At 36.7% G+C, this 288358-nt stretch overlaps 1 protein-coding gene across 1 annotated transcript; it reads right to left on the reverse strand.

Annotated features, from left to right (window-relative positions):
* Nucleotides 1-59257: 59257 nt before the first annotated feature.
* Nucleotides 59258-175888, reverse strand: PIK3C3 (phosphatidylinositol 3-kinase catalytic subunit type 3). Its single transcript, XM_012790299.2, has 25 exons — nt 175732-175888; nt 172011-172199; nt 166944-167087; nt 158998-159127; nt 141764-141850; nt 139208-139303; nt 136543-136614; nt 133458-133562; nt 132719-132811; nt 125105-125290; nt 117438-117592; nt 115689-115779; nt 108829-108896; nt 102943-103048; nt 101229-101345; nt 98067-98198; nt 96667-96795; nt 95978-96047; nt 93899-93963; nt 92691-92775; nt 87163-87237; nt 80065-80233; nt 75360-75450; nt 68764-68889; nt 59258-59846 (listed from the first exon to the last, which is right to left on the reverse strand). Exons 1-25 carry the CDS (start codon nt 175797-175799, stop codon nt 59832-59834), a joined length of 2664 nt encoding a protein of 887 aa, XP_012645753.1. The 5' UTR covers nt 175800-175888; the 3' UTR covers nt 59258-59831.
* Nucleotides 175889-288358: the final 112470 nt, after the last annotated feature.

Below are 288358 nucleotides of genomic sequence, written 5' to 3' on the forward strand. Positions count from 1 at the left end.
TAGGGCTTCTTGGCCACATCACAGAATTTAGAAAGTGACCTAGAGTAACCTAAGTCTAATTATTGTGTCATTAGCTTAAACCTACACTGTGGTTCACCAGCCCCCTCAGCTGGGCTTTCAAGGCTACATACACAGATGCAAATTTAAGAACACCTGTTAATCATTTGGTAACATCCCACACCTGCAGAAAGCCCTTCTCCACATCAGGGCAAGATCAGAAAAGGAAACACCGGATAATTCCCAGAGACGGAGTCAGTCAGTCAGTGTCAGTGAGTCAGTCTGTCTCTCTCTAATTGCGGAGATAGACCTGTTTTGTTTTATAATAAAAAGCTGCTCCTGTGAACCTGCTTCCTGCTTGTAGTCATTCCATTGCACTCGTCCTGCTTGTATTTTTTTTTTCCAAGCAAGGAGCCAAAGAACTAAGATAATAGCCCACCAAGAGGCTTGACCTCACACTTTGGTGTATCTGGTCATTCTTTGGCCAAGAGTGCACCAAGAACCAAGAGCAGACTGCTACCCTAACATTTTCATATAGTGTAAACTAATGCTACACAGATTACTTTCAGGACTGAAGAGAAAAGTGTTATTCTACAATGGAGGGACTGAATTGTCATTAATTGAATCCAAGGGTTAATGTTAGTATCGCTAATGATGGGTCAATGAAATATTATGTGTCTCCAGCGTACTGCACTACTATAAATCTGAAATCAGCTAAGATCAAGCCAGAAATGTTGAACCTGAAAGCATTAAGCCTTTCAACATAATAGCCAATATATGGGGCGTAGGTGAAATATAAGAAAGACGGGCTGAATGACACCAGAAGCCAGACAAATGCAGAAGACAGTATATTCTACAGGACAACTGACCTGTCCTCATTAACAAATCAGTGTCATTAAGAAAATACAGACAAGGGGTGCCGCACAAGATTAAAAGAGATGAGGAGTAAATGCTTGCTAGTAATGTTGCACAACAAATGTGGAGTGATAGGGAGGCCCTGATTTGCAATATTTGCTGATTTCCATGTTGTAGATACTCCCACCACAGCCATTTCAAACTATCAATGTGACATCAACCCACTTGTAAAATTCCTGAAAGCTTAAAAATTGAGTCTTCTGCATGGCACAAGCCAGCTGCAACATGGCATTGTTTGGTGATACAATAAACTGGCTCCGTGTGGTTGTGGAATGGTACAGGAGAAACCAACTGCAAAAGTCATCTGAACATCACTTTTGGAGAATATTTGATGAGTTTACAATGTAATAAAATGAAAAAGGTAGACATCACTACTAGAAAAAGAAGCAGGTTACAAAATAGCATACACAGGATGATTTCATTTTGGCGTGAAATGGTGTAGATACACTGGGGTGGATATGTAACAAGGTGCTAACCATGGTGACTTCTGGCTCATGGGAATATGCTGATCTGGGGTTTTTATTTTTATTTTTTCTCAGATTTTATAATGCATCTCCTGTGGTACTATAACATTTGGTTATAACATTATAGGGATATATTTAAAAGAGAGAGGCTAATGAGGAAAAACAGACATTTTGGAGCAGGGAGGTACAATGATAGATGGTATTTGAGGAATCAGTGTATCTGCTCATCCTTGGAGGAGACTTTTTTGACCACAGGGACCTATTTAGAGCCTCTGAATAAGAAAATGGCTGTACTTGTAGCAGTTTTGCAGATAAAATACGAGCTTGCAGCTTATACATTTTCTTTTCCTTTCTTTCGAGTTCCCTTAAGTCTGTCACGTGCTTTTTCATTTGTTTATTCACTCAGTCACTCACTCCTTTACTCCACCAACTGTTCTCCATGACTTGCTACTTGTGAGGCTCAACACAGACACTGGGCACGAAAAGATGGATGCACGTTCTCAGCCCTCAGAAACTCCCTCGGGATTCAGCCTAGTCTCCTTATTCTCCCCAACTCTGAGAGTGCTGTGGAGGCAAGGGCTGTCACTCATGCTTCATAGTTTCTGGTACAAAGTTTAGCACAGAACTATTTACCCACTAGAAATTCATAAAATAATTATGGACTGCAAGATGGACTGACTCTGTTTTTGTAACTTCCTAAGGCAACAATTAAACAAAACAACCAGTATAAACCACTGGCTGATTATATCCAAATGGTTTTGATTATGTACTCCTCTAAATAGAAAAATAAAATAAGCATCATCACTCAACATATATACATTTATTTCTCTATGAATTATATACATGTACCACCATGCTAACATAATACATCTAAATTTTTCTTATTTTAGTATTTATTTCCACACTCTCTGGAACATACTGGGCTAAACTGGCCTTCTGTTTGGCCCTTTTTCTCCTTCTACCATCCTTCCCAAATCCACGTGGACAAGTACAAAATTCTCATCAAAAGGAAAGAAAGAGATAAGAATCACCACACCCTGAGTTTAAGGCAGTTTTCCCAGCCCCTCTGCCCCATCCCCCATATCTGGAGGAAATGTTACTTGATGGGTGTCTTGCCCATGTATCTTCCACTCAAACAGACACAAACTTCCCATACCTCTTTAATCTGGACTGCAAGCCAAGTAAACATAGCTTCGTTACCCACCGCATAAATAATGCCAGCCACGATGCAGCTTCCAAATGACTCAAGATACACTCTCTTGAGTCATTGCACAGAAATGTGAAGAGAAAATAACTTTGAGCTAGTGTCATTTCGGCAGAGAGCTAACTCAGTGATTTTCATCTGGATGAAATAAGGAAGAAGTATCAGGACTTGTCTATTACCCAGGCAGGTGAGATAGGAATAGAAACATCCACTCTGTCAAATTGAACGGCCTCCTGCTTTAGCACTCCTAGACTATGGTTTAACATCAAGATGTCTCAGGCTTTAAATGAAATGTCAAATATAATTTGGCTCTGGATTCCCAAGATATATGATTGCCCTTGGAGAAAACTTGATAACTCAGCGTTCTTGTGTCAAATGTGTATCTATCCGATAGTGCACTCAGTAAAGCTGGTCCCCGCTGCTCTCCCTCCACCACATAAAAACCCTCAGCTGGCCTGGTGAGCCAGGCTCTATTCCTTGCTCTAATGGGCATAAGACTCCACGAAGAAAACTTTTATGTCCATGAGGCAAAGACCACTATTCAGAGTTCTCCTTGGAAATCTAATCTGCAGAGAATATGACAACTCAGTATTGAAATGCAAAGAATTTTAAGGTCTTTGGACAAAGTTGGCCATGCCCACGACAACACATCACACACATCCCCTTCCCTTCAAAGTCCTTTTTCTGAGATATTCCTCATTATCACTGCCTCTAGCTTGGCATTAATTTTTCTCATTTGTGAGAGAGTCAGGCTCAGTCCCAAAATCCAAATGAAAAAAGAAAAAAAAGGAAAGACAAAGAAAAAAAAATATATATAGCAGCCTGCTTCTTTCAAGTCAAAGAAACTCACAGCCTAAACTTGGGAGGACTGAGGGGCTGATATTTGTTAAGCAGCTGCTGGATGATGGAGATAGACCAGTGAATGTGATCAAAAGACTCGGAGTCTGGTCCAAAGTGATTTTTGAAAACTAACACAGTAAATAAAGAAATCTGACAGCCTTAGCCTTGAGTGTACATAAACATTTTAGTGGAATTTGATCTGCAGCAAAGGGCCTTTTTCTCCTTGACACATTCCAATGCCAGAAATTCTAAACTGCAGTTGGTATGCTGAGTGTAAATATGGCCATGAAATGTGTCTCTGGGAGGGGCAATGAACCATCTTGTTGTGAACATGCTGACAACTCCTTATTGAGCACTTAAAATGAGCCTGGAAGTTTAGACCCATTATCTCTAATGCTCAGAACACCAAAGAAAGGTGTTATGAGTTGAATCGTGCCTCCCCCTACAAAGGTATTTTGAATTTCTAACCTCCAGTACACTAGAATGCAGCCTTCTTAGCAAATGGGACCCTTATAGAGGTAATTAAGTGAAAATAAAGTCATTAGAGTGGGGTCTAACTCAATATGCCTGGTGTCCTTATTAAAAGGGAAATTTGGACACAGACAAACATACACAGAGGGAAGACGATATAAAGACACAGGGAGAATGCCACCTAAAGGCAGAGAATCCGAGTGATGAGTCTATAAGCCAAGGAATGTCTACAGCTCCCAGAAGCTAGGAGAGAGGCTGGAGCAGACCCTTTCCTAGCACCTTTAGAGAGAGCATGGCCCTACCAATAGCTTAATTTTAGACTTTTAACTTACAGAACTCTCGGATAATTTTTATTGATATTCTAAGCCATTCAGGTTGTAAAAATTTGCTTATTAAAGCACAAGGAAACTAATACAGAAGGCAATATTACCATTTTTATGCTACAGATGTGGAAATTGAGGTAGAGTTCAAATTCAGCTGACTCTAGAACTCACACCCAGGTAACTGTAGCAATGTTTCTAAACTGGCTTCCGTAGGATATATGCCTAAGGTTTTCAGTTAAAAACATTCTTAATCCAGGCATTCAGTTAAAAACATTCTTAATTTCCTATTTGCATTTCAGTGATATTTGAAATGATGAGGTACCAACTGGTACTACTTTAATTTTACCAAAGTAATCAAAAAAAGAATACAGTATGTTTATTATGTAAATAATAACTTTGGCACGATGTGAAGTCCAAACAGCATCATAGCTGGTTATATGAAAAGAGGTCAAAGTAGCTGAAACAGAAAAACTGTGGGCAAATTGAGTCATCATCACACAACTCATTAATAGTACACCCATGCTGACCTCAAAAGGGCCATCTCATAGCAATTAGAGGCATAATGATGTTAGGAACAATGATTTTCCTTCAAATACCATCATCACTTGTGAGGACTATTGTTAATATAAATTTTATTGGATTGTATATTTGCATTTATACTATTATGACTATTATGTTTATTATTATGTTAAGATCTAGAGGTTTTAAAAAGTTATATCTATTTTTATGTCTATATATAGGTAGGAGAATTGATTGAGATGTTGTGTTTTGGGATCTGTATCTCTCATCACTTTCATATTAGCAGATAGTCAATTACTTGTGTTCTCTCATATTGGGAGCATTTGCAGAGCCACAACTGAAGCTACTTGAGGAAAATCACATGGGACTTTTTGTGAACACTTCACTTATTGAGGAGATACACTGGGTACATCAGAGGGGGAGGAAAGAAGGCAAAGATTCTTGCTAGGGACATAATAAGTAGAGAATGGCAGATTTACCCAAGTATGGGAGGAGTAAAGATCTGAGGGTCTCAGTAGTAGCAATCCAGGTCCTGCTTCCTCTAAGGACAAGGCTTGGGAGGTGGGTAAATGGCTACTTAGTGTACCTTGGGAAATTGGATTCTAGGGATTGAGGGTCTCAGATATGGTCTAGAGGGAATAGAGCAGTAAACTTCAAATTGCCTTGAGACTTGGACAAGGCTGTCTCATTGATAATTAGTGGGGCCGATGGCCTATATGCTTTGTCACTGCCTAAGACCACCCCCCCCAAGACCTTTGCACAACCTTTAATGGATGTAAAGTTTAGCTAAAATGCAGGGAACCCTAAATAAGACCAAGAGTAAATCCCTGCCAGCCTGACAACAGAATGAGGGCTCAGGGTCTTATTCAATCTGAATGGAAGTATATAAAGTAATGCAACATATCTGGTATACCCAAAAGGTCTACATACCTATACAATTGGTATTATAGTTAATAATTACCTAGGCCAATACTTTGGGTCTCAAAAAAATTTTTATTAAAAAAAAAAGCCTGAACATTACTAGGTTTAAAACACATGGCATTATTTGGACTTGCCTCCTCTGGTAGCAACTAACAGGTTAGCATGGGTTAATCTACCTGCTAGCTTGCTGTCACCTTGGAAACCGACAAGCAGAGCCCCAAGGGATAAGGCAAATGGATTTACAGACTTAAATAACAATTTCAGAAAACAAGAGAAGAAATGTCACAGGTGGTTCATAATTAATTGCCAAATGAATTGCACAAACAATAAGTGCTTAACAATAAGAGCTCTCTACATTTTCTAAGGTTAGATTTTTATAGAACATTTTCACACACTTTACTTCATTCAGTTTTACTGAAGTGGCCAAAAATAGACTGCAGCCTTATGAACCTATTCCACCACTACCAAATAAATCCTTTGCCCTTTAGTGGCCAGGGGTTTTTGCCCCTCTAAAAGGGAATGTTGAAGGTAAAGAAACGTGGGAACACGAGATAACTGAGAATCTAAGGAAGATGTAAGAGGGTAAAATTTTGAAGGTAAATGGGATGGGGGACCTGCGGTCTCTTCTTAGCTGTTCTTTCTGTGTCCCTCTCTAGGCCCCTTCTGACTAGCAAATGGTAACACTCAACCCCTTCCTGAAGCTCTTCAGGGACCCACCTTCCTGCTCTGCCTCCCTGCAGCCTCTGCAGTCCTGACTCCTTTCTCCCTACTGATTCCACTGCCTCTGTGCTGTGCTTTGGGTTCACTAAGCCCTTTTTGTCATCACACTTGTTCTCACACTTCTGACTGGCATTCCCTCTGGCTGTCCTTCTAGATGAAACCCCATTTGTCCTTCTGGAGCTCTCTCCTCCTCTCATCTGGCTGCCTGGACACTCCTGCCTCTTTCTCCCATTGAACCTGCTCAGTGCTTGGAGTCACTTAACAATTGTCAACGTGGTCCAGAATCACTTGTATTTAATAAACATGTCTCTCATTGTCCTAGAATCTGGGCTAAAATTGGGGACAGTAAAGTCCTCACAGACTCTGAAGAGAAGCTGAAGACCACTACACCCTCCAGGCTGGGAGAAAAAACTAAACATGTGAAAGGAGGTTCAGGGAGGGAATAGAAAGTACTGGGATTTTCTCAACCAAGGGGCTTGGGGACGATCCTGAAGAGCACCCTTTATAAATCCTGGAGGTGGCTGCAAGAAGGGATGGCTAGAAGCCCACTCCCCAGAGGGATGCTTACTGTGTCACTGAACCACAGGCCTCACAGCAGCAGGGGCCTGAAGCAAAACACAGAGTGAGCAATCTTGGGAGAGCTTGAGTTTAGGGATATATGTGGAAAGAATGGAACCTGTTTTCCACCTGGAAGACTCCAGCAGCATAGGGCTGGCCAGAGCAGCCCAGGAAGGCAGGGAGAGAGCAGCAGGTAGCAGGAGAGAAGTGCTGGGCTTGACCAGTGCATGTGAACTTCCTTAGGACCTAGTGCATAGCTCAGAGAGTGGAGGATGGCTGAGCTTGAGGTAACTTGGTGGGATCCTATCCAAGAAGACTGAATGCCTGGGATTGACCCCAAAGGGGGCAGAGCTAGAAGGAGGTTGCAAAGAATCATCCAGAAACGTGGCACCTGCATCAGGAAACTGCACTGTAGAAATAAATCCCCATGTTGGGGCGGGGGGTGGTGATGTGCAGGAAGACGCTGTGAACAGCCCACCAAGGTGGCTCCCACAGCAACTGAACACTTGCTACAGCCCAGAACATGATACCTGCAGTGCAAACCATTAGCCACGTGACTTCCTTGCCTCCCTTATTCTTCCAACGTCTAATCTCGGACTTCACCCCTCCCTCACTTCCCACACCGCAGGCCTTGGAGGAACATGGAACAGGAGTGGGAGAAAGTGAAGGAAGAATGAAGGGGAGATTACACTGGTCCCCACTCTGGTCTCTAGGGTTGAATCTGATCTGAAGGAAAGCAAGAAACTTTAAATTAAACATGAGCTTGAAGTTTTTATAAGGACAGAACTGAGCTTTTTAAAACCTGGAAGAAAAATAAAGCCATTTCCTGTTTGTACTCTACAAAGTTCAGCCCAAGTAATAAATTCATTTCATACATATGTATTTTTATGTGTGTCTATGGGGTGCATGTATAGACACACACACACATATACACATACATATCCTTGTAGTCTGTAGTTTTTTGAGGAAAGAGGCATATTTGTTCACTTTTATGTCCCCAGCCCCTGGCACTCACTTGCGGCGAGATGAAGATGGAAGGTCGCCTGGGTGGATGGAAATGCCGCTGCCTGGAGTGTGCACAAGTGTCAGCTGTCAGACACAGCAATGCTGGGACCACACTTTGCCCTCTTTTTCTACAACCATCACTTCCAGTCAACACTGTGAATGCAGGTGGAATCCTAAGAGGGCCCAGAGTGGTTACAGAGACCCCTTTCAGCCTCCAAACTCTACTAGTCTTCTAGGCGCCCACAGAGAGGGGGTGATAAATCCTATGCCAGGGACATACATTCATATTTCACTCACCCCCTTTGTGTGAGGGTTTCTACCTGCCAGCTCTGTCCAAATGACAAATGCATTCAATATGAAAATGGAACCACCCAAGTCATCTTTTACAAAAATGACTTCTCTGCACACCCAGGCTTGCGTGAGTGAGGTCCCAGTAGTAAATGAAATTCCTAGGGGAGAACTTGAAGGTAAAAGGGATGGAAAGGAGGGAGCTTTGGGTTATTTTCCTAGGTAAACTGCTTAAAGGGATTATTCCCTAGTTATCTATTACAGTGTAACATACTACCCGAAAATGTGGTGGCTTAAAATGACTATTTGATTTGACTCACACTTTTGTGGGTCAGGAATTTAGGAAATGCTGGCATTAGCTTTTCCTAAAAAGTTGTTTGAGGCAGAAACTGAGGCAGGAAGATCCACATCCAATGTGGTATCTTCAATTTTTTTTTCTGGAGCCTGGGCTGGGATGCCGGGCAGTTGATTCTAGATGATGGCTGGGAGCCCAGCTGAAGAGCTGACTCTCAGTCTCTCCATGTGGCTTGGGCTTCTCACAGCAGGTGCCCAGGTTCCAGAGGAAGCATCACAACAGCGAGTCTACAAAAAGGCCCAGGCAGATGCTGTAAGGCTTCTTTTGACTAATCTCAGAAATCCCAGAAAACCATTTCTGCGGCATTCTATTGGTCAAGCAGATCACTAGGGGAGTAGAATTAGCCCCCATCTCTCAATGGCAAGAATAGCAAAGAATCTGTTGCCATTTTAATATACCTCTAAGGTGAAGGAGTGGTGACTTCAGCTGCACCATTGGTTACAATGGATCAATGGATATGATAGTGAGATACAAACCAGGATTTCCTATGCCAGAGCCAACCAACTGTTATCACTTTGAATAAGTCATTTAACCTCTTTCTGCATTAGTTAGAAAAGGTGTGGTATTTGTATGTTTCAGTATGGTTAAAGGTAGCAAATGTGGAGAATGCAAGCCAAACCTAGCCTGTGTGTTTGGTTGTTTAGTGTGAACATTGCTTTTATATACTTATATGTGTGTGTGTGTGTGTGTTTTTGTGTGTGTGTTAAAGCACATATGTACTTAATTGACACTTTTAAAAATTGGGTGATGTCATATAAAATTCAGAAAATCTAGGAACACTAGACATGCATCCCAGCAAGGTATGAAATGCCTGGAATTGAGAGTCTGGTGCTTTCTTTGGATGGTGCAGGCACTCTCTGGTTTGCCCACATCACTCACATATGTCTCAGGCCAGAGCCAGGTGGGTATCAGAGTTTGCTTCTCTACCACATGTGTAATGGTCAAGAGTGCACAGACACTGGCTTTGATGGCATATGCTCAAATTCTGGCTCTACCATTTACTAGCTATGTAATCTTAAGGAATTTATTTAACTTTTTATGGCCTTAGGTTCATTGTCTATATAATATATACAATAATAGTAACCTGTCTCACAAGGTTTTGTGAGGATTAAATTAATTCATATGCATTATAAACATATTAATAAATCAATATATATAAAAGAGTGGCTAGCAAGTATTATAATAATTTTCACAGTATTATAATCAAAACAAGAATCAAATGAAAGGATGAATGTAAAATTCCTTTGAAAATGTGTAGGTACTATAAGCAAAACTAGATTATTATACAAAGGGTCTTCAAAGAGTTCATGGAAAATGCATATTATAAATAACTATGCATGGACTTCAAAAATTTTTTGCACCAAAATAAACTCATACTAACTTGTTATAACACATCTGAGTGGGATCTAGTTTGAGGCACTAAGAAGGATAAGACATCGGATTGAAAAGAGTCCCAGAGTAATATGAATTCTGCTAAAATTGAAGTAAGAACAAACATCGAATTTATGGTGAAGTTTAGGCAGAAAAATTATGAAATCATTGATGCTTTACAAAAAGTTTATGGGGATCATACTTCAAATAAATCAGCAGTTCACAAATGGATAACTTGTTCTAAGAAGGACAAGATCATGTTGAAGATGAAGCCCATAGCAGCAGACCATCCACATCAATTTTCAAGGAAAAAATTAGTCTTGTACATTCTATAATTGAAGAGGACTGATGATTAACAGTAGAAACAATAGCCAATACCATAGGCATCTCCACTGGTTCAACTTACAGAATTCTGGCTGAAAAATTAAAGTTGAGCAAACTTTCCACTCAATGGGTGCCAAAGCCATTGTGCACAGCTCAAGTGTAGACAAGAAAAGAGCATTCAATGGAATTTTTTTTTCCAATGGAAATTTGAAACAAGTAGAATCAAGATCCTGAAGCATTTCTTCAACAGGAGATAGGACATGGCTCTCAGTACAATCCTGAAGACAAAACACTATCAGAGCAATGGCTACCAAGAGGTGGAAGTGGTCCAGTCAAAGCAAAAGTGGACCAGTCAAGAGCAAAGGTAATGGAAATGGTTTTTTGGGATGCTCAAGGCATTTTGCTTGCTGACTCTCTGGAGGGCCAAGGAACAACATCTGCTTATTATGAAAGTCTTTTGAGAAAGCTAGCCAAAGCTTTAAGAGAAACATGCCAGGAAAGCTTCACCAGAGAGTCCTTCTCCACTACGACAATATTTCTGCTCACTCCTCTTAGCAAACAAGGCCAATTTTGTGACAGTTTTTATGGGAAATCATTATGCATCCACCTTATAGTCCTGATTTTGTTCTTTCTGACTTATTTTGTTTCCAAATATTAAGCAATCTTTGAAGAGCACCCATTTTTCTTCAGTTAATAGTGTGAAAAAGACTGCATTGACGTGGTTAAATTCCCAGGACCCTCAGTTCTGTAAGGATGGACTAAAGGGTTGGTATCATCACTTACAAAAGTGCCTTGAACTTGACAGAGCTTATGTTGAAAAATAAAGTTTGTATTTTTTACATTTTTATCTTTTGATTCCATTTTTTCATGAGCTTTTTGAAGTCCTTTCATATTTTTATTACATGCAATACAGAAGATTTCTGATAGGTAGTTTCTCCAGTCCTTTCTTGAAAACTTTAGGGTAGAATAATTACTTCTATTTGTGATCATTGTAGTAATTCATTCCACAGTTATTAGTTCTAGTTTCAGAAAGTTCTTCCTTAAATTAAAACTACATAAAGTTGCTGTATCATCTCTCCATATAACTGAATTTCCTTATTTCAGTGAACTTCCATAAAACTTATTTTTCATACATTTCCTTTAACATCTATATATTTCCTCATTCTATCACTTAACTAATTTATTCTTTCTTCAAATACCATGTATTAGACCCTGTTCAGAAGGCCAAGGATAAAATGAATAACACCAAGTTTCCACATGTGAGCTTATAGATCATATACATGTATAATAAGGTGCTATATGCAATAACCGTCTTTTATATTTTTCTATATAAAACACATAATGCCACCTTTTATTTCTCTTATGTGTTATCATTTATCAGGTGCTTCTAAAGACCCTATATTGTTTGATCCTCAGAAGAGCTCTGTGAAATAAACTTTATAATCTAGATGAGATTTTAGAGTTTTAGAGATGAGGAAACTGAGGTTTGTGCACTGCTTTCTCCACACCACCTCTCTGACCCATCTTCAGGGCCAGGCATGGGGTTGGGCCTCAGGGTATATGCAAATAAAAAGGTCAGTCAATAAATAAACTATATCTGAGCCAAGAAGGGTCTGGAGTAGTTCTGGTCAACACTGTTCCCAATGCCGAGCAGCTGGTCCAGTGCAAAACAAAGCAGCCTGAAATGTGATGAGGTCACAATCAAGGTGATGTTCAAATACTTACCAACAGTATGGCATGGGCATGGGACAATTAAAGTGCACACAAATGGATAAAAAGCAAAACAGTCAGCAACTATCTACATGCTTACTTACCCTATTCAAATCCAAGTTTGGTCCTTTTGCATCTACTTGACTGTTTCATGCTGTGAGTGCGCAGTACAACTCTGGAGGAATGAAGTCTATAACAGAAGTCAGAAGACCTGGTCTCAAATCATGGCTGGGATGTGGCAAAGTCATAACATGTAACCAAAGTGTTTGTACCCCCATAATTTCCTGAAATAAAAAAAAATTAAAAAAAGACCTGTCACACAATGTATCAGAAAAATCACTTAACCTATGAGTCCAAGCTTTAGTTCCTCTCTGCTTAGTTGAATGAGTAGCCCTCACTTGATCTGTAAAATCCTTACCAACAGTGCCAGGGATATAATAAGAACTCAAGAATATTTTTTAATATCAGAAAGAATGTTAAGAGAGATCATAAATATAAAATCATATTGTAATTTATATTAAACCCTATACACATAAGGAATGATGATAACATTATATTTTTCCATGACTAAGGCAAAGTATCTGGTTATGACTTGGAGCCTTCCACTGGGCTCCTGAATCCGCCCCATTTCCAAAGCAATCACTTATTCTATTCTCTCTGAAGACTCTTCCTGGCACAATATATATGCTGCAATGAACTAGGAATTATGTTTCTAAAGAAGAAATCAAAGTTATCTAATGAATAATCAAAAATGTTGACTAAGTCACACTGAGCACAAAGAGAAAAGGACTAATCTTGACCCCTTCACCATATGTGGTCACTTCTGAATGGATGGTCTGTTTGGCACCTCTACTTTTAGAAACTTTTTGCAAGTACAATTGATATTAGATGTCCAAACTCCCTAGAAAACAATTTAGGATGTTCCTTGGGCTATCTTGTACACTCAAAATCTCAAATCCTTAGAAACGAGAAATATGCCCACTGAGATTTTTCCCAGCCTATCCCATGTTGTTCAAACCTGATGAAACCCCCATAGTTTCCACATTACTTCACAGAGCTGGGATCAACAGTCTAGGATTTTAGTCAATAAACTTGCTAAGTCAGTCATCAATTAATTCACCCCTTAATGAAACTGAACATAAAAAGAGTGTAAACAACAGGAAGGTGGGCACTAAATCCTTATTTCCCTTAAGTCAGAAAGATAATACGGCCTACAACAGTTAGCTTCAGTGGGATATAGCACCAAAGAGCACAGCTAGGATGAGAAAGTTTTCAAAAAGAAGTCTTCAGAATTGGGAAGGGTGGACACCAGAGACAGACCTTTTGAAAAGTGCAGACAATCCCAGGGGTTTCTTCACTTTCCTTATCTGCAGGCTTCTCTTAGAATTATAAATTGGAAAAGGCACTACACTGGTAAGTCCACAGCCTTGGATTTTAGTGGTTCTTGTACTTACTAGCTGTGGGAGACCAATTCAAGCCTTTCATCCCTGCAAACCTCAGGAGTTGCATCAGTAAAATGAGGAGGGTGGTTAAGATGGTCACTCAGAACCTTTTGAGCTCTAAGGTTCTCTGAATTAAGAAGTACCTTACCCATGGTGTCCAAGGGTTTCATTATTAGCCAGAGTTGGTGACAACTTCTTAGAAATTGTTGAGTGGAAAGAATAACAGTGGTGGGACAGGGTTTGGAGGTGGGCTGTCATTGATAATTTTAGGATTCATGAATAGGGTTTGGTGACATACACATATTTTTGGGGTCAAAGCTGTGCCTGGCAGACTGACACTCAGTTAAAGCAAAAGTGGAAAAGACAATCTATCATCAGTCAATGAAGAACTGGAAAGAAGAAAGAATTGAAGTTAAAAGATTGCAAGAACTCATGAAAATGTAGAGTATTCAAAAGAACCACATCATTCATTCCTTTCTTCATTTCTTCATTCTTCCAACAGATATTTATTTTGTCCTTCTATGTGCAAATAATTAAAAATAATGCTGAAAAAAACACCTTTCTACTTGAATTGTGCTTTATAATTTTAAAGACAGTTTATAGTTTCATTTAATTGTCTTAACAATGCTATGGGGTACACATAGCAAGACAGTATTATTTCTGGTTAAGAGAAGTGGAGCATAAAGCACAGAGAGGTTAAACGAGGTTAATAAATAGCACAGAGCTAATTAACTGATAAGTCAAGATTAAAATCGTTTTTTTTTTATTTTTATTTTGTATGTTCCTGTTCCTTATGTTCCTCCTGTCAAATCATAGACAAGATCATCTGCTCCTACAAGTTACTATTTTTCCCATATCAAGTCAGTGGCCTTGGATTCCACCATATTAACACACCTTTTCCCTCATTTGGCTACTTGAGGATAAAGAACTGAAGATAAAAGTCTTACAGGAATTAGGCTTTGCCCAAAAGGAGGTGGGAATGTGAGTTTTCTTCCCAAAGGTAATGTACCCTTTAATATGTCACCCAAGGACCCCAGATCCATCCCTGGGCCATAGATGAAGAGGCTGAAGTTGGGCTCCTGGCTCTGACACCAGCTTTACAGCCACTTCTCCAGGCCTCAGGCCTAACACCTGCCAAACAGGTGATAACACTTGCCCAACCCAATGCAGAGCTTTGTTTCTAGTATCAAAACAGGTGGAGTGTGTAGAAGCCCCTTGAAAATAAGAAATGAAGCTATAAATGTGTGGTGTGGTTATTATGATTGTTAAATGTATGGTTGAGAGAATAGATAATAGCCAATACCGGTTTGACTTCAGGCTTGGGGATCAAGCAAGTCTAGAAGAGAGGGATTTGGATTCATTTCCTAAACAAAGAAGCAAAGTCCAGAAGCAGCTCAATGCTTGGAAAACAAGGAACAGTTGGTCTCACAGCTTGGCCAGGCAGGAGGGTTGGCGCGGATCCTCAGATCATCACGCTCTGCCCAGTGAATCGAGTGGGCTCACCAGGGGCTGGATGTTAGCCTCCTTCTGGCTGGAGAGAGGCGGCGGGGGAGTGGTGACCACCTGTTCTCTCAGGATGTCACTGTACCTCTTGCATATTTTCCTGCAAAGCCAGATAGAGTCCAAGGCAGACCCTTGATAAAATCACAAAGCAAAAAAATCTCTGCCTTCATCCTCCCTCATTTTGTCTTCAATCTCCCCATTTCCTCACCTCACAGTGTCCCTCCAGAGATGCCCAGTGGTCTCTGATAGCTCACACCTCTGACTCTAGTGGCTTTCCCAACAAACCTGTGGAGACATCACCCTGTGCCCTAGATGTCTCTGTTCCTCACCTCCAAATTCACTGATTGACACCGCCCCCTTCTTGTCCTGCTCTCAGCAATTTGGCAGCTGGAAGTCTGAGCTGGTAAGTAGCTCACACTGAAGAGCTTATAAAAGATGCTCAAGTTAAAGAGTAATTCCTCTCAGGAATACTAGCATGTTAACAATAGACTCAAGCAATATTACCAAAAGAAGGAAAGAATGAATGCCAAATGGATTATCTCCAGGAAAATCTATTGGATTACAGGGTTGCTATTTTGAGGCTAAAACTTAAGGAGTAGTAAAACTCTATTTACTCTCCACTAAAAACCTCATATTTTTGATCCTGATAAAATTCCCCTTAAAACATTGAATCTTTAAGTAATGATAAAAAAAAAAAAAGCCTGAAGCATATATGTTTAAAAAAATGGCTTTTATCAATTTCAAATGGTGAGTAGATAGAGACTATATTTCTTTGTTTGTTTTTTTTTTAATTAAAAAAAATAAGTAAAATGTGCTCTGAAAACATCAAATGGGTAGTTCAATATTAATAAGACAAGTGGCTCTATGGCTGATATGAGTAGAGAGCTCAGAGTGACACATGTAACAACTCTGGTTGTCCATCTAGATTAATTATTTTTAATAAATTCTTCAACAAACCAAGACCTGATATCTTTGTCTTGACCCTTAGGGGCTTAACTGACCCTTGGGAATATGAGTCATCTCCAAGAAGACATCAGAAGGCTGGAAACCTACTTAGTTGCTCTTTGATATTTGCTCTGTATCCTTCTATAGGGTGACCCATACTGAACACAGACTGAACGATGCAGTCTGTAGTGGGCATGTATTTTCTTTTTAGCATCTGACATCCCTTCCTTAGGTAAATCATCTCATCCCCATTCCATGTGGTTTTAATCTGCTCTAGCTCAGGTCCTCTAAGATGTAGACACCAAGCCAGAAATAGATAGCAGGAGACTTATTGGAGAAAACTCCTGTGAAGGATGAAGAGAGAGAGAGCAGAAGTGGGCAGGAAGAACCTTCATTCAGACTATGATGCAGGGTTGACACCTACAAAAGGAGAAAGGGAAGGGAGAATTGGGTAGGAAGGACCTTTAGGCTACAGTGCAGTTATGAGTATCTCAGCCAGGCCAATGGGGAGCCCCTCAACTCATTAGCACTCATTAGAGGGGTCCCTCATCAGGAAGGAATGCTAGGTTTGAGTACCCACACTGTGCTCAGTCATTGGCTGGGAGCAACCCAGCAAATACATGGCATTGTGTGAATGACACAGTGGATCCACAGGTGTGGCCACTGAAGCCTGTCAATCAGCTCTGCTCCCTAAGGCAGGTTTTCTGGAAGAGAAAGATATGAGGGACACTTCCATGACCACCATGTAGTGGGACTGTCAATCATATAACCCAATTCACAAAAAGAGGGAAATATAATCTAAACAAGGCCAACCAAATCCTATCTCTGGAATTGATACACAGACATTAGCAGGGAGAAGTTCCTTTGTCCACGGGGGCATCTGAAGTGGGTGAATCTAGGGTGGCACATACAGGAATCCCAACTACATGAAGGAGAAAAAGTTCAAACTACAGAAGGATACACAGTTCAGATTGGGGAGAAAGGGATCCCTGAATTTAGAAGCCATTAGATACCATTTCCCCCCTTATTTCTAATTTGAGTTGTATTTCTGCCACAATTAAAATAGTGTTCTGCCTAATACCTAAGAGTGATTTCACTGTAATTATCATAATAAAACAGAGGTCGGTAGAAAAGCCCTTTGAGGTCCTCTAGCCCTTCCTGCACATTACAATAACCTGAGGTACTTTGTTTTCATACCTAATTCCGGATCCCATCCTAGTCCACTTAAATCAGGATCTCTAAAAGAGGAGCCCATACATCACTTTATTTTTTTTTTAACTCTCTAGGTGATTCTTATGTTTATTCAGGGTTCAGAACCTCTGGTCTTATCAAACCTTCATTCTGCAAAAGTAAAAACTGAAGTTTAAACATAGAAAGTGACTGGTCCCAATTCCACAGGTTCTCAAAAACAGAGCCAGGAGTTAAATGCAAATCTCCTTGTGTCTAATTTAATGCCTTTTTAAAACTTATGTCATCTTATCTGAGTAACAAACATAGGTTTCATCCCTGAATAAAAATCCTTTTTCTTTAAGAAGCCTAAGTTATTCTGTCTTTCCCGGTCCTTGGAGTTATTTAAGTAATTTCAAAATGGGGGAAGTTACCACTTCCTAAAACAAGATCCAAGTACAAAACAGAGAGTGCATTATTCCACCAGCACATGCCACTACTCCACCTTGCCAACTGATGGGCATCTATTCCTCCCCTGACAGATGTCAGCTGCTCAGCCCTGGGGAGGGAGTGGAAAGGGATCCCAGACTGAGCCACACTGTCATGTTGAGCAGCACCAATCAGGAGAAAAGATGCTTGGTTTCCACTGCAAGCTACTCTGACACACAATGGCCATTTCTATAGCCTGATAGGAAATGCATCTCCTTTACTCTTAAAAAACAATGATTCCTACAATTCAATTCCATCCATCCAATTTGTATATAAAATACTCAAGTTTTGGTCTTCTGAAAAGCCATCCTATTTCTGAGTCCTTTTTCTACAATATTTCCTCATCAGCAAACATGTTATCATTCAAAACATTAGTAGAAAAAAGCAGAATGAAAAATTACCAATGTGAAGTCAACAACTAAGTAAAATGAATAGAGAAAAGTCTAAGTTAATGCTATGTCTGGGTTATTGAGCTTAAGAGCTAAGACAACATGAAAGAGGCCAAAATGAAGGAGACTACAACCATAAGTCCAGGCCAGCTAAGGGACAAGAATGATGACCAATGGTTTGAGGACAGATATCAAATCCAGAGCCCATTACTACTAGGTGAAGGAAAACAGGGATAGTGAGGAGACCCAGGAAGGACTAGGGAGATCAGGAAAGAATCTAACCCATGGAAAAGAGAGCCATGTTATAAGGGAGAAATCTATGTAGAATCAAGGGGAAATGGTTTAAGTTGCCAGTACAATGATAATTCTACCAAGAATTTTTTGAAAGATGGAAAAGAAGGCATTTTAAAATATGACTCAAGACCAAGAACTCCTGATTCTGTCACTAACCAGTTTAATAACTTCAGAGAAGACATTCTACCTCTCTAGGTGTAATCCGGGTGGATAAGATCAGTCATTCAACAAGTATCTATCAAATGCTTTGTTTGGACTGGTCATTGTCCAACACATAGCAAACAAAGTGGTGAAGAAAGCAGACACTTCTCTGTCTTTATGAAGCTTTACGTCTATGCTAGTGTTTTTTAAACATTTTGACATCATCCATTGTAAGAAATACATTTTAAATCAAATAACCTGAAAAGACAGAGAGAGAGAGAGAGAGAGAAAAAAAATTTTCAGGAAACATCCAGTCTTGTTGCATGCAATAAACTTTGCTGTTTTGGTTCTGTTCTAATCTATTTTTTAATGCTATAATTGAATCAGTTTCATGAGCCACTAAAGGGTTATGACCAGTGGTTTGGAATACATAGATCTAGGGGATACCATCTAAGAATTTTTGCAGCCTTTTAATTCAACAATTTCATTACTCTAAGATTTCTCTCATCTCTCAATCTTCTCTAAATAAATGGACATCTATTTAATCTTTGTCTGAAGTTGGGCTCTTTGTAATCATATGAACAGTCAAATTGACCTTCCTGATCCAGAGAAGGTCAGTTCTTCATATGTGGACATATGAAGAAATTTTGATCACAGCACACATTACTTCCAACACATCCTGTCTACTGACTTCCATTGATTCCTTAATATTGAACAGCTTTGAAATGCCCTTGCCTTTTTATTTCAAATTTTATGTTCTCTTCTTTATTGTTAGTGAAAACCCACTTTTCTCCATACCTCAACTTCACAAAACAAACCATTACATTGCAGAAGGTACACTGAAGAACAACATATTGACTATACATTTCCAGGAGAATGCCTTTCCTCACTTGTCATTTCTTCCCTAGTTGAGCTTGGTTTTATCAAAGCAAACAGTGTTTGCACCAAAAGCACTCTTCTTGCAAAGGAAAGTTACTTTTGAAATAGAACTGTGCACAGGAATAAGAAATAATTGCATTTTCTGATAGATAAGTCATGCTTTTCTGCCTTTTTATTGTTTCTTTTTTCTGGATTAGTACAGAATTTTCTGGTTTTAAGAAGAGCAAATTGGGCCAAAGATGTTCCTTCGTTTCTGTGTTTGGTTGGTTGCTTATTAGTTTCCTAGGAGAAGGATAGAATTTCTAAAGGATGGAGAATAAAAGAAATATTTCAAATGTGTGTTATCAAGAACATGATAACTCATGATCAAGAGGCCCTAAAACTTCCTTGCATTAAGTGGTGTGGTTGATGGAAATATCATGGATGGAATCAGAGTCAGAAAATAAGAGTTTGAGTTCAGTTTCTCTTACTTATAGATTGATACAAATGATGAGGAAAGGCCTGCATTCTCCACCGAAGAGTTTACAAAACATGCAACTTAAATTAATAAAAGAAAATAAATAAGTAGAGCAAATGGTTTTTGTAAGAATTACATAACAAATATGAAACCCCTAGCAACTAGGAACTCAACAAATGTCAGCTCTCTTTCTTAACATATGTCAAACAGTTGTCCAGTCAACTAACAGAGAAGCAGGAGACTAGTACAGGCTTGGGTAGAGGGAAAATATAATATTACATAATATTACATGACATTACATAAACATAATATTACTAGCTTGAGGTGACCCCAGGTGGGTATTCTAGAATTCATGAGGAGAGGACTCTGGTAATTATCTCATTATTTAAACAGTGACAAAATTGTTCAGTTTAAGTGAAAAATAATAGTTTAAATCCCACATCCTTTGCTTTCAAATTCTGATCTTAACCATGTTCCATTTTGTATAAATCTCTCAATCCCTTTATGTCTTAAATCTAGGTTAATATTACCTGCCTTACCCTTATAACATTCTTGTTTTATCACAAGGGATAGATTACACAAAACTATTTTATAAAATTTAGAGTGCCTTAGAAATGAAAATTAATAACATTTATTTCACATGCATGCATTGAGAGCTTGAGCTAAGATTTAGGGACACAATTGTGAATAGCCTGGCTTCCCTCCAACTGCTTGCAATTAAGTTAAATGAGAGAAGAGAGCTAGATGAGATTTCACAGAAGAGGTGATATAAAAGCAGATTCTTGAAAGATGAAAAGTAGCTCACCAGTCACAGAGTACAGAAGGTTTCGAGGAGGCATGGCTGGAGGAGAGACATTAGAAAAAAGAAAATTACAAATGGAGAAATAACACGAGTAGAGATCTATAGAATGTTCAGTTCAATCAAATATAATGCCCCTCTAGATAGATAAGGCTAATGTAATGTGGTATATCCCATGAGAGAAATGTGCCCAAGGTACTCGTAGTGAGTCAGTCAATGAGCAAAAAGTTTACCAGGTGACATGGAAGATGTAGATCACATCTTAGACTTCAGTTCATCTGAAGGCTTATAAAACCATGCAGCATGGAAGGAGGAAAAATGGCCAGTTGCAGGAATGCAATGAGCCCAGTCAATGTGTTTATGTCAGTGGTGTTAGACAATAAAGATGTTTGTACATGACTTTCAGTGGAGAGATAATGAGTTTATTCTTTATCCTGTGGGTAGTGGGGCACAGAATAAAATCTTCCAAGTAGACAATGACAACATTAGGAAGAATAGTTTTGGCAGCAGTGAACTGGCTTGCCCAAGGTAGAGAAAACTGTTTAGTCAGCTATAAAAATAAACTGGACTGAAATGGTGATGGTCCAGCCTAAAATAATGGCAGGAGAAATGGAAAGAATAGGCATTTTTTTCTCATCTTTCATATGGAAGTGGAGTTCTTTTGTATTATCAATGGATGATGGACTTATTTCATTTTAAAATTCTGATACTAAGCAACTTTCTGGTGTTTATGCTTTGGCATACATTAAAATGATCATCACTAGAGCCATTGGAAGGCCGACCATTAAGCCAAACCCTGAATTGGACCAATGAGGAGACTGAGGCCCAGAGAAGAGAGGGGATTGTCCTAAGTCAACAGTATTAGTGGTTGGTATGACTGGAATGTAAGTGTCCCTCCAAAAATTCATAATCTCCAATGCAATAGTATTAAAAGGTGGGGCCCTTAGGAGGTGATTAGGTCATTAGGGCTCCACCCTCATGGATGGATTAGTATCCTTAGAAAATGGTTCAAATGAACAAACTAACTCCTTCCATTCTTTTGCCCTTCTACTTCTACCATGTGAGGATGTGGGAACAATGCATCCTCTTGGAAGCAGATAACAGCCCTCACCAGACACCAAATCTGCTAGCACCTTGATCTTGGTCTTCCCAGCCTCCATAACTGTGAGAAATAAATTTCTGTTATTTATAAATTACCCAGTCTCAGGTATTTTGTTATAGCAGCACAAAGGGACAAAGATGGTGGTAAATAAAGGAGAACAGTCCCATCCTTGTGCCTCTAATACTCCTCTCATCACACTAGAATTTCACCCTAGAAATTATCAGTCATTGTCCAGAAAGACCAAGATACAGAGCAAGGATATGCTCTTGAAAGAGGTGGTAGAAGCTCTCAGTTCTTGGCTCTTCCAGTCTCTATAGGGAGAGGCACAAATCCTCCAAACCTCCAGCTCAGCCCTCTGGGATTACACATTCACTGACAAATGTTCACTGAACCTGCTGTGAAAGAGCCCTGGTGCTAGATGCTGGAAATGCAGACAAATAAATTCAGGCCCGTGTCAGGTCTGAAACAGGTCCTTATTGAGGGGGACAGCACTTTGCTGAAGTGGATAGGAAATCCGGGAGAATGGACCTATCTGCTAGTGGAGTCTGGAGGTACCTTTGATGTTAAGTCTGGAACGCGATTCATGGCACTGTCCCATTCCATGTGCTCACTGGGGTTGAAATGTTGGTTTGAAATTTAGTCTCCCTCGGGTGAGGTCCCTTAAAGCCTGCCTTGTCAACTACTCTCCCTGGGAGCAGAGCCATTCCCCCCAATCTTTAGCCACTTATTGGTACTGCTCAAAACCAGACAGATAGCCTGACGTGAGTCTGACTTCCAGCATCCCTACTGCTTAAACAAATTCAATGCCACATTTTACCCTGTCAGAATATCTTGGATTCTGCTTGAATTAAATCTCAATTTGTCATATATTGGTGTCCAAGCATTCACACCACAGGCCACGTCCTTAGGGGTCAACTTGGCCAATTCTCCCAGTCCTAATACTACCTGGTCCAAGGTATTCCTCTTCACATGCTCTCTGCTGCAATGCTAGAAATGCCTTAGAGCCAGATCACCTGAGACAGGACAAAAGCAAGACAGCATCACTCAGGAAATGCAAAATGAAATGGGGATCCACTGGACATTGACAGCAAAGTGCCAGAAAGTAGGAGAACAGAAGGCGCAGGTGCTATGCAAAGTGCCGAACTCCTGAAACAAGCAGAACCCAGATATATAGTTGTTTGGACAGTGCTTCATTGTACCCAAAGCTTACTTGGTCTGGGCTCAGCTGTCCCAATTAAATTGTTTGTTTCACTTATATGCAAGTGTGGACTGGTTGTGGGTATTCTCCACTTAGAGCCACCAGGTTCACTTGTGTTCCAATCTACCACTATGGTTCTCATAACAAGAAGAAAAGTAAAACAGAAATAAACCACCCAGAACCATCAAGGTGGGGCTTCTCCCTTCTCTAATGAGCCACCAGCAGTCAAACAAATGATGCTTTCTGATAATGCACACATATTGCCGTAGCCATGGAAACACACTTAGCAACAAAGAAACCTTGACCTTTTCCCATCTGTTTAGAATCTTCACAATGACACATTAATTTCAGCATATGAAAACAAAAAGAGAAGGGCATAAATGTTACATTATATATATAATTCCGAGGCAGCGCCTAGCCCAGTGTGGATAAAACTCATGGATGGGGAAGAAATGATGCATTTAGCTTTAACCCAATATTCCAAGGTGGGACCTGAGTGGCATTTTACTGGCATTAAGGAAGATGACTCAAATATGCTCTGCTGCTTACTGAGAGATTTCTGAAAAGGCTCTAAAATTGGGCTGGAGATGGACAAGCTATAAGAGCAAACACTAGCCAGTGTAAATACTCCCAAGAGACAATAATGGAGATCTACAATAACTAATATTCTGTGAGAGTGAAAGCTCTCTTTCCATAGAGCTATTGTTAGCAGCCCGAGGCTGAAGACAATGGAGACAGATTCAGTTCAATTCTATTCAATCCAATAAGCATTTAAGAAGGCTGTCTCTGTTTTTATAGATAGATAAAAATTGGGTATAGAGGATGTATACAACACAGGTTCTGTCTCTAAAATAGTACACTTTTGTAAATATAGAGATATTAACTCACTTAAATCTATTACAAAAACCCTGTGAAAGGCAAGATGAATGTTGTAGAAGTAATAAGGGAAGGCCCCATGCGTTAGATGTCACTAGAACTAAACTTAAAGATATCAGGACATTTTTCAAAAAGTTAACTCTCAAGTGGGTAGAAAGATCAGTCAAAGATGCATTTAGCTCTTTAATAAAGGAATCAGCAGTATGGCAAAACTGATTTAAAGGAGAAGTTGAGAAACTGATATATGTTAGTGGAAAAAAAAAAGACTAAGATTAAAAACTTAGATTGAAAACTGGTTAATGACCTACAGGGCAATAAAACCATAGCCTTTGGAGGTATCTTTTCTACCCAGTAAAAGTCATTTGCAACACATCCATCTTCTACAGTTTAGCCTCAAACTTCGCAGAGTCTGAACTCTAATCAAATAATAAATAATAAGCCAGACAAAGTTATCTTCCTCCAGAGTGTGAGATGACTGTTGGGTGGATTTGTTATAACACTCTAATATGACATTTAAAAAGCATTCAGGATCATTCTGCCTTATTTCCAAGTTTTGGATAATTTTCCTTAATAATGGCAGAATATAGGTAGAGAGAAACAGTGGAAACAGACATCATTAAAACTCAATGAAGAGTTGGGATGACAAGGTCATTCAGTTCTTCACTCAAATGCATTATTAGAGAAAAACAACACTCTCAACTATGGACCAAATAGACAAAATAGGATTTAGTTTCAATACAAGAAATATAAGATTGAACATCTAAACTTTTAAAGGATTAGGAATACGTTAAGAATTTTTTTTTTTTTCCATTTACTAAAAGTCCTTGTAAATAGGTTACAAACAGACTAACAATGGGGTAGGCAATCAAAAGGAAATCACTTCTGAGATTTACTGACCCTACAGGAAAAAATAAATCAAGAGCTACCTACAAAAGGAATTTAACTTATTTTGTATTGTTTCCCTGAGAGAAATCTAAAATGGCCAACACTTGCTATTTTTATTAAGAACTAATATATTCAATATATCCAATAAACACTGAAAATATGTATTACTCTTCAATTTCATGTTTCTGAAAATTGGGACAGAAGAAGGGAGAAATGTAGGAAAAGGCAAAGAAATGAAAGAAAGAATGGAAAGGAGAAATATGAGTAAATTATCAGAAAGGAATTAAAGAGAAAATGAAATTCACAAAAATGAATAGTAGGAAGAACAAGGGAGAAAGGCAGTTGAGGCAGGAGAAATCAGAAGAAGTCATGAACTACCAAGAAAAAGGGACATGGAAGAGCAGCATATAGAAGAAGAGATTTTAAAAGAGATGAGGCAGAAATGAGATGCTAATACGTAGCTATTAGAATGGCCAAAATCCAGAATGTTGACAACACCAAATGCTGGTGAGGATGTGCAGTAACAGGAACTCTCGTTCATTGTTGGTAGGAATCCAAAATGGTACAGCCACTGTGGAAGACAGTTTGGAAGTTTCTTACAAAACTAATCTTACCATATGTCTTGGGGCTGCTGTAACAGAATATCATAGACTGGGTGGCTTAAACAAGAAACATTTATTTCTTGCAGTTCTGGAGGCTGGAAGTTCAAGATCAGGGGGCCAGTATGGTTGGGTTCTTGGTGACAGTTCTCTCCAAGGTCCTGGTTCATGTATCTCTGCCTTCTTGCTGTATCTTCACATGGGAGAGAGAGAGACCATTTCTCACGTGTATCTTCTTATAAGAACACTAATCCCATTCATGACAGTGCCACTTCATGACCTAATTACCTCCCAAAGCCTCACCTTTAAATGCCATCATGTCGGGAGTTAGTGCTTCAACATATGAACTTTCAGCACCACATGATTCAGTAATTGCACTCTTTTGCATTTACTCAAAGGAGCTGAAAATGTATATCCACACAAAAAACATATACTGAGATATTTACTGTGGCTTTATTCACAATTGTCAAAACTTGGAAGTCACCGAGATGTCCCTTCAGTAGGCAATTGGATAATTAAACTGTAGTCCACCCAGGTAGTAGACTATTATTCAACACTAAAAGGAAATGAGTTTTCAAGCCATGGAAAGACATGGAGGAACCTTAAATGCATATTACTAAGTAAAAGAAGACCATCTGAAAAGGCTACACACTGTAAGATTCCAACTAGATGACATTCTTTAATAGACAAAACTATGGAGACAGTAAAAAGATCAGACATTTCCAGAGGTTGAGGGGAGGAAGGGATGAATAGGTAGAATACAGACGATTTTCAGGGCAGTGAAACTATTTAGTGTAACCCTATAGTGGTAGATATATGTTATCATATATTTGTCTTGAAAGGTGGCAGAATATGCCACCCTAAAATATGCCACATTGGCATAAGGATTATTTTGAACTAAGATACAAAAAGCTCACTCTGTCCTCCCTGTAACAAGAGAAAATAAATGTATTTTTTTCTTTTCATCCCACCAAGGATGGAAGAATCCTCTCATGTGGAGGATGCCCTTCCTGTTCCAGATAAAAAGGAAGCATTCTTATTACCAGATATGGAGATTCAAGGCTGAAAAAAATCTGTACAAACATACCTTGTTAAAATAACTCCCTTCTTCCTTTAGCCTCCTAATATAATTTTAGTCACTTTTCCACAATTGCCACTGTGTCCAACCTACTAAGACGTAAGCATTTAGGTTTTGCCACTTCTCTGGGCTTTCATTTTCTTATGGAGGCTCCCATGTATGTGTAAAAATCTATGCTTTTCTCTTGTTAATCTCTCTTATGTCAATTTAATTCTCAGGCCCAGCCAGAGACTCTAAGAGGGAGGTAAAGCTCTGCCTCCTTAAAGTTCAAAGCCAGGAATACACTACACCAAGAGAGAACCCTAATGTCAACTATAAACCTGAGGTGATAATGATGTGTCAGTGTAGGTTCATCCATCATAACAAATGTACTATTCGGCTGTGGGATGTTGATTGCTGCAGGGGCTATGCTATTGTGGGCACAGGGGGTATATGGGAAATCTATGTACCTTCTACTCAATTTTGCTATGAACCTAAAACTTCTCTAAAAGTGGAAGTCTACTAAAAAAAGGGAGAGAAAGAGAGAGAGGAGGTTAAAAAAGTAGAAAGTGGGAAGATATAGGCAAAGATAGAGCAGATCAGGAGAACTGGAAATAAAGGCAAGTTGAAATTTCCATTCCCTTGCTCTGAATTTGTGTCAAATTGTTAAAAGTCGTGATCAATTGATTGGCCAATATTCAAAGTGTCTTGATTACTCTATTCCTTAAACCCAGAGGGGAGAACCTGCACTGTGGTCAGTAAGAGAATGTCACGCTGCTTGAGCAAACTCAAGCTGGAGTCTGAGACTGGTATTCTGAAGCCAGAGTTTTCTGATCCCAGTGAAACACAGCAGCTGGGATCAGTGTGGCCCATGTTCCGGGCTCAAATTGGCTTTCACCTGTCGGGGATCTAAACAAGTCCCACAGCTGCTGGCCGTCTTCTCATATGCTGGTAGTCGAGTGCCCCATATACTGGGAGGATGTAATAAAGCATTTGAGCGAGCAAGATGACAGATGTAAACACATTGCCAGGTGTTTGGTGACCTCCCATCGCCAGGCATGAGAGACACTGTCAAGATTGAGAAGGTTAGAGCCTATGACCTCACAATGGCAGGAAACACAGGACCATTCTAAAGCCAGCCTCTTCTACGGCACCTTCTTCTCCGATAACCTTCTCCCTCGGCCTGCACTTTCTCCTCGGCTCCGAACATAACCGACTCCGCCTTTAAGAGGTTAATACAAGTGAGATAGAAGGTACTTGGAAGTTTTCTGCTTTTAATTTCTGCTTAATGACTTATTGGCCAGGGCACTATCACATTGTCTTACTTAACAGCCTTTCCTGCACAATAAACTCTGCTTGGCGCCCACCTCGGCCCACAAACCCTACAATTAAGCGGTCGTTTGTCCTCAGGAGCTTGACAGAAACAGGAGTCTGAGGCGGGCTGGGAGGAGCCCGGATTTATTAAAGTAATAAATAACCTAGAAGCCCCCACCAAGCCGCTGCCTCCCCCTTCTTATTTACTTCCTTTTTGTGGCTTCTGAGATGGGGAACTTAATTGCTTGGAAAGAAAGTTGCCTCAGAACTGCACAGCACTTGCATCCCAGAAACAATAAAATAAAACTGGGAGGCTCTAGGGCTACAGCTTAATAACGGCTCTGCTGCTGGCTGGGCTGGGCTTCCTGGCAAGCGCTCACTCATTCCATGTTTCTAGAAGAGCAGCACTCACTCTGCGCAAATAAACGCACTCAGCGAGGCAGCGAGCCATCAGGTTGGCCGAAGGGAGGCTCTCTTAGATGAAGTTCTTATTTACCTTGTCATTCGTTCTTCTCCTTTTATTTTGCTTGTAAGTTTTTGTAAGAAAAAATGTTTGCAAATATTAATTTAGATGTAGAAATTCCTAAATATTACCTTGTACTTAACATCTTTAAATGTCATTTTTTTCTCTCAGATATTCTCATTTGATCACAAGTTTTTAAATTATTATCAGAAAATATCTTTGTGTGGCTCAGGAACAGCTGATCTAGCCAGAACTCTATTCATCTCTCTAGAATATTCTTGTACCCAAAACAGTATATAAAAGCATTAAGAAAAGCAGTTTTCTAGAAAGTCAAAATAGATGTCACACACACATGCGCGCACACACACACGCACACACACACACACACACATTCCAGTGCCCACTTTTTCACTTTTTGTCTGTTTAACACACAGTTCTCACAAATATATCTATCTACTTTCCCAGCCAGTCTAGAAAGTAGAAATACTTCCTATAAGCTCGCTGTTAGAGGCCAATTACTTCTTTACTTCTCTTGTCCAAGTTAAGCTTGTGAAATTCACATAACGTAAAATGAACCATTTTTAAGTGAACAATTCTGTGGCATTCAGAACATTCACAATATTGTGCAACCACCACCTCTATCTAGTTCCAAAACATTTTTATTACTTCAAAATAAACTCCTATACCCATTAAGCAGTTACTCCTCATTCATTCTTCCTGCCCTCTACCCCTTAGCAACCAGAAATCTGTTTTCTGTCACTATGAATTTACCTATTCTGTATATTTTATTTAAATGGAGTCATACAGCATGGGCTCTGGCTTTGCATCTGGCTCTTAGATTAATGCTTTCAAGGTTCATCCACATGAAGCATGTGTAGCATGCTGTGTATAGCATGATGTAGCATGTGTCAGGGCTTCATTCTCTTTTATAGTTGAATGATATTCCATTGTATGGATATACCACATATTATTTATCCATTCATCCATTGATAAATATGGGTGGTTTTCAACCTTTGAGTATTGTGAATAGTGCTGCTATAAGCAATTTTTGTATAAAATTTATTTGAACACCTGTTTGAAATTCTCTGCAATAGGCCTAGGAGTAGAATTCCAGGTCACATGGTAATTCTATGTTTTACTTTTTCAGAAATTGCCAAGTTGCTTTCCACAGCAGCTGAGCCATTTTTGCATTCCTACCAGCAAGGTATGAGGGTTCCAATTTCCTCAATTTTATTTTGAACGTGATCCTCACAAATATGTGTCTACTTTCCCCACCCCTAGTCTAGAAAGTAGTAATCCTTCTGTAGGCTCTATTATGGCCCAGTCACTCTTCTTTTTATCTCCCTCATCCAAATGAAACTTCCCCTAAATACATGTACCTACTTACAGCAGTTTATGCCTTTGTCCAGAAGCTGAAAATTTTCTTCAAACTTAGGCAAAGTTGCTGTGGAGAAACTTTAATTTTTTAAGTGTCAAATTCCAAAAATGATATTTCCAGATATGGAAGGTCCCCCAAATTTTCACATACCTACTCCCACCTGGACTGCAGAGAAAGCTTATTCAGGGTTGTCATCATCCTGTCCTCTGCTACAGAACATCTTTTTAACACGAAGGATGTGTTCTACCAAAAGAAAGGATTAAACTTAATAAGAAGAAAACATGAAATCTGAGAAACAGGAAATCTAAACTGGATAAAAGTCCAAAGAAGTTTTACAAAATGATAGTAAAAGGTATTCTCAGGATAACAGTTGGAAATAATGCCTAGAAAACAATAAGCCAAGGTAGAAGGAAAACAGAAATTTCCAGGTGGAATAACTCCAAGAAAAAAAAATGGAATTGGTAGATTATCTTTTATAATTGACTTTATAGAAAGTACTAAAGATTATTTGAATGAGAAGAAAATAATTTAGTACAAAGAAAACTAAGCAGATTAAAAATTAAGGCAATTACTAACTTAATCACTTGTGAAGATTAAGAAGAAATAAGAAAGGGAACACAGTATATTACAAGCAATGCAAACACAATGATAAATTTAACCAAGATTTATAATATCATATTATATCAGAAAGATAGGGAGGGTAGGCTGGGTGTGGTGGCTCCTGCCTATAATCCTAGCTCTTTGGGAGGCTGAGGGAGGAAGATCATTTGAGGCCAGGCATTTGGGATCAGTTTGAGCAACATAGTGAGACCCCATCTCTACAAAAAATAGGAAAAAAAAATTTAGCCAGGCATGATAGCCCATGCCTGTGGTCCCAGCTACTTGGGAGGCTGAGGCAAGAGGATCGCTTGAGCCCAGGAGTTTTAGGTGGCAGTGAGCTATGATGACACCACTGCACTCTAGCCCAGGCAACAGAAAGAGATCTTGTCTCAAAAAAAAAAAAAAAAAATAGGGAGAGCAAGCAAAGAAAGGAATTGGTGGTATAAAAAGAGATTTATGGTCAAGTACTATTAATATAAAAAACAGATAATAGATTATGTCTAAAATTAATGGATTGAAAGAAATGGACATGAATGTTTTCACTTATCTATTGATTTAAAATAAATCACCCCAAAACTCAGTGGTTTAAAATAATGAGCATGATGTTATTATTATCTCTCACATGTATGGAGCTGATTCTGCCAGTTGGCTGGGACCTCAACTGGGGCTGCTGGCTGGAACACCTACACATGGCCTCTCTATGCTCCATGAACTACTTTACAGATTAGTGGCCTCAAACTTTTTAATGTGGTAGCTCAAGATTCCATAGGCATTTGTCCCTCATGTGGAGGCTGAATTATTTTTTTATGACCTAGTCACCGAAGTCACAAAGTGTCATTTCACCATAGTCACAGGCCCACCTTCTTCAAGGAGAAGAAACATAAACACCACCTCTCAGTGGGAGAAGTGTCAAAGTTACAGTGCCAGAAGAGCACATGAGATGGAGATCTCATTGTGGCCACATTGAAAAATATAATTTGCCACACATATTATTTAGAAAGAAAATGTTAAAGCCAGAAGAAAAAACTAAGAGTCGTGTTTGCTTCTGGTGAGAGAAATTGGGGGTGGATTTTAAAACCACTTTACTTATTGAAATAGTTGCATACATTACTTTGGTGAAATATTTTTAAAAAATATTTTTAAAAAGTAAGAAGCCCATATTCCTGTCTAAATGGGCACATAAAGCCTCAGGCACTCCAGGGACATTCTATTGGTTTATGTCAGAGTCATCAGAGCTCTACATCTCATTTTGCACTCTACACAGGCATCACACACCACCAACCTACAAAGGTAACATCAATTGTTTAGGAGCAATTGTCGCATGTGACAATAAGAGCCCTCCATTCAGCGACAGCTATATCAACCACAAACATGGCCAAACCCCCAGTATGCAAATAACACCAAAGCAGGCACACAGGAGTCGATGATTAAACCCCCTGCCAAGAAAAGTCTAGTTATAAGAACTCTAAGAAGCTGTCTTAAAAGAATTTTGTTCTTTGGGGTATTACCAAAGGTAACATTGAAACTTTGAATACCTGAACCAATAGAATCACTGATTGATACTTACAGATCATTTCATTATTAAAAAATTTTCCTTGCTGTTTTCTGTTTTTCCAAATTATTTTCAGTAATGGCATTACCATGAACAGGGTAGACTGTTAAATGAGGTGGCTGCAGTAGAAATTAGAAGAGGTCTAGTGTCCCTGCTCAAACATGAGGGACCTGGAATCAAAGCCAATTTAATTAGTAGTTTTTCTCGTGTTCTGCCAATTTTTTTAGCTTATTAAATAGAGACATGTACTAATAACCTGCAATTCTCTTCTTTTGGGATGTTCTGCTTTCATCTCTGCCTCCCACCAACACAGTTGATATATTATAAATAATTCACTTCAATATCTGCCAAGACTATAGATTTTGGAGATGAGAGGGAGGCCCCAAGTGCTGTAATTGTGCGAAAAAGTCTAGAAAATCCCCACTCCCCACTCGCCCACTGTTTATGAAGAACATCCCATTGCAACTATCTCTGAGTTAAGTTCAGCTAGTACAGGTGGTTGCAGTATATTGAGGGATTAAAACTGGCAGGAAGTTGTGAAATATTGCAACAGGAGAAGAGGTCTTCTTCTTTCTTATATTAACCCTGTTCATAATTTCTGTTTCAGAGCTGGGATGAAGATGTCCACATTCTGGCTTCTACATCATAATATCATGACATCAACATTTCAGAATCCTATGCCTTAGGCAGCTCTTTTTACTTTATATGCCTTTTTCCACAACTCCTGGGAAAAGAATCCTCATTCTAGGACTGCATTGATCAATTCTCTCCTACCTCAGTTTCCTTTCACCATATGTAAAATGAAAGATTCTTGATCTCCAAAAAAATCTTCCAATTATAACACTGTCTGCATCTATAAGAAGTAAAATTAATCATCCTGTGTATTGGATGCATGGAATTTTTGTATGAAGAAGGAACGAAGTTTGGCTTCAGAAAGATTCCAGAAGCAATTGACTTGGTCCTTGGAAAAGAAAGGGGAGATTTGGTGGAAACGAGTGAAGAGAGTTGGTTTCTCTCTGCTGTTACCTGAAGAAAGCTAAAAGCAGACATTGGACAGTTGTCCTAGCTGCATCTTTTAGGGTCCTGTCACTACTGGCATTAATAATTCTGGGGTGGAGCCAAGAATGGAGGAAATATACATTGTGGTTGTTTGTGGTAAGTATTTCTTGAAGAGTATAATGAATTCCTCTACTTCACCTGAACATAGGCTTTTCTCATTTCTTCATAACTCTACCAAAAGCTACATTTTCTTATTTGTGTGTGCATAGGTGTGTGTGTGTGTGTGTGTGTGTGTATGTTTTTCTTTTAAGAATGCCCATGAGATTTCTGCTCTGGCTAGGACAGAGTAACAGGAACCAGATTTACTTTCTCTCTGAAACAATTTTTAAAAGGGCAATGAATATAAATAGTAGTTGTCAAGAGATTGGGCATCACACAATGAAGGAGAGTGATATCTGAGAGACAGGAAAGATAGAATTGTCTCAGCTTTCTGCTAGAGAGTGTCTGGGTAGCAGCACAAGAAGGTGGAGCCTCAGTGGAACCCAGTGGACTCCCTGCGTTGAAGAGAGGGAGCTGGGGGTCTGGAGGAAACCAAGGCAGCTAGAGTTCCCAAGACAGAGTACCAAAGAATTCACACAGAAATAAAATTATGAATACTTGCAGAAAGATTCCCTTGAGTAGTCATCATGTGAGAATGCACGTAAGGAAACTGGCTGAGGCTGGAGAAAGAACCACCTGAGAGGATTGGAGGGAACAGTGCCTGGTAGTCACACAGAGCTGAGAACAGTACCTGCTCCCACCAGCAGACTGGAAAACTCATAATTCTTAAGACAATGTGTAGAATATTCATGAGGGTCTTTTTCCATTCATGGGGAATAATCAGCTGTAGATAAAATTCTGTTCTGGTCCCACCTAACTAATTTTAAAAGCCATTGCAAAAAGGATCAAATTGTTTCCAAATAATTTAACTGCTTACTAAAACAGAGTTCAAAAATATTTATAAAAATATAAAAATATCATCACTTAAAAAATTAAATTCACAATTTAATTGTGACTGGCATCCAGTCAGAATACAGAAAATGCAACCTACTAATGAGGAGAAAAATTAACCAATTGAAACTAACTTATAACAACACAAATATTACAATTATCAAAGAAGGACAGTAAAGTGGTTATCATAATAGCTAGAAAACCCTGACATAATACAAAATGCAAAGACAGGAAGATTCTAAAATGTGGAAAGAATGCAGGGATTTGAAGAACAATGTAGTCATGAGTTCCCTGGGTTTTGTTTTTGTCTTCCATACATCTCAGAGAGGCTACCAGAGAACCCTAGAACCCAGAACTGAAAACAAGCACAAAGTTTCAAGAAAAGTGGAGATTATAAAAGGACCTAAATGGAAATAATGATTTTACATATCACTAAAAGTATTAAAATGTACACAAAATATAGGTAGACTGATATATTAGGTATGTATATTTTAATACCTAGGGCAACCACTAAAAACCATATAATGATATATTAAAAACACTAGAAATAGGCCGGGCGCGGTGGCTCACGCCTGTAATCCTAGCTCTCTGGGAGGCCGAGGCGGGCGGATTGCTCAAGGTCGGGAGTTCGAAACCAGCCTGAGCAAGAGCGAGACCCCGTCTCTACTATAAATAGAAAGAAACTAATTGGCCAACTAATATATATAGAAAAAATTAGCCGGGCATGGTGGCTCATGCCTGTAGTCCCAGCTACTTGGGAGGCTGAGACAGAAGGATCACTTGAGCCCAGGAGTTTGAGGTTGCTGTGAGCTAGGCTGACGCCACGGCACTCACTCTAGCCTAGGCAACAAAGCGAGACTCTGTCTCAAAAAAAAAAAAAAAAAAAAAAAAAACACTAGAAATATATGAAATTCTAGAACAAAATTCCAGTAACATAAAAAGCAAGAAAAGGTAGTCAGAAAGATAAGAAACAGAATAAGCATATAGAAAACAAATAATAAAATAGCAGACTTAAACACTAACATTTAAAAAATCTGTTTTCAAGGTGTCCACAAAAAATTAAGTAGAAATAGGAATTATATGAAAAAAAAAAACCTCTAAAGCTGAAAATTCCAATGTATGAGAAGCAAAAAAATACATAGGATGTCTTTAGTGGTAGATTAGACATTGTAGATGAAAAGATTAGTGAACTGAAAGACACAGAAATAGAAACTATCCAAAAGGAAATATACCGAGAAAATAATAGTTTAAAAACAATAAAAAGAACATGAGTGAGCTGTGGGACAATTTCAAGCAATCTAATAAATAACTGGAGTCTTTGGGGGAAGGAGCGCAAAATAGCTCAAGAAATAATAACTGCAATTTCTCTAAGCTTCATGAAAAGTTTTAAAACCACAGATCCAAGAAGCTGAACAAATCTCAAGAACAAGAACATGAAGGAAATTAAACCAAGGCACATTATAAACAAATTTCTCAAAAAAAAGTAATATAAAATATTTCCTTTGACCTCAATGGAAATAAATTAGAAATAAATAAGAAAAAGATATCTAGATATCTCAATATTCATAAATTAAATAATACACTTTTCAATAATCTATGGATTAAAGATGAAATCAGGGAAATTAGTATTTTGAATTGAATGAAAATGAGAAAGCAATATATTACCCTTTGTGGGATATAGTAAGAGCAGTACTTAGAAAAAATTTATCGCATCAACCACCAATGTTAGAAAAACCAAAGCCCTCAAATTAAGGATTGTAGCCTTCCACCTTAACTCACTGGAATAAGAATAAATGAGACACAATGTAAGCAGAAAAAGAGAAATATAAAGGTTGGAGCAAAAATCAATATAAGATATGAATTCTGAGATTTAGAAGCACAGTGAGTCCTAAGTAAGACAAACAAAAATTACACTATACGAGACATTTCCTACTAAAGCTACAGAATATAAGAGAGAAAAAAAAAGAAATTTGAACTTCTACCAGAAATAAATGACTATTTCCCTAAAAAGGCATGACAATTAAATTGATAATATATATACTTATAAGCAATAATAGATGTCAGAAGACAAAAGACTAACATCTTCAGAGTACTGTAGAAATAATTTTCAGAACAGATTTAGGCAAACAACTAAATGATCATTCAAGACCAAAGTGCAAAATAAAAACATTTTCAGAAATATATAAACAGGAAGTGTTAACAACTTGCAAATCTTTAATGAAATAACTGTGTAAGAGATATATTTTCACATGAAGAAAGTTAAACCCAGGAGGAAGAGGGAGAATGTAGGAAGCAATGAGCAGAGAAGATATTTAATACTAAACACATTAAAAAGTGTATTGAGGATTAAAAAAAAAAAAGAATGATGACTAAACTTTAGAGGGTGTTTCAGAGAAAAAACATTGATTAATTTAACTTTGATTAGATTAGGCGCACATGTTAAAAATGTAAGGGCAACCACCAGAAGAATAAAAATAATATGGATAACTTCCAAATCAGTAAAAGAAAAAGGGAATTTTAAAGTTTCAATCATTCTAACAGAAGTGAAAAGAAGGTGGGGCGGAGAAAGCGGAAAAAAAAATGGTAATAGAATCTAGTTTGAAGGGTCAGGGGAAACTTACTTCACTCAAGGAAGAGATATTTGGTTGAGATTTTAGTAATGAAAATTACCAAGTCTGTAAAAACCTGGAGAGGAACACACTTTGTAGACATATCTCTCTGCGTGTCTGTAAGAGCTGCAATAAAAAGTCCTAAGAGTGAGTTTGAGTGTGGGACAAGAGTACAAGGGAGTACAGGAGAGGAATGTTAGGCGGGCACGGTGGTGCATGCCTGTAGTTCTAGCTACTCGGGAGACTGAGGCAGGAGGATCGCTTGAGCCCAGGAGTTTGAGGTTGCTGTGAGCTAGGCTGATACCAGAGCACTCTAGCTCAGGCAACGGAGTGAGACTCTGTCTAAAAAAAAAATTAAAATAAACTACTAGCTGTGAAGAGACATGGGAGAATCTTAAGCATATTGCTAAGTGAATAAGCCAGTCTGAAAGGCTAAATATCCTATGATTCCAATTATATGACATTCTGGAAAAGGCCAAACTATAAAGACAATAAAAACATCAGTGATTACCAGGGATTGAGGGGCTGGAGGAGGGAGGAATGAACAGATGGAGCATAGAGAACTTGCAGGGCAGTGAAACAATTCTGCATGATACTATAATGGTGAATTCATGACACTATACTTTTGTGAAAACTCATAGACCTGTACAACACAAAAAAATGAACCCTAATTATAGTATGAACTTTAGTTAATAATGCACATCAATATTGTTTCATAAATTTTAGCAAATGTACTATAGTAATGTATGATATTAATAATAGGGAAACTGAGGGGAGAAGGATAGGGGAACTCTATTTTCTGTGAAATTTTTCTGTAAACCTAAAACTTTTCTAAAAAAATAAATCTATTTATATATGAAGCATAAATTATTTTTTGAAAGCATGTCTCAACAGTAACCAAGACAGAAATATTTATTATGCATATTATCAACAAAGAGGTAGCAATGCAATGCAGTAACACAGACTAAACCTAGTCCATGGCCAATATTTGCTTATATTTATAAACTTAACAGGTTTTTAAAAAAGAATATTTGGAATATAAAGAACAAATTAACACAGAGAAGCTGGAATTTCACATATTGTTATGTTGTTCCTTATATGTCTGCAAATCAGAGAGAAAAAAGTTTCAAGATAGTATTTCTCCTTGTAATTTATTCTTAGTTATTATTCTTGTTATCAAGACCATATCCAAATGGTATTATTTTCTTTAAACAGTATTATTTTTAGTGTTTATCCTTGTTTCTGTAAGTTCGCATTTTGTATGGGATGTAAGATTTCTTTTCTTGATGTTCATATCCATTTAATCATGTAAAGTGATTTTAAAATTCACTTTTTAAAAAGTGATCATAAAGTTTAAAAAAAAAATTCCAGTCTTCAGAAATTTTCTTTATAAATGCTGCCTTCAAAATACCTGTCATCTATAAAATATTTCTTATTCCAGAAATACCATGCTCAGATCTGCACTATGATACTTAACCACACTACATTACAGTTGAACAGAGAGAAGTTCTGCAAAATCCTAGAATATATAATGTGGCTTTCTTCTTTCAGTTATTTAAGGGAAAAATATAAAAAACCTGTTTCAGGCATCTGTACAGAGAAACAAGCTCCGTGCAGTTGGCTGCGCAGCCGCAAGCCTCTAGCTTAGTGGGCAGCGCCATCTACTGGAAGGACTTTGTTTCTCATTTCAGTTTTATCAACAATTCGCGCGGAATGGCCTCTGGAAAGTCATTTAACTGTGCATCAGCTGCCTCTTGCATAAAGTTGGAGATAATAGCGCCAATTTTAGCGGCTGTGGTAAAAAATATGAAGTAATGAAAAGCCTCGGAGTGTTTATTATTAGTTCATTGCTGCACTTAAAAGAGGAAAGTTAATTTTTGCTGTAACACAAAGCAGAATTCTCAAGGCCCCATGAATGTAGATAAATTTGGCTGAAAGCTATTGGCTTTTTCTCCTTCCAGGATTGTGGCACATATAAGCCTAATTAGTGCATCTGAAAGTTTATGAAGTGACTGGTTAGAGTCCAATAACCTTTATTGCATGTGGCCCACACAAGCCAATTATGAATGAAAGTTATGGACACAGTTCTGATGCAATCATGGGTAAATCACAAAGGAGACCAGGAAAAGGACTCCATTCTCAGTACGGAACAGGAGTAAGTAAGCAGGCCTTGGACTTCTATTTGGCCTGGTAACAAGGTCATGCCTGAGATTCTACAGAACGATTGATGTTCCCCTTCTGAGGTCCTCTAATTGCTTTTCTCTTGCCTCTGGGCCTGCTTTGTCTCCTCCTCTCTCATTCATATTCAAGACCATGACTGCAAGCCTTGCACAGCTATGCAAAGTGTTTCTTAAATGTAGACAATTGAAATATAAATGTTCCTGCCCAGCGCTATTAATTATCTTACAGCTTTCCCCAAGCACCCTTTGTATATATAGCAACTTAAATGGTGACTATAAAATGTGAAGGGAATTTTTTTTCTCAATTTTTCTATTCCTGCTTCTCAGTTCCCCATTCCATTTTTATTCATTCCTCCTCTGTTCACCTGTTATATTTCAAAAAGGAAAAACTGCATCAAAGACACACTTTTCTTTTCTTTCTCTTTTAGTTCAGATTGAAAAGAATCCAAAGACCTTACAGGGCAATCACTGACACTCGTACCTATGTGGTCCTGGTTAAGCTGCCTTAATAGTTGGGCCAAAGTTTCTCCATCTGTAAAATGGTGACAAACAGAAGTTAATGCATAAAAAGCATCACCTGTGCCTGGCATATACTAAGGGCTCAGTGACAAATATTTTCATTAGGTGGGGAAGGGGAGACCTTTGAAATATAAAGTCTGGCCAGTTTACCAGTAAACAAAAATGAGCTCAATCCAGAAAACTTTATCCATATTCTCAAAGGAGAGGAATTCTGGAGGATATTATGGAAGAACTCTCAATTTTAGGCAACTTACTAACTTTTGTCACTGAGCCATTGCAAAACAGTGATTAATGTAGGCTTTTAGTGAATATTATTACACTCACAAAGTTTTAATATGTGCATGTCATTTGCAGTGAGACAGTTCTCTATGGGTCTTTATTGTTTCTGCATATCTTGAAAACAGATGCACTGATTCCCTTTGTTCTTGATGAGCTTCTTAAGTATATTTGTACAGCCAAAAGCCTTAGACGATTTCTCCCTCCAGAGCCAGTGGCAGTTTGTTCACTGCTCAGTATAATAAAATAATGAATCCCTCTGCAACAAAGGTAGGGCAAGTTTGCTTGCAATCTCAATATTGGGATTTCCTAAGTTTGGTGTTTCTCAGCTGTGACACAAACCACCATGTGTGCAGCATCTACATAGACTACTCCATATTGACTCTGAACTTGAGGGCTAAGAGGAACTGACATGAATGTTACTGTCCAGGCAGGTTCCTGGTCCACTGCCCAGGAGGAAGCCAATATACTGAAACAGCAGACGTTGCAGTAGAGAAAGAGTTTAATATCACAAGGTACCAGGAGAGCAAATGGTAGCAATTTTCTCAAATCCATCTCCCCAAGAATTTGGGGCCTAAGATTTTTAAAGGTAGTTTGGCAGACAAAGGGATAGGGAAATGGGTCTGCTGATTGGCTGGAGATGAACTCATAGGGTTGGGAAGCAGAAATTGTCTTCTTGGCTGAGAAGAGTGGTAGAGGGTCGCAGGACCTGTTGAGTCAGTCTCCATGCTTGGCCATGGTCTGGCTAGCATCAGTTGGTCCCCCTGAATGCAGAGTCTGTAAGGTATCTCAAAGGCCATTCTTAGATTTTACAATAGCAATGTTGTCTATAGAAGCAACTGGGAAAGTCTCAAATCTTACACTAGTCAGAGATATGTGAGACTTAATCAGTAAGCAGTTACAGAACGGTAAACTCTGAAACTGTAACAGATAGGATAGCTTGAAAAAGGAAAAAAAAAAGTTTTTTTTGTCTCTTTAAAACCCCCTCACCTTTTAAAGTGTTTTCTGCTTCCTACCTTTTTCAGAACTAAAACCAGTATCCCTGCCCCAGGCCAGCAGTTGGTGAGGCAGGGGAGTGTTTTCTTTCTCCCTTTTCAGAACAAAACTCAGCTTCCCTGACTCAGGCCTGGAGTTAGGTGGGGCAAGGGAGTGTTCTTTTTTGTTGTTGTTGTTATTGTTCTTTTCACTCAAGTAGATAGCTCAGTGAAACCATCCTGGTGGAGGACTGGGCAACAGAGGTCCCAGAAGGTCCCCGTGGCTGAGGCCTGGCTCCTGACTGGTGGGAGGTCCCAACAGATTCTGGAGGTGAAAGGATCAGAACCATAAACTTATAGTTGAACAACAATACCCTGAACCTGAGAACCCTCCCCTTAAAACTCTATATTTTCCCTTATGGGGGAGGAATTTGGATTTTGAGGTGATAATCTTATAATTTTCCTCCTTTGCTGGCAAAGTAATAAACTTCCCTTTCCTTCTCCTTAACCACTTGTCCATTGTTCTTCTGATTCGGCCTCACGGACAAGAGCCAAGCTTTCGGTAACAAAACAATGAGTGGCTGGTTAACTTTAGGTACGTCTATCCTTCTGTAGAAAACAGACTTTTACTGTAGTTTTTGCCTTATGGCCTTACATTAATATAGGTGATTTCATGAACATGAAGCTCATGCTGCTTACTGTGCTGTGGGCAATAAAGTCCTTTGTCTCTGACTTGGGAGACTCGTTGTATAGAAGGAGAAAATGGGGATCAGAAATATTAAATACCTTGCAAAGATCACATAGCAAGCAAGCTGCACCGCTGGATTCAGAACTGAATTCTGCCTAACTCCAAGTAGGTTCTGCTCTACCATGTCCAAGATGATACAGAGCAAAGGGCCATCCTCAAGAGCACAGGTAAGCATCTCTAGCCAACAATCTATCTTCCTCTTTTATTCTATAGCCTGAAACTCCATCATTAGGGAATCCAGGCGCTGCAATATCACAAAGGGAGAAATGCGCTTCAAGTGAGATGAAATGAACCCTCGTATCTTGGGGCTGGAGCTCATAGTGTCTTTAAATCTTCTACTTCCCTGAATATGCTTTTATCATCTGCAAAATGTACATAATAAAATCTGTTCTTCCCATTTGAATGGGATTTATGTAATTTAGAAAGAAAATCAAAATGACATATAATATATGCAAAAGCACTTTGTCAGGATTCATAGACAGGGTAGCACTTGTGCACTGCTGGTGGTATCAACCCAAGTAAATGACTGACGTAATCTCAATCAAGGGAGGTTTATTAAGCCAAAGTCGAGGAGGCACCCAGGAAAAACACAAACTGTAGACAAGCTGTGGCCTTTTCTCTGAAGGAGAAGTTGGAACCTTCAGCATTTAAAGGTATGTAGAGGGAAAGAAAAAGGCACAAGGAAGGGGAAGCTGATGAGGCAAAATTGTTACATTTCTGTCAGGCCCAGGAAATCTACATTTTACATAATATAAGCGGAAGTTAGAAGAGAAAAAGGGAGTGATGGAAGGATCAATTTTGTAAATGTTCCTGGGAAGGTTAAAGAATGTCTGATTCTATGTGTTTCCAGTTCTGTTCCCTGTAAAGATAAACTTGTAATTCATTATTAGTGTGGAATGGAACAGGCTTTAGTTTCAGGTGCTAGAGATATGTACAATTTGCATGTGCTTATTTATGGGAGGTGAGCAATGAATTTCCTTAGTGAATGATTTGTGGGTCCAGTTCTTCACAGATGCCTGAGGCCCTTACTTTCTCTCTTGCATAAGGAGTTGGGGGAGGTAGCCCTGAGATTTTGATTTTCTTTTTACATTGTGAATGTAAATTAGTACAGCCACTATGGGAAATGGTATGGAGGTTCCTCAAAAAAACTATTAAATAAAAATAGAACTTCCATTAATTCCACCACTGGGTGTATATATACAAAAGAAAAGAAATCCGTATATCAAGGCGATCGATATCTGAACTCCCATGTTCACTGCAGCACTATTTACAATAGCTAAGATATGGAATCAACCTAAGTGTCCACCAACAGATGAATGGATAAAGAAAATGTGGTACATATGCATCATGGAATACTACTCAGCCTTCAAAAAGAATGAAACACTGTCATTTGCAGCAACTTGGATGGAACTGAAGGTCATTATGTTAACTAAAATAAGCCAGGCACAGAAAGACAAACACCTCATGTTCTCACTTGTATGTGGGAGCTAAAAAAGTGGATCTCATGGAAGTAGAGAGTTGACTGGTGGTTAACAGAGGCCAAGAAGGGTAGAGGGGGTTGAGGAAAGGTTGGTTAATGGATATAAATGTACAGTTAGATAAATAATAAGATCTAGTGCTCAATAGTACAGTAGGGTGACTGTAGTTAACAATAATGCATTGTATAGATAAAAATAGCTAGAAGAATTGGAGTGTTCCCAATATAAAGAAAAATGTTTGAGGCAACAGATACCCCAATTATCCTGATCTAATCATTACACATTGCATGTATCAAAATATAACATGTATCTCAAAATATGTATAGCTATTATGGATAAATTTTAAAAAGCACCTCGTCACCAGGGTCAGGGTTTGCTTTTGTTGTAGAAATTCTTAAAGAATTCTACTGTTTTGAATCTTTTAGTCTTCAAGAATGTTGATTAAAACACCATAGAAGGAAGGTTGTATCTTAAATGATAATTAGTGGACAGCAGAGACCAGAACAAACCTTTGAAGGTTAGGCTACAGTATAGGCCTGTAGGTAGATGGTAAAAAAAAGGGAAAGAAGTATGAAGGCTTCTATTTCACTAATTTGATTACATCCATCATTAATCCCAAAAGGTCACACATTCCAAGTGCAAAAGGCACCCTAGAACTGGCAAATCCAGTTACTCAAATCCCCTGTGCTTTTCATCTTCATCTAAAATATTAATTTATTTTCCAAACAGAAGCTAGTATACTAAATCAACCAAGAGCATCCATCTGATAAAAGATATGCAAATATCTTTATAAATATACAGTATCATCTATAATGTTGACAGGTCAGATAAAGCCACCAACTTTCACTTAAAACTCTAAATTTCAAATACAAGATGCAAATACAGAGATTACCTCTTTCCCCCAGCACATACACACACACAGTCTACTTTTTCTAGCTTTGCAGATGGATACAAATTGCATATATTATTCATAGATTCCCTAACCCCAATCCACCTTCACATACAAACCAGACTCAAATATTGTAGGAACCTGCAATACGAAGACTTGAATTTTAAAAACCAATTGACTATCAGGATTGTTAACAGTGTTCTGGAAAAGCAATTAGGGCACATATCATCTTTAGATGTGTCAAATAACAAAAGTAAAAAACATCCAAACAAAATAAGAAACAACAACAAAAACAAACCTGGTCTAACATTTGCCGAGCAAGAGCCTACCCCTGTAGCAGCAGCCCATGGCTAGTTCCTGCTTGCCAACATCAACCCCGGGCTTCATCAACAATTCCTTTTTGTCTCCTTAATAAATAATTGGGGTATGTAGCCCCTGAAGGCAGTGGACAGTCCCACGTTGGGAGGGCAGGATGACTATACAGAGATGGCCCCAGGAAGGGCAGATGAGTGACTGGCTAGCCAGCTCTCACTTGGTGCAGGCCAGCCCTGAGCTGGGAGTCCCTGGGAGATGACAGATGGCTCAGCATTGACTTTTTGAAGGGAAGAAGGGAAGGTGGCCTTAGAGAGAGATCTCAATTTGCAGTTCTTTTGTTCTTGTTGTCTGTGAGCTCTGACCTCCTCCTTGTTCCCTTCCTTCCCCCTTCCCCAGGCTCTCCTTTTCTACATCATTCTATAATGTCAAGAGAAACAGAATAAAAAGAAAGAATAATCAGGGTCAAAAGACCAGAGGGCCCAACTCTGATCTGTGCTGTGTGGCTGATGAGGCCCCGGGCTCCAGAGTATCTGACAAGACATCAATGGAATCGATGTGGCTAAATTAAAATGTGAAGAACATACCATGTTTTACACGCAGCTCTTGGGAGAGAGGAGACACAGCCAGCAGGATCTCAAAAAGCATGAAAAGACTGAGCTGGTCAGCAAAGCTCTGAAACTGGCAGACACGGGGGCCAGCAGAAATTGATGAGAATCCAGACATACAAATAAGTAGAAAGAACAAGCAAAGCAGGTGAGCATTGGTTACAGAGCTCTCTGGTTCAGGTGTTGAGGGGAATTTTATTTATTTTTTATTATAAAGAATGTGTTCATTTTATAAAATTTGGAGAATATAGGACCCTTGAAATATGGTAGGATTTTTGTGGGTTGGGTGAATGCACCCAAATAGGTGACATTACAGGCCAAGGAATGTTCGATATTCAATGTGCATTTATTGAGCACTCACTACCAGGCACTATTTGTGTTGGACATGCATACTTTGCACCTTTTGTTAGCCTAAGAACACAGAACAGCAACTCAATGCCTAAAATGGAAAATAACCTGACTGCTAACAGGTAGATATTGACTGTCCATGGACTAATGATTTGGCATCTTAATTCCTATTGAGCTTAAGAGTTCTTTTGAAATCTCAGCCAAATCATTTAGACACTGTTTGAGGCATAAACAGGGATTTTTAATGTTTACCTAGTTCACTGAGTAAAGGATTAATTACTGCATATATTTAACAGAGTAGTGTGTCCCATGAGCTGCTTCTTCCAATCCAGTTAAATGCATAATCTTAATATTTCACTGTCTGTCTATTTAACATTTCCTTTTCATGAAGCATAGCTCAAAGAAATTTCAATAATACTGTTTTCAATTAGCTACTTACTATCAAGTTAATAAACCTAAAATACTTAAATCCCCCAATCCTAGTCCTGACTCTCCTGTTCAAGACTAATTCTCTTTGCTTCTCCCACTTCCATGGCCACCCCTCTGCCTAGAGCCCATAGAACTATAAGGATGAACTAGAGGGTTCATATGCATGGCATTGTAATTATGATAATAGCTGATACTTACACGGCAATTACTATGTGCCAAGCTCTGTTGTAAGTGCTTTACACACATTAACTCATTTAACCTTCACACAACCCTATGAGGTGGGAACTATTATTATCTTCATTTTATATGTCTAGAGGGTCTCTAGAGTGGCCTACTTAGGGAACTATAGTCTAAGGAAAAAGCAAAAGAAGAAGCACTTAGTTCAAAAGTATATTTTCAGGACTGAAAGGAAGAAAAGATTCTGAGCCCAGCTACTGTTTCTCTCTCAGCTTCTCCCATGGTTAGTTATGTAACTAAGTGTTAAACAGAAGAGGCTACATCATGCTTTATGCCTTAAATATACATGTTAAAATTTATTTTCTAAAAAAAGAGAAGAAGCTTCAGGTAAAAGATCTACGGGTCACCAGTAGTAAGGAGAATGCATACTGATGGACTGACGTCTCAATCAAGTCCAGGAGACCCAGAGGACAAGAGAGAAGGCTAGTGTGTGGCTTCGGAGAGATAGTGAAGAACTGTCACTCACTGCTCTGTTGGGGTAAAGAATATAGACAAGTTCCTCATGGACCACAGGTGGGCTACACAGGAGAGAGCTGTCTTGAAGCCATGTGAAATCTCATGCAAGAACACTGCAAGAAAGGGTGATGGGCTCCAGCACAGAGAGCATCTGTGAAGTAAATTGCCAAGTAGAAGGCCTGAGGGCAAGGCAGCCAGCTGGGGTAGTCCCCAATAGAGGCCTCTACAAAGCCCACTCAAGCACCCACGAGAGAAAGAGACAGCCTTAAACTCCTGTTGAACCCAAACATCACAAAACTATCTTAGTACCATTCAAGTAAAAACTTTATAGGCCTCTTCCCTCTCCTCCTTTCCCAACTCCCTGCCTTTGAAAAGTAAAAAAAAAAAAAAAAAAAAAAACACCTTCGCAAGACGGGGTAGAAGAGGTGTAGGGAGGATATGGACAATGCTCCCTCCTACCAGCCCCTTCACTGCATCAGGCTCAGCTGGGGGAAGGGAAACAGCTATAACTCTGAGTAAAGTGAAAAGCTTCGGCTGATATCTGAGACTAAGTGTTAAACTGAAACCATGTTCTGTGATTTAAAGGGATTGTAGGAAATTTTATTACCTAAACACGAAAACCCAAAAGATTTGTCAAATTTTCATCCAATGACAACAGAAGAATTCCCACACAGAGCAAGTACAAAGGGATTAAGGGAGGCAAATGAAGTTGCTTTTATGATTATACCTCATGAGTGCTCCTTGTTCGATACCTCTCAGGGAATGAGCTGACAGGATCCAAACCACAAAGAAAAAGAAGAAACAGAGCTGAGACTAAATCTCTTCTCTAGTTGCATGTTTTTCCCTTTTGTGGTTTACAGAGAAAGCAAAACAGGTAACCAGACACCTAACCATCTGGAAGTACCTATGAAATATTCAGACCAACTTCATTTTTAGAACTAAGAAAAGCATGAAAAATGGATTCCATTTTTCTGCAAAAACACTGGATGAAGAGAAGGTTACAGAGTATAATCATTGCTTAGAGAAAGGATTAAATCAATTTAGCATTCACTGAAAAGCTGTTATTCCTAGAATTCATGCTAATACCATTTCATATCTATTTCTTAATTAGTAATTTGTGTTTATTCTCTATTTTCAGAGTTGAATTTCTAATTTTCTACACTAGCGCTACAAGATAATTGAATGTGAGAGAAAGCACAACCATGCAGACAATGAGCAAGTAAAACTAACAGAACACATATAAGTACTAAATTGACAAGTCTTATGAGATGAGAAAGACAAGGGAGTGCTGAGATAGAGAATAATAAAAAAGACCTATTATTACAGGTTTGTTAGAAAACTTGTCTCCGAGAGAGTGACATTGAATCTGAGACTTGAAGGATGAGATACAGCTATGCAGAATGCCAGGGAAAGGCATTCCAGGCAGAAGGAACAGCATGTAGAAATGGCACTGAGGTTGGGCATGGTGGTGTCCACCTGTAATCCCAGGTACTCAGGAAACTGAGGCAGGAGGATCACTTGAGCCCACCTGGGGAATGTAGGGAGACTCTGTTTCAATAAAAAGGAAAGAAGGAAGGAAGAAAGGAAGGAAGGAAGGAAGGAAGGAAGGAAGGAAGGAAGGAAGGAAGGAAGGAAGGAAGGGAGGGAGGGAGGGAGGGAGGGAGGGAAAGAAACAGCCCTGAGATGGGTCAGGACACAGAGACCTGATGGGGCATGGCAAGTAGCCCTGTACTCTACATGTATGGGACAGCAGGGGATAATTTTAAGCACAGTGATGTGATGCCATTTATATTTTTTAAAAACCACTAAAATTGCTCTCTGGAGACTAGATTGGAGACAGTCAAGAAGAAAAGAAGGGAGCCTAGTTAGAAGGCAGTTGCAAATTGTTCTGACAAGAAGTGAGATGGTTTTTCTAGAGTGGCAGCAACTCTCATGCGGTGACAGCAGAGGGATGTGAGGTGCTGTTTGGTGGCAGAAAGGGCAGGACTGTGGTTTGGTTTGGATGAAATGAGTGGGTGAGACGGAGAAATCAAATCTAGGATGATGATTTCTGGTATGAGGTAATGAACATAAGCAGTTTGTTATGAGTCTGTAGTTCAAAGGGGAGTTTTGAGATAGGGATTTAATTGGGGAAGTCACCAGCATATGACAGTATTCCGTAGCAGAAGAAGGAATGACATTATGTAAAGATGGAGTATAGTGAAGAAAGTAAAGGCCACGTAGAGGAAGAGGAACTGATAAGGCTGAGAAGAGAGTCAGAAGGAGCTGCTGGAGATATAGGAGGAAATCCAGACAAGAGCAATGCCAAGAAACCAAGACAGAAGAGTGGGTGGGGAAAAAGGGCCATTGGTCAAGTCTTGAATGTCACTGAGAAGCTGATTAAGATAAAGCCAGAGTTTGATTTGTTCTTCCTTTCTAGTTCCTTGAGATGTGACATCAGATTGTTAATTTGTGATCTTTCTGTATTTTTGATGTAGGCATTTAAGGCTATAAATTTTCCCCTTAGGAATGCTTTTGCTGAGTTCCATAGATTTTGATAGCTTATATCCCCTTTGTCATTCAGTTCAAAGAATCTTTTGATTTCCATCTTGACCCAATAACCATTCACCAGCAGGTTGTTTAATTTCCATGGCTTTGTGTAGGTTTGAGTGTTTCTATTGAGATTGATTACCAGTTTTATTCTGCTGCTGTCTGAGAAGATACATGGTATGATTTCAATTTTTTTGAATTTGTTGAGACCTGTTTTGTGGTCTAAGATATGATCAATCTTGGAGAATGTTCCATGAACTGCTGAGAAGAATGTATATTTAGTAGTTTTAGGGTAGAATGTTCCATAAATGTCTGTTACAACCATTTGATTTAGAGTCTGGTTTAAAGTCCATTGTTTATTTATTTTCCACTTTGATGATTTGTCAAGCTCTGACGGAGGCGTGTTGAGGTCCCTAACAATCACAATTATGGTATTTATTTCTTTGCTTTGCTCTTGTAAAATTTGCTTTGTGTATCTGGGAGCTCCTGTGTTAGGTGCATATATATTTAGGATTGTTATGTCTTCTTGTTAAATTGCTTCCTTTACCATTGTATAATGACTCTCTTTGTCTTTCTTTACCTTTGTTGGTTTAAAGTCAATTTTCTTTCTTTTTTTTCTTCTTTTTTAAAATATATTTTTAAATAATTCTTTATTTCTTATTCTTACTTCCCACTTCTTCCCATTTTTTAAGTGTAAAAAGTCAATTTTCTGATATGAGAATGGCTACACCTGCTCTCTGTTGATTTTCATTTGCATGGAATGCTTTATTTTCTATCCTATAATGTTGAGTCTCTGTGTGTCCTTGTGGTTTAGATACATTTCCTTGAGACAGTAGACACTTGTGTTGTGTTTTTTCATCCATTCAGCCAGCCTATGTCTTTTGAGAGGAATATTTAGACTGTTAACATTGAGTGATAGAATTGATATGTGGGGTGTTGATCTGTACATCATGTTGACTAGTACCTTATTGCTTTGTTTTCCCTCTTGTGCTATTGTTTTATAAAAGTTGTGAGCTTTAGAGGTTTTTTGAGGGGTGATTTTACACTGGTGGGTATCTGTTGTGCTGATTCGTGTATAATGCAGTTCTGAGTATTTCCTGCAGGGCAGGTCTGGTCATGGCAAATCCTCTCAGATTTTGCTTGTCTGGAAAAGACTGAATTTCTTCATCAGTTGTGAAACTTAGTAGTTTTTGCAAGATACAAAATTCTAGGCTGGCAGTTGTTCTGTTTAAGAACATTGAAGATGAGGCCCCAATCCCTTCTGGCTTGTAAGTTTTCTCCTGAGAAGTCTGCAGTTAGCCTGATGGGTTTTCCTTTGTAGGTTATTTGATGCTTTTGTCTTGCTGCTAGCAGAATTTTTTCCTTCATTTTGACTTTGGTCAGGTTGATTACTATGTGTTTTAAAGATGTCCTATTTGCTATAACTCTTTCCAGTATTTGATGACCATCTTGCATCTGGACGGCTGACTCTCTGGTGGTACCAGGGAAGTTTTCCTCAATAATTCCCTCAAATAGGTTTTCTATGCTTTTAGCTCTTTCTTCTTCTCCCTCAGGGATACCTATAATTCAAATGTTCGTTCACTTCACATAGTCCCATATCTCTCTCAGTGATTGCTCAGGCTTTTTTATTCTCTTCTTTGCCTCTTTGACTGACTACATTATCTCTAGAGCCTTGTCTTCAAGCTTGAAAATTCTTTCTTCTTCTTGATTTAGTCTGTTTTTGAAGCTTTCTGCTGTGTTTTGAAATTCCCTAAATGAGTCTTCCATTTCTTTATGTTCTAGTATATCCTTTCTTAAGTTGTCTAGCTCTTTAGTGACTTTTTCATTGATTTCCTGAAATACTTTTTGGCTTCTTTTTGTTGGTTTTCAACTTTCTCTTCAATTTCATTCATCATATTTGCCATCCATATTCTGAATTCCATATATGTCATTTTGACAATTTCCTTATGGATAGAGTCCACTGCTGTAGCTCCACTATGATCCCTTGTGGGTGTTAAACTATCTTGTTGTTTCAAAAGAAATGGTTCTTTTGCTGATTTCTTATCTGGCTCCTCTTCTCTCAGCTTTGGGTTAATAGGACTGCAGGGCACCTATTCTCCTTTGGTTGGAACCCTCTTGTTTAGTTAGGGGAAGGGGAGGACCCTAGATGGAACTTTTGTGATCTACTGGGGAATGCTGACCCATTAGGGAGGGGCTGGTTCACTGAGAGCCTTTGGAACAGCTGTTTTGTTTTAACTCATTCCCCTGTGATTGCCACAGTTCAAGTCAGTGCTGGATGATCTTCATGTGGGGTAGAGAGGGTCACTGACCTGCTCATTAAAAGGAGCTATTCTCCGTATGAGGGAAATTTTGCTCTCAGAAATAAAAGTCACATGGGAGCTGTTATTATGATGAGTACTGTGAGGTCAGCCTTATAGGTGCCTGTCTTGGCTCTGGTCCTTGGTTATTCCATCAGATACTCTCTAGGCATTGCTATGAGAGTTTTCGTAGATGTGATTAGCATTCATAATCAGTGGACTTTAAGTAAGAGTTTATCCTAGATAATTATATGGACCTGATTCAATCAGTTGAAAAGTTTTAAGAGCAGAACTGAGGTTCCCAGAAGAAAAACATTCTGCCTGTGGATTACAGCATCAATTTGTGTCCAAGAGTTCCAGCCTACCCTTCTTGATGGTCTGCCCTACAGATTTTGGACTTGCCTCATCAGACCCTACCACGGTGTAAGCCAATTCCTTGCAATAAATATATAAAGGATATATATATATATATATATATATATATATATATATATATATATATATCTCCTTCTAGTTCTGTTTCTCTGGTTATATCCTTACTGATAGAAGAACAGTTTCTCTTGCTCTCTTTTCTCCCCCCTGGTACTAAAACAGGTGCTGAACCTTTACTCATTTAAAGAAATGAAAAGTGAGAGAGTCTGTTTTTGCTGATTCAATGACTTTTAGAACAAGAAGGAAAACTATAGGCCATTCACTCTATTCCCTTATTTCAAAGACAAAGAAACTGCAGCCCAAAAAAGAAGGCCCAGAGTTACATGCAGGGGGGTGGCAGAGCCACTACAGAGGCTATTCTTGATCTTCTAGGCTGGCACTGAGTCACCTTCCTTTCACTGGCCCCTGCAAGACAGTGTCCAAATGTGGGGAGACTAGGGAAACTGGAAACATGTCACCAACCATGGAATACTACGAAAGCTCTTACTAGATCTTATTTATTGCATGTAATGTGGATGCCATCCACCTTTTTAAATAATGTAACAGTGTATACTTGAGCAAGGGCTTTCTTGTTAACAGTGTGGAGCTCTTTGATGTGGAGTAAAATTCAGGAGCCAGGCTCTCTAGGAAGCCAGCAAAGAACTCCCATGCCAGACTGTTACAAATGAAGCCTGTCCACAGGCATTTCTTGATGAAAACAACTGAAGAGGGTACATGAGTGAGGCATACACTGGCTCCCAACATTGTGCACAAATGCAAGGGCCTGGATTTACAACTGAGTCTCAGGAAATGACAGGGTGTAGCAGCAGCTGGAGAAAGGGAGGTCTGGGGCCCCACCAGAGAGTCTCATAGGTTCCAGTTTTGTTAGTTTATTAACTTAGCGAGGCTTCATCCTGACTATGTTATGTACTGCTAAGAAAGATTACAATATTTTCCAAATTAGTATCAAGATATCATAGACCCTTAAAATTTTTGAATCTCAAATTGTCTTCTCTACAACTAGAACTCCTGTGTTCTTCTTAACCCATGTTTAGCAACTCAAAAGTAAACTCTGTATGAGACTTTGCCTTTGACTGATAATTCATAGAATTTCGCAAGGTTTAACATAATTACCAGTTCCGAAGGATATTAATTTAAAGGCAGATCCAATATTTAAGCTTTTAGTTTTCGTTTTTTTTTTTAAAAAAAACTTTCACAGAGAATTGCAATTCTTCTGATGACTGTTACCTTGTTCAGATTCAGTACACAGAAAGTTGTCACTACTAATTTGTCTTTTTTCTCTATTTGAATCTCCTAAGAAGCAAGCTCAAAACATCTATCTAGATTTTTTTTTTCTATTCAGCAACATTAAGCAGCTTATTTAGATTCACAAACCTCTGCTAACTCTTGCTTTTTGATCCCTTCCATCAGTCATATTCAAAGAGAAATGCTTCCTCGCCAGCAACCCAACTAATTTTTCAAGTTCCTGGAGACGTGGCAATTGATATCTGTTGTCCTAATGAATCCTTGGCAGTTCCTCCTCCCTATTCATTGTTATTTCTGTTTTCACACTCTCTCCCTCCAGATAATTTGTTTTAAATTGTCACTGTGTTTTATATTTTCCTCAAAGTCAAGAGCAAGGTGACATACCTTTTGCAACAATCTGGATGGAACTGGAAACCATCCCCCTAAAAGTATCCCAAGAATAGAAAAACAAACACCACACATACTCACTATTAAACTGGAACTAACTGATTAGCACTCATGTGGACAGGTGAAAGTAAAACTCAATGGAAACCATGCAAGTGGGAAGGGGGAGAAAGGAATGGGTGAAATCACACCTAATACATCTGGGTATACATCTGGGTGATGGGCACACTTAAAACTTTGACTCAAGCACAAAAGCAATCCATGTAACCAAAACATTTGTACCCCCGTAATATTCTGAAATTAAAAAAAAAAAAAAAGTTCCAGGTAACAAAGACAGAAGTCTCCATCCAGGAGGTAACATCCACTTCAGCTCATTTCCTTTTCCTGTGGACGAGAAAAAGTCATCATACCTTCCCCCACCACACCAGGCTAACCCCAAGCTAACATATTCAAAGTCCTAGTCCAACACAGATGTTGAAATAGGCTTTAAAATCAGCTATATATATATTAATATATTTCAAAATCTGGCTTTTCAATAATTTCACTTTCTTAGACCAAGGTAGTGACTTTTTAGTGATATTTCATTTAAAATTTCCTTTCAAAATAAAATTCATCTTGCAATTTAAAATATTGATCACTCAAAGTAGGTACAAACAGAAAAATTCCACTTGTCACTTCTTCTTTCTCCTAAACCCCTAGTGCAAGACTCATTCCTCCATCCCAGGTCTCTGCTTGTAACATTGCTACTTCTTAACAATATGTCCCTTTTGCTCTTCCCATTGCTGTATTGGTTGTGTTCAGTTTTATTATACCATTGTATTTTTAATGCTAAATTTTCTCGTTTTTTTTTATTACAAAAGTTATACATGCTTATTATAAAAATGTCAGAAAAAGCACCCCTTCAAAATAATATAAAGAATATCCATGGTGTCCACCCACCCAGAGGCATCTGCTGATAACACACTGGTGTATATCTCCTTTTAGATCTTTTTCAATACACATGCATTACTTTCTATGAAAATTGGATTATGCCATCCATTATGTTTTATAACCTACTTTAATAAAGTCATCAGGGCCGGCGCAGTGGCTCATGCCTGTAATCCTAGCACTCTGGGAGGCTGAGGCCGGCGGATTGCTCCAGGTCGGGAGTTCGAAACCAGCCTGAGCAAGAGCAAGACCCCGTCTCTACTATAAATAGAAAGTAATTAATTGGCCAACTAATATATATAGAAAAAATTAGCCAGGTATGGTGGCGCATGCCTATAGTCCCATCTACTCGGGAGGCTGAGGCAGAAGGATTGCTTGAGCCCAGGAGTTTGAGGTTGCTGTGAGCTAGGCTGATGCCACGGCACTCACTCTAGCCTGGGCAACAAAGCGAGACTCTGTCTCAAAAAAAAAAAAAAAGTCATCAGTTGTTGAACAATTAGATTATACCAACTTTTCTCTATTAAAATAGTACTAAGAAAACTTACTTAAAAACAAAAAAGACTAAAACCACACAAATTAGGAGCAGAAAGAAAATACTTAAAAAGTTTTAAAACCAGGCTCAAGCCTGTAATCCTAGGACTGTGGGAGGCTGAGGCAGGAGGATCTCTTGAGGCCAGGAGTTACAGATCAGCCTGAGGAATATAGTGAGATCCCATCTCTACAAAAAAAAAAAAAAATAGCCAGGTGTGGTGGCACACACCTCCAGTCCCACCTACTCCAGAGGCTGAGAGAGGAGGATCACTTGAGCCCAGGAGTTTGAGGTTGCCATGAGCTATGATGGACGATGCCACTGCACTCTAGCCATGGTGACAGAGTGAGACTCTATCTCAAAAAAAGAAAAAAAGTTATGAAACTACCAATTGCTTTCAGCCCAAATCACTTGGATTCTCAATATCTCAGTGGATTTTCACTGGGATCTTCACTGGGTCTTCCCCAGATTTTCCAGTTGATAATTTTCTTCTCTCGTGTACTGTGTCTGGAGGTTGATATGGTGGCCTCATCATGTTTTAACTTGCTCTGTTGTTTCATTTTTTTTTTCATGTAAGAACATTTTAACTCCCCTAAGTTAATTCAATGGTCTGAATGTTCGTGTTCCCCCCCAATTCATATGTGATGCCTAATAACAAATGTGACAGAATTAGGAAGTGGGGCCTTTGGAAAGCGATTAGGTCTGCCCTCATGAATAGAATCAGTGCCCTCATACAAGAGACCCTGGAGAGGTAGTTCATTCCTTTCCCATGTGAGGACACAGTAAAATGACACCATCTAGGAGCCGGAGAGTGAGCCCTCAGCAGACACCCAATCTGCCAGTACCTTGATCTTGGACTTGCCAGTCTCCAGAAGTGTGAGAAATCTGCCCTTTACAAGCCACTGAGCCTATGGTATTTTGTTGTAGCAGCCTGAATGGACTGAGATATGGTGCTTTGCATATTGAAAGTGCTCAGTAAATGAATGAGTAAATGAAAATAACTAAGAATCATGTCCAATAATTAGGAGAATATTATCCACTATCCTTGGGATTTATTTTGAGGCTTTTTTCCTGACCTGGTTACAATTCTCCTGTTGGGTACAGGTAATTGCATTAGTCAGGAGTTTTTCAGATAAAGGTGATAGAAAACCAATTCAAATTAGCTTAAGCAAAAAAGGAGTAATTTATTGCCTCATGTAATTCGAAGATCAGGAGATCACTTCAGGCAGAGATAAAGCAAAGGAAGCATAAAGGAAGGAAGCTGTGGTCAGGACTGAAGTAGCCGAGGAACCGCCTTCTCAGAGGCCGAGTTCTTGGTGGGGGCGGAGTCTTCCTGCGGGCCAGCACCTCTGCTACCTGCCCATGGAAGGCCCAGTGGATCTTTTTTCTTAAAACGAGCTTTACTGAGGTGTAATTTTAAAGCCCATAAAACACACCCATTGTAAGTGCAGTTTCATGACTTTTAGTAAATGTAGAGTTATGCAGCCATCACCAAAACACAGTTTTAATACATTTCCACCCCCCCCCCTAAAGTACCCTCAACACACCTTTAGAATCAATTTTCATTCCCAGTCTCCTTGGCAACCTCTAATCTGCTTTCTGCCTTGATGTACTTACACACCTGCCTAGCAGGCATCGGAATTCCCTGGGAAGATTCACAAGACCCACCCACAGATTGATGTAGCTGCTTTTAAGAGGGGATTGGAATGTGTATGTTTAACAAAGTCCCCAGACGGTTCTGACATATTGAGCCTCTCCCTGGTTCTTGGGGTGGAATTGGGTTCCTTTTAGTGCAGCCCTTCCCTCTAATCAGATGCAGGAGCCCTAACTCAGCTTCTCCAAGAGGTCATGCAGGTGGGATGCTCACTATCTCTTGTGGCTATTCTACTAGTTGTTTTAACTACTCATTGTAATAACTATTTTATCCAGATTTAACTACTCATCTACTCATTGTAATAACTACTTTATTCAGATTTCCTTCATTTTTACCTAATGTTTTCTGTTCTTTGATCCCATTCAGATGGTATGCATTCTTTATAGTGAAGTATTAAAATATCAAATTATTCATTTTGGAAAATTAGTATATTTTCTGTATATAACTATAGGAAGTCCACATTGTTTTTGAAATTTGTTAAAAAAGTTTTTCCATTTGACACTAAGGTTTATTCTCAGGATGTTCATTGTATATGAGTTTGTATTTGAAGTTGTGGGATCTAAAACAAACACTAGTAATTACCTATAAAATGCTCCTAAGAGTCTGACTCTGATTTATTTTTTTAAAAATTGCAATGTTGGATCTATGTGCAAGGATATACAAAAGGTACATCATGATTGTAGGTTAAAAATTGCATGGTCAAGATTTATTTTACCTGTATTTTTTACTGAATGATCTTTTCCCATCCCAAGGCAAGTATGACTATGTGGCATGATGACACAATACAGTTCTTAAACATGTTTACTAACTACTGACTGTGCCTTTGGTAATCCTGTTAAAAGAAAGGAAAAAATAAAACATGACAAAAAATGAGAAAAGGAATAAGCCTTGTCTTTTGTGTATTAAAGTCAAATGGACCACATAGCCACACATGTACACAACAGACATCAGTACTGTCACCACCATTATCTAGGTGAAATGGGGGAGAATTTAATGATCAAGACAATGATCACTGGAGTCTAACTCAACTTCAAATCCAAACTCTGTTCTCATTAGCAGCTCATCCTTGGCCAGATGATTCAATTACCTTAAACTTAGTTACTTTAACTGTAAAATAAAGAGGCAATTCTACCTGATAGAATGAGATAAGGCATATGAGGCAATTAACATAATCCAGACATGTAATACTGAGTCCTTAAATAATGTTGACTGTTATAACAATATATGCCCAGGTGAAAACTCTATAAAGCAAATGAGCTGGGGAATACCTAACCCTAATGCATGGCGAAGACTTTTGCTAACCCTAGCAAAATCCAGGCTGTATTACCCCTTTGTTTGGGAATGTTAACCACTCTTACTTTTCTTTCCCATAGCTCCTCTCTCAATGGCTACCACCCACATTCTCTCTCTGCCACTCGGAAATCTCACTCTAAATACTTAGTGACCATAGTACTCACACTTTTGAATTAAAACGTGTCCTCACAAATACATTTTTCAAACTCAAAGCAAAGACTGCACTTGAAACATTATAGAACTTGCCAAAGAATTTGCATGGCAATGCAATAAAGAAACATACAGACTACACTGTGAGGATAGTGCTCTGAACAGTAAAACAATGGAATTTAGGGAAAATAGGACTATAGAGTTGCTTTGAACAGCAAAACCTGAAACTGATAAGTCGAGCTGCTTTCTGCTGTAGGCTCACCGACCAGCCATGGCCAAAATACTCTCAGCAAAACTTCAGCCACTGTCTGTCCTTCTGAGAGATATTCCTTCCTCACTCAACATTTATTATCTTCTTTCCTAAAAGCTTTATCCCTCTTATAATTCTTATTAAGGTTGCACTGAATACAAGATTACTCATGATCAACCCTCCTATTTGTCAGCATTTGCCCTTATAGAATTTCCTATTAGTGCAAAATTTATTTATTGAGCTCTGTATAAACACTACTATCTATTCTAAGTGTTGTGAAGTTTATAAAGATGAGTAAGATGATATAGTTTTGCTTTACAATTAATTAAAACAGAGTTATAAAATTATGTCCAGAGGGTCAAATCTGACCATGCCCACTTATTTATGTATTGTCTATGGCTCCACTTCCATATAACTAAGCAGACCTAAGTTGATGCTACCAAGACCATATGCCGCCCAAAGGTGAAGATATTTACTTTCTTGGCCCTTTACAGAAAAAGTATGCCAACCCCTGAAATAGGAGATGCAAGTATAATAAAAATACTGAACTTTGCTAAATGCCAATTAAAAAGCTACAAATATAATAATTCCAGGAATTCAACAGGAGGAAAGGTCACTTTCAACAGCGTCATTAAGACAAAAAATTTGTAGGAGGTGCCAATCAAAATATAACTAGAAGAATGAGCATGAAGAAGGGTTAAAAACTTCTGGGCAATATAAACAATGACATAAATGTGTGAAGGAAAGGAAAAGCTAGATGATGGAGCTTGTCAATTAGTTTAGGTATAAACTCTCTTAAGATGATTTACAAAGGTCTTTTCATCTTTACTCTTTTTCTAGTCTCCAGTGATGTTTTATACAAATCACATTTCATATACCTCTAAGATGTCTCTTAATTATATGCTTGTTTTCCAGCTAGTAACCTCGCTCTACAGAGGCAAGCTCAGAGATGGGAATTTAGTGACAAATAAACATTATAATTAATGGAATTCTCTGAAACTGTGCCACAATTTAGCCTTTCTTTTCTGGCATTTGATATTTAATATTTATTTGGCACCAAAAGAATAAGATATTCATTTTCTTCCAAGTCAAAATTATATGACTATATATTAATCTGTGAATATTATTATTGTGTTGCTCACATCCTTTGTATAATGTTCCTTCCTTAAATTTCCACAGGCAAAAAAAAGCTAGATAGTAGAGCTTCTAGTCTTAAAAGACAAAAATTATTTTGCTTAGATCAGAAAGAATAAAATATATTAATAATAATAGGTCTAGGTGAGCTATTTCAAGAAGGTTTTGAAAATTTGCATCAAAAAACAATTTATTGCAGGAAGAATTTACATTGTCTTACATGAATATGTATAAAATATCTTATGCTCAATACTAACATCTGTGGTCATATTACCTTTTGGCCAGTTATCCAAAGTGAACCTGAAAGAGCCAGTCTCTCAAGATCAATCCTAACTGGCTAACTGGTCTTAAATTTAAAATAGATCCAAATGGCCATTTCCTAACTGGAGGTCACACATGTTATTCTGAGTTCCTAGAAAACCCATCCCTCTGCTTAACTCTGGGACTTTTTGTCTCTTGAACTAACCAATAGGTTGTGGCCTGCATCAACCAATTAAAACTCAGCTGTGTTGACCAGTCAGAACTAAGTAAGTTTGACACCTTCATTTGCACATAGGAACTGACTGGGAATTTTCTCTGTAAAAGCCGAACCTCCCTTTGTTCTCTGGAAGGCACCTTCATTTCACACCAAAGGTTGCGCCTACCTGGTTTGCAAACTGTTCACTGGAATAAAGTCTCTGTTCTCCAAATTCCTTTTCAGAGGACTTTTGTTCACACCAGATAGCTACATTTTCATATTCTACTTTACATACTTATAATCTAGGAGAACTGTGAACTGTAATTTTCATTAAAAAAAGTAAGAGAAAAATGACTAGTTTTTTGAAATATGAACAATTCTTAAATTGTAAAAGAATGAGCCAGACCATGTAAAACTTTAAGCAAATGTTTAAGTAAAACTTTAAGTAAAACCTTAAATGCATAAATTAGGCAAAAACAAAAGTGGGGGCAGTGGCTTGGAAGAGAACCAGCGAAGGAAGAAGGAAGGGGAAGGAGGAAGGGAGGGAGAAATAACAACAACAAAATCCAAAAGACAATTAATCCAAATTCATTAACTGCTGTCCTGAAATGAAGATATGAGAGGAAAAAAATAACATTTTAAACCTGAAGTCTAAAATGTTTTAGTATTTCTATACAATTCCTCTAGAACGTTCATGATATATACATAATCCTGGAATAAACTTCTTACTTCTTAGCATATTAACAGTGAATACATTTAAAAATAATATATACAATATTACAAAACAACCTTTTTAAGATCATATTTAAGCAGTAACATCTAAAGAAATGGAACTGAGGCACCATGTAACATTTAAAAAATATGGCATCTTGAAAATTAAATTTTCCCTTCCTTGCTGGTTAGTCTGAAGTCTTCATTATACACAGGTTGCTTCTAAAGTGGTTTTGTTATTGAGCCAAGGATCTTGATGGACTAATCCCAATTTCATTTTCTCCAGTACTACAAAAAGTAAAAACAAATAAACAAATAGAAAATAATTTACTTCACTGTTCACAAAGAAAGATAAACAATAGAGTCTATAGTTTCAAAAAGACTTCTATTAAAAAGTGAATGAATTACTTTGCTAAATGACATCAAGAGGAATGCAATTGACCACAATGTACAGAGTACCTGAGGCTTCGTTGAAAAATCAGTTTATATGAGAAAATATTTTGGGGAGGGGGTGTTTGCTGACTTTAAGCTCAGAATAACCCAATTATTATGTGGCACTTTCTGCTGACTGCTGCTATTACAATAATTAACTAATCTTAAGACCTTAAAACATTTTTCATGCAGCTTTTTAAAATATCATGGGTTTTCATGGGTAGTTGTGCAGCAATTCTGACTGCAGTGCAACAAGAGAACACAGGGAGGGTCAATGAAATTCAAGACTAGTTTTGGCCAATGTGCAAAATAAATATTATCCCATATTTATCCTGTTTATCTTGTATTAACTGTTTGCAGTGACTCCTTTATATTGGCTGTTTACACAGCTGATTTCATTTTTCCTTTAATGTTAGATAAAAGATCAAGGAAATAAAGTTAAAAGATCATTTCCTAAATTTACAAGTAAACTTTTAAAAACTCACTATACAAAACAAAGGCTATTCATGTCTAATAAAGTAAAGCTTAGAATTACACAGAAAATTATTTACTAAGTAGTGCCTGTTTCTACAACCCAGGGTTTGGGTTTGAATCTGGCCTTTGCCACATATTACTCTTAGTTTTCTCATCTGAGAAATATACTTCCTTCACAGGTGTGAGAATTAAATGAGGTGATGCAGAGAACGCACTTTACTTAATTCCTGGTACATTTAAATGCTCAAGAGTCTGTTATCATTGTTGTTTCATTGTTGTTATTCCTTCCAGAATAATCCAAAGAAATAATTTTGTATAATGTACTTACAAATTATGGTGTTATAATATTTAAGCTACTCATAGAAAAAATGATCTAGATCTTTAGAAAATTATTTACTAAATTAAAAAAAAATGGTTTTAGAGAAGAAGAATTTCTATTTGGCCACAGAATTCAATAATTTTTGTTTTGTTTAATGAAATATTGTACACTGCTATTCATTCTTAAGAGTAAAATGAGATCCATATAATAGAAGTCCAGAAATGATGTGCTATTCTCTTTTTTTTAGTCTTCATTTTGAGTCTATAAAGTAGGATGAAATCTAATGTTCCAAATAAATTTTGGTTATCATACAGAGTCACACTGTTTAAAGTGGCAAAATAAGGGGAACTAAATATAAAGGGAGATTCTGCGTGACTTAGCCATACTGAGCAACATTAACTTTTTGGCTTTGTACATAGGTATTAGAGTGTTCAAGGCTATGTGGCTTTCAACCATATGGGAAATCTCTATGCGAAGTATGAGTAAGGTACTTTAGTAAAACAAGATTTAAAACTACAGAGCATTCCATGTTCTCCAATATGACTTCAGAGAGGGATCACGAAAGGGAAAAGAGGTTCAATTTGCAAAGAGGAATTCAGTTTTACAGTCAATTTATATAAATACGGAAGTTTCATAAAACAAAGGAGGCAAAAAGGGGTCATTAAAAGAAAAAAAAAGTAGAAAGTATGAATATTATAGTGATAAAAAGAAAACATACACAGATCAGTACTTAGATTTAACATAAGAGTACTAGTAATGCTTTATATCTGCAATAATTTAGTTCTGTTTTGCATCTACATACGTACGTATCTATGCTGCAGCTAAAAACTAAATGTCAACTTAATATTTGCAGCAGGAAATAAAAAATTTATGAATTGGGGTTTAATCAACATTTTCACTATTAAGACCAATTATGTGTTTGTTAGAAGAGAGTATATTCACATTAGAAAATTAAGGTATATTTTGTTTTTTATTTTTCTGTTCACTTATATTAATAATTAGGACCCCAAATAACACTACAGGTCTAGGTATAAGGACTTTAATGGGACACAATGGGTATTAGCTGATGCAAGGCTCTTAAACAGAGCTAGCTTTGCTAAGGCACCATGCAAGACCAAACATCAAATGAAGTTCACTGAAGAAAAATTTAAGACTATATTGACTAGGGTCTTATAAGTACATTTAAACATCTACTATTGTTACATTTACTATTATTGTAGAGGCTCAAAAACAAATCCAAAAAACAAAACAATGAAATTCCACTGATGCATGAAATAGCAATTTTCAAATAACTGAAAGGAAATGGAAGAGTTAATACCATCACAAGTACTGATTTCTTGATTGTCAAAGGTGCTGGGAATATGCACATAACCCTAAAACAACTATGTTTCTACATACTCTGGACACAGACAATGTCTGTATTTTACCTAGAAAAATAAAAGGAGAAACGTACTTTAAATGATCTTAGTTTCCCAATTCTGAACACCAAGGTAGTCACTCACTGACGTAGAAAGTTGTCTTCTCAAAGAAGATGAAAGAGTACAGTAGTTATAGTGGAATGAACTATACTGGCTTACATGCTAAAGTCAGCACATAAAGGCAAAACAAGAATACAAACAAATAAGATTATCCAAGAAAGCCCTTTAGAAAGCAATCAATACATTAAAGATAAGCATCTCTCAAAAAGTCCAAAACAGGAAGCTTTCCTCTCAGCACTGATACAAAAAAATAAAAACAAACAAACAAAAAAACTCCACCCAGTTTCTTTAGATAAGCAGCACATGGGGCAGATGGTTTGCATTTAGAGGCCATTACACACACACATACACATACACACGTATGCACACCCACATAAACACAAAAAATTAGAACTTTTGATTCTGGGATCACTCTCTGCATAGTAAGATGCCATGTTAACTAAGAGAGGCACCTAATATCTGAAACACTTTTGAAGGAGCCACTCTCACATTTGGTAGAGGACATTTGCTCTTTAGGGGGAATTCAGGCAGAATAACCATATCATTGTCCTTCTTTCATTATTTTTGTTTTGTTTTGTTTTGAAATCCCTACTAACTATATATAGTTAATTCCCTTAGGTTAAAGTCACGTGGTCTTTAATTTAAAAATATGTGGCTACAGAGTCATATGCCCTTCTGCCTAGATCCTCATGATTTCTCTCCTTGAACACTACAGGTACTAAGTAAAGATTCTTGCTAAATGAATGGCAGTGATTTGTTCCTAGGACCTTGCAATGGAACTTAGGTAAATGTTCTGAATCCAATCTAGTCTAACTTTTTAATAGTCTGCAAAAATATATCTCTAGCTCCAGTTAATGTGCCAAAGTTCAATTAATGAGATTTAATATGTATTAAGACTAATGGAAGTCACACCCCTTTCTCTAGACTTTTACTATCAATAAATAAAGAGGGAGGCAGACAGAGAGGAAATGGACTGCAGTGTGAGACTACCACTGAAAGGCCTAGTTGTACAGATGTACATGACCCAAACTATGTGACCTCTACCTTGCCCTGTAGAAAAGACGAGAAAGCCCTTTAAAGATCATTTCAGCAGAGAGAAGAGCTACAATGATGCAATTTCAAAGACAATGATCCAAATAAATGTGCTTTTCAGTGGAAAATTTGCACCACTAATGGGCGGATGTTGCTAGGCAACAAATATTGCAGTGTTTAATCTCTACCCTTCCTAAGAAATTGCATGGTGAAAGAAAACAAGCCTTTTTAGCATCTTAACATAATAGTTGTATCTATCAATTTTTAATCTTCTTTTTGAATTTAAGTTCTTTCATACTGAAATAACTATAATTTTTGTTAGTGTATATCAGTCTACTCTCATTTTTTAAAACTTGGTCCTACAATCCATAATGATTAATGAGAATGCACTGAAATTACCATAAATCAATTAGTAATATTGTGTCATTATAATAAATGTTATGAGTGACAAAAATATAGATGTTGGTCATTAGCATCTGAGTTCCCATGTGATTTATTAATATCAATACTTAAATCATATACATAGAAATGTGAGGTTCCAAGAAAAAAATAAACTTCTCCAGAGATAAGAAATATCTCTGAAATTAGCTATGCTCTGAAATATAGCTATGCTCCTATAATTTTGTAATTTGAAAAGACTTATATGAAGCTAAGACCTTATTCAGTATCCTAGGTACATTTCAATGCCTACACAGGTTCCAACAAAATTAAACATCCTTAGGTTACTTTTATTTTGATATTGTTTCAGTTGCACCATGAGTACAGATGACATATTTAAGGAAACCTAAAAAATAGCATGAAAATTTTCAAGTTCATCTCTTAGGATAAAGAATTTGGGATCTTGGCAAAGATGACTTGAATTTGATAAGCTAGGAAACAACTTTTTGTGTGGTTTGGACTTCTTATCTATAAAATGGGGATAACACTAAAACACACTTACATGGTTATAGTGAGGATTATATATTAAAAGATATGGAAACACTACATGAAATACAAAGTTCAAATAAACAGTGAAGCTATTGTTATTTCAGACACTGCATTTATCATTATAAAACGGAGAGGTGAGATATGACTTTAAAGTTCATCTACATAGATATTCATGCTATATTAAACTCCTACTTTTTACCTGTCTAAGATAATAATAATCCTTACATTACTGGAATCATCTAGATATTTGCCTTTAACTCTTATTTTTATGTTGCTATAACCTTCACTTTCTACACAATCTTGTTATCAAGAAACTATCCTAGTTCAAAAGCGTTTGTAACAACAAAGGCCAAAATAATGTTAATTAGCTATCCAGGACTTCTATATCTTAACTACTATTTTACCAAAGAAATGGAAAATAAGAACCTAGGAAACAGAGTTAATGCTTCTAAGAATTATAATTAGTTAATGTTAGTTAATGCTTATAAAATAATCTCTCCAAAGTCTAATTTAAGAGTATGCCCATCTCCATTACCAATTCATTACATCATCCATATTGATATTTTCTCTTTGAATAGAAGAAAAGGTACAGGCCAATAACTCAAAAGAGCTCTCAACAATTTTCACAATTTAACTCTCTAGAGTGGGGAGGCAGATTTCATCTACTAAACCTTGTGGTAGTCAATATTAATTTTATATATGAAAAGCAATCTTTCTGCATCCCTGACATTAGATTTATGTAAAAAATGGATGTTACCTTTTACCTCAATATCAATCACTTTATAGATGTGAAAAGTGAGGCCCAGAGACTCTGGTAAACCAACGCGGGGTGGGAAACCTATAACCTTAAGGCCACAAGTGGCCTCCTAGGTCTTTAAGCGTGGCCTTTTGACTAAATCCAAGTTTTACAGAATAAATCCTTGTATTAAAAGAGGTGCAGCAGGGAAAGATGAATTTTTTCTTGCCTCCTTTGGTGCTTAATAAAGAACAATCTTGAATCAGAAGGCTGCAGGTTCCTCACCTTTTAGTTCTTTCTTGCTTCCATCTTTAATACAGAGAATTAAGAAAAATAATCCTCTTTTCTTAGATCCAGCTAGCAAAATGGGCATCTCATGCAAATTAACAGTAGAATTTCAAAACTAGACTACTAAAATGAAGTGTGCCACTAGTTCACTTTACAGAACTTGAAAGCTCAAAATTTAAGATGGAGCATATTAGGTGTCAGTTAAGTCTTAAAACATGCCACACTTAATTCCTCTCCTCTTTGCATACGCAAGCCTCTCTTGCCAACAAGAGGTATAATCTATTTCTTCTCCCTGGGAATTTGGGCTGTCTTTGGGACTTATTTTAAGATGGATGCCACTCCTGCTTTCACATACTCTTGGAGAAATCAGTCACTATGCTGCAGAGTAGCAGCTCAGGCTATAGTCCTAAATGGTAAGAGAAGAAGTGGAGAGAGACAATCTATGCAAAGGGGCAGTAAACTGCCAGACCTGTGAGTGAAGCTTTGTTGGACCTTCTAGAAAACCCAACCACCAGCTGAATATAGCCAAATGAGTGAACCCAGCTAACATTATAGGAAACAAAAGAACCTTGTAGCTGGGCTCTGGCTAAATTCCTGATTTAAGTATCTTAAGAAATAATAAATCATTTTTTTTTAAAGCTAGTAATTTTGGGGTTGCTTATGTAGCTACAGATAACTGAAATGAGGTGTTAGGTGGCAGCACTAACACTAATTGCAAGTCTGGAGTTTTAGTTCCATTATATTAACATATTGTAACTGCCCAGGAAAGTAAAGGAGAAAAACAAGAATCTGCAAACATAAGGAAAACACATGAAGGAGAGAAGTCTGTACACTTATAGATACGGATATAGCAAGATAAAATTAAACGACCAACTATGATGGGTAAATCCCCTGCTATAGAAATGCAAAGACGCAGAGGTTAAAAGTTTCTGATCTCAAGCATGTTGTACTAGTTGAGCTTAAAAAAGGAAAAAATAAGGTGTACATATAGAGAAACAGAAAATAACAGGATTGTGTGGGCTGTGGCCAGGAAAAGTTTCACTGACACATAACATAGTACAATGATAAGGAAGACACTGGTTTCAAAACTACTGGGTATGGAAGTCAAAAGATTTGGGTTCTGATGGGAATAAGACCACTGGGACTTAGGGACCCCATTTGTGAGGCCATGGAAGGAGAGAAGGTGAGGAATGCTGCCTGAGCAGGAGCCAGAGATAAGGGCAGAAGATAACTGCCTAGCTGGGGGACATTCTAGAGATCTGGGAGTACAGCAAACTCCCATCTTAAAGCCTGAGGGGCCTCATGCCTAAAAAGCTGCAGAGCGGCTTGACATGAAAGCCACCCATGTCTGTAGAGGAAGACTGCAAAATGTCAGCCTCGGAGAAGGGACATCAGTCTCCAATTCTAAAAACACCAGGTTAAGTAAGTTCCTTCCCTCCCCTTTTCAGTAGAACACCTCATCTAATGGGAAGCTAACCTCCCAGTAAGAAGTACTAATCTCTTTGTTCCTCAATCGAATGGGCCATAGCTGCTGAGTTCAGAGATACTATCTATACATACCTTGGGGTGTAGTTGTGCTTATAGAGCTCTGTGTTCCTGCTTCTATAGATAAAAGAGTAATTAGCTAAGGCATCTTGTGACTTTTAGGGGAGACTTGAAACTTCTACACATTGTAACCCAGGGGCTTTTCACATGAAATCACTGTAATTTGTAGCATGAAAAAGATAATAAAAGCAGGTGCTAGACTTCAGTCAGTACCACCTGGCTCATGGGAATGCTAGTGGTCCCCTGACTTCCCCACACCCTTTCACCTTACTTTTTGTGTCTGTGTCTTTGTCTCTCTCATCTCTTGCAATGCACACTGCCGAGGGATCCAGTTATATCAGGGGCATTGCGAACCCCCCATAGGGTTCAAGTGTTAGTTTTGCCCCTTGTTAGTAATATGATGTTAAGTAAGCAATTATACCCATCTGGGCCTTTTCCCCCTATAACTCTAAAATACTCTGCTATGCTATATGTACAGCCAGATCTATCATTAGCTAGTTGGTTGACTTGAAAAAGAGTATATACTAACATTTAAAGGTAGAAATTCCTTTATATTCATTAGATTTTTTTTTTAAGTATATAAGGCATTGTATAGTTACTAGGTGACTGATAGACAAAGCCCTGCCTTCAGGAAGTTTGCATTTCAGGAGTTACAAGGCAATCCAAATATCTATAATAGAATGCAAATTGTAATTGCAATTCATATTAAAGGTATAAAGTACTATTGAAATTCAGAGAAAGATGAATCAAAGTGTATTAAGAATAGCTCTTGGACAAAAAGCAATTCATGTAACAAAAACGTTTGTACCGCCATACTATTCTGAAATAAAAAGAAAAAAATAAGAATAGCTCTTGAAGGAATGACTGAATTTCGGCATGTATAAATTTACATAAGATGCATTATTAAGAAGATGGATACTATGGGCTAAAGAAAGAATAACAGCAAAGCAGTCATTAAGATGAGAGGGAACAAAATATTCAGAGAAAGAGAGTACTAGGGAATAGCTTGGAAAGTAGCATAGAACACAAATTCTGAAAGTCCTTGAGTTGTCAAAGATTGGACTTCACTGGCAGGCAACGGGGAAACACTATACACAGCTAAATTTTTAAAAAAGCAAGCAAGGTAAAACATTATTTTACAAACATATATCTGATTGGAATATTTAGAGTAATAAAGATAAGAATGCTCACAAAAAGATTTAAACAGAGAGAAGAGTTTTAATTATCCAAGGTATCAAAGTAAAAAGAAAACTGGAGTAAAATACTGACAAGGCTTGGTGACATACTGGATACTGGCTGAGAGAGAAGTCAAAGCAGACACTTAGAAAAATCATTTGAATTGAATGTGTAAAGTCAGGAAGGAATTCACAAAGAGAGAACATTAGGATGTGGGAGAAGAAAGTAGCTTACATTTTTGTTTGCTAACCATTTTCATAATCGTCCTCATTATAAGTCATAATTAAAACAGGTTTTAAATCTAAGGCTTACCATCATAGGCTGGCATGAAAAGATATTCCCTTATATATTTGTAGCTACTACTAATACTAAGTGTATAGATAGACCTATAGATAGACCCTTAGTGTGTAGAACAGAATGCTTTTCTTAGCTTCTAAACCCTCTTCCTAGCACTTCTCCATTTACCAAAACCCAACAAGTTCCAAGTCTCACTTGTGGACGGACTCTGCTAGACCCAAAATCATTCTCACGAATTTATAAAATCACTACTATCTACTAACTATAAAAATACCTATGTTAATGCTCTACAATTTAGTCTTTACCAGGAAAAGCAGATGTTTTAGAGTTAACGCAAGGAACATGATTTACTTCAACTGGTTAACGAAAGAAATGTCAAAAAGGCTTGACAAAAAAAACCAAGAAAGATGTTAACTGGCAGGACAGAAGTGTGGCTCTCTGAGGATTCTGTGGTACTACATGGAGAAGGTGAGAAAAATGTACTGTCCTCAGAGAACTTACCTGGGCAAACTTGTGAATCTGTTCTACCACTGCAGCAAACAGAGCATGGACACTTTCATCAATCAGACTCTGCATGTAATGCACTGCCTCTTCATCTGACAGGTCTAGACGGAATTTATCCTGAACCTACAAGATAACAGTCTGTTTACAGTCTTTGTAATGAAGAAAAACAGGGGCATATTTTGAAGAGACAGAATCAAACTGACAAAGACATTACAATACAGTATGAACTATTTCTATGCCAAATAAGTGATTTGTAACTTACAAGAGCAGTTCTGAATGCCTCTCTTTTGAGTGTGTAAGTTTGCTTTTCTGTTATATGCTCTTTATATCAACCTGTTGTTGGTTGTGAACAGTTTTTAAGAAAAAAAAATGAACAAAGTAGAAAATTTGATTCTATTAGGACCCCAAAATTTAAAAATAGAGAAAAACTATTCTTTTAACTCAAAGGTATGCCTTTTTAAAAAATTTCAAATCTAGTCCAAAATGATTTAAATGGTGCCCTTAAAAACAAAAGCCAATGTTACTGAATGACAACTTTGTGCAAAACACTGTGCAAAGCATTATACATGAAACATTTCATTTGATTCCTAGTTGACCCCGAGGCAGATAATATCTCCATCTATAAGAGGCAGAAACTGAGGCACAGAGAATTTATGAAGAGAACTCAGGGACCCTTAACTTATCAGAGGCATATGGTTCCAGACAATCCCATGCCACCACACATAACCATCACACATTATTCCTTTCTCTTATATACTTCTAAAAGGCAGGCTAAGAGAAAATGAGATTTCCAAGTGGATAAAATATGGTCTACATTTAATATTCCCTTTTAAGAACAGGATTTAACTACTAGAAAGGCAGGAATAATAAAGAACAGACAGTACAACAATCCATAGCCCCAGCTCAGTGCTCTTGTCTCTTCACTACATTGGAGGTACACCAGGTGATCTGATAGTTCTGTAGCCTCAAGATAAAGAAGACAAAAGAGAAGTGGATGTAAAAAGTAAAGAACAATTTGGTGGAGAGACATCGAAGGGTGTATCTTTAATGAACTAGCTCTCTTATTTCTTGATCCCAGATAATGACAAACATGTTTGTTGAATTTAGTCCTTTGCTTTTCTTAACTTCGACTTTGACAATTTTGGAACTCTTTTTAAGAACATAAAAAACGATAGAGCAGCAGAATCAAAATAAAACTGGCCCAATTTATCAAAGCTTGCATACTTCTATAAGTGCCTGAATTACAAATACAAGATATGTACTTGGAGTAAAACAAAAATGTTATTTACCAAATATGAAAATATTCTCTTTGACAACAAAGAGGGTTAACTGCATATAGTTATTTGGTATCATATCTACTGACTTATACTAAGCTACCTGTTATTGTCCCCCTCGGTTCTTAGATTCTTAAAACACACATTTTTTTCTAGAATTTGACCTATTAAAAATCAATTATAACTTTAAATATGAACTAAAAAATAAATTCTCAGCTGGGCATGGTAGCTCATGCCTGTAATGCTAGCCCTTTGGGAGGCTGAGATGGGGGCAACGTTTGAGGCCAAGAGTTCAAGATCGGCCTGAGCAACATAGTAAGATCATGTCTCTGTAAGAAGTACAAAAATTAGCCTATAGCTACTCATGAGGCAGAAGCATCATTTTAGCCCTGGCCTTGGGGTTGCAGTGAGCTATTATATAATGATGCCACTGTATTCTAGCCCGGATACTAGGCAACAGAGCTCATGAGGCCCTGTTTCAAAAAAAAAAAAATCTCTTCTCTTTGAAATTATAGATCTATTAAAGTAGGACTTTGCAGGGCTACAGGGAAATTCTATCAGAGAGGAAATATTTTAGAAGATCTAGTTTATTTTGCCAGTGATTGACAATGTTTCTGTTCTTATACAGACTGTGAAGGTAGAAGAGAATATTAATATAATCTCATCTTCCTACATTTTCTTCAAGCACATTCTGTTCAAATTATATAATTTCTATTGATCTACCTTTAAACTCACTGATTCCTTCTAATGCTATATCCCTGTTAAGCTTATCCAATGAATATTACATTTTAGCTACTACACTTTCAGCTCTAGGATTTTCATTTTGTTCTCTTTTCTTTCTAGTTTTTATTTCTCTGTTGATATCCCCATCTGTTCGGTCATTATGCATTTATTTTCCCTTAAGCCCATGAACATTTGTAATAGCTGCTTTAAAGTTCTTTTCTGTTGGTTGTGATTTCTAGGCCACCTCTGGGTGTGTTTTCACTGAATGCTCTTTTATTTCATTGACTTTGTATCATATTTTTCTGTTTCTCCACGTATCTAGTGATTTTTAAAATTAGATAATAGGCATTCTAAATGATATGTTATAGATGTTCTGAATTCTGTTGTGTTCCTGTGAAGATTCATTTGAGCAGGCAGTTAACTTGGCTAAAATCAAATCCAAAATATGTACTCCCTGTGATGGACAACAGCTGAAAACTCTCTGTTCAGTTATTCAAGCTTCATGCTGCCACTTCCCCCTCCACTGGGACCAGGAATTCTGCATAGTTTTACCTTCAGTTAAGATTTGGGAAAATTTTATATGTATGCTGGGACAGGTGAGAGCTTACTTTCTCTGTGACTTTCTCCTTTCCAGAATTTCTTCCCCTATTTCCTGGCTATTCCACCAGCTCAAAACTTGAACCTCTCACACGTCATCAGTATGTCTACACCCAAAACAATCTGGAAAGTACCTTCAAGTAAAAGGTTACAAACTTGAAATCACATCCCTTGCTGTTCATTTTCAAAGGTAGACATCCCTTTGTGTTTGGGTTATTTCCTGGTGCCTCCAAATAGTGTTTTTTTTTTTATTTTTACCATATTTTAAAATTGTTCTATGATCTAAAAGAACAGGTAAGAACTAAAACTGTATTTTATTCTGCCTCATTTAGTTTTAACTGCCCAAGGCTAGGGTCTATATTCTGTTCTTACCAAAGTAGCAAGTTAGTGATTTACTAGGGAATACATATATTTTTTATCTCAAATGTTTGTAAGTTTCCTCCATTCACTAGTGCATTCTATAGAAGTTGACCAAGAAGTCTTGTTTCCATACCACAGGCTTATAAAATATCTCCTTTTAAAAAAAGCTGACTCACACCTTCTCAGTAAGGCATTTCCTGGTCAACAGATCTAAAATTTCTACCACTACCATCAACACATTTCATTTCCCTTTTATTTTTTTCCTCCATAATACTGAGCACACATCTCATAAGCAGTATACTTTACTTACTTTATCTTCTTTCTTGTCTAATTCCCTTTCTAGAAGGTAAGTTCCACGAGGGCAGGGAACTTGATTCTGTTTATTTCTATAACACAACACTGGGACAGTGCTTGACAGAGAGCAAACAGCTCAAAAAATATTGTTGAGGGAATAAAGTATAAAAATATTCACAAGAAAGATACACAAAACTGTAGGAGAACGATTACCCTTCAAATAGAGGAGTGCATGTGAGTAAAATTTAGCAATATTTATAGCATTTTATTCATTAATAAAAGAGGATCTAAAGCAAATAGGACAAAATGTTAACATTTATTATATATGGGCAGTGGGTAATGGATGTTTGTTACATGAGCATTTGTATTTTTATATGATTTATATATTTCATATAAATATTTACATTTATATAATATTATCCACTTGCTCATTATGCTTTAGTTATACTAGCACAATTTGCTTTTCTCAATATGTATTATTTGTATTAAATTTCCTGAAGAACTTTGTTATTAATGATTATCTTTGATGGATTAAAACAATTTTTGAGTCATCTTTTCATAGCACCAAATAATGAGTAGCACCCTAACCTACCTATTACTACCAGGCAAAGCAATTAATGTTTGTGATTGATGATTACATGTTTAAAATTTTGAACTTGTAAGGGAGAAAAGATTTCTCATCCATCACAAGGTTCATGGCTATGACTCCTATAACAAAAAACAGATTAACAAAAGAAAAGCATGCAGATTTATTTAATGTAAGTCTTATATAATATGGGGGTCTTCAAAATATGAAGACTCAAAGAATAGGGAAAAGTGTTTATTTTATGCTAAGTCTGATGAAGAAGTGGGTTGTAGAGAAACATCATTAGACAAAAAGGGGTATGATATAATGGGAACAAACTGTGGGGGTGGCGGGGGGGGGGGGGGAATTAGCAAGGCCTGTTTGTTCAGTTTCTTCTTGGCATCTCTGTGTGAGATTCCCCTCCTCTGAGCATAGGTCAGGACTTCTCTTGAATGAAAGTCTTAAAATCTACTTTAGAGGAAGCTCAGAGAATTGTTTTATGGCATCCTTAGGGGAGAATAGTGGGCAATGATCAGAGAGAAGACCTTCCTGCTTCTGCTATTTTCTCAAATGCCAAGGTGCCATATTGTGGGGTAGTATGTCCTGAACCCTGTCAATCCTATCTCACGTTTTTTAGCAATTGTGTTTTCTAACAAATAAACAAATCTGATTAACAAAAATGTCATATATTCCATACATAAGTTATCAGTTTCCAAAAAATTAAAAGTGTTACGTAGTAGCATGAGGTATGGAGACAGAAAACCATCATTGTGGTTTGTTATGACCACTCAATAATTTGATTAATCTGTATTTCTTTAAAGACTTCAGTCTCGAATGCATTACTGTTTTTCTAGCTGGCTTTGATTCATGAGGCCAAGGCAAAAATTTTCCAATTAGTAATGCTGTGAAGTAATGTTAACAATCATTATTTTATCCAAGTATAAAAATCTACTTCTAATTCTTGAAAAAAATCAACCAATATGAAACATAAATTGTAGCCTATTCCAGAATAACTTTCCAATATTATTATCACTTTAATGTCAAGTTTATGTTGCAATTGGTTACTTCACATTATTGAAATATAACACCAGAAAGCAAAGAAACCTTTTATGCAATACCCTTTGGGGAAAAAATATGGTGAATGCTTTTTAAAGGTTCACTTAATTGAAACTAGAGCAAACAGGTAGGGAGTACTAGTCTATAAGAAAGCTAACTAATAAACATGCTTTTTTCCCCCATAAAATGAATTGTTTCATTTTTTTAAAAGATAGTGCTATAAAGATAGCTGGTAACAAAAGGCAATTATTGTGATTTCCTAAAATAGAAAGATACGGAACAAAAGATCTAATAAGAACAACATAGCTTAGCTGACAGAAGAAATTATCTGACTCAGTTTGACAAACACTGTTATAGAACTTTCATAAATGACAATGATTTCTAAATGTGTGTAAAGTTAGGGAAAAGCGAATATATAACAGATATAAGATAAATGAGGTTAAAATAAAGAGCAAAACAGACCCTGACCCCAGTAGATACAAAGAGAGAGAGAGAGAGAGAGAGAGAGAGAGAGAGAGAGAGAGAGAGAGATAGAGAGAGAAAGAGAAAGAGAAAGAGAAAGAGAAAGAGAAAGAGAGAGAAAGCAACAATATTAAAAATCTGGTACAGCCATTGTTTATAGCTAAGAAAATTTTCATCAGTTATATTTCGTGATGGATAAACTTCAGTTCATAAAAAATAAAGTGACAGAAAAAAAAAAGACATTCTAAAAATTAGTGTGATAAGTAAATCTATTTCTTATTGGGAGAAAAAGAAATTTTTATTGAAACAGTGCTGGCTCCATAAAGAATAAATGGAATCCTGATAAGAGCATAATTTTCTTAAATGATTAAGTAATACAATATTTACATTAAAATCGCCTTCATTGCTTGCTAAAGATGTATAAAATTAGAAAAAAGAGATTAGTATCATTCATGTTCAATTCACAGGGTATCTAATAACATTCAGAGTCAGTTATAGTAGAACTTAGAGCTTTTTGATGCTAATTACTATTTTCAACCACCACAGGAACCATATCCCTGAGACTGCTTCTGCCTTGCAGTGCTCTTATACTTTCACAAGTTTAAAAAAACCTACACTTTCTATCTTTGAAGTTCAACATTAATAATCATAGTGACATTTAAGATCACCTTATATTCAGAAACAGCGGGCTGCAAAAAAGAAAAAACAAAAAAAAAAAAAAAAAAAAAAGATCACCTTATGTAACCTTTGGGTAAATACTTTACATATACCCACCCAATGAATAAAACAATAAAAAATTAATTCAGATAACAACCTTCAAATTCACTGCCCTTCCTCCTCTCTCTTGCTAGAACTCAAGGTAAGAAAGCTCTGAATAACTGTTCATCTACATGATGGCTTTCCTTTGTTCTTCTCTTTGTAGAATGAGTTAAAAAGCAGGTGTCTTATGATACTATAAGAAACTCCTGCAACAAAGTGCATGGATGGAAAGCACAGAGAGTAGTTGTTGTCTCCTATATGGCATTACATCTTTAGCATGCTTTGCCTGGGAGTGTCAGGAATCAAAACCTTTCAGGACATATAGCAAGGGTTGCAGGGGTAAGCTGTCTCTCCAGATTTGGACTGTGAAAAAATTATATTAAAAAATCTCTCTTAATTTTGGTTACTAGGGGCTGGGACAAGGGAAAAATGGATTGTTAAAATCCTAATATCTTTTATATATGCAAGGTAGACTGTGATATTTGAGGATATATAAAAATTACCTTTTTCACAGTTTTATCTGGTTCAAGAGCAATATCTGGAATGTTTGCATCAACCATCAAGGAAAATAAATTCAAAATCAGATTAGAATACCTAAAGAGCAGGAAAGAAAAAAAGAGCAATGAGTTAAAATTTTGCATTTCTTTCTTGTATTAAGAAAGTTTCTAGAAGTAGTGGTACTTGGATTTTTATGGTGATTGTTGTTACTTGAATGGAAAACAGAATGTGAAATTATTCATCAGCCATCTCTATGAAAAACAATTCTTGAAAAACTATCTTATTTTAGGGTCTTCATATAACACCATATTTAGATCTCATACTATGGAACAAACTGTTGGAGTAACCATCTAATCCCAGCATTCTTTTTGTCCTTTAGGAAGTATATTCTTTCTGGAAGGGGTCTGAAAGGAATCCACTTTAAATCTAATTAGCATTTTATAACAATGAAGATTTGCTTTTGCTAGATGATGACAACAATCTGGCTACCTTAAGACTACGTCAGTGTGTCATGGCTAAATGAATGAAAGTGAAATAATGTTATCCCATGAATCACTCCTAAGTATCTTCCAGATATCCCAACCATGATTTCAAGAACTACAGTGAATGGCCGGGATAAAAGTCATTCTAAATGAAGAAGAAAATAGCTAGTACTCTACTGCATTAAAAATGGGCAAAATAACTAAATAATATCATCTTTGGAGTATGCTAGTCTCTAAGGAATACTTAACAGTTTATCTTCACCAATCCTAAACTCTACTTTCCCCAAACAAGGAGAAGGAAGGAATGTTACTATTCTAAATGATCTCATTTACAAAGGTGGAGCCTTATGGTTAAAGATTTAAATAATCTACACTGGGTTTATTCCACCTCCTGCTCCAGAACACTTTTCACCTTACGTAGTTATGCTCTGGGTAGCCCCTTCCTATCATGCTAAAAATAGATTCAGGTTTGACCTTGAGAATGGATGTGAATAAAGGAATTCTAGCCATCTACCTGTCTATAAAAAACAAAAACACAAACTTATTTATAAGCTATTTAATACTTGAACTGTAATGTGATCAAACTTCTATAGAAAAATGATTATCCACATGAGTTTCAAATTACCTATTTTATCATCATTTCTGAATTTTATGTTGCCCATAAAAAGCAGGAAGAACTATAATGAAAATTTCTACCTTCATCAAATCAGGCCCTAACCCATTCACACTCTTAGGAAAAAAGTTATAATAGCTAAACAACTTTAACCTAGCTTTAAGTTACTGATTTCCTTGTAAAAATTGATACAAGCACACAGCTGTTATTTCATTTCTACTCAAATAATAATTGTATTTATTCAGCCAACAAATACATACTGAGTACTCACTACGAACACTGTTTTGGGCACTAAAAATATAGCAGTGAACTGCACAAATAAGATCTCTACATTCATGAAGTTTACATTCTGGGGGAGAGTGGAAACACACAATAAACTGATAAACATGATAATTTTATGTCTGGTTGATTGAGTAAAAGATTTTAAAAAGGAAAAAACAAGGAAATGGGTCAGAGGTTGATAGGGTAGGGAGAGAAAGAGCCATCTTAAGGAGGTATAATTTTATTTTATATGCAGGGAGAAGCAACTGAGTTTAAAGAGTAGAGTGACACATTTTGCACTTTTAAAAGCTCACACTGGCCATATTGTGGGGAATAAGAACAGAGGTAGGGAAACTACATCATAGACTTCCACATGGAAAATAAACAACATAGAGGCCATTAGGCTATATTTTGGAGATGAAATATATGGTACTTGCTGATAGCTTCAATGGAAGTGATGGAAGAGGGTAGAGGAACTGAATGTCACAAAGGATTTAGTCTAAGTAACAATGGGCACAAGTGTTACTCACCAAAATAGGAAAGGCTGAATGGAGGAGTAACAAGATTTTAGGCAGGGAATCAAGAATTCCAATTTAGACATGTAGAGTTTGAGATGCCTACTAGACTGCTAGTAGAGATGTCAGTTAGATATATCTCAGAGGAGGTATCAGGGCTGGTGGTATTAGTATGCAGCCATCAGCACTTGGATCTCACATAAAGTAAGATTACAGTAGGAATGAAAGTAGGAAAGCTTTCATTCCTACCTTCATCCTACTTCATTGTTAATTATACAGGTACACTGTTTCTTCCCATCTTGCCATGGGAGAATCTTTAGGAATCTACTATAGGGTAACACAGGGAGAATATAAGACTCAATTCTGAAAAGCATATATTAGAAGTTCTCAGACCTCACTGCCCACTAGATTCACCTGGGGAGTTTCTTAAATATACCAATGCCCAATCCCAGGCCAATTAAATATGTTGGGGCCCAGAACTATCCCCTAATGCTGCGGTTCCCAACCCCTCGGGCCACAGACTGTTACCAGTCAGTGGGCTGTTAGGGACTAGGCCACAGAGTTCCTAACATGGGTTAGGAAAAAATTATGTTTTCCTTGAACACTTAAGACATAAAATGTTTCAGTACTGTTGCCATGAGAGTTCAAAAATAAATGTGCCAGTTAATTACTGGTGTGATATCTACTGATTAATAAGAGACGATAACATACTTTGTAACATGAAAATCACCACATCATTAATTGTCTTCACATCTGCACAACTGTAACCATTCATAACTTAATTCAAAAGGGACTGCCCTGTTTATGTGCTATGATGTATTCAGGGGTTTCATGTTGAGGAAATTAATCAACAAAAATCATAAAAGAAGGTAGTTGGTCATACCTACGAAGCCTAATAATAAAAGTTAATAACCTTAGCTCCAAACAAGCTTTCAACTATTAGCTTAATTCTTATGTCCTAAAGGCAATTTTTTTAACCAACTGAACTATACTCTAAAATACAACATTAAAAGATATATTGATCAAAATATCAGGGTCCAGCTAAGCCTAACTGAAATACAGGGAAATTTTTTAAAATAAAAAGAAAACATTCTTCATTAAAACTTAGCATAAGATTATTTAGATTAATGTCTTTGTGATTTTTCTTTGTGGTGAGAAAGTTAACTTTGGCTCTCCATTAATAACCTGCCTGTTTTCTCATTCTACTGAATTGCTACTAATCCATTACCAATGACAGTTTATAAGGCACATTGTTTTCCTTCTGCTTTCACTAAGATAGAGCACCTTTGACGTTTCTTTAGCTATTGTTCCTTACCATCTTGTCTGCCACCTCACTAAGATCTCCATGGTTCAATCTAGTTTTTTATAGGCTTTAACTATTTTAACCCTTTGCACTCGGACTCGACACAGTTAGTGTCGGTAGCAGTAAGAGAAAAAAACAAGTGAGTGCAAAGGGTTAAATTAGAATTCTAAGATATTAAAATGGAACTCTCATCTCTCTAAAAGTGCTTTTGTATCACCAAGCAAATCGGAAGAGTGCTGACCTTCTCATTATTCTTTTTGTATTTCCGGAGGGTAAAACTGAGCCACCATTCTGCTACCCAAAGGATAAATAATGTGGCCATTTGTAAAATACATGCTATAGAGTTTGTGATACACGGACAAGACTGAGTTTACAATGAAGGCCTAATCTTTGTAAAAATGAAACCTGATTAATACAGGAAAGCCATTCTCCTGGGACCAGCAACATTAACATCACATGGGAACATGGCCCCACCCCAGATCTAAAGCAGAAATTCTGAGGGTTCTCATACAAATACTGAGAGTTCTCATATAATACACATAAAGAGTGCTCCAAGCACCATTTGAGTGATTGAGGTTGCTAAGATGGAGAAGACAGGGTCCACATGCACAGGCAACTCCCTATTGGTTATATTTTCACCTGTATGAGCAAGTAAATATGTCTCCTGGGCTGGGATTTTCTGCTGGACTAAGAAAATTCATTTTGCATACTAAGGTTGAAAATAGCATCAGAGTCAAATCATCCTGTCAATTTTGACTAATCATCAGAGCCATGTTCTGAATTTAACAAACATGACTTTTATTTTTTTTCCTGATGATGTATGATATTCAGTTCTATGTAAATCAGGATAAAGGAAGCAGAGATTTAGTAGCCTTGAAGAAAAACAAAGAAGAAATAGAGAAAAAACATTGTTTGTTGCAAGAATGACTGATGAGGTGTTTAAAAGAAGAAAAATATCATTTGTAACATTTACTTTAATCATTGAACAAACTTATAAATATTCCCAAAAAGTACCCAAAGTGGAAGCTGATAAAGGTGCTAAAGGATAGAAATAATTGATCTAGTATCACTCTAAGTTAAATCTTTGATTCTTTGATAAAGAAATGGGAGTCAGCTAGGTAGAAGGATGAGAACCCAGTATGGTGACTGGATCCTCCAGGACTGTCTTCAGGGAGATCTGAATGGCACTAAGTTCCTTAACCTTTTCTCTATCCCAGTACTGTCAAAGCACACCTTATTAAAATGATGTCAACTCAATGAGTTGGAAGCCTCCATATTTCCTAATCTTGTGTAATGCCAGCTTCCTAGTTGGTGGGATTTAGCAACAAGATAATTAGTGGGAAAGCAAGAAATGTTATGTTTTCTTTCTTTGATTCAAACTGCCTATCAAAATAGATATCAAATATATATTAGGAAATACTGCCTATGTCATTTGGAAAAAGACTGTTGCTAAAGAATGCATACATTGAACAATTCCTTCTCTTGCTGTATAAGATGAATTTACCAAAATTCTCTATATTAAGCAAATCAACTTACCTTCGAAGGTGGAGGAAAGCCGTGTAACACTGCTTACGGAACTCTTGGTACTGCTCGCTCTGTGTGCCCCCCATTCCTTCTACCATTTCTTTATTCAGCTTCATGGGAGGAGGAAGAGGCTTCGGATCCCGACCCAGAATATATCCAAAGTCTATGTGGAAGAGTTTGCCTGGATGTTGACAAGAAACTCATTTGTTTCCAGAATTATCTTAAAGAACTGGATAAGAGATATGTCACACACCTAGGGTCTTTTCATAAAGAATATTAGTTCATGATGAGCCTATTAAATTGTTTGATCATCTAACTCCAGGTTTGAGAAGGGCCTTCAAAGCATATTTTAGTTCATTTTAACTCACATTGAGATGAAACTATGCCTAAAAGCATCCCATAGTAATATTAATTTAAAAATTTAAATCCTATTTTTAGGTCTCCAGAATCAAAGACTGTCAAAGACTGTCAAAGCCTGGATAGCTTTTTTTTTTTTGAATTTGGTAACTTCAGTACTCACTGGAAAAGGATTATCTCCTAATCTCTTACAGTTCAAGGGGTATATGCTATCATTTTAATTTCTTATTATTTGGTGAAAAGCTCATCATCAACTTCTGTTGAGAATTTTATTGCCTTCAACTGGATATTTATCCTTTGTTCAACTAAGCACTTATTTTAGCGTTTTATTCTTATTCTGGAGTTCTCATTTATTTTCTATTAATACCTTGTTGGGTACACTAACCTAAAAGAGGTAAAGAGATGAGAAGGTCACAAAATTACAAGTATAATCTTTCCTCAGTTTTATTTAATTATTTAAATAATGTTTTACTATCAATATAATTCCTAATGATATTCTACATTTAAGCAGAAGACCAATTGATCAATCTTTGATATAAAATTGCTATCTCACGTGGTTTATTTAATAGGCTGCATGCTTTTAATAGAAAACCTAGTCCCAATTTTCGTTTCATTATAGGCATTACTGGAATTCCAATGTTGCCTTTGCATTATTGCTTGAAAATGAAGGGTATATTTCTATCCTTCTTGTAAGAAAACTCTCAAAGAATAGGATTACTACTTAATTATCAGGCATAAAAGATTTAGTATCTAACAAGGAAACCATTATTATGCCTTGCAAGTTCAAAAAGCCATGTATTTTGAAAAGAGGCTATTAATGTTTTAAGAAAATTCATCTTCATACATACTAAAGGGAATAGTTTTTTAAAAGTTAATATCTGTAAATGAAACTTGTACAGATTTTTAAAATGCACTTCATGAAATAAAAAATGTTTAATTAAGAAGTTCAGGGAATGTGGTCTTATTCAAATCTATCACCTTAAACAGTCAAGAGACAAAGTGTACACAAAATAAACCGGTTGTTGACTATAATTACCTTCTTTTGTCCCTGACTTGCCATATATAGGGAATAAGAGGTGCTAATTAAATTTTCCTATTATTTGCATAAGTGACATGAACTTATTTCTAAAACTGTAGCTCAAGGCATTTGTAGTTCTTGGATTAAAGAGTATAGTTACTGATGAAATTAATAGCATTTAATGGTACTGTTTCTAATTTCTACTTTGTGTATAGGTTAATAATGTGACCAATCTCAAAACTGTATTCGTTCCATATTTCACACTTCTGCTAACCCCCCTTCCCTTTGACTTTCTTCTGCTGTTCCCTATAAACCAAACTCTATTTTTTTTAAGATTCCATATAATCCCCAACTATAAAGTTTCTTCCCTGACATCCTATTCCACCGTGAGTTTCCCACTGTCTTCAACTTTTTGCTACACAACCTGGCATTTACCATTTTTGCACAAAATATCTTTTTTTCTTACGTTAATGTTTTATCTTTCCTGTTGCCCTACCACTAAACCTAGAAACAAAAGAAGGTGACATTCAACTATTTATTGTTACATATACTTTTGGAATTAAAGAGTCTTTTTATATCTAACTCGCACTGTTTCCAGTACTTACTATTTAAACCTTTATGAGATATTCAGTTAGAAGTATTTTCACTCATAGGCAAAGGCACAATAATAATGTAATATTTTTCAGTAACAGTTTTGAGTATCAAAGAACAATAAGACATAAAGGTGAAGGGGAGCTGGTGTGTGAAGAGATCACATGGCAAAAGAATGGAAGCAAGAGAATAGGTGCCAGGCTCTTTGTAACAACCAGCTCTCCTGGGAACAAATACAGTGAGAACTCACTCATTACCAAGAGGATAGCATTAAGCCATTCATGAAGGATCTGCTCCCATGATCCATTTGGTGCTCCCCCATCTCCCATTAGGCCCCACCTCCAACACTGGGAATCAAATTTTAACATGAGATTTGGAGAAGTCAAATATCCAAAGTACAGCAGGCAGGAAAAAAAATTTTTGAAATATTATAAATATTTTCTTATCTCTAACATTATGAGTCCAAGTAAAAACTAAATAAGCAAAAAAAAGGAAGGCATTCTCATCTCCTAGTGGTAAAGCAAACAAACAAAACCTAATAGCTAACCTTTAAGGAATGTTTACTAGGTGCTCAATACCAAGCAAATGCCTATCGTATCTCATTAAATTCTTACACCACCACCAGGAAAGAGGTTCTATTATTATTTTTATATGCAGAAGAAGAGACTGAGTCAAGTATATCAGGTAACTTACCCAATGTCACCCAGAGGGGAAAAGGGCAAATTAACCCCCAAATTTGACTTTAGAGCCTTACATGTTATTAATAACTGCCATACAAGACTGTTTATTCCTCAGACTCTAAAAATGTGAATCAATTTTACATAAAATTAAAGAATAATAAAGAAGATCAGGATACGAGGTGTATTAAAAATCTAATTAGGATAACAATATGAACAACTGTTTTTCTTTACTTTGAGCTTTCTGATAAAGGGTCCAAAGTGCATTACTATGAAGTGCCATATGAAGTGCCAAGATAGAAAAAAAGCCACTACTCCTCTTACAGATGGATAATTCAGAATTAGAACGGCCAGCCTTAGGACCTACAACTAATTTTTCATTTGGTACAGACATCAGCTCCCTGTTTTCATTTATGAATATTTTTCAGTTATATACATATTAATTTTACATATGAATTCTATTTTAAACTGTGTTTACCATAAGCAATGAACACATTTTTCAGTTATACTGGCCTTCCTTTTTTCTAAAATTCTCAAAAATAAAAACAAAACTTAAACTTTTCTCCAAAGAGTTGAGATAAACCTAAACCATATTTCATTTGACTCCTGCCACAATTGATTACCCTAAAAAAGCTTCTTAAAGCTTCCTATGAGGACAATTACTCTGGGGGAAAAAATGTATTTTTTAATCCTGTACCACAGCTCAAATTTTGTAACTTCTTGCCCAAAGAATCTATAGTAATACACTATTAAGTGAAATATCATTCATCCCAAATTTCAAGAAAGCACTGTTATAACTGATTCTATGACAATACACTAACAAAAGAAATTTCCTTACTTTTTACATTTATGGTGGATACACAGTGCCCTCTGCTGCTTAAGTAGAGGAAGCTTCAACCAAGCTAAAAGTATCAAAGCAAAATAAAGCATGGGCAAAAAAATATTTCTGGGAAATCTATAATTGAGACTCATATTTTGCATTTCAGCACATTACCTCTGTATAAATTTTGACATTCTCTATATGCAGTGAATAATTTTCTTTCACACACACCTGGATTCTTAACCGGATCATTTTCTATCTCATCTATATTTACAGGGTGAATAGTTTGTTAGGGGCAGGTCTCCAAAAGACACAAGTGAAATGAAATCTGGGTGTTTCCTTCTTCTGCTCTATCCCTCATACCAGGAAACTGGATGCTAATGATACAGTGTAAGTCTATTATAATTTAAAACTACTTTAATCTAAAGCAGAGACACAGACTTTAAATCTGCACAGGCTAGCAAACAAGAACAGAAGACAGAGGTGTTTTATTTTGCAGAATGGGAGAAATGTTACTTGATATATTAAAAAATGCTCCATCAGCCATTAAGAGATTGACAGTTATGTAAGAAAATATAAAATTCTCAAATTGCAGGCATAATGGGACCAAAATAAACAACAGAAGATGCTTCATGATAGTTGAGGCAGTTTTAACTAAAAGTACTGAAATATATTTCCTACAATGAACTACATTCTAAATATATTTTGCCTAAACTGTAAAAAGTCTATTTATAACATATATAGAATTAATATAACTTGAAACTTCTTTGAAATATGACTATCAGTAAAGACTATCAGAAAAAGATGGCTAAAGACACAAAAAATCTGAAATTATTATAAATTGCTAAAAGTTGAGGAATATATTATACTTCTATTTGTTTTGACATACTCAGTCTCTACTTACATAATCTGATTTCTCTCAAACTAAACCTAAAAATTTGAAAGCACTCATCCTATTAAGGAAGATTTAAAATGCTAAGTGTATAATGTAACTGGATGAAACAATTACAGAGCAATTAAAAAATGAACTGCCATTTTAATAGAAAAAAAAGTGCCCCTTATCTAGCACACTTTAAAGTAAATATCTGTGTTTTAAAATGCAAATTTGGAGCACCCTCTAGTGGAAAACTGGTAATGAGATGCTTAAAGCCTGTGTTTCAGAAATTTTATTCAATTTTCATAAAATAAGTAATTGAGACCTAGGTCAAAAACAGTAAATTAGGTAGACTCCTCTTTCTAAATCTTATTCTTAAATACCCCTATCAACACATACAGATGCACACATAAGAGAGAGCACTTCTCAAAGTTCAACAGAAAAAAAGGTCTGTTGGCCAGGCGCGGTGGCTCACGCCTGTAATCCTAGCACTCTAGGAGGCAAAGGTGGGCGGATTGCTCGAGGTCAGGAGTTCAAAACCAGCCTGAGCAAGACCTCGTCTCTATCAAAATATAGAAAGAAATTAATTGACAAACTAAAAATATATATACAAAAAAAATTAGCCGGGCATGGTGGCGCATGCCTGTAGTCCCAGCTACTAGGGAGGCTGAGGCAGTAGGATCGCTGAGCCCCGGAGACTGAGGTTGCTGTGAGCCAGGCTGACGCCACGGCACTCACTCTAGCCTGGGCAAGAAAGTGAGACTCTGTCTCAAAAAAAAAAAAAGGTCTGTTATATTATCTGATTGTTTATCAATTTCCGAAAGAAGAATCAAGTAGAATCTGTGAACATAGTATTACAGATGTAATACTGCTCCATATATCAGAGAATTCCATTTTGGGTATAAAATGATTATAGTCTGGAAACAAATGGAATCACTTTGGTAGCCTGATTCTTATGGTTAAAAGATTTAACCAAAAACAAGAGCTAATGAAAACACCACATGAAAGCTTACAAATTATAACTGTCCTCAAACACACCGTAACATTTTTAAATATCCTTTGCTAAATTAGCCAAGAATTTTCATGACAATCTGATTATATTCCTTCAGTCTCGGTTATTAAAGGGATTGCCTGACTTTGACACACACGATACCACACATGCAAATTCTACCGCAGATGATTTTTCACATGTAATAATTAAAAATTAAATATGTAAAATTCCATATTTGTAAACTCATAGGGTTATTATATTAATAATCAAACTACATTTTGTGTATTATGTTAAATTCTGGCTATAACAGTTTAGAGAAATACTAATGAAACAGAAAATGTCTTGATCTGAGAAACCAATGTAAAGAGTAATGTGTAAATCTATTTTTTGCAGAAAGCTAAAGAAACTAGGATTATTTAGCCCAGAGAAGAAAAGGTTACATGGAAGAGCACAAATATTTATTCATCATTAATTCAACATTGATTTCCTGAACACTTTAGCAGGTGTTATTCAAGGCTCTGGAGGCATGGTGGTAACCTGGATGGACAAGTCCCTGTTTCTATTGAACTCGCATCCTGAATAGGAGAAGATGATCGTAAGAAGTCAATGAGCTCTATGAGGGCAAGGATTTCTGTCTGTTCTGTTTACTTCGGTATCCCCAGCATCTAGTAGGTGCTCAACAAATACTGGTTGAATTCATCAAAAGAGGTAACTTCAGCTAGTGAAAAGTGCTACACAGAAAACAAAACAGGGTAATAAGCAGAAAATAATGAAGGAAGAGGCAAATATGTTGTTACAGATCAGAGAGCCAGAAAAAGCTTCTTTAAGGAAATATCATTATAACTTAGACTTAGTAACTAAAGTCAGCCTTACAAAGACCTGGATAAAGTACTTTCTACAAAGAGAAAATAACAAGGGCACTTGCCTGAGACAGGAGTAGTTTGACATTCAGACAGAATACCAGCATGGACAAGTGACAGGATCATAGTAAAGAGTTCAGATTTTAGGCCAAATATGTCAGTGGTTTCAAAGGGGGTGAAAGCAGTGGAAATGAAGACAATGGGCGACTTCATGATCTATTTTGGAGATGAGGCATAAATAAAATTTGTCAATAGGTTCAATATGTGACACAAGGCCAACTAATGTATTAAGACTGACTTCCAGGTCTAGGGCTTGAACAACTGTGGATGACAATGCTATGTACTGAATCCTGAAAATGAGGTGAGGCGCAGGTTTTAATCAGGGAGTAGAGGAAGAAGACCATGTTTACACAACTAATATAATAAGGATATTTCAACTTGAATTTAATGAAATGGACTGAGGTGGAGAGCTGTAAGTTTGGAAGCTGTTTGCATAGAGATGGCATTTAAAGACAAAGGTCTAAAGAGTTGTCAGGAAGAAAGGGGATGAGAACAATAATTCCATGAAACTCCAAGGGGAAAAGCAAATAATTAAGTGAGTTAAGCACAGTCTGCAAGAGAAAGGACACTCTAACAATCTAACTAGAACTATATAGTACAAGACTGAGCTACCTGCACACATTATAGGCTTTCCACGACAGAGACATTTCAAGTACAGAACCAAGGGTAAGTTGACCATCTGTAGGATTGCTACTAAAGTGATTCTTGTAAGGGTGTTTCCCTAAATGTCCTTTCATGATACCATTTCAAGGGACTCTTAAGACTTTCCGATTTATCTTATATAATTTAATTTGTTAATTAGTAGATTCCAGAGTAAAAAATCTGGCATACAGAATGTATGTCTGCTAGTTGCCATTGTTACCTGTTTTCGTTAGCAAAAGGTTATCCAGGTGCCTGTCTCCAACTCCAAGTATGTACGTAATCACGCAATATCCAGCTGCAGTAACAGAAAAAAAAATTGTGAAAAACACATGCAAACCAAGTTATATATTCCACTGCATATAAAAGTAGTTTGTGCTATTTTAATTTCAATTTGCTTTCTACTATCTTTGATTTCTCATCTAAATTCTCAAATTTACAATCTTCTTTGACTCTACGAAGAATTTATCATTTGAAACTCAAAAGAAATTACTATTTGCAACAGAAAAAATATCTTGTAGAATTTTGTCGAATTATAAAAGTCACTTGTATCAGAAATCAAATTAAGTTTCAGGAACCTTAATTATAACATGTGGCTACCATTTCCAATTTTGAATTGGACACATGTTAAAGATAACATTAAAAAAGAACTATCTACAGAAGTACACATAATAAAGTCAACCATCAACATTTCCATAACTCATAACCATGTTATCTACTAGATAAACAGAAATAAATGAAGGATTTTAAAAAAAAAGTCTGCAGAGAAACAATCTTGACGTACCAGCACACAGAAAATCAAATACATTCATTTGAGTGGTAAAGGGAATTATGAAGTTCACATAATAATCTAGTTCAACCTCTGTGGAAAGCAATATGGAGATACCTTAAAGCGATACAAGTGAATCTACCATTTGATCCAGCAATCCCATTGCTGGGCATCTACCCAAATGATCCAGTGACACTCTACAAAAAAGACACCTGCACTCGAATGTTTATAGCAGCACAATTCATAATTGCAAGGCTGTGGAAACAGCCCAAGTGCCCATCAATCCAAGAATGGATTAATAAAATGTGGTATATGTATACCATGGAGTACTATTCAGCTCTAAGAAACAATGGTGATATAGCACATCTTATATTTTCCTGGTTAGAGCTGGAACCCATACTACTAAGTGAAGTATCCCAAGAATGGAAAAACAAGCACCAGATATATTCTCCAGCAAACTGGTATTAACTGAGTAGCACCTAAGTGGACACATAGGTACTACAGTAATAGGGTATTGGGCAGGTGGGAGGGGGCGGGTATACACATACATGAGTGAGATGTGCACCATCTGGGGGATGGTCATGATGGAGACTCAGACTTTTGGGGGGAGGGGGGGAAATGGGCATTTATTGAAACCTTGAAATCTGTACCACCATAATATGCCAAAATAAAAAAAAATTTAAAAAATTAAAAAAAATAATCTAAAATATTAAGACAAATTATATGATCAAGGCTAGAGGCAGAGTTCATTGGCTCCACTTTTATTCTATCTGTCTCTTCTAAAAAAGTCTAGAAACCTAGCATTTATTGAAACTACTCAAACAGAATGTACCAAATAACACCTTTTTGTAGCTTATTTTTTTCCCACTATGTTTATTTCTCCAATTAGTAGCCTGACAACAAATATAATTTGTAAACATATAAAACTATAATAGTATTAACAAAAATATGTTTATTTCAGCCCATATATAGAAACAAGATTGGACTACCTGTTAATAGCCAAATTAGCCCTGTTCAAATTCAATAATCATTAAGTTTCACTTTACTCAGATTCTGTAGGCCATTCCAGAAGTCCAAAAGCAACTTGAGCAATACTATCATCATTAGACAAATCATTAATTCATTAATAATAATCAGTTACAATGTACTGAAGGCTAGGCTTTTAGCTGGCATATCACATTCATCATCTCTAGCCCTTTTAATGATGCCAGTTAAATATTATAACCATTCTTCAAATGAGAAACCTCAGGCTCCAGGAATTAATGGGATTGTCCAAGGTCGTTGGGCTGAGGTGTGAAACCAATATGAAATGCAAGAAAATGCAGTTGCATGGAGAGCATTTTTAAAGAGGAGGCTGATTCAGCTGAGAGATTAACCCATTAGGTCTTTCTCCTTCCTGGCTACATTGCAAACATGATGAGCATGGTTGCAACAGTCATTTGGGATCATAAGGAAAATGCCAAGAGAACCACAGAGACTTTGGCCTGCCCCAACCACCTTAAGCAGCTGAAGCAACAGTAATCCCTTATACCTGGTCTTGTTACAAAAAGAAAATAAACTCTAATATGTTTTAACCATCATAGTTAGATTATGTTAAACACAGCTGAGTGCAATTGCTAACACATTTAGTGGTCTACTGGGGAGGACTTGAGAGGCACCTAGATGAAAGTAGAGCAGACTGCAGTTTGAGGGCCAAATCTGGTCCCCTTCAGTTTTTGTAAAGTTTATTGGAACACAGAGACATGGTTCATTTACATATTGTCTTGAGCACTGCAATGGCAGGGTTGAATAATTACAAGAGGCCATCTGACATGAAAAGCCTACTTGCAAAACTATAGGAAAAAATTTTGCAGATCCTTGGTCTACATTGCTACACAAAATGTGATCCACAGGTTGGGGTATCACTATCACCTAAAAGCTTGTTATGTAAACTCACAAGCTTTACCTCAGTCCTACTGAATCAGCATGTCTAGGGGCAGTAGCCACAAGTCCATTTTAACAAGCTTTCAAAGAAAGTTATCGCAAACCAAAGTTTGAGAAGTCTGCTTCAGTGTTTTAATGTACATAAGAATCACCTGGGAATCTTGTTAAAATGCAGATTCTGATCAAAACATCAGGGCAAGGCCTGGATCCTGTAATATAAACAAGCTCCCAGGTGAAGCCAACGCTGCTGGTCTATAGATCACACTTGGAGTAGCACTGCTCTAAAACTGCTGTAAAATATGCACTTCCACAAATGACAAAAGGCTCCCCTTTGAAAACCTATTAAATGACTTACTAAGGGATATTAAATTTGAATTCATAAAGAGAAATTCCGTACAATACACTGAGAACACAGTAGAACTTAGTACACTTAGCTAGATTTCACTTAGAAATCTAGCTGCCACTCAACAGCACAGAACTACTGATAATGTAAATAGAAAGTGGAAACTCCTGCAATTTTCAAAAAGAACATCACTGTGTAATATTGGTGCAGTTGAGTTGTTCAATATAGAACTACTTAGTATTCTTGTTTTTTTTTTAAATTATAAATTACAATTAGTTTAGCTGTATCACTATTTACTTTGTTTCAAGTTGTTTAGCTATCCCTACAAAATACAGCAAGTGTTTTTGGCCTAAAATTTTAATGTAAGAATTCACATATCATTGGCTATCGTTACAGAATAAAGCAAACTATTTGTATAAACTACTTCTCCTCATCAAATTTGCTTTTACAGTGATATTTTGTTGTTACATGGAAAGGGGAAATGTATGAGATGAGAATCTTTTTACCCTTTCATGGGTTTCATAGTCAAGTGAGGTAGCATATGATTTTCTCTCTTCATATATGTATGTGTATGTGTGTGTGTGTGCGTGCGCATGTGTGCGTGTATACACATATGACCACATTTAATGGTGAAGATAAAAATTAAGAATTTAGAACTTTTCAGTAAAGTGTCAATACTTACAGCATACTTCAAACATAGGATACATGGGGTGGGGGGCAGGGAAAGGACACTTGAGGCAAGAGTGGGATGATTTCCAGAAATGTTAAGGAGATAAATAATACTCAGCATGACTTGAGATACTCCAGAATAAATTTATTAGAGAATTTTTAGGCAACTGAAGTTATTCTTTATACAATGGAAATGCTATACTCGTCCAAAAAAATCTTGTCAAAATGATGTTGTTAGTTTTCTGACTCCAAGTATGATAAGCAACATCTTGAAATTAGTTTCATAAAACTGTGACTTAAACTAAAATACAGAAAAACAGATGACTAAATGATCCTATTTCCTTTCACTTAATAAAGATATGTGTGTGAGAATAATCAGTATTCCCACATTTACTTGTATGATACAGACTTGACATCAAAATTATTATCACTTTCTTCTTCTAACACCTTGCCAAAAAACTAAAACTACTTTCTATAGTGAAAGTTACATAAACATTTGTATGACAATGTCCAACAATCAGATTGTGGTGCAAATCAGCAACTTTATTAAGTACTGAATCCTCTAATGAAAAATTCAAATAATGGCTTTCATCCTCCAACATTACCTAGGCTGCTACCAAACTCAATGAAACACAACAGATTATTTTGTAACACAGCAAGACATACAGAAAAAAAGAAGTCTACTCAAGATGAAGAGAAGGGCTGCCATCAAATCAGTTACTGAGGGATGAATGAATGTGTAATGTTGGGAAACGAGAGAGGAATAAGATCTAATTTGAATTTAACTGTCCAATAGGTATGATAATTTAAATTGCTATTTCTTTCCACATGAAAAAGCTAGTCATATTTTCAATAGCTCTTGGGGAAAAATGGACCATTATATAAAAGACATGATGCTATGACACTTAAGCATGTTCCTATAACATAGTGTTCTGATAATTTTACTAAGCAGGATTTTCAAATTTTAGTCAATATTTACAGAGTATGTATACGTAGGTATTTCAAGTGGAAAAAGTTAAAATTCCTTTATAAACAGATTTATGACCAAAAAAAGTTTACAGTAACCATTCTGAAAGTCAAATAAGGAGATGAAAGATAATTATTTCAGAGCATGCAAACACTACATGTAATAAATAATACTAGGTGTGGTGTGTTAAAGATGGCCACAGATTCTTTGACACACTTTTCATCCAGAAGTTGGGTCTATATCCTGTCCCTCAAATCCAGGCAGGCTCCATGACTGCTCTGATTAACAGAATATGACAGAAGTGATATCGTACTGCTTCCCAGCTCAGGCCTTCAGAAAGCAACATTTTCTATTTCCTTACTCTTGGAATCTATCTCTGAGAAGCCCACGCCACAGAGAGGGCATGTATGGGTGATTCAATTGACAAATCTACCTAAAAGACAGTGTAAATACCAGTCATGTGAGTGATCTACCTTGGGTATTGAGTCTTTAAATGATCTGTAATTTTTTTTGATCATAGAAAACACAGACTTGAAGGTATGAGAAAAACAGAAAAGAGGAGAAATAGGGGAAAGGAAGAAAGGAAAGCAGGAAGGGAGGGAGGGAAAAGAGAAATAAATACAGAGTAAGAAGGCAAGGGGAAACATTTTCTTTTAAGGCTTCAGTGTTTTTTAGTCTTTAAATCTAAATATATTGTACATGATCACATTTATGAGCAAACTTAGTTATCTGATTATCTCTGGCTGGGACTTTTCCCATGGTCTACTTAGCTGTAGTTACTCAAAAACAGAGACAATCTAGAGGAAAATTAACAGCTTCTAGGAAGAGATAACTTGTAAATATAAAATAGTTTAGGATTACAAAGATAATTCATTAAAGACTAAATGGAATTTATACCTTGCTACTACTATTACGTCAAAGCATTAATGACTTCTTTTATCAACAATTTATCTTTCACTCTTCTTATGGAGCATTTAAATCTTAACATGTTTTAAGTGCGTCTGCATATGGTAATATCAGGATGGCCTGCTTTTCTTTATTGAAAGATATCAATGGAAAGTAATAGCTTGAAAAACTTACCACAGCTTTTAACATAAGTGTCCATGACCTCAGCACTAATCCCATTTGGCCCATTCTCACTTGGTGCATATTTTCTAAAAAAGTTCTGAAATGACATTATTTACATGTTTAAGAAATCAGTACAATTAAACAAATTAGTCATTTTAAAATTACATATAATGACCAACAAGTGTCTGGTTTAAAACTTAATAATAAAAATACAATAAGAGAGCCCATTGCAGTGGCTGATGCCTATAATTTCAGCACTTTGGGAGTCCACTGCAGGATACTTACTTGAGGCTGGGAGTATGAGACCAGCCTGGGCAACAAAGCAAGACTCCGTCTCTATAAAAAATTATCTGAGTGTGATGCATGCCTATATTACTAGCTACTCAGGAGCCTGAGATGGGAGGTTACAGTGAGCTATGATCGGAGCCACAGCCCTGATCATAGTCTGGGCAGCAAAGTGAGACCCTGTCTCTGAATGAATGCATGAATGAATGAAGGAATATATATTATATACATTTAATATATTAATTATTAATGTATAATATATACAATTATTAATGTATATTAATGTATAATATATACAATTATATATTATATACATTTTTCTTACACAGAGAAAAAGGAGAATTATAGATAAAAAATAACAAAATAAACCATTCAGATGCGACAAGAACTAATCCATATATTTAAAGTGTTAGAAAATTTCAAAGATATACATTGCTTTATTCCAAGAGCAACACATCTTTTCTTGTATTGAAGGGGAGCAAGAGATTGGAGATAGAAAACAGGGGCCATAAAAAAAACTGTACAAAAGATGTACAAGAATATCACTATAGCATTGTTCTGAATAACAACAGGAATTGAAATAATCAAAATGTCCACCAATTAATGGTCAAATAAATTATAATATTTTCATACTTTGAAAAATAATGCAGCCATAAACCAACACATTTTTCATTTGTTCACCAATTAACTCCTAATCTTCTATTATGTGCCATGTATGTAATATGCTCATTCAAGGAATTGAGCATCTATATGTACTAACATAGAAGAATTTCCTACTATAAACAATGTTTTCTTCTGAAGAAGGGGGAAGAAAACTTGAATAAAGAAGGATAATTAAAACGACTTTCATTCTTAACTCCATATACTTTTTTTATAAAGATTGACTTTATCATACGAATATATTTATGAATTTTATCTTTAAAATGACACCATACCTGAATGCTTCCCTCTGTATCAAGAACTTCAGCAACAGGAACTGACTGGATAAACTGCATGAAACCTACACAGAAATGAATTCACTGAATTAAGCATAGCTAATGGTTAAGAAATAAAAACAAAGATTCTTCTAAGAGTCATCTTAATCTATAAATGTAAATCCATATATGAACAACTTAAAAAGGTCTATAAACACTATATTAAATTTATACTGGCATTTATGTCCTAGTAACTAAAGGAAAACTTTTTAAAAATTAAGCTGATTTAATCTGTATGTTTCTCTAGGCTAATTTCTATTACAGAACTCAAGGGACACAAAGTAATAGACTAAGTTTCTTAAATCTAGCATCAAAAATTTCTTCTTTTTGTAGTTTTATAACATATACCATTTAAAAGTATTCCAAATTTAAAATCACTCTAAGAAATCTGGGATTGCAGAACATAATCCCTGAACCCTATGTTATGTATGTAAGTCCATCAACTCCTTTTGTCTAATACTCCATTTTCTGTCACTTCCTGGAAATGATATGAGAGATAAGCATAAATCCCTTAAACTAACAAAAAGAAGAAAAAGGGGAGACTATGTGAGAGAATGAGGAAAGGTCAATCTGGCAAATCTGAGAACCAGAACAGGAGGGTAAAACAACAAATATATAGATATAGATATATAAAGTTGAATGAAGGAAATATTATTTCAGGGTCATAAATAATCATGATCTGGTTCTGGTGAGCCTTACATTATAATTTGCATGTAAATTAGGAGATTATATACCCCTTTGGAGTAAGAAATGTCTCATTTATATCACAAATACAGAATAGTCTGGATTAATTCATTTAACAAGTATTTATTGTTTTTCTACTATGTAGCAAGAACTTTGCCAAGTAAGCAAAAATAGATCCTTGACCTTGTCTACACACATCGTAAAGCTTACAATATTTATTGGGATAAATACTATGATTGAAAGGGTACTATGAAAGGGAATAGTGTAGGAAGACTTGAGTTATAGTAGGGATCAAAGGACATCTGACATTTGAGCCATGGTTTCAAGCATAATAAAGTTAATAGGTAAAGCTATGGATGACAGCATAAGTAAAGGCCTTGAGGCTGAAAACAGCATGGGACCTTAGAGAAAACAGAGGTAGCCAGTGTAGCTAAAGCCTAGGAAGCAGGGGAAAGTGGCAAAAGAGGCATGAGAGATAGGTACCAGGGTGTATCACGCTGTGTAAGAATTTAGAAGCTAGGTAAAGACCTTTGGTCTTTGTCCAAAAAGAAAATGTAAGCTAGTAAATAAATTTATGCAAGACAGTAAAGAAGCATATTTGCACTTTAAAAAAGATCATTCTGAGGAGAAAATAAAAAAGAATAGTTAAACCATCAAAAAGATTTGGGAGTAGCCAGGGAAAAGACAGAAAATCTAAAATAGGTATTTTGTTTCTCCAAGACAACTACTGTAACTACCGGTATAAATCTCTAAGAGTAACAAGACTGGGATTAAAATATGCATTACACCAGAATTCCTAGAGAATCTTCCACCAAACTTCAAGAGGTTATTCAGTCTCAGAAAGACTGAGATGCCTGAGGTGTGCATACATACACACACCCCCGCCCCCACAAACTCAGTTGAAATATATAAAACAGAACTTAGTTGATATCATTTGCTGAGTGACTTTTAAAAGCAGAGCACAGTACAAAGCCTTTCTGGGTCATGGTAACTCTTAAAATGACAATTTAGGACACAAATTACCATGTAAGAAACTACTGTGATTTTAAACCAGTTTGAATGCAAAAACATACATTTATAAAAATTATTATTTTTTCTGAATATGCCATTTTATGATGAAGGAAGGATGGGAGCAAGGGAGGAAGGAAGGAAGGAGAGCAATAAGGGGAGGGAAGAAAGGAAAGGGAGAGAAGAAAAAAAAAGGGAGAGGAGGGAGGGAGGGAGGCAGGCCAGCCCAACTGGACTTCAGGCACAAGTAAGTTCAATCTCTAACATTCTTAACAATTTCCAAATAAAAAAAGAGACCTATAATTATTGGACACTGAAATAAGCAGTCATGATGTAAAATAAACTCACCGTGTTTTGTACTAGTGGCTAATACCTTATAAGGTGTCAATTTCAAATCCAGATTTTCTTTCCGTAACAGCTTTTGAACAAAAGATAAAATATATTAACTAAATGTAAAGATGGTTTAGAAAAGTTTGTGGGCAAATATTATAGCAGTTTAACATAATATAGATTTAGGAGGTAAACATAAATTAAATTTAATTTAATTAATTTAACTTTGATCATCAAAATTAAATTTATTAGCCACTTACATGATGGTAAACAAAATTTTTGATCTACTCTAAATCTGTCAGTTTTCAATGAACAGTAGAGTCCCTCCTACCACTTTATGCAGTTCTTTTAATACATAAAATACTTTGAAACTTAGAAAAAAGGAAATGAGGGCAATATACTTTTAAAACCAGGGTCAGGAATGGCAATTTAAATATAAGTAAGTAAGTAAATAAATACATACATACATACATAAAATAGCCTAACAAAAAAATTACTAAATCTGACATTGAGAGAACTCAATTTAGAAAACAAAACCATTCTGAAGTGTACAAAAACAATTAAACTTATTCAAGTGGAGATTGTTGAACTTCCTAGGATTATACTTGAATGTTACAAATACTTCTGTGTCTGTCAATGGCATATGTACCAAACCATAGTTTTCTAAAATTAAATAATATTCCCCATCACTATGAAGTTATGTTCACCTTGTCCATGAGTGAAATGATTTGAAGAATAAGTTGATCTTGGCGTAAATCATCTCCATGCTTAAATATAACTGGATATTTGCCTCCATCTTCTGTCTTAAAGAACAGCTGTGCAGGCATAAGGGCACTCTGGAAAATAAAAATATTGTTTTCCAATTTGGATATAAATTAATGCAAAAGATTTGCCATACATAGAAGAAAATGTTGATATAGAAGATAAACACACAGGTAAACAGGACCTAAAAAATACAAGTTGGGCTGTCAGTGAGATACATTAGGGGGCCCTGGAGAGAACAACGAACTTGCAACTTGCTAGTAATCAGAAAATTACATGGTGGAGACAACACATGCTCTGAAATCAGGCATGAATATGAATTCAGGCTCTGCTAGGAGTAGCTGGATGATCTTATGCATATTCTTTAACTTGTTTCCTCACCTGCAAAATAAAGTTAATACCTCTTCTGCAGAGATGTTAAGGCAATCAGAAACTGCAGGCAATTTCTGATCCTGTGTATCAGTCCATAACATGCAGTAAGGTTATGTATTGCTTCATGAAACTTATGTTTCAGCTGTATAAACTGGGCTGCAACCAACTGCCTTGAAACATAACTCTTCAAAAATATGAACTATTTTCTACTACAATTATACTCCTTTTTATATAAATTATTGTTCTATGAGCAACGACTACATGCAAAGTAATGTTCAATGCAACTTATGCCCCTTCACCACTAGAATCACAAAACCCCAAAATCCATGTTTCACAGAATCTTTCAGCATGATGCCCACAAAGTACTAATGCTCAGTCCTTTGGCCCTTTAACCTGGTTAGAGAAGGCAGCTGCATCAGCTGTTTGTACCCTAACTGATGACCAGCCAAAAACAAGCACATGAAGCTTGGTGTGCTATTAAGGACTAAAGGGAATTGCTACTTAAAAATATAAGAAAAAACGTAAGGTTCATAGAACAGATACCAGACTAAGAAATGTTAAAAAGTTCAACTGGGACTCATTTCTAGCCATCTGAACTCATGCACTGAATACATAAAGTTTTTCAATTTACATTTAAAAAAAAAAAAACAGCTTATATGGAGAAAAGTAGTTGTGGCTCTGTTTAACAATTAGTTCAAAGAATTACATATTAAAAAAAAAAAACCAGAGATATAAAAGTATTTTACATAGTTCATTTAAAAATGCCTAGGTAATACAAGAAGATCTTGGTAATACAAGATCTTAAATCTAAACACGATGATAAATAAAAAGGTAACCTTTCATCTAATACTTACTAAATCAAATAGAATTATAGGTATTCTCTGCAATGTAATAATTTGCCAAGGTAGTGTCTCTGATTTAGTTTTAGAGAAATGAGTTCCAACCATATATACTTAAGATCCATGACAATTACCTTAAATAGTGTAGCTGTTTCTGGAATTATTCCTCTAATTTTCACTTGAGGTTCTAAAGGCAAAGGAATAAGTTCGACATCTGACAAATTCATCTTTTCATTATCTCCAAGCAATGCCTGTAGTCTCTCATTCTAGAAGAACAAATCGGAAAGGATTAATTAGGTTAAAATAGAAGAGTAGTTTCTAAAACATATAGAAAAGACAGAAAAATGATTCTATTAATATTAACTTTAAAATTTACAAAGCACCCAACTAATGTAAAGGAGACAGTGTATATGTGAGAGATAGGGCACTCATAAATAAGCCACCTAACAATAGCAGCAGCATGCTTTAAAAGGAGCAATCCTTTGACTATGAAAGGCTGGACTTTCACAGGAAAGATAGAGAATGCATTTCACTTGCTACAGCTAAGATAGAAAGAATCAGGAATATATTCAAGTTGGACCTAAAAATTCAATTTCTGCTTCCTAAGGATTTGTGAAGCCACAGAGAGAAACTGTAATTTCATGTGAAGCTTAATTCTGCATGACCAAATATTAAGCGAGGATTTCATTATGCTGCCCCAGTTCAATATGTGAATTTAAAAAGGAAATTTAATTCAGTTGGAGGAACTAGGACCCTGCCTTCTACCTTTCACTGAGTCTGTCTGATCAAACTTTTCCTGAGATGTTATTATCATTCATTTTCTTCAGCATATATATATACATATATATATATATATATATTGCATTAAACCAACATTTCAGAAACTGAGAAACCTAAGTCATGGTGAAACAGCTTCATCATTTAGCAACATCTACGCTGCCTAGATGAAGTTCTTCTATTCAATTTCAAAAGAACAATTTCCTTTAAAAGCTGGGAGAGTCTTGCATTCTTAAAATAAGTGAGCTTGTTTTCTTTAAGAGTGAAACTTTAGTCGTCAATCCCGGCAGCACAAAGCACTTCAAATGTAATGCTACTATGAGCTTGAAGTGCTTGATGTTGTTGGGTCTGCATCAAAGAAAAGAACTCTGAAATCAAAGAGAGATAGAAGAAAAACTATATTTCAAGGACCACCAAGACATTAAATTATTTCCCATCAGTGATACTCCAACTCTCCTTTTGAATAATGAAATGTTCAAGTTAAAATCAACCGAAAACTGGTATGAATTTCCATATATGTGCCTTACAAAAATCAATAAATCTACTTCCTAACAAAATGAATGGTCAGATATACTAATGTGAAATAATGTCTTGAAGTTATCCTATCTTATCTTTTAGTTAACTATCTTTTAGGATAGTTATCCTATCCTATCTTTTTAGTTGATATGCTGATAAACAATAAATCAACCAAAAAGCAGATAATAAGAAAAGGGTGAGAAATCCAACTATTCATTTCTTACCACCGCCACCACTTTAAGCCCTAGGGACCTAGCCACCATCATTTCTCATCTTGATTACTGCAGCAGCCCCTGACTGCTCTTCCTCTTCAACATTTGCCCTCTGACAGTCTCTTAACAAAAGCAACCAGAGTGCTGCTGCTGAAAGCCAGATCATATTACTCATATTCAAAATCTTCAACAGTTTCTACTCTTACTCAATGTTTATGGAAAAGTCCTTATAATGGTATATAAGGGTACATTCCATCCACTTCCCCATTATCTCTGTCCTTATCTACTCCTGTCCCCCATGTCCTTTGCTCCAAATACACTGGGTTTCTTCCAATTTCTCAAACCTGTCACACATGTTCCCACCTCAGAGCCTTTGCACTGCTGTTCCTCTGGCTGGAACAGTCTCTTCTAGAAGACTGGCTTGCTCCTTCACCTGCTTCAGGTCTTTGTTCTAATGTCAATTTCTCAGTGAAACCTTCCCTGAGCATTTTATTGAAGTGAAAGATGACTTACAATTTGACCCCAGTACTTCCTATTCCCTCTTCCTGCTTTATTTTTCACCATAGCACATACCACTATCTAGCATACTATATACATTTTACTTATTTATTGTATTCATTCTCCTCTCCAACAAAAACCTAAGCTCCATAAGGGAAGAGATTTTTATATTCATTGCTGTATCCCTAGAACTTAGAAAAGTACATGGCACACAATGGGCACGAAATACCTATTTTATATTTGTAGAATAAATAATATTCCCTAAGGAATGACAAAGTGAAGAGACAACTTACAACATTAAAAAGGAAAATGTTAATTTTTTAAAAATGTCAAGGGAAAAGATAGTTTTATTAGAACTCAAATATCTAGTCTCAGAGACCACTTCTAACAATTTTTCCTAAACCAAAGGTCAACAAAGTAAAGACAACAGCAACAATATTATCACTTGTTTCATCCATTTGACATTTAACTCAGATTACTTTGCGATACAGTTTGGATGTTTGGCCCCTCCAAATCTCATGTTCAATTTTGATCTCCAATATTGGAGGCAGGTCTAGGCAGGAGATCCCTCATGAATGGCTTGGTAATAATGAGTGAGTTCTCCCTTTATTAGTTCACTCGAGATCTGGTTAAGAGAGCTGGGCATCATCTTCTTCCTCTCTTGCTCCCTTTTTTGCCATGTGACATGCCTGCTCCCCCTTCACTTTCAACTTTGATTAGAAGCTCGTTGAAGCCCTCACCAGAAAGAGATGCTGGTGTGATGTTTCTTGTACAGACTGCAGGACTGTGAGCCAAACAAATCTCTTTTCTTTATAAATTACCCAGCCTCAGGTATTTCCTTTTTAGCAATGCAAAACAGAAAAATTGTAGTCTAAATGATCTCTAGAGATCCCTTCCATTTCAAATATATTACATTCTAATATACTGAGATTCTAAAATGAGAGGTAATACAGCATTGTAGATAAAAATATGGACTCAGAATGCTTGAGCACAAATCCCAACTCTAATACTTACTAGCTGTGTGACATTGGATAAATTGTTAAACCTCTTTTTACCTAGTTTTTCTCATAATGGGAATGATGGTTCCTAACTTACAAGGTTGTTGTGAAGATTAAATACTGCATCAATATAGGTAAACTCAATAATCAGTGCTTATAAGTGTTCCTGTTTCTATAATTGCAAGATAAGAAGCTCACATAATATATCAGCCCAAAGAGACAATAGCCAAAACTCAGTATTTTATGATGCCAAGCCACTATTAGTCATAAACAAAAGCAAACACCACAGGCTTACCTTTTTCTTACGATTTCCACTTTCACGCTGCACTGCTTTCATTAGATGCACCAACCGATCTACAAACGTCTGCTGTGCAGCCAGCAAAGAACGCATTACTCTGACAGACTTATCACCCTGAAGGGAATCAAAGTAAAGGAAAATTAGTTCTATGTAGCATAATGATCAGGGTTTCTTTAATAGTGTGGGTGATCTTTATTTATACTTCTAAAGGCTGTAAACTGCAATACAAAACAAAACTGAAAAAGATTAATTATCTTGATTTAGAGATAATGAGAAACCTGCTATCTTAGCTAAACACCACCAACCCATTCACAATTGAAAATTATCTGAGTCTTCAGCGAATAGTGGTTTATCCACAACAGCACTTTTTTTCCTCCACACACAACCATTCGATGAGATAGGACTCATTCAACCTGAAATGCATTCACCCATTATTTGATTCAATAAATATCTGGAAGCCTACGATGTCTTCAGAAATGTGCTAGGCACATATATGCCAAAAACAAAGATACTATCGTCAAGGAACTAAAAAAAGAAAAGAAAAGAAAAGAAAAGAAAAGAAAAGAAAAGAAAAGAAAAGAAAAGAAAAGAAAAGAAAAGAAAAGAAAAGAAAAGAAAAGAAAAGAAAAGAAAAGAAAAGAAAAGAAAAGAAAAATATTCATACAGCACCACAATATGAGATTATTTAGTGAAATATAACCCATAAAAACTAAATGCTCTATAATGATTCTCAGTTCATATAATATTGTAAAATACATTTTCTCATTTAATCTTCCCAATTACCCTGGTAAGGGCAGCTGCGCAAATGTTATCATCCCCATTTCAAAGATGTGGAAATTTAATCTTAGAGAAACTGAAATGTCTTCACAGGGTAACAGAAGCTGTAAATGACAGAAGTGAGATCGGAAGAGAAGACCAAGGGTTTATTTGCCAATCAGTTTGATATTGAGAAGCTCTGAGAACTAGATAGAAGCTTAGTCTCAATGTGTTTAATAAGATGTGATTTAAATTTTTAAGAACATGAAACAGCAGACAAAAGATGCTATGAAGTAAAATATTTCTATAGCAAAGTTACAGATTAATGTGTGACAGTTTTCGCTACCCAGGCACCCTCTACTGGCCAAAATGTGACATTGCTTTAAGCATCAAAGGAACACCAGGAGTAAAACGGCTTCACAAATCTCTTAAAAACTGTTGAAGAAGCAAAAATGTAAGTTATATAAGTTATATAAAGTATCTGCATTATAACTATTGCTAGATTTCTGGGAATGTATATAGTTTGGATAAGAAGAACATAAAATAGAAAAGGAAATAAAAAAGCAAAGGTTTATTTTTTAAAATTCCATGTATAGGTTTATTTCATTAAATCAGGGATTAACAAACTTTCTGTAAAGGACCAAAGAGTAAATATTTTAGGCCTTCGTGGCTACAGTTTACATTACAACTATTAAACTGCTATTGTAGTGCAAAAGTAGCAACAGACAATATGAAAACAAATGAGTATGACTATGTTCCAATCATTTTTTACGAACACTGAAATTTGAATTTCATATAATTTTCAGGCATCATGAAATATTCTTCTTCTTTTGATTTGTTCTGAGCCATTTAAAAATATAAGAACTATTCTTAGCTCATGGATGTACCAAAACAGGCAATAGGCCAAATTTGGCCCATGCACTGCAATTTGTCAACCCCCACTTTAAATGGTTACCTTTAACAATGCTTGGCTGAACCTTCTCATTACATTCAAGTACATCTCATGGGTCTTTGGATCTCTCTGCTGAGTATCTTGATCTTCACATTCCACTATCACATACCTTAAAAATATATTTAAGTCATTCATGTGATATGAAAAATTTAGGTTCATTTTGAAAATATTTATACTTTTTCATTAAAACAGATTCACATTTACAAAAATAACTAAACTGGAAGAATAAAACATTTTATTACAAGTGACAAATTAAGGAGTGGCATATACAACCATCAAAAACAGGTAAGCTAACAGTAGTAATGCCTTAATTTGTGCAGTATCTTAAATTTTCTAAAAATTTTGACACCAAAAAAAGCATTTTTCTTATTAGTTTATGAGGTAGAGTACTAACATCCTCAAAAATCATCTAAGCTCGTATATATACTAAATAACTCATTAAGAACTATTATTTTTATAATCTCTGTAATTCTTTAACACTTTAGTATTATTATATAGACTACTCTGAAAACTACTCTGAAGCAACTTCTCTCACTAACATACTTTGAAAAAATGAACTTAATTTTTAATTTTGTGTTTCCTTTCCCATGCAATTTCCCCATTTCTCAAAAATCTATATAAAATCTTTAATTTTTCTATTATAAAACTGTGGTTTTAGAGAGTTAAAGAAATTTTAAATAATGTTTTCTTAAACCTAATCTACTTAAACAATTATAAAAATCATACAAACAATGATCTGAATGAGACTTTACAGGTCATCTAATCCAGTGTTTCTAAATGTTCTGATGGTAACAAACCATAATGATAAGTAACATTTATATCACACTTTGGTAAACAGAGCCATATGTGTACAGACTGATGCAGATGCATAAAACTAAAAATTTCACAAACCAGTATCTGCTGCTCTGTTTTATTTCATTTTTTTAAAAATAACAAATACCATACTGTGACGCTTTAAATTACTTTCAATGGATCACCATGTGTAGTCTAAAAAACACACATCAGATCAACTTGCTTGCTTTATTAATAGTGAAACTTAGAGGGGTTGTGTCTTGCCCATGGCAGCACAATTAGTTGATTGTAGAGCTGAGACTAGAACCCAGGACTTTAGGCTCTCAGGTCAGGCCAGAATTCTTTCTATTCTACTAAACTGATTCTCATACTGTTTTATCTTTAAAAAACACATGAGGGGCTGAGCCCAGTGGCTCACGCCTATAATCCTAGCACTCTGGGAGGCCGAGACGGGCAGACCGCTCGGAGGTCAGGAGTTCGAAACCAGCCTGAGCAACAGTGAGACCCCGTCTCTACTCTAAATAGAAAGAAATTAATTGGCCAACTAATATATATATAGAAAAAATTAACCAGGCATGGTGGCACATGCCTGTAGTCCCAGCTACTTGGGAGGCTGAGGCAGGAGGATTGCTTGAGCCCAGGAGTTTGAGGTTGCTGTGAGCTAGGCTAGCACTATGGCACTCACTCTACCCTGGGCAACAAAGCGAGACTCTGTCTCAAAAAAAAAAAAAAAAAAAAAAAAAAAACATGAAACTTTTCAACCTCTTTAACCACATTTCCCAAATCTCAAGTCACAGATGCTCATTACTCTTAATCTATTTCTTGGAAAGAGTATATTGTATTCAGCCATCTAGAAGGTAAACTTCATGAGATCAGAGAGCTTACCCGTCTTGTTCTCCACTATACATACAGCACTTCTGTGCCTGCTCATATAGATGTTCAATATTTTACTGTTGAATGAATAACTCAACTTTCATGGATTTAGCTATTATCTCAATACTGACAATTCTCAAATATAAATATATATTCCTTTTCTAACATCCAAGGTCTAGTCTTCCATTTCATTATGTGGTCTGCTTTCACATTCATCCACTCTAATTTTCAAGTGCCAGACCCGTTTTTCAAGATATTGTCTGTCATTTTTAACTGAATATGTATAAAACAGAACTTACCACACTAAATAGGATTTTTTTCTACCTCTACTGAAGGTCCTATCAATATTTATTACAGGTATTTGGGCTAAAAATTCTCATGAGGCAGGGTTCACAAACTCAAGTTTCCTCAGAAGTCAGGCAGGAAACAAATGTTTGAAACACTTGAATGTAAGAAAACAGGGAGAGGTAGGGCTGCAACCAAACCAGAGAACATAAACCCTACCTAAAACTTTTGTTGACAGTGTGTGTTCAATTTGTGGCCCATGCATCTGGAGCCAAACTTAGCTCACACTCCCCTGCCGCCTCAGAAACCTATACTCAATTAGCCACCAGACCTTGTTGACTTTTCCTGTTCAATGCCTCTTACAATGATTCTGTATTATGCAGCCTTATCTGGAATCAAATAGCAGATACCACAAATCTAGTCTCTTTTAACTCTAAAAAGAAACTCAATTTAATCACGCTAAATTTTCATCTATAAAATACATTCATCATGTTCCATCTGTGTTAACAAAAACATCAATGGTTACCTCTTTTCTATGATTTTAAAATAGGTTCTATGGCCCCAAGTTTCTGTTTCAAACTTCCACTATCCCCAATTTATGCCCTCATACTCTACTCAGGTCAATACCCTAATACCCCTTCAATAGGTACTCAGTTTTTACTTTTGCTCATGTTATAGTACTATCCAGAAATACCTTCCTTATCTCTTCATCTTTCCATATTCTACCCATCCTTCAAGCTTAGCTGGCATTCTCTTTTCAAGGAGGTCTTCACAGACTCTAACAATTTCTTCTTTCTCTGACTTCCTAGAATAGGCAGGCATATCCTCTCACACAACTTGTGCTCATAATGTTCCCTGCTTGTCACTATTTCATATGTTTAACTATTACTTGGTGCCCTTCATAAGTTATAAAGAAACTGATACAAGGGCCCATATCTTAAAAGCTTTCAGTATCCCCCTGACATATCCGATATAGTCTCATACAAAGAAAAGTGTTTAAAGGTTGATAAAAGTAAGAGCTGTCCCTTTCCTACTTCCTAGTGCAATGCTTTACTATGACAATAACAGATGTTCTAGCAGTCCCAAGTCATATATAACCCAGAGTTTTCTATAAAGTGGTATGAGAAGTTGAACCATGACAAATACACACCACTATATCATATTCCCAAGAGTTCAAAACCAAAAATTCAAGAAAGCATTCCCAAATCTTGAATCAAGAATGTCTTTTAGAACTTCTAGAGCCATCACAAGACATATATGACTACTTAAATTAAAATTCAAAATTCAGTTTTTCAGTCACATCATCAACATTTCAAGTGCTCAGTAGCAACTAATACATACACAGAATGGAAGATCATTTCCATCACTGCAGAAGTTCACAGATAATTAAGCTAAGAACAACTAAATGTTTGGTTTATTTCAGGACAACACCTAAGAATGTCAAAAAGTCAGTGGTTCTAAACTGTATAACTATCAACATGGTCTTAAATCCAATCCATACCCTTCTAAATATTAGTTTTTTTTTTTATTATCTCTGTAACCTTTGATTATCTCTGTAACCTTAGTATATTCAGTGTCTTTTCCTGCTTACACAGCAAACCCATTTCTGAATGAACATACAGATGACCACAATATACAGGCCCTCTCCAGTGTCCAGGTCTTTCTGACTGCCAAGTAAGCACTATGGCTGCAGCTACCTCCTGTTTTTGAAGGTATACATTGATGCTCATGATAAGGGTCAAGTATCAAACACCTCTCAAAAGTCATTTAAACCAAAGTTCTGTTACAAAGAAAATGTCCATCCAAAATAAAAATGACAGTATCATCTTCAAATATGAAAGACAAGGTTAGATATCAAGACTAGAAGACCTAGATTTGAATCACTTTTGAGTTTTCTGTTCACACCAATAAATTAGATTCTACAAAGCATTCTAAGGCTTTCCTTTGAAAACTGTCATCTTAAAGTAGAAATGCAGACAAAATTGTCCGGTTACCCATTGTTAGATGACATCAATGGGCTACCTGTTTCCTGGCAATTTAATTTTGTGGAGTAAATAACCTTTATTACCTTGAAAGGTCTTAAAAGTTATAGAAAACATGTCAAAGGATCCAAAGTTCACTTTCAATTTCAACACGCTGGAATGGCTATAAAAATCTGGAACAATTTATAGATATTGATGCCCAACATTTTACAGATTGGAGACTATAACTCCCATCTGTGGCTTAAAAGGTTGACACTATCTATTTTAAAAGGATTGTCAGCACAACTATAAGCCCCTCAGGGTTTAGCTACAGCAAGAATCTTGTTTAAATCACTAGAAAGAAAACAAATGGAAAAAACAAAATTCAAATGTTCAAAAGGAAATAGCACAATCAATTAAAATTTATATTTTAATATATTTGTTATAACAGAGTAAGCTTAGAATGAGAGGCATTTAAATTCTTACATTTGATTATTTTTATATTATTCTCTCCATGTTCAAAGGAAGAGAATGATCATTTTAAACCAACTATTTGAAGGTTTTTCCCATATTGTGACCCTACGTTCACAAAAGCAGTGTCTATAAAAGTCAAGAGTCCACATCAACAGCTTTTCTCCCTAGGAGTATTTCTGAATATGTAATCTGCAGACTGTAAATATGGGAAAAACAATTACTCCTTAGAGAATGAATAGACACAGCACATGCTATTGCCTCAATGAATCAGAGATATAGTGGGAAAACACAAATCAAATCTAAGTTTGATGGAATGCTTATAAGATTGGGAACTTGAGCTGTACTTTGTTTATTATCCATGAAGAAAAAAAAGTGCTGTTTTGAACAGAAACAACTGCCATGTTGGAAACTGTTCATCTAATAGGTTTCCTACTATTTAACTGCTATCAGAATGATTTGAAAATCCTTCCTACTTTCAATAAGGGAACAAAGATTCTACCAAAACTAATTTCAAATTTTACAGTGAAATCTGGTCTATAGTCAAATCCCCAAAATACATAATTTCAAAGTTTCTCATAATCAATATATACACATACAACTCTTACAATACTGACTACTCTATACTGTAAGTTCTGAGCCAGAGAAAAGTTTCCATGAATACTGCAAGAAAATAAAATATCTATAAAATTTAATGTGGAGCATTTTTGATTTTGAATTTTTGGATTTGGGTGCTCAACCTATAATGAGCTTTTGGAATGGACATCTATCATTTAAGTTAAGGCTATAAACAGAGCAGTAAGATTAGATCAGAGATCATATTTACATTAAAATATTTCAAGTATGTCAAGATGTTTAAAAAGTAATATTTAGTTTTCTAATACTTAGAAACTAAGGCCATTCTGTGCCTTAGTTTCTCTTTCCTTCAACTCACTCAGGACATTGTTTTTATATAAAATAAAGATGCTTATACTTTCCTCATTTAACCTTACAGGGACAAATGAAAAAAGGTCCCTGAAACACTCTGCAAATGGTAAAGTGGTAGAAAAATGATGTAATCCGAAGTCAGGTTCTACCAAGTTTAGTTACAGAAAACCCCAGCTTCAGTTTCCTTATGTTTAAAATGAGATAAGATAACCCTGAAATCCAACTTCCTATTTCTAAATGATTCCAATGTTTTGGTAAATAATGTGAAAAGAGACACTCTTGATAGACTGTGAAGTATCATACTCACACTACTTACAAAAACAGATATCAAACTGAAAATACTCATTACCTTACCTACTTATATCCCAGCTCCTGGAAAGTTAGCATAGAGAGGAGAAACAGTGGTGCTAACAAACATTTCTATAAGCCCAGCTGGAAATGAATATAGCTATATAAAAATACTGTATCTAGACTTTTCATGATTGTTCACATCTTATTTTAAACTGTTTATATTTGCAGCATAAGAAAAAATAGTCCTTAAAAGTAATAAGAAAATAAACACAAAATTACTTTCACATACCAGTATAAATAATTAGCCAATGTTGAGTTTTTGCAGGCTCTTGATATCAGGAATGTACACAGATCTTGCTGAAAGAATTAAAAGAAATGTATATATATTACTATCTGCTATTAACAGGAGTGAGGTAAGCAAGCCTATATTTTATTATCAGTTTTCACCTGTATACCTTATTTCACAGATTGGATTTTCATCCATCCATCCATCCATCTATCCATCCATCCATCCATCCATCCATCCATCCATCCATCCATCCATCCATCCATCCATCCAATATTTATTCTAAACCAGACAATATGTAAGAGGTTAGGATGCCACAATTCACAACAGCTCCTTGTCCTCCTGGAGCTTAATATTTGGTAGGGGAGAGAGACATTAAAGAAATTGTCATAGAAATAATTTAGGTTGGGAGGTTAGAAAAGGCAGCAATGAGGACATGCCATTTAGGCAAGACCAAAATGACACTATGTACAAAGGCTCTGAGTTTGGCTTGTTCAAAGAATTTTAACAATGTAGCTAAAATTACAGTGAATACTAAAGTAAAAGAGGCTGAAAAGATAGGTAAGGGTCAAATTAGGTGACCTTTAAAATCACAGTATTACTGGGTATAGATTTTATTTTAAAAGCAATGGATATCCAACAAAAGATCCTAACAGGAGGGTGAGATGATCAGACTTACATTTTATAACAATGACTCTGGTTGCTCTAAGAAGTATGGACGAGATCATTGAGGATGCTATTACAGTAGTCTAGAAGAGTGAGCAGTGGCAGTGGGGATGGAGAGAAAGAGACAAATTATACTTGGACTTGTATACTTGGACAAATTAACAGGACTTGCAGATAGAGAGGAAATAGGAAAGAAAGGAATGGACAGTAACAACCAAATTTCTGGATTTAGCAAATGTATTGATTTATTATGTCACAGATGGAAATTTTAAACGAGGAGTTGGCTATGGAGCAAGGGGAAAGAGTTGTATTATATTTTGAAATATTAGATTTGAAATACCTGGCAGCTATACAATGGAGATCAAGTAGGTATTTGGATACATGAATCTGAAACTCAGATGAGAGATCTGAGCTAGAAATATAAATTTGAGTTTATTAGTACAGCCTAGGGCAAGAGTATAAATTGAGACTAGGAGAGGACCCCGAGGAACTTTAAGATGTCAAGCAGAGGAGAAACTGCTGACAAAGGAAACTGAGAAGGAACAGCAAGAGATGAAGAGGAAAACAAGGGATATATGGTATCACCTAAACCATGAGAAGAGTTCATTTTTCAAGAAGAAAGTTATTTACTTTGCTCAATACTCTAAAAGGAACGGTAAAGTATGTATAATCAAAAACATTAAAGTCATTTAATAACTTAGCAAAGCAAGTTTTAAGCAAAAGCCAGAATGACATGGACTAAAGACTGGAAAGGAAGGAAGGGAAAAGTATGTATAAACAATTCCTTTGAGAAGGAAGTAAGAAAATAAAATGCTGTTCAAGGGTTGTGGTGTCGAGGGAGAACTTTGTTTGTTTTTCTGAATTTTTAAGATGGAAAGTACTAACATATACTTGAATATTTCTATCAGGAAAAGAAAATTGCACATAGTTGAAGAAAGTTATGTTTCTTCTGTGTAAAAAAAAAAAAAAACAGAAGGAAAAGATGGGAAGGGATTCAGGGCTATAAATTTGGTGATGGGAAACTAAGACCATTCTCACCTAGTGGCTTCTATTGTTTAGAAACATTAAGTATTAAGCAGAATTGTCATCTGCAGATTGGGAGGCAGGGTATGAAGAACAGAGTGGAAAAGGTATGAAAAAAATCTCTGTAAAGCAGGGGGATCAACCTACCTAGAGAAAAGTAAGATGGCAGAGCACTGAGTGCTCATCTGAGGTTTGTGATCATGAATTTAGAGTGACACCAACATGCCAGGCTATGTATTCTTCTTCAGCAATATTCAGGCATAGAGAAACTAGGAAATTAATTAGGAAGAATTGAGACTTTACCAGGGGAACTGCAGGCACTAATAAAAGAATGACTTTTTAAAATGATGACCCATGGGATAAAAGCTATATTCAAAGGAAAGCAAATATTGAAGAAGGCTGATGAACAAAGAAAAGGGTAGAGATCAATGGATTAGAAGTTTCAATGTAGTGGGGCTTTAAGAAAGTAGGCAGAGTAATAAGAGGTTGTTATTACAAAGTAGATGTACCAATGCTTTCAGAGGTGGTAAGAAGTACCTCCAATTCTAGAGCTAAAACTTTAAGTCTATATTTTAAATGTACAACAAAGGAAACTCCTCAGTCAGAAAGCCATCATGTAAAACTGAATCCATAAGTTTATGAGGCAAAATCTAGGCCTAAAGTTTATCTTTTGCCTGTATAACAAGAACATTATATTTTTGCGTGTCATATATACTGCCATACAAAAATTTTTCATAAAAGTTATTTATACAACTTAAGTAGAAAAAAATTTAAAAAATGGGACATGGGAAATACATATTGTAAATTTTTAAATGTAATACGAGCAATACTTTAAATTTTTAAAACAATTTAAAGAAAGGAATGTGCTTTATGAAAAAAGAAATTGATCTCATGTTGTAGGTCAGAGATAGAAGAAGAAACGGTGAGTAAGGATACAGGTACACTTAGAAATAAATTATCTCCAAATATTTACTGAGTGTATGTAATAATAACAATTATAATATCTTATTTGGGGTTAAATAACAAGATGGGATGGGGTAGAGGATGGGGAGAGGGATTTAGCCAAAGACAGGCAAGAAAAAATATATACTGTGTTTCCGTGAAAATAAGATCTACCCATAAAATAAGCCCTAGCAGGATTTCTAAGCATTTGCACAATATAAGCCCTACCCTGAAAATAAGACCTAGTGATGGGCGTGGCTACGCAGCTTATCTGCACAACCCATGCATTTTGTCGCAGAGTGGTAAAGAAGATGAGCAGCCCTTCTCAGCTGCCCTATGAGAGCTCTATTGCTCGACATGAGAGATTGGGGCCAATGGTTCTAAAGGAAATAGAGTCACAAGAAATTCAGGATGGAATTCAGGGTTTGGAGAGTTATGATGATGTTCCAGAAGAAGATGACTTAACTATATTTGAACAATGTAGATTGTTGTTCCATACTTAAAATAACACATCCCCTGAAAATAAGCCCTAGGGTGTCTTAAGGAAAAATAAATATAAGACCTTATTTTCGGGGAAACACAGTATATGTAAAAGAAAGTATACAAAGTACTATATAAGATGGTAAAATAAATCCAAATATAGCTTTAATCACAATTAAAACAAGTGGGGTAAAGGTTCCAGTTAATAAACAATGTTAAACTGGATTAAAAAACAAAATTTAGCTATAAGATATTCACAAGAGTTAAACCTAAAATATAAAGCCACAAAAATATTGAAAGGAAAGGATCAACAAAGTATATCAATGAATACTAATCAAGACAAATATCTATTAATATCAGACCAAACAGACTTTAAGGCAAAAAGCATTATTAGATATAAAGAGGGTTAGTAAACTGTGATCAAAGATTCAATTTACTTGAATGTACTGATACTTAATAAAAAGTTTCCAAATATTTCAAGCAAACACCAACACAAATACATGGAGAAACTGATAATTCTACTACCATACAGGGGAATTTTACTTTAGTTCTTTCACAGATTAAGCAGAAGAAAACATAAGGACAGAGTACAAAAGCTTTTGACAACACAATAAGCTTGCTCTAGTGATTTATATACAATTTTGTACTCAACAGTTGGGAAACATACCCTTTTATCAAGAACTCATGGAATTTATAAATGTGTTCATATTTGGGCAATAGAACTGACTTTCTATTTTTTTATTTTTTTACCATTTAAAGACATAAGACACTGCTCAAGTGTGAGGAAAAAGACAAGAATAACGGTATCTCAAGTTGTGATAAGAAGAAAGTAAATTCAGCTTGGTTGGATATCAACTTAAAGGTGACGACTGCTTGTACAATATTTTTTTTTTTTTGAGACAGAGTCTTGCTTTGTTGCCCAGGCTAGAGTGAGTGCTGTGGTATCAGCCTAGCTCACAGCAACCTCAAACTCCTGGACTCAAGCGATCCTCCTGCCTCAGACTCTTGAGTAGCTGGGACTACAGGCATGCGCCACCATGCCTGGCTAATTTTTTCTATGTATATTAGTTGGCCAATTAATTTTTTTCTATTTATAGTAGAGACGGGGTCTCGCTCTTGCTCAGGCTGGTTTCGAACTCCTAAGCTCGAGCAATCCGCCTGCCTCGGCCTCCCAGAGTGCTAGGATTACAGGCGTGAGCCACCGCGCCCGGCCTGCTTGTACAATATTATTTCTCTACTGGGGGTGGGGGAGAGGGAGGGAACCATTTCTCAAAATGATGACCACTCCTTTCTGGGATACCTCTAAGAAACTATTCAGCTGAGAAAAAGTAAAATGGGTAATCAGCAAGTAACAAAGATAGTTCATCAGTCATAAGAAAAATATCAGAACTGTACAAAAACTATTATTATTTTTAGTCTAAAAGTTTTCAGTGATAGACGGTGTGTAAAACAATATTCTGAACATACCTTGACAGCATCCAGAGTGTAAACTAACCTGGTTCAAGCCACCAGCATGTCTTACCTGGATTATTTCAATAGCTTTCAAGTAAAACTCATTCAGTCCAAGCCCTACGCGAATAATATCCAATTCTCTCTTGGACCCAAACTTCTGCCATGTTCACTTTTGCTCACTACGTAAGCAAACACGCTAGCCTCTGTTGTTCCACAAACATAAACACTTAAGTTCTAGTCTTAGGGCCTTTATACTTGCTATTTCTTCTGTTTGAAATGTTCTCCCCCTAGATAGCCACATGGGAATTGTTCTATCATGTGCCTCATCTTTACATAGATGTTACTTTTTCAGCAATCTGACCAATCTTTGCAAAATTGCAACTGCCTAACCCCTCCCGAACACACCCTCTCATCTCTCATTTGTTCTTCCCAAGAGAAAATAGATATCATTATCTCTCTTACTATATACAAATATTATTAACCATCACCCACCCCAACAGTAGAATGTAAGCTCCAAGAATACAAAGACTGTGATTGTTTTGTTTTCTGCTGCATCACCCCCAACACCTAGAACAGTTTCTGGTACATAATAAGAGCTCAGAAAATGTACATGAATCAATCAATCAATGAATTAATATCTTAGCTTTGAAAGGGCAAAATAATTAGATATAGGGGGATGGTTTAAAGAGATCATCTAAGGATTCCACGATCCTATGATTTAAAAATTCTTTTTTCAGTTAAATATTTTGTTATTATCAAGAGGTATGCAAACATGCAAACGTTAATGTTTAATAGTTAAAACAAGATTCATTCAGTCATTAACTCCTAAAATCTGACTAAAAGCAATTAAAAATCAAATGAACTTTTTTGTCTGTTATCTTTTTTTATTTTTATAGATTTAAGAGGCGTAAGTGCAGTTTGTTACATGGATATATCTGTGTAGTGGTGAAGTCTGGGGTTTTAGTGTAACTATCAACTGAATAGGGTACACGATACCCATTAAATACTTTTTCATCCCTCACCCCACTCCCAACATCCCACCCTTCTGAGTCTCCAATATCTATTATTCCACTCTATGTGTACAGATTATTCAGTTTCCATTTATAAGTGAGAACATAGGGTATTTGACTTTCTAATTAATTTCACTGAAGCTGGTGGTCTCCAGTTCTCCACGAATGTTGCTGCAAAAGACATGATTTCATTTTCTTTGGCTGAGTAGTATTCCATAGTATATATACATATACCACATTTCCTTTATCTAATCATCTGTTAATGGACAATTAGGTTGATTCCATATCTTTGCTATTGTGAATAGTACTGCAACAAACGTGAGTGCAGGTATCTTTTAGATATAATGATTTCTATTCCTTTGATAGTCAGTAGTGGGATTGCGGATCGAATGGTACTTCTATTAATTCTTTTGAGAAATTTCTATACTGTTTTCAGTAGAGGCTGTACTAATTTACATTCTCATCAACAATGTAAAAACCTTCCCTTTCCTCTGCATCCTCGCCAACCTCTATTGTCTTTTGACTTTTTAATAATAGCTTTTCTGACTAGTATAAGGTGTCTCTCATTGTGGTTTTAATTTGCATTTCCCTGATGATCAGTGATTTTGAGCACTTTTTCAAATGTTTGTTGTCATCTGTTTTTTTTTTTTGAAAAATGCCTGTTCATGACCTTCACACCAATTTTTTAATGGGATGTTTTCTTAAAAAAAATTATAATATCAAAACATGTATTATTTGTTTTTAATATCAGGGTGTGAAAGATTCTTCTTAAATTAGAAGTCTTGGGGACAAATTCACAAATACATACTAAATCAGCTTCTACAGTTCACTTGCAAATGTACTTTTCAAAGCAGCACTACTAATAGGTCTGTTTTACCTCAAAAATTAGTCTACTTGTCTGTATGGTTAAAAGCAGCTGCCTAGTTTATTATTCCTACTATCAAAGTCATACATTTCTACAATGTAATCACAAACACTGACAATTACAGTTATGTTCATAAATACGATGACAATAAATATTCTGAGTTTCCCTAATAAAATATTCAAGCCCATTTTCATATTGCATATGAATCCATTTATATGCCCCAAGCACCAATAAAATGACTTGAATTGAGGATTATCTGGCACTTTATGCTGAGGGAAAGAGTCATAAACATGCATCATAAAACGAGTTATTTAATAAAGTTGTAATATTTGGTTATTTAATCAAAATCAAGGTTTTAAAGAAAGACATAACATGTTTATCTGGTAGGATCTCTCCTATAAGATGCCAGAAAGCTTTGCACTCACCTCCAGATTTTCACCATCTGAAACTTCTTTTGTTTTAGATGCAGGAGGAGGGGAAGACACTGCAGGAAGAGGGCTTGTTATAATCTGGGAGCTGAAAAAGTAATAGGAGAGATCACTGAAATGTAAAATACTCCATCTGTAAGAGAAGACACAAATTTTTTAGCACAGTTCATTTCAATTGTGTCTGGTTAATGCATCACTTCCTAAAGTGTGTTCTGTGGAACTCTAGAGTCACATTATGCTCTGGAAAAAGTCATATTATGCTCGATGGTAAAAAATTATGGGTTACGGCCTCCTGGGAAATTTATGTGCAAGTTTGCATATTAAAAGTTTTGATAAGTACTGTGTGTGTTCTTTTTTTGAAGCCTCTTTAAGTTTAAACCAGCATTTCCCAAACATACTCAGCCACGAGACCCCCGGGTCTTTTGTATCTTTTTCAAAAAAAAAAAGAAAAAAAAAACAACCTCACAAAATTATTGGCTAGCAGACCATAAACTGGAAATACTGGGTTACAGTTTTCATCCCATCATAAAGTGTTGAATAAACTTTTCCCAATAAAACATTCTATATGGCATAAGTAAGGAAAAAGGTAAATAAGCATGACTTGAGGTTGAAGACCTCTTAATATACAGTGAGGAAAAACATAAAGCGTCTCTTTTCTTAAAAATAGAAAAATATAAAGTAGCCTAGGAAAGAAAAAATGTTTATTTTATTCCTCTTTTTCTGTTCTTCCCCAACTAAAACATGGAAGATAAAGCCTAGCATTAGCATAATCATAAAGAAAAATTCAGAAATTCAATCTTGAGCTCATTTAATAATTGAAATGACTGGATTGATTTAGGAAATCTGAAATCTAGACCTGCTTCTATAATTAACAAACCTCATGACTTTCTGAAAACCATTTTGTATCACTGAGCCTCAGAGTTTTTACCCACAAGTTCCTATTTATTTCAAAATTTAAGACTTTTTGAAAAGCAAAATGGGAAAGTAGAAAGAAAACAAGCTTTGGAGTCAACTCTACCCTTTGCAAGATATAAGACATTGGGCAATTTATTTGACTTCTCTTTAAATCCTTCATCTCTAAATTAGGGATATGAATACCAACCTCATAGGACAGTTGTAACATGATAATGTAAGCGAACCATATCGCACAGTATCAGATACAAAGGTGGGATTTCCTGATTGTAATTATTGTTAACAATTAACTTTTGATTCAAATAATACACTGTTTTTCAAGTATAACTTACTAAAGAGGTAAAAACAATTAATAAAAAATACAATTTTTCATTAAACTAGTTGAGCTCACTAACATGCCCTTTCCTTTATTTTAACATGAATATGTAACAGTAGCTAACACATACTGAGCACTATATATTAGACAATTTCTTATGAATATTAACTCATTTAATGATCAAACAACTTTTAAAGATCAGCTACTACTGCTATCCTCATTTTTAAGATGAGAAACTAGGGACAGAGAGAAAATACATAATGTACACAAGTTTGCAAAGCTAGTAAGTGGTAGAGTCAAGAATTTAACTCAGGTATTCTGATGCAATAGCCGGCAAAACACTGGCTACTAATCCAGTTACTTGTCCACTGTAAGTGCACATGCCATAGTCACTGGTAAAAGTTCAAAATAAGTAATACTAGGGTTTGGTATATCTGGGAGGAAGGGAAAGAAGATAACAATGTGAAAAGGGAGAAAACTATTGAATTTGAAAATATGCCCTCCCTGGATATCCATACCTATCTATTTCTGCAGAATTTATTCCAGAAGTTGATATACTCTCTGACACTGAACCCTGACTATCCTTCTTAGTAGGTTCCAATCCATTCTTTATATCATCAAAGTTTTCATATTTGAGAGCCTGGACCAGTTGTAATAAGTACATCAACAAATCCTGAAAAACAAAAAAAAAAAAGTAAACTAATATTAGAAAACAAAGATAATATCATTATAGACATAATTTATTCCAACATATCAAGGTAACATTTTACTTTTATCTACTATTTTTCAGCTTTGTTGCTTTTGCCATATTACTGTTACTTCACCTCTCCAGGCCTCACAGAGTTCTCATCTGTGAAATGGACATAATATAAACCTTAGAGAAGAAAATGAGGATTAAATCAGCTAATAAAAGGAAGTCACCAAATAGTGTCTGGCACAGAGTAAATGGCCATGGTAAAAGACTTGTTTAAAGTAGTAGCAAAAGGCCGGGCGCGGTGGCTCACGCCTGTAATCCTAGCACTCTGGGAGGCCGAGGCGGGCGGATTGCTCAAGGTCAGGAGTTCAAAACCAGCCTGAGCGAGACCCCGTCTCTACCATAAAAATAGAAAGAAATTAATTGGCCAACTAATATATATAATATAAAAATCAGCCAGGCATGGTGGCTCGTGCCTATAGTCCCAGCTACTCGGGAGGCTGAGGCAGGAGGATCACTTGAGCCCAGGAGTTTGAGGTTGCTGTGAGCTAGGCTGACACCACGGCACTCACTCTAGCCTGGGCAACAAAGCGAGACTCTGTCTCAAAATAAATAAATAAATAAATAAAAAATAAATAAAAAATAAAAAAATAAAGTAGTAGCAAAAAAAAGTGTAGAGGGTTGTGTGGATGAAGATGGTTCTTGTAAAACAGAAATGAAGAAAGAATTCCTTTCTTCAGCAATAGATGAGATAACAGCATTCTATATTTAATATTACACAACAAACTCCAAACTTTCAAGTTTTCAAGGAATTTCTTCTTTTTCCAGTTAGAATTTTAAAAAATCTTATGTAGTTATTTTCCTAAAAGCTCAGGTTTTACAGCAAACTGTAAAACTGCATGCCCCCATCCATGGAAAAATTTTCTTCCATGAAACTTAGGAAGGGGGAGCACATACAGCAGGAGGTAAGGGGCAGGCAGCACGTGAAGTTTCGCCTGTATTTACAGCCCAGATCCCCACTGCTACCATCACCACTGCTGTAAAACAGATATTTTAACTCTTTAAGAGAAATGCTTACTTTTTCTACTAACTTCTGAAAGAGGTTTGAAGAAAACAAACTGCTAAGGCTAAATTCCTCATGAAGTCTATTGACAATCAATGAGATAATCAGGACCTAAAAAGTCATCAACAAAGTATCTTAACTTTTCTGAGTTTTCTCTTGATGCAAAAATACTCTTTAATGTTTAGGATAGAAATGTTTCCTGTATTACCCCATAAATGCTGTTCTTAGCTCTTTCCAAGTATATACTATTAAAAAAAAATTCTTAACAAATTTACTTTAAAAAATAACAAACTCAAATATTTTTAAAATGTTGTCTATTATCTTCCAATTCCAATTGCTATTCGCCTTGTTAGCCACTTGAAATTCCTAATTAGACAATTTTGAGACTGCCAATTCAACTTTAGTCTCCTTTTTAAGCCCATAAACCAGGTTAAATCTCCTGTGAATATTTCACGGCTCACTCTTTCCTATTTGTAATATCTACAGGAATTGCAATTACTTGCTTATTTGTTCTTTGTCTTTGCCACAATTTTATAAACTCCATAAAGACAGAGACCACCTCCAGCAATCGACATTTCCTTAGTTAATACTACAGGCATACCTCATTTTATTTTTGCAACATTGCATTTTTATTTTATTTAGTTTTTAATAAAATGGTCTGGAGCAAACCCTGTATCAAGCAAGTTTATTGGCACCATTTTTCCAACAGCTCACTTCTTGTCTCCGTGTCACATTTCGGTAAGTCATGCAGTATTTCAAACTTTTTCATTATTATATCTGTTATGGTGATCTGTAATCAGTGATATCTGATGTTACTAATGTAATTGTTTGGGGGAGCCACAAACTGCACCCATATAAGATGGTAAATTTAATTGATAAGTGTGTGCATGCTTATTGCTCCACTGGCCATTCCCCTGTCTCTCTTCGTCTTCTTGGTCCTCTCTATTCCCTAAGACACGACAATATTGAAATCAGGCCATTTACGAAACCTACAAAGGCCTCTAAGTGTTCAAATGGAAGAAAGAGTCGCAGGTTCCTCACTTTAAATCAAAAGCTAGAAATGATTAAGCTTAGTGAGGAAAGCACATCAAAAACCAAAACAGGTTGAAAGCTAGCTCTCTTGCTCCAAACAGCCAAGGTGTGAATGCGAAAGAAAAGTTCTTAAAGGAAATTAAAAGTGTTGTTCCAGTGAACACATCATACAAAAGCAAAACAGCTTTCTTGTTGATATAGAGAAAGTTTTAGTGGTCTGGACAGAAGATCAAACCAGCCACAATAGTCTCTTAAACCAAAGCCTAATCAGGAGCAAAGCCTTAACTCCCTTTAATTTCATGAAGGCTGGGCGGTAAGAAAGCTACCAAAAAAAAAAAAAAAGTGTGAAGCTAGCAGAGGTTGGTTCATGAGATTTAAGGAAAGAAGCTGTCTCCAGAACATAAAAGTGCAAGGGAGGCAGCAGTGCTGATGGAGAAGCTACAGTAAGTTATGAAGATCTAGGTAATTGATGAAGGTGAGTACACTAAATAACAGATTGTCAATGTAGATGAAATAGCCCTCTCTCAGAAAGAAGATACCATCTAGGACTTTCACTACTAGAGAGAAGTCAGTGCTTGGCTTAAAAGCTTGAATAGACAGTCTGACTCTCTTTTAGGGACTAACGCAGCTGGTGACTTCATGTTGAAGCCAATACTCTTTTACAATCCCAAAACTCGTAAGGCCTTTAAGAATTATTCTAAATCTACTCTGCCTGTGCTCTATAGATGGAACAACAAAGCCTGGATGACAACCCATCTGTTTAAATGAACATTTTAAGCTCATGGTTGAGACCTACTGCTTAGGAAGAAAAATTCCTTTTAAAATATTATTGTTCTTTGACACAGTACCTGGTCACCCAAGAGCTCTGATGGAAACGTAACAAGATTAATGTTGTTTTCATGTCTGCTAACACACCATCCATTTCGCAGCCCATGCATTAAAGAGTAATTTTGACTTTCAAGTCTTATAATTTAAGAAGTATATTTTATAAGGCTATAGATGCCATAGATAGTGATTCCTATGACGGATCTGGGCAAAGTAAATTGAAAACCTTCCGGAAAGGATTCACCATTCTAGATGCCATTAATAATATTCGTGATTCATGAGAGGAGGTCAAATAGGAGTTTGGAAGAAGATTCCAACCCCCAAGCATAACTTTGAGGGGTTCAGTATGTCAGTGGAGGAAGTAACTGCAGATGTGGTGGAAATAGCAAGAGAACTAGAATTAGGAGTGATGCCTGAAGATGTGACTGAATTGCTGCAATCTCATGATCAAACTTGAACAGATGAGGAGCTGCTTCTTAAGGATGAGAAAAAAAAAAGTGGTTTCTTGAGACAGAATCTACCTGATGAAGAGGCTGTGAACACTATTGAAATGACAATAAAGGATTCAAAATGTTCCATAAATTTATTTGATACAGCAGCAGCAGGGTTTGAGAGGACTAACTTCAATTTTCAAAAAAGTTTTACTGTGGGGAAAAATGCTAGCAAATAGCATTACATGCTACAGAGATATCCTCTGTGAAAGAGTCAACTGATACAGCAAACTTCATCGTTGTCTTATTTTAAGAAACTGCCATCACCACCTCAAGCTTCAGCAACCACCACCCTGATCAGTAAGCACCATCAGTATCAAGGCAAAACCTTCCACCAACAAAAAGAGTATGACTTGTGGAAGGCTTAGATGATTGTTAGCATTTTTAAACAATTAAGTATTTTTTAATTAAAGTAAAAGAATTTTTTAGACAGAATGATATTACACACTTAACAGACTACAGTGTAGATAGTGTAAACATAATTTGTATATGCACTGAGAAACCAAAAATTCGTGTTACTTGCTTTACTGTGGTGATATTCACTTTATTGTGATATTCGCTTTATTGTGGTAGTCTGAACTGAACTTGCAATATCTCAGGACTATGCTTTTATATTTCATTTTTGTAATTTATATCTTACACCAACATAGTAAAAATTTGTCATTAGGCAAACACTGACAAAGAGTAATACACATGATTTCACCATAAATATTAACTTATTGAAAGATTAACTGGCTATTAATTTTCATACAAATATATCAACATCAGTGGTCAGGGAAAGCAAATGACTATTAAAACACCTCTATAGTGTTGTCTCTAACACCCATTTATTAATTGGAACAATAAACATCTGATTTTCTATTATCAGATTTGAGTTATGGCATCCAATAACTATAGGCATAATTATTTGTGTTTTCTTTAAAAAAGCATATTACATAACAGAAATGATCAACATATTAATGAGAAGTATCCTTCTTTGGAGATATAAGTAATTCAGTTTTATTGCTAGCTTCCATTCCCAATGCTGCTGAACCCATTACCTGTGTGTTTTCCTAATAACAAAAAAAACCTTAACTATGTAAAATCAAAAGACTGCATTGTTATTAAATTCCCCAGTAAGGGGAAATTCAGAAGAAAACTTTCATCTTAAGGTACTTATCATCATCTGATTTGTTGGTCATTTGGTAATCTATATTCAAACTACACTTTCCTTCATTTGTATGAAAATGGATTAACTTCAATAGTAAGTACACAGTCTGTTTTCTCATTATATAATCACATCTTGAAAAATATAAAATTCCTCCAAGCATGAAGGACACAAGCATTCGAGTAAAACAAAGCAAAAAAGGAAAAAAAAAAAGCAAGTTTCTATCTTAGGCAATTCAGTAAAAATTTCCCAAGAGCTTCAAAATTTTATCTAGATAGTGATCACCATTTTTCCCAAGAACAAGTTAATTCTAATGCTTCAGAGTGCAAATGCAAAGTGCTATGTCAAAATCACTCACTGACTTCCCATTTCTTACTGAATTAAGTGTAACTATTCATATAGGCATTTTTAGTTAGAGACATGGGTTTTGATTTTACGTTCCCAACAGCTACATGTACACCACACTCTTTCCTGTACTTTTCAGTCTCCTTGCTTTCACTCAAATTGTTCTTTCCAATTGGAATATAAACTCCAACTGTGAAAATTGTACACTTCCTTGAATGTCTATCTCAAATACCACTTCCTCATTAAATTCTAAAGCAGAATCTCTCTCCTTTTAAACTGCACAGCAGTAAAAATGACAAAAAATTTTATATACAATATTAGCAAATCAAAGATAGGTATCAGATAAAGATTTATTTTATAAGTCTATGGCTGGTATAACATTAGGAAATCTATCAGCACACTTATAGTACACTAACAAATTAAAGGTGAGAGACCATATGATATGAACAGGTACCAGAAGAGTGTGTGGTAAGATGCAGAAGCCATGCTTACTTTAAAACGAGAGAGCGAGAGAGCGCAAGCAGGGGGGAGAGAAAGAAAGAAAAGAGAGACTTTCTAAACATAAACGAGCATTTGACTGAAACCAAAATGAAACACACATTAAAGAGTGAAATACTAAAAGCATTTCCATAATAATGAGCAACAAGGAAAGATGAACACTATCATTGCTATTATTTGCAATTATTATTTGTAGCCTTTAGCTAATACAGTGAAAGAAAAATAATATAGATTTGAAAAAAAACATATACTGACTTTTTCAGATAGCATAAGAAACCCAAAAGCACATGATTCAGAGCTTCTAGGCTTGTGAAGAAGAATGCATCGAGATGCCAGAAAGGGAGGACACTCTGAACTCCACAGGACACAAGCTCCTATGCTCAGGACCTCACCATATGTATCTCTTCAACTGGCTGTTCATTTGTATCTTTTAGAATATCCTTTATAATAAATCAATAATAGTAAGCAACGTTTCCCTGAGTTTTGTGAGTCAGATTATTGAACCCAAGGAGAGGGTCATGGGAACCTCTGATCGTAGGCTAAAAGTCAGAGGGTATCTTGAAATAATCTAGTAGAGGTTAGGGGATTAGTTAGGGTGGATAGAGTGAGTGGTGTTATAGATGAAACAGGATTGGCTATCAGTTGGCAATTGCTAAAGATTGGTGAATTATATGTAAGGGTTCACTATACCATTGATTTCAGTGTTTAAATTTTACTATAATTAAATATACACAATTATTGGCATTAATAAATGCTTCACTTGTTTCTTGAAATGCAGATGCCACTACTAATTTAAAATGATCTCACTGGGTTTTCCTCCTCCTCTAAAAAATGTCTTCGATAATAATTATTCAATGGGATCAGCATTCCTATATACATATCGAAGCTTGAGAAGTTATTCTACGTCTCATAAGCCCAGCCTACTGGCTAATAAACTATTAGGTTATGTTTGAGAACACATTCACCCTGTAAAAATTAAGAAGAAAAACATTGCTACTCTGTTTCATATCCCATAAAGAATTAGTAAAACTTAAAATCCACCAATGCATTGTGTCAACACAAAGAAGTGGTCCTCCTTTCCTGATGGCCTTAGGTGTACAGTCATGTGCTGCATAACGACGTTTAGGCCAACAATGGACCACATATATGACTGTGGTCCCATAAGATTATATACACATAAGATTATAATATAATTTTACTGTACCTTTTCTACATTTAGATACACAAATACTTATCACTGTGTTACATTTGCGTGTTATACTCAATACAGTAACATGCTGTTTAAGTTTGTAGCCTAGGAGTCAGAGGCTATACCATGTAACCTAGGTTTATAGTAGGCTCTATCACGTAGGTTTGTTTAAATGTACTCTATTGTGCTCACACAATGACCAAATTGACTAAGTATGCATTTCTCAGAACACATTCCAGTCATTAAGCAACATATGACTATATATAATAATAGTTGGCATAAAATTTGAAATCTGCTTTCCAGAGGATTCAAAAGCAACTTCAGAAAATCTACATGTACACATAACTGTCAGCAGCTGAAAGTCTAAAGGAGGAGATGAAGGAGAGAAGATGACCATACATCTCTATGCTTTAAAGGCCCCAAGGGCTTTTCAAGGCTACAATTAAATGTGGCTTGTTGTATACTGACTGATAGAGGGGATCTGAATTATTCCCTAGCTGGTGCTGCATTAAACCATTTTTCATTAGAATTCCTTTTTCCAGACAGAGCAATACAAGCTCTGCTGCCAGGTGAATGTCCTGGGAGAGATTGTCCTATCACGTAACAGATCAGAAAGTAAATTTTCATTTCACAGAGGAGTCCTTGGAGGAATATTTTAATTTTCCTTCTGAAAACACACCTAGTATATCCTCTTCCCTTCTAAAAACCTCTCTTGTGTCCGTGCATGCAAACGCTCGTGTGCTTGCTTGCTCGCTTGCTCGCGCTCTCTCTCTTTCTCTCTCTCTCTCTCACTCACACACACACACACACATACACATACACACACACTCCCAAACACACAGTCTGTAATTAGGCCCTAGTTTAAAATATACCCAAACGGAAGTAATGAATCATAATGTACCTCATCATCGGCCTGTCGCAATCGGGCAACTGCATAACGCCTCACTGTTGGATTGGTGTAATGAGAGGATAACAGCTCCAATGAATCTTCTACATCCATTGGCTTCCATTTTCCCAGAAGTTCCAAGGCCTGTTTGGCCTCCTGAGGTAGATCCCAATTTACACATTTCAAAAATTTTGTCAAAGCCTAAAATCAGAAAAGATTTTAAAATTAGAAACAAGAGCCTGTTCACTAGGAAAGGATAGAGAGGGTCAAGGGTGCTAGGCAAAGTTCTACTTGGTCTGGGTGGCAAAGTCAGAGAGTCAATGATAGACTACTTATGCAAACACTGAATGAAATTATACATATGATCCCAGAGAAGCACTGTAGGACAGAAAAAAAGCATGTTCCCTGTAAATTCACATTTTCCCTACCAAACCACTTGCAGAGCACTGTAAATTTTAAAATGTATTGGCTTTTCTTCATTTTGCTTCTGTTATTTTAAAATACTATAGGCCTCAAACATGGAAATAGTTGAGACATGTCCATGAAATCTAAGATGCCTTGGCAACAGCATTCATTTTGTAACATCAATAGTGTGACAGAGAACATCATAACCACTAAATAAAAGTTTCAGAAGCCAAGCATGGGTAGAAATTCCCACCACTAGTCTCACTCTTCATCACCTCCCAGGGTATGATCACCAGCATTCCTAGATATTCAAACATGAGGACTCAAACAAATTAGAATTTGTATATCCCTCTGAGAAGCAAATGCTTAAAAAGACAGGCAATCAACAACTCAAAACACACTCATAAAAATAAATAAGCACAAAAAGCAGCAGCAAATAATCTATGATTCAGCTAGCTGTTTGCAGCATCTTTCTGGAACCTCACTTTAGACAGGCAGCACACTGAAGTTTTCATAAGACTTGTCAGTTAAGTAAATTACCTTGGAGTATAGTACTTGTTTCATAAATAATAAATGGTCTTTTAAAAATGGTACATGCTTATTTACATAAAGAGCAACCCCTACTGCTGGATCTCCTAACTGACAACCTTTCCTGGCTGAACTGAAGATGTTTTCTTCTTCTTCTTTCCTTTCCCTTCCTCTAGGAATTTATCTGTGAATTATCTCTTGAACAAAGATTTATCTTTAAATTTTAAATTTGATTTTAAACTTTAAATTTCTGCCCTGCCCAAATAAAATTTTTTATTAGTAAATTAATTGAGTTCTCAAAAAATATTCACTTAGACAATAAAACACAACTTCTGGTCCGTATGACACAAAATAAACTAAATTTTACTAAATTAAGAAAAAAAGACACTATGAAGATTATCTAGTCCAATGCTTAAATCTTATATAACTTCAGTAAACATAAATGGCTTGTTCATCACCTCATAATGGTGAATAAGCTAGACCTAGAATCCAGGTTCACCAACTCCTAGCCCCATGCTTCTCTCACCAGATGGTATACCTCCTTACCATTAAGGCACAACCATTCCCTAATTAGCTAAACCCATGCCCCTTGGAGCCATTATTCCACCAATAATGATCTCCTAACTCCATTTCCAGTCCGTCAATTATTTCCTAACAATACTTGCTAAATTTCCCCTCAGTCTGATTCTCATTATATAACATATCTGGAATTTGACACAGCCTTCTGGCTAAGAGCCTCAATACTAGTTTCTCTTCTAATCATTTCACACAAACTCTAAGAAGCTCAAGTTGGAAGTGATCTTAACACAAATCTATCATTGTCAGCAGAAAATTATTCTACAACATCACTGCCAAAAAGAAACCCAACTTTTACTTAAGTAATACCTGGAATCAATTTCCAAAGTAGCTGTTATATTCATACACAGCTAAACCATTTTCTTTTGATTTTAACTATAATGAACCAAAAGACAAAAATGTATTCACAATAATTTCTCATTGGTCAGTTTTGCTCTGGAGAGAATAAAGGTAAATTTTGCCCCACACCATGTGGATGCTTTTCTAATACTTGAAGATGATTACCATACCATTGTACTGTGGTTTCAGTTAGATGATAGATATAACTAATTAACTAACATTGGTTTCTTTCTGAAAACATCCCATTGATGCCTCTCATCACAATGCAAACCTGTATTTCATCGAACTCCCATTGTCCTTCTATGCTTCAGTGCAGTTAACCTATTTTATCCATGACTCTAACTCTTATTGACAAGCCTTCCTTATGCTCTTAACCAAAACAGTGATAGCTTCTTTAAGGCCAGCTTGCCAAAAACTCAAGTTTTCCAGGAAGTTTTCAGCAACTTGCAGCTAGGTCTTCCTATGGAAGTTGGCTCAATTTTACTACCATCATTTAAATGATGTTCTTCTACCTGCCAAATGCTTTTGTGGCATTTTTATCTCTACAACTGGAGTCTGCATTCCCCAAGGACAGCTGTCCATTTCCTCTGCACCTCTTGCACACCATTTAGTTTAATGCTCCCTCTCTCCATATAGATTGCCCTACTAACTTATTCCATGAATTTATTTTGCACTTCTAAAATGTATTTCTAGGTTGAATGTGGAAACAAAGCAATACTTCTTAAATAACTACAGTGAAAGCTTTTCCATTTCACAGTACATCAGCAGTCTTAATAGAAATGTGTGGTGTGTACTTATTATAGGCAAATCTTGCAGCATGCCAATGTACTAAATTCAATAACTGAAACAATATAACTCCTAGATTCTCAGATTTATACACTTATTAGTAAGATTTATAGAGTACACTGCTGCCAAAGAACATAAGGCACTGTACAAAGAATTTCACAACTTTATAATGCTAAATGTTACAAATGTAAACAAGGAGGCAATAGAATGAAGAAGGAAACAAGGAGAAGAAGAATGAGAAAAACAAAAAAAAATAAGAATTTGAAGACAGTAATAATAATGATGACAATTAACCCTAGGTGTTTTACAGATGCTTTATGGATCCATTTAAAGATACAGGATTCAAATGCAATTGTATCTCTAGAGTTTCCACAGATAACTAGAGAGTACAAGTTTTACAGCCAAGGTGTTTGGGTTCAAATTTTAATCCTGGCTCCATCAATTATTAGCTGAGTCACTTATAGCACATAATTTAACTTTTAAGGGACCCATTTCATAGGGTTGTGGTAAAGATTAAGTTAATGAATATAAAATGTTTAGAGTAGTACTTTGCATGTAATAAATACTCAATAAATGTTACTTCATTATCAGTTATCACTGTTATTCGATTTCTGATGTTGTTTACTGTCAAATGTAAACCTTACTATACTTAATACTATGTTTTATATTAATAGCAATAAATATTTTGTCAATCTCCTTCCTGATCTTACAATCACCTTTTTGTTACTTCCTATTTGTAGAATCATAATCACTTCAGAACTGAAGATACTATATCATTTCTAATTTTAACTTCTACCAACTTAATTATTAGAAACTTCTATTTTGCTGCTCTTCCAATATGGTCAATTCCAAATATTCAAAACTAATAACATCTCCTCATCCTCTTCCTTCCACCTGCCGTATTTCCTTATTTCAGGCTCAATCCCAAACCCCGGGAATCGTCTCCAGGTCAACTTACTTGTCAGTTTCCTTTCATTCCCTTGCTCTCCAACACCCTTCTCTAAGTCAGTACATAAGCCTCTCTTTTTTCATTCTGAGCTCTGCTCCAATCTACCCTAGTTTGTCTTCCTTAAAATATCACTTGTTAAGACACATTTTCCTGCTTTAATTGTTTCATGTTGCCAGTGAAATCCAATCCCCAAGGGTAGAATTCAAAGCTCATCTCAATCTGATGCCATCTTTTCTATTTCATAATCATTCACATAAACCTTTTGTCTCCTGAACCTAACAGCCTGCCTTATTCATGCTTTTCTTCCCCAAGAAAAATGATCACCAAATAAAAAAGTGCCATAAAAGTCTGCTCAAACTTTAAGGCCAATCTTTGCTCTGTGAAATCTTCCTCACATCACACAGCACACTGACCTTGTCATCTTCTACATATCTATTACAGTAACTACCTATATATTTACTAAGACAGTGACCATTCATCAATACTATCCTATACTTCTCCATTTTTTTATTGTGTGTAAATATCCTTACCCTAAAACAATTTTAATTTGTATGAATACAGTGACATGATACCTCAAAGTTCAGATCCTTACATAATACTAGGCCAAGATTGATAATAAATGCTTGTTGAACTAAATTCATTTGTGCTATGGTTCACCATCAAATTGTTGTCAGAAGACATAAATATGATTATTGTCCTGACATCACTGTCTCAGAGAAGTCTTATAAGAACATTCAGTGCATTTCTATTATCATCACTGTACTTGACTCTTCCTGTTGTTTTTGTTCCCTCATCATAATCAAAAGAATTCCAAATCTAGTGACCACTTGCTCTATAGCTTTGGGGCAGGGAGAATTGTGCTGTTTGTTCTTTTTAAAGCATTGTTACTTTGTTATTGAGCTACTTGCTATATATTTCCTTTCCATAATCTTAGAAACAATGGATGACAACAGAAAAGAATTCTGTCTCTTTTAACAGTCAATAAATGTAAAGACAAATGAAGACTTAATATGGGAAAAAAGTTGTGAAATCCTCATAGAAGTTAAAATATATGAAAAATCATTTTGTGTCTTTAAGACAAAAGTGGTATAGAATTAGTAAGTAGGGTGTACTGTACTGGGAGACAGAAACCTTGGCTTCTGATCCTCATTCTGCCAATAGCTGTGTAAACAAGAAAAAGGGCCATTATAAAAGCTAGTTTTGAAAAATTACAATATTCACATTTTAGGTTCCACAGAAAAGATTCACTTCCTACCTGCTGTGGACCACAAATTTTAAAATACTTCATAAATTTAAATGGCTAGACAACATTATTACTGTGAACTTTTTAAGTACATCAAGTCCATACTAGAAGATTTTCATCTGAAATACTTATGACAGGTCATTTAAAATAAAATAGGTAGAAAGGTTAAATTTAATTAAAAAATAGAAAGAGTAACTTTGTAAGAACCAATTCCTCAAATCTGTTTTCTGAGCACTGCCTTCTCTTCTCTAGGAACACTTTTCACCCCTAAGTTACCTGGCATTTGGGAGCTAAGTCACAATTTCTGAGGGCCTGAGACTGAAATAATTTCTATGTGTAAATAAATTAAGGTGCATGGGTATAGGAGTATTTGTTTTCTACAAAACCCATTTTAAATTATTACGAGGATACTAATGTGGCTGTGTGAATAATTCCTTTGGTCACTTCAAAGCCCACAGATATTTGGTTTACTCAAAAGTGTCTCTGGAACATTAAAATATATTGTTCACTCTGCACTAGTGGTTGTAGGAATCCTCTAATATGTCCTGACAACTGAAGTTTCATCACCGACCTTTCAAAAACTTGAAATCAACTAGTTAAATGAAACTTGTCACATACTTTATATCACTTGAACATTTTATTTCTTTTGCACATATCTAGAAGTAATTGAATTTCAGTGGGAAGTGACTACTTGTTTAAACAAACAATTATTCTTGCAAGCCTTTCTATCTAAGAAAGTTCTGCTCTATAAATCTATTCTATGCTTCTTGAATCTATACATTCTAACAGGTTTAATTCAATATCTTGGTGTGTATTCTAGACGACACTGTGCTGCATTCAAGGCGCAACATCTGTGACCAAGGTTATTCTTCATTTAACACAGTACCATGATATTAACTAAATCTTTCTATAAAACATAAAATCACAAACTTGTGCTTCTGTTGATGAATATTTCCTTTTGTTCAGTGAAGAAGAGAATAAAACTCAAAGCTATGGTAAATTTAAAATTCCTCTCTTATTCTTATTATGGATATAAAGAATAAACATGATTCATCTAGAAGGAATTTCCCAAGGCATCAATAAATGATAAAGAGGAAAAGCTGAAGAGTTAAGATGAGCTGTAACCGTATTTTCATCTTTACTATAAACTAATAGAAATACAAGTGGTTCCGAAAAACAAGTTAAAACAAAATAAAGACTGTCTCATGAGATTATAAACATATTAATTCACTCACTCTTGCATAATTATATAACAGCTTCTTGACATATAATTTTCCTGATGCCACTCTGTTCTACTCCTAATGCATTTCAGAATTACTGCTAAGGCACATCCATGGTGTTGCAAATGTTTTCTCTACAATTCTCTTTTCCATATCTTCACTGAGTCCCTTCTCATCTAACTCATAAATGTGAGCGTATCAATCAAGAGGCAGCATTTATAAGCTTTGTAATTCCACATAGACTCCTTAATCTCTCTAAGGCTCAAGTTTCCTCAGCTGTAGAACAGTGACAATAATATGTACATTGTGGAGTTGTTATGAGACTTAAACGATTCCAAAAGATTCCAGTGTTTAATAAACACTGGCTGTTATTATTATACCTTAAGAGTTAGTCCTTGGCCCTCTCTTCTAAGATTTTACAGATTACTTTAAGAACTAGAAGAGGCTGGACAGGGTGGCTCACACCTGTAATCCTAGGACTCTGGGAGAACAAGGTGGAAGGATCGCTTGAGGTCAGGAGTTTGAGACAATCCTGAACAAGAGTGAGACCTCCATCTCTACTAAAAATAGAAAAAATTAGCCAGGTGTGGTGGTGTGCACCTATAGTCCCAGCTACTTGGGAGGCTGAGGCAAGAGGATCACTTGTGCCCAGGAGTTGGAAGTTACAGTGAGCTATGATGACACCACTGAACCCTACTTGGGGCGACTGAGCAAAACTCTGTCTCAAAAAAAAAAAAAAAAAAAGGAGAAGAAGAACTAGAAGAGACAAAGACAAAGTTCATGATCATGTGATCATCTCATAGTAAATATGAGCAAACTAAAGCTCAGGTAGGTGAAGTAATTTGCCTACAGTCAAAAAGCTTCTTAGTGGGAACAGTGAGACTCAAAACCAAGTCTCCACACTCAAGTTTAGTGCTCACTACTTCATCACAATTCTCTCAGAAACATTATCTGCTTCATGCTTTCATTATGGAAAGCAAATGTCTAGTTCTGACCTTGCCTCTTCTCCAGTAAGCCAAGCTCTATGCTACCCCACCAACTCAGTTTTCCACATTTCAAATTATATTCTTCATACCCTCCTTCCAGCAACATCTCCTCCAGAATAATGTAGTTTAGTTCTCATAATAGCGTGAATATTTTCCTAGTCACTCAGGTTCAAAGAGGAAAGAAGCATGAGATAGAAAAATGAGACAGGATGCACCTACTATGTACCAGGTACTCTGCCACTTATTTATCTCTATTATCTTACTGGTGAAGGAGAGTTGTCTCCATTAGAAAAATAAGGAAATCAAGTCTCCAAAATGATTTGCCTCATCCTACCTCATAAGTATAAGATGTAATGCTAGAAACTGAACCCAAGTCCGACTTCAAAGCTCATTCATTGTCTATATGTCAAAAAATAGATACATGGATCTTTGTGTGTATACCTTTGTAATTTTTAAAAAACTGAGTATCTCATATATTGCTCTGTAATTTTTTTAAAGTTGATAATGACTTTATATTTCTGTGGCAGTTCCCTCATCCTGATCATCAGTAACAGTCTGGAGATCAATTTGACATTTGAATGTTTTCAAGGCACTCACTTTTTCTTGATTAGTAAGATAATATCTAAACTTCCAGACAAGATCTTGTTCTTCATATGTAAGTTGCTTGGTTGGTGGATAACTCACAATAATCTACAACAAAGAAGAAAAAGAGGTAATTTTATCAACTCTATAATTCCTACATATTTCCAGTTCACCTACAAGTTTTCATTAATAGAATTACAATACAAAGAAGGAAAATGTACACCCTGCCAAGTAAAACTTAAAATCGCTATACTCATCCATCCAAAAAGTATATTACTAGAATGTGAGGAGAATAAAAAAGAAAGTCATACTCTACATAAAAGTATATAGTTATAGAACTCATTTAATTCAACCAAAACAAAACAAACCAAAATAAAGACACCCTCCATATACACCAAAAGAAAAAAACAAACAATAAACTCTTCTCTTGTCAAGGCCATGTACATAACAATGCATGTGTACAGGCAACGTTGTAGGGCCTCTCACAGGCAATGTCGTAGGGCCAGTTTCTAAGAATGCTGTATAAGGAAAGCATATACTATTTGTAGCTCTGTCTTTAGAGCTAATAAACTGACTAAAAAAACCCCAAATGATAACAGAACTGCAGATATGTGAAATTGTTGACATCATGTTTGGTTCATCGACCTGGAAAAAATGTACATCTGAATAATTTAAAAGTGAAATGATCATACCAGTCATACCCAAAATTATGCATTTAATTATTTTTATATTAATATTTTATAAATTATCTTACATTTAACTGATCCCTTGTGGCAGCATTGGGTTTGAGATCACGATCAGAAGGTCCACTTCTTAAACTTCGAGCTAGCTTGTGGTGTTTGCTCTCAACTAAATTCTCCTATAAATTATTTAAAAATATTAATTGAAAATGCAAACTTCACCAAAAGGAAATTTCATTGGTGAGTCAGAAATATAAAAGTAAACAGGTACTTACTTAAGACCATTTTATAATACTTACTGTGTTATTCTGGTACAACTTTAGTCTCCTATGTAACTTAAAAGTATGTACCCATTTCAAGACTGAGTCACTAAGTATGAATTCAACTCCCTCACTGCCATAATATGGGTGTGCATGCACATACCACTCCGATTTCTTAAAATGTCTACCTTTTACTCTCCACTCAAATACCACCTTCACTCTAAAATCTTCCCTGACAACCCAGACTAAAGCATTCCCTTATCTTATCAGAAAGTGACCTTCTTATCATTCTTATCACTAGTGACCTTGTGACATCACTATGCTATCATCCAGTTACTGAGGGCAGAGACATTGATCATAATGCTTGAATATACACATCTGATGTTGCCTATTTTACTCATGGAAAAAATAAGTTTTAACCATATTATCATATATGTGTCAATTGTTCGTGTCTTTTTCCTAATTTTTGGTTAGCGTTATGGTCATTTGTACTTCAATTTTTAAGAGTTCTTTACCATATCAGCCTTTTGTCTGTGATTTACATAGAAAGTATTTTCTCCCACCTTGTTAAGTGTCTTTTGACTTTAATGGTGGTTTCTGCCATGTAATTTGTTTTAATGTAGTTAAATTTATCAATCATTTCTTTTACTACCTCTGAATTTTGTATTATAGTTAGAAAGTCTTTCCCTACACTGAAAGTACTCATGTGGCTTCATTTTTTTTAACATTTAGATTCCTAATCCATTTGGAATTTTTTGTTACCTATAATATGAGGTATGGATCTAATTTAATTTAATTTTCCAAATTGGCTAATTACATTCTTTAGCACTATGCTTCAGTGATAAAATGCCACTTTTATAAATATACTAAATTTCTATACATACTTGGAAGCATTTTTCTGTTCAACCAATCTATTTGTGTACATACATGTCTCAATACTACACTATTGTACATATAGAATTATACCCTGTTTTATTGTCTGATATGATTGGATATCAGCTCAGCAGTACTCAAAGTACCATTGTTGAAATGTATTTCTCCATTCAATAAATATCCATGGCTCAAGCTGAACTGAATTTTTGAGCATGGGGAGCGATGAGAGTAGTTTGCTCTTTTTTAAATCTTTTGTTTTATGCTCACTTGCTTTCATTTAAAAGTAAAAATTTTTAACAGGGGTCCTAGTTATTTTTTGGATTTTTAGTTACAGTGTCTACAATATAAAAAATCATTAAAACAACTATAATTGTTGATAGACATTTTCTTTAGAAAGAATACACCAAATATACAGACAACCCATTTACCTAACATTTTGGTATCAGAATTACACATAAGTGAAACCTATGATATCTCAATATGACAAAACTTGTTTACACTCAACCTTTTTGAAGGTAAACTATGAAGTATATGCATCTATGTTTGAATATCCGGAATGCAAAATACAATTTGATTTTATACTGAAATTCAGTGTCAATTTTAGATATATTAACTGGATTTTACTATACCATGCATAGAGACTATAAAGGTATTTAGAGTGTTTGTTCCTAAAATATCCTCAAGTGACCTTTTTTCTAACTTTTCATACTCTACTTTTTTTCCCTTTATCTCTTGCTTTGATGTTAGGGCTTCAACCATTAATTCCTGCTTTAACAATCTGTACTTACCTTGTCCAATGTGTTACTTTTAATCTACTTTGGTCTGATTAAGGCAGTAACTAATCTAATTGGAAATGTATAAACTAAGAATAAAAAGGTTCAGAGTAATGTGAATAAGTTATAACTGAATATTATGGATTCTATTGTGCTGCCAAAGAATTTTGTGCTTGGAACTTTCTAAATCTAAAGATGTCTAATTAAACCTCTATTGCAAAGTAAGAATTCTTACTTTTTCACATGAGAAAGAGCCATCATCTCGAAACTTTGTTAAAAGGTAAGTATCATATTATCACCCATGTACCATGTTCCAAATTGTATAGTTCTAGTAGCTACAGTGATTTTTCTTATAACAAATCACTCTCCCTATAATTTTCATCCATTACTTCAAATATCATCCATTAATTCTATATCTGAATGACTATCTTTCAAATACCAGTTTTTCCAAGTCTTCAAGATTTTCATCCCTCACTAATTCAATAATTCAAATACAAAAGATCCAACGACACTCTACAAAAAAAGACACCTGCAGTCAAATGTTTATAGCAGCACAATTCATAATTGCAAGGCTGTGGAAACAGCCCAAATGCCCATCAATCCAAGAATGGATTAATAAAATGTGGTATATGTATACCATGGAGTACTATTCAGCTCTAAGAAACAACGGTGATATAGCACATCTTATATTTTCCTGGTTAGAGCTGGAACCCATACTACTAAGTGAAGTATCCCAAGAATGGAAAAACAAGCAACACATATACTCACCAGCAAACTGGTATTAACTGAGTAGCACCTAAGTAGACACATAGGTACTACAGTAATAGGGTATTGGGCAGGGGGAAAGGGGGGGGGCGGGTATATACATACATAATGAGTGAGATGTGCACCATCTGGGGGATGGTCATGCTGTAAACTCAGACTTGTAGGGGGAGGGAGGGAAAAGGCATTTATTGAAACCTTAAAATTTGTACTCCCATAATATGCTGAAATAAAAAAATAATAATAATTCAAATAAAATGACTGCCCAACCCTGCACCATCCTGATATTATTTTTACAATGTTAATATTCCTTGAAAAAATTCATTCTGAAACTGACTCCAGATAGTGGTAGTGAATTTACGAATCACTTCTTCATAACTGACATGGTTACATATTATATATTTTTTTTTTTAAAGAAAATGCATGGAGTGGCTAAGTCATAATCACTCTAGAGAAAAGTGCTTTCATAAAAAACTTGCACAATAACTTACCATAGACATCTGGGGGTCAGGAACTTTCACTAATTCAAAGCTTGTTAAAATTGGAGATGACTCATCACCATCCTGGATTACAGCACAATAAGTTAAAAAAAAAAAAAAAGAAAGAAAGAAAATTTAACCAAATGGTAAGAAACAATATGTGATATTGTACACTCCAATGTATTTTAATTCTATTTAATGAACATTATTCCTCTCTTTTAAAAAGTCCTTATCATCTTTCAACTACTATAAAATACATATCCACTTTTTTACCTCTTTGGTTGCTGAGAAAATGTTTTGAAAAAATAAAATCTAACAAAAATTTGTATTATAATAGTTTTATAGAATGAGGTCTGGAAATTAGTAGATTGTTTTTGTTTGTTCTTTTCTTTATAACCTTACTCATAGTAATAGCAGATTAAAAAATGTGCTAATTTTCAAACTTAGAACAAGAAACCATAGACAATAATTACAACATGGCACAATGGATATGCTATATCTACAGAAACTAAGTGGATGTTGGTAACTTTTTAAGGCACCACGATTAAGATCCATTCAAAGGAGAATTTTAAGCTCAGAGTTAATATTACTCAAATTTACACACAGCTAGAGAAGCAGCAACATTATTTCTCAAAGGGACAGGTACTCAACACAATCCAAACTTGAATTACAAAAATCAATCAATTTTTAAGAAGTGAAGCTGACTTCTTTTGTTAGTATTAGCATTTTTGAAGAATGTGGCTTTTATTTTTATCCAATTCTGGCAAGAAAGGTAATTCAGCATAATAAATGTCACTGCCAAATATACTGGAAAAGGCTAAACTAATTAAGGTCAAAATTCATTTTCTCACAAATGTATGCACATCAAGCTTTTCTATCACTTTCCAAATGTGAGTATATATTCAATTTTAGATATGTGCAACAAAATCAGGAGACACTGAGAGAAGGGAAACACTGTGACTTTACTTCAGTTCAGTAATTGAGTCTTACAGAAAACCACAAATTCCCACAGCCGTTGTTTAACAGGCTTGTTCTCAGTCACAACACCAGAAAACACATTTATCAGCCCAACTATGACAAGTAATCTTCACTAAGGCTATCTGTCACAAAAGACAGGTGACAAGAAAGTCTATTTCCATTAGATTCAATACACTGGCCCAGCAATCTTTACACTAAGTGGAAATATGACAGGGTGGGTAGACAGGCATTAATTTATGAGCAATTTTCAGGAAGCAATAGAAAGGGGTCAAGAACCTTTTCAAGAACACTTGAAATTCTTCTAATCTCTATTCTATTATTATTTCATCTGCTATCAAAGCTGTCTTTCAAAAGACCCTTGACATCTCTGATGTTCAAAAGTACCACCTTTATTAGCATGATTTTGCAATATTAACTCTATAGGGCAGAAAATAATGCTTTCAATGAAATTACAAACAGCATGAGACTCTATTAAAACGTATTTGTGACAAAACAATTTTTCACCTATATTTCCCTTTCTAATACAGTTTTTCTAATAAATTAATCAACAATGTTAAATCACCTATCTTCATATTTTCTTTTTCCCCCAAGGAGTATCATTTATAAAATAAAAGGCTAAAATAAGTTAATATTTCCTACTCTTCTACTATAGTAAAAGGGCTAAAAGATAAAGGAAAAAAATGTATAACTATTAACTTGAAGAAATGGTCATAAATTAACTATACAAACCCTAAACCTTCATTATAAAAGCCTTTCTAATAGCCACTTAGAGTTATAAAAGTGTATATTTTTTAAAAATCACTTGTGACAACTTGAACAAATAACACTAAATGGTAAATGTAATTCAAAAGGGCTGCCCCTAATGAACAAATATACTGCATATAAGCTTGGTTATATGACAGAAGAAATATTAATCCACTATCACTCTATATAACAAAAGCCTGCCATCATTTGCACCAATTTAAACACTTGTCTACTATTTCCACTATAATAGAAGATACCTAGTTTATGCGGTTTCATACTATGCATACAATTATTTCTACAGTACTTAAATGAAGCCTCTTCAACAAACACTTAAGGCAGTTTTTTTCAAGTAGCTACATACCAGAAACAGAACTACTGTCTTTTGCATAATGAGCAGACCAGAGCAAATCCATAACTGCATATTTGTTATTACTAAGCCTGATGGTAACACAAATTTCTTACTTTTACACATATTAAATATATGAGCATTTATGAAGTCATTAATAAGCATACTTATGTTAGGGTCATACATAGAATTCCAACACATTACATATATAGTCAACAAACATACCCTTAACTTTCCACAGCTCACCACATAAAAAATAAAATTTCCTCTTTTTACATTTCAAATGAATAATAATTGTAAATAAAACTATTGCTTTAGTGACCTACTTACCAATTTGCAGAACAATTAATCAAAAAGTTTTTAATCACTTGCATACTTATTGACTTATTGAATTCCATAACCCAGAACCACATTACATGAATGATTGGCTTTTGTAATCTTGTTGCAGCTATATGATTTGATTTGTATATACATAAACAGCTGCTGCTGACAGCTGTCTGCTGCTATCCTGCAACCAAATAATTCATCTCAGCAGGAATGACAGTAATTTTTTTTTAATGTTCCCTTCCCCTCTACTTTAGAGACCAAAAACATTTCTAAGGCAAATACCTTTTCATAATAAACAATACCATATTCCTTATCATCACACTTGACACATCGAAACTCAACCATCAAGTACATGAAATTAGAACTTCGTTTTTCACTCTAAAAAAAAAGAGAAAAGATTTTCATAAAAAAAAACATTTTCAACATTATCTTATCAGTAGGTATTTTTCCCAATTCAGTAATACATGTATATATTAAGTACAAAGTTAACACATAACAAATTTTTATTTCATTATATATGTAATATTTTACACAGCACTATTATTTTTATATAGCACTCCTATTTTATTCAGTAGTATACTTACAACTGCCTCCTCAAACTTAACATTTTTTATTTATTTAGTAATTTGGATTTTATTATATAAAATCTTAAAGGTATTTTGCATGTATTTGCAAGAGTTATTTTATTCCAAAAATATGTTTTCTACTTCTAACAATTTTAAGCAAAGTTCGCCCTTAAACTAATGTGACTAATCCAACTACAGAAATAAGTGTAACTAAAACTAAAAGTTAAAAAAAAAATGTGCAACTAATGACAGAGGCCATCTGAGCTTACTAAGTATAACCTTTACAAGTTTTTCACAATTTATAAATGATCTTAAAATGATTTGTCATTTGTAAATTTTTATCCACACTGGGGAATAATTACTTCTTTCCCCAACATAAAAAATGCTGCTTATTTATATAAATGTGTTCCCTTAAAAAAAAAACACACACAGTCATGCTCAATAACAGGAACATACTCTAAGAAATACATTAGTAGGCAATTATGTTGTTGTGCAAACATCATAGAGTGTATTTACATAAGCTACAAGCCTATACTGCATGCTACTGTACTGAATACTATAGGCAATTATAACACAACCGTAGGTATTTGTATATCTAAACAGAGAAAAGGTACAGTAAAAATATAGTATTATAATCTTATGGGACCACCATTATATATGTGGTCTATGGTTGACCAAAACATCATTAAGAGGCTCCTTGACTGTACTATGGGGATGATGAAGTGAAAATACAATAAAGTCTATAGCAGGAGTCCTCAAACTACGGCCCGTGGGCCACATGCTGGTGTTTTTACTCGTTTGTTTTTTTACTTCAAAATAAGATATGTGCAGTGTGCATAAGAATTTGTTCATAGTTTTTTTAAACTATAGTCTGGCCCTCCAACAGTCTGAGGGACAGTGAAGTGGCCTCCTGTTTAAAAAGTTTGAGGACCCCTGGTCTCTAGGGTGATTAGTCTTGACCCAAAACAGCTTTATAAATGGCTTTAAGTCTAATGTATGCAATCATAAAGGTCTAAAGAAGTTATTTAAATTGTTCAGCTTTATGAAATATATTATAGTCTACTGTGGTAATGGTCTCCTATATTTTAAAGAGTGGAAGTGAGGAGGGTGAGAAAGGCTGGGCAAGGTAAACTCTAACATTATATTTTCTACACCCAGAGGTACCTAAGTTGAAGAATAGAAAAATATAAGCAAGCATTTTGATTAAACTCTTTTTGGAATGTGACTATTATAAAAATTACAAAAAGTAAATCTTTCTTCCAGTTTTTAGAGTATATGAGAATGTATCATGAATAAATTTAGGAAAGATACCAAATATTCAAATTGAATGTAAATTCTGTTAAATAGCAATACATTCATAAAAAAAAGAACAGTGGTAAAATCTAACTCTTAAAATAGTTTATTGTAAAATTAAAAACTTCTCTTTCCACCTTCTGAAAACTATTTGGAGAATAAAAATTAAATCAGCAGTGCCTTGTGGTCATCATAAGTTAGACGTATCACAAAATTGATATCCTTCTCTCCTAATTTGACTAATATGATTATTAATTCTGTTCTCTAGGCATAAAATGTTAGGCCAAATGTCTGGTATTTTAGAGCAAATATACAAAAAATAAAAATCTTTTTCTTACAACTTTAGAAAATACTTTCATTGAAGTCATCTTTAAACATACACACTGGCCTGCCCAACATGAGGGGACAAGGAAAAAAATTACTTAAATCATGTAACCCAAAACAGCTTTATAAATGGCTTTAAGTCTAATGCATGCAATCATAAAGGTCTAAAGAGGTTATTTAAATTGTTCAGCTTTATGAAATATATTATATTCTACTTTATTAAGGGCATAGAGTCTTATATGTAGTACATAAGACAAGCAACGTATTAATTAGAGAGAGAACTTGCTAAAGATAATGTATGGTAATAAAATGAAAAGCTACCTCTGTGCTGATGGAAGATTTATTCAACACTGACTTGAACTTGAACATGAGATGCCATGAGAGAGAACACACAGGTGAGGCAACATGCCTCAAAGGGCTTCACTTACATATTTAGTACATCTTAGGATATCAACTATCTACTTCATGGTTTGACATTAAACAATAAGAAAGGCAGATATCCCAAATCTTCCACTTACTAGCACAGAATTCACAGCTATAGAGGTTAACCTGATAATCCCACATTTCTTAGATACCCAATAATAAACAATTATCAAAAATTGTAAACTCAGAAATCTGGAGAAAATATTTTAAAATAAAAAGGGATACAACTCACCTCATTTATCATTTCTATTTCTCTAAATGTCAATCTGTCCAGCCAATCTACTTTCACCATGTGTCCCTGTCGATGAGCTTTTGTAAGCTGTAGAACAAATACAATGGGGAAATTTTAATATAGATCTAACAGAAAGGAAAATAAAGGATGGTAATGTCAATTTCACCAGTGATATATTCCAATACACAACAAAAACCATATGCAACTATCAGAATAAGAAATTTGGCAAGAGGTAAATGATTGTTTTTTTAAAGAAAAACAATTTAAAAACAGTTTTCTAAACAAAGTCCACAATCTGCCATGTTTTGACATGCTAAAAAATAATGAAATATTTCCTGAAATTATCCCCATTTTATATTTCTTATATTTTGACTATTAAAAATGGAGGGGATTTTAATAAGAATAATTCCTTGAATGGGAAATAAACCACTGTTTCTCTTCCCATCTTTCGATCTAACAAACATGAAAAATGACAGTTACACACAGTAAGGCATTTCTCTGGGACTTACAAATTAATACTCTAAGATTTAAGCTCCACACATATGGACACGTGCTTTAATTTTAGGAAACAGTGTTAAAAAAGACTTAACTTTCTAGCACAGCAGTTGGTAGAGTCCTATGAGGTCTTACATACTAATCTACTCTTAGTTTTATAAATTAAAAAATAATACATCAACTCTTCAAATCCACAGAGAATTCAAGATAAGTCCCGAAGTCCGCAAATTAGAACTAAGTTTTGTAGTAAAAAGTATAATATTAAACATCAGCTTTATTAATGTATCAAAACTCACTTTCTTTCTAAATAAATTCATAGCATAAAGCAAAACTGGGCATTAAAGCCTTACATACTAGCTTATTTGTGTCAGTTGTCTTTGTCTTCATCATCCACGTCATGACAACATTCCTACAAGGATGTCAAATACTGACACCAAATATTACCTCTCTCACAGAACAGAATGTGATGAGGCCTTTTTTCTTCCTTCACTAAATTATCCAGACAAATCAGAAATGTTCTAAAGTCATTTTCATGGGCCCCAAAATTTATGTTTGCTGCCTAATATGTATTACTTCCTACATAGGGGAAGCTTAGCTTTCCTATTTCAATATCAAATATAACCTTTCTCAATCTTACGAAGAGCTACCAAAGAATGTATGGCTAGCAGGGCAATATTAACATTGGTAAAGCCACTATAGAAGAGAAGTTTAAATTATCCTCAACACATTTACATTTGTGTACCATTATTTGCAATACAGAAAAATTAGACATACCAGAAAGCAAATGTCCATCAATAGTGGAAACTAAGTAAACTATGGTACACGTACACTATGAAATACTATAATCAAAAAGACTAAGGAAAATCTATATGTCTTGATAGGGAAAGATATTATTGAGTAAAATGAAACAACTGTTTCATTTATGTTATGACAACTATTTACATGTTTGTCTCCTACACCAGCCTTTGAGATTGAGAGCACAAATTCTGGATATTTCTCTGTTTTAGTTAATCTTATAAGTTCTGAAAAACTGAACAGTTACTGCTCAAAATGTCCCCTAGCCATTGTCCTATTTACCTAACAACACTACATGACAAACCACCCCAAAACTTAGTGTTTTAAAACACTCATTTTATTATTTCTCATGATATTTGGAGAAGTCATCTTCTTAAGAGACATTTGAATAATTTTTTCTATCGGTCTCACTTATAACCCCTCAAGAGACTGTGACTCAGTCCTTTGGTGGCTGAAGCTGAAATATCCAAGATGGCTTTACTCACATGTCTAACATCAATGGAAAAGGATGGGCTTAGCCTCTCTTTTTCCCCATGTACTCTCAGTGCTGCTCCCTCTCCAAGTGGTTTTTCAAGATGGTAACTCCAACAAAATAGATGAATTTCTTACATGGTAACTCAATGTTCCCAAAAAGTGCAGAAACAAAAGCTGTCATGCTCTATTGCCTGGAACAGACACAGCATCACTTCTGCCGCACTGTGTCAGTTAAAATGAGTCACAGCGCAGTATAGATCTAACATGGAAGAGTGTGACTATCAGGAGGCATGTTTCATTGAGGGTCACCTGTAGAGACCCTCTAGCAGGGTCACCTGCTAGAGCATAGCACTTATTAAATATTTATCCGAGTCCATGCACATAACACAATTGACTGTTTGATTACAAAGGAGCAAGGGGTTAGATTTTGGAGAGGGCAAAGTCAGTCCCTGGCTGGACTTTAGGCCAACAGGGAAAGTCTAGAATTAGTGATGACAATTGCCAAATGATTAGCCTCTGTCTTCCTCTTCAAAATAATCTAACTCTCCAACTAACTCAGTACACTACAGTCTCTTTTCAGTTCTTCAAACCATAAGGCCTTTTACTTTTAGGGCCCAATGTAGATGAAACAAGTAATAATTGGATTAAAAATATTATCAGACACTTTATAAAATTTTATGAAACTATAAAGCACTATGCAAGTTGTAAGCAGGTATTCCAATTATTCTACAATCCGGGTCACTGCATCTCTTGTAAGTGCCGATAACAACGTAGATAGACTTGCAGATAGACTTGTAGATAGACTTGGTGGTTTTCACCAGTACAAAGCAGCTTTTAGTTATCCCCCATCCAGGAACTTCTATAGACATTATAGACCAAAAGTGAACTTTAAAACATAGATGGGAGTACTGACCTACTATTTTATTACCGGCATAACAATTTATATTTCGTTCTGGGCTTGAAATGTCAGTGACCTACATCTTTCCAAAGAGAAAATCTGCATTCTGTTAAGCAGCAGGGGAAAAGTAGTTCAATCTGTTTCCATTGCTTACGAAGAAATAATCCTCACTAGGATGCTTATTCTAGGAAGGAGATAGGTCAAGAAATCAGTTAAAAAGTGACATTCTCTCTTTTTAAGGAAAATAGGTTTCTACAGAATTCACAAGTCATACAGAGTTTGGGAAGGAAAACCCACTGTCACAAAAATGGCATAACTAAGTCCTAACTTAAATTCTCCCAGAATTAAACAGCAAGGGGTTTTAAGAGCTATTTAAATAAGAAGGTCTCCAAGAACCAAATAATGACATGCCCAGTAAATTTCTTGGAGTACTAACCATGCATTATCAGATTTAATGGAATAACAAAAAATGCATGCTTGAGGAAGATGTCTCAGATTAGGAGTTGTTTAATAAAAGTATCAAGGACAGAGGTAAAAGTAGGCCAACTTGCAACACTGCATACAGACTAAGAACAACAGGGAAAAAGAATGTCAAAGCAGAGCATGATCTCGGAAACAGACAGATGTCCAAGACCACCACAACTCACAGTTCATTGCTCCTTATTCTTATCTCATTATACTATAAACTTTGTGAGTGCTAGCACTCTGAATTGTTGATACAATCTAACACTTATTCATTCAATGACTATTTACTGAAAGACTTTCTATAAAGATGGGTGACAGGATAGAAAATAATGTTTCCATACTTTGGAATTCTGCCCAAGAGCTTTGGGGATTTAGGGGAGAAGAATTAGGGGAGGAAGAGAGTAATACACAAGAGAAAATTGGAGGGAAAAAAATGATTCCTGCCCTTGGTTATTTTTCCCTAGTATTTATACACTTTGAACATAAATGTAGTATCTGTTACTCGATTGCTAGTGTAAGTAACAAACTACCATCATGCTCTCTGCCCTTGAGATAAGCACAGAATGTTGAACAATATAAGCAAGTTCTATGCCATAATAGAACTTCAAGATGGAAAGGGGTGAGTCTTTCATATGGTAAGCACTTTAGAGTGTAACTATAAATTGAAACAGTGACATGAAAGTAATACTGGGAGTCGTGGGGAGGTCCTGAGAAGGTGTCTCAGACAGTTAACATTCAAGAAGACTGAAAGATAAGGAATTAGCCAAACAAACAGGATGAAACCTTCCAGGGAGAGGAAATCACTTGTTTTTCAGCACATCAGTAAACTTAATGTACCCAAGCATTAGAGAGACCAGAACTGTAGACCTCAATAACTATTTACTAAATAAATCAAGTTTTGTTCAGAGTGGAGAGTGAGAAGATCTACACATACATAAGATACTACACTGGGAATCAGCTTTCTTAAGGTTCATCATGATCTAGATATTTATACCAGAAAGAGTAAGGAGGACTGAAAAACAATATTTAAGTCTGTCTAAGATTCTGTGGGTAGAAAGAGACAAAAAGACATACAGACACACATTGACTCAAAAGAAAACTGGGGAGAAATGATTTCTGCTTTTACAAATTTTGCCTTGGCCAGTTTCTTTCATTTCCATATACCTACTTCATCTTTTATTAAAATTAATTTTTATTTCAAAATATGACGGGGTACAACTGTTCTTGTTACATGGATTACTTGTACATCACTGAAGTAAGGGCTTTTAGTGCACCCTTCACCAGAATAGTGTACATTGTACCTGATAGGTAAGTTTTTACCTCTCACACCCCTCCCTCCCTCAGATATCAATCAACATACACTTATTAATATTAAACAATGCCAGATACATGGTTCAATTTCACAGATGCTATAAAAGTAGGTTAGTTTTGTTTATTAAGAGATAGTACGATTGTTCAAGGAGGATAACATCCAGTTATGAAAACAAAATAAGCACATAAGACAGAATATTAACTGATGATATGGAAGAATTTGATCTTGATTTTAGGCAATCACATACTCACTTTTTATATCCAACCAATAGGAAATTTAAAGTCGATACTGGCTTTATAACAGCAAAGGTTTGCAAGCATTTTAAATATCCAAACACAGAAGATTGCTGAAATGAATTATGGTAGATTCACACTATATAAAATCCTCTAGCCTTTATAAACGAGGTTATAGAAGTATCTTTAATGATCTGGAACAATTCTGAGAAACTATTAAGTGTAAAAGCAGGATTCAATTAAATATACACACACATTATAATCCCAATTTAAAAATATATACACACACATTCATATATAATATATATACCTATATATTAAAATATCAATGATAGTTATCTTTGGGTGTGGATTATGAGTGATTTTCATAGTTGTCTTTGTTCTTTAAAAATACTCTACCACTGTAGAAGATGTATATTATCTTTGTAATAAGAAAAAACAACAAAATTTATTTAAAAGCTGAAGTTATTTTAAAAACAATTAATTGTGGAGACATCTCTGTTGAGAAAACCATTAAAGATTAGTATTAGTAAAGATGATGCTAAATAAAGTAATTTTACTTCATAATAAAAACTCAAAGAATAAAGTCTGCCTGATCAATTTAACTAACTTTACCATATTAAATGAGAACAAAGCATTAAAACATGATTGTTCTCTCTCTTTCTTCCAAGGGCCTTTCAACTAGATCCAACTAAAACTAAATTAGGTGATGTTACTATTTTTCACCATATGCTTAATACAAAGTTTTACAAGTGGAAATTTATAGGCTTTATGTATCAAATCTTACTCAAGAAACTTTAAAAGGAAATAATTAAAAGATAAAGGAACTTTCCAAAAAAAAAAAAAAAAAAGCTATACAATAGATATGATGCTTGAGCCAGACACATATATGCTTTCCTAGGGAATCTAAGAAAATTGGCAAAGCTGTATGTTTTCTACTTTTCTCTACCACTTAAAAATAAACAAATAAAATGAATCTGCTCTGTCACTTGACAGAAAATTTTCAAATTCATAGAACCTATGTGAATGTTCAAAATTTCTCTCTTGAAATATCTGTAGCAATACTGGTCAATAAAAATGTCTAGTACTACCATATATAGGAATATTTTTTCCAGCATGATCATACAGGTTGCATTTCTTCAACTACTTCATATCTTGTTCCTCTAAACTCCCTCAAGTTAAGGGCCATAATTTACTCTTTCAACTCCAAACGCTTCGCTGAATCTAGAATAGAACTGAGCTAAATGAATAAGTTCTTGAACAGAATATCATTATTGGTCTGCTAATATAGCTGCATGATGCACTACAGCTCTTTCATAAATTTCTACTATTAAAAAGTATAATTCTTCAAAAAACACAAGACAACATGAGTTTTAAATCAAATATAGTAATTTATATGCAGTAATTTATAACTTAAGACAAAATGCAGCTGTATATAGTAATTCATTTGAACCACTGAGATTTAAAAAGGAATTATGAGTATGTGCATGCGTGTTAGAGAATATGTACATGGCTGTGTATTTAATTCATAGCAAGCATAGGAGTTTCTTCTATCTTCCTGATTAATGAAGTCTGGGCCACAAATCTTCAATTTTACTTTCAAACTTTACATGTAAATCTTATTATTCAGGAAGAACAGTACTTGCCTCATAAAAGTTTCATTTAGTTAAACTTCTCAGAGATAAATCTTGTCTTAAAAGCACGCTACTTTCTATTTTTCTGGTAGAAACTATAGCTGTAAAGACAGACAATAGATTTATAGAACATAAATCAATACTCTTTAGGGCTCAATATTATACTGGCAAAAACTAATTTAGTCTACTTGCTATCACTGGTTCCAAGACAAATCTAAAAGATTTGACAGTCTTAGGTAACAGTAAGCAAACCAAGTAACTAATAAAGAGGATGTTACCATGTAGCATTAGGAATAAATTTACAAGGTATTCCCAAATCCTTCTGTTATAACACAAAAGAATGGTAACCAGAAGCAAATCAAATAAACAGTTTATAAAAGCTATACTACAAATTTATACAAAAACCTGTAGCTAAGAGGTATACTTGGTGATGTCAGTGGTGCCACTGAATAAGTCTGATAGCCTTGAATAATTTCAGCAGTTATCACCATAATGTTGTTTATTATTGTCATTTACAAAATATTAAAAAAAATAAAATATGATACTCTTCTACCCAACCCAAATTTTATAGCCAGGATTCTGTGTTTTCATTTGTAAGGTAACAAAACTTGGTAATCTTTATGTCAGGTGCCTAACTAAGTGAAGACTTAACTAAATATAGATATTTCTTACAAAGAATACTAACTTCCCAAGAAAAGACCTAACATACAGAATCAATAGAAAGTAACTTTAGAAACTTAGTGTTATACTGTGAAAACATTAAATTACATAATTATTATATGGGAAAAGATTAATAGGCCCTTCTAAATAATTTATTCTATTGATTTATCCAGAATGCCAGTTTATTCATAAATATTATTTCATATAACTTCATCAAGGCAGAAATTTATTCAGAATCTAAGGAAAGTTTACTTGCTATCACCTATAAACAAAATAGTCTCTGAGGTTAATTTTCCTTTACAGAATAGCTGAATAATAACAACAATGATGGCATTATTATGGTTTCTATAATTAACAATATAATGAAGTTCAACTGACCACATTTTAACAATGAAAAATATCCAAAAATACAGAAATAACTGGTAACGCAATAATCCACAGTGAGAACTGTAACTCAGGGGTCTTGACTACCAGTCTTTCTCCCAGTTACAATGTATCTCATTACTATTTAAATCTTCCAATAGTTTTGATAGTTCTATTAATCTTAAAAGCATAAACTAGAAGGTAATTCCTTCATTTTTTAAAACACCTCCCTAGATACTTTCATATTTCCCATTTCTCTTAAATCTAACTACAAAGTAAAATTACATGGGTATAGATTTAAAAATCCACATAAATCATGAATTTGGTAACCTATTCTAGGATTTGTAACAAGAAATGAAGCCAAACTTATAACAAAAATCACTTCATAAAACACAATTCTAAAACCCAAACATTTGTTGATCTTAGTCTTTCAATATACCTCTTCCCATTCTCCAGGTTCCTCTAATATCAACTGCAGATAAGCAAATAACATTGGGTTTGATTCCAGTTTCAATAACGTAAAAAACTAAGAAAAACTGAAAATCCTCCCACAACAAATACCTAAAAATGGAAAGTAACAGTAAAATAGGTATAAAAATCTAGAAAGGCAAACCTTGAAAAAGATAAATTTATAATCTGAAATCATAATCCATGAAAGCTAAAGTCAGTCGTCATAACAGAATACATCTGTCAGAAAATGAAATACAGAAAATTGGAAATGAAATAAGTATTTCAAAATAAAACAATAAAGACATAAAACATAAGTCAAGGAATCAAAACATGAAGGAAAGAACACGATGTTATTATTACCATATCTATACAGTAAGCCTTAATACTGAATAGAGAAAAATTTCCCCTTTTGAATGTCAGGTGGTTTTATAAGCTGGTTCTACAAAACCTGCTGAAGCCAATATGACAATGATACCAAAACCAGAGAAGGAAAGTGAAAACAAGAGAAATTTAAGGCAATGTTGACTTATACATGCAAAATTTCAGGAGAAATTGGCAAACTATATTAAGCAATTAAAAAAAAAAATGACTAAAGAGGAGTTACTCCAAGAATGGAAGAAAAGTTTAACACAGAATATTAGTGTAAATCCACAAATTATTGTTACAGAGACCGCCACCCCCAAGATCACCAGGTACAGTGATTCACCAGATGGACTAAGAGGCAGTTGTAATCAACAGTTAAGATTTATGATAGTGATACTATCAGGATATACTTTGGATGAGTCAGTAAAGGAAAAAGTCGTAAGTAGGGACTAGAGAAATCCATACACAAGCTTTCTACGCTCACCCCTCCCTGCCTATGAAGAGAAACACGCAAGTTTGTCTATTTCTCTAACAAGAAAAATGTGGCCTTGGAAAGCCAGTTGAGACTCAGAGTCTAGGAATTTTACTGGGGGCTGGTCACACATGTATTCTCTGCCTCGCAACTACCAAAATTCTAGACTCCCAGAAAGAAAGCAGGTGTTAGGCACAGTAAAACACATGTTTATCAGTTAGGACTTGTTTCAGAAACCTAGTTCTCAGACACCAATCAAGGGCTGAATTTGCAAGCAGGCTCTTCTAAAGATAGCAGCCCTAGGCCTGCTATGTTAACTTTTTTATTTTAAGAGACAGGGTCTCACTGTGTTGCTCGGGCTGGACTTGAACTCCTGGACTCAAGCGATCCTCCTGCCTCAACCTCTACAGTAGCTGGGACTAAAGGTATGTGCCACTGTGGGAACTCTTGTCTACATGTTAAAGGAGAAAAAACATGATCAAAAGAATCCCAAAATGTTTTTGGCAAGTTTCATCATTCATCATGTAAAGTTTTGGTAAAATAAGACTTTTTTAACCTGATGAAAGAAATATATCGATAGCCAACATCTTACCAAATGGTTAAATAGAAAAAGCATTCTCATTGAAGTAAGTAACAAAACAAGGATGCCTCTACTACTGTTTCTATTAAACACTGTTCCAGAAACTACAGTTTCTATCAAACACTGTTTTGGTTAAAAACAGCAAAAAGTTGAAGTTGTTGGGATTTACTCATATAATCAAATAACATGCAGCAGTTTAAATGAAAGCACGCAAGCCATATATATCAACAAAGAAAAATATCAAAAAGTGGCATTAAGTTAAAAAAATACAAAAAGCAAATTACAAAATGAAAGAATGAGGGAAATCTTTATGTGATGTTTTTTATCTTTTTTTAAAAAGATGTGAAACAAGACAAAATGTTAACATATGTTCAATCCTGATAGTGAATATGGATGAGTATTACATACTTCTGTGTACTTTTCTATTTGAATTGTTCTATAATAAAAATAAAAATTTAAATACATACATAATTTTAAAACATTGGCATTTAGTTTGCCAGGACTAGGGAAACTGAATAAATCTACAGTCAATGAATGCCTTTTTACTACCTCTTCTCACAAATCTTGGGCTTCAGTTACCACTTAACTAAATTATTTGGCAAACTCCCTTAGGCTGAATAGCACTTTATTTGATAAAGATGACAAAACTCAACAAAATCAGTTGGGTTGCCTACCATAGACCTACTTCTTCAATGTGCTTTTAGTCCATTCAAAACAAAAGGAAAAATATTTTTTAAAAAATTCTTTTATCCTTAAGGATTTTTCCTTCCAAATTTTAGACAATTCTACCCATAGCCTTCTTATGTCCAGGCCAAATCACCCCCTGGAGAATCACTGGGTTTGGGGGTCTATCTTATCTTTTACAGTCTCAAATCAATGGAATGTCTCTCCTTTCCCCAAACTTTGTACAAACTAACTTATTTCTAACTTAGACTGTTATTCCATTCCTTGACTATAACTGCAATCCCAAAGTCTAAGGTGACATCTTTAGTTTTTCCCAAAGTTCCTATTACTTCCTTTCACCAAACAATTTTTTCATAGTTGTTACAATTAGCCTAGAAAAGTAGTGTCCTTTTTTCTTCTACCTTCTGAAAGATGATCTGTGATCAAGGCAGTATTTAGACAAAAGTTTGAGCTGAATAAATGACACTTCATTACCATCACTATTAACTTTCTAGCTGCACCATTTTTCATGATTTCACGAATATCAGCCACTTCCTCTTCACAGCTCTAAAATGTTTCCACAGTTTTATAGCATTAGTTAGTTTTGTCTTTTATATACTTACTATGGGGTTCTTACATGTGTTTGTACCCTGAAGTTCCTATCCTATGAATAGTTTCTTTGAACAACATACACCTTTTTTACAATCATGTTTCCTTTCCTCCTAAGTCTTTGCCCTTTGAGGTTATACTATAGTGAAAAGAAATCTTTAACATTGACTGTTTTTTATTGGTTTTAATTAATGTAGTGGTAAAACTGAAGCCATAAGCATCATTCGTAACTCCAAGTCATTCACAGTACACATATGTACTGGGTGCTTACCACAGACAGGTCACCATTTACTGAGTCATTAGACATCATCTTTGATGCCATACCTGAGGACCTACAGTGAATATATTGTTTTGTATTCTAACTCCCTCTTCTCCTAGTTTCACAATTTTAATCTCCTGAATAAGAAAAATATATTCTTCATGCAAACAAGTTCTTCTCAATCCTTAAATCTTAAGCATATGTCACTGACACTTATCTGTGTTAAGAGATTTAGACAAGATTCTGGTTCTGCAATTTACCAAATACGTAACCGTAAATAAACCACTTAACGTCTCTAAATTTTTATCTTTTCATGAGTATAAAAACAATGGAGGTTACAAGTCCTGATCCTGCACTTGTCAGAATCAAATAAAAGTAAAATAAAGTAATAACAGCAGCTAACATATATTAGTGCTAAGTATTTGCTGGGCAGTGTGCTAAATATTTTATCACTTACATTTGGTCTTTATAATAATCCCCAAAAGTAGATACAATTACTATTTCTATTTTACAGATAAGGGTTTCAACTAGTTGAAGATCATAGCCAAACAAGAAACACAACTGGAATTAGAATGAAAAATGGTCTCCAAAGCCATGATCTTAACCCATTCTCTATTTTGGTTTGCAATCTATGCTAAAAGTTTCATTGTATTAAAGTACTTTATACATACAAGGTGATTATAAATATAATTATTATTAGTCATAATGGCACTAATAATGACATCAGGAACTTAGTAATATATGTTTTTTGGTCTCCAACATTTAAAGCATGACTTTGACATGCCAAGTGATTTTGGTGGGGGTAAAGAGGACTTATCCACATGCATAAAACTAAAATCTCAGTAAGGTCCACTAAGTAATGCCTCGAGACAAGTACCCATTTGATGCAATGCACCAAGGCAAAACATTTTCTTTCAAGGGCAAATATTTCAGTGGGACAAAGAGTAATACAAAATAATTTAAAGTAAACAACTTCAATCCCACTTCAGAAAATTAAATATGTCATTAGAAAATGTCTTAATCTCAATTTTGAAGAATTATTTTGTGATTTTGATAACTTCTCAATGCTTATTCAAAATATGCAGTGTAACCAGCACATTCAAGTAATACTGAAACTATAAAGAGAGAAAGTCCTTTCTAGATTTCCTCAAACTGAGAGAAATACCCCATAAAACTTTCTAGCTGCTTCATGGATCACTAAGTAATCAACAATCTCATGAAGACTAATTTAATTTCTAAGGTACCTTGAAAAATGGTGTCCTATATAGCATACACAAGTAATATCCTTACCAGAAAGATGTGCTTACCCAATACAGGTGAGTGAACTGGCACTCTGATCAGCACTGTCCAGGAGAACTTTTGGCAATAATGAAAATATTCCATATCTGCACTAATCAATTCATAGCTTCTAGCTACATGGGGCTTTTGAGCACTTAAAATGTGGTTATGGTGATACAATAACTCAATTTTTTAATTTTATTTAATTTTAATTGACTTAAATTTATTTATTTATTTTTATTTATTTATTTTTTGAGACAGCATCTCACTCTGTTGCCCAGGGCTGGAGTGCAGTGGCATGCTCAGCTAATTTTTCTTTTTCTTTTTTTGTAGAGACGGGTCTCACTCTTGCTCAAGCTGGGCTTGAATTCCTGGCCTCAAGCAATCCTCCTACCTTGGCCTCCCAAAGTGCTGGAATTGCAGGTGCGAGCCACTGCACCCAGCCTAATTAACCTAAATTTAAATATAATTTGTGGCTATCATACTAGGCATTGCAGCTCTAGATTATAAATAACTCTTTGAAGTGGTTGGCACAAACCTAATCTCAAGAAACTAATTATTACAAGACCAACTAAAAAATTTAATTCTTATTGCAATAAACCTGAGGTCTGGATGCTGGACCCACAGAGAACCCACACAGCCACTCTGAGGTCAGCGTGAAACACCACCACACTACCACATCTTCACTGCAGCAGTGCTCACCTGTACACACTACTCAACATTCCCAAACCTATCTGTGTCACACAGACCACAAAGCATTTTTCATCTAGTCATTACTTTCTCTTTGCCTCCTCTTAATCAAATTGACAGAAACTAAAGCACATTCCAAAGGCATCAAGCAGAGCTGCTAAAATGAGAGGGAGACAGTGGAGAAGCATGCTTTTGCACTAACCTTTCATGTCTAAAGACATGGATTCAAATATAAATCAAACACTAAAGCTTGGTAGTCACATCCAAAACCCCAGGTGGACATGTATTCTAGTCATAAAACTCCTATTATATGACAAGCTGAAAGACAGAGCAGATGGGAACAATGGGTAAATTTGCTCAAGAAAGGCCCACAACCATTAAAAGGCTAGGTCATGGATAATGAAAGTTTAATAAATGCCCCAGAAGTTTGGTCTCTTATTATTTTCACAAATCAATTCAAATGGAAAGACACTATATTAACTAGAGATATTTAGAGATGGAAAAGATGAGAGAATAAGGAAGATGTGAAGTACGAAATAGTATATTTTAATGCATTCCATTTCTTCCTGTTCCCTATTAGAAGTCTAAGAAATCCAAGTTATAAAAAATAAGACCTGAACTGAGAAAAAGAGTTGTTTCCTTTTCTCATACTCATTTTGCCTCAAAAAAAAAAAACTAAGCATGTTTGCAAAATGCTATAAAATCATTAAATAGGTTAATTCTACTAAAGTTCATTCTGAATGGATTTGGCTTTCAAAAACTGTCAAACTTGGCAGGCTTTTAAACTTCAGTTATTCATATTGTAGTTAGAATTCAACTTTCACAGTTGAGCCATAAATCAGAATAAGAGTATTAAGTCCAGCTTGGAGCTGAGGTTCTTTGCTTAATAATTATCTAACACCATCTTTTCACAGTTAAAAGAGTTAATCTTCATTTCACAGTTCTCTGGTCTCAGTATCCCCAGGCAACCAAGACTGAAGCAGTTCTATAACTGAACCAACTATCTTACATTGCAGTTTGCAAACTGTCACTATACTATTTATGTAGGCTTACGGGTACAATGCATAGTAACCATGCTTTGCTATTATATTAAAATTTATGTACAACTTTTTACTCTTAAGCCAACTGTCTTCTCAACAATTAGAAACCATCATAATAAATTCATTGTCTTAAAAAATCAAAGTGCAACAAGAAATAAACCATTCAATTCTAACCACTTAAACCTCACCTACTGAATACTAATTTCTTTTCTTAAAATGGTAGCGTGAGAAATACAAGCATTACATCTATAATCACTGTACCTTTTGTATGAAAATGGAAATAGGGAGCATACAAATTCTGGCCCAGTTTTTAAAAGTTTGTTACATCTAAGACAATTTCAAAATGTTCTGAGAGAGTTGACAATCTAACTGAACTTTTTATAACGTGTAACCAGAAAAATGAGAGAGTGAGTGTGTGAATGAGCAAGCACACACAAGTCAAGTGCATGTGAGAATGCAGGCACTATTTTGTTCTTAAAATTGTAAGGTAATTTAAGTATAATTTTAAGTTAAGAATGTAGGTATCAAAGTATACTCTCTCTGGTAAATTACCAAGTTAAGATCATAACAAATATCAAAGTATATTTTCTCTGGTATAAGGCAAGGCAAATGGATCATGCTTTGGGTGAGGAAAATTGCTTTTCAGAAAGTCTGTCTTAAACACTTAAGAAGCAAGTACTACTCAAACAACAACAATAAAATCTAAGAGCATAGCCCAATTATTCACATTTGGCAAGTCCTGTATAATGCTTTACTCTAGAAATACATATCACAGAAAAAATGAAATGACATGAACACAACACATTCACAATTGCAAATTGATAACCGCAAATTTATTCTCTATTAAGGTGATAACTATAAACTCCAGGTAGATATATAATCTCAATTGCTTGCTACATCAGTACTTAGACTATGAAGAGCTGCATGAGAACTTAGAAATCATCCATTCTAAACTTCTGATTTTACAGGCTCAAAATTAATTTCCCCAACTTAAAAGGATGGTCAAAACTCTGAATAACTAACTGTACAGTGCTCTTCCCACTGTAAAGTGCTTCCAAGTGTCCAAGCTTCCAATTTTGTCAAACCCAGGACGTCATTTTTAAAACATATACATATATGTGCGTGTGTGTGTGTGCATATATATATATGTATATTAAACAGTACTGAAACCTCAAATAGCACAACCAAATGCTGTATCGAGAATGGAATACAGCATTAGTCCAAAGTGTCAAGAAATAGAAAGACCTTCCTTCAAAAGAGGGAACAATTCGTTAACAATGCTATGAACAGGATGCATTTTTCCCCTTAAAAAAAGTAATTCCTGGTTTCTATGGTTTCTATTCAATCTTTGGGGAACATAAGTTAACACAAACACAAGCTGTCACAGCATAGCAAGCTCTGAAGTATACACTGTATTCAAAAGTTAAAAGTACAGTTCTGTTAAGGGTAAAAGAATGTGTAAAAGAGCCTGGCTCTAATTATTTTCAGAAGGACTGTAGATGCTTATTCTCATTAATTTTTATTCCCATTTTAAAGATTTACAAGACATCTGAAAACTGCTAACCATTCTGAGCAATGCAGACACCACATAAATTTTAATAACTATCTCTTTAAAAAGTAGGATTCACTTGCCATACTCTTTTATAAGGAATTTAGATGTTGATGATTGTTACCAATTAACAAAAACATTAAGAAGGCTTCTTTCCAACACCTCATTTAGTTCTGCATATGCTTACTCATCATTTCTAGAGTTGCTAATGTACACAGATATTTAAAACGAATAAATATGAACCCATACAACTCTTAAGGGGTTACTGTTTCCATCATAAAAATGTTGATCATTATCAAGTCATGTCTTTTTTCCTACTATAAAGCACAAAAGATTAAAATGAGAATTATATACCATAACACTGTGCTACATTAAAAAGACAGAAGTCCAACTCAAACAAATTCCGATAATTATACTACGTGAACTGATACCTGAAAAATATCATAGTTATAACATTATTGTTAAACCTTCCATCAAAAATAATTAGGGTAAAAAATTAGAAAGTAAACAGAAGCCTAATTAATTTAATGGAGAAACAAAGTAGATAAATTATGCAACCATACAGCTTTGTATCTCGTTTCTGTCCATTCCCCCTCAAATTTAGAATTTCATCTACAATATGCTGTTCTTAAAAGACAATTTAAAAGCTTTTGCTTCTTCAGTATATGCTACACTCCTCTTGCAGTTGACATTTAACCTTTTTCATATTATAGGGACTCACAGGCTATAAATGAGCTGATTCTAATAGAATTTCTATTAACTATTCAAGGTTTCTAAAAGTCACAAAGTAGTTTAAAAAGATAAACGCTTAAAGAGAAGGCAGCCATGTGAAAAGCTCGAGAACTTTCCTACATCCTATGTAAGAATGCAAACAAAATCCCAGAATGAGTAGATGAATTGAATATTAAATTTTATTTACTTATTAATATATTGGTTATTATGTTTATTAGCTACCTAAGACACCATTTTTCCTTAAAAGGGTAATACAAAAAAGAAGAATGGACTTGACAAAAATTTTATGTTGCAGCACAAAGCCAAGCCAATGCAAGCACTTATTCTTTATAATTAGGATTTCTTCCATATGTAGGTGAAAGAAACAAGCTGTTAAATGCTTGGCATCAAAACTTTCTCCAGACATGAAAGGAGTCATTCACAATAATAAGATTGGAAGGGAAAAATACATGTAAGACTTAAAAGAAAGTCTCTTAACAAAAAAATTATAAAAGGGTCTTTAAACAGTATCTAACTCAATGCTTTGTAGATGTAGATTCACTAAATGAGAGTGTTACAATTTAAGCACAGAATGGAGCTTAGTTTTTGTATTTCTAAGTGAAAACACTTGATTAAAATAATTATGAAAGAAAAAATAACTCAGTCTGCTTATAAAAAGGTGAAAGAAATTTAGATTAGTTAATTGTATAAGGAATCTTCACTTTCAAACATAAGACTCTCTAGCATGTAACATTTGAATCTTTAATGCTATGTCACCAGTAAAAGTAGGTGATCATCTTGAAAATATCTGCAAGTCCTTCACATTTTCAAATCTGGCAGATTTTCAGACACAAAAGGCCATATATTACATGATTCTATTTATATGAAATGTCCAGAATATGCAAATCCATAGAGATAGAAAGTAGATTAGTAGTTGCCAGAAACTGGGAGGAGGAAGGAATGGGGAAGAACTGCTAATGGGTACATGGTTTCATCTGGGGGTGATGAAAATGTTCTAAAATTATATAGTGGTAATTATACACAACTTTGTGAATTTACTAAACCATCAGGTTGTACACTTTCCAAGGGTGAATTTTATGGTATGAATTATATCCAATTAGACTGTTATGAAAAAGTTACATTTAAATTTTTAAAAAATCTGACAGAATTCATAATGTCATGGTGTACTACAATAGACATCATTCAGGGCTTTCCACCTGTTCCAAACATCTCTTTTATACCTTGGCAAGGCGGCTCATCTGATCTTCTGAGAGAGTGCTGCTTGTTCTGCCAGGAGTTTTTGTGGGTTCTGATCCATCTGCTTCTACATTAGGCCAGACTTTCAAGTCATGCATCCCTTGGCGAAACATGCTAGGGAAAAAGAGAATGTTCGGAGTAGAAGTAAATTAATACAGTTCATTATAGAAAATTTTAGATTCCTAAAAATAAAGAGAATTCTACACAAGGAAATGCAAGTCACTATTGCCAAGCTTTAAGCCCTCAGTGGGATGTAAAGCAATTAACTAAGCAACTAAAATCCATGTCATACTGTTTTTCATGTGCCATTCTTTTCTCCCCCAAGCAGTTAGAACTACTGCAGAGAATTCTACAGGTAGAGTAAAAGGAAAGATGGATCACTAATGAGCACACACACTTCACCATTCTTCACCACTCTGTTATTTCTAACAGAGATAACAGAGATCAAATTCTCATCCAATGGAAGAATGTCACATTTACAATAATTGAAATCAAAACATAAATAATTATATAACTATTTTCTTTAAGTGACAATTCAGCATAGTAGATTGTAAAGTCGAACTGCCTGGGTTTGAATCCCAGCTGTGCTGTTATCTATATAACACTGGGTAAATCATTTAACCTCTCTGTACCTCGGTTTTCTCTTTTGTAAAATGGGATTATAAAGAGTACCTGTATCTCACAAGGTTACTGGAATAATTAAATTAATTAAATAAATTCGAACAAGTAAAAAGTACTTAAAACGTGACTGCCATATTGTAAGTACTCAATAAATGTTAGCTTTTATAGCTTTTTTTGCTATACAGGTTGATTTTTCTCCTGTCTTCTTTTCCCTAAAAGGAATTTTCTAAAAGTGAATACAATAGTGGGTTCATATATAAAAAATTTCCCATGCTACAAATCAGAAATTTAGCATATAGTCAAAATTAACCCTAAGCTTGGTTATCCTGTGTCAAAGTGAAAGAATATGTGACATTTGAATTGTCATGTTTCCTTCAAAAAGCTATCAAGAAGATCTAAAGACTAAACAAACTCATAGAGTTTTAGACAACTATGTGTTTTAATTATGCCACTGTCAAGTTTCTCAGTTTGTTTTTCATGGGGAGTTAAAGATGGTCTTCTGTTAATGTGTTTTCTTTTTTTTTTAAGTATTTTTGAACAAGGACTTCCAAATATGAAGTCTACGCAAATAGCATCTGCTCCAAAGCTGAAAGTGCAAGTTATCAACTGCAATGAAAAGGAAAAAAACTAGAAGTGTATGTAAGTAAGTAGGCAAGGCTAAAGTATTCTGTACACTTTTGTATTTAATTATATTTTTAAAAAATAAGTACGTTTGGGTATATTAATATTATTCAATCTTTAAAAAACTGTCTAACTATAAAAGGTTTACGTAAACTTTAAAAATTGTTCTTACAATGTTTGGCTAATGGAAATGTCTTCACAGATTTTCCTGAGGTAATAAAGATGATTTTCACTGAACATTATATAATGTACATAAGCAATGATGCCATAAACATTTACATTGGGAACTATAAAGGATAGCTATAAGCTCATGAGCACAATAAGATTAAGGACCATATCTGTTATAAGGTCTCTAAAGTTGGCAATAAAACAGGTGATTCCAGTAACCATATTTGTAAAAGCTTATCTTATAGGCTCAATACAAAATGCACTAACTAGTTGTGAAGAATCAAAATCCTCAATATTTGCCATGTTAAACAGCAAAACAAAAAGTTGCATTAAAAACACACACACACATACACAAGCCTTTTATAAAGTTAATTTTCTTTCCCTTTCAACTGAGATATAGATTCAACATCACGCAGACCTGCTTAGAGTAGTCTCTAAGGAACTGAGTACAGTAAGATGATAATACCACTTTAAATAAATATCCTGAAATGTAACTTCCAAAATAGCAGAAGGCTTCCCCTCCTTCTTTCCACCTTCCCTTCCCCAAACGAATATTATGGCTGGCTGAATTTAACTAAATCAAAAATAAGCACATTTGGCAAAAAGTCAGTTTACTAAATGATTGAGGTTCCTTGAGATGGATCTGGAGAAGAGATATAAGGATAGGAGACATGGAGCATAGGGGTAATGCCAAGTAACTCAAACGATCAAGTGAACACATTACTTTCTTTTGACACTAATGGAACATTGCAGAAAGTTACACAGCCTCCAGGTGGCAAGCCAGAAGATGCTCAGAGCATTGTGTCCACTTGGGAAATTAAGCCAAACAGGCAAGACAGAAGGAACAGCACAGCAGGATTTCCTTCAGACTCCAGCAGAGGCCCTGGAAACAGCTGCTGTTGATGCTCCAGCTTGCAGTGCCAAGCCACTAAAGCAGCAACTGCCTTGACTTCAGAATTCACATTCAGAAAAACAACTGCAAGAGAAATCTGCAACTTGCCTATGGTTCTTTGCCAATTCAATCTAATGATCAATCCATTCTTTAGCTACTTAGAAGTCTCCCAAGTTAAAGCTTCAAATTAAGGACAATAAGTTATTCTAGTCTTATCCTAACAGATCATTCAATTATTAATTAGACTAGCCTTCTCCTAGCAGATCAGTCATTCAATTATTAATTAGACTATTCTCCAAGAAATTCTGCTTCACACTTGCTCAAGTACACACAACAGATATTAGAAAATAGCAAGAGCTGGTAGGCAGAAGATTACCAATACTACAATATTAGGTGCTTTGAGGACCACTTCTAAAAGCTAATAAATGTACACCAGAACCCTGTGAGGAAAAAGATGAGGGGCAATTGGTGTTATTTCATTGTATAAATAACATTTGAGGAAACTATGGTCTAAGGGAGTGTTATCTAAGTCATGAGAACAGTGGTGGCACATGACATGTTCTTTGATGATAGATCTCCTGTTGAGACCGACCCAGTAGACTCCCATTGCTTTGTCTCCCTGGATGACAGCACCATGCAGAGAAGCAGCTCTGACCTAGCAGCACAAATGGCTGTTTGCACTCTGCTACAGCACCTGGAACATACTGAAGATCTTCTTCCACAATCCAAAGCTGAACAAGAAGTCCTACAGCTGGCTAGATAATGCCTGGCTTTTCCCCACCGCAACTGAGCTCACCCTCAGGGTAAGACTTAAGGACAGAGAGAGAAATAGGTGTTGTTTTAACTTCATAGATTTTCTTAGAGTTCCTTTTTCTGAGGTGAAGATCAGTACAATTGCCAGTCTAAAGAGAACAGAAGTTGATGATCTGGCTTTTTTGTACTCCTTCCCTACTGTTCAAAGCATCCATAGACCTATATTAAAATCTACAGCCACATAGGAGTTGGACTGGTTAAGAAAATGTTGACATAAAATCTTATCTTCACCTTAAATTCAGTGAGCTGGATATTCCCTTACATCTGACTATGCGCAAACAGAACCATTCTAATTAAAGGACCTTTTTTTGCAGGTATCGTATGCATACTTCGCAAATTGAATAGAATTCATACCATTTGTATTTCATCAGGGACTTTGTTTTTTGGCTTCAATTTCTAAAAATTTAATAGCATAATAATTTTAATTGTATTTAGTTTTACTATTACCTACCAATGTTAAATAATACTTGTGTTCCATGTACAGCAGAGATATGAAGTTTTTCTTTTAAAATAAATGTAAGTAAAAAGAAGTGAGCTTGGTTAATAAAAATAAGAATATACTTAGTACAAAAATACGGCTGGAATTCTGAAAGCTGGGAACAAATAACTCAAGTCTGAGAAACTTTGCTTTAAGTGAGATAATTTCACAGAATTAGTGCTGCTTTCTAACACATTTCATTTATAGCTGACATGTGATGTGTTCAGGGCATGCAAGACTTGCATGAACTATTTTCCAGTTAGAGTTAAGAGAAAATAGATGATTTTCCAAGATTCAAAGTCTTATTTTAGTTAATGCCAGAAAGTACATTTAAGTTACCACCCACTTATTGCTACTTCTACCTTTATGGAAATCCTTGGGGTTTAATTACTTTTTAAAGTAGGACAAGTACTACTGATTTGTCTTCCAGGCACATTTCCAACTTGGTTTGGATGAGAGGCATAAGAATATTCCTTTTACTGGTATCTGTGTAGAATTATAAATAAAGTGCGTATCAAGGGAAGGAATAAAGGAAGAAGAATGTATCTTAGGTCACACAAATAGACTACTATGACAAAGGTTAATGCAGTGTTTTTCAAAATGTGGTCCATAGGCTACCTTTCACAGAATTATTCAGGATGCTTATTTAAAATGCTGATTCTTGGGCCCCACTACAGATGTACTGAATTAATGAGAACCTCATACCCTTGTCTTGTGAGCTTCCCAGATGATTCTTACAGACAAGTTGATTACTACTGATTGAATGTAGTACTTAAAAAAATTGTCAAACGTCAATCTGAGAAAAAGTTTATTTGGATTTAGGCAGGTCATTACACTGAGCTTCTGTGGAAATTTCAATTGTCCCACACCTACAGCCTGGTCAGAAAATTTTCTGAAACTAGATCCATCAGTGCTGACACAGGTGTTTTTATGAGAGAGCCACCAGCTGATATGCCAGACTACCCATGAAGAACCCAAAAGGAAAAATCAAGAGGTGTGGCTGTTTCTCAAAAACATTTATCCACTAAAAAAAGTAATAAACTGTTGTACTTTTTTTTTTTTTTAACTCTGTTGCAAGCAAACCCCTCCCTAGTAAAGAAAAATATGGAGCAAACACTCTGGAAAAAGAACAATATTGATTTAGCAATATGTCCATTCTGATGTAACATCAGACCTAATTCATCAAAAGGTATATTTAAAAACTGAAAGTTATAATGTTTCAGACTATGTCTAAATTACTTTTCCTGTATGAATTTCAATAATAAATATCTCTTTAATAGCCACATTAAACTAAAATACCTACACATTAGTAAGCAATCAAGTATTCTAAATGAGATTACATCTAGATTTTATTCATGAATTCAGAAGCCTTTTTGACACTCTATTCTTGGAGAAAAATGTAATATTAGAAAGGTGTCAATTCTCTCTGTAATTAACATACAGAATTCAATAAGGTTTCCTAACAAAATAACAATGAGTTTTTTTTTAATTGAGCAAATAAAATTATTTTGATGAAACAAACATGGAAATATTATGAGGTTTATCATTATCTGATATTAAAACATTTTATAATAGTATTCAAAATTGACAGAATAGTCCAGAAATAATGAGAGCTAATATTTATTGAGATTATAACATTTATTAAATACATAAATATATTATCTGATACATAATATTTATATATAATATATAACATATTAGGCTCATAATAGCAATTTAATCATCACAAACTATTCTTTGAAGTAGATGCTGCTTACTACAAGGTAAATACTTATCATTGTTTCATTTTAGAGATGAAGAAATTGAGGCATAAGGTTAAGCAACTTGCCCGAGGAAATGCAGTTATTAAGAAAAGCCAGGATTTGAAGCCAGATAATCTACTTCTACAACTTGCTTTCCTAACCACCACAGGACTGTATATACTATATTGCCTCTGTTGGCCTTCAGTACACAATGAATTGAGTATATAAGGATGCTATTTTAAAACAGGTGGATAAGATGGCTTATTTAACAAATAGTGTTGAGACAAATACAAATCTCTTGTTTTTGTTTTTAAAAAGCTGATTCTCAATACGTCATTCCTTTCACAAAAATAATTTTAGATAATTAAAGATTTAAATGTAAAGGAATAAAAGTATGTGAACTAAAATACAATTTTAAGGCTCAATGCCCCCCATTGGCTGACTGAATGGACCCCTTCGTGGCCAAAGTAATATGCTACAACTAAATTGTCTGCCAGGAGGGCAGAGGTCAGATATGTCTCAACATCCCCCTCCCTTCTTGGGGACATCCTTTGTAACCCATTAACAGGCCTAAGGGTATTCAAGTCAAACCTGCAGGTCCTCAACTTACATAACAAATATATGTCCAGTGGCTTAATCTCTGATTAAGAGCTTCTTATCTAAAATATTCCAAGCCTCTAGACAAAGCTTCCTGTCTTTAACCAATTACAAGTCAAAGAATTTTTAAACCACCCTATAACCTGTAAGCCCCACCCCCCATACTTCAAGATGGCCCACCTTTCCAGGCTAAACCACTATATGCCTCCCATATATTGATTTATGACTTTACCTGTAACCCCTGTCTCCCTGAAATGTATAAAGCCAAACTGTAACCTGGCCACACAGAGTCCACTTGCTCAAGGCTTCTTGGGTGTGGCTCCAGGTCATGGTCCTCAAATTTGGATCAGAGTAAATCTCTTTAAAATTATTTTACAGAGTTTGGCTTTTTTTCTGTTAACAAGTATAACAGAAGAAAGTCTTTTTTAAAAAAATTAATCTTGGCCCTAGCATGGTGGTTCATGCTCTTAATCCCAGGACTTTGGGAGGAGGATTGCTTGAGGCCAGGATCGGCCTGGGCAATATGGAGAGACCCCACCTCTACCAAAAAAAATTAAATAATAATAACAATAATCTTAAACGAGAAAGAACTTCCTAAAAAATTAAATTCACAGTTCCAAAAAGTAAAAACTGATCAATTCAACCTAACAATTTAAAATCCCTGAATGGCAGCAAGTAAACAAATACATACTAAAGAACAAGCCAAACAGGAAAAGCAATATTTGTAGCATAATACACAAAGGGCTAATTTTATTCATCTACAAAGATTCTTTACATATCAATAAGAAATGGCAATTTTAAAAAAGGCAAAGAATTTATAGTATATGAATTTTATTAAAAAATGGCAAATGACATCAAGAAACAATACATAGAAACAAATACAAATAGTCAATAAACATCAAAATATGACCCTTTTCATTCATACAATAAGGTACAAATTAAATACATTTTTCAACCGTAAAATAAGTAAAAATTAAGACATCCAATAATGTCCAGACAGATTAAGGTCTATACCATTTTCCACTAATAGGAATCAGAACTTCTTTCAGAGATTCCAGGTCTGAAGCAGAAAACTACCCAATGAGCCTGGAACAGCTTGCCTATCAGAAAGCAAAGAAGCTACCAATGACTACTGGAGTACTGCCAAAAGGACATGGGGCTCCTACTGACAAAATGGAATTTCTAGAGCATTATAAAAAACAAAGATATCAATGTACTAAAATGTATCAAAAATGTTTAAGTCCAAAAGTTCATGACAAAACCTAAAAACAAAAATGCCATCAATCATAACCTTTGCACGTTACTAGGGCACAAACTATTCTTAAAATTCACAAAGAGAAAAGAAAGTTAAACATTTACTACTACCTTTCCTATATAACTATATACCAGAGTTAACAGATATTTGATAAAGGACCAAGTTCTTTAGGGAAAAATTAAATGAATAAATGTAGAAATAGAATGTCACCAATTTTCTAAAGATAGAATGATCCTTCTGACCCCAGAGAAAAGGGATAGCAAAAATATACCCTTCAGGACTACGGAATTTTTTTTTACATATATAATAAATTTCTATTATCTGTATATTTTTAAAAACCTGACTTAACTTTTCTATTAAAATTACTATCATTAGCAAATTAATGCTTTTCAATCATGCTTATTATCTTCTGTCACTATTATTGCAAAGCAGAACCCTATAACAAAAGTTACAGTCTTTTTTTCTGTAAAGACAAGGTTCTAGTTGCCAATGACTTCTATCTTCTAACAGAAATCATATTATGAATCACTAATACCGGAGTAATATAAATTGTGTTTCTTAATCTATCTGCATGTCCTGTAGGAAATATGTGGGAAATTTAGTCTCAGGAATGACCAAATCATATGTACCTAACTTGTTTTCACTGGAAACTCAGACTGGGTGTACACTATTACAGCCCTCCAGAAAATAAAAGTGCCAGAAAGCTGCAACACTCCTACAGATCAGATAAATATAATACTTACCCATATTTTCCAAAGAGTGAAACCGTTGTTCCTCCCACAGGCACTGCTTTTCCTGGTCCATATACATCCCATATGGTTAGAGCCACTTGGGCATTCCTAGGCAGGTCAGGGTATTTCACAGGCAGTTTTAGCCATTCATTCCAGCTATGGAAATAAAATCAACATAAACAGATCTGTACCTTTCTTTGAAATTAACAAATCATACAAGAAGTTTTGGCCAGAGGAGAAGTTTCCAAAAAAATTAGGTTAGTACTCTAAAAAATAATATGTCACGCTTGAAGCTCTGACTCTGTGGGGAAGGCAACACACATAATCTAAACATTTGTACCCCCATAATATACTGAAATAAAAAAAAAATGTGTCAGTCACCTCAATTTTGCTAAAGGCAACTTCAATTTTAAATACAGAATACATGAAATTTTTTTTTTAAAAAAGAGTTCATGAAAAATAGCACTGTTAAACCTCTAATCAAGAAACTCAGGCCGGGCGCGGTGGCTCACGCCTGTAATCCTAGCTCTCTGGGAGGCCGAGGCGGGCGGATTGCTCAAAGGTCAGGAGTTCAAAACCAGCCTGAGCAAGAGCGAGACCCTGTCTCTACTATAAATAGAAAGAAATTAATTGGCCAACTGATATATATATAAAAAAAAAAAAAATTAGCCGGGCATGGTGGCGCATGCCTGTAGTCCCAGCTACTCGGGAGGGCTGAGGCAGAAGGATCGCTCGAGCCCAGGAGTTTGAGGTTGCCGTGAGCTAGGCTGACGCCACAGCACTCACTCTAGCCTGGACAACAAAGTGAGACTCTGTCTCAAAAAAAAAAAAAAAGAAAAAAGAAACTCAGACACTACCACCGAAACACAAGGGAATATGACAATGGCTAATAAAAACCTAGGAAAACATTTCAATCTGTTAGAACTTTTGGAATCAAACTGTGATTTTCTTTAATCATTTTTAGAACACAATTTTATATTATGAAGATAAAATAATCAAAATTACTCATATTCAAAAGCACTTTTGGGAATAAAGCAAAAAAAAAAAAAAAAAAAGCAACCAAAACCTAACAGAGGTCTACATAGAGTATCTAGTACCTATGGCACATGAAGAATTTACCAGACTGCTGTAAACAGACATCTGACTTTTTTAGGTGAGATTTTTTTTTCAAGTTATTCCATTAATACTGATAACATTTAACTATTAGTGCCTTAAGCTTTCAAAGCACATCTGTATATATTATCTCAGTAAGGAATGTTTATTCTCGATAATATAATGACAACCAGCTCTTTTTTTACCCTCTATTCATTTCTGCAATGTTTTTCTGAACTTAAACTTCACACTGCATTCATTTGACAATTTGAACTCTCTTAAACAGCAGATGGCTTTTAAAATCTCAAAAGAATACTATACAAACCATACACAAACTAATACCTAGCAGACACACAGAATCCTATTTCTCTGTTTACTCAAAATTATTCTCAAAAGGGCGTATCCCAGTCTAGGGCAAACACATCTGTGCTGGTAAATATTCTGAAATAAAAAAATAAATAAAATGAACAAAATTCTCAAAGACTTAAACAACAAATCATTTATATTCATCATATAAATTTAAGGACCTCCAAGAAAATTAGAGATGGCTATCACTTTCAAGGAGAAGCAAAAAGTCATTAAATCCTTTTCTTCTATGAAGTTCTTAAAAAATAAATCACATGCTTAAGAAAGCCACTACTACAGATAAGCTTGTGCAACTAAATTAATTTATTTAATTACAACCCACATGGTAGGGTAGAAGTAGTGCCATATTTTGCCAATGAACAAACCGCAGAGGTTAATTAACACTGGCTAAAGTTAAAGAAGAAAATTAGTGATAATAACCAAAACGAATTGGGAAACTTCTCACCTATATATTCTGTCCTTTAGTGCCTAGAAGACAATACCTGTGACCCACCAATTCATTTGTCTCAAACCTTTTGCTTTCCCACACCAGGCCACAACATTTCTTTAAATCAAGGCAACTGCACTTAAATCTGTTTTACATATTGGGCTTCTGGAAAAGAGTTTTTCTGAAGAAAATGATTCTGCAGCCAAAAAGTCTGATAATATTCTTGATAATCTAGAATTTATGGAAAGATCTAGTGAGAAACCAAAAGCTACATATTTTGAACATGATTTTGTTCTTTTCCTCCTCATATACCATCCCTTTCCCATTCCCTATCCTTCATCAACCTCAATACTAAATTCACCTGGCAACTTTCAAAACATCCCAAGAATGTAAAGCCTAAATCTGGATGTTGCAATCCCCACCATGTAGCCCGCCCCCACACAACACTACACTAACTCTCTAGTCTGATTAATAAACTTCTGAATCCCAATTTAGTAATTTTTAAATTATATTAGATTGTTATTATATGTGTTTCTCTAACGCCACGTCAAGTCTTTTATGGGATAAGGTAGAATATAATGTTTTTAAAAATTTACACTACTTGCCTACAGAATAATATTCACATAAAAAACTTAGAAATTTGCAGTATATACACCTAAAAACAAGAATTCACCCTAAATGTAATTAAAGAAAGTACAAGTTTCCCTCACTATGGGATCTCTTACTGAAGGACAGGACAGATGGAATAGGAAATGACAGGAGAGACTTGGATAAATTCTGGTTGAATTCCTCATTATGAGAACTCATATGACTCACTATCAGAAACTCAAAAAGCAAACAGATTTAGATAATCTGGATCTCATGCTACCTCCATAATACTACTAGAATTAAGAAAATGCAAAAATTCTAATATTAATCTCAAGAGATCTTTTTATGGTATACTTTCTTCTTTCCACAGTTTATAGAGTAATTCTTTTAAGAAAGTACTTATAAAGAATAATGGCTTAAGTTTTGCCTTCCTTCATTTTGATGAATTAGTATTAAATTCAACTTCTGAATACTAAAGAGCAGGATATACAAAATCTATAAATGTTTTCCCTTAATCTCTTACAAAGGATATATTTTTAAGTAAAACCTATTCTCATGTTATTTTACCCAAAACAAGGTATTTTTTTAATCTATTTTCTACACAGCTGTCTCAGACATTTTAATTTCAAAAAGTCATTTTTAATAATTTTACAGTACTTACTTTATTGAGTAGTTTCATAGTTTAAAAACAAATTAAAAAAATTCAGGCCGGGCGCGGTGGCTCACGCCTGTAATCCTAGCTCTCTGGGAGGCCGAGGCGGGCGGATTGCTCAAGGTCAGGAGTTCGAAACCAGCCTGAGCAAGAGCTAGACCCCGTCTCTACTATAAATAGAAAGAAATTAATTGGCCAACTAATATATACAAAAAATTAGCCGGGCATGGTGGCGAATGCCTGTAGTCCCAGCTACTTGGGAGGCTGAGGCAGCAGGATTGCTTGAGCCAGGAGTTTGAGGTTGCTGTGAGCTAGGCTGACGCCACGGCACTCACTCTAGCCTGGGCAACAAAGCGAGACTCTGTCTCAAAAAAAAAAAAAAATTCAAACTTTTAGAGAGTAAACATGGCGGTTTGTACATCCTTGCAAATATAAAATACAAAATAACACAAGAGTTGGCAAATAGGAGGAAGAGGAGAAAAATTTTAATCTTCCTCTAATTGGGAATTTGCTTTTTCTCTAATTTCCTTTTTTTGCCAAAGTATGGAACTGAACCACTGTGTAACTTTCCTTACCAAGAAAAGTGGAATTCCCTACAGTTTTGATCTTCTAGACCTAAATTGGTTTTAACTCTCTTTTGAATGACAGGTCACCTCAAAAAATCTAATGAAAGCTTGGACCTCTGTCCCTGAAAAAATACACAAGACACAAAATTTTGCATATAATCTCAGAGTTTTAAAGATTTCCTGATTCCAGTTTAAGAATCTCTGATACAATTAAGAAATTCTGGACCACTGTTTTAGGTATGATGACGCTACTATAGTTATGTTTAAAAAGAGATATATGGAAATACTTATAGTTAAGATGTTACAGTGTTTGGAATTTGCTTCAAAATAATGGTGGGAATATAAGATTGACCATGAGTTAGTAATTAGTAATTGGGTGATGAACACTAAGGAGTTCATTATATTATTCTCTGTACATTTGCAGGTTTAAAATTTTCCAGAATAAAAAGTATTAAATATATATGTATGCTGTGTGTGTACATATATCTATATGTTGCCACAAAAAAATTTTCTAAGGAAATTACACCATTAAAATAATTGGTTTTGATGTAGCCCAATCACCAGAGTTCAGGCTTCTGGGTGATACCTGATACACACAGAGTTGTACCTTCAACAGCACAGCCAGGCTGTCCATGTGGCCTCATCTTGTCTTCCATTAATACTGTGGGTATAAGCTCCTTCCTTAAAAGCACACCACCTGTGTAATCTGCAATAAGTCTATCAGGGTAGTAAATAAAACTCACTGATCGAACATTAGAACTGCACTAGAGAGTCTATCAAATAAGAAGTGTCAAGAGGTTAGATTAAGGATACACAATATTGTTTTCATGTTCATTACATTTACCCTGAATCCTGACAATGTTTTGCTAATGTACCATGCTTAATAAACCATGAAACTAAAAAATATAGTTTCATACGTAAACTAATAATAAAAATTTTATCTGAAGAGATGACAATAGATTTCTCTCTCTAAAGAACTGAGCTCCAAACATCAGGTTAGACAATATTCCAAACTATCTGTAAGAGTTTATGTGTTCGAGGGTAGAGAATGGTAGAGAATTTAAAGATGCTATAGATGTGTTTTTGGCTTCAGTTATGTTGTAAATCAGTCATGTGCATAACAAAATGTCAATATACTGAACACAAACATAAATTCATTCTATCTCAACTGCAGTTATAATAGTAATATGCATAATACTTTATCTAAGTATGTTACTGCTTCACACTATCTGATCAATACGTATTAAGGTAGGTATTTAATAATACCTATTTCTCAATAAGTATTAAGAAATTCCCCTGTAGCCCCTATTAAATTATTAATATTTGCAACATCCATAAAGAAATAGAAGAATAGTCTGGAATCCACCATATGCAGGAAAACAACTTACTTCCATCTTGTACTAAATGCTTTGTAGGATGTTCTCACTGGCAAGGCCAGAGGTTTCCCTTCTGCAAAAACTTGACAAGTAACATAAAGGTCAGAGCATGTCTCCTGGTATAGCCCTGAAAATTTTAACATTGGGTCTTCTAGGACGGCTTTATAACTCTTTTGTTCTCTCTTCCCCTCCAAGCTTCCTCTGAAAGCACAAGAACAACAATTTTTTAGACATGCATTTTTTGAGCATATATACATGTGCACAAGTAATAAAAAGAGTTTATGTTTGTGTCAAAGTAATCTTACACTACCATTTTCCTATATATGAAATTAAAGTGACTTTTACATATAATATGGGTCTCTTAAAATCCTAACATACCTAAGATCATTCCTATCTTCATCAACATATTTCTCTATTTTAGGCTACGGAATTTTAAACTCTTCCACCAACTCTTGATCTACCATCTACCAGTCACCAATGTTCCAGGCTTTAGTTTCATTTTATTCGAGTTGACCACGATTCATTCATTCTCTCAAAAAACATTTACTGTAGTAGGCATAGGGGCCAAAAAATGAAAGATAAGATAAACAATGAAGTATTAAAAGAAAATGTTAAGTCATGACTTCTGGGGAGAAAAACTCACTTTTAAATGCATTTTGGGGGATACTCTTCCCATGTTTTTATATGTTCATATATTATCTATTCATTTCTTTAAATAAAAAAAAATACAGTGCTATAAGTCATAAAAGATCATTCAGTTCTCAGAGAAACGCACCTTGTCTCTTCTTTAAGTCCCTGTAAATATTTCCATTTGGACGTTCTTTATGAAATAACTTGCTGTTTTCCTGTGTGTTTTCTAGGAAACTCTACAAACTGATTCGGTTCTCAAAGAAAAGCAAGTCTGTTATCCATGCATTTTCTCGCTTCTTTGTGTAATGCACTGTACTATCAATGCACAGGATAGTATTAAAGAGATAACAGCATTTCTTGGACATCAAGATTATATCAGATATTATGCCAGGCATTTTATATATTCTTTCTTACTTTATTTTCAACATATTCTTATTTTATAAATGAGGAAGCAGATATTCAGAGATTAAACTCATTATCTAAGGTCAGAAAGTAAGTAACAGAGCTAAGAATAAAATCCAGGCCAAGGAGGAGCTCCCTCTGTAGTTAGATAAGTCAAAGAGTCTTAGGAGCACTTAACCTGGCTTGGGGCAGGGACTTTATATCCCAGATAGATGTGTGAAATAAGCCTGAACAATATATAGGAGTGGGGGCAATAGAGGTAGGAAGTCATCCCAAAGGGAAAAAACGGCATACATAAAGACAAACACAGGCAAGGCAGTGTATCTGGAGAACTCCAAGTTGTTCAATATAGCTAACGCATAAAGTTCATATGGGGAAGAACCTAGAGGTGAGAATGAAGAGGAGGGGCCAGACAATGAAGCTAAGTAGCCAACAAATTCAGTACAGTGCCTGGCACAAAAAGAACAATTTAAAAATCTGTTAATGGAATTATTTGAACTGAAAGAATAAAATAAGATTTGTATCTATGATTTCAGCAGCAGTATAAGAACATACCAGAGAAGTGGGATGGAAAGCAAGGAGATCCAATTAGAAGAATTTCCATCAAAACAGAAGGAAAAAGGTATACTAAAGCTGTGGCAGTAGGAGAGAAAAAAGAGCACGGAACAAATAAATTTAGCAGGTAGATTCAAGACAACTTGGTGAGATCGAACAGAGAAGGAAAGAGGGGGATGTCTGCAAGACTTGCAGTTTGCCGTGTTAACAAATTGCAGGATGCTGTAACTAATAATCACCAAAATAGAGTGAGAGAAAACACAGGGAGATCAGAGTTAAAGGTAAGCTAATGATGTACCCAACTTTGGACAAGCTGTCTTTATAGTACTTCAGGATATCAGAAGTAACCATGTCCTATGGGCAGCTTGATATTCAATTATCATGCTAAGAAAAGAGATATCAAAGTGCAAGTTATTAAAACCATAGAAAAAGGATGAAAAGGCCTAGGAGAATAAATAGAATAAAAAATTTATTATTCTTGAAAATATGACACTAAATTGTCATTTTCTGCCTCCCCTCCACCAAAACAAACAGAAAATACCCAACAATTGCAGTCTCAGAAGCTACAGCACTTAGTATTGAATTTTGCCAAACTTCTGCTTTATGCTTTTTAGCTCAAAATACTTAATGTATGTACCTGTGTGTATGTTAATGGACCCATTTTTCGGATTGCTTTTTAATGTTCAAAAGTTTCAAAAACTGCATTAATATGTCCAAGAAATACTCAGAGCCACAAGACTGAGGGAAAGCCCTTTATTAGATGATAACAATGAAGATCCTGTATAAACTTCTAGTGGTGTATGCTGCAGAAATGATCTTAAAAACAGGTAAGTAAGGTACCATACAAAGGTACAGTTTTAGTTGTTGACATATTATTTTTACCACCACCACAAACTGAAAAGTAAAGGATTTGTCAGAGACTAAAAAGTGACCTCCAGGCCGGGCGCGGTGGCTCACGCCTGTAATCCTAGCTCTTGGGAGGCCGAGGCGGGCGGATTGCTCAAGGTCAGGAGTTCAAAACCAGCCAGAGCAAGAGCGAGACCCCGTCTCTACTATAAATAGAAAGAAATTAATTGGCCAACTGATATATATATAAAAAATTAGCCGGGCATGGTGGCTCATGCCTGTAGTCCCAGCTACTCGGGAGGCTGAGGCAGAAGGATCGCTCGAGCCCAGGAGTTTGAGGTTGCTGTGAGCTAGGCTGACGCCAGGGCACTCACTCTAGCCTGGACAACAAAGCGAGACTCCGTCTCAAAAAAAAAAAAAAAAGTGACCTCTGAAATAAAAGTAATCAATCATTCAAAGGTACATCTGACAACTCAGAAAATGTATTTATCACATACTGAAGACATGTAGCCCTTTGACACATATTTGTTGAATAGTCACTGAACCTACACAATAATTTTTACCTGATTATGAATGACATGGTTAATAATTCGTAAAAGCTTTGACAACACTCCTATATAAGCACTTTAAAAGGGACAATTTCCAACTCGGTTTTGCCCATCCCCCGTTGTTATATCAGCTCCATTATTTTCATCTCAAGATGTCATGTTCTTAGTCTTTATTTCAACTGTGGTGCCCCCATGGTTTTTCTGCAAGACTTTTTTCATACTGTCTTGGTCCCTTTGCACCTGGCACACTCATCTTTGACTCACTCCCAACTGCTCTGCCTTAACAATGCCAGACTGTCCAAAGTTTCAACCTAAGCCTTTATCACCTCCGGTGCTATTAATACTATACCTATATGCTGCCTCCACTCCACCCCCATTCTAAAGATCTTCCTCTCTCTTCCTCTCCTCTTATTTACGGTGAAACTTGATTTCTTCATTTGTAAAACATAACAGTAATCCCTCAGAAGGCTGAACAGCAAAATACTTAGAAAACCGCAAAACGCTGTGGAATTTAAGGGCTTATTCCTACCGCTGTCCTTCTCATAGAGACCGCGTCTTTAATCCTTCTCCCCCACATGGCCCCTCTCCAAGATTCACTCCTCCGTTTGCCTGGCTACAGCCCTCTAGGGCCGGCCCTAATCCCGGCCTTCAGACCACTCACCATGTTTACTCGCCCCCTACTCCACACAAGCCTCCGCCTCCCCGTCCCTATGCCCAAGCAATCCCATTTCCTGTCCCCAGGATTCTCTTACATTTTAAGCTGCACGTTGATGTCCAGGTCACAACTATAGATATAGTGAAACTTCTCCGCTTCCCCCATGGCACGCTTGGCAAAAGCACCACCTCCAGCTAGAAACTAAGCGCGGGAGAGAAGCCAGAAATTAACCAGCTGAGCCCCACAACACAGGTGCTTCCGGTTCCGCCCCTCAGCCCGCACGCCGCCAATCCCTGCCCGGAGCGAGACCCAGACGCAGAGGAACTTCCCGCCCCAGTGTCGCTTCTGCGCATGCGCCTAAGGTGTCCACCATCTTGCTTAAGGGTAAATAGGATTCCGGAAACACAGCCAATTTGGTTTCCATTCCAGTCTTCCTGTCTTGACAGAACAATTTTTTTTTTTTTTTTAAGAAATGCTATTATTTGCGCTTGAGCTGTACCTAAAATCAATCCCAAAGGAAATTCGATTCTCTGAATGCAAGCTAAACAGATAGCAAGCACAAAAGTTAGAATTTTGCCAAGTTTAAATTCCAGTGCCCATTCCAAATACTGTAGATTTGATCATTAATTTGCTATCTCAAGCAAAGATTTTTTTTCTCTGCTCTAGAGAGTAGGGAAAAGACTAAGCAGAGAACAAAGAAATCTGGGTGATTTATTTTAGGCCCTACTAATATTTATGCTACTTTGGACAAAGTACCTGGCTGCTTGTTTAAACTCAGATCCAATGCAGCTTTCAGGACCCAACCCTAGTTAGAACCTGTTAACTTTCAGTAATAACTCTAGGACACAGATCTGTGAACCCTCTGAGCCCTCATAATGCTTATTTTTATATTTAAGATAATCTAAAATTGTAATCTTCATTTCCAATTGGATTCAAAACTCTTTGAAGGCAAGAATAGTGTGCAATATACTTTTGTGTCTGCCTCGTCTGGTGCCTCCATATAATATATTTCTGAGTTTAATAATTCCTAGTTATTAATTATCACTCATGATAATCTATATTTTCTATGTGTTTATTTCTAGGTGCTGCATTTTAGGAAGACATCACTAGAGTATTGCAAATTAGGGTAATTAAAATGTTGAGGGATCAGGAAAATAATATTTAAAAGGAAGGTTGAAAGCTGTGGAGTTGTTTAATCTGGAAAGGAAAAAAATGGCTAATGCACAATACTTTGCCAAAAGTAAGCTATCAAAAATATTTTCTGAACCAAGGAAGGGATACAAGCAGACTAAAGAAAAATATGGCAGCTATACTCCTACAACTTAAAGTTTAAACAAAAAGAAAACAGCTTTTATTTGTTCCTAACTATAACTGCCACCAATGGGTTGGAACTTACAGGAAATGTAACTTCAACAAACAATGAAAATTGAAGTTTCTAATCATCAGAGCTGTCCAACAGCAAAACAAATTGTCCCAAGTGCCCTGTTTATGGCATAACTCCAGCATTGAGTGTGAAATTTGATATGAAACAGGTTTTTCCAAATTTAAGTAAAATATTGGCAATGTAAAGGACTAAGTTATCTGATTCCAGTGCTGACTTAAATCACTTTCATTATAATGTTATTTAAGTATAAATCTATAACTTAAATCTGTTATTTAAGTATAAATTATCTATATATAACCAAAAAAATTACAAATTAAATATAAATACTTCAAATTAAAAATTTTAATATAACAGTTTTTTTGTTGAAGCTCTACTGCATGTAGTGTGATTACAGTGTTAATATATAGCTTTGACTACTCTTACAGGACTTGCTTTTTGAAATTCAGCACATCTATTCTGCTGAATTCCACATGGCAATTCATTTTTCTAGCCTCTTTTTTCTATTTAAATTGCTATGAAATCTTAATTAGTATAACTGCGATGATGTCATTTGGCTTTAACTTGGTTCCAAAGCATTTTTAAGCCTAGCTCCAACCTTTTCTCATTATCTCATAAGAATCAAAGCAATACTAATTGTCCACCAAACAATTGCAAACACAGCATAAATTATGGCATGAAAATCAAATGTCAGTACTTAGTTATAAGATATTCATTCAATTCAGGATCCATTTATTAAGTTTTTAAAGATTATCACCAAGAGAAAAAATAACCTTAAAAGTTTATTATTGAAGAATCTTAGAAGACTTGACTGTAATTATATTAAATACCTTAGTACAGCAAGAAAAACTAATGTCCCAGTAAGAAAAAAGATTTTGGTAAGTCATGGAAACATGGTAAGGATTTCAGAAACCAAAACTGGCAGTTCCTTTCCTAAATCAACCACAGGTCAGAGAGGTGTTGGTTGGTAGATTTGAATACTAGAGTACAATTGACAGGCCCATCTCTGTAGGTGAGATAGAAGCCTTAGGCATCTTACTTCAAAAGTAAAGGAATGATTTTTTCATTCCCACTTGATTTTTAACAGCTCCTGTATATCACACATACTCATAAAATACAATTTGCATTGCAAGAATCCATGGTGTCCTGTCTGTAGAAAAATAACTTATTGGCATAGATTTTTCTTGGGGTGGTAGGTTACTCCACTGACTATATGATGTTGTATTTAATTTACCTTTAGAATTGCAGTTTTGATTCTATGCTTGTTTTGCCATCTTGTTTCAATTTCATGTTTAATTATTCTAATAACAGATTTCAATGGTGGTTTAGAAATGTTTTGATTGTGCTCCATTTTTTCAATTGCCCAGGACCCACATAATGATAATCAGGTTTGTTTTTTCCCATTTCTATGACTCAATTAATCTTCTTTAATTATAATCTTAAAAAATATACTTACAGCTTTACAAAGCAACCATCTTTATTAAGGTTCCATCAAGAACAAATGACTATGATATTATGAAATTAAAACTATCTTGTAATCCTTTTTCCTAACTAAAACAATTGTTTTTATAAGTTTTCTAATAACTCTAAGCATTTTGGAACTCAGTCACTTGATAGAACAGACAACAATGTTAAGAAACTTGAAAAATTCTACCTCATTATCCAACACTCTAAGCCATTTGTCAAGTGACAATGTAGAAAATGATTGGCTGGAATATTCATGAGTGATCCTAGTATAGGAACCCGCAAGACCTGAGGGGATTCCATTCAAAAAGAGATATGTATTACCTGAAAAGGGGAAAGAATAAAAAACATGACCTATTCTGAAAAACATAATTTTGTATGTGTGTTTCTTTGCAGTATTTCTATTATATAGAGAAGCAACTTCCCTCTCAGTGCCACAAGTGAAAAAACAGAACTTGGATTTGATTGACATCACTGTTGAGCATCTCAGCTATAAAGGAGAATAGAGGTCTTATCTCCTCTAGGAAGTATGATCAGGTCATCCTAAAGAATATGATTGTGGCTGAAGCTCTTTGTTTCTCCTCCTACCCCCAATATAGAAGTGATCTCCAATACTCAAACCTTTGAAAGGAGGTCTCTAAAACAGAACAGGAGTTATCTGATTGTTATTTATATTATCTTGAATCAAGACTTAAACATTTTTTGGTCGAAAACTCCTTGTGCTTAATTCAGTATTTTAGGGTTCTTAATATTTTATTTACTGTCTTAAGTTACTTAATTTGTGTCTGGTAAATAAAAAAGCCTTTCCACTGACTGTTATCCAAGAAGTCCCTAAATTAACTACGATAGATAATTCCTTTTTTGCTGATGCTGTGCTTTCTTTTTATTATAATCTGTTTCTCCATGTACTCTCCTTGACTCAAGTATGGCATGCACTTTCTCATTTACCACAGGTCCCAACATTACTAATTGCCTAAAAGAAGACCTGCTTCATTCGTTTACATTATCTGCTTGACACTGTGGATATTTTAGTTTGTGACTCATGATCAGCTTTTACCTCTTTAACTCTCTTTTAATAGCACTTGTCTGGTAAAATACCAGCTGTGGTGAGTATAATATGACAATAGATCTCTATACCTGTTTCCAGACAGCAGATCACTAGTGGAGAAAATCCACAACAGGACTGACTGGTACATTTGAAAATTACTAATCACCAAGCTTATCATGGGCAAATTGTCTTACTACATTCTATGTTGCATTTCCTCTACAATTGTGCAAAAACTCTTCTCCCCTCTCCTTAACCCTCGGACTTTCCTACTTACTTCCTTCTGTCACTCTCAGCATATGGGCTTACATCCTTCTTCTCAGAGAAACTAAAAACTGTAAACTACTTTCCCCTGCCACCCACCTCCTTCAAAAAGTTATATAGCCATCTGCATCTGTACCAATCTGCTCTTTTTTTTATTTTTATTACAATAAAATTGGCATTGACTCTTCTACTTAAGGCCAATACCTCTACCTGTGTTGTGGATTCTAATACCTTCTGAATTGTTATCTTGTTAGGAAACTTACAGTCATCCGTTTGTCCTTTTTTTCTCCTGCTGGGTACTTCTCAGCATTTAATCTTGCCCAAGCCCTTTCCATTTAAACAAATAAAAGTCTTTCATCTGCACTATCATTCATGTACTACCACAAATTAGAGACTTAGAATTCAACTTTTATTTCTCATATAAACTATAAATTTAGCTCCTAAATATTTCTCGAATCTGTCAACTTCTTTCCATCTTTAATATCATCACTTTGATCCATGTGCCATCATTTCCTTCCTCCTTCCTGTTGAAGAGACAATGTTATATGAACACCAAACTTGCTTCATTTTCCTTCAAACACACAGAAAGACTACATTTCTCAAGCTCATTTGCAGATTGACTGGAAATGGAATTTGGGCATAACAAAAGTGTATCTTGGGCCGGGCGTAGTGGCTCACACCTGTAATCCTAGCACTTTGGGAGGCCAAGGCAGGCCAGGCGGATTGCTCAAGGTCAGGGGTTCGAAACCAGCCTGAGCGAGACCCCCCCGTCTCTACCAAAAATAGAAATAAATTAATTGACCAACTAAAAATATATATACAAAAAATTAGCCGGGCATGGTGGCGCATGCCTGTAGTCCCAGCTACTCGGGAGGCTGAGGCAGTAGGATCGCTGAGCCCCGGAGACTGAGGTTGCTGTGAGCCAGGCTGACGCCACGGCACTCACTCTAGCCTGGGCAACAGAGTGAGACTCTGTCTCAAAAAAAAAAAAAAGTGTATCTTTTCCAGACCTGGCCACAAAACCTCAGTATAATTTGTTCACATCTTAGCTCTCTCCTTTAAACTGTTGCTGGATGCAGAATGTTCATTACAGGGCTCTGAGGTCCTAAAAATTGCCAAACCATGATATAGAATGGACTGAGTCTCTGAATCACTGCTTGTAAAATCACCTGCAAACATCTGATTGGATTGTGACATGAACAACAAGAACATCTTTTATGTGGTTAAACCAATGAGATTTAGGATTAGATTATTAGAGCATTTAGCTACCTTGGGTAATACACCTTCTAACTAGCCTCTTCACATCTATTGTTTCCTGAGTCTCATCGGGTAATGCCTTTTCTAAAGTCTTCTACTTTTTTTTTTTTTTTTTTTTTTGAGACAGAGTCTCACTTTGTTGTCCAGGCTAGAGTGAGTGCCGTGGCGTCAGCCTAGCTCACAGCAACCTCAAACTCCTGGGCTTGAGTGATCCTTCTGCCTCAGCCTCCCGAGTAGCTGGGACTACAGGCATGTGCCACCATGCCCGGCTAATTTTTTCTATATATATCAGTTGGCCAATTAATTTCTTTCTATTTATAGTAGAGACGGGGTCTCGCTCTTGCTCAGGCTGGTTTTGAACTCCTGACCTTGAGCAATCCGCCCGCCTCGGCCTCCCAAGAGCTAGGATTACAGGCGTGAGCCACAGTGCCCGGCCGAGTCTTCTACTTTTTATGTGTTTCTAAATGCTTATCAGTTCTGAGTAATATTCTTTCCTTTATTTTATATTCAGATCATTTCCTTCACCCAGTAGTGGTATTGTTGATTCTTGTTCTTTGTGATAGTTATGTTCTAAAAGTCACAATGAATGCTGAATTAGCAAATACTGAACCATTGCTCCTAGGAGAAATACAGGATCAGGTTCCTGCAAACCTCTGGTAACAACATTTCATCAACTTATGAATACATACCCTTGTTTTATGTGTGTTTATGTTTAGAGACACCTTAGGTGTGTTATTGATTAATTAACATTGAACTTGTGGGCAGCAGCAGTTTGATTCATGCCTGAATGAAGCTTATCTAACACATGTGTATTCTCCATTAGGCACATCACAGCCTGCTTGCACCAAGGAACACTAGACAGCACTCCAGAACCATATTTTGGAGCCATTTCAAACAATGAAATAAAAAAAAAACAGCACAGAAATGCAAATATATAACACTAAATAAGCACAAAAAAAGATGCTTGTTTACAGTGTGAAAGCTGAAACATGAAGGCATAATGTCACCTTGTTTGATTTCACCTGGGAACAGGAACATCAGACTTAAATTTTTCATCACTTGACAAGTGATGTTCACAAGTGGCTGCAAGTATTGATTTGGGGCTTACAAATAGATTTTAGTATATTGGCATATTTGTAATTATGGAACCTATGATTAGTGGGATTTGACTATATATGTTCTCAGAAGAGAACAAAGAGCTTCTCTAGACCAGTGTATATATGATTCACTAGAGGATCTTACTAAAATGAAGATTCTGATTCAGGTGGTGTGGGCCAATTCAGTAGGCCTGATAGTTTTCATTCTTAATGAGTGAAGCCCAAACTGCCTTAAGTAGTACTAATCTCTACTGCCTGTTGCTTTTCATGTAGAGACACAGAAATTGAGTACTGTAGAGATTAAAGTAAATTGCTGAGGGTCATTACAGAGTTGGAATTTGATTAGTTTTCTAGAAGACTTTATAAGAGGGGATAGACTTCTGTGATGCCGACAGGCATCAAATTAAATTAATGGTGAGGGCATCCTAAGAAGCTATGACCTGCTTTGGCTGCTTTCTGCTTCTTCCTTCTCCATTTCTTTTCCAAATCTATTAAGTATCTTGAAGGTCATTTCTAAGCTATGTAGGGTCTTCTTAAGACTTCTTAAAAAGAAGCAAAGTTTTCTAATAGGATTTGTAATAAGCTCAAATAAGAGTTCATTCTATTCTTTCCATCATGCCTACATTCTACTACATATCACAGTGAGTTTGTCCCTTCCATGCTCAAAACCCTTCAATGGCTAATCCCATCTGGTGGAATAAAAGTCAGGGCTCCTTGCTGGGACCTCTACATCTTCTAGGTTCCTCAGCCTACTTTTGGTGTACTGTTTTCTACTGCTTCTCAAGGTAGTCTTTGCTTGTGCTCCAACCAACTGCCTTTTTCTCTTTGACTCATTTTTCTCCACATATCTGTTGCTTATGCTCTATCCTCTCCCCCTAAAATCTTCTCTTTTCCTCATTGTCCCTTTGCCAGGTACCTCCAATCCTGCTAAGTGGGTCACCTTACTTCCTTTCCTCCACTTGGGTGTCGCCCATCACTTCTCTGATGATTCACAGTCCTCTCTCCAAGATGATCCATCCATAGGCAAACATCTACTTGCAACTTTCAATCTTGTCTTTGAGAGCGAGCGGAGTGTTCAAGCTGTTTCTAGTCCACCATCTCAGCTGCCTACTGAATATCAGATTTTAATTAAGCTGCCCTTTATCCATAAAGTTCTTTAATAAAAAATCTTTTAAACTTTCTTATTAGATTTTAGCTAGGACGAACAGTTGATATTTTTGGCTTTTGAACTATTTTTTGTTTTGTTTTACTAAAGTTACTTTTTAAAGTGTAACCAATAAACTGTAACCAAGAATATGATTTAACAAAAGATGAAAGAGGCATCTCCAAAGAGGTAAATGGGTATCCCAAGAAGTCAAGAACTATAAAACAAAAAAGGACTGGTTCCCTGACCAGAAATTGAACTCAGGCCATAGTGGTGAAAGTGTGGAATTTTAGCTACTGGACTGTGAAGTGGGGTAGACTTTGTTGTTAACCACACAGGCAGTTTGAGCTTATAAAGGATTTTACCTTTTTTTTTTTAGGTCAGATTTTTGCTCTTTAATTTAGTTAAAAGAATTTTTAAGGTTAGTCATGATACTATTATATGTCTTTTTAAAAAAATTGATCTTCCTATAAATATAATTATTTAGAATATGAGATTTCTTGAATTTTTCAATTTAATATTCTTTTTAATTTAAAGGATTTATCTTTTGGCCACAGATTAGAATTTTTAATGGTGTATTTATTTTAATAGTTACTTAATACAATAGTCTTTTTATAGTCTGGAGACAGCATAGAAGAAGCAATCTCAAAGATCTCTCCCAAAAAGATTTACTCCTAGGAATAGGCTAAGATGGCAAAAAAACTCTTGTTGCCAGACCAAAAGGATTGAAACAAAGTATCTCAAGAGTTTAACACATCTGGAACAAAAAGTCTCAAATTCCCAGACATTTTCAGACTAGCTATCTGATGTGACTTGAAAATCACTATCCCTGGATGATGGAGGCCACAATAGAGTGCTCCCACTTGGTCACAAATCACTTTCTTAAGGATGTAAAATAAGATGAGAGAGACTCTTGCCTGGTATCTCTCTTTCTAGACAGAACAACACAGAAAGATGAAGACAAAGGAAAATACTATTTCTGGGAGGAAAAGGATCAAACAATATGAATATTCATACCACAAAGTACCAAAGAGTACACCAGAGTTACTACATCCGAAAGCAATCACACAGATCTTATTTTCCCATTAATCAAAATTTTGCAGAGAAGACAGTGACTTTTACGATCTGTTCAGCCAGATTGCACAGACAAAAAGGCCAGGAGCTTGGATGGTAAGAAATTCTTCCCCTTTTGCCAATTGATCAGGTCCTGGAGTCCCTTCACTGTGGCTTTCAGAAGAGTGGAGATTTGGTCCTGTTTTGGACACCAAACTTTGGAGGCTAAAGGAAAAACTTCCCCATGTCCTCTGAAGCCTTGCTAAAAAATTAACTCACAAAAAGCAGATTCATTAGAAAAAAGACATATAAATTTATTTAATGTGCCTATGGGAGCCTTCAGAATGAAGATGTAAAGATAAGGGAAATTGTATATTTTTTCTCTGATACAAACTCTCTGATACAAATTTAAAACTATCTTAGTGGATTTAACTATTTATAATTTAAATCAAAACAATATAAAATTATATGAAGAAAGAAATATTCTGAAGGTAAAATTATACAATATGCTATTTTTTCTACTCAGGTTTAACACAGTATAGACAGCTATGTAGAAGTATAATTAGATAAAAAGGGTAAACTCTAATGTTAATAAAACGTTCTGTCTATATAGATTCTTCTTGGCCTGAGTACAAATTCTTTCCTTCTGGGAATGGAACAGGACCCTCTCTGAAATGGGAGTCTTATGACCTACAGTCAAACAAGGAAAGTCAGATAATTTTTATATGATCAGTTTTTACACAAAAGGTGAGAAAAAACTAGAGTAAGATTTTTGAGGTTTATGGGGTGGCTTTGGGAAAAAGAGGTTCTGTTTTCTATAACCTGCCTTGGAAAAGAGGGATTCTAGTTTCTATGACTAACCTCAGGAGAAAATGAGACTGAGAAACAGGAGAACACAATAAGGTCAGAAAAAAATCTTTTATTTTTGAGACTATTTCTGAGGCCTTTATTCTGAGTATTGTTTCTGAGTCCCAACACAACCATTCTGCCAAAAATCTCCAGTCTTTGCATCTGTGATATTCTCTCTATTGCAATAGCCTGAATAAAATCAATTTCTTTGTGTGTTTAGGCCCCAGATTCCAAGTGTCTCCAAACAACCCTGGAGTGAAATCCAGGATTTAATTGAGAGTTTGTAATTTCAGTGAAATTATTTCCTCTTTAACCTTAGTTTCAGCGTCTACTCTATCCACCTTCTCTTTTCCCTTTTGATGACTGGAATTTCATCCTACAGTTCTTATATCTATTGATTAAGCATATTGTGTTGTTGGGACCCTCTGCAAGGGGGCTGACTTCTCTGAGCACAATAACTCTCTGATACAAATTTAAAACTATCTTAGTGGATTTAACTATTTATAATTTAAATCAAAACAATATAAAATTATATGAAGAAAGAAATATTCTGAAGGTAAAATTATACAATATGCTATTTTTGTCTTTATTTGTATTTGATGTGTGGTTATTTAACATGATACATATACATTTTGAATGCATTTTAGTATTCACATTCTTCATCAACTTTACTATTATCATATTGGAAGTGTTTTTCAGTGCAATGTACGGAAGCTAAGGAATCCAGTTTCCTATAGAAGGTGCCATTCTAAAATGCTACTTTTTCTAATACTAATTTGAATAGTCCTGTCATGACTTATAATCTTTCTATGGTTTGTTTATATATTTTTTCAGCATCACAGATGATCTCACCTCAAAAGTAAAAGAACCTTACAGAAAGGGGCAGCCTTGCAAAAATAACAGGAAAATACCTAATTCCGCAATTTCCTAGGAACAGTTAAAGATCAATCCTATGAGTTCTTCCGCTAACAGTTACCCCACGGGAGTTCTATTTTGCACAATTTCTGAAAAGAGCTGAACAGATGGAAAATAGATGTAAATCTTTCTCTTTAAAATTGTTTTTTAGGAATCTGCTTTTACAGAGTTCCTGAATAAACAGCATGAGAATGAGCTACAGCCTCAACCATATCTGGAGGGCAGAGTCACATCTCCTGCGATAATCCAGGGAAAAACTCTTGGACTTTGGACATCTGCTGCCACTTTTGTTATCAACTGACAGCCACCACTATTTTTTTCCTCTTTGCCCTCCTTAAAATCAGCAAGCTTCTTGGCCTCAGGGCCGGCACTCCCTTCTCTTTATTTGGCATGCCACGCCATCTCCCTCCTCTCCCTCTCTTTCCTCTCTCTCACTCTCTCAGTCTCTCTCTTTTTCTAAAAGGAGAGAATAAACTTTTTACTTTTATATATACTAACCTCTGCAGGAAAAGCTTTTCTCCACCCAAACCATGAGCACCTACTAGGCTTTCCACCATAACACTCACCTTTGCTTAATTTCATTTGAACCAGACTTGCATGTTATATGGGTGAGATTATTAGAACTACAAAATGGTAGCATGTATTTATGGGTATTACTATATGTAAACTATAAGCTTTTATGTATTCAACACATGTGTGGAACACCTAGAATGTATAAGGTACATTGCTATGTCCATTGGCACTTTTTAATTTAGCATACTGCCTTTTCTTTGCAATTGTTACATGTGTTTGCTTTTTTACTCACATCGATCAGCATGGAATATGATCATACTTACTAAAGATCTCAGAACAGTACTGGCAGATATACTGGCAGAACAGTACCTGACAGATATTGGCACTCAAAAACAAAAGTACTTATGTTAAATTGCTTAGCTTTTAAGTAACTGCTTCTAGGTGAGTGAGAGTGAGCTTTTGCAAATCCCTGTTTTTATTAACATACTAATCTTTTAAATATTGAGGCAAATAATAAACTAAATAACCTAAGGGCATCCCATTGGAGCAACTAGGATAAAAGTTTCTTCAAATGTGAGCCAGTATGTTTGATTTTCCTAGTAGCCCCAGAAAGAATGGCAATTTAAGAAAAAGCAAAAGCAAAACTTTCCATTTCTGTTTTGCCTTATGTATTAATAAGAAAGTTGGGGTGGGAGGAGGTGGTGATAAGGCTCTATTCTGTACATTCAGTAGTTGTTAAGACAGTAGGCAGAGATTCAGAGAAAAGGGGGGAGAAAGAAACATCAACAGCATCACTTTCTGTGGTACCCAGTTTTATACCTAAGGAGACTGGCAGGGCCATTGATGTGATTTGAATCTCAGAGTGAATTCATAAACTCTTTTTTGCCTTTTTCCTTTCCTCTCCACACCTCATCAATCTGAGATTATATCTGCACAGAGGCAGTCTCCAAAATTACGGAGCTGGGCTGCTTCCTGATGTATATTTGTATTTTAACAAAGAGAGAGATGCCTGGGGCAGGGTCATTCTCTGACCCCAGGCAATCGTCCTTCACCACAGAGCAGTCCCAGGACTAAACCTGAGCTAGAAAACAAACATGTCTGCCCCATCAGCTGCTAACTTGCCTCCTGCTTTTTGAAGAAAAGGCTTTCTCCTGCTCCTGCCTAATGAGTGCTGCCTGCCACTCTCTTGGGCTGGCTTTTATAGCGTCAAGAGCCCTCTGCACACACATTGAGTCTTCTCTCTGCTTTGCACTTCAAGAACTTAGAAAGCTTCAGGGGAAAATAAGGATTCAGGATTTTTTTTTCTACCTCCATTTTGATGAGCATTTGCTTTCCCTGCAGGACGCATTGAAATACCTTGAAAACTCACATGCTGTTTTCAGGGCATGGAGCACTCGGGCAGAGAGCATGTGGTCTGCTGAACCAGGGTGGGTATGCGAGGAGATCTTTAGTAGTGTTGGACCAAGAGCACACTGATCTCCTCCTCCTCACCTTCCTCCATCCAGGCCTATCAGGTAAATGAGAGTGACCAAGGCTACAGAGAGGGAGACAATAAATGACAAAAACCCAGAATGGTTGTATTGTCCTCAGCTTCAGTTGCTATACCTCTCTCTGCCTTCTCTAGCTTTTCTCATCAGGCCTGCCATGGCCCTCTACTTGCAGACTCAATCCCTTCCCAATGTCCAAGTTGATCCAGAATGAACAGGAAATTCAATTCTATGTTCTAACCTTCACCCTGACTCTAGCACATACCCAAACACATACACATCTTCTCCAATCCAGTGGAGAGACTGATCTAGAAATGTGGTCTCTTGCATTAATGCTTCAGTATACGATTGGGCTGACTCCAGACATTACAGTTTGGCGAAAAAACAGTGGCCTGGAGCTCCGGCCCTCAATAACTAAGGGAAAATCCTGGTCCTCTGAGGGAAGAGTTAGGGGGTGGAAGTGTTGGACTTTAATGGCAGGTGCTTGGAAAGAGCTAGGGGCTTGCAGCAGGGCTATGGCATGACTCCTAGGTCCTAGGCATATGAGCCCCTTTCATCAAAAGAAAATACTAAAAAGGATGTTTACAACCACATTAGTAAAAAATGAATATAATTCAGATTGAGTTATATTCACACTTTTTCTTCTGATTGTAAAAGAAACTAAAACTAGTGCTAGTTATACTTATTGTGATGATAGTGAAAAGATAGTTTTTTTAGCCTCCTGTATTAAAAATATCAGCTATCTATAGTCACAATTGGTGATCACAACAGGGAGAGATCAAGAGAGCTTGTCATATTCATTTAACAATTGTGGGAAACATTATATTGATCAGAAGCTTGGCTCCTGGAGCTAAATTTGTCCCAACTAGCTGGTGACCCTTGGATGAGTTACTTAATTCCTTTAAATTATTTTTAATTCTTCTGTTTATTGTCCATGTAAAATTATTTAACATAATTTCTTGGAGTCAGCAGTCACTCAATAAATGTTTAATATCAGCAACTATAATCACTATTGAATGCCTGCTACATGACAGGTACTCTGCAAGGTCTTGATTCAAGGATACCCTCAAGGAGTTCATAATCCAGTGGTAAGACAGTGAAACAAAGAATCATCACCACTGCCACACCCTCCAAAAATGTTGTGCATGTTGTGATAGAAATATGCACAGTGGACTTTTAAACTACAGTGAAAGTTACTAAATACCAAAAGGAGCCAGAGAATTCTTAAGTAAGATGGTGGCATTTGGGTTGTGTGTGTGTGTGTGTGTGTGTGTGTGTGTGTGTATGTATGTGTATCTATGTGTAGGATGGATAGTCATAATTGTTCTGAGGACATATGCTTTTTTAACCTGAGTTGTTTAAAATTCCCCTGCCCAGTCCCACACTGCCTTGAGAAGGCAAGTGGAATAAAACAGGTGTCTTTCCCCTATAGTCTTCTCTGGGTGGGCAAAGCTGCATGGAGGAGGAAGCAACACCCCTGTGTCTCATTCTATCCACCCTCCCTTTCTTATTCCTCCCTTATACAAGCTCTCAATCTGTGTCAGCATGACAAGTTACCTGGTCATGAGAGACCAAGGTAAAGAGTGACACAAGTAAGTGTTTTCTGTGTGTTTTTTCATTGCTTTGTCTCTTCTTTCTTTCTTTTTCTCTGCAAGTTTATTTTTGCTAAATGAGCAGCAAGAACCCCAAACTTACTGTTTCTCAGAATCAACAGCAAAGAGCCTTGCACTGCTGATAATGTTTGGAGTTTTTCTCTCTCTGGGATTATAGGCCTTTTCGCAATGCTGATGCACGGTTTTTAGCTATGTTAGTTCTGTAATGTTAGTGCTGAATGTTTTCATAATATTCCCCTGGTAGTTAGAAGCAGGGAAAGATTTATTTTAAAGGGGAAAAAAAAGAGATCATTATTTTAGCCCCAGAGTCACAAGTTAAGAAAGGAAACTTGGAAAGTATAAATACAATACTCTCAGCTCAAACTCCAAACCACCTCGGGTTTCGCTCAGCTCTATTTATTTATCATTTCAATTACAGAAGAGATCTTTTGCTACAAAGAGCTATATTGTGTCTATTTTCTGAATGAAGAAAAGGCAATTTAAGACAATTTAAACTTCAAACTATTTTATATGAATATTTTATCCACCTTTGAACATTTTAGGAACTGAATAGCTTTACCTACAATTTCTTTTCATCCTGAAATCATAAGAATTCAAACAATTTGTTTTCCATCTTTTGAGATATTTCTTGTACCCCTTTCTACTGAAGCTTAATTATATTATGCTTTACAATGATAAAAAGGTTCACTTGTTTTAAAAATCATGTGATTTTCATAAGCCAAAGATACTTAAAGATTCCACTGATTTACATGCTACTCTGGCTGTTCTAAAACATGTTGTATGTTCAACGATGTTTTTTCCTGCAGACCATAGAGAATTCACATGGTATGGTATATATTTTCTCATGGTACCATAAAGACCTAACACTGCAAAAAACAACAAAAACACACACAAAAAAACAGCCATGTGTCCAGGTACATTTTAAAGATATTGTTGACTATTTCAAATTAAATTGCAATCTTCCCATTTCAGTGGAAAAATCCAATATGTTAGGATGAGACATTCATCACTAATTCAGATTAATTATGGAGACTAGTGAAATAAATCATAAGCTCTATTAAAGCATTTAATAATAAAGATATAAATATTCACTAGAAACATAGTCCCCCTCGATATAACTTTGTATATAATTATATGTTTTCACAAAGTTCAAAACTAAGAAGTTGATTATTTCTTTACCTTTTCTGAACAGACCAAAATACTGGTATTAACTTTATGGCATGGGATTGTCCTTCAACATAGAGATTGAAGGAAGAAATCTGACCTAAATAAATAATGACAAGTATATAAAGATAAACATTTAGTCAAAAATTATACTTTGCAGTATGATTTATAGTAGCAAAAATATAAATAAGGAAATAATCTAAATGTCCAACAAAAGGAGATTGTCCATATAAATTAAGATTTATCCCGAAGAAGGCAAATTCTGCTGCCAATAAAATAAAATTTCCCAATAATTTTAGTCTCACAAAGAAATGGTCAGGACAGTGTTAGATTAAAATAGTCAATATTTAAAACTAAGCACACTATATGAATCCAATTAATGCACCTATATAGACCAAAAAGAAAAATACTGAAAAGTATATTCCAAATATTGACAATAGTAAGATTAAAGATATGTTTAGTTTCTTCTTTAAACGTTTCTATATTTTTTATATTGTGATTCTATATTGTTTTCCATAATAAGCATGTATTATTTTTCTAATAAAAATTACAATAAGGTTTTTAAAAGTCAAATAAAAAAGATTTGAATATCAGATTTGAAGACAAGCCCAGCACGAGATTCATAAAAAAGTATTTATTCTTTAAAATCTTGAAATATACAGACCATAATTAAGTATAGAATGTTCTCATGTGTATCTGTCTAGCTGTTTTAGTAAAATGTCTTTTTGTATGTGTTAGAATGAAAATAAAGGATGGTTATGTTAAATCACATAAAATGCACAATAGTGGGAAGAAATTACTCTTGAAATCAAATGACAATGACTGAAATTTTAAAACTCATTCATTCCTCCAAAATACTTTTACCTGGGAAGATTGCTGGTCAGGCTGGCTCCTACCTGTGAATCTGAACAGTGTCTCACCTGTCTGCATTAAAGAATCACATCCCAAACTTTTGGTCATGGCCAATAAATAGATCAACTAAAAAACTCTGTACTTAACAGAACAAGCAGACATAAGAAGACTCTGAATGGTGGGAAGAAGGAGGTGGACTGCCTAGGGACTTCAAGACTTGAGCGATTGCAGGGCAGTGAGTTCCTTGGATTTTCTTATTGCCACCCGTATATCCTAGATGGGGCCCTACAGAAGCCCCCCAACCTGGAATCACCAACAGGCACAAACAAAAAAGCTCTAAGAAAAGCCTGATTTCCCTAGTCAAAGCACTGGGAAAAGGCAGCTTAACAGAATAGGAAAACCATGAAGAAAACAGACAAACAATCCCACTGTAGTTTCAGTGAGGGTCTACCCAAGGGTTGGTCTTTCACCCTAACCCTATTCCTTGTTTAAAGGGAACAAATAGCAGTGTGCTCAGTCTCCTGCAGAACTGAGTGGAGAGCTGATGTCCCATTTCCCTCTAATCCCCCAAAGGACCCATCAGTACTTCTGTTACCACAGCAAGGTCCCACAGCAGGCTACAGAGAAAGGGCATATTGTATTGCTTGATGATCCCATTGCTCTTTTTATACAAAAACACACCTTGGAGAATGTGGACATCCTAAGTTCTGAGCTACTTATTTGCGTGCTTACTTTTCAAATCTTTGCTTCCCTTCCTCCCTTCACCTGAAAAGGTTCAGGTGACACAAAAGGAAAAGAGGTAAATCACCTTCACTTTAGGGTTTCAGAGTTCAATGGGGGAGTGTGGCATTGACATGACCATGTGGTAAGATATGTCAGTAGAAGTTGTGCCAAATGGAGACATGGCTTACAGGTTTGATTCTTATGAGAGAACATACATTTATTTTAAAATGTTGGTGCTAACCCTATTATTAGGTGATGGTAGCATAGATCATGTGTGGAAACCTTTCTATTTGCTGATAGCTTGTAACAGATACTACCCAAGAATAGGAAATTTATTCAGATTGTGAATAACTAAGAGTCGCCTTCATAACAGATCAACTTCTTATAAGGCAGCTTTGTGCAGGGCTAATGGCATGCAGCAACCCCAGAACACCTGCACCCAGGGTCAGACTGTGGTGTCCACACTTGGACTGTGTGACATTCTCAATGCAGAGAACCACAGAAAGGGCATAACCACAGGGAACAGGGTCCTTCTCTTGGAGCCCAGCCTCATTGTGGAACCAGTACTACTTAGCTAAGTACCTTGTTCCACAGAGTGACATAAGAATTGAGAAGACACACATTTGCCAACTCTCTGCCTTGGGGTTTCAGCCTGAACCAAGTGAAACACTTTTTGGTGTTGCTCTAAACTGTTAAAAATTTTTAAAAATCAATATCTGTATGAGGAAACAAAAATTCAGACTAAGTCTTTTGATGAAGGACTCAAAACCAAGAGAGGTGGAATTAGGATTTCTGAGCAGTCTTTTCACTATCAGGCTAGGACCTTCTTTACCTCATCAAACTATCATTCCTTGAAGGATTCAATCCAAAGGAGATATAAATTCCAAATACGGTAAAAAATGAGAAAATATATTATTCATAGCTTAAAAAGTTAAAAAGCAAACTCTTTGGACTTAAATGTTTAAAGAGAGGGGAAATTCCCATTATGGACAAGATAGAGGCATCAATGTTTTATTTACTAATGTTATGAGGTCTATGTGTATTTATCTTTAAAATTTGAGGAGCTGACCTAATCAGCTCCATTAAAAATGCTATTTTTTCATGTCCCATATGCCTTTAACTGAATCAGAAATAGATTGATCACACATTTTTTAGGTGGTATGATATCAAACAAGAAATAATCATTAATGTTGATATAATTTGACTAAATTTTCCTTCATATTTACTTTTGTTTTAAAATAATATTTAATTTTACTAGGATGCATGTTCACCTACATCAGTATTTTGATCTATTCTGTCTCTGGTCTATTTTGGTTTTGACCTATTCTGCACAACAGTATCAGGGTAGTTTTTCTAAGTTGGTGTTTATCATGTTTTTTACCTTTACCTTTGTGCATAAGGTATCATATGTTAACACATCTACTGTCTGTAGTGGACAACGGCTGGGGGACAGTTCAGCCCACAAGGCCATCTCCTTTCTGGGAGACATTTGATTTACAGGGTGAGCTTCCAACAGCTCTGTGTGTTCCATGTGATCCAGCCTCCTGGCCTACAGTTGATGGGGTTGGTGGAGCACATCTGACCTGAGCAGCACCCAAATATCATTGTTCTGGGGACTTGATATTGGAATCTAGAAATGGTCAGTCTATAGCTGCAACTGTAACGTGTAAACAGAAGCTAAGAAAGCCAGTTTGGAGAATGAAAGAGAGAGAAGAATGAGAAAGACATGATGAAAGAACTAGAGGTAATGTTCAGAGAAAGTAGTTCTACCAGCTTTCCCATATCTGATTCTCAACTTTGGAGGCATTCCTGCATTGGGGTTCTTTTAAACCCTTCCACATCATTTTAATAATTTCCTCTCTTTGGCTTATGTTGGCTTGATTGGTTTCTGTTATTTGCAGTTAATGTGTCTTATCGAATGCATTGGATTTCAAGCCTCTGTGAGATCTGGACTTATACTTCATGGTCAGCCATATTCTCCAGTAATTTTGAGTGTATTCAGTACAGTCTTTATTCTCCTTTTTTACTCACATGAACCCACCACTCTCCCTTTGCTCAAATTGCATATATTAGCCCAGAATGTATTCCTTTTTTCCCCAAATAATAACTATTCTTGATGTGACTCAAGCTGAACACTCTTTTTATACAGATTTGCTCCCTCTTTAGACTTATAGTGAATATTAGTCAGAATTGGTAGATTGTGATAACAGATCATTTTGAAATAGTCATCTAACAAGTGTTTATTTCTTGCTCATGCTACATTTCTAATAGGGTATCTGGGATTTCTCTTCCACACAGTCATTCAAGGACTGATACATAAATTCTAACTGGAACACACAGTAATCTTGACTACTGAGATTAGATTGGTTCCTTTCAAACAAATTGTGGGATGTAATGTCCCAGTTATTTAGAAACAAGACCTTAGGTATACTCAAACCTATGTGTATCTGTAAACCAAGAAATAAGTGAACAGAATTTAATATTTTAGAATTCTGAGATTCTCAAAATATCTGTTATAATATTCTAGAACTTAACAGTCTGATTATTTCCTGCCCAAGTAGATGCAAAGGCTTCTGAAGTTTTGTTTATAATGATCAAACACTGAAATTTTGGGAAGACAAAAGAAGGAAGAGGTGGCAGCTAGTTTTGGTGAAAATTTTCCCTGTAGATATTATTTTTTCCTTCGTTTAGGAAAAAATAGAAGCCAAGACTCTGTCAATATTCAAGGTTCAAAGATGAAAAATGCTACATGAATGAAAAATAATTCTGTTTGGTCAACATGATGCAATCAGAGACATATACTAACTTATTTAATTTGTATCTTTAAGTAAAATTAAGAAGATAATACGTTGGCCAGGTGGTGTGTGGTGTGGTGGCTGACACCTGTAACCCTAGGATTTTGGGAGGCTGAGGCTGGAGGATGGCTTGAGCCCAGCAGTTCTAGACCAGCCTGAGCAAGAGCAAGACCCCACCTCTACTAAAAATAGAAAAAAATTAGCCAGGTGTGGTGGCACATGCCCATAGTCCCCACTACTTGGGAAACTGAGGCAGGAGGATTGCTTGAGCCCAGGAGTTTGAGGTTGCTGTGAGGTAGGCTGACACCGCAGCACTCTAATGTGGGCTACACAATGAAACTGTCTTTAAAAAAAGGAAAAAGCTAATACTTTGATAATTAATCCTTTATACTTCTACTTATGTCTTAGAAGGAAATAAGTCAAGATAAGAACCCTGGACCTGTCTCTCTTGTGCCTTCACACTCCCTAAAATTCTCCCCCCTCTCACCTTACCATCCTTAGTGAAAGGACATTGGTGAGAAGGGAAAGGAGATGGAAGAAGGGGCACTTGTCACAGAACAGGGCTCCTGGGAGTAGTAGTATATCTATTTTACGAAGATTAAAGTCCTGATACCCGTCCCAACTCCTCTAGTTCTCCCTGGGACTGAGAAGATGGGGACTCATTCCATTCTTTAGCCCTGAGTCCACCGTAAGCCATCTATCCACAGGGAAAGAGTGACTGGACTCGAGGGCCATCCACCTACCAGTCAAGCTGGGGTGAAGTTCAGGGCAATTGTCCTTTATTTGCATTTTCTCTATATAAAAAAGTTCTTTTTTCCCCTTAAAAGCGACTGATATTAAATAATTTGGTTGAAATATGAGGGAGAGCTAGGGAAAGTGAAACAATCCTCCTGTAAATGTATGAAAAGTCTTCACATAAGTCATTCATAATGACAAGTGACTGGTGACAGCCTGGGGAGGGGCTGACACCCGAAGCCAGGGCAGAGCCAGACAGAGCATAGCGGTGTATTACAGGGAACGAATATTCACAATGCTAACCCCACTTCATGAAGAAAAGGTGGGTGTGGTCACTGTTCTCTGTTTCAGAAGTCAGGAAAATATAGCATTTTTGAGATATTTCTATCAAATAGGATTAAGAAAAATACAATGTGGGGAGTGGCTGCAGATACATTTAAATTATTTTGTCATATCTACCTACGTGGAACAACTCCTTCCTTCAAAATGATGGGTAAGTATAGTAACCTCAAATTTTAATTTCCACAAAGGGTTTTTTTCATATCTAATGAGAAAGAGAATACATTTTTGTATTTAGAAATAAAGCCCAAGTGGGAAACATAAGAAAAATCAATATTCGGTAACAGAAGATTTAGGTTCATTGTTAAAACTGGAAGAAATTTCATAAAATTGTATATACTAACCTCATGACTTCAGATTTAAAAACTCTAAAGACATCAATACAGGTTGTAACATATTTTCTTCTGGAACCCCTCTGCAATAATGATCCCATGTATTTTCTTGGAGGTCTCCAAGGAAATTTTAATGATTCTAAAATTCTGGTAATCAAGTTATTCTTTGCAAAACCTAATCCCAAATTTTCCCCCTTGAATTTGAAAATATAGCTTATTGAGATATAAAAAACATACTAGAACATTTACCCTTTAAAGTATACAATTCAGTGCTTTTTAATATTCAAAGTTGTGCATCCATCACCACTATTTAATTTTAATATATTTCTGTCACCTCAAAAAGAAACTCAATACTCATTAGTAGTCACTTTCTATTCCCCCATTTCCCTATGAAGCCTCCTGCTTCAGCTTCCTGAGTAGCTGAGACTACATTAGTGTGCCAACATGCCTGGCTAATCTTAAAATTTTTTTGTAGACATGAGGGTCTTGCTATGCTGCCCAGGCTGCCTTGAACTCCTGGCTTCAAGTGATCCTGCCACCTTGGCCTCCTAAAGTGCTGCCATTATAGATATAAGCCACTTCACTCAGCCTTTTGGGCCTCTTTTATAAGGACATTAATCTCATTCATGAAGACTATGCCCTCATAACACTATCAACTCACAAAGGCCTCACCTCCTAGTATTATCACCTTGGGAGTTAGAATTTCAACATATGAATTTTGGGGGACACAAACATTTAGACCACAGAAGTGACCTTTTGCATTTGGCTTCTGTCACTCAACATAACATTTTCAAGGTTTATGTATGTTGTAGCATGTATCATACTTTACTTCTTTTTATGACTGAATACTATTCCACTATATGGATATACCACATGTCTTTATCCATTCAATAGTTGATAAACATTTGGGTTGTTCCCACTCTTTGGCCATTATGAGTAATGCTGCTATGAACATTTGTGTACAAGTTTTTTCATGGATTTATGTTTTCAGTTCTTTTGAGTATATACTCAGAAGTGGAATTTCTCTGCCATATCATAACACTATGTTTAACTTTTTGAGGAACTGCCAAACTGTTTTCTAAAGTGGCTGCCAATTTACATTCCCACTGGCAATGTATAAGGTTTCCAATTTCTTCACGTCCTTGACAACACTTGTTATGGTTTGTCTTTTTATTGATAGACATACTAGTGGTATCTCATTGTAGTTTTAATTTGTATTTCCCTAGTAACTAATGATGTTGAGAATCTTTTAATGTGTTTATTGCTCCTTTCTATATCATTTGTACATCTGTATATGGAGTAATGTCCATTCAAATCCTTTGCCCATTTTAAAAATTGGGTACTTGTATTTTTATTATTGAAATTTATAAGAATTATTTATAGATTCTTGATACAGGTACATTGGATATAGAATTTGCAAATACTTTCTCCCATTCCAGGGATTGTCTCTTCACTTTCTTGATGGTGTCTGTTAAAACAGAAAAGTTTTTAATATTAATAAAATCTATTTTATTTTTCTTTTGGCATCATATCTAAGAAAACGTTGCCTAAATCAAGGTCACAAGGATTTACTCCTATGGTTTTTATTTTTTCCTGAGAATTTTATACTTTTGGCCCTGACATTTAGTCTATGATCTATTTTGAGTTAATTTTTGTGTATAAGTGAAGTACTGATCCAACTTCATTCTTTTGCATATGGATATCCAGTTGTCCCAATGCCATTTGTTGAAAAGACTGTTCTTTCCCCACTGAACAATCTTGGCACCCTTGTTGAAAATCAATGGACCATAAATGTAAGGGTTTATTTCTGAACTCTCAACTCTATTACATTGATCTATATGTCTAGCCTTATGCCAGCACCACAATGTCTTGATTATGGGAGCTTTGTAGTATTTCTCCTTAAATTTAAATTGATTTCCTTTTTCTATGACAGAGAGAACAACTTTACTGGCCTGCCCCATCATTATAAGTTCTTGTCACAGAGTTATGGAATCTCTCGGCTGGAAGTGAGGTTGGTGATTAGTTGGTCCAGTCGCTTCATTTTACAGATGGTGACTCTAAGCCCCAGAGATTTGTCTACATGATGTGATTACATAGGCCTTCCTGCATACATAGTACCAAGTTTAAGAAATCTAGTCTGCTTGTCATATTTGCTTCAAATCTTTTTGAAAGAAATAAAATACCATAGACTGTGTACTCCTGCCTGATTTTAGTCTTCTCATTCCCATCCCAAGAAAAACTATCATCCTGAATCTAGTGTGTATTATGTCATGTTTTGGTACTTTCCAGAAATAATACAAAGTAGTATAATTTTTTTTTATCATTCAGCAACATGTTTTCTCATTTTAACATTATTTTAAATATTATTCATGTTGATACACATAGATTTGATTCACTTATTTTAAATGTTCTATGAAATTCTACTTAATGAATATAACACTTTTGCATATCCATTCTCCTGTCAAGAGACATTTAGGTTTGTTCCTTTTTTGTTTATTTCTATTACAAGCGTTGCTTGTACATTTCTCTTTGTGTTCAGATGTGACAGTATCTCCAGTGGAGAAATGCCACTGGAGAGCAGCAGAGGACCTGCTGTTCTTTTCCTAGATATTGCAAATTGCTCTCCAAAGTGCTTATCATAGCTCTTGCTTTTCACATCCTCACTTGTATTTGATATCGTCACACTTTTTCATCTTTGCCTATTTGATAGGAGTGTAATGGTATCTCATTATTTAATTTGCATTTCCCTGCTCACTAGTAAAATGGAACTTTTTTCCATACATTTATTGGCCATTTGTTTTTTTCCCCTTCCATTACATGCTTAAAATATACATTGCAGAATACTATGGTTTTTTTTTTTTTCCTACAGCATGAAATTGCTGCTTTTTATTTAGCCTGTAGTTAAATATGACTCCCCAAAGACTAGTCTGTTCCTACTGCTTCTGCTTTTCTGCTGCTGCTGTTGCTGCTGCTGCTGCCGTCACTGTCACTTCCACTACTGCTATTTACTGAGTGCCTACTCTGTGCCTGGAATACTTATTATTTTATTTTTCATAAGGAACTTGCATATGATATTATGACTTCCATTTTAAACATAAGAAAACTGAGGTTGAGAGGGGCTAAGTGAGATATGTGAAGTTATATAACCAGAAATTAAGTAATTTTATTCAAGTCTGAATTCATTTTCTTTTTTTTTTTTTTTTTTTTTTTTTTTTTTTTTTTTTTTGAGACAGAGTCTCGCTTTCTTGCCTAGGCTAAAGTGAGTGCCATGGCGTCAGCCTAGCTCACAGCAACCTCAAACTCCTGGGCTCAAGCGATCCTCCTGCTTCAGCCTCCCGAGTAGCTGGGACTACAGGCACGAGCCACCATGCCCGGCTGATTTTTTTTTATATTATATATATTAGTTGGCCAATTAATTTCTTTCTATTTTTATGGTAGAGACGGGGTCTCGCTCAGGCTGGTTTTGAACTCCTGACCTTGAGCAATCCGCCCGCCTCGGCCTCCCAGAGTGCTAGGATTACAGGCGTGAGCCACCGCGCCCGGCCTGAATTCATTTTCTTAAAAACCCTCTTTCTTCTTGTAAAGATTTTTCATCTATTCATTTTTTTCTCCTTATTTATTTCCTCTAGATGCAATCCATTGTTCCCACTGATTTTTTTTACTATCTTATAGCAACTTTTCTAATTTGTCAAAGGCATTTCAAATTTTCTTTCTGTCTTCTAATACTTTGTGATACGTTGAAATTTCTTAGCTACAGTCATGAGGGTTTTTTTGAAAAAAATTGGTCCTTGTTTTGAAAAAATAGATTGAGTAGAATGGGTACCAAGGATGAGTCATTTGGGCCACCATTTGAAATTGTCGAGTGAAGAGTGGAATAATTGTTAACTAACTCCAATTCAGATAATCCCAGGCAGCAGTGATGAGGACAATTCCACGTTTCCTTGAGTGTTAATATTTGTGATAACTTCTTACTGAAAGATAACTTCTTTAAGTAATCTATGCCTTATCATTAGAGAAAACTAAACCACTCTAAAATGCTCTGTTCTTCTGGAAACCATATTGACACTTGCATGATATTTTATGCACAAAATAATTGCTACTTGATTGATGGCTTCCTCTGATATTTCAGGTACTGATGGCAATCTGGCCCAATCTGTCCTTGTTCATTCATTCTATACAACAAACACAGGTTTAGTCCCAAGCATGTGATGGGTACTGTGCATGGCTCTGGGAATAATAATCCAATATCTAATATTTATTGAACATCTACTATGTGCTAGATGCTAGATGCTTTATCTGCATCTTCTCCAGATCCTTATATGGTTATCGACTCAGTTTTATAAATGAGGAAACTGGGACTTAAGAAATTAGGCAATATGCCCAAAGCTACAAAACTTGTATGTATGTGTGTGTAGGGGGGCACAATTGATCAATCACACATATTACTTAGTTAATTTCTACAGTAAGCAGTTGTTGGTCAGGCAAAATTCTTGTTTTCAATTACCTAGGTCAGAATCTTAAAAGAAAGGATGAAGAAAAAGTAAATAGTGGCAGAGAGGGAGAAGGGAAATGATTAGGTCTAACTTGATGCATCTGAGTATTGGCTCCTGGGAAGATAATTAACCCAGTATTACGAGGATGCTGGGACTTGAAGAAGTGAATGGTAAGTTCATTTAAAATTTTGTGAGAAAACCTGCTGTTGTTATCTTTAGTTGCTGCAGATGAGTGAAGTAAACAAAGTCCTGATTCCTGAAATGAAATAACTTCAGTTATTTATTTATTTTTTACTGTTAATTCACCACAGATTTTATTTATAATAACTGATTTTCACAAAGAGCTGCATAGTGGTCCATAAACAGTTTTCTGCAGGCTTACTGGTTGGAAGCTGTCCTCTGACCTACATTACTTTCCCATGGATTTGGAATGTGGTACAAATGGATTTTATTATTATTAGCATCATTATTTTTTAAAATGGGAAATATGATAAAGAGAACTAATGCTTGTCAACAAGTCTACTTAGCACTTCATAGTTTTCCTTTTCAAATGTGCTGTTGCAAATATTAACCAGACAAATGATTCTACTGTGATGTGAATAGAAGCCACACAGCTATAACTCTATGGACTCTGTGAATATGTTCCCTGCAATGTCAATTAATTTTGCTTCCTGAAGCATATTCTTTCATGTATAGTTTCATCCATGCTGTGTGTTCTGCCTGGAATGATTAGAGGCCTGTGAAAGTGGATAAAAATAACAAATTAAAACCAGAAAAAACAACAAAACATAATAGCTTTTCAGGAGCGTGGCCCAAACTCAGAGTCTGTTTTCTTTCCATTTTCTATGTTTTAATTTATAGTGTAAATTAATCGCCTTTCTTTCACCCCTTGATAAGAATGGTCTTTTGCACTCTATTAACCCCAGGTTCTAGAGAAAGGCAATTTCCTAACAGGTGAATTAACACTAGATAACGTTACCTCAAATGCCAAGTCATTTAATGTGTAATTGAAAAAAAAAATTTAGGAGGGAGTAAGGCAACGTCTTAAAAATATTTTTAACATTATAAAGGGTCTTTACAAACTAACTATAGACTTCCAACCTCCCGAGAGTGATTTGCCTATTAACGAAACACAAGAACAACTCCCACTACTAGTACACGAAGAAATAGCCCCCAATTTCCAATTACTTTTGCCGCTGACAGTTCACTGGACTGTTAAGACGCATTCTGCACCATTGTGTGGACGTGGTGAAGCCAGGCAGCGTGTGTGCTTCTCTTTTTGATTATGCAGTAATTAGACTGTTCCACTAATGGAAGGAGGGAAAAAAGTTCCTAGAGAAAATGACATCCGGCGAAGCTCGCTTTGAAAAACTCACTGGCACAAAAGAAGAAAGAATAACCTTTTTGTCACGAACACTGTGAAAGGTTTTATGCGTTAACTAAGCAGCATTAAAAATGAAAAGTTGGAATCTCAGATTAGCTCAGGCATAATTGTATGTTTGCTTGCAAATAATAAAGCAAATAGGTGTTTCAGACAAGCTCATTAGTCAATAATAAGGCCTTTCAGAGATGTTCACAAGAGACTTTCTGGATGTGGACCAGCATCTCTAAGAATTCTGGATTCTGTTTCTCTGCTCCGTGAATTCATTAAAGATCCCTTGACAGTGTTCAGAGAGTGGGAGCTTGCCCTTTTGTCCTTGAACTGGCTTCACCTGAGAGCTCAGCTCTTTCTGTAGGTTATTAATGTATTAGTCACCCTATAAAAGTTCCCTTGATTTATTTTTCTGGTGGAGAATTTAATTCCTACTCCTCTTAAAATTAAAAACTCAATTCAGTCTCTCTGCTCTATCAGTCTTACCCCAACCTACACTGTCTTCTTTCTCCCTCTTCTCCCTTTCTTCCCAATCATTCTTTTTCTCTCACTCAACTTTGTATTTTTAGTATTTTGTGTGAATGTGACATTTTCCTTTTTACCTATAGAATTTCCCCATTCTGTCTCCCCAGTGTAAATTGAAAACGGCAATTCTTTATTCAGTGCACTGCAAATGACTGGCAATCTATTGCAGGTATGAATATAACCAAATGTCTCCCTTTTAGGTCTTATAAATTCTTAGAAGCTTGGATGCCCTTTGCAGGTTCTCATTTTATTTTTGTTAACAGACATAGTAAAAAGGGTTTGAAGAGGAAAAAATGTTGAAATTATCAGTTAAATGCATTGCTCTGATGAAAGAATTTTTGTTTATCCAGGTTTTCATATTACTGGTTTATACCTGATTTATACTTGATTAATTGTCTGTGTAATGATTCTCTAGTTCTGTTTCTCTTTTATATGAAAATTAAAAACATATTTTTAGCAGATTTCTATGGTGATTATATTTTCTAAACAAAAATTCACAATCCAAAATTTCACAAAAGATTTTTATGCCAATTCTGACATTGAGAAGCATATTGTTAGATTTAGGTTGTGACAGACTTGAATTTTGGGATCTTCCCTTGTTTACAAAATGACAGGACACTTGAAAAGAAGGTACATGAAGGTTTTTACCACAGGGATGTGGTATGGGCAAAATGGAAGGGTTTTATGTGCAATTTTTAACATGCTAATTATATCATCATTCTTTTCTCCTTAAAAGAGAGCATAATTTGAAAGCAAATAAGAGAAAATGATATTGTTCATGGTAGAGCCTCAAATATACTGGTTTATTAAAAATTACATTTTAAGTATTTCGCTATTAATATCTAATCACATCATACACTAAGACAGATCTTAGAGTACTTTACAGCTATTGTGAACAAGTGAATGAGTCATGTTACCTTGCTTGAGAACTGGTGATTTAAGATATGGTCCCCTATGTCAAGGAACATAATGTAGTTTGAAATTATTTGTGATTCTCTGCCTATTATTGCCAATGGAGAAAGGAAAAAAAGGAGGAGATGACAATTTGTAAGGGCTCATTATTAAAAATAAGATTTTTCATTTTGTCAGTCTTGAATACCTCTGCCATCAATTTTATTACATGATAATTAACATCATTAGCTTGATCACTGCCACCATCAGACCTAAAAATCTGGGAATTACAGAAAAGAACACTATGTATTTTTGCTCTTGAGGGCCTTACATTGTTATTGTTTTCAGCATTAAAATAAAACAAAACAAAATAAAAACAAACTTTTCAGCAAACACTTGGAAAATGTACTTTTTAAAATTAGTTAATTTATTCTTAAATAAATTCTCTAAGACTTCCCTACTACGTATTTTATACTGCATGCTCCATTCATTATTAAGATGTACAATATATAAATTAGAATTGAAAAAGCAGATTCAATGGCACAAAAAATGGAGCTGCTCCTCTTTATGCAATATTGGTGCAAGTTACATTTTTGTAAATAAAAGAAAGTTTTAATTAAAACATGAACCTTGACTGCTCAATTTTAAATAGACCTTGCAGCAAGTTATCTATTAAATAGAATACATCTTTCTGGCAATGGAAATAATTGCTTCCCAACTTTTTTTATATATGTTTTAAAATCTTTTTATCCATATTTTTTATATTGGAATTTCTCATTTGCACTCACACAGTCTTGTTATGTTTAATGAGAGCTTATTGTGTTCTAGTTACCTCCCATATGCCTTACATATATTATCTCATTTAACTCTTACACAATGCTTCTGTGATTCAGGCTCTATTTTTACTTGGTTTACAAAGTCATAGATAAATTTAAAAAAATTGTTGAGTCCATGAAGGTAGTAGGCAGCAGAGCCAAAATCCATGTATAACCCGACAGCTAAAACAGATATTCTTAATCACCAAGCCATGCACCTGTAGGAAAAACAGGTGTATATATCTTTATATACAGATATATTTTAAGTAATTTATTTGTGATTGCTAATGCCATATAATCTGCAAACAATTTAAACCACATTTATTCTATTGGAGTTCATAAAAATTTTTATTTAATGTTCTACTGTTCATTAGAATAAATGGGCACTCATAGGTCTGAATCAAGGTAAATTTAATTGTCCATAGATGGCCAGCTTCAATTCTTTTCTATGTGCATAAAGCCCAAATTAGTAACGAGAGATAATTTCAGATGTTAAATATAGTCTGATATTCACAAGTACATTGCTCTATATTCTATTCTGTACTTTTCTCTATAATCTAAAAAACTTTGCCAGGACTGAAATCTTATTAAATGTATTTTTCATGTTTCATTCTGAATATAATTGGTCTTGAGTTATGATATAAAAGACCAGCACTTAGCAGCTGGAAAATAACATTTTGATGGTAGCCCAGGCTTGGGAAAAAAAATCCACCACGGATCCTGTCAATATTCAGCTGACAGAGGCTACTTATGCTTGTTTCAGGAGAAGATTTTCAATCTGCCTGCAACTAGCTGCCAAAACTTTTAGATGAATAGGGAAGAATGCAGTCAATCACCCAGATGTTTCTTCTGCAGGAGGCCATACATCCAGCTATTTGGAAACCACCAGGTGCCTGGAACATGAAGACAGCACATCTGGAATGTGTGTGTGTGTGTGTGTGTGTGTGTGTGTGCGCACGCGCGCGAACATTTTGAGGAGCTATATTAATGTTATGCTGAAACAATTATTAACCCCTCTTGAAGCACCCAACTCTGAGATAATGCATGCATGGTATATCTTAGACACAGGAACATTTAAATATAGATCATGTCGTATGTTGATCTTATGACAAAATGTTGCTAAAATTCTATCTTATGACATCCATGAATGCTGATTATCTAAGGCCCAACCCTATTTGGATATTGAATATTGAACAGTTTATCCCTGGTGTGGTTAATTAAACAATGTACCTGCCTCTAGTTTTTCTTGACTCCTGCTATCTCCATCTCAACTTCTAAAACTTTATCAAGGTCATCTCATTCTGAGTGAATTCAAATGACTGATGAAGATAAGAAAACACCTAGTTTCTACCTAGTAACTCAGTAAATGTGAATTAAAATAACAAGATACATTGTAGGGATTTTAAACAAGGAGCAGATATGGTCAAAATGCATTTTAAAGGTTTAGCTCAAGATTAAAAAACAAATCTGAGATTTTAAAAAACATGAACAAGATATGGTAATTTGGTACATAGAAATATCACAATATTCTGGTCTAGTGAAATACTGAAAGCTGGTATTATAGTCTTATTTTTAGATGCATTTGGTTATCAGAGTCCCAGTCTTAGATGGACAGAGGTAATGGGCAGGTTGTGAAGACAGAAAATAGGATTAGGGAACAAGAAAAGTGAACTGTTACCAAATGGGGCACAAAGAGTGGAGAGTAGAGGGGTATTGATTTGGCGTGGGGAATAGGGTGCAATGTGCTCACTCCACACTGTAGCGCTGGTGATATGGCCTTTGGTGAAGAGGACATTTGACTATGACTCAGGGGGCCTGGAGGAAGGGCTATATTCTGCAGCTAGTGTCTTTCAAACCCTGGGATAATTCTCTGTACAAAATGACTGAGGTCTAGGTACCAGCAATCTCTCCCCTCTAGCCCTACCCCCAGTCTGTGTTTGCATGGGAGCTTAAAGTTTTATTGTCCTATAGCTGGCACCAGAATTCTACTTTGAATAATGATATCATTATTTAGGAAAGTACCTTGGTAAGATTCATAGAGAAAAGTGAGACCCTTGCTGGGTCTATAGGAATCCAAGCCACAAACGAGATCGCTATATTGCTCTGAGTTAGAAAAAAACAGAGATTAGGACAAGAGGGAGAAGAGATAGAAGAGAGGAAGAAGGATAGAGGAGCTGATGAAAAGACACAGGACTAAGGCATCACAGGTGAAGTGACCAGCAGAGAGAAGTCTCTATGGAGTGTAGTAAAAAAAAATTAAGAGCAAGACTACTTGAAAGGCTAACATTCATTTTGAGGTTATTTGCAGTTTTGTAGTATAAGCTTCCTTTCCTCTTCTCCCCAAATATCAATACTATCTGATGGGTTTTTTAGGGGAAACTGGAAAAGGGGCTTAGCTGCACACTCAGATTGATGTGATGCAAGATGCAGAGTGTGTACCTGGCAAGGTGAGAAGTAATATCTCTAAGCACAAAGTCATCATGAGGATGTATCCCACTCACCCTCATCTTCCCAAGAATTTGGAGAAAATATGGTGAGAGCTTTGGATTTCCACAAGACATTGAATGAAATTTGGAACAATTATATAAGTTCCAGATAAAGACTTTAAACTGTCAGGAAGCCATGAGTTGACATCTAGGCTATCCTGCAGGTCTGGATCCCTACTCTCTTCTTGTTAAGATAATAAATGTTTTTTCTCCTTTAAGAAATAGATTTAATACAACAGCTGAGCACTGTGATAAATTGTCCGAAACTAGTGTTTCATGTGGCTGTCATGAATAGTCTTAAATAAATCGAGCCCAAAGTAAGAAATATAAGGAGACAGTAGGTTCCATCTTACTCGAGCTTGAGAGAATGTGCAAGATTTAAAAATGGTGCACTGGTTTTCAGAGGCTTGTTCCTTGCCATGTGGAACATTGACTAGTCATAGATAATTATGATACCATGATTAGTTCCAGAAAAAGCAAAAATAAGATTATAAAATAATTCACAGATTTCAGAGTGCTAGAATGATCCTGAAGATAATCAGTTACTCTGTTCCTGTCAGTTCATAGTTAGAGACTTAGTCTATATTTGGGACTAATGAAAACTTACTGATGTTAGAACGACTATCTTTTGATGATCTATTTTTTTCTTATAGATCCAAATCTAAAAAATAATTTGAAGATATCTATGTATTTATTTGCTCTCAAGCAATTATCACTATGTGCTAGACACTGTGACACAGCACAGAGAATATACAGATAAATAAGATATGGTCCCTCTCCTTAGGAGTACATAGTCTAGTAAAAAGATAGCAGGCAAAAAACATTAATGGAATGAAAAGTCACAAGGCTTGGGCAAAGTTGCAGTGGGAGTGTGGCAGAGAGAGGTATCACTTCTGCCTGAGGAAGATGGAGAGGACTTCAAAGAGGTCGTTATTTGTGATAAAAGCACAATACGAACAGAATCAGAAACTTGGTGTACCTTCTAGGAAATAAAACAGGTTTCTTAAACTGAAATGAAGCATACACATATGAAAGGCCTAATTTTATGAGTGAGTATTATATTTCTCATCATTATTCTAACCACAGAAAAAATAATCAGTGCAGATAAAGACACATCTACCTACAGAGGAAGACATATATCTTAATATTTATATCTACCATAAATACGTTACATATTATATTAGTTAATGTAAACTAAGCTGTTGTAATAAATATAGTCCAAATTCGTGGGCTTAAGAAATAGTTTATTTCTGGCTCACATAATTCCAGAATCCCTGGAACACCTACCCTGAGCACAGAGATTAAGGAATCCAGGCTCCTTCTGGCTGTGACTCTGTCATGTCCAAGGATTTCTTGTCAACAGAATAGTTAAGACTAAGTCATCATGTCCAGGTTCAAGACTAGAAGGAGAGATCAGAGGGTGAATTAGACATGCTTCTGCCTTAAAGTTCCTGCTTTGGTTTGAATATATCCCTCAAAATTCATATGTTGAAACTTAATTGCCAGTGTGGTAAGTATTAAGAGGTAGGGCCATTAGGAGGTGATTAAATCATGAGGGTGGAGCACTCATAGATGGCATCAGGGCCCTCATAAAAGGGCCTGAGAGAGCAGGTTCATTCTCTTCTATCTCTTCTGCAATGGGAGGACACAGCTTTTATACCCTCTGAAGGATGCAGCCACAGGGTACTATTTTGGAAGCAGAGAGCAGCCCTCACTAGACATTAACCCTGCCAGCACCTTGATCTTGGACTTCCCAGCCTTGAGAACTGTGAGAAATAAATTTCTGTTGTTTATAAATTACTCAGTTTCTAGTAATTTGTTATAGTAACACAAATGGACTAAGAGATTCCTTAAAGTAGTATATACCCTTTTTACTTACATTTAATTGGCTAAAAATCAGTCTTGTACTTGCATTTAACTATAAAAGAGACTGGGAAAGGTAATCCGGTCATGTGCCTAGGAAGAGGGTGTAGGTTTTGATTGCCAGCAAGCATTCTTTGCTAAAGACATAAAATTAAAATTGATACAAGTTTAAACCATCTAGATCATTATATGCTATTTATCAGTATGGTATAGAAATTCTTTTATTTAGGCTAAAAAATTAATTGCACATGTACAGAATAGTAAAGCCAAATTAACAATGTTCATGGGTGGAAAAGACCTAGAGATTTTGCTTAAAGACCAATTCAACAGATGTCCATAATTTAATGTGGTTCCTGATAAGCAAACACACAAACAAAAAAGTGAATGTAATTGTAAGCTTCATCAAAACAAGTGTACAGTAGGAAAATGAATTCTGCTGCAGAAATATTTAATTCAGAATGTTTTAATAGTGTTCTGGTTCTATTTTTAAAAGGCACATGACTAAGCAGAAATGGTCTAGAATGACAGGGTGACAGGTATCTAGAAACCATGTTATGTAGGACAAGCAGTGAAGAAACAGGTTCAGTCCTAGAGAAGAGATATGACGATGATGGAGGGGTGTGTGTGTGTGTATGTGTGTGTGTGTGTGTGTGTGTGTGTGTGAATTGAAGTGCGGAAGGGTATGGATTAAAGCAGTCTTTAAAATTCAAAGAAATTTAAAGTTTAAACACTTGAAGGTTAGCCATATGGAAGAGAGAGTAGATTCATTCTCTTCTGCATCATGGAACCAAGAAAGGAACATTTTAGCTTAATATGATGAAGATCTGCATAATAATTGAAGCTATCCAAGAATGGTGGAATGGGCTTCTTGGAGAATTATTGAGATTCACATCACTGGAAGTGCTTGATCAGAAGCTGAATGACCTTATGTCAAGCTTGCTGTAGAGAGAAAATTTCTTATTAGTGTGGACTAGATGATGTCTAAAATGTTTTCTAATTCTGGGTGAACTGTTTCTATTCCCAACAATTTTGACATCAAATATATGTTTTTTGTCTTCACACCAATAGTCAATTCTCCAACTCTCTGGACTCCTACTGAGTGTCCAATGATTAAATTCAATTATGGCATTAGTGGAGTTAGCATCAGATGCCACAGGTTAAGGGCTCTGTCCCACTGGACTGTCCCCACTTCAGAAGCCAGTTGCAAGTCCTGGACCTCCTGTACTTCTGACCAACTGGCTATATACCAGGAGTTTCCAAGACTCTCTCCTTGCCTTTGATAATTTGCTAGAATGGCTCCCAAAACTCAGGGAAATAGTTTGCTTGTATTTACTAGTGTATTATAAAGGATATAACTCAGGAACAGCCAAGTGAAAGAGATGCACAGGGCAAGGTATGTGGGAAGGGGCACACCACCCTCCCAGTACTTCAATGTGTTCAGCAACCTAGAAGCTCTCAGAACCCCATATTTCAGGAGTCCTAATGGAAATTTTATTATTAATTCATATGTGTGATTGACTAAATCATTGGCCATTTGTGATTAACTCAATCTCCAGCCCTTCTCCCCTTTGTGGATGTTGTGGGAGTCTCTTTGGCAACAAGCCCTATCCTGAAGGTATGACCCCCAACCACCATTCATCTTCCTAGCATACAAGAAGACACTCCTCATTCCAGAGATTCCAAAGGTTTTAGAAGTTCTTACATTAGGAGCTAGAGACTTGGGCTAAGTATTATAGCAAAAAGATGTTCCTATCACCTCTATCATGTAGGAAATTATAAGGGTTTTAAGAGCTCTATGCTACGAGCCAAATATAAATTTCTTATTATGCCACAATATCACACTGGGATTCACTAAATTTGGCATTATTACTATGACTTTTCTGTATGATTCAGGCCAAAATAAAATTCCTGCTGAGACATATTTCTCAAGACCGCCCCTATCAACTTGGCCAAGAAGCATAGACAGGGATGATAACGCCACCGACACTTCCTTTCCCACTGAGAAAGCACTTTTACAATTGTTTAGCTAGCAGCTTTTTTTTTCATGGGGCACCATTTTGTCTGAAATTAAACATTGACAGACAAACTATGATTATTTAGATTTGAGAATTTGGCAGACATTTCAAAAATTAACATTCTGAGTCTATCACTTCAAGAAGACAACGAATGGTATCTATTATCCATGAAAACATTTGAACTTTTAAGCAAAAATTAGCAGTATGGACCACTTGTATTTGCCACATACCCAGGACAGCTTCCCAATACTCGAAAGAACCTTCTCATGAGGTCAGGGGTGATATTAACAAAAGTGATTTTTTTTTTTTGATATTGTATAATGAAATGTGTCAACATCTAGATTATCTTTATACCTCCCCCGAGCCAGTATTTTCCAAAAGAAAATGTTACAAAACAATACAAAAATTAGATCCAAAGTGCCCAATAAACCAATACATTTTTATATAACCAAGTACAAAAAATTATTGATATGGTTTCAGATTCCATACTTCAAATAACTTTAGAGAAATTACTACTTGTTGAGTTTTGGTGTAGTATCAAAGATTATCTATAATTATCTGAAATTGCTATGAAAATGTACCTCCCCCTTTCAACTACATATCTGAGGCCAAAGTTTCTTCATGTACAGTAATCAAACCACACATTGCAGTAGATTGAATGCAGAGCAGATATAAGAATCTAGCTACTTTCTATAAAGGCAGAGATTAAAAAAATAAAATTGCAAAAATGAAAAAACAATGCCACTTGTCTCTCTAAATTATTTTGTTTAGAAAAATATAGTTACTTTTTAGACAAACATATTATTTTTAAAAATATGTAATGGGCTTATTATTGTTATAAATGAATTAATAAATATTTTAGAACTTCATTTTATTTCCCAGTACAGTAAATATTTTAAAAAAATCTCTTTGATTTGCACTTCTTATTTAATATTTTCAATCACCATGGATATAGGATATTATCATACTTTACTTTTCATAAAAAGAAGAAAGTAAAGGGTCAGAGAAATTATGGGACATGCTTGTGGTCATATAGTAAAATGTAAAATTATACCTCTAATTTAGATTCTTTAGCTCTAGATAGACCTCATGCTTTCTTATTAGTAAAGGCCAAATCATCCCAGACATAATAGTGGCTGAAAAGGTATGTGGGACAGCTTCACTAAAGAAGAAACTTTAAGGAAATCATACTGAACTTGCAACACTCATGAGGTGTAATTACAAAACAACTTGATTTATTTTGTCACTGTCTGTTCATACATATGCTTCAGGGCTAATAGTTGCCTTTATCTGTAAGTGAAAAGTGAAACATGCTTCAAGCTCAGTAATTAGTATACCTAGTGTAACAATAACAAAGTAAAGTTTCTCTTGAAATTACAGTTTCCCCAGATCCCTACCCCAAGATTAGTTCTTGCAAAGGGAACAGGGAGGGAGCTGTGGATCTTTCCCCCCACCTAGGGCTGCTGCTTTTTGGTCTCCTTCCTTAATGGAAGTCTTAATGGTGGGGCTGACAGTTGGGGAGGGGGCGAAGGAGAGGCAGTGGTAGCAAGAAAGTTCTTACTTGACTGGTGGTATCACTGTGATCTGAGCTTCCCATACCAAAGGCTGATTCTCTCTGCCCTGCGTGTGCTTCTGCAGTTCTTTATAACCCTACCTGCTTTTCTTTCCCTAGTCTAGGCATTTCTGAACATCAGGCTGCTCAAAACAGCTGATTGTATTTCCTATCAACCAGCCACTTGACTTCCGGTTGTCCCACGTTTTGCTTCCTTTTGCTTGAGTTCTTCTCAGTGCTCAGGTTTTCATTGCCCTCTTGATGAGGATCCAGGACAAACTCATACCTTCTCCAAAACTCCTGGCTCACATCAATTTCGTGGGCAGCCTTGCATTTGTGGCCCATCACTGATGGGAGAGCAGCCACTTTACAAATGGCAGTGCTTTGTATTTATCCAGGGTGAGTTAGACAGAAATTCATGGCATTGACGGATTTTAGGAGACGCACATCAAGCTTGTTAAGAGATCTCACTAAATTACCTCCCTCTAGACTTCAGTTTAAGGACAAACACTCCTTATCCTTCTTGGTGTATGTATTGGGGGAAGTGTTGGTTATGTTCAAAGCACAGCACATTACCCAATTTCCAAGTCCTGATGAAAGTCACAGTTTAATAACTACAAATCCAGTTTCAGACAGCCCTTTAAAGTTCTGCAGAGGGACTCTTACCTCACTGTGAAATGTAACCTCTATTCAGTCCCGAGGTAGATTGATTACAACAATGATCCTTTTTTCAAAAATTTATCTTTGTATCCAAATCCTGTGAAATGTAACTTTGTGTTTCATATAATCAGAAGATAGTTTATTCCTTCACCATCTAAACTGATCTTGCAGTTTGCTTTGGGCGTCTGAAAGTGGTGGAGCACTGGTTGTAAGCCTGGGCCTCAAGAAGTCTTGTGTGGTTTTCCTCCCTGGGTACCTTGAACCACCATGTGAACAAACCCAGAGTAGGCTTCCGGAGGATGAGAGACCACAAGAAGAGCCTAGTTGTCTCAGCTGTGGTCATCTTGAACCAACGTACAGCCAGCTAATCAACATACACGTGGGAGAGCTGGACCAAGAACAGAGAGCTGCCCCGGATCCACAGCTGACCACAGATGCCTGAGTGAGCCCAGCTGAGACTGGAGACTGAAACTACCCAGCTACCCCCACAGGCTTGTGAACTGTATTAAAAGCTTGTAGTTTAAAGCCACTATGTTTTGGGGTGATTTATATGCAGCAATAACTAATTGATACAGGTCTCAGTGAAAAGCATGGCTAAAATAGTTCCATTTGACATCCTGTTACAGTAATATAAAACTTAAAGGAGGGAAAGAATATTACAGATTTTGGGGGAAAGGGCAATGGTAAGAAAATAAAGAGGGGCTAAAGTATCTGTTTATTCAGGAGTCAGGCAAGAGGCTAATGTGAAGATTATCCTAGGGCACAGAAGGAGAAGAAGGCTAGAAAAGTGAGTTTGGATCAGACTGAAGAGACTTTGATTTTGGGATGGGAGCTTCTGCCATTGTCCTGTATACAATGGAGAACCACCAAAGGTGAAAACTGTAGTTTGTTCCGTCCCCAATTCTTACGTTTTTCTTTTATTCCAGCCACCACTCAACCCTAAAGTGTTTGCTAAAATAGAGTATAGATGCAGGGGAACCAACTTGATTTTATTCCACGCAGTAGTGGCTGTCAATAAAGAAGACATTGTCAATGTGTTTCCTTTGTGCATAAACCCCAGCCTACATTTTATGGTTTGAAGCACATTTTGACAGAAGATGAGCCAAGATACTTCTATCCCAACCAAAGAGAAACAGATGGAGGAAATAATTTCCTCTAAAAAAGAATGCAAATGCAGAAAAATCATCCTGTTGAAATAAAAAAGATAAAAACTCGTTTGGTGATTTCATGAAAAGCTTTGAGTCTTTCTTTCTTAAAGAACCATGTTAATTTATTAGTTACCACTAGATGGCACTTGTGTACAGCATTTGAAATTGATTCCCCTGAAAACAAGAGTACCTGCCATGTGGTCAGAATAGAATCTGAGGTTTTGCTTTTATGCAGCTCACTTCCTCCCCCACTTTAAGTCAAGAGGGGTGTAGGATAGAAGGCCTAAATCTATTCTACGCCTTTTTGACTTATAAAGAAAAACGAACATGGCAGAAGCGTTCCTGATTAGATCGGGAGAAAAAGGATGATGCATTCTTGCTAGATGAATCAGGAGAGATGATGTTCTGTCATTCTTTAGATATAGACCTGAAATTCTAACTTTAAATTTATGGTCGCTGGTATGAGCCATGGTTCTCTATTTTCCCACTTAGTGCATTTGGGTGAAGCATGAATAGCGTGTCTTCCAATTGGTTACTTTATCACACTGACAATTTTAGAAGACATAATAACTCTTACCCTTTTGGGTGAAAAAAAATGGATCTCACAAGTCTTCTTATCAGATCGCCATGGTTTGATTCATCTTTATGAGAGTTGGTTGCCTGGTTGTTCATTGCTGCCTCCTAGTCATCCAGACATTTTCAGATGATGCAAAGGTTGATAGCAACTATGAACATCATCCACAAGTGCTGTATTGAGACCAGTGTATGACAGATCTTCTAAAAAAGAAAAACAAAAACAGCAAACAATGAGGCAAGCAAGCAAACAAACCAAAATCCCCATAATTCAGGACCTTCCAGTGGAAGTCTGGAGGAACTGACAATCTTGCCTAATTGTGCCTCTCGTTTCTCTGGCCCTGAAACTATTATCAACATACAGCACCGCCCAGAAAACCATGACTCTTTTTCTGGGAGGTGAGATGCTGGCAATCTGCCAGTGACAGCTTTGTCAACCCCATTAGCTTGTCACTGCAGCAGCTGTGCTGATGTTGATCTCTTTCAGGGCTCCTCTAATCTGGCCTTTCAGTAGCCTCAGCTTTCTCCTGTTTCGCCTAAGCCTCTGTAAGTACGAATTTTGAAGCATCACTAGATCTGATATCACAGAGATATCTATCCTTAAGAAGATTAGGGTGGGGTCAGCAAATCCCAATAGGCAACAAGAAAACAGCAGATTGGGTCATAAAGAGTAAAGGAAAATCAGAAACATAATGTATGTGCCAGGGAGGTGCAAGACCAGACACAGGAGCCCTCTTTGATGCCTCTGGTCTATGCCATTGGCCTTCAGGATGGCATCTCTTGGTCTTCTCCTTGGTCATTTGGAGCTTGTAGGCTTTTTTTCCAAATGTCTTTATCAAATCCTATGTCTGGAAGAGGATTGATAAATAATTTTCACTACAGATTGCCATTTTAACAGGAGACAAAGCATGAGTTTGATAAAGCAATGGAATCAAATTCTAACGGTTGGAGTGCAAGTGTTGGCAAGCAATGTCCCTCTCATTTGTGAAGCCACAATTTAGGCTATCTACTTTTACTGTTTTTTAGAAAACTATCCCTGACTACCTACATAAATGAATGTCTGACCAGGAGCCTAGTTAGCTTCCTGGTTTTGATAGCACCAAACGTGTTCAATTTGTAGAGGACATAAATAGGGGCTGAGTGATTGTTAAAGTGATGGTGTTGGAATTTGAGGAGGGCCACACAGAAGAACACAAAAAAGGAATACATTGATAACTATGCGTGAGAAGCTAGAGGATCATATGCAGGTAAAGACAGCAAAGTTTGGCTGAATTGAAGGAATGTAGAAGGTTTCCAAACACCATGAAGGAAAGAAGGAATGTTCACAGAGAGTTAAGGCAAGGAGCCACAGGTCTTCACATGGTAGAATGAGGAAGGGATTTCTCTGGGGACTCTTTTATAAGGGCACTAATCACATTCATGAGGGCTAAGCCTTCGCAACTTAATCACCTCCCAATGGCCCTATCTCTGAATACCAATCACACTGGGGATCAGATTTTAACATATCAGTTTGAGGGGACACATTGAGATCATAGCATTCTGCCTCCCTCCCCCCCCCCAAAGTTCAGGTCCTTCCTATACACAAAAGACATTCATTTCATCCCAAGAGCCATAAAAGTCATAACTTGGTCAAGAATCAACTCAAACGTCCAAAGTTTCTTCTCAATATTATCTAAATCAGGTGTGTGTGAGACTCTAGGGATGGTCTATTCTGAGGTAAATTGCTCTTCAGCTGTGAACCTGTAAAATCAGACATGTTGTGCTTCCAAAACACAATGATGGGACAAACATAGATTAGACATGCTCATTTCCAAAGGAAGAAATAGGGAAGAAGAAAGAGTAACAGACCCTGCTGGGGGAAACAACATTGAAACTTAAGGCTCGAGAATAATCCTCTGGCTTGATGCTCTGCCCTCCAGGTCCACTGGGGCCAGGGGCCCACCAGCATGGCTTGGTGTCAAGCCACTCCCCATGGGGGCTGTGCCTGAGCCCTGCCCCTGTGGGGGCTCTCTGCAGTGGCCTTACTTCCAGGGTGGCTCTGAGCCTGTGTCATGCCGATGGCTCCCCTGGGCTGGAATGACAGATGGATGGCTCTACAGTTCTCTGAGTATTACCCTGAGGAGGGATTTCTGTGGCAGCCCTGTGCTTACTGGGGCTTTTGCACTCTGGGGGTATGGTAGGAGGAGCAGGCCTGATCATTTCTCAATCATCTTTAGGGTCATTTTTCAATTGTCTTGGACAATAGCTCCTGGCTTCTATTTAGGTAGCTGACTATCCCTATCAGGTGGTCTTTGGCTATACTCTTCATGTTTTCTCTGGAACAGGTGTTCTTGTTCCTTTCAGTATGGATAGGCTGGGGATTTTCCAAATCTTTAAGTTCTGCTTCCTTTCTGATTAACAATTTCATCTTTAAATCATTTTCTCTTCTCTCATTTTACTATAAATAGTCAGGAGGAACCAGGCCAGTCCTTCAACACTGTGCTTAAGTATTTTCTCAGCCAAATATCCAATTTCATTGCTTGCAAGTTTTACTTTCCACTAAACACTAGGACACAAACATAATTCACAAGTATGGCCATTCCTCTATTGTCTAAAAACATGCTTCTTATTTTTGTCTGAGACCTCATTGGAATGGCCATTATCATCCATATTTCTACCAACATTCTGTTCAGGATTACTTAGGTATTCTTTAAAAAAATATCAAGGCTTCTCTACAACTCTCCCCTTTTCCTTCTGAGCCCAGAATTGCTTTCAGCCTCTACCCATTACTCAGTCTCAAAGTTGCTTCCACATTTTTAAGTATTTGTTATAGCAGTATTGCTACCTCTTGGCACCAATTTTCTGTCTTAGTTCAATGGGGCCGCTGTAACAGAATACCATAGACTGTGTAGAACAGAAATTTACTTTTTTACCATTCTGGATGCTGGAAAGTCCAAGATCAAGGTGCTGGCATATTTGCTGCCTGGTGAGGGTGCACCCACCTCTTTCTTCCTAGTCAGCCTCTTGCTGTTTTCTCATATGGCAGAAGAGGTGAGGGATTTCTCCTTACCCCTTTTATAATGATACTAATTCACCGGGCATGGTGGCTCACTCCTGTAATACTAGCACTCTGGGAGGCCGAGGCAGGAGGATCCCTTGAGCTCAGGAGTTCGAGACCCACCTGAACAAGAGTGAGATCCTGTATCTATAAAGAAAATAAGTAAATAAAAAAAAAACATAAAATTTAAAAAAATGATACTAATCCCACCTATGAGGGCTGAGGGCTTTGCCTTCATGATCTAATCACATCTCAAAGGCTCTGCCTCTGAATACCCTATCACTGGGGATTAGGTTTAACATATGAGTGTTGGGGGACACACATACTCAGATCATAACTTTGGGTGATCTTTGATACTATTTTAGGGAGCAAGGAAGATTCCTAAGTAGAGTGAAGTGGATTTTGGTAATCTCTGAGAAATTGTCATCTGCAGCCCTAATGGCTTTCTGTACTGGACTTTTTTCCTGTCTAGTTACTTTTCTTCTTTCTTCTGCTGTGAATATGTCCCATCCTTACAGGAATTTACCTTATTCTGCTCCATGTGGTTCTTTTGGGTTTGGAAAACATAGTTTCTCAATCTTTTGGTTATAAGTTATCAGGCCTCATCAATCATAGTATCTGGCAAATAATTCGTTTATAATCCGAAACCAGCCAGAGCTCTTCCCTGGGATTTTGTGTATGGAAAATTGCTATCCTTTTCTCTGCAATAGCAAGGCTGGGAAGATTCTAACCTGGAACTTTTGGTAGCCTTGTTTCCTCCTCTTTTCACTACATGGAGAAAGACTATATGAGATTATAGAGAATGAGGCTAACACACAAAGAGATGCAGAGATGTGAATAGAGGGAGAGAGGATGAAATGGCTCCATCTCTGTTCCTCCCATACCTAATACATTTCCTTTTAACTTAAACCCTTTTGAGCTGGGTTCCTGTTACTGGCAACCATGAAGACCCTTGACTAGTATATTCCCCAACCAGCCCATTTGAGTTTCCTAATATGGCACATGTGTTCTACTAGGAATTCCATTAATCAAATCATTTTCCATCTCTAGCTCAGCTTGTCATCTGATTCTAATAGAGACAATAGTATCTTTGGAAGAAAATATAACTATAATTCCAATTTTGATCATCCTAACTCATGATCATTTTATGACCTGAAGCACGAGTATTAGCTCTCCCTGTGGGAGGTATTATTTAAGGCAGAATCAAATAATATTTGTAACAATTTGCCACATTTTTATAGGGGAACTCATAGTGACTGGGCATTTCATCAGCTCCTGGGATTTTTTTCTTAAATATTGCAATGACTGGTAGGGTACTGGGCTGGCCAACATTCTCTTGTGTTTTCTCTTAACAAGGACCAAAAGTAGAATAGGAAAAATATTTCTTGGAGTTTTAAGGTAGCTTAAGCCTAGCAGCAATGAGATTGAGGGAAGGAAAAACAGACATTAGCATGAACTAGAATATAACTTATTGTCTTTAGATCCCATAGACTATTACTTTTAACCTGAACCCCTACCCCACCACAGTATTAATGGGGAGATCTTAGTCCAGCTCCCTTATTTTAGAGATAAGAAGACCCAAGAGGCTAATTAAATGACCTAACCAATGTCACAAAGCAAATTTATGAAGAACCAGGATTCCCAGTCCTCTTTTGATATGCTAAATTGCATGTCAATACTTGTTCTAAGAGAAATTACTTTAATGCTATCACTTAAAATGGTTATTTTCTCCAATTAATGAGCCCCAGATAGAAGATGAAGAAGGGAGTTAGACCTCTATACAAACATAAAAGCAAAAAATTATGCATTTGTAGTTTATCTTTTCTTCAAAGGACCATTGCACTGTATCTTTATTTTTCCAGTCTCCTGGGCATGCCTTAGTTTCCCAACTCTGTGCCACTGCTTTTTGTTGTTTGCATCTATTGGAATAGTGTTCCCACCCCTCAGTCTATTTCAACAAATACCTCTTGCTAGAAGGAACACAATTAGTAAATGATAAGCTGGAGTTACAAAGTAGGTCTGCCTAAGCTCTAATGGTATATTATTTCTCTTTCTTGTTACTTCCCAGGTGGCCTTAAGCAATAATGCAACTGCAAGATAAATGAGCAATAATCTGGAGGAAAGTTTCTTGAAGCAAGTCTCAGGTCTCTATCTAGGAACCTGTCCAGCTACTTATTGAAACCGTGTATAGGATGGTGAGAGAATGCTCATCACATTTGTAAGTGGCACAAAGCTAGTCTGAATGTCTAATGTAAGAGGTCAGAATCAAGGCTCAAAGAGGTCTTGGAGTAATGCTGGAGTAATGACCTAAATCGGATAAGACAAAATTTACAGGGATAATGTGAGGTCTTCCACTTCAGTCCGAAAACTCAATTGGGGGAGATTTAGCTTAACAATAGATCTGTGAAAAAAAATCTCATGAGGGAGGGGGGGTCTTGGCTGACTATGAACTTGATCTGAATCCATAGCAATAGAATTGTTCAAAAAGAGAAGTCAGTCTTGGGTTGCATTCATGGATGTTTAGCATCGAGAATGAATGTAGTGATCAATCTGGTTCTTTGTGCTTGCTGGACAATACATGGAGTTTTACGCCCTATTTTGGGGGCTGCACTGGAAGAGGGACAGAGACATATGAAGACATATTCATTAATGGGACAAAAGCACTTGGAACCATTCATTCATTCATTCATTCATTCACTTACTCATTCAGTGCTTCTTTACTGAGTGCCCACCACGTTTCAGCCACTTCTTCCTTTGGCACTCAGGAAACAAGTAGACAATGAAACAAGGCAGACAAACAATCCCTGAAGGAACTCAGGAAATTTAGCCTGTAAAAGAGAAAACTTAGTAAATATGCACTTTCTATTTTTCAGTATTTGAAGGGCATGACACCCTCCTGGATGATCACAGAGCCAAGTGCTAATGTATGCATGTAAAAATAGAGTAGTGTCTGGGCCATGACTTTCCACCAATTAAAAGTACTCAATGATGGAATGAGTGGCTTTGCAACTAGGGTGCAGGAACATAAACTGATTGATCTCTTAGAGGCCATAGGAGGGGGGTCAAAGACAGTAAAATCCTGTGATAATGAGCACCTTGTTGATAGGGATTCTCACATAAAGTACTTAACAATTGGACCCTTTACCCATTCTCTTCCTCAAAAGGAGATGCCTAAATTTGTAATAATCTTAGGGGTGGTGGGAATGTAGGAGCTCACTGCATGCGATGTGAACAGGGGAGTAAGGTTAAGTAGGGAAGTGCAGGAAACATATATGTGGAAGCAGGCCTGTATTTTCCTGGACCAGTGGCTCCCAACCAGGCCTATGGAACAGGTGCCATCTAATTAAATAATTCTTGGAATTGCTACAGCAATCATAGAAGTCCCAACCAGCCTCAAATCTCTGAATGTTCCCATCAATATTAATCTGGAATAGATAACCACCATCAGGTGGCACTAAACCATGACTGGGACCTGGATAGATCCAGATTGAACCACCAAATGAAATGCCACACTTGTCATTTCATTAATTTCACAATAATGCACCTAGGCATTTTATGTGATTGAAAATTTTAAAACCACTTTTAAAATTATGGAAGGATTTTACTGTACCAAAAGAATTGCTGGATGACATCACCATTTAACTTTCATCCAGCGCTATGCTTATCTCACTATAACGATCCTAATTCTGTAGGGATTCACTCATCCCTCATGGTCCACTACAAGTGTTGTGTTGTAAAGTCTAGTCTGTCTTCTCCAAGTCAGAAATAACATTTCTTTCTCTGTATTTCTATGGAATTTTTTCGTATTTATCTTCAAGCAGTTATTAAATTGCATTACAATTCCCCAGCCCAACTGCAGCCATCAGTAAATATTTGCCAAGCACCCACTCTTGCGTAAGCACAAGGAGAAGTAATTGTACCTGATCTTAAGGGATTTTCAGGACAATTGGGCACATCAGTTCAGACCAATATAGGCCCTTGCACAGCAGTGGAGCACTGAATGGAGAAGTACCTAGAGGTGCATAGCTCAGAGGTAGGAGAGGTTTGAGGGGACCAAGGAGAAGGAAGGGCTTCCAGGGGAGTCAGGACTCATCACTATTCAGATTACTCTGTAGGAGGCTTTTGGGTTTTTCATAGCATTATCTTATTACATAGTCTAATTTCTACCTGGTTAATGGTGGGATGAACTGATGTTAGATGAGAGTATATGTATGTATACAGATTTTTAAAAATTTTCAAGTTATTTGCTCTGTTTTGGGGGGCTTATGCCATGAAGTTATCAAGTATTATATCTAAGCAGCTCTAGCTTCACTAGAAATAAAAACTCACCTACAGTCTAAGAGTATTATTATCTTGATAGAGACGAGTGCCAGAAAATAATTGTTAATACAATTGCTTTTAAACACAGATATTTGAAACAGAATAATTTCCCCAAACACTATTTACCTTTTTTAAATTTTAATTCAGGGCTTTGGCTTTACTTTTTTATATGAACTCATTAACTGTGCCTCTAACTGAGCCATTTTATCTCTCTGAGTCTCATAGTTATCATATGCAAAAATATTTTCCTAATTTTCCAAAAGGATCAAATGCAATGCTTAATGTAAAATAAAAGAATAAATGCTCTTCAGTGAGTGTTTTCTATACTAGGCAATTGCCTCCATTCTCCATTTTCTCAGTGTTTATTTCCTTGGTTTCTGCCTGCCATTGACTTTGCTTGATGAAGTTTAATTGCTGTTTTCCAAGATCAATTGCTGTTGGCAAATCTCTCCAAATACCTCATGTTTTTTCCATCAATAAATAAGGGATTAAAATTATTTTATTGAGTGCAGAGCAGTGTATTGGTCTTTGGGAGGGTTTTAGGTGATCTAAAGAAGACTGGGTCCTTGCCCTGCAGAAGTCAATAATCTTAAGAATGTATTAACCAAGACACAAGTTTTCTATAAATATATATGTGTTCCATCCACCTAGAATTTCTTCTAGCCAGGCACAACAGGAGAGGTTGTGGGAGCCCCTGGCTCTTCTTCTTGGAGTCAAGGAGTTAAGAACATTTCCTAAACACGCTGATTCTTCTCAAAATCAGCTTTAGATCTGCTATCTATGAATTTATATTGAGCACTTTAAAGCTATTTTAAAATTTCTAGCTGGAATTATAACTTTAGATTTAAGCATTTATTATGTGTTACTATACCATGTGTTTCACCTGCATTTTCTCATTTTATCTTTGTAACAACCTTGAGAGGAAGGATACTCTGATAACCCCCATTTTGCCGATGATCACACTGAGGCTTTGGGAGGTTTATTTGCCTTCCCAAAGGTGTATTTGCCTTCACTTGCAATAAGTGACAGAACTGGGATTTTAATTCAGGTATTTTTATTGCAGAACTCATCTGCATGGCAACTATGCCAACCTGCCTTAATAGCAACTTTATTCATCTTAAAATGCTTCTTTCAATTTTTAAATGTCTTTCCATTCACTTTCCCAATTCATACAGTCTGCAAGGTCATAAATCGTCCCCCTCCCCATTGAAAATATTTGTGAGAAAAGATTTGTAGTGAAATGGAAACCCATTGGTTTAAGAATTAGAAGGCCTTCCGATTTTGGCTTTACCAACATATGTCTGGATAAACATGGGAATCTCACTTAACTTCTCTGATTCTGTTTCCACCTCTGAAAAATAGAGTAAATTATGCCTTCTGTGTGGATGGTGAAAGTAGTAACTTCACATAAATGAAACTATTTGGTAAACTGTAATGAGTAAAACTAATGTTAGATATTAACATATTAAAAATATAATTGATTTCAACCATAGTCTTTGCAACCATAGTCTTTGTAGTTAGAGAAGCTCTTATTTGTTTAAAAATCTTAGGTACACTTTCTGGGTCTTTCTGAACAACATGAAGAATTTTGGAAGTAGGTGTAAGAAGGGAAAGATGCTCTCTTTGTTTTTTTTAATTCCTATCTTAGACAATTTTTTCTTTTTCACTGCTCCAGAAAATTCTGAGAAGGAGTGAATACATTCTACAACACTGAATGGTCATAGTTGTTTAGCAGTGAAAGACAGGGCCCCTGGGATTGCCTTATAAATGATAGTTGAGTGCTGCACAAGTGATATGGAGCAGGGACCCCTCTTAGGGGCCTGTTGGAGGTCCCCCTACCCCAAGCAGAAAAATAAAGGAAACTCTTGAGTCCCTGCAGGGGAAGTTCTGAGAACTTGGCTAGCCTTGAAAAGTGAATGGGCAACTTGAGGAGAACAATGGTCCTCCAAGTGAGCCAGAGTCATGAGGTATTTTGGTTCCCCATGGAAACTAAAAGATGACATTTTAACATATTAATATGTTCTTGAGTTGTTTTCCAGAAATCCCCACCGTATGGAAAATGCAGACAAGGGGGAACTGAGGAATTGATCTCTGACCGCCATTGTTTATTCTAAATTTACTCCTGAGGAGCCTGTTCCACCCATCTTAACATTCTTTTCCTCTAATCCAAGAATCTCTGAATCCACTTATGTACCCACCCCAACCCCAGTTCAGAATATCTCACTCTTTGTGCCAGGCCAATGTATAACCTTCATTTAGAATTTTGCCTGCCTAAAATGTACCCCTGGCTTGAAAAATCCTGGCTTGTAAGCCATCAGGGATTTGGGGTATTAAGCATTAGGTGCCCATACTCTGTGAATGGTGCCCTGCAGTAAAGATGCCTCTTTCTCCCACTTCAACCCTCACCTTTACTGCACCAGGTAAGTGGAAACCAGTTTGGTTCAGTAACACAAAGAAGTGCTGGAAGAAAGAAATTAATTGGCTCTTAGGAGAGGCAGGACAGTGACTGCCCAATGAAACCATTTCTCCTTTCCCAGTGTAAGTTACTGTGCTAAGCAACAACGGGGATACAAATCTAGGGAAAAATTCCAAAGGGTATTCTTGTGGAACAATATTGATTTCTGTCCCTGCCCAGACCTTTAGGAATACTATTGTGTGGGGAATGTCTGGATCCTTCAGAAAGTGTGGAACTCATAGTCTAAGCCCAGAGCTGGAATTCCCAAGCAAACATTGTATAAAATGGGCATTTCTATAATGGGGAGTTGGGGATTCACTTGAGGGAAAAATTGATATGCACTGACTTTGTCTGGGTCAGAATGGGATGATTCAGTTTGGTGCCCAAAGATGGTTTTTAACACTGCACCATCTGGTGTTTGGGTATATTGCTGTCTCCTCAAGAATCTTGGCCATGAAGCATGTTCTCCTAGCTGTGAGTAGGACCTGTGAGATAATCAGTGAAGAGAAAGGGAAAGATATGCAAGTAAGAGAGGCAGGTGGGGTTTTATAATCATTTTGTTGATAGGGGTTCTAAGTTAGAAATTTTATGATTTCATTTTTCTTGGGTTGATGAGGTCTGAGAAATTTAGGGTTAATGTGCTTGACTTTTCTGTTCAGTAGAAAAGATAGTCCTAGATCACGTGATGGTAGTGATAATGCTGTTATAGTCTTGATGCATGTCACCATGGTGCATATATACTTTCCCTGCCTGGAGAATCACCTTGGAGTGTATTAGAAACATTGTTTATGAGAATGAATTGTTGTGAGTAAAAATTATAAGGTAGGAAGTTATATGTATTACTCAGAGTGTGATATCAATGTTTCATAAAACATAAATTTCCCTGTAAACTGGAAGACATTAGCGAAAATGTTAAGAGGAAATTGAGGACTGCTGTAATGCCCAGAGAAAACTCATCCATAACACTACTTAAGAACCATCTCTCGTGGCAGAGAGTCCCCTAAGAATATGAGTGGAAAAGCCACACAGACTAATAGGGAAGAAATGCTCCCACTATCTGCCACTTTCAGATGGGGGATGCAGCCTGACCCCAATATTCCATTTTTTTAGTAATCATTTCTTATAATACACTCAGTTGAAAGGATGGGCATATAGAACAAAATTCTTGAAGATGGAGCTGTTTTCACATCAGATTTTGAGAGGAGCACCCCTACTGTTTGATCAAGTGCCCTCGAGCCCAGTGAGGTCTCCAGTCACCCAGGGCAGAGAGAGAGAGAGAGAGAGAGAGAGAGAGACAGAGAGAGACAGAGAGAGAGAAAGAGAGAAGAGAGAGAGAGAACTTTCCTTCGTCAATAGACGGGAGCCCAGAGCTGGTGCAAGGGCTTTGCACAGTTATGCTACCTATAACCTCCTTGAAATCCCCCTTTCTTTCTTTTTTTCCTTTTTTTTTTTTTGTTTAACTTCTCTTTTGAGGGGCAAGTAGAGAGAAAACCTTTACAAAGTTAGGGAATCTTATTTAGAGCTTTGTCAATACCATAAGGGGCATTTAGAGCATGCCCCTTAAGATAAGGGGCATGCTCTAAATCCTGTGCTATGGGAACACAGAAGAGGTAGCTTGAAAAGTTGGGGCTGGGCCAAGGGAACAGAAAAGCCTTAAAGTAGAGGATGCTTGAGCCGGGTCCAGAAGGATGAGCTCCATGTGCAGTGACATCACATTGCTGGCTTAAAATTAACCATGTTAGAACATTTTACACCATGGAAATCAGCAAATACTACAAACCAGGGCTTTATTTATTATTTTGTTGATTGTCTAGACTCTAAAAGGGGTGGAGAAGATACTTATAATGCAAATTAAATCTAAAAGTGTGTTGTACTCATAGCCATTACATTGTGAATATGACAAAATTTGAGAAAACATTTTTCTGGTACTCAAAATTATCATCTGATTGATCAAAGAAGTCCTTCACACCATTGACCAACATGTGAAGTTTCAATATTTCCATTGTTTTACTTTCCTCTTACTCATTAATATTTAATTATTTTTTTCCCTAGAGAACCAGTTGTTAAACATTTGCCAGCACATCACTGGTCTCAGGCTGTCATTCATCAAGAAAGTCATTATAGGAGAACACAAAGTTTGCGGGCGGGTGGGGAATGTTGATGTATTGCTATGTATGTATGTTGTTATGTAGGTATGTGTGGTACGTATGGCAGCAGGCAGTAACAAATGACACTCTTTTTTGTTTCATTTTGTCTTTTTAGAAATGGGTCTTACCCTGTCACCTAGGCTGGAGTGCAGTTGGGTGATCGTAGCTCATTACAGCCTCAAACTCCTGGCCTCAAGTATCCTCCTGCCTCAGCCTCCCAAGTAGATGCACTGCCACACCTGGCGCAAATGGGACTCTTCAACAGATGAGAGGGGAAGTTTAATAAGGGAGGTAAGAAGTGCTATAGGAAGGTCAGTGTAGAAAACCATCATGGTTAAGTGAGACAAAGTTTATCTATTAAGAAACGTTTTTCTTGAGCCATACAATAACAGGTAGACTTTTGATAGGCAAAGATGGTAGGAGAAGGCACTTCAGGTCAAGGGAACAGTGATAGCAAAGGCATCTGGATGGGAGAGTGTGAGGTGATTTTAAGGCATGGTTAGGAGTCACATTGGCTTGGAAATGAAGGGTATATATTATGATAGGTAAGTTGTGGGAGATTTCATTAGAAAGAAAGAATTAGGACTATATTGGAGAGGACATCGATAGCCAATATGAGAGCTGATTGAAGAAATATGAGATGTGATAAATTACAAGTGAGGTATTTTTTTTAATGCTGATGGAACATGGGAAGTTTCAAAGAATCTTCAATACATTTCTAAATTTATAATTTTAGAGCTGGAAGGAACATTACTCATTCACTCCTGTTTCCTAACTTTTATGAGAAAAATAAAAATATAGACAATTTTTTAAAGGTGTATCCAAATTTAGAACCTCAGACCCCTGGAGGAGCACACCAGGCTGCCTCTTCTAACTGAGGCTCATGAGTTTCTCAATTCAGTATTTTCTGGCCTTTATTTTGGTTATTTGTTTACCTGGGATGCTGACAGTCTTACTGGCATCCAACACAGCACCTGGAACAAAGCAGGGCACAATAAACATGTTAGCATATGCATGCATATTCTGGAAGAATGATGACTGGATGGCCAGGAAAAGCAGAAAACAAACTGTTAGAGAAGTGACAAGAATAAACCAAAAGCTCGTTCCTCTAGCCTGATAATTGATTAAAAGTGAAAGAAGCACAAGGAAAAATTCACAGAGAGAATGAATGATCTTGTCAGCATCAAGAATGGTGGTTTGGGAACTAGGAAGAAGCCATATAAATAAGTACAAATACATACATGAATATATACCTGACCTGGGACAAATTTACGTTTGGCTGGATGAGATCACCATCTTATAGGACAGGCCTATAAGAAGGCAAGGCATGTTCAACTGAGCCTTAGAGGTGGGAGTTTGTGCACAGGTCTGTCTCAACTCCTCACAGTAAGAGACTGTTCAATAAGCCTGGTGCACACAAGACTCAGAAGTCGGGCTCAAGTGCCAACTAGGGGCCTCCTCATGAATTTAGTGCAGGGAGAGCATAGAAATGGTGATTACTAAAATGCCTTGTAAGGGGTTTTCCAAATTGAGATTTGATTTTGCCTGTGGATTACTAGAAAAGATTTGGTAGAACTACTTAGCTTGGAAGTAGAAGGTAATAGCAGTAGAAATGAGATCTCACAGAGGTGATATTTTTTAGTTGTCAATGGGAGTTTTCCAGGTTGCTGAGACAGGCATCCTAATAGAGGGGCAGAGCTCCTTTTGAGGGATTTTCCCGTCAGTCATAATTCTGGATATTGGTGAGGAAGTAAACCTTGATTAAATTTCATTGAAGTTACTAATTTTCCACTTTATAACAAGCTGGCCTTCCATGTTATGTCATTTCATTATCCTATCACTAGTACATTTTAAAGTACCTGTTTACTGTTTGTTAGGTGTTGTGTTAGCTTCTAGGGAATCAAATGTCAATACTATTTTCTTTATAATATTGGCCCAAACCATTTTTTTTTCAGGTTTGCATGTTGGGTATGAAAGGCAGGGGCTGTGGAATCAGGCATGGGAGTCAAATCCCATGTTTGCTGTATGGCCTTGGGAAAGTCATTTAACCTTGTCCAGGTGCTTTTCATTTACCTGCCCTTACTCTGTGTCACTCCTCCCATGCCCCAAACAACCTGGACAAGCTTCTGTTAGTGAAGATGCTCCACCTCGACACCTTTGTCCATACTGTGTTCCTCCCCTCATCACTCCCCTCCACACACACAAATGATCTCTGTTCCCTAAAACTCAGCCCTATTGGCACTTGCTTTCATGATTTCCCTGTAGGAAGTAACTTCTTCCTCCTCCCTGAACTTCTACAACACAGTACTTGAAACTCTAGTATGGTGGTTAAATATTCAAATAATATTTAAATTTTATTTAAATATATTTTGGTGTTTTATTGTTGATATTTAAAGAAAAGATTTCAGAGTTATGGAGAATTGCAAATATAGTACAAATTGTTCTCATATAGCATCCACACGGCTTTCTCAAATGTTAAATCTTGCAGAACCATAGTACAATTAGTAAAACTAGAAAGTTAACATTCTATTAGTTTTTAATGCCTATTGTTTTGAAATTAGGCTTCACACAGGATGGATGGGTTTTCAGGTCTTTCAGTACTTCCTAGGAATGGAAGTCGGTCCCCAAACTTCGAGAACTCCTTCCAGTGTTGTGTTCTAGAGTCCCTCCACATCAGCGTGGCTTTACATGCCAGGGCAGAGGCCAGACACTGTGACATAGTCTGTGATGCCTTGACTGGGAGACCCATAGCATGGGCATTGCAATAGTGGTCTCCTGTTTTGAAGTCCAGTGTTTTGTCCACTCTATACTCAATTTTAATAAAACATTAGATGTAGAAGAAAGGGTTAAAAATGACTCTTGGTAGTTACTCTTGCACCATTTTACCCAGTAACGGCCAACCTGGATAAAACAAGGAAAAGTAAGCTAAAATAATCAGTTGGTCACTGTTCCTTCCCACCCTCTAGGATTCTGTTATCTCACATCAGGTGCATCATGGCAAAGTATCAAAGGGAGCTATCAGCTTAAGGGAGTCAAAGAGCCAAGATTATGTTTCTTTCCTATATTCATAAATATTACACATCTCACATGCTAGATATCATGTGATGCTAGTGATACAATGGTTAGTAAAAGAGATGTGGCTTCTGTCTTCATAAAATATACTGTCTACTAGAATAGGCAGTGGGAGAAAGCTTTTATCATATGTACTATTCCAAATGCTTTATATATATTTACTCACTTAATCTTATACCAACCCTGTAAAGTAGGCACTGTCAGTGACCCCATTTTATAAAAGAGGTTCAGGATGGCTAAAGTAACTTGGCCGGTGGAACTGGGATTTGAACTTGGCCACGTGGCACCAGGGTTTGCACCATTAACCATTTTACTTGACTCCCTCTTATGGAAACTTGTTTTGAAGGAAGAGCATAGCATGGAAAGAGAACACATAACTAACCTACTTTAAATGGTACAGAATGAACCCTTTATACCCTAGGGCTGAGATGGTGTTAGCTAGGGAAGTGGGTGTTGTCAGTGGAGTTTGGGGAAATAGGACAAGGAGAGAAGATCTTTGTGGACAAAGAGTACAGTGTATGTAAAGGCCTTGAGTAAAGAATGAGTGAGGTATGTTGGGAGAAATAAAAGAAGCCCTAACAGGGCTGGAAATCAATTACTATCTAAAAGGCCACTGGGATGGCTAAACAGTAGAAAGGAGGACTTTATTCGTGGTATCAGTTTGCGAACTGGGAAGGGATGGTCTCTGGCATGGACCAAAGGTGTTCTCTCTTTGAAGAGGAAAAGAGCAGGTTGGATTTTATGCCTCTGTCATACATATTCATCAGGTTTCCAGAAAAGCTACACATATTTATGAGGAAGGTGAAGTGCATGTGCAGTGGGTAAATATATATATAACATACATCCCATGTTCACTTTGGGGTGGTGCTTTAACATTAAAATGAGATGGAATTTGGCTCTTTGTATCAAAAGATGAACTATATGACACAAAGACAATTTGTGTGCCGTCTCTATAAGCCAGCTGAAACTGGCTTGAGGTCTACAGTTGCTTATCAGGAAAGAATGTTTATAAGGCCTGACCCCTGTCCAATCAGAGTTGTAGTGGTTTGGGTTGTAAATCAAAGTTAGGAAGGGTCTGACACTTTACCTGATATCTTCCACTGTTAGGGAGTTTAGCAAGGGTATGGGTTTTTCTTACAGCTGTAGGAATTTAGGAAGTTGTTATGTCAGCAGAGCCCTAAACCCTCTAGTCCCAGAGGTTAACTTTCGTTTCCTTAACTGCAGGGTCTGTCTTAGCTGATAAAGGGTCATCTATTTCAGTCTTTCAGATCACAACATTATGAGGAGAATAAGATAAAGGTGGAGAAGGCTACTAGAGCCTTGTAAGTCATGACTGAGATTTTTAGATGTTATCCTGAGAGCCATCAGAAACTATCTATGGTAAAGATTCCTAAAATTTCTTGGTTCATAGCACCCCTACTACAGATGAAATACCTAAAAGTTCCATTTATTAAGAAGTTAGATCCAAATAGCATAATAAGCATTTTTGATCCAATAATTTAAGGGATCTTTAAAAAAAATAACATACATAAATAAAAAGAATATTTTTTATTTCATTCTTAAATATTACGTTGCTAATTGGACATGAGTGCCTGTTGGGCACTGTACAATTTCTCAAACCTAGGATCAGATTAGACTTCCTTTTCCACAATGATTAGCAGGCAGTATTGCCTTTCTTATCACAGCAATCACGGAAAGCCCAGCTTCACAAAGACATGACATCATTGAAAGAAATGTAGTGCAATCTAATATTGAAACTGTGCAGTGTTTGACCAATGTGGAATGTTACTGTTTTCCTAAAAAATTACAAATATTCCAGGGAACTCCTATGAGTTTGAAGGGAGTCCTGGGGCCCCTTAGTGTATATTTTGAAAACTTGCAAATTGAAGGATTTGAAGCAGGGGATTCACATAACCAGATCATGTTTTGAAGAAGCCACTCTTGCCTGTGGATTGGATGGGAGCAAAAATAAAATTGAGGGAGATGAGTTTGGAAGCTGTTGCAGCAGAGACAGTAAAGCAATGGTAGCTTAGTCTGGGGTAGTGTGAGTAGAAATGAAGAGAGATGGGAGAAGTTGAGTACTATTTAAGAGAAAAGCCATCAAAACACAAGGTTTGGAGATAGAGCAAAGCCAGGGAAAATAAAAAGGATGTGGACCCAGAATTATTTATTTAGGATATTCTGCTTTTGAAATATGGGATTATGCTGCTAATGAGCTCTGCTTGATCCTGGTGCAGGGATACATTCCTTAGCACTCTCACATTTCAGATAGTGAGAATTTTCTTTGTGTTTAAAATTGTCTATAACTTGGTTTCCCCGGCCCCCAGCCATGGGATAAATCAGGATTCATGTGTCTTGCAGAGAGGTCTCTGGGTCCCGTCCAGTCCCATGGTGGCTGCATATGTGATGCCTTGTGCTAGAGAAATAAGCCACATTTTCTTCTTGCCTTTTGTTTTTTCAGAGTCACAAGCAACTCAATTAATGTCATGGACCAGGCTGGAGAGTCTCAAGGCTGCAGAGCCCCTCATCCTAATGGGCCTCATGCTGCTGAACCTCTCCTCTGTGTCCTTGCTGAGCTGTTGCCAAAATATCCCAGTCTCCTTCCACAGGGCTGCAGATGGCTATCTGTTCTACTGACAGTTGCCACTTTGCCTCTGAGTGTGACAGTCTTTCAGCCAGCAGTGGTCAATTTGTATTCTAATTCTAGCTATTTTGATCCCTGAATGTTGCTTTTAGTCTCCAGGGTTAGCGCTCCTTCTATCAAGTCTCCTCAGAAGGAATGAAGTCCTCACTGGAAACCTCTTTTTGTGTCCTTGGATAATGCAGAAATTCTGAGAGTGACTCAAGCCCCAGGCAGGGCCATGCCCTATGAGGCAATCTCCTGGGCATTCACACCTGTGGTTGGGGACATTTATATCCCTTCTAGCTTGTGACAATGTCTTAGGTTTGAGGTCCAGTGACCTAATTATGAGCCCCCAAATTCTCTCCCTGGCTTCCTCCAGAGACTCTTAGGGCTTGTCTCAGTGTCTCACATGCCCCAAGAGGAAGATGGTGATTAGGCTGTTCCATCATCCTCCTTCCTGAAAGTTTAAGGAAACTACAAGTTCATTTCGTCTCTCCTGGAAGACAGATTTTCCAAGCCTTGTGCCAAATATATTCCCCAGTGTACCTATTTCTCTGTTTATTCTTGCTTAGGGACTTATTTTCTTTGGAGATTTGAGTCTAGGAGTTGGAACATCACAAACACAGCTATCCTCTAAATGGAATGAAACATTTAGGGATTGAAATGCCTATTCCCAAGTGCCAAATCACCCTGAATGAGATCGGCTCCTAAATTTATCCTGAATCTACTGTGCTAACATGAGCTGGACTTGTACCCTCATTTATCAGGTTATGTTTGTGTAAAGAAGTCATACAACACGCACGCATGTGACAACTTTCCTGCAGATGTACATCTGTGTGTGCCCTTTTAAATAAACCTGATAACTGTTCTTTCTTTCACTCGACATCAGTGTAGGGGCAGCAAATGTAATTGTGTGGTGTGGCTTTGCAAACGTCCACTTGTGGTCAAACACAGCCCCTTTGAGACACGCTTGGCTTTGAAGCATAAGGAATTTGAAACGGTATTTGCAGGATGAAAGCAACCAACAGATCGGCATTTGTGAGGTGCAGGCAAGATGACTTCAAGCTGCAGAGCTGGGCCTTGACAGACGGATTTAGCACCATTAGCAGTGGCTTGTTGAAAAACAGAAATGACTTCAAAACTCTTCCCTCTGAACCAGAATGTTATATTCATCCCTTCGTTAAAACATTCGTTATTTGCTGACTTGTTTTCTGTCACCCCCCCCCACCCCCCAGCCTCTCACTCTTTTGTGTCGGAGCTAATGTTCCCAGCGTCTACACTGCGTAGGCCCTGATTATTTGTGAGACAGAGTGAGTTAATGCAGATTTGCAAGCTGTTCCCATTTGTTAAATGTCAGAAAAACACATGCAAGTCACTGGCTTTAGCACTTAGCTGCCAGCTGGCTCTTCTGGAGGCAGGGGACAAATGACAGTCTATCACACAGCATGCTTTCAAAGAAAGAGGGGACCTACTCCAGAACCGCAGCATCAGAGCAGCTTTTAACAACATAAGCAAAATAAGAAGCCAACATCAGTTTTTTTCCTCCCTTATTTCTCCCTCTGTTGTTGAATGAATGGCAGCACAACATTTGGGAGCTTTTTAAAGCTTTGGGAATATCGATTCCACTGCCCACCATCTGAGAGACTGATGGGATAATGGGAACTTGCCAGAAGTGTTGCTCACTCCCTGGTGAGTGACGGCAGAGATACCCTTCAAGCCATGGGGGAGAGGATGCGCCACTGCCCACCGCTGTCCTTTAGGAGAGTGTGGCTCTCACCTTTTGACTGCCAACCTCTCTGCAGATGTCTGGATTAAGGTTGAACTTCCGCCTCCCCCTCCATGCTGGAATCATGCTGAAGTCCTGTCTGGATCCTGGATTCTACCATTCAACACTCCCTCCCTCCAGATAAAAAATATAGTAAGGAAGCAATGCATGAAATTTCCCTTAATTCATTCACTCATTCATCAATCAGTTATTTACTGAGTCTCTAGTGTATGTCAGGTCCTGTGGGGGCTGAAAAGAAGTAGGAGATATATATTGTTCTTGAATGCAAAGATTTAATGGAGTTGGTGATAAAAAAAAAAAGTAACCACTGAAAGTACAATGGGTACAAATGATGTTAGAGGAGAACAAAGTCATAATTCTCTGGTATCAGAGGAAGACTTATGAAATGAGTGGGTGATGAACTGGGCTTGGAAAGACATGAAAGATTTTAATAGTCAAAAACAAACAAAGAGGGCATCAGAGGTGGGAATGATACTGAAAGAGGCCAGTTTGAGAAGATGGGAATAGGTGTTGGTTGTGAACTACACCAGCCTATTTAGGACAGAAAATTAGCTAGGGGATTCATAAAGAAAATGAAAAACTCGGTTGATGCCAGATTAAGGAATATAGTCATTCAATTGAAAGTTTTGAATCATAGAGTGCCATTTCAGAGTAGTGGTGTTTCTGATTATTTTTGTCCACTTACCTGTGTGAGATCAAACTTCATGCAAAGATATACCTAAGCGATTTATGCACAGAACTAAACCAGGTTTTCTCCATGGTAAGCCCAAAGAGGGCACATTATAGAGAACAATTGCATGGTTAGATTAGGACACCTTTTTGGGAGGGTATCAAACAAAGTTCTTAATGGAAACCTGGCTTTCTGCTAAAATCACCATCTCCCTTACTCTAGTAGAGAGGCTTATCATCTGATATTTTGTCAGCATTTTGTTAATTCCCCGTTGCTGCTTCCAGATCATTACTCTTCCACTATCATGGGAAAAAAATCCCTTTTTCAAGTTCATGCAACTAGTGGCTACTATTTACCACCCCTTTTTATGTAGGACTATGGTTCCTGCCTTTATGACTTCAGTATTCATGCAGACAGCCTTTGCAAGAGGTGACAAAAACTTGTCTTATGTTCTTACTTTTACTATCTCAGTGCAGATACCCCTCATTGACTACAACACTCTCTTCCAGTAAGCCTAGATGGATTCTTAGAATCCTTGTCAACATAGCATTTCATGAGACAAACACATTTGACCTTCCTGTTGCAGCCTTAAAATTTAAAACAATATTTGTTCTTCTACTTCAGTCTCACAATTCCAAGATCATATCCTAAGTTTTTTGTTTCTTTTAATCAACTAAAATCGTAAACTGACTCTGTGGTCTCTAACACTTCTTTGATCCTTGCCAGTGTGATGAACTTCCAGCTCTCTACCTTTATCCCAGGCTGCTACCCAGCGTGGTTGCCCCTCCTTTGCTGGCCTGCTGAGCTCCATGATTCTCATATCCGCAAAGGAAGGTCTAGTCCCAGCCTCCACAGACCTCTAATATCCTGTGAAGGATGAAGGATCCGTTCCCCATGTCCACAAAGCACCCAACCCAAAATCCACCCTGTCATAGCAGGTGACCTAGATATTTTACTTTCTGAGAAATTTATACCTTCACTCAGGCTCCTCTTCTTTCCTGAGGAACAGGTGGAGAATCTTCCCAGATGATTCATCCCCCCCGCCTCTCCCCTAAGACTTTGCCATTTTCTGCCTCTCTCCTCATTTTTAACTTCTCCCTCTTTATTGGTTCTTTGTCTTTATTCTGCAAATATGCTCAAGCCTCCTCTATCTTAAAAAGCAAAAAACCCTCAAAACAACCTCTCTGTACTCCACACCTCCCTCTAGAAACCATCTTCCCGCTCTCCTTTGGATGAGAGCTGAGCTTGTTGACCTCACATTTAGTCTCCAACCCACAGCTTTCTGATTTCCATCCCTACACTACACTTCCACATTCCTGACAGATGGCATGAAGGAACATCTGAAATGCAATCCAGCAGACTTTTCAGGCCTCATCTTCCTTGATCTCTCAGAAATATTTAAAATTATTGAATACACCTGAGGATGAATGGCCAGATTTCTTCAATTTCCTTATAAAGCTTCACTGATGATTATGGGCTTGGACTGTTGTAATAGAGACATGCAAAATACGCTTCAGTGTGAAGATAGGCTTGGATTGTACAGCTTTTTTAAAAGGCTACTCTTTGGGCTGGTCTTGAGATGTGATATTGCTTACTCCCCAGATGATGCTACTCTTTACATTACATTGAGTAGGTGCTCAATAAGTATCGGCTGAATAAATAAACGAGGTCATCAGAGAATCTAAGTCATGGATAAACTCATTGGACTCTTGCCTTCATGATCTTAACTCTGGAGGTTTCCAGAGACTAGGAATGCTGGATATGGGGTGATGAATGTGGAACCAAGCACCACTAAAAAAGGAAGACTATTTAACCCAGATTGGTGGTTCCTGGCACTACAGACAAGTCTTGGTAAACAAGTAGAAATCACTCAAAAGGGGTGATGAAGGCATTCCAAAGAGGAAAAATATCATGGGCAGAAGCCACAGCTTATGTGACATTACTGGACTTATCACAAAGATTAGATTCCATTCTTATCTTTCTCTTCCTTCTCATTCTTTGCAGGTTCTTCTTTAAATGTTATGAAAGTAAGCACAGTGACATCGATAGAATACTTATTCTATGACTTGCATGCATTCTAGAATTTAATCATCATAACATTGATCTGTGAAGAGATATTAAGCATCTACCACATATCTGCCATTGGTTTTGGTTCTATAGCATAAAAATGAGAAGGCTCAGTCCTTGCTTCAGCAAGCTCATGGTACAGAACCCAGGCACATGGACATGTGCCAATTTGATGCCTAGAACATAGTAGGTACTCAATATCTATTAACTAAACTAATAAGATCACTCAACTATAGAAATTGTAAAACTGGCTGCCAGTCCTCATCCTAATCTCCACTTCCATTGCAGGTTAATTTCTGTCTGTAATTTTCTGTTATATGAGATATTTGTGTATAAAAATATGAACTCCAAATTAATAAATGAAAATGATACTTGTAGAAAGAGGGCTTGTCATAGTCAGACATAGTTGAATCTTTGCCCTTGCCCAACCAGTATTCAGAAGGTGGTTCCAATGATTCTACCTTCTGTGGTATCCTCTACAACTGTCTAACATATAGAAAATGTTCCACCTAATGAGGGTTCTCATTCTAATGAAAACCACAGGTTATTTAGCAGTTATTATAGAACTAAAAGGAGTACAGTTTGACCAGGAGTCATTGAAAAAGGATAGAGCACAAAGCAGTGTAAATGGCCTTAGTAATCTCGGATTGCAGATGTTCTTTATCTCTGTCTCTACCTATACCTAGAGATCTATATATTTAAATCTATACCCATATCCAAATCCATAACATATCTATCTAAATATATTCCTGTTAATGTTGCTTACAAAATTTGTCTTCATAAATTACTGCAAACTCCTCGCCACTACTCCCCAAAAATCAGGATGCCAAGATAATTCTCTTGACATTTAGCGTATGTTTTCCATTCTTTATATGGAATACAAAAGAACTTTTCAGATGCAACTGAAGAAAGTATTGTAAGGTTTTTTTTTCTTCTGTATCATGCATGCAAAAGCACACTGGGGCAAGACAAAGTTAGGGCATGGAATGTAAGAAGTAGACAAACAATAGCTCAGGATGATGTGAGGGAGAAGAAAAGAGTATCTAATTGAATTATTTTCCAGAGATAAGAGAATAGGAGAGGAGAAAAATTGCGATCTATACATAGAGTCAATTGTATTGGTCTTTCTAACAGGATTATGTCATCATGAAAAATGTTGGGTGGATGGCCTGGGACGCTCAAGTCTGTAGATGAGTCATGGTGTATATGCAATGCTAGTGCCACCGGGCTGTGTTCTCTGTGCTTGTGTCCAGGGGTCTCTCCAGGGGGGACTGAGAGTCCATAGTGAAGCTTTTATGAGTGAAGCTGATTTGTGATGGTGTTTAATGATGATGACAATGGTGTTTGTTCAGCACTTTATTCTTATTCAAAAACATTGTCTCTCTTTTAGGTTACCAATTACATTGCACATTTATTGAGAATATTACTATTTTTGTGCCTTACTGCCTACTTCTTATTCTATAGATAGCCTCCATTTCACCCCAAATTGATCTTCTCTGACCCTTGAAACTGGCTTGTACTTTTCAGCCTTTTTATAAATCATTTTACCTAGAATGCCCTCTATTCTCATTTCCATCTTTCCAAATTCTTAAAAGCATATCTCAAGCTTCATCTTCTCTGGAAAATCTTCCCTTAAACTTCGATCTCGAATGCTCCTTACTCTCATTATCTGAATATATCACTTGGCAGTTTATATCTATGTGTTAGTTAGTCGGGTCTCTTTCAGTTATAAATGATATTATAAAAACCCAACTCAAGCTATCGTAACTAAAAAAAAAAATCTTTTGGGGAAGGTCCCAGAACAGAGAAATTAAAAATTTGGATGTAGTTAGGAGCAGCTAAATTTAGTGGTTCAATGATACTGTCAGAGATCTCAGTCTGTCCACTTCTCTCACCCTGGCTTCTTTCTAAGACAGAGTATGTCTGTGTGTTGGGCAAGTTGCCAGTGATAGTCTCATTCTCCTCATTTAGTACTTCCTAATGATAGTGGGGAATCCTCTTAGAGATCTCTAGCATGAAAGTCCCTGGGAGAACCCTAATTTGCCAAACCTGCTTCATTGAACCTTTCTGCACCAATTGCTATGGCCAGGAGGATGGGCCACTGGGGATACCATTCAGTGGTATCTGAATCAGACAGACTGTTCCATGTAGGAACAGAAGAATGAGAAAGGCAGGTGAAAACATAGGACATCCATGATACCTAGTAGCATGAAGTTCTCATGTATTTAATGGTTTTCCCTCTATCCAAGAATTCAGACCTTTAACGTTTGGAACTGTGTCTCACATTCCTTTGTTTCCCTTTTCCTTACATATAATTGGTGTTCAAAAATATTTTGAATTGATTTTGGAGTAATCATGTAGTATGTCTGCAGATGATTATTTTGGTTTAGGGTATGGTTTAAAAAGATCAAACTATTGAATGTTATCCCCACAAAAGCCACCTACTTGTATATTCTTCCAGAGCCATGGAATTGCTCCTGAGACCTCAGATGGCTGTCTTTCAAAAACACGGCCATTGTTGTGGGAACTGGGTGGGGGTGCTGATGCAAACCTGGAAATGGATCATTGTAAATCTAATCCTTTTGTTGGAAAAGCAATTTTTGTGCATGCTGTAATGGTGTATTATCTTCACAAGAGAAAAACATGATTAATAGTAGAACATAATATATGATTCTAAGATGGCTGGGGGAAAAAAAAGCCAATTTTCTGTTCAGCATTTGGACCCCCTTGGAAGTGAGCTGTATTGTAAATTCAAGAGAGTCTTGTATAAATCTAGTAAAATTTCTATTGGAATAGATGACCTATTTAGTCTATTACATCTCTAGTTTCTACAATTCTGAGATTCCTTGGGGCGTGTGCAGAATGGAGCAATCGAAGAACAGCAAATTTCACAGTATGGTCCACCATCTGTATAGGAACAGCAAGAAAACTGATGGGATTTCTCTCCCTGGCAGATATTTATTTCTCAAGTGCTTTTAAAACAGGAGGTCTGCAAAATTCTTCACAAGCAGTTAAAACATGAAGATTGATTTACAAATGTATATTTCCTAGGAAGAAATATTTCACAATGTGTCTAAAATTTCCATTAAAAATCTAACCAAATATTTCTAGCTTCTCCCCAGACTCCTTTGCTCTTACAATTTTAATAAATCAAGGAACATTTGTAAGTGCTAAATGTTAAATGGTTATTCACAGTTAATTTTTAATCAACTAACAACAGTTATGTGTTAATTGAATGCCATTAACAAACCATAACTTGATGCATTAGCTCTTTTGTTATGCAAAGAAACTTTTCCCTAAAGCTTTTATATATTGTCTGACTTCCTTCTAAATAGAACATCAATATCTATAGACTATGAATTTAACAAATGTGTTTGTTGACATTTAGGTGTGTGTATGTGTATGTGTGTCTCTGTACCCACTTAAAACAAATCAGAATGTGCTGAAGTACTGAAAGTGAAAGAGAAACCCAAATATAGTCCCATGAAAGGAATTAGATAAGCCACAGCCAACATAGAAGGCAATTTGACATTTTTGAATTTTAATCTTAACTTTTATTATTTTTTACTTTGAATTTCTGAGTAAGTCACTTAATATATATATTTGTTTGGCTTTTATTTCCAAGAACCATTTTTGAAAACAGGGCTGGATTGATTTTGATAAGGGATATTCTTCATCCTAGACTGAAGCAGAAAATTAAAACCATTTATACAACATAAAGGACTAATGCAAAGTTAACATATATCACCACTGTAATGTATTTTTGAAATCGTAGCATAGCTTTGTGGTCAAAAGAAGCTACAACGTGGATCACAGTGTGACAAATTATCATTGCTCCAGTGGAATAAGCTGGAAGCAAGTTAGAGCCTTAAGAACAAGGTCTGGTAGGAGATCTAGAACTGGCACTTACAAGGGCAGCCACATTGCCTGTGCATCCTAAGGGCTATTCTGCAAATACAGTCACTGGCAGACTCAGGCCAAAATGTACTGTTGGAAGGTATTAAACTATTTTGCTCACACATAAATTCCATCATCCCATTGCACTTACTTATAAAACACAAGTTCAGGAATAAAATTAATAATAAGAAGAAGAATATTGAACTAAGTATGGGGCTTTCTTCGAGTGGGACCCTGTGCAATTGCCTGTAAAGCCAGGTTTGACTGTGGCCCTGGCCACTCATTGGTTCTAAAGACGTACAGGAAATATGCAGATAATAGTAACAGTATTCATTAGGAAGAATTGAAATAGGGCTGATTAAGACGGCAGGAGGAGTTTACATCAAAACTGAGCATTTCAATAATTTGAACCTTGGGAGGATCCTTATAATAAGCTAGAAATTGCCTCAGTTATTACCAATCTATTTTTTGCTTACCCAGAGTGATCACTGATTAGCCTTAAGATCCTTTAAGACTTTTCAGAGCAGCATGTGAGATCCTTGAAGAATGTGTAAAGAAAATATAATACATTGTACATTTATGTTGTAATTTGAACATCTACCAACAGACATGTAATCCTATTAATATTATGATATATGAGGGAGTTGTAACCAATCAGATGTATATAAAAATATTTCTTGGTTGTTTTTACTGAAAGCATTTGCAGCATTTTGTCCTTCTAAATATTTTTCAATTCTGGCTTCTAGAAGGGTCAGGGTGAACTCCCACCCCATGCACTAACTTCTCCACTGCTTGAAAGGTAATACACAGTAGGGATGTCTATGCCAGAAGCCACGTGTACCTCACAAAGGTACTAGGTATTGATTTCCAATTTTATGTAGATCTTTACTTAGGATATAAGATCTTTTTGTGACAGACTAATTTAATTCTGTATCCTACAATGGCATTGGATGGCTTTCACCGGGCATGTTGGGCACATTTTCCATAACAATGACAATAACTAATATTTGTATAACTCCGTGTAGAATTTTTTTGTTTAATCTTATTTGGCTCTCATAACCCTAATAATTCAGTAGTAAAAAATATTCCATTTTATAGATGAGAAAATAAGCTAAGGGAGGTTACATGATTTGCCCAAGTCACTCACATGTTAAGTGATAAAGCCAGACCTTGAATTTGGATCTAATTCATTCTGCTACTTTAGAGAAATAGGCCAAGGCTTTAAGAGCCCTTCAAACTTTCTTCCTATTCCTTGATGTCTGAAAAGTGGAAAAAGGCATTGGGCAGACTTCATACAAAAATTACTTCCTGGGTTCTCACTCCTTTGTGTGTGTGTGTGTGTATGTGTGTGTGTGTATGTTCCTGTGTGTGAGACAGGGTCTCGCTCTGTAGCCCACACTGGAGTACAGTGGTGTAGCCATATCTCCCTGCAACCTCCTACTCCCAGGTTCAAGTGATCCTCTTGGCTCAGCCTCACAAATAGCTAGGACTACAGGCCCACACCACCTTATCCTACTAATATTTTAAAAATTTTTTATAGAGATAGGGTCTCACTCTGTTGCCCAGACTGGTCTTGACCTGGGCTCCAGCAATCCTCCCACCTCAATCTCCCAAAGTGCTGGGATTACAGGTATGAGCCACTGCACCCAGACTCACTCCATTTCTTTATTTCAGTCAGCAGGGTTGCTCACGGTTCAGTTTTAGAATATTTCCACTTCTGTGTCCTTCTATAATGCAGCATCTGATCTTCAGCTATTGAAGTCCACCTTTCCTTCAAATTCGAGTTCAGGTTTAGTGACACATTTACAATAAAGGCTTTCTGCAGTAGAAGAAACAACCCACTCTCCCCTCCTCCTGAACACATACACTTATGGGTTAGGTTTTGCTTATACCTCCAGCCTGGACCTTATTTCCTATCCTACTAGGGTTATTTGTGTACATAAGTCTCTTCTCTACCAGGCTGTGAGGGTGTTGAAACTCCATACATACCTAACGCATAGCCTTGATCATGTTAGGGTTCAGTCAATGTTGGTTGGCCATACTTCTAAACCATAGCCACCATATTTCTCTGTTGTTAGGTTTCTGTCAATCTTGTCTCTTTAATCTTGCTATCTTCCTAAGAAAATAAGCACATACTTTTCTTTTTCTTTTCATGCCATCCTCCACTACTGTGAAGAAACACATACCTTAAGTTCCCTTCTGTACCCCTTATAGAATTTAACACAGAGTAGGTGTGCAATAAATACTTACTTGCTGAATGAGTCTTTAAGCTTGTCCTCACCTATATTTTTCTTGAGGACCAAAGTTAATTATAGTTCAAATTATAAAATAGGTGGCTCATTTTTGTTTTTTACTTTCATTTATTTATTTTTTGCCTCAGTAACTCAGCTACTCACTCTCCTCCATTTGTGATATGCCTTAATTATGTTTGTCTTCCTTGGGCAGCTCGCATGGCTTCAGACTTTGCTCTTCCATGTCTTGGCGCTATATCCCATTCATTCCGTCAGGGGCTTGCTCTGTTAATGTATTAATGACCGCTCTTTGATGTGTTAGCCTTCTTAGAAGTAGCAGCATTGTACCTGGGTTTTCTAAAGATATCATTCTTTAAATTTTAGTGTTTGGGGAATAATTTTCTAATGGTGAGAACTTTAGACACCATAATAGGCAAATGGAGAGGGATGTCAAGGCATCAGGATGCTTTTATAGTTGTCATAAATTGTACATAACCTGTGTCTGCCAAAGAACAAATGTGGTATTGCCACTATCCCTGCCTTTTAAAGAAAAATAAGAGGGCTGTAGGAGGAAAAGTTCCCTGTAGCCATGTTTACCAGGGGAAATGCGGTGTGTATATCCAATCTAATTTTTTTTTTCATGTACATAGACTTCTTTTTTCTTAAGTTGGCTGGCCCTTGGGGAGAGTGTCTTCTGGGAGGCAGTAAGAGGAAGGAGGAGAAGACAAAGCCCAAGATGAGGGATCTGGCTGAGTGATCCTGGATCATTGTTTTGCCCCCGTTCTTTTGGCTGTAAAATACACAATCTCTATAAGGTTTCTAAGAGTCCCTGGCATGGGAATTTTAGCTAGTCAATGTGACATGTGAAGTGGTAGTTAGTGGGAACGTGAGTTTGGTTAATCTTGTCTCTCAGAGCCTCAGTTTCATTATAAGGGGGAGGAATGGATTGCTTGATCTTTATGGACTCTTCCAGTAATAAACTTATATTTATTTGAAGGCCATTATTAATTGCCTTTCAACTTTTCCTGGCTTTATCACTTGGGGAATAATTTTACAGATTAAAAAAAACACGACGTTTTGCTTCTTTCTTTAAGATGTTCACGAAAATGTTTCTAATCAAGTACTTTTCAAGCTACTAATTACTAAACTAAAGATGAAATATGTAGGTCTCTCAAACTTGACAATGTCTCTTTAAATTGCTTTTTTCTTCCTCACAGCTAGATACACATCTGTAAATGTCTAAGTCATGCTGCCAGCCAATCTTGCCTACAGCTACTTGATTCTGGGAGAGCCTTCTAGAAAACTGATTATAGCATTTCCCTGCCACACAGTGAAAAAACAATGTAGTGTGATATGATAAAGCATTGATTGAATGCAGGGGATATGAAAGTGTCTGTCATCAGATTGAAGGGGGCAAAAAGAGTGGCTTTCTTCTTTCTCTGGGGTGAGGTAGGTATGAGAATTGTATAGATATTCATTGAGATAAGCTCCCTGGTCTTTCCTATGAAATCACTTTGTTATCAGAGCTTTGCCCCTAGTCAGCTCCCACTGAATATTTCCAGCCCCCTAGAAGTGCGTGTGTGTTTTGTGACAGAGGAGACTGAGAAATTGAAAGAGATTTAGTATTTGCTAAATATTCACTCATTCATTCACTGATTATTTCTACATATGTTAATTAAAAGCCTGGTGTCTTGCTAAGTATCTGGCACCTAGTAAGTGCTGAACTAAACTATAGTATGAATAAAAACATAGCTTTCTAATCTGATAAAAAAAATATAAAATGAAATGTATATTTTATTCTGGAGTGAAATGATGATGCATGGATGGAGATTGGGGTCCTGTGGATGGACAAGGCGAAAGATATGCTCATTCTTCTCAGGGAGATTATAGTTCCATTAATTAAATGGGTTTGTACAAGGTTTAATAATAATGTGAGAAAGTAATTAAAATGACAACTAGAGACCTGTTTTAAAACAACGTATTGTGTGTGCTGATTGAGTAGGGTCCTAAGCCTTTGCTGAAAGACTTTAAAGGGGGCAGAGGGTGGGAGGAGGAGGTCTCTAAATGGGGAGGGACAGGACATGCAAAGAGGAATTTATATTTAAACAAAAATATTCATTGAGTGTCTCCTGCAGACCAAGCAATCTATTAGGTTCTGGGCATACAACAATAAGGTTTGGGTGATGGACACACTCAGAATTTAAATGAGTGGTTCTCAAACTTTTATAGGCTTAAAATCCACCTGGGATACTTGTGCCAATGTAAATTCCTGTAATTCCCATCCAAAGAGAATCATACGTAGCAAGTCTGGAGTGTGACGTAGAAAGCCATATTTTGATAATTTACCTAAAATGATTGAGGATATATTCTGTGTGGGGTATGTTTTGGGAGACACTGACCTAGGGCAGCACTCAGAGTGTGTCCTCCAGACCAGCAACTTCATCTGAATATACATATTAGAAATGCAAATTGTCAGGACCCACCTTAGATCTACCGAATCAGAATCTATGAGGAGGGGCCCAACAATCTGTGATTCTGATGCTCAGTAAAATTTGATAACTACGTCTAGTGGATGTCCTGGGATGGAGGATAAATTCTGTCTCCTTCACAATTCTTCTGGCAGATCGATGAATAACGTTTCTTCTTTGAATATCTATTTGCACTATTTAGCTCAATCTGAAGGCACAGGGTAGTGTCAAAAAGCCAAAACTCAGTCTTTGGGTATGATTAAAATACAGAGAACTGGCCTATATTAAAGAAAATAAGCTTAATTGGGAGGAACTTCATAATACCATGTGTGTTCATCTGTTGGTTAAGTAGCAGATCAGATGTTAATTACAGTGAGGAGTGCTAAAATAGTAAGGACTGTCATTGCTTCCTTTTGTTGTCTTCAATATTTGTACATTTCTCCAGGTTTGTGTGTTTTTTCCTCACCTACACTGTTAGGGGACAGTGTGATATGGGACTGGCACCAAGCGAGCGAGAATGCCTGGAGTCGATGCCTTAACTAGCTCTGCGACCCTTTGCAACTAATGTGATTTCTCTCAGCCCAGGCTTTCTCTTTAATGTATAAATAATGTGTGCCTTATCTACCTCATGGGGTAGTAGTAAAGATGATAATAGGAATAGCTAACATTTATTGAGGGCTTACTCTGTGCCAGACACTGTGTTAAGTGCTTTACATGAATTATCTCTTTTAATCTTCTGGGGAACCCTATTATCATTGTTGTACAAATGAGGAAATTGAGGCTTGGCGAGATTAAGCAAATTGCCTGAGGTCACACAGCTGGCAAGTGGTAGAGCCAGGACTTAAATTTAGAATGTCTGATTCAGAACTCAAGCATACAACTGCTATGCTGGACTATAAAGTTTGAAATGAGATAACATACACATCATAAAGTGCAATTTACAGTGAAAAGAAAGAAGGTGTTCATGCACCCTACTTTGTTTATTCATAATACCATCTAATATGTTGTGCATGTAACTGGACTTCAATAAAAACCAGTGGATAGATGACAATTATGTGTTCTTTAGCATTTTTTCCCTAATCCAAAAGTCTTGTCTGATTGCCTTATTAATGTTATATAAAAAGCTTTAAGAAGAAATGAAACTGAGAAGTTTCCAACAGTTCCTGGTGTAATATAAGCACTGAGAATGTTCTCTGAGGTTTCTGCTCGGTTCTTGGGTTCAACTATCTGCTTCACATCTCTGGAGCATATGGAATATATATTATGTATGGTTCTATCTCCTTATCATAGTAGGAGCTCTGTGGGTTTATTTTTAATCTCTAGGATTTCATACCTATAGAATAATCATTAATAAATTGGTTAAGCAAGAAAGTGATTTTCTGCATGTAATCAGAACTTGGGATGTGAAAAAAGTTCATGTCTTGGAACTATCGAATTACTCCAGGACTTTATAATTGATTGGGCAGGTGGAGTGAAGAATAAATCTTGCAAATGAAACAATAATGAACAATATAGTCTATAATGGTAGTTTATAATGGCAGAATAAAGGATTATGGAAACACAATTACCAGAGGAGCTGAAAAGAATTCTAGAAAAGAGTCTATGTAGTAGGAGTTTCATAAATGTTTGTTGACTAAATGAATGGATAGATGGATGGACAGTTTAGAGCTGGAAGGCTTTAACTTCAGTTATGGTCCTTAATACTATTGCTATAATTTAGAAGAACTTACTTAATCTTTTTGGGCCTCAGTTTTCTTGTTTACAAAATGGGTAAAATGGCCAGTCACGGTGGCTCAGGCCTATAATCCAACCACTTTGGGAGACTGAGATGGAAGAATCACTTGAGACCAGGAGTTCCAGAGAAGCCTGAGCAAGAGTGAGACCCTGTCTGTACAAAAAAGTAGAAAAATTAGCTGGCCATAGTGGTGCATGCCTGTGGTCCCAGCTACTCAGAAGTAAGAGAATAGCTTGAATCCAGGTGTTGGAGGTTACAGTGAGCTATGATGATGCCACTGCACTCCAGCCTGGGTGACAGAATGAGACTCTGTCTCAAAAAACAAAAAAGGGTAAAATAATACCAACTCTAGCACCTTCTAAAGTGTATGATGATAATTAAATAAAATAATGGATGTAAAAGTACTTTGTAACTGGAGAATGATACGTTTTAAATTGTTTTCATTTATGAATATTGTCAACAAAAATATTTTTAAATCATTGTTTTAAAATGTGCTACTTATGCAATAAAGGTAAGCAAAAAATATAAAAACAAAAGGAAATTGAGCCCTGTGGATGGGGTCAGGCCAATAGAGTTCTTGGCTGAGAGTGGACTTGAAGAAGGAGCAATCATTCCCTACATAGAGCCAGACTCCTGCTTTCTCGTTGGCTGAATCATGGAAGGCAGGCTCACACCTGTCCCCACACTGAAATAGGATGAAATTAGATATGATCTCAGAATTGAGAGTAAGTATTTTTCATCCAAGAGCAGTTCTTGAAATGTCATCTTCAGATGTGAAGTGGCAAAAACAATAAGCACCTAATGTGAACTCCACCCCTTGTTTTTTTCCCCCACCCTGGCTAGAATGCAGTGGCATCATCATAGCTCACTGCAACCTCAAACTCCTGGGCTCAAGTGATCCTCCTGCCTCGGCCTCCCGAGTAGATGGGTCTACAGATGGGTGCCACCATGTATGGCTAATTTTTCTATTTTTTTTGTAGAGATGGGGTCTCACTCCTTCTCAGGCTGGTCTCAAACCCCTGATTTCAAATGATCCTCCCGCCTTGACCTCCCAAAGTGCTGGAATTACAGCTGTGAACCACCACGCTTGATAACTCCCCTTTTTATTTTCAGGAATAATAAAAAAAAAAACCAGAAGGCTACATTGATGTCTTTTATTTCTGTAAATAATTAAACAAGTGATTTATAAATTTTAAGTCTTCTTTTAAGAAGAAAAATTATAATAGGAAGGAAAAGCTTAATCTCATTTTTGATCAGCAATTTCAGTTCTTATCCTTTGTCCTCCTCACCAGAGGGAATCACCATTATGAGTCTGATGTCTACATCCTCAGTTCATTTTTAAAAAATCACTTGTTTTGTATGTCTTTAACATTCACACAAACGGTACACAATACATATTGTTCTGCCATTTTTTCTTCACTCACTGATTTGCTTTTGATTTCCAGTTGGCAGAAATATACATATTGAGCTAATTTTCCTCAACTAGACAATGACCTATTAAAAATACATTTCAAAACCATATCTGACTTTGTGCCCGCAACAGGCTGGTTGCATTTAAGAAAAGAACGTAGTGAGCAGAGCTCTGGGACACACTGCCTCCCCCGGCTCCAGTAGGAAGGGCAGAGCCTGACCAAAAAGGTAAAGAACTACTGAGGATGATTCCTAATCAATATCCTGAAACACAATTCAAACAATGGCCTGCTCCTGAGAGCCACTGTTCAGTTGACCTGAAAATAATCTCTTTTCTCTCTCCATAGCTGTGCTCGGTTCTCCGTCCCATCGGCCCCCTCCCTAGTCTTTGTGTGTAGAATCCAAATGAGTTGAGTTTGAGCTTTAGCTGCTCTCCCAAGAGTATTATTATTTTTCCCCCTTTAAACGAAAGGGTGCTAATTAATTTAGGAAAAGTTATATGCCAAGTTTGCTTTGCCTGTGGTTTCCTTAGATTAAAGGCTGCTGGCAACTCCAGCTCTGTCAGAAGGGCTGGTGCTGTATTCTTATCCCCTGAAGGAGGCTTCAGCTCTGCTGACTCAAGAAGACTTCAGCTTTTGATTTGGAGTTATTGGATATTGACCCATCACTCACAGCAGAGTTATGGGCCTGCTGCCCTGAATCCAGGGAACTGGGCTCAGGCTTTGCCTACAGCACCACCCCCACCCCTCCCTTTCAGTTTCTGTTGAACCTAAGCCTGCAAATGTCAATTTCATTTTGTAAAGGCCAGGCAGCTGTCAGTTCTTCCAGGGGATTCAGGGAGAAGGAGCTCAGGACGATGCCTACGGTGACACAAACATTTTACAGTATTTTACTGCAGCTCTTCAACTTCAGCCTCTCCCTCCTTCCTGTCTCAGCCTCATTCGACATACCACCCTCTTTCCTTGCCTCAGAAACTATCAGTGAAGCAGCTTTTCCTTGGGCCCAAACTAGAAATATAACCAGTTTCAAACCACTATAATGTCTGGCAGATCGATTGTGAGATATTGAAAAAAGTTAAGCAGTCTGGGTACAATCTCCTCTTTGTCGAAGACTGCACTTAAAAACAAAGTTGGCCAGGTAATGAAACGAACCAAGAGTGGTAATTCAGATAATCTTATGGTGAGGAAAGTCCTTACTGAACTTGAAACTTTAGTTTCATGACTAGCCCAGTTATTTCTCTTTAATTCTGGTTGTGACAAGATCTCAGTTTGGGATGACATTCCTACATGTCTATGACTACTCAGCAACTGGATCTGCATGAAAGGTAAGCGGTCTTTTGGGAGAAAACTTATGTCAAGGGAAGAAGGAACTGGGCGTGATGACTTTGACCCAGTGGCAAAGCCTCATGCTTGGAATGATGCTGAGGGCTGCAGATAAAACAGGAAGAAGATGATTCCCCTTCAATTTCTGTAACACAGAAAGCACGAGAAACCTGGACTTGAAACCCCACTGACAGACTTTGACATAAGAAAAGAATGGAAGCCTGAAAGCATCGTTTCTCTTTCCAGTCCCCTTTCCCCTATCATGCCAAGGGCTTTGGCTTTTTAAATAGTCCACTGTGCCAGTAAAAGTGCCCAGCAAGAGGTGCAGGAAATGGAATAACAGCTGCAGCAGACACAGTGACTCCTGAACGTAGGCAGTGCCTTGCTCACAGACAGCATCCCCTTAGTAGAATCAGAGAAATGGAGCAGAACCTTAACTAGGAGACTGGAAACTTGTGTCCAAGCAAGACTAGCAGCAAGAGTTGAGCGTGCAACTAGAAATGCTTGGTTATTACCTTTCTCAAGTCCAGATGACCTGGCAATGGGGCAGGGCAGAGTGAATGGGAAGAGAGGGTAGAAAGGGTCCAAAGGCTGTCAGTGGAGGATGAGGAGGAAGATCAAGGCTGATGGGTACATCATGAATATTCGAAATTACAAATCATAAAATGTGGGGAAATGGCTTACGTTTAGTGAGCAATCCTCCCACATTTTTATGCTATAAATGTTCTAATAGTTTGTTACACACTTCACACATCTATTTGCAAGGCTTTGGCTTAATTATGATACAATCAAATATCCAAGTATCCATTATATATATATATATATATATGCCAAGCCACTAGGAATCTGTCTCAGCTTTGAGAGTAAACCTATTTTTAAGACACATGACTGGGTCACAAGACAGTCTCAGGTTTTCTACCATCAGAGCATTATGGTTGGTATCTATAGGTGATTGAAAGGTCCCTTTGCATTTTTAATAGGCTTAGCTAATTGTGGACGATATTTTAAAAGACAATTTCTAGAATTTTAAAGATCATAAGAGTAAGCATCAGCATAATAACACCTCATTTCCTGGCAACACTTTTACTTTTTTTGGCATTGTGAAATTTCTGTTTTAAGGAACATCTCATTTTATCCTTATAATAATCTAGCAGGGATGGCAGGATAGAGGTGGTTCTTTTACTCATTTGTTGATAAACTCACAGAAAGTCTGGCTGACTTGTCAGAAGTTACTTAGCAAGTTAGTATTGTAAGCAGACTGGATTCCCACCTGAGAGGAGCAGGGAGACATGTCCCAGCTTCTGTCTCCCATGGACCACACATCTGACGTGTGACTTCACTTGGCCTTCACAACAATGCCACAAGGCAAGCTTTATTATTATTATTACTTTTTATAGATGAGGAAGCTGAATATCAATGAATAGGCCATTGATTATTACCCACCTATTTAGGGTACAAATCTGGATCAATCTTTCTAACATGGAAGCTGTGTTCTTTCCACTGCCCCAGTCTTCCTCCGTCCTCATGGTTTCCTGCTGTCCCCATTGCTGAGTGAGGAAACACTTCTGTATGACAGCTGAAACACTATAGAGGATTATCTTGAAGGGACTGGGATGCTGGTGAAGTGGAACTGGAATTCAGTGGGACAGGGCCATCTATAAGAAGTACTACTAGGTTTAAGTTGGTAGAGGAAGCTGGCAGGAGAAGGGGTATAAACCATGGTTTGTGGACAAATCCAGGAGATGAGGGGATGTGAGGGCATCCCTGAGATGGTGTCCTCAGACCATGCCTGGATGGGGACAGAAGGGTTGTTAGCACTAAGCCCTTACCCAGTTATGCAATTCAGAGACTGGAAAAGTTCCCTCCTGATCTAGCATCGGCTTAAGCCCCGAAGCATGAAATATGAATACCTTTTGCTCAGCATCCATTAAATAAATGTTATTCTTCTCCCTGGCAGAAAACACAAATTTCTCTGCTCAGAGCCATGGTGTAGCAGAAGGAACAGAATTTTACAATATCCCTCTTTACGATAATAGCTCTCACCTTCCAAGGAAATGAGCTTGGAGGAAAGGAGCACCATTGAGTGCCCAATGACAAGTCGGCTGGGCTTGCCACTGCTGCTAATTATCTGGCAGGGAGGAAACGCTGTGTCCCTGGAATACGGAGAAGCCTTTGTGAACTTTGGAGAATGGGCAAGGCACTTTAGTGTCTGTGTCATGCAAACTGGAGAATGGCCCCCACAGGGTCATGTCTGACCTTTACCTCTTCTCCACTACTGAGCAGACATTTTTGCCAATTATGATCCCAAACACGCTGAAAAGTACCCTTGGCCACTGACAGTTTGCAAGGGAGAAGCAATGCCTCTGGAATAATACCATGCCCAGGACAAAGAGGAAGGGTAAACAAAGCATTACTTTGTGTTGCAAATAGATGGCTTTGTTAAATACTGGAGAAATCCCCTTGGTGTCCACCTTACACGGTTCTGATAAAAATGCATTTGCAATAGGCTCAGTGTCAAGAAATCACATCTTACTGGGCCAAAGAGGTTAAGAGCATCTCCCCAACTACAGAATAAAACTCATTAAAATAGTCTTTCCAGCAAGAGGAAGCCCTGTTTGCTACCCTCCCCATACCCTTCTCTCTCTTTTTTAAAACTGTTTTGCAGAGCTAGACACATGATCAAAATAACAAAATCCACATTTATACGAAAAATAATAAATGTGGTAAAAATGGGAAGAAAAATTAATGGTAAACAGCATCAGAAAACACAGCAGAGCCAGAAGTCAACAGGACATACTTGACTGGCAGGTAACACATTAAAATGCTATTTTGGCAGACAGAATTGATAGCAGACTTGCTCAAAGAAAATCCGCTCCAAAAAGACGACAAATACAATCCTAATCCCTTTTTCCTGCCACATGCTGCAGATGAGTGAAACCCATAGGGAAAATTCTTATTATAGCAAATAGGTGTGAGTCCAGAGGAAAAATTAAGTCAAGTTGACAATTTACAAATTTCCTTTCAAGCATGAATGGGGACCAGAAACCAGGTGTTTTATTTATTTATTTTTTTAAAATCCCAAGCCTGCTGTTTGGTATCTTTTATTATGGCTGACCCAGAATAGGGGGCTAGGCAAAGGCTCATCACCAACCCAGGAGTCATCTCTCAGAAATAAAGCCAGAATACAATAACTTTAGTCAGACAGGCAATCTTAGTGGATCTAATATTGGGAAGACACATTTTTCCTGCTGCCTGGTGGGGACTGACAGACTGGCAACTTGGATTTAGTCATGGGACTGCTGATGGCAATCAGAGGGAGAAAGCACAGAGTCTCTCTACAGTCAACTACAGAACTGTCAGGGTCATGTGATAACCTCAAGAACATCCTTCTTCAGCTGTGGAGCTTTCTAAGGGTCTCAGTGTGGTCTCTGATGAGCTCACATGAGCTTCTGTCAGTTCTGCACTGCAGCCATCTTTGCTCGTCTCAAGGAAAACTACGCTACATGTGTTAGGGTACCTTCCGAATTAATGAACTGTCACCCATGTAGTTGGGTCCGAACCCCAAGATTGGCCATCTAGAATACAGAGACAAGCAAGAAGCACAGGAGAAAGATGAATACTTAGGTTGTTTCTGAAAAATAAGGGTGGACCAAAAGTGAAGTGAGTTTGAATAACATAGGCTGCCACTTCAGTTGATAAAAGAAGTTTGAAGCCTGAAGTTCACTGATATCCTAGTCATTGATATTTTTAGGCCCTCTCTTTTCAATGTTAACTTTCTTTGTAATGTAGACAAGTTACTTTTAACTAGGGTAAATGTTTATTCCTATATGTCCTGGGGAATTCTGGTTTATGTCTAAAGTAACTATCAATGATCCCTGCTTTACTCTCAAAAGTATACTGTTTTGGATAAAAATTTTGTGGTCATTCTACTTATAAACTCTCTGGGGCATAATTTCTATATTTAAAATGAAGAGATTGTTGTAGAAAATCCTACCCTCAACATACACAACATTTCTTGTATTCTGCTCAATTATGTACACTTTTAATCAGTTAGTATAGTTGACAAGAGTCAACAAATAAGCTGCTGTGAATTGGGATGTGGCCCCTATCAAAAATATGTCCTTCAATGGAGGACTTTTGAAAATAAGCTTTTAATAATTCAGAACTTTGTCTTTAATAGTGAAATCACAGGTAACGTCTGCTCATGTCTGCTATTTTGCCTTCTTTGAGAATCACTAAACATTGGGTTGGTAACCTGCAGTGGATAGATAGTTCAGGAGAGCCCCCAAACCAGTTCTGGACAGACTGTATCCAAATAATCTTGGAAATTAAAACAAAAACATGATTTGGGGCCCTAATTCTCATGATTTTAGTGAGGATTTTTAAAAAGCTTAATTTAGATTTTTAAAAAGCTCCCTAGGTGTTTCTGATACAGGGTTGGCTTTGGCAACTTTGATTTATCCCTGTATCTTCATTTTATAGACAGATAAAGGCAGCAGCAATAGCAATGACTATTTTTTGGTCTTTGTCGTTTACCAAGTGTATTGATGAACAATATTTCCTTTAATATTTATTAGAGTTCTGTGGTGTTTGAAATATTAGCTGTGTTTTGTAGGGGATGTTATGAGACGAAATAAAGGAACATGCCCAAAGTCCCGTAGCTAGTTAGTGGCAGAGTCAGAATTAGCATTCATGTCTCCCAACTCCTATTCTGAATCTATTTATGTTACACCGTAACAACTTAGGCTGTTTGGGAAAAGCTTGAGTTTCCTTGACTAAAGTGCTCAGCTCACTTTCTTTCCCTTTTTTTTTTTTTTTTTTTTTTTTCAGAGAGAGAAATATTTAGGAAGTTGTTTTCTTCCTGACTTTGGTCTTTTTTGGATGAACATTTAATTTTGCTCTTCCCCCTCCTTGTGTGTGTGTAGTGGGCTGCCTGGCAGGGATGGCAGGAGATGTTTTCATGCGCAATCAAGGACAGAGATGCATTGGCTGCCAGCCTCAGGCAGGGACACAGACTTGTCTCCCACCAGCAGAGCGATGATGCGTTTCCCCAAAATGTTCCAAGAATGGCCTGGAATGTGACTAGACAAGGTCCATGCGGTCCCATGAATGGCTTCACACTGCACCGGCCAGAAAACAAACACAACAGTAATTCTTAGATTAGCATGAAAACACTTCCAAAGGGGGCTCAAAGACAGCCTTTTGTCCCTTTCATAAAAGGGAAGAGATGAGGTGTGACAAATGGCCCGTTGGATGACTTTCTGTGCCAAGCAAAGGTCATCTTGGAAGGGCACCAGAGACACAATCAGTTTAACACAGAAGAAAGAGACTTGAAGATAAAGGACAAAGCACATTTCAGAAGAGATGCGTAGTGTCTAGAGAAGGCAATTTCAATTAAAATAAGAAAGAGCATAACTCACATATTAGAAAAGCACCATCTTTTGCATTGCAACATGATGTGTATAGTGCAAATAACATGGAGTTTGTAGTCAGGAGACCTAGGTACTCCAGCCTTAGCCAAGATCCTCTGAAGAGCTGGGATTCAGTTTTTGCATCTATAAAATAAGGCTAATCAGACCTACTTTGCCTGCTTGCTGTGAGGATTAAACAAGATTAGAGGTAGGAAGTCAGGAGGAAATGGATTAGTGAACCGGTATTAGGACACAGAAGATTGGGCTGGGATCCTTTCCTCAGTGACTAAGTGATTTTGCTTGAATGGTCCTCAAATTTTTCAACCTTTTTGAGTGTGTCTTTTGAACTAAAATATAAAAAGTTAAATCTTCAGCAAAATTCCAATGTATAACACAGATAGAGGTGGGGCTGCCCTATTTGAAACAGGGGTGGGTTGGGAGGAGGTGTCAAGGCTTCTCAATACCTGTTGTCTCCCCGCCCCATCCCTTCTTCCCACCCTGACAATGCCTGAGACAGCTCTTCTGATTCCATGCTCTAGGACTTGGCTGCTATTCACCTCTGCTGCCTTTCTTCATCTTTCCAGTATAAATTAGAAAAGAATTCTTTGAAAACCTCCCACTAAATCTTCTGAAACTTCAACAGGGTGGCCAAACTTCTTTGTCTTAGAGGAATAGGTTTTATGAACAAACATAAAAAATAGATCCAGGTGAATGACTATCTGGATGACAGAATTAAACACCTCTGATGGACTTAGTGCTACTTCCCACAGTATGAGAATTTAAAAAGCGTCTCCAGATTCACAGACACAAGATCATTATTATGGTCTAAAATGCCTATCTATCTATTTAGTTATTTTCTCAGTAGAAAGGGAGAGTAAGAATCTGAGCTTAAATTTCATAGCTAAGGAGTCACTTTGAACTTCAGGTGACCTAAGTGGATATATAAACAGCTAATCCCAGTCTAGAGTCAGTATTCTCACATAAAAAGTAAATGTGATTTTCTGAGTTTCATTTTCATAGCATGATATAGTACATGTTACCCTTTCATTATTTCACATCGGTATGTGTGGGCACATGCACATGCACACATTTGCATTGCCATATCAAGTCCTCTATCTTCCTGATGCCTTATTACTTCAAAAGCATTTCCTCTGTGGCTTGCTTTAAGATCTATCACTCTCTTTATTTATGGAGATTAGATAAACCTTCAAAGCTTTGAAGACAGAGGAGGATTATATATTTGGAGCCATTCCAAGAAAGATAAACAAATGGACCCTTACTCTTTGTACCTTCTAAAATATATATGTCTTAATTCTGTGCAAGAGTCCTGGCTCTAACAGCTCACTATGTAATCCTGGATAATCCCCTCAAACCTAGGGTTCAGTTTTCCTCAGCTGTAAAATGGGGATACATAATGCATTGTGAAGATCAAATGGGACAATATCTATTTCAAAAAGTTAAAAATGCTAGTCAAATGTGATCATTATGATTAAAAAAATTTTTTAAAATGATCATTGTTACTTGGGCAATATTTTTATTTTTTATTTATTCTTTTTTAGTGTATTTTAAGAATAACTTTATGGAGGTATAATTGGCATATGATAAATCGTATATATTTAAATTATAAAATTTGATGAGTTTTGACACGCACACACATCTCCATAAAACCATTATACAATCCAGTTGATGGACATATTATATATCAGTTTGGTAGGGCTGCCATAACAAAGTACTACAGACTGAATGGCTTTAATAACAGAAATTTATTTTTTCACAGTTTTGGAGGCTAGAAGTCCAAGATTAAGATGTCAACAGAGTTGGTTTCTTCTGAGCCCTTTCTCCAGGACTGTCTTCTCCCAATTTACTATCTACATGGTCTACCCTCTGTTTGTGTCTGTGTCCTAATCTCATATAAGGACACCAGTCATACTGGGTTTGGGCCCACCGTAAGTTTGGACCGAGTTTAATTACTTTTTAAAAACCCCTATCTTCAGGGAGGGGACCAAGATGGCAGACTAGAAGCAGGTTGCATATAGCCACTGTCGTGGAGAGGATTGTGTTCAAGCTCTGAGATTCTTTCTTCTGTCTGATCCAATCTATTCTTAAGGCTTTCAGCTGTGTTTTGTAATTCCTTGAAAGAATTTTTCACTTCCAGAAGTTCTGTTTGACTTTTCTTTAATAATTGAATTTCTTTAGTGAATTTTTCATTTATATCCTGCATTGTTTTTGTGGATTCTTTGTGTTGGGTTTCCATTTTATCTTGTATTTCGTTGCACTTCCTTATGATCCATGTTTGAAATTCTTCATCTATCATTTCACTATTCTGATTTTGGTTGGTAACCATTGCTAGAGAGCTGGTGCTCCCTTTTAGGGGTGTCCTTTTGCTCTGATTCTTCATACTTCTGGAGTTCTTTTGCTGATTCCTTCTCATCTGGAGCAGCTGTTGCTTCTTACTTTTGGATTTTCTTTTGTTTAGATAACGATACACCCAGTATTAATCTCTGAGCCAGGAGGTGGTGCTTGTGAGTGAGAATCAACCACACCCTGTATGATGAGTCAGTAAATGCAGTCAAAGGGCATGCAAATTGACCTCCCTGTCAGTAGGTGGCACTTGCTGGAAGGAAGGAACAAGATACAATATTGTTTTTGAACCCTGTGATGAGCTCTAATTCCTCAGGAGAAGCACTCTAATGCCCCAGGTCACAGATGGGGTCCTGGTGCTTCCAGGTGTGTCCTTATTCTCCACCTCAGCAGGGGCAGGTGAGGTAGTGAGGCTGGGCATGGCTGTCTGTCTGGGTGATCCTGCCCTCAAGCTTCACACATGCTGGCAAGGGATCTAATTTGACTGAGGTCAAAGGTCTGTTCCCTGCCTCTGGGCAAAGCTGCAAGGGAGGGGGTGAAGTGGCCCCACCCAATCAGAAAAATCTGCATATGGAGGTGTTTGAGACCCTGCAGTCTGGCAGCCTGGAGCAGGCCTCACTCTTTTTCATCCTCCCCTATTCTGTAGATTCTCTCAGTCTTCTGCAAGCAGGCAAGAACTCTAGCCAGCCAAGCTCCCCTACAAGTGTGATGTGGGCCAGGAGGTTCTCTGCCCAGGATCCTGGCCTGAGCTGCGAACATGGTCCTCCCATGGGAGGAGGGGTGATCTGTGAGCATGCCACAGCTAGGACCCACATTGCACTCTTTCCTCTGATCTGCCTCTGTGGGCGCCCGCACTTCTCAAGACTAATTACAAATATCCCTTCTGTGCCTCCAGGTGATGTGATTGAGATGTGGGTATATGGAATCTGGTCTGTGGGCCCATCCCTGGGGCCCTGGAGATCAATCCCTGGTCATGCCAGGAAGAAGGATGCTGGTCTCCAGTCACCCACAGGGTGCCCAAGATTGTTCAACATCCCTCCACCTCGGGTGTGCCCCACTCTGATGAAGTCCCTGGGCAAGCAGCACCAGGGAGGGCTAGTGGGCAGAGAGCTCACAGTCTGAGCACCCCTTAGTCTGTGGCAGGAAAGGTCTAAGCCCTGTTCCCTGTGTGAAGCCTTCAACTGGCAGCTCAATTATCTCTCTCAGCAGCCATGGATAGGGGAGGGAAAAGGGACAAAAAGAGTCTGGGTGAAGGAAAGCCTGTACTATGGTCATTTCCAAACCTCTTTCTGGAAGGCAGTCTGCCCAGAATGACCAGGCTCTGAAGTCACAGAGATCACTTGGGACCCACTGGATCCTTGTGGCTCCTGTAGTCTGGGCTGGAATTGGGAAATGTCTATGTGGGGACAAGCAAGACGAAACCTGAGGTATTGTACCTACCTGAAGAAAGCAAAGGTGCCCAGTGGGTACAGAAGCAATATGATGCCTGCCATCTGGATTGGATCTGTGGGGTGGTAGGTGCCCCATGAGGGGGCAGGGAGCCTGGTGCCTTGTCCATAAGAAGCTCCCTGTTTATTGGTGGCAGCAGTCTCTGGGCTCATGTGGGCAGACAGTCTCTCCAGCAGCTCAGGAGCCCACCAACAGTGCAAGATGCAAGGGAGGGAGTAGTTAGCCACTACTTTTCTTTCTTGCTGGTCTTGAAGCCTCTTGGGTCTTAATCCCACCCACACCTTTCTCCTTCCAGTTCTGCTCTGAAACCTCTTCCTATGGAGTCTCCTGTAAATTCAGGTACCCTTCCTTCAGACCCTCATCCAATCTATGTTTGCCTGTCTGTTTGTTTTTTCTCTTTCATCTAAAATTTATCTTTCTTACAGAGATGCTCTGGCTGGTCTCTGGTCTGTCATCTTGTCATGGAGATGATTGGAGGTGGCCGGTGGATATCCACCTTCAGTTGGATTGTTGAAGAGAGAACATTATGATTCAAAAGAGAGAAGACAAGAGGCACCCAAAGTGAAAGAGAGGGAAGAGAGGTGACTTGCTCTCCAGTTTGGAGGTACACAGGGAAGAGAAGTGCACACATAGGGAAGGCACAGATGAGAGAATCCTGGGACTCCACCATAACCCCATTATCACTGCTGTCGAGCTGCAAGAGGCATCTTCCACTGTAGAAGGCTGCAGGCCTGTCATAGGGAGCTGTCTGGAGACTGTGGCATTGCTCTAGAGAGAGGGCACAATGGTGACCCACTGGGTCATGAACCCTGAGTGCTGCAACTGGACCCATTTTTAAAATCAAGCACTGCCTCTACCCAGGGGTCAGACCTGTTGCTGCTGCCGCCCATCGCCCCTTCCAGCCCCAGGGCGGGGGAGGGAATGGGGAGATCAGGCACTCTTGTGAGTTTGGTGTACAGGAGCTAAACTTGACCCCACTGCTACTGGGGGGCCTGGGTGGGCTGACAATTGCCACCACCTGTCAATGCAGGCTGGGCTGTGCTCAAGCCAGTGTCCAGCAGACAAAAGGCCTGAGGATCTGAATGGGTGGTGCAGGGCTGATGATCCCCGCCGCCTGTGGGCATGGATGGAGTTGCACTCAAGTGGGTGCCTGGCTGACAAACACTGCTCCCCACTGATCTGACTAGGGCAACTTTCTGGTGGGCATGTGCTGTCAATCGCTACCACTGGTATCAGGCAGACAAATGCTACTGATAGAGATTATGAACTGGGCAACTCTCAAGTTGGCACTGCCACCTGTGGGTATGGGCTGAACTGCCCTCAAGTTAATGCTGGGCCAACAAATGCTGCTATCTGAGTGGGGCAGCCCACAAGCCAGTGCAAACCATCAATTGCCACTGGAAGAGGGCATGGGCAGGGCTACACTCATTGCTACACGGGCCAACAAATGTAACTGCCCAGGGGCATGGGCAGGGCTGTGCTTAAGCCAGTGCAGGCTGACAAAAGCTGCTGCCCGCAGAACTAGGTGGGGCATTCATTTACTCTGCAATGCAGGGACTGCCAGTGACAACCACATGGGAACTATGAGGCAAGGGACACAGGAGAGTGGCAGTTTTAAATGCTCATAGTGCGTCCACCTATCTCATTCTGGATCAGTCCTCCAGAGTAGGACACAAGTGCACCATTGAGAGACATCTCTTTCTTTGTACTAAGTAAGAGAGTTCCCAGCAGAGGAGAACAGGTACACTGCAAGCTTATCTGTCTTGAACTTAGAGAAGAGATTTTAGATGAGAAGGAACCAGAATAAGAACTCTGACGGCATGAAAAACAAGCTGTTTCAACACTGCCAAAGGATCACAATAGGTCTCTAGCAATGGACTCCAACCTCAAGGAAACTGTCAAAATGTCAGAGATGGAATTCAGAATATGGATGGCAAATAAGATGAATGGGATTGGAAAGAAAGTTGAACACCAACGCACAAAAAACCCAAAAGATTGTTCCAGGACATGAATGAAAAAAATGAAAAAACTTGCTACAGAGGTAGACAAGATAAGAAAAAAATATAATGGAATTTAAAGAAATTAAAGAGCCATTTAGGGAATTTCAAAATACAACAGAGAGCTTTAATGAGTAGCTAGATGAAGCAGGAGAAAGAATTTCGGAGCTTGAAGACAAGGCTTTTGAACTAATCCAGTCAGTCAAAGATGCAGAAGAAAGAATAAAGAAGAATGAGCAATCCCTCTGAAAAGTATGGGACTATGGAAAGTGGGCTAATGTAAAAATTATAGGTATCATATTACCTGACTTCAAATTATGCTACAAGGCCGTAGTAACCCAAACAGGATAGTATTGGTATAAAATTAGGACATAGGCCAATGGAACAGAATAGAGAACTCAGAAATAAAACCATCCACTTACAACAAACTGATATTTGACAAAGAAGACAACTTACACTGTGAAAAGGAAGCTCTATTCAATCAACGGTGCTGGGAAAACTGGATAGCCACATGCAGAAGAATGAATCAGTACCTCTATCTCTCATCATATATAAAAATTAATTCAATATGGGTAAAATAATTGAATGTAAGGCATGAAATCATAAACATTATTGAAGAAAACATAGGAAAAACTCTTCTAGGAAAAGAATTTATGATTAAGGCAAAGAATTTATGATTAAGACCTCAAAAGCAAATACAACAAAAATAAATAAATGAGACTTAATTAAACTAAAAAGTTTCTGCACAACAAAGGAAACAATCAACAGAGTGAATAGACAGCCTACAGAATGGAAGAAAATATTTGAAGATTGGGTAATATTTTTTTAAATAAATTAATAAAAGGAGACCTGTTCTTACTTCTGTTAATGACCAGAGCCGCATAAACTTACAACCAGCAATAAATGAGATCATTGGCTTTCAGCACACATACAGTTTCATTTAAGCTTATAGGATTTACCCGGAGCACTTGGAAATGTAAGCACAATGTCCTACTGTTCATTAGAGTCTCCTGGTTGAACCAGGACACTGAGCAGTAAATCAGAGTTTTATTCTGCAGTTATTGCCCTGAGACCTCTTGGGTCTCTCCACTCTTGTGCTCTCCTAAGTCTCCTTGGGGATGTAATAACAGAAACTACGCTTAGGGTCAACAAACAAAATGAGTGTGTATTTGGGGTTGCTAGTTCTAATCATCCCTTGAATTTGCCTAACTTCACTCATATTCTTCTTCATGGGGAGGAAAGCAATCTGACAAATTCACTGATCTTGAAGAGTTTGCAGCTGAAAGTAGTATCTTGTGAATTCTCAAGGAAGATGCATGGGTTATTGGTGGGGACAAGTCCCCCCAAACTACATGGCTGAGAATGGAGGACAGATGGGTGTCTCGAAAGGAATCTGGGATGCTACTGGGAAGGAGAATGGCTGCTGGGAAGCCTTAAAATAAAATTTAAAAAAATACTCTGTGATTTGTTTGATTATAGGAACTCTCATCTAAAATTATTTTAAAATTTTGATTTCCTGCTTCTCATGACAATTTGAGCTGGGTTTTCTATCATTGCTCCTGAGTAGCAGCATTACTGTCATGACAAGGCAGGAGACAGGGGCTGTGGCTCCCACAGATCATGAGTGAACCAAATTACCATGGGCAGCATTGTTTTCCTTCTCTGCTTCCTTTTTTTTTAAATCATATAGACTTAAAGTGTAAAACTTGATGTTTTGCTATACACATATCTTGTGAAATAATCACCACAATCAAGATAATTAATATATGCATCACCTCACATAGTTACCATGTTTTTTTCCCCATGGCGAGAATACTTAGGATCTACCCTCTTAGCAAATTTCAAGCATACACTACAGCATTATTGCCCATAGTCACCATGCTGTGCATTAGATCTCCGGAACTTATTCATATGGCTTTCTCTTTTTGTAAAATGAGTCTGGATACAGAGATTTCTCAAGGTGCCTTCTAGTTCTAAATACTGTAATTACTTTATTTTCTATCTATTGAGGTCTGTAGATCGTGTGCAGCTTAATTATGATATGTAGGTTACCACTCAAAATAACAGGGAGATGAAAAACACTGCAATGAAAGTTGACCGCTGTGTGTGTCCTTCATCTTGTTTCTTTTCACCTCCAACACGGGAGGGCAGGAGTGATGTATTCTGTATGTGCTGCACAGATGAATACCTGGCTCCCGGTTCTTGATCATTATAAGTGATGTTTAGACCAGGATAGCTGAAGTGAGCACAGACAATACCTGGGAGAGGAGTGTTATTGCTCTTTTAATTGTTGTAAAATGAAAACACTCCTCCACTCTGGAAATGCAAATGGAGGGAATTGACTTACTTTCCTTTTGGAATGGCTTAGATTGTAGCCTCAACCAGAGGGGAGAGAAGGAAGAGTTGACCTCTGGGAGTCCTGTCTTAGCTTCTGTATTTTCCAAAATGCAGGCCCTAAAGGAAAAGTGTCACATGTCTTCTCGTATGTCCTGTCGCACACTGAGTAATGTTGCCCCTCTGCCCCCAGCAAGCATTTTAATGATAACAGCTGTCTTCGGGGACAGATTGTGACTTGTCTGTTATAGGAAGATGAAATCTATTAAGACAGTGAGGACAGAAAGGAAAAGCCACGTCCCTGGGAAGGGAGCGCTAAAGGAGGGCACCTTCTCTCCTGTCTTGCCCCCTTCTTTATCCACCTCTTCCTCCCTTTGCTAGAAGACCATACCCTTCAACTGCTCTGTTTTGTGTCTAGATTATTATGGTTGTTGGTGTATAAAATTGCTGCTTGGTGTGTATAATTTATAAGCTCTAAAAAATGATAAATAGTCTCAAGTAAGAGGAGTGATTTGTGTTAAAGTCCTCAGGGTACTTTTGTAAAGGAATTTAATTTCTTGGGGGAAATTGTCTATAACTTCCTGTGGAATATTAGTTAACTGGTTCATGGCTGGAATTTGCTGAATTCTGTTGTCCGTTTTTTGTTTTTGTTTTAAATTTTCCTATTATTGGTTTGGACAGGTTTTACCTGAGCAAATGAGATTACGTGGTAAAGTCTGATGAACTGGGAAGCTCAGGGAAATAACCTAGTTAATTTATTTTTCTTTATTTTCTTTCAAACCAATTGTTACGATTCTTGCTAACTGGAGGTTTTCTTGTGTGTGTGCCATAGCCTAGTGGTTTTCAACCAGAGGTGATTTTGCCAGCTGGGGACATTTGGCAATGTTGGGAGACATTTTTGGCTATCACAACTAGGGGGTTGCTACTGGCATCTAGTGGGTAGAGGCCACAGATGCTGCTATACATCCTCTGATGCACTGAACAGCACCCTCCACCCCACACAAAGAATTAGCCTAGAATGCTAATAGTGTCAAGGTTGACACACACTGCTGAAGTCAGTAGGCTGCAGGGAAAATAACTCTTTTACCAAGGAATTTCTATAGAAACACACCATTTTTTTTTCTCAACTCAAATTCTCATCACCAAGAATGGGAGACGAGGAACAAGAAGATGCTAGAGTCTGGATATATGTGAATGGGTTCCACAGGATGTAGAGTCCAGTGCTTTTTATTTATTTATTTATTTTAAAGATATACATAACCACAACATATTTTATTATCTTTTTTTTTTTTTGTATTTCCATGATAGTTAACTTCAACTCTTAATTGCAATAAAAAAAAATCTGGCTAATTGAAGGAACCAGTGAAATGGATTTTAGTTATATGAGGTATTACCATCATAGGCTTCTTAAAAATACTTCTCAACCCAAAATGGTCAAGCATTGAAGTTTGTGACCCTAGACATGCATTGTTTGTGTACAACTGTAAACATTCAGATTAAGGATTAGATAAGATGTGTTTAAGAGAATGAGTGGGACCTCAGATGTGAAGATCACTCTGCCAATACACTTTGTACTTTACCCAGCTCTGACCCTGGTAGCTATTATTGAGATGAAAGGCTTGCTGGAAAATGTAATGAGCACCATATAAATATTAGTATTCAATTATGCGAATAGGAATAGCTTTAAACTCCTTAGCCTGGTATTCAAAACTCTCTACCACCTGATCTTGGTTTACTTCTAACTAACTTTCCTACTTGAGTCTTCTGCTATAGTCCAACTTTTGTACCCAGTGCTTCATAAAGTCAACCTGTGTGTTCATAGGTAGTCCTACACCCACACTTTTGTTCATGCTAATTCCTTCTCCTACTGGCATTAACATTTTAGCTATCCTTCAAGAGATACTATTCCATCCTTTTTGTGAACCAACCAGCATTTCCTCTCTTCCTCCCTGTTTCCCTCCTTCCTTCCCTTTGTGCCTTTCTTCCTTCCATGATTCAATATAACATTTATTAATGGTGGGTAGTTAGCATGCAGTTTTTAATTTTCTTCTGTATTTAAATAAGAAAATAGGAAAGCAATGAGTTAGGGAACCCTTCAGTTCCAAAGATCACTTTGAGAAAACTTGCTGTCTAACCCAGAGCAAATCACTTAACCTCTCTGGCTCTCAGTTTTTTAAATTTATAAAGTAGGTGGAATAATACTTATTTTAATTTTTTTGAAAAATAGCTTTGGATCAAATGAGATCATGAACCCAAAAAGCCCTTTAAAAAATATTTAAAAACCTATATAAATGTAAGGCATTGTTACTGTCATCAATTTACAAAACTACAGTGAATCCTACAAAGTGCTAATACCGTATGTATTCTGCAAAGCACTTAGCTGTAGTTGGCACTTAATAAATGGGAGCTCACACAAGAGCATTGTTTCCAGAGTTGAGACAGACTGGCATGCACAGCAGTTGGAAACGGGAGGCTGGGTAAGAGGTTACTACCTATATCGATAGAGAAGCTATTAAAAACAGAATGTGATTTTTAACATCCCCAGGACCATGATAGAAATGAATAAAATTTTGTGTGCTTTATCATTTGTGACCCAGAAAAGAGAACCCTGAAGGCATGAGAAGTCTTAAAATAAATTATTTGTGTGCAAAAAGAGGTAACATATTCCACTGATTTGATGATTTCAGTTTCTCCATTAAGGGTACAAATAGGAGATGGAGGTCACCTAAGCAAAATGACCTCTGATTTGTTAAAGTCTTTCCTGACTACAAATTAAGAAGCCTGAATTTATTTTTGTGGCTCAATGTCTGAATTTCCCTTCTTGATTGGTGGGAGAAGGGTAGTCTTGGGATGGGCCTGAGAATGTTGCCTAGGAACTGGGCAGAGCTGGCTTTCCCTGACTCAGCATGGAGCCAAAACAGTTCTCGAGTCAGGGGACATTCCAGGGTGCCAAATATAAGGGGCAGGAATGGGAGAAACAAGAAAGAAATCAACCGATGATGGTTAATGGCTAGTGGGTGGTAGTGAGTTACCTAGAAGTCTGCCAACTTAGCTAGTAAATATTCTCGGAGGTGAAGTGGGGAGATCTTTTTTTTTTTTTCTTTTTTTTTTTTTTTCTGAGACAGAATCTCGCTTTGTTGCCCAGGCTAGAGTGAGTGCCATGGCGTCAGCCTAGCTCACAGCAACCTCACACTCCTGAGCTCAAGCAATCCTCCTGCCTCAGCTACTACAGGCATGCACCACCATGCCCGGTGGTTTTTCTATATATATTAGTTGCCCAATTAATTTCTTTCTATTTATAGTAGAGACGGGGTCTCGCTCTTGCTCAGGCTGGTTTCGAACTCCTGACCTCAAGCAATCCGCCCGCCTCGGCCTTCCAGAGTGGTGGGATTACAGGCGTGAGCCACCGCGCCCGGCCGGGAGATCTTTTATAAATTATCTGCATAGTGCCCTTCCCTAGTGACTAGGAGGGAGCTATTCAGGGTTTCCAGCTGTAAGAACTTTAATGAACAAGAGATTAATCAATTTCCTTAGAAGTAATGAAGTTATAATTTGGCTATGTAGATACAGCATAAAGAAACACAGCATACTGAAAGTGAAGAGTTTAGGCTTGGAGCTAGCCTACTTTTGCTCAATCACTGTTTCTGCCATAGATTAATTAGTTGACGTGATCTTGAACAAGTTACTCAGCCTCTCTAGGCCTCAGTTTCTTCATCTGTAAAATGGGAATAATAGTCTCTATTTCACAGTGTTGTTGCCAAAACTAAATGAGATAATAAATGCAGTGTACATTGCATTATGACTGGCAAAGAGGGTCCTCAGTGATTGCTACCCAATGTTATTGGATGGTCAGCAAATAGAAGCAGGCAGACTCTTCTTATACCTTTTCCTTCTCAGCCACCTGTGCTATGTCCAGCTGTTTAGGAAAATACTTAGAATTGAAGCACTGTGAGGGATGTTGAGAACAATTGATGACTTGCTACTTAAAGTGTGCTCCATTGACCAGTAGTGTTGGCCTTACTGGGATCTCTTTAGAAATGCAGAATTTCAGCCTCATTCAATCAGACATACTGAATCAGAATCTGTATTTGAACAAGATCCTTGGTGATTCCTGTGTGTATTAAAGTTTGTGAAGAACCACTCTAGAGCAATGACACAATCATTCTTTTAAATGACACATTCTTTTAAATGACACATTCTTTTTAATGACACAATCTTTCTTTTAAAATAAAGAAAGAAAGAGAGAGAGAGAGAGAGAGAGAGAGAGGAAGGAAGGAAGGAAGGAAGGAAGGAAGGAAGGAAGGAAGGAAGGAAGGAAGGAAGGAAGGAAGGAAGGAAGGAAGGAAGGAAGGAAGGAAGGAAGGAAGACGCCATATACTGTTGAGGAGTTTGAGATTATTTGGTCCTAATATAATTCTGGATTAAGGTCTCTCAATGGATATTTCTATCATAGTACTTAAATGATAAAGCCCACTCTCCTTGCCCCAATATTTTGGGGCCTCCAAAACACAATTCCCAGCTCTCTTTATAGCCTATTCACCTCCTCTGACTCACCCCTATAAGAATCATCCTCTGTAACCATACCAACCTACCCATAGGTCTCTTTGACTTTGTTTCAATTCTTTCACCAGATAATTCCTGCTAGATTTTGAGCCTTATCTCACATAATGGTTGTCTATGAATTAGTCCAAAAGGCAATTTTTCAGCATGTATATCTTTCACTTTGATTATAATAGATTCTTACCAAATATTTGTTGATTGATTAATGTACATTTGACTGACCCAATACTACAGTGACCAAAATATTGAATTAAACATCTACTAAGTTAACACATGGAATATTTTTTCAACAACCTGAAAATGTATTTTTTTTCTGATAACGTTTTGGTTTTTTAATAGCACAATGAAATCCCCATACTCATGGTACACACCACCTACTGCCTTTGGCATTTTATAACATTCTTTTATATTTAAAAAAATTATTTTATGGAGTGTGTATGTTTTGTGTCTCCAACTGGTTGACAAGTTCTTAGAGAGTAGGAAAATTATATTTTTGATAGTTCCTTTAACTCTCAGCTTATGTTTAGTTCAAATATTTGTAGAACTGAATGAATATGCATCTGAAGAAAGTAATTTTATGTGGGAGTGGCTTGTGATAAGAAAAAGTGCTTCAGTTTATTAAGCATTTACTATGTATCAGGCACTGTGCCAAATGCTTTATATACAAGGGCTCATGCAATTCTTGACATTGTGAAGTGGTTGCTATTATCCCCACTTTACAGATGGTAATATCAGGGCTCAGAAGAGTCAGGTGACTTTCTCAGTGTTGTCATTAGTCAATGTCAGAAGTCAATGTCAGAACTCAAAGACATTTGACAATTGTGCTACCCCTTCTTCCCAGATAAGAAACTAATACTAAGATTGCACTCTCCATTTTCTATGTGGAGAATTCACAGGAGAAACCCTAGCTTTATAGACCTTGTACAAAAAAAAATCAAAGAAAACTGGAACTCTTCTGAGTGTTTGGAACATTTCCCCAATTTTTTGGTTTGAAGTTGTATACAACTAGTCCCTGTAAGCTTTGAGTCTCTTTAGAAAGCCTTGGAGACCAGGATACAGTTTTTAAATGACTTTTCATCAATATTATAATTAAGTGGCCATATTTTACATTAGCTAGTGAGATCAAGATAAAGCTTGTGCTTTGAACTTATTTTCTCTACAGTCCTTTCCTAACCCTCTATCTCCTCTGATTTCTCCATTCCCTTTAGCATTTTGGGGCATTTATTACATATTTGACACACACATTACATTATATAGCTAGTTACATGGAGAATCCAGATGTCAGCTTTGATCTTCTTTCTTCTTAAGATCTAGGTTGGCCTAAACTCTTGTTGCATGACCTGTGTAAAGTCCAATGCACTCCCCAATATTTCAGAGACCTCCAAGATTTCCAAGGGTGGGTTATTTATCAAGATCAGTGTCTGGCCCCAACTTCTTGCCTCATTTAAATTCCAAATTTTCCATTCTGCATTTTCTTCCTATTTATTTCCACTATATCTTTTTATCCAATACACATGGATCTTAGCCTATTCCTCTGATTTCCACAAAAATATCAGGTTTTGAATTTTGAAGATTTTACTGAAAGTTTAGGGAGAATAAGGGAGTCTGTACCTAACAGTGCAAAATCTTATGATCCAATAATAGTCCTGTGTCTCATAAAAAGTTCTATCTTCTCTATGTTGCTGCACCATTCTCTTTTTCCTTCTTCTTTATTCTCTACCTCATCTTAATAAAACCCAATACTTTTCTCATTTTATTATGCAAAATGTTCAGCTCTCTCCTGTCCCTATCTTCTCTGCCACCACCATAGCATAAGGCTGGAAATGTAGGAGTTGGTTCATTCATTCTTGTTTGATTGAATAGAGAGACAAGAAAGAGGAATAGGTATAAATGCAAAATGGGGAAAGGAAATAGAAAAGATAAACAATATAGTCTCCTCACCTCACCTGTTCTTGGGTGGGCCTAGAAATACTGTACACCTGGAGGCCCTGTCTAATAGTGTCCTAGGTGTTCAGGTGAGGGCTGACAGCCAGTGAGTTCATTATTTCTCCTCTCTGGTTTAAAGGGCTTCTTGCTTTCTGCCTCTTTTTTGGATTCTTTCATTTTCTGATTAGTTTCTGTCATCCTTCCTGCTAACTTCTTTATCCTTAATACTTGAATTTCTCTTTTTCTTTAAACAATAACAACATTTATTATTATTATTATTATTACTAATTTACTTTCCAGGTAGCTAGATTCATGTTCCTCTGGTTGGAAAAGAGGAAGATTTGTGGAATTAAATAGTTTGGTGATGTGTTCCCTAGGGTTGGGGAGTAGAACTGTGAATTCTGGTCTAGATAATTAAGAGTTCCAAGCCAAAAAAGAATAAAAAATCCTCCCCCAAAACAACATGGAAAAGTGGAAATATGAAGATCCAGATTGAGAGGCCAGAAGGTCATCCAAACCAAAGTGGCTTGGGGCAAGTTTTGAATCAGATTATGGAGCTGAGAATTCAGAAATGAGGTAAACAAGGAAATGTAACTTAGATGACCTGGGTGGGAGGGAAAAGTGGACATTATAGGTGGCAAGCAACTTTTAGGATACCCGTTGTATTTCATTATCTTTGTATGTTTATTGTGTTTTGGGTTATGGGCAGAACAAAGAAGGTTTATGTTCTAGCTAAAAGGGTACAGGGTAGGATAGATACTGATCATTTTTCCTTTTGAAGTGTACAGATTTAAAAAAATGTTTATTAAAAGCAAACTATGTACTAGAAGCTATGTGAGGCTTTTTCCCTCTTTTTAACATTTTAAAAACCACAAAATTATGCATATTTATTATAAAAACAGATATAGGTAGATAAGTTGTGTGTGGTGGGGGAGAGAGAGAGAGAGAATGCACACACCACACAGAGGGAACAGAGAGAGGGACAGGGAAAGAATGGGAGGAATATATAGAGTAAAAAGTCCTTCTTTATCTCAGCATCCTCCTACCCCAATCAAATTCCCTTATGCAGAGCCTCTACTGTTAACAACAATGTCACTATTGCTAAGACTCAGAATATCCATTTATTTGACACCAAGAGAGGACATACTTCTTTTCTCTTTGCTGACCACTGGAGGGGACTTATCTTTTGTTCTCTCGTGAAATAGTCTCCTCAAAGGTTCCTTTACTCATGACCTGTGTTTTCAGATGACAGATGCACTCAGATTCAAATCTATGAACAGTCCTCAATATATGAAAAGTGAGCATGGTCTTCTACTGTGCTATTTTGTTTGTTGTGACATTGCAGGCTTCTATATGGGTGGAACTAGGCTATTTCATGCTGTATTGTTCACAAAAGGAAATATTGGGGTCATGAGAAGTTGTTTTACAGGTCAGCCAAGCCATCATATATAAGCAGTACTCTATTGATGCCTTATTATGAGATACCGACATAGAATAAAAAGAAACGATTCTTTTAATGAAGACAAAATGCATGGTTCATTGAAGGAAGCAGAAATGTCACTTGCTACTTTCAAAATTGGACCATTTGACTGAACATTTGTGTTACTTTATTTGCTGCCTATTGAAAAGTTTAGATAGATATTCCAAAGTCCTGAGCTGAATCTGCAGGTGTAATCATAGAAAGAGAAAAATGGTAAATATATATATATATGTGTGTGTGTGGTGTGTGTGCATATATATATATATATATATATATGAAAGTAAATTTTAAGAGACAAATTTACATCTAGAAGTCTTTATGATTTTAAAAATTGTCGAGCAGGCCCCATAGTTGTTGCAGTAACCAAGTCATAACTTGGGGTGAGGTACAGACAAAGAAGGACTGAGTGAGGCAGGACTCAAGGCCATAGACATTTGATGTCCACAGTCCTCAGGTATTACTACTCCCTGTTCTTTGCTTGCCAGTGGTTTGTTAATGCCTAATCAGAAACTTTGGATCTCGGTATTCCTTATATTCAATCAAGAAACTATGGATAAAAATAATTGCATTTTCCCCCATTTTTCCTAGACACGGAAGAAATGGGTTTGTATCCTATGAGCAAATTAGGTTTACCAGGTGCAAATCTTCTTGAGGGTAAGAATTTGGGCTTTGTTTTTTGAATTCCCTACCACAAATAGCATAGTAACTGGCACCAGATAGACACTCAATAATATGTATTTTGTGTTTATTTTCATTTGTTATTTTAAATATAAATAGAATCAACTGACAGTTTGATTCTGATTGATATGAATTGAAAACTATTGAAAAGATGGTAGAGTCATGTGCAACCTGAGACTCTTTGGGTGGGTGCTGTGCTAAGCCTGAGAAAAGAGCCACATCTCCCTCTTTCTCCCTCTCTCCCCTCCCACCCCTCAACTAAGGAATCCACTATTCAATCTAAATACTTATGATAAACTGTGTAATAGAACGAAACAATCATAAAATGACCCTTTTGCAATTGCTTCAGAGATAACCAAATTAACACTTTGTCACAGACCCATTTATTTTAATTGTTCTTTCCTAGGTAATATCAAAAAGTCAACATGGGTAGAGGAAACAGAAAAAAAAAACAATTTGTTCCTCATTAAATGTTAGAAAAGTCCAAGATAAACCTATTTAAAATTGATCTGATAAGCCCGAGAACAGTGATGCACTGATGTGTTTTCTTCAGCTAATGGTCTTCAGCTAATATTTATCCATTGCTTTGAGTAACCATTAATCTCTTGTGTTGAGAAACTCCACAAATACAATTTCTAGGGCATTTAACCTTTCCACGTTCACCGTCTCTTGAGTTTGGGTGACTTGGTTGCTGTGAATGCTCAATTTCATTTAGTTTTCTTGGGTCCCAATTGCCAAGATAATAGCATGAGTTCCTTTTAAAATTAGTCTTTCTATTTCCACAACGTGGCAATATGTTCCTGAGGTGTAATGAAGTTAAATTCATTTTGCCTTCCCACACTTACATTCTTATCCATTACTACTTTCTCTTCCCTGCAATGCATTCTCCACTATTTTTCTCCTGTGTAATTTGACATCAGGAATGGCCACAAAGCAAAACAACTGAGCAGAGTAAATGCCTTCCTAATGATCTCAAAGCTACGCTTCAAGCTTCAAGCCTAATAATATTAATGTCCTTGGATCAATCTTTAGTGGTTTTTTTTTGTTGTTGTTGCTGTTGTCATTGAAAAATTCCAGTGAGCTTTCTTAAATATGCAGCCAAGTCAAGTTCACTTTTTCACCTCAGGGCACCCCATTGGACCTTCCGCTCCTCCTTCTTCTCATTCTCTCCCCCCACTTCTTTTTTTTTTTTTTCTTTGTCTCTTTCCTACCACCCCAGACTGGGCCTGACAAGTGAGGCTTTTGAAAAAATGACCATGTTTCTGAACAAAGCCTGTTGTTGCAGGTAATTGTTGAAATATCAAGGGTATTGCGTCCTCCATTACTTAAGCTCTCATTTGTGGTTTTCATGGTTTTGAGGAATGTTTATGGCTGACAGTCCTTTCTTTACGGCTCTATCCTTCAAGCTCTGACTGATACCGCTGAGAATGACCGCTTGAGTGACTGATAAAATGTCAAGATGCCATTATTTCCAAGAGAGTGTTTGGGAGCAATAAGATCTGTTTCAATTTATCTCATCCACCTGAATTTAAGTCTTCAGATTTAACTTTGTTGGCTGCTATAACCAAATTGTCTCTGGGTTTTGAGAGAACAGCCATCATGAAATGCAGACAGGGTTATAATAATGGTCGCACCATGACTGTTGTGTTGTATTTCACTGTGCACATTGGTGCAATATTTTGGACTTAATTAATACTCTCCAGGAGCCTCAGTTTATGGATGGCAATAACCATATTTTAGATCATGTGAAATACCGCAACAAAAATTCAATTCATAAGGCAGATGGCAAAGCCTAGTTTGAAGAACAACAAAACAGGAAGATTTACAATGAGTTTCAGAACTCTTCAACTGGAATCCAGCCGCTGCCAAAGCTCTGTTATTTCACTGGAGGGTAACAATCTGTGAGGGTCATTAGTGTCCTCATAAAAACTGAGATTAAAAAGTAGTCAAATGAAGTGAATAAATAGTCGAGGCTTTTTTTCTGTAATGGAAGTGGAGTTATTTAAAATGCAAGGTTTCCAAATGTTTAACAAAAATCATTCTGTAGTCATTTGGTTTCCAACCTGAAATTTACTAAAGTAACAATTTTTTAAAAGAATGAGGAGGATCTTGTTACATTCTCAAATATGCAGCACAGAAGACAAGATTTCAGGAGCAGGTATACTCTCTCCTCTCTCTCTCTCTCTCTCTCTCTCTCTCTCTCTCTCTCTCTCTCTCTCTCTCTCTCTCTCTCTCCCTCTCCCTCTCCCTCTCTCTCTTTGTCCCTCCCTCATCTTTCCAGAACTCAGAGAAGAACTCAATGTGGAGATGGTTATGACAGAGAAGGAAAGTTAAAGAACAGAATGTTAATAACACCAGTATCCAGTTACTTTGGTATTTCTGATTTTGGTACTGCCACAGCAATTTGCAAAAATGAAGTATGGTTCACATAGGTTTTACTCTGATGAGGCACAAAGTTTATACATAGTTTAAGTGCCTGTCAGGTTTTTCTGAGGCTAGCAAGGGAAGGCTACTGAGGCTGAGATCTGACCACATGTGGATTTAGCAAACACCTTGTCTCTGCACGAGTCATCAAGAAAATGGTACTTTCTGCTATTCCTTAGGATGCTAAAAAAAATGAAAACAAAACAGTAGAATAAATTTTTAAAAATTATAATAAATAGGAGGCTTGCCAACATCATAGGATGTTAACTTTTCAGGATGGACTTTTATGAGTGTGTGTGTATGTGTGTTTGTATGTATGGAATCTTTAGCAGTTATTCACATTAATTTCTTTCCTAATTTAAAAATCACAGTTCTGAACAGTTATCAAAAAGAGCTAAATGAAGGCAACTGTTGTTATGAGCATTGCCCACTAATCAAATACTGTACTTCAGTTGGAAATTCCTAAAACAGGTTATTTGTATCAACATAATTACAATGACTAAAAGATTATTGTAATGAATATGTTAGTTAATTGACTATCCTTGGCATTCAGGTGGGATAAATTTTGTTTTTGTTTTTGTTTTGAGACAGAGTCTTGCTCTGTTGCCACGGCTAGAGTGAGTGCCATGGCATTAGCCCAGCTCACAACCTCAAACTCCTGGGCTCAAGCGATTCTCTTGCCTCAGCCTCCAGAGTAGCTGGGACTACAGGTGTGAGCCACCATGCCCAGCTAATTTTTGTTTCTATTTTTAGTTGACCGGCTAATTTTTTCTATTTTTAGTAGAGACGGGGATCTCACTCTTGCTCAAGCTGGTCTCGAACTCCTGAGCTCAAATGATCCTCCTGCCTCGGTCTCCCAGAGTGCTAGGATTACAGGCATGAGCCACCATTCCAGGCCCAGGTGGGATAAATTGAGACAACATATCTGGTTTCTAAGGACAGAGACTGTGATATCAGTGGAAAGAAAACATTCACCCCAGTTCATCTTCCTTTGCTATGTATATAAGAAATAAGGTTAGTGGATGTGGTGGGAAGAGTGGGATAGAGCAATGACTTAAACGTTCTGGTTTGGTTTCTAAGGCCAAAGATCTTAGAAAGATCTGAAGAATGGAAACATTAAGCAGTTTTGCATAAGACCACTGTGAATCTCCTAGGCAACCACTACTTACATCCCACAAACCCTCTTGTATTCTGGATCATCCTACTTCTAACCACTGCCCCTGACCACTTGGCCAAGATATTAAAACACAAGCACTTTGTGGAGAATTGGAAATTCAGATGTTCATGTCTTTTGTAAATCTGCTGTTTGAATGTAGGCAATCTAGACCAGAGCTTCCCCTTGATGCGTCCCTGACACACTGAAGCACTGAGAATAGGTGTGTGTGCCAAGACATTGGTCCCCACAACTTCTTGGGTGGCCAAGCCTTTATGGATTATCCCAACATGCTATAAAAAATGTGTTACTTTCTATGTTGTCAGGATAGAACATGGTTGGGAAGTACTGCTTTAGATCTCAATTTCCTATGAAACAAGAGGATTGGGTGAGTTGATTCTCAAGGTCCATTCCAATTCTATGAACATATATCAGCCTGCAGTTAAAACATCCAGAACTCCCTGTTCTTTTTAGCGATATTTCCCTCAGACACAGAAGCTCATAAAAATGGAATTAAAAAACATGGAAAAGTGTAGTGGAGTATATTTCATGTACTGGAAATCTACTACCTGATTTTTATTAGACTCTGTGCACAAGAGGCAATCCTCGTTTTTGTGGTTGAGAGGGGACTAAGATCTATTATTTTAAAATATTGTTATAATAAAAGTTCTGTGACGTGGCTCTGTGATCCATGCAGTTCTCTGCTTCCTCTGTCTGATTTGTGTTCTTTAGCCATCCCCAGTGGTCGGCTATATGTGAGCTCCCAAATTCCATACAGAGAGGGTCCTAAGAGAAGAATAATTATTGGCCCATTTCATGAGTCACCAAGAGAGAGTGTGTAAGGAGAAAGAGAAACACCATGGAACAGGCTGACTCTTGCAGGTTCAATGACATTCTCTGTCTAAGAAATCAAATGTAATTATTTGTTGAAAAGGATACAATAGTTTTCTTCTTGATTTAGGGCAGTGGTAGTGGAGAAAACCTTTATTGTCTTCATTTTACTTTTAGTTGCCTTCCAGAATTCCATGTCAGATTTGCAATCATCTTCTGACATCTTCAAGATCAGCTTATTCCCTTAGAGAAGATATCATTTTTTATAGATCTCATAGACAAAGGCAAAGTAAAATGATATTACTTTCACTCTGCAAAACTTCATTTTAGTACACAATTACTTCTGAAGCCTTCATTGACTGATTCAAATAAAGTTGATAATTCATTCCTTGACATACAGCTTCAACAATTTTCCAATTACTGTGTGTTCCTTAGTATATCTTTCTCTAAGGTAATCGAGATAATGTTTATGAAAGGGCTTTGTAAACCATATGACAACTTATAAACATTACTATTACAGAGATTTTCTTATTATCATTTAGTTAATTAGACTATAAAGACAATAAAATAAAATATTAATTTGTTTTGACAGCATGTCTTTTTACTTTGAATGTTATTTTCTATTTTTTTAATGTGTCTTTGTTTACACATACATCAAAGGTGAGGATAAGCCCAAAACTGTTTTATAAACTGCCTGCTCAAGTGTTTTTAACCATACATTGTGTTCCCACTGTGTACATGGGAAAAGAGCACAAAAAGTGCTTGTTGGCCTTCTTACTCGCAAAAAGCTTACAATTTCATTGAAGAAACAACATCAACATATGTGACCCTGTCATGGAAAAACATGAGAAAGAATTAATAAAGTTCTAAAGCACCCTAGATATTATAGTATCGTGGGAGTTCAGGAGTTCAGGAAGGTAGACATGGCTGTGAGCTTGGGTGGTAAAGTTGGTGCGGAGCTTGTCCTTGGCAGAGAAGGAGGATTTGGCATTTACTCATGGGATAAAGTGCTTGAATAAAATACTTTCCTTAAAAATACTATGACAAAGTGGGATTACATCAAACTAAAAGGCTTCTCTACAGCAAAGGAAGCAATCAGCAGAGTGAAGAGACAACTAATGGAATGGGAGAAAATATTTGCAAACCATATACCCAATAAGTGGTTAATATCCAAAATATCTAAGTAACTACTATAAGTCAATAGCAAGAAAACAAATAATTCAATTTAAAAAATGGAAAAAGGATCTGATTAGACACTTCTCAAAAGAAGACATAGTAATGGCCAACGGGGATATAAAAAGATACTCAACATCATTAATCATCATGGAAATGCAAATTAAAACCATGATGAGGTATCACCTAATACCTGTTAGAATAGCAATTATAAAAAAGACAAAAGATAGTGCTGGCAAGGATGTGGAGAAAAGGGAACCCTTGTTTACTGTTGGTGGGAATGTAAATTAGCATAGCCATTATGGAAAACAGTATGCAAGCCCCTCAAAAAAATTAAAAATAGAACCACCATATGATCCAGCAATCCCACTGCTGGGAATATATCCAAAGGAAATTAAATCAGTGTGTTGAAAAGATATCTGCACTCCCATGTTTATTGCAGCACTATTCACAAGAACCAAGATAGGAAATCAATCTAAGTGTCCATCAATGGTTGAATGGAAAAAGAAAATGTGGTATATATACGCATAGAACTCTGTTCAGTCTTAAAAAAGAAGAAAATCCTGTCATTTGTAATAACATGCATAGACTTGGAGGACAATATGCTAAGTAAAATAAGTCAGACAAAAAGACCAGTATGTATGATCTCACTTATATGTGGAGTCTAAAAGATTTGAATTCACAGAAGCAGAGTAGAATGGTGGTTACCAGAGGCTGATGGGGAGGGAGACAATTGGGGAGATATTGGTTGAAAGATACAAAATTTCATTTAAATAAGAGGAATATGTTTAAAATATTTATTGTACAACATGGTAACTATAGTTAGTTACAATGCATTGTACTTTTGAAAATATCAATAGCTGAGTGTAGATTTTATGTGTTCTCACCATAAAAAATAAGCACATGAGGTAGTGCATATGTTAATTAGCTTGATTTAGCCATGACACAATGTATACATATATCAAAACATCATGTTGTACATGATGTATAAATATATACATCTTTGTCAATTAAAATTAATTAATTAACTAAAAATACTATAATACATTTCTGCCACCAAAATTTCCCCTCCTTACATCAGAATCATGTTTTTTAAAATTACTACACATTCATCACATTTTTTTTGAATTAACATGATTATAATATATGTAGTTACCACTAGAATGTGAGTTCAACATCAGTTAAAGTCAACGAATACTTTAAGCACCCAGTATATATAAGAGTCTGCATTATATGTTATGAAAAATATAAAGATGAATAGTACTTGGTCACTTAAAGAGTGAAAAATCTAGGAGATTAGAAATATAATTTTAATATCATGGGGAAAGTGAGGAAGCAGAACTTGCATTTTATTTGAATTTTTGCCATAAATTGTTTTCAGAGTATGGGGGAAAGCTCTTAATGGGGTTTTAGTTTTCCTTTCTACAAACTCATGGGTTGGGTGAGATTAATTTTCTCTTTCCCACCACCCTGGGTGTTGCTCTCGGGCAGGCTCTTGCCATCTCTGGAATGGACTATTGCCATAGATACCTGACAGAAGTGTCTTTTCTCTCAGACTTGCCCTCTTCAACTCCACTCTCCATATGTATGCTAGGAAAATAAATTATGGCACTAATCTGACCATGGTATTCTCCTTACAGCTTTTGAGGGTCTCTTTAAGGTCTCCGTGGGGACAAAGTACTAGTTTTTTAACATGGCATAGGATGATCTAAATAATCACATGCCCTTCCTCTCCAGTCTTCCCTTCCAACCACTCTTGGATTTCTGTTTTACATCTGGGTAGTGCTGGAATACCCGCAGTTTTCCAGAAGCACCAAACTGCCTCTCACCTCTGGGAAATTTCCTTGCACATGTGGTCTTTTGTATAGGGAAGACCTTCTTTATCTCTTCTTGCCGGGCTCACTTATTTCCTGTAGGCTTTCCTAACGCCTTTCCTTCCTGTCCTCCTCTCTCAAAGTTCCTTCCTATGAGGCTCCCTGTGTACCACAATCACTGAACTTCTATCTTGTCTACATCTGTCACCCCCACTAGTCAGCAATTTCTTTGAGGTCAGGCACTGTATTGAATTCATTTTTGCTTGGCATTTATGAGGCACTCCATAAATAATCTGGAATGAAGCCATGAATAAAGAGTCTGTGTTTTTTTTTAATTTATTTTATTTATTTATTTATTTATTTATTTATTTTTTTAGTGTATTATGGGGGTACAAGTGTTAAGATTACATATATTGCCCATGCTGCCCTCCCCCCTCGAGTAAGAGCTTTAAGCATGTCCATCCCCCAAACGTTGCACATCTTACTCATTGTGGTTGTATATACCCATCCCCTCCTCCCCCCTCCCACTCTCCCTGCACCCGATAAATGTTACTCCTATATGTCCACTTAGGTGTTGATCCGTTAATACCAATTTGCTGGTGAGTACATGTGGTGCTGGTTTTTCCATTCTTGAGATACTTCACTTAGTAGAATGGGTTCCAGCTCTATCCGGTAATATACAAGAGGTGCTATATCATCATTGTTTTTTAAAGCTGAATAGTATTCCATGGTATACATATACCACATTTTATTAATCCACTCATGAATTGATGGGCACTTGGGTTGTTTCCATAGCTTTGCAATTGTGAATTGTGCTGCTATAAATATTCGAGTGCAGGTATCTTTTTCATAAAGTGACTTTTGATCTTTTGGGTAGATGCCCAGTAGTGGAATTGCTGGATCAAATGGTAGATCTACTTGTATAGCTTTGAGGTATCTTCATATTGCTTTCCACAGAGGTTCAACTAGTTTGCAGTCCCACCAGCAGTGTAGGAGTGTTCCTCTCTCTCCGCATCCACGCCAGCATTTGTTGTTTGGGGACTTTTTGATAAAGGCCATTCTCACTGGAGTTAAGTAATATCTCATTGTGGTTTTGATTTGCATTGCCCTGATGATTAGAGATGTTGAACATTTTTTCATATGTTTGTTGGCCATTATTCTGTCTTCTTTTGAGAAGTTTCTGTCCATGTCCTTTGCCCATTTTTTGATAGGGTTGTTTGATTTTTTCTTGCTGATTTTCCTGAGTTCTAAATAGATTCTAGTGATAAGTCCTTTATCAGATGTGTAGCTTGCAAAAATTTTCTCCCATTCTGTGGGTTGTCTGTTTGCTCTCTTTACAGTTTCTTTGGCTGTGCAGAACCTTTTTAATTTGATCAGGTCCCATTTGTTTATTATACCTAGAAAACCCCAAGGATTCAACCAAGAGGCTCCTTGATCTGATAACTGAATTGGCAAAGTCTCAGGATGCAAAATCAATACACAGAAATCACAGGTATTCATATACACCAACAACAGTACAAGTGAGAACCAAATCAAAGACTCAATTCCCTTCAAAATAGCAGCAACAACAACAAAATAAAGTACCTTGGAATATATTTAACTAAGGAGGTAAAAGACCTCTACAGAGAGAACTATGAAACATTGAAGAAGGAAATAGCAGAGGATGTAAACAGATGGAAGAATATACCATGCTCATGGGTTGGCAGAATCAACATTGTTAAAATGTCTATACTACCCAAAGTGACCTACAGAGTCAACACAATCCCTATCAAAATACCATCATCATTTTTCACAGATATAGAAAAAATAATTTTACACTTTGTATGGAACCAGAGAAGACCCCATATAGCAAAATCAATCCTAAGCAATAAAAACAAAATAGGAGGTATCAATTTACCAGACTTCAAACTAAACTACAAGGCTATAGTCATTAAAACAGCTTTTTACTGGCACAAGAATAGGGACATTGACCAGTGGAACAGAACAGAGAACTCAGATATAAAACCATCTTCATATAACCAACTAAACTTCGACAAAGCGGACAAAAACATACACTGGGGAAAAGAATACTTATTCAATAAATGGTGCTGGGAAAACTGGATAGCCACACGTAGAAGATTGAAACAAGACCCACACTTTCCACCTCTCACAAAAATCAATTCACACTGGGTAACAGACTTGAACCTTAGGAGTGAAACTACTAGAATTCTAGAGGAAAATGTTGGAAATACTCTTCTAGACATTGGCCTAGGCAAAGAATTTATGAAGAAGACTCCAAAGGCAATCACAACATCAACAGGAGTCTGTGTTTTATATCCTGTGATAGTGAAAACTCATAGATCAGAAATATGAACAAATTATTATGGACCTAGACAGGAGAGAGAAGTTAGTGCTGGCTAGAGGAATTGAGTTAGTTAACTTTTATGAGTGGGTGAGATTTCAAAAGACAGAAATAAGCAAGAATATCATTCCAAGCAGTTGGAAGAGGGATGAGAAGAAGCATACAGCCAATTTGGCTTGTTTCGTATTAGCCCCAAGTTTAATGACTTAAAAACAATTCATTATTATCTGTCATAGTTCTATGGGTCTGTCTTGACTCTACTGGGGAGTTTTTCCTTGGGATGTCTTAGTTGTACTCAGAAAATACCTGGAGCATCATTGCTGAAAGCATAATGGAGTTGGATGTCCAAGACGGCTGGCATTTCACTCACGTGTCTGGGGCCTCAATACTCCTCCAAGTACCTGTTTATCATGGACTTCTTACACGGGCTCCAAGAAGCAGGAGTTGGGTGATGCCAAGCTGGTTAAGGGTTATACTAATTAGGGACACAGCATTGCTTTGTCCTATTCTAGCAATCAAAGCTACCATAGGGTTCACCCAGATTTAAGGCTTGGAGAAGCAGACTTCACCTTTTGTTGGAGAGGAGCAAGATCATACAACACAACAGATAGGAGGTATGGTTGCAGCCCTCTTGGAGAATACATCCTACCCTAGGCTTTTTCCTGGGAACAGTAAAGAATTTATGTAGGTTACAGGAAGAGGAATAGGGATTCTTTCACAGTAAGGAAGGTTGGCCTGAGCCTAGAGAGCTTTGAGTGCACAATCTCACTGGAGTTTCACTAAAAGGTGTGTCATTCTATCAGCAGATTGTTCATGGAGTTTTTAATTCTGCTGGAGTAGCTGCTCTCTTTCAACTCTATGGAACTCTTTTTGTTTTAGTATAGGTTTGTTCTACATTGACCTATTTTGCTGAAACTGTGTATCTTAAGATAGGACATCAAGATATCTCTTTATTTTTTATTTTTACCACAGTCATTCATCTTGAGACAAAATGGAAGCTGAGCAAACTTATCAAACAGGCATATCTTCTGAAATATTTGATAGATTTCAGTGAAATTTAGTACACATGTAGGGGTTATAGAAATAACAGATTGCATTGGGTGACGGTTACATTTTGCTGAACCGCTAGGATAGCTGTCTCTGAATATCTTCCAAAAAATGTCTTGCAGTAATTGATGCCCTGGGAGAAGTTAATGCATTGGCAGTGGGGCTAGGAATTTAAGAAAGCTATGTAGTGATTTGGTCGGTGACATAGCCAGACTATATAAATTTAGACACAACTGCCATTTTAGTGAAAACAGTCTTTTTTTCCCCCTGCCAAAGTTTCTGAATAATTATATCTCCACTTTAGAATACTTAGATAGGTACAGCCTCTGGGTCCAAGAAATCTTAGGAAGCTTTTCAAAAAGCCAGAGCACAGTAAGTAACAGCCCATCTGTCTCTTAATTTTAGGATATTTTTAAAAAAGAAAAATCGCTTTCCTTTTTTATGCCCACCTCTAAGCTGTAATGCAAATGACGCAGCAGGCTACGCTGATAGGTGATAAACAAATGTCACTTGCTAATTTCCTGATCCAATGCCTAACTTATCTACACAATAACAGCAGTGCCACAGAAAATGCTATTACTGTGTTGAACTTTGGTGTCATGTTGATGGCCACACTGAGAGACTGTCTAAGAAATAGCCCTCTGAAAATCATTAATGCATTTATACCATGGATGTATATTTTTAAAAAGATGTTCACTACGTGAGAGTATCTTTTCCATGAAGACTTTGCTCTTAGTACCCAAAGAATCACACTTCTGAGCATCTGGCTTGGGTTTTATCATCCAAACACTAAGTAAATGTGACTGCCAGCTTCTCTTTTTTTTGTTGTTGCAGTTCTTTCAGAAGCTTGGAGACAAATTTGTGTTTCGTCTCCAAGTAAATGCACTGTATTATATTAGGTATACTTTTGAATTCTACTTTAAATCTTTCTAGGGACAACCAAGTATAAAATAAATAATTAATTACCAAATGAATTAATATCATGTTGATTTTTCTAGGATTCATTTACTGTAATAGTTGTTTAACTCTACACACGAAGGTGGACTTTATGAAAGAACTGGAAAATTATAAAGTTGCAATCCCACTTCTTGATTCATGCAAGTTCATTAATCTTTAAGGTGAGTTAAAACACGTGTGTTTGGTTAGCTTTCACCTTAAATAATGTGTGGTTATGGAGATGGGTTAGGAAACAGCTAATTTTTTGAAAAATTATGTGGTAATGTGGTTAGGGCTTCTGGCTTCTCCACCTGGGAACTTTACTTCCAAATTGACTTCAGTTGGTAAATATTATAGACAGCTGAATTCTGGCAGGGGCTCTGAATTACTTTTCTGTTCATTGACAGAATGTCTACATTAACCTCACATTTTTTATGGATAGTCTCACATATCTTCCCTGCCGAGGCTGTCAGGGAATCTGTGAGATGTGAGGCCAAGAACACTGTCCTCTACTAAATATATGCCAAGAGAAAGGAGGAAGTTTTGACGGCACATATATTTAATTTTTGCACCATTGATTGATATAAGTGAGGAAAATGTCTAGATTAAAGAGAACAGATACTCCAAATGAAACAACCAAACTTTGATACCAAAATGGTATTCATTCCAGAGCATTCATGTCTTTATTTGTAAAATATATAAAGTATTCCTGTTGTTTAGCCTGTGGGTTTATTCATATTGTAAAAACAACAAATAACAATTTATGATGGAAATAAACCACGTTTGTGGTTTGCCACCACCCAAACAGTGATGACACTGACTCTCAATCTCTTTGACTTTGGATTCAAAACACAGTGACAAATACTACCCAGCTGTCTGTCAGAAATAAATTTCTGGATTAAATCAACAGGGCTTCAGCTCAACCCAGATAAAATTGTGGCTATGTTGACAGCATAAGGGCACGACTCTGAGGAACCCACCAGAAATGCATCCTCACTAGCTACTCATGCAGTAACAACTGGAGAATCAAGAAAATGCAAGTGGGTTTGGGTCAGTTTGCTGGGTGAGCAGGTGCACATGGTCCCCTTCACTCCCTCACACCTGTGTTATGTAATAGGTAACATACATCATTTGCCATGGAAATCTCTTCTGTGGGGGACATGAGTAAAACTTTGAATCAATCAATTACTCAAAGGATAACTAAGCTGTAAGTGCCAGCCAGGGTATAATGAATACCACAGTGGCAGACAGAAATACATCTAAGAAGTTATACTTCCCCTTGAAGAGGAAGATGCTAATTCTTCCTCTTGTTGAGTTTAGCATCTACTTGGGAAGATGAGCAATGTAAATAAAGCAGAAGTGAATTACAGACATTTAGTATTGGGAGGAAGTCTCAAGGAAATCTCAAAGGAGAAAGAAAGCTGGTAAGGCAATTTGGATTATACTTCACAGAAGATAAAGTTGTTCTTTCTGCCCCCTTGTCATCTCTCTTCTGGTTCTCTGATGCCTAGAGGTTATCCACCTCTGAACTTCTTGTGAAATAGGCAATACATGGCACCTTTAAAGTGCGGGGCACTTTTAGTTGAGTATTCTGTTATTTGTAGCTGAAAGTGTCCTATCATCAAAACCAGCTGGTCTAGATTTAATCCCATGAGAGTTCTGAGATATTCTGGTTTGGGTAGCATTGTCTAAAATATTCCCTTGAGATGTTGCAATTGTACAAATGCTTTGTGCTTTGACCCAGTTAGAGCACATATTTACTAATTCATAAAATACACTTTAATTGAATCATATTCTATGGGATAGGCCCCATAATGGGCACTGGGAACTTAAAGATTAATGAAATGTCTTCTCTTCTCTGAGCTCACAATCTATTGAGTAGGGTTTGGGGGAGGAGACAAAAGCTAACTAATTTTAAGAATTGTGCTAAGTTATGGCAGAAATATAAGTAACAAAAAAAGAAAAAGTGGCAGAGAAGGGAGATAGTTGGAATGACCTCCCTAAAGAAAGTTTCTGCAGGATATTTTAGGGAGTCTGTTTCATGCTGAGATTTGTAGGCATCATGGCAGGATGGAGCCATCATTTGACAGCCATCCTTTTGTCTTGTCTAGAACTAATGCTTCGTGCAGGGCATATGGAAACATTCTCTGTTCAACAAAGAGAGAAAAATCTCTCCCAGGAGATAAAAAGAGCCCTAAAAGTAAAGTTCTGAGCTATTGGGATCTGGTCCTACCTCTGCCATTCACTTGCTCCTTAACTGTTGTGATCACTTCTGTCCCTGAACTCTTTTCTCCTCATTTCTAAAGTGAAGATCATGAAGTCCTACTTTGGGGTATAGATATGAAGCTGGCCTGAAGAGAATGGGATGCCAGAAAGTGCTCCCAGTGACAGAAGGAGGACAATTTGGTGGTGGGCACGAGCAGTAGGCTCAGGAAAACTGGAGGAGAAAGAGGTAAGCCAATTAAAATAACAATAGCAAAGGCCAACAAAGTTAGCCATGTGCCAGGCACACACACTTATGCAAGTCCTTTACTTATATTAACAAATTTCGTCTTTTACTATAATCTTTTGAGGTAGATACTATTAGTATCATCATATTACTGATGGGTAAACTAAGGCCCAGGTTTGTTAAATATTTTGTCCTGAATCACGCAGTATCATAAGTTAAGCACATAAACTCCAGAGTCTGTACTTGCAACACTCTATGCTTTTGAATCCTGGTTGATTAATACCATGTAGGAACTGAAATTGTGAGTGAGATAGAAGGTAAATTCCAATTGCAAAGTTAAGTATAGCAGGGAGTAGAGAACACTGTTGTGGTTTCGTGAGTCTCTAGTCCATATATTATATTTACAGTGCTTTGCCATGAAGGGCCACATTTTTAATCTGTAACCGATATAAAGATCAAGATAAAGTAACTACACCGAACTGTAACACATTGAGGCTGATGGAAATAATTTGGCTATAAGAAGAAATTAATTATTTTATTTTGAGTTTCATTCTGCCATATTTTTTAAGGATGGGGGTGAAATGTAGGAAATAGTTTAGGTGAAAGAAGATGAACTAAGTTACCAGCAATAAGAATAGAGACAAGTGAATGGATTTAAGCTACTAAGGAAGGTGAAGCAATAGAATTTGATAATTGGTTGGGTGGGAGGAGGGGAAAAGGAACAGGAGAAGATAGAACTGGGGATGACTACTGGGTTTCTGGTTCAGGTAAGTGGGTAAATGGTCTGACCATTCATAGTGATAAAGAATACAAAAGAGGTGCATGTTTGCAGAAGTAGAATAGTGGATTCATTTTTGTCATGTTAAATTTGAGTTGCCTCTAGGATGTTCAAATGGAGGTGTTCACTATATGGTATATTAGTTCTGGAGCTCAGGAGAAAGATCTGCCTGGAAATCTTCAGCATATAGGAATTTCTGAAGTCGTAGGAATAGATTGACTCACCAAGTAAGACAAAGTAAAATGAAAAGGGAGATGAAAACAGAACCCAGATGGACTCTAATATTTAAGATATGGGTAAAAAATATAAGTCCCTGAAGAAATGGCTAGAGAGGTAGAAAAATAACCAAAAGATTGAAGTTTCCAAGAAGCCAAGGAAAGAGAGCACAAGTGTTTCAGTGAAAGAGTATGGACGTGGGTACAGAAGCCACACAATATCTGTGGAGTAAAATGTCCCTTGGTTTAGCGACAGAGACCATCACTGACCTTTGGGAGAATAGTCTCACTGGAGTGGTGAGTTAGGGATGGAATGGAAAGTGAAAGGTGAGAGGAAGTGAAGACAGTGATTGTGGATAACACTTTCAAGGCATTGAGTTGTGAAGTATGAGAATGATGGGGAGGTATCTAACAGGAACAGACTTGCAGAGTGATAGAAATGGTACATTAATGTGCTTTAATGAACATGGTTTCTGTCTCTGAAGAGGATCAGAGGACCCATGTTGCCCCCAACATACTCATGGTCTTCTTTATGAGAATGGAAAGGGGTGGCAGAGAAGAGAACCTTGTAGCACACTGTAAAGATGAGCCTAGATAAGGAATAAGTCAATATGACCAAGGATGGTTCATTAACAATGCTGACTAAAACAATAAGCAAGGAAGGGAAACATGTCACTCTATCAAGTTTAATGAGTCTGAGCTGGCAAACCTT

This window comes from Microcebus murinus, chromosome 17 (genome assembly GCF_040939455.1).
Source record: "Microcebus murinus isolate Inina chromosome 17, M.murinus_Inina_mat1.0, whole genome shotgun sequence".
Lineage (NCBI taxonomy): Eukaryota > Metazoa > Chordata > Mammalia > Primates > Cheirogaleidae > Microcebus > Microcebus murinus.

Excerpts from the sequence above, each read along its gene's own strand:
- PIK3C3 (XM_012790299.2), bottom strand. The coding sequence starts at position 175,799 with ATGGGGGAAGCGGAGAAGTTTCACTATATCTATAGTTGTGACCTGGAC. Across the intron at positions 101,346-102,942 it reads TCAGCCAAGCATTGTTAAAG|GGTGATAAGTCTGTCAGAGT; the intron begins GTAACCATTTAA and ends GATTCCCTTCAG. Across the intron at positions 96,048-96,666 it reads TCATTTCACTCATGGACAAG|CTGTTACGGAAAGAAAATCT; the intron begins GTGAACATAACT and ends TTTGTTCAAAAG.